Source organism: Patella vulgata, chromosome 8 (assembly GCF_932274485.2).
Source record: "Patella vulgata chromosome 8, xgPatVulg1.2, whole genome shotgun sequence".
NCBI lineage: Eukaryota > Metazoa > Mollusca > Gastropoda > Patellidae > Patella > Patella vulgata.
In genome coordinates, this window is record NC_065886.2 from 44,182,588 (window position 1) to 44,470,945 (window position 288,358).

General features: G+C 33.6%; 5 protein-coding genes and 1 non-coding gene across 7 annotated transcripts; 2 read left to right on the forward strand and 4 right to left on the reverse strand.

Moving 5' to 3' along the window:
• Window positions 1–26,739: 26,739 nt before the first annotated feature.
• On the reverse strand, window positions 26,740–62,926 carry LOC126830393 (E3 ubiquitin-protein ligase MYCBP2). Its single transcript, XM_050560777.2, has 48 exons — window positions 62,675–62,926; window positions 60,869–60,935; window positions 60,008–60,235; window positions 59,522–59,675; window positions 58,400–58,596; window positions 57,836–57,974; window positions 56,956–57,065; window positions 56,349–56,414; window positions 55,903–55,999; window positions 55,609–55,679; window positions 55,171–55,312; window positions 54,129–54,205; window positions 53,533–53,743; window positions 52,316–52,483; window positions 51,210–51,371; window positions 50,657–50,725; window positions 49,921–50,032; window positions 49,363–49,520; window positions 48,784–48,888; window positions 48,386–48,505; window positions 47,539–47,620; window positions 46,526–46,640; window positions 45,932–46,028; window positions 45,388–45,519; window positions 44,419–44,497; window positions 43,879–43,953; window positions 43,343–43,512; window positions 42,428–42,553; window positions 42,029–42,156; window positions 41,700–41,791; window positions 41,441–41,575; window positions 40,917–41,000; window positions 40,448–40,544; window positions 39,742–39,934; window positions 38,881–39,155; window positions 36,328–36,357; window positions 34,869–35,099; window positions 34,307–34,504; window positions 33,711–33,914; window positions 32,784–32,924; window positions 32,262–32,440; window positions 31,570–31,709; window positions 31,122–31,222; window positions 30,532–30,735; window positions 29,517–29,748; window positions 27,363–27,481; window positions 26,973–27,060; window positions 26,740–26,780 (listed from the first exon to the last, which is right to left on the reverse strand). The coding sequence occupies exons 1-48, from the start codon at window positions 62,791–62,793 to the stop codon at window positions 26,740–26,742; spliced, it is 6,360 nt and encodes a 2,119-aa protein (XP_050416734.1). The 5' UTR covers window positions 62,794–62,926.
• LOC126831191 (U6atac minor spliceosomal RNA) lies at window positions 51,869–51,986 on the forward strand. The gene has a single exon (XR_007684169.1). It is a non-coding gene; the product is annotated as a U6atac minor spliceosomal RNA (small nuclear RNA).
• Window positions 62,927–68,794: 5,868 nt separating the features above from the next.
• LOC126830357 (tripartite motif-containing protein 2) lies at window positions 68,795–76,127 on the forward strand. Its single transcript, XM_050560745.2, has 2 exons — window positions 68,795–69,864; window positions 74,334–76,127. Exons 1-2 carry the CDS (start codon window positions 68,824–68,826, stop codon window positions 74,415–74,417), a joined length of 1,125 nt encoding a protein of 374 aa, XP_050416702.1. The 5' UTR covers window positions 68,795–68,823; the 3' UTR covers window positions 74,418–76,127.
• Window positions 76,128–85,364: 9,237 nt separating this feature from the next.
• LOC126829662 (integrin-linked protein kinase) lies at window positions 85,365–102,196 on the reverse strand. Of its 2 annotated transcripts, XM_050559676.2 has the most exons (13): window positions 101,760–102,196; window positions 100,033–100,198; window positions 99,058–99,153; window positions 98,753–98,849; window positions 98,111–98,191; window positions 97,413–97,498; window positions 97,003–97,112; window positions 96,236–96,357; window positions 95,427–95,548; window positions 92,902–92,970; window positions 87,508–87,607; window positions 86,478–86,608; window positions 85,365–85,888 (listed from the first exon to the last, which is right to left on the reverse strand). In XM_050559676.2, the coding sequence occupies exons 1-13, from the start codon at window positions 101,846–101,848 to the stop codon at window positions 85,733–85,735; spliced, it is 1,425 nt and encodes a 474-aa protein (XP_050415633.1). In that variant the 5' UTR covers window positions 101,849–102,196; the 3' UTR covers window positions 85,365–85,732. The 2 variants fall into 2 exon arrangements, with proteins under 2 accessions (XP_050415633.1, XP_050415634.1); XM_050559677.2 differs by lacking the exon at window positions 92,902–92,970.
• A 7,971-nt stretch (window positions 102,197–110,167) lies between these two features.
• LOC126831181 (cadherin-related tumor suppressor) lies at window positions 110,168–225,814 on the reverse strand. Its single transcript, XM_050561891.2, has 17 exons — window positions 220,116–225,814; window positions 177,563–177,764; window positions 176,850–177,184; window positions 172,348–172,549; window positions 151,283–151,473; window positions 149,774–150,698; window positions 132,375–132,558; window positions 131,230–131,480; window positions 130,490–130,677; window positions 129,550–130,173; window positions 126,892–129,142; window positions 124,901–126,633; window positions 122,275–122,378; window positions 115,021–115,334; window positions 114,597–114,802; window positions 114,049–114,310; window positions 110,168–113,743 (listed from the first exon to the last, which is right to left on the reverse strand). Exons 1-17 carry the CDS (start codon window positions 225,312–225,314, stop codon window positions 112,044–112,046), a joined length of 14,871 nt encoding a protein of 4,956 aa, XP_050417848.1. The 5' UTR covers window positions 225,315–225,814; the 3' UTR covers window positions 110,168–112,043.
• Window positions 225,815–276,948: 51,134 nt separating this feature from the next.
• Window positions 276,949–278,853, reverse strand: LOC126829942 (uncharacterized). The gene is made up of 2 exons (XM_050560141.2): window positions 278,758–278,853; window positions 276,949–278,320 (listed from the first exon to the last, which is right to left on the reverse strand). Exons 1-2 carry the CDS (start codon window positions 278,781–278,783, stop codon window positions 277,087–277,089), a joined length of 1,260 nt encoding a protein of 419 aa, XP_050416098.1. The 5' UTR covers window positions 278,784–278,853; the 3' UTR covers window positions 276,949–277,086.
• Window positions 278,854–288,358: the final 9,505 nt, after the last annotated feature.

The window sequence follows — 288,358 nt, forward strand, 5'->3', positions numbered from 1 at the left end:
CAATGACAGACCTTATGATACAGCGCGCTATCTATTCGGCCATCCAACCCACCAGCGGGGAATCAGAGACAAACATAAGATAATTTTTAATTTCTATGATGACATACCCTATGAACTAAAGTGCACATGTTAGACCACTCGACCACCCAACTGACCAGTGACAGAGAGAGAGATAGTAGTAGATGATATTACCTGTCTTTGATGGTTTCTAGTTTTACGATGTAGATGAAGATATCTATCACAATCAGCACATAGATTACCACATTCAGTACATAGAATAATAGCAGCTGTTACATTATCATCATGGTTATCACATGTAGGCTGTAATTACAAATATTTCATTTAAACACTCATTTTTCACACAGCCCATGCTAAAAGGTACTTTGATTGAATATTTATTGAAGAAAACAAAATGGATATATCAAAGGTTGATAATCTACTGGCATATTTATACTATACACTGGCTTGTTTATATTGTCCACAGCAGTAATAAATTCATCATATCTCTGTAAATACTGAACAGAATTGAACCATTTTATGACTGATATTCCTTTAAAAGATTTCACAATATCAGAGTTTGCAACAGATTCCAAGTCCCATAAAAGACGAAACCATATTAAACTGACAAGATTATATATGTATTTGTATTAACTTACCCTAGGTTGACCATGTTGACCGTCAGGGCTACTAATCCATTCACCAGAAGATAATCTTTCTACGTGATCTTTATCTAATACACACAGAGACGCTAGCGCTAACCATAGCTGTAAATAAAATTATATTGTCAAAACCTAGTAAAAGGCTTCACTATAAAGCAGTAAACAGTTCTGAAATATCGATCTAGCGAGAACAGCGCTTTAACAAAATTTGAAAGTCTGTCAAATTTTGATGCATTCTGTTTATCTCTGATTTGCAAGATATATTTTTTCACTGAATATTTTTCCAATGTTATTATATAAAAATACAACTGTATAAAACAAATAATCAAGTAAATTTTGTGAAAAATAAACAGACAGACCAACAAATATGACAACAAAATTAAACCAGAGAAATATTGTGGATGAATAAAATATACTACTTACTGTTGGTGTTTTTATACACATTTCTGGAGCTCTCAGCTCTTCATCTAATTTGGTTAAATTTAAAATGGCTTCTGCAATGGCTGCCTTGGTAACAACAGCCCACATGTCAGAAAATTTTCCCTAAAATAAATAATACACATATATCAGTTCTGATTAAATACAAGATTTATCCCACTTACTTGACAAAGGTGATACACAATTTCAAGTTTGAAATGAAAAGGGTTTAACATCCTAGTGTTCTGCTTGAAGGCTAATGAAGACGGGCATACGCCATGCAGTGCGCTATGAAGGAAATTTTGCCCAGGCAGTGGTGCTATGACCTACCCTTACATCAAATTCCAACTGCCAAGGGATGCTTTACATGAACACCAATGTGTACACGGGACTTCGATTTGTCATCCCATCTGAATGACTAGACAGCTGTCCTTGTCAGGCCCTCTATCCCGATGAACTTTATCGGACAACATCGGGAGCAAACCTGCGAGCCAGCATCTTACTCATATAGCCACCATGGCTCCCACCATGTAAGTGATGTGATATAGAAGTGTTTTGTAGTAGGTCACTTATTAGATAAAACTAATTGAATTGTAATCAAGTATCCCTGTTATCTATCAACAATAAATAAAAAATTGACACAGTGACTTACTGTGGCCATATCTTGTATTAATGTCATGACACTATTGGCTAATCCTGATGACATCTCACCTCGTAACCACCAACGGAATCTATGCATACAAAAAAATGGAAGAAATATAATATCATATAAAAACAATAATAAAATCACATGATTCATATTTACTAAATTTCTAATATAACCTGATTACAGACAAAACATGATTTACTCTTGAAGTGTTAAAATTAACAAGTCAAAATTTGTTTGAAGACCAGGTACTCCAGATTAAAAGGTAAATACTATCACACATAAATAAACAAAGTGTTGTATCAGGGTAACTTTTCTCGTACGATGCCAAGAATCAAACCATGGACATTCCAGAAGCTTGACAGCTTGACAACCATGGTACCAAGCTAAAGTAAGAACTGTACATATATACCACTACAACTCAAGTATCATGTAGTTGTGATGTTTTAGCAAGAGTTTCTGTATTTAATGTTTAGTTTCAGTTGTAGTGTAATGATTACCCTAAAAGAATATAACGGGGAATATATCCATTAAAAATATCTTACTTCTTGTCTGCTTGATTACCAAGACTGTCAGCTAGGTTGTATGTTGTTACACCTTTACTAGGACCAGCTGTTTTTACTTTACCCTGGACAGTCAAGGCTTTACTAATACATGCCAGGAATACATCTAATATACCAGGTACATCAGGATTAAAGTCTCGTTCCTTTTCTTCATCTTTACTAGAGACTGATATTATACTATAATCAGCTGGGGGTAAAGCTGGTATAGATAGTATATTAGCTAAAACTTGTGGTTTAACTTCTGGTAAAACTCGTCGTAACACAGATATAACCTGTACAAATATATAGATATCAAACAGATGGAATGGTGTAACTACCGGTGCAATGCTAAGAACAAATATTTTACCCATACAGCAGCATTCTGCCGGCTATTCATTGAATTTCAGCTATCGTAAGATGCCTTATGTGTATGCTATGTATAAAGGTGGGTTTCCTTATATCGGCCATACAAGTCACAGTGGTAACCCTGACAACTGATAACAAAAAGTTCTTATCGTCCCATCCCAGTACCTGATATTCTTGTCAAGATTCCTGTATCCTAACTGTTCAACTAACATGTTCTCCAATAATTATGTATCATGAAAGGATCATAAATCATGTTCAACTTAAAATATTCAACTTATATAACTACCTAGTCTACTTGAGGTGATCAATGATTATCTGATGGGCCATCTCTTCATTCAATCAATTATGAAATTATTTTCATCTGAGTTTAGTATGCATAAAACCTTTTGTTACTCTTCTTCAAATTTCAACTACCAAGGGATTTTTGGCAAATTATACCAATCTGTACAGTGAAAGTTTTTTTTTTTTTTGTTCTATCCCAAAGACTAGACATATTTTTTTTTTCTTTTGGTCAACCTGGTGCCAACTCTGACATTAGAACCAGACTTGAAAAATTCTGATGTTTTGGCTGAGCCAACAATGGGATTTGAACATGGGTTATTCTGGTTTGTAACAAAGTACTCTATAACTACAGATCTTGTAGGTACTGATTTTATATCGTGCCAGCAACCAACGAGACCCCTGGTGTATTCCCATGATAAAGAAGAAAATCCTGTGTGGCAGACAAAAGAGGTTTTACCGTTATACATCACAATAAGTAAGAGGTAGAAAGTATATACCTGTCTTTGTATACGAGGAGTAGCTGTATGTAATAAACTAAATAAAGCCTGTATTAAACCATATTGTTGTGCTAAATAATTTCTACCAACTGTTGAACCACTTAAAGCCAATACCATAGATAATAGTTCAAAACAATATACATCGGAACCTCTGAAAAATATAAAACAATTCAAATTATGACTAGAGCAGAAATAGTATTATGACAACAGCAGAAATGAAATTGAGATTAAAACAGAATTTTTAGGTAAGTACAGAAGAAATATAAATGTATGACTTTCTTTTCTAATAAATTAAAGACTGTCTAGCAATTTAATCCAAACGATTGGGGTGAAAAAATACATCAACAGTGACGGATTAGGACTTAACTACAGTAATTATTGATTTATATCTATTCACAAGAGTAATACAAGGGTGAGAACATTTTGATTGCTGTTATTTGAATCCTACAGTCAAGAATGAAATGACCCAAGAACATCATCATTAGACAAGAGTGTTAAGAATAATATAATTTTACCTGTTATCTTCCAATTTCTCATCTTTATTTGATAATGAATGTTCCCATTCTTCTCGGATTCTAGCTGTTTCTTTACGGAAACCTTGTACAATATGTGAACAAACCTACAACAATAAATATTTATAAATATTATAACTTGTACACATAAACAAAAAATTACCACTACAAATAAAGATAATATTTACAGTAGAATCTGTACAACCACCTACACCTTTTCAGTGACATCTCCTTGTAAGCAGTCACAATAAACTCCCCATAGAAATTCTTTAGTTTCATTTCTTTAATAAACAGTCACTCCTGTAACGCAGCCAGCGGTCACTGTTTCAGTTACAAGTTTAACATCTGAACTGTATTTGTACTGTATTTATATGACTGACCTGTCTTTGAAGATGTGATAATTTACTACGACTGAATAATATTCCAACCATATGTTCTTTTAGATCATTATCACCATCAACTAAATCTGTTTCACCTTGATCACCTTTAAACATCATCAAATCATTGAATATCAGTTTACCAAACACCTGTTAATTAAAACATTTTAAATCAATCAACACGATTACATATTGTCCTTTATATCAACAACTTGCTATCTTAGTATTCGTAAATTTTCATGTTTTATAAATTCGTCCAGCCGTCAATCCAACACATGGAATCTATGTCACTGTTAAATTAGTTTTTGATGATAAGATTGTTTTCCTTTTTAAAAACATATCAATCATAAAATACAAGTTGAAGACATGCTATTATCTCTAGACATCACTGAACCGTTAACTCTAGTTGATATAACAACAACAATGCAAGGCAGTTTGAATATTCTAATTAAAAGATTATCTACCCAAACTGACACTTCCAACAATATTCTGTTTTTACCTGTGATGTTAAGTTTCTGAATACTCGTAAAGTTTCGGCTTCACAGTTGAGTTGTTGAAGATCTGCCGCTGTTTTCTTTACAGGAAGAGAAGAATCTTCATCCTCTAGCGTTCCTAATACTTTAATCTGTCGTACTCGTAAACTCTGATCTGGACCTTTTAATTCTATCTGTATATGTCGATAGTTTGTATCGGGTATTGAAGAACTAACCCAACCAATATGACGACTCTCCAACTCAAACTGAAATAAAATAAAAATTGTTAAAGTTACAATGACTGACACACTACATTCAGTACCTTGATTTTACATCCTCCCATAGTTAATCTAATCAGTGTAACAAAACTCGAACTAAAAGGACAGGTCAAAAGGACTTTACAAAATTCCAATACGTAGGTCCTCCATCAAAAGATAGGCTCCCTCACACAGAATACTCACCACCCAATCAAATTTAAATAACATTCATGAACAGATGTATATTTAAAGGCCCTCCACTATTTACATCTTTGATCTATGGAAACCTCATATACGAAACCCAACTCAAGGTATTCAGTTTCTCTCATACCATATAAATAAAATCCCCCTGTTTGTGGTATAGGAGATAGCATATTAAATACTTACTGTTCTAATCTTGTGTAGATCTTCAACAGCTGTACCAGCACTTATTGTCATAGATGATACTTTATTCTGTAATATATCAATCAATATGATTATATCTCAGTTTTCGCTTATCATTAAAATTATCTTTTATTTATTAATATTACTATGGTAACATGTTAGGATAAGAATTTTGTACAAAGAGACATTTCCTTTTTTAAACTCCCATAAATCATTTAAAGGGCACTTCTGTTTTATACACCCATACTGTAATGTGATCATGCTGTTCTGTCTCCTGTCAGTCTATCATCCACAATTGTACTTAGACGATCTAAGAATCTAAAATTGTTATCTGATTGACTTGAAAGTTATACACAGTGTTTATGCTAATGAGACGAAGAATCCTATTGACTTGCGATATTTATACAATATCTATGTTCACGTAAAGAAGAAGCATGCTGAACTATCTTGTAAATGCTCTAGTTTATACGTTGCTGAGAAGGTAATAAAGATATAAAAGATGTACCTGAATATCTCGAGAGTTATCTATGTGAATATAAACTGAACTAGGTTCTGTTTTATTAGAACATATAACTGTTAAAACTTTCACTTTATTTCTATCTTCATCGCCACTTTCCCAAAATGTTTCGGTTGTATTATCTAAAAATAATATTTGATTGTCATAAAATCAATGTCAACCAGGATCAAAGTATAATTATATTCATTACATCCCACTTCTACTCGTTGCCACTGGCAACCTTTGATAAAACTGTCCTGTTTAATTGCAATACATGCTTAAAAGTATCCGTGTATCAGAAATGTACAGAAAGAGTACTGATCATTTCTGATACACGGATACTTTTATACCGTTTTAGACATCTATCAAGCAATAAGTAGCGGACGTTTAGTCCGACCCAGATCGCAATTGATAACGAGGCTCTAACCAATGTACATGAAACAACTAGTCAAAATCATAGTAACAAAACAAAATGGGGGGAACTACATGGCAGTTCAAAAACATATACAATGACATTAAATTAACATAACATATTACAAAAATCAATTATTATACATACCAATTGGAATATATTTCATAATTTGGTTTGATTTATATTAATATGCAAAATATATAAATTAGAATATTGAATAATTATTTTAATTAATTGTGATGATAGAAGGTGCAGTTCTCTTGCTGGACACTTCACAGGCATTGAAAATAAGCAGGATGAAAAAAAAACGCCTAGAAAGTCATAAACTTTATTACAAATAAATTTCAACGGAAGAACCATCCGCCAATGCATACTTTCACCAGGAATGACCCACGTTTCGCAATTTCTTTACACTACATTTAATAATATCGCAGTCCTCTAGGCCATAGACATTGTTTTGACGATGTGGTATAAACAAACACGTGATTGTTTTACGCTCAGAGTATCATAGCAAGACGCACGTGTGAATACTACTCAGGTCGTCTCTCAACTGCGAAATCATTCTACTATGAAATGTAACGTGAGGCTCAGAAAGGGATAAATAATGAAAGAACAGAAAGAATTTGTCACTTTTCGGTTGAAACGACTTGATAATAAATACTATTTTTCACATTTTGCTTCACAATACTCGATAGAAATATGATGTAAGTAACTTATGAGCACCTTTCCTCGGTGTATCGGTGAATATCAGGACAGTTTTGGTCGGGAGCCGCCTCGGCTGGGCCCCTCGACCAAAACTGTCCTGATATTCACCGATACACCTCGGAAAGTGTGCTAATAACTACTACATACACTACACAATACTTTTTAGAGTAAAATACAGTTATAATTATTCATTATGGTCACAGCAGCATTACCAACTACCATTCATCAAAATCCAAGTGCCAAGTTACCAAAAACTCCAACAACATGAAATCTTAGAATAACACAGGATTTGTAAAGGAACATACCATTTAAACTGGCTATCATAGCTTGTCTACTTGATGCTTTCATTTCTGTATTAGATGTTAAATCCTTGAGTGCTGAGACACGGAAACAGACCTAAATAATATATAACAAATTTATAAATTAAACACAAGAGTAGAGAATCAAATGGAGTTTAACGTCTCTATGACATAAAACTTTGGACATTTTGAGATTGACATATGGTTATTTTCACTTCAATGGTTAAACGCGCCTGTGATTCTGCCTATGCTACCCTGAATTCCAAATGACAATGTGTACAAGGGTGGACTTGTGTTTTTCATTCTTTCAGGCCCTTTTTCACAAAGCATTCTCATACTAAAGTTAAGAATTTACTCAATTTTCAATCACTGTTTATAAGAAATATCTTTGATCCAGAAACAGAAAACTTTGCATATAGTTCCTTATTGATGTATTTGATACATTAAAACAACAAAAGTTTTATAAAGGGTCATTTTTTAGTTCAAATATGGCAAACAATTTTGAGTAAATTCCTAACTCATAAGTCTCAGAATGTTTTGTGAACTCGTTGGTCTGAAAGATTGGACACACTTTCCTTGTCAGCCCTATAGACACTAATAAGCAGGAACCAGATTTGAAAAATCCATAGTGCTCAACTACATGCCCTTCTTGAAGAGCCAAGATATAATTTTAATATTATAATAATACCTGTACTTGTGATATATCTATACTATTATCATCAGTATCTTCTTCGGATTTAGTTAATATACAACTAATATTAGAGAATACATGACTCTCATGTAAAAACTGATGATCAGATTGTTGAAACTTGATCGAATAACAACACACAGCCATTCTCTGAAAAACAGTCAACAACATAAACATAACAATCAAAATTATTGTTTTTGTTTTTGGAAAAAGAATCAAAAGACATACCTGGGTGAAATTCAAATAACATACCCGAATTAAATTCTCTCAATTCCAAGAAAATTTCTGGCACCGAGTAAAATATGCCATTTGAGTGAAAAAATATTTCCACTATAACATCGCAAACAGTTAAAAATATTTCCACAGTTAATTAAACTACATCTATTAATGGGATTGACTAAAACTGTGATGGAACTCGTCAATTTGGAACATTTAAGACTTTCAATTAAACACATCCACATTCTATTCAGCATTGAATTCATCATTGACAATTGCGATTTTAGCAAAAAACAAAGGCTGAAACTTTGATATAAATTGAACCTGAGATTTAAATGTTGTATGTATCATCACCAGATTGTAATTATATTTACCTGTAGAGCAGATGCTGATGGTAGATGCATCATAATATCAGATATAGATTGTAATAATGTATGAAATACTTCAGGTAATGGTGCTACAGCTTTTCCTGCTAGAGAGATGTCTTCTAATGGATGGTCACATAATGGACTATCCTGTAAAAAATGAACACAGAAACAATTAGTCAACAACTGATGGTGCAGATGCAAACAGATTAAAATACTTTGCTCAGAATAAAGTAATTTAAATGAAATTTTCAATATATTAATTTTGAATTATCTATTTTGACCTATTATAGCAGGAACGGCTAGCTCTTTATCTAAATCTTACATAATGCATCTTTAAAAGAAATCTCATGAAGAATGGGCCAACTTGACAGCAGAATTATTATCACTCTATTGTCTAATTTAAACCACACAAAGAAATGAATATAAACAACTGCAAACTTCAATTGAATATTCCCGTCTTCATCAGCCCAGTTAGTGCGGGAAAATAGGACCTTAAACCCCATTTCATTTCATTTTGATTTGAATAATATTAGGACCACAATAAAAAATGAATCTGTATCTATTAGTTAGATTATACAATTACATCAGATATGACTGAGATATAGGGGATATATTATATAAACCAAGAAAATCGTTTCTGTTGAATATTATGTTATTCCATTTGAAAGATGATAAGATAATCAGTGTATAATTACCTCTTGATCTCGTCTCATTAAACGTCTTATTAAAGCTTCCCTAGCATTCTTCTCTTCTTTTATCTCTTTACCTTCTTTATCTTCCTCTTCTTCTTCTTCTATTGGTGGTGGCATTAATGATACGACCATAAACCACAGTAAATCATGTATACAAGATGGCTGTATAACACTACGTAGTAACCAGTTATAAGCCTACAATAAACATATTAAGGTAGAGTGGTCCATGTTATTATTTTAAACTTATCTAAATAATAACAAGCCAATAGTGAGGCTGATGTCCCCCCTCAAATTGAAAAAGCAATTAGATGACATTATGTCCCAAAACATTGACACAGAAAATGTTCATTATTGAACTTCTTCAAGGCATTGATGTAAGGACGCTGTAGGAAATGCGCATTATCTAACTTAATCAAGGTATTTATGTAATAATAATATACACCAATTTTACCAATCTCACTCAATTAGAATCAAAGTTGTCGAGCTCCAAGGCCTCAACCAATCAAATTGCTCATCATCGAACTTAGTCAAGGCATTGATGCAATGACATATGCCAAGTTTCACCATTCTCACTCAATCAGAATCAAAGTTATCAAGCTCCAAAGTCTTGACAAATCAAATTGCTTATCACTCTGCTTAACCTGAGCCAAAAATGCTCATTATCAAACTTAGTCAAGGTATTGATGTTATGAAGCTATACACCAAGTTTCATCACTGACTTAATCAGAAGCAAAGTTATCGTGTCCCAAAGCATCGGCCAATCAAATTGCGTATCTCTGCTTAGTCTAAGCAGAAGATGCTCATCATCGAACTCAGTCAAGGCATTCGCCTAATAAACATCTACACCAAGTTTGAAAATTCTAGCTCAATTTGAAGCAGAGTTATTGTGTCCCAAAAAGTGACGGACAGACAGACGGACTGGCAAAGCAATTCTTAGAAATTCAAATTCAGCTGCTTTAAAGGAAAAATTATTAAAAAATTATTATGGCCTTAATTGACAAGGGAAAATATGATCAGTTTTATTACCAGCCAGTCAGCACATTGCAATAAGGAATTTTTAAATCTGTTTAAAATTGATATATTTACCTGCATGGCAAAAACACGACAAGCAGATTTTCTAAGAGCCTGTCTCATTGCCCACTGTAATCCTTCTAGATCATGTCTTTGTATGATAAACTCCATGACAGGTCTCTGTATTCTTAATTCACCCATACCACTAGAATTACTATCCACAGAACTAATCAATCTCGTCATAGCAGCAGATGGATGTTTTAATAACGACATTCCACCATCTAGAAATATACAATCATAATTCTTAATCTAAAACAGTTAATTATCTTTATCATTTATTTATGATCAATGCATAAACTATGCAAGCATTAAATTCATGATCCCTAAGATCAAGTTGTCTTAACCCTATCTTATTGGGAATCCTGTTAACAAGGAATAGTTAGGCGGAAACAATTTACAATATACTTTGTGACGTCATGATATTACACAAAAGTAGTAGAGAATTATGTTGATTTGTGTGTTAATTTATATGCCTTGTGCAAGCTACCTATTATCTATTTCATACTAATTTGGTTTTTACAAATCTAAATTAAATATAAGTGTATAGACACTTCTATATCATTTTACCAAATCGGTACAACTATTCTGTTCAATAATGATGTTACAAGATATTTGACATCATTTTGTAACTCATTTATTGCACACTTCACCAGTGCATGGTATCTTGTTTACAGGAACTTTAAAGCAAGAGTTACGTTTTAACTAAAACTAATTTTTCTCTTCTTGATATGATGAATTTTTTTCTTAGAATTTATGAAATTATATTCCAACAAGTTACAATACCTCCTACTCCTCCACTGTTATTTCTACGTCTGGGTTTGACAGCTCGGTTTCTATCATTATGGTGATTTTCATCCTCAGAGGTCATCTCGGATATACTACGATGGAACAATTTCTTGGCACTACCATCTGCTTCAGTATCAGGACTGGTGCCAGCAGACTTGGGTTGTGGTGATTGTGCTGGAGCCTTTAAATTGGCGGCATCTTGGAATAGCTTAAAGAAAGTTAAGAAAAAAGGTACTAAATTTGAAACATCCAAATCCTAAATTTTTTAAGTGAAAAACATTTAGTTAGATACAACAACAACATTACTATCTATATTATAATTAGATGTATGAACTGTTTTTACTTGATGATTGTGTACTAAATTTTTTTATAGTGACATACCTTTGCAATAGGTGGATTTATCTGTGAAAAAGGTCGAACATCTTGACCCAAAGATCCTGATCTAGCCAATGGACTGTGACGAGGCTCTGTGGGAAGTCTAGGTCGATAACTGGTTTGTTTCGGTGCACAACTGAGCGAGCCAGATCTAACAAACACCCTTTCTTCATCATCAATAAAAATGTCTTCTGCAAAAGCAGTGTCAGCATTTGGTGCACCTTGAGTTATTAAAAACTGACAAGGAATTGCTGGAAATGGTTCAGATTCTGCACTCACATTTTCACTAACACTTGGTAAATAGATATCTGCACTAGAATGGCCATTTTTCTTTGAGATAGTTTTGGGCAGGGTGAACCCAGAAGCACTTGCTAAATCTAAGAGAAACATGGCATTATTCTTTAATATAACATGCGCTTCTTGTGGTGTTACTATCGTAGTATTCTGTTTAACAACTACAGGTTTTTTCTTTACTTTCTTCGCCTTCTCCTTTTCTTTATCTTTCTGCATTTGTTTTTTGTCACGCAAATATTTATCTCGACATCTGTCACACATTAGGTACCAACTACTTCCCCCAATACCACCTTCACCACAGTTCCCAGCCCAACCTCCACAAAAATTACCACCACTGTTATAGCCTTTTCCACAAGCGTGACGTCCACATCCCGGATGCACCTGCCTCATGTGATAAGTGACAGGATGAGGAAAGACTCCATCACAAAGCTCGCATGTTGACTCTCTTTCACCTCCAGCTGCAGCATTACCAGCACCTCCATGCTGTCCACCAAACATTCCAGCCACTGCTTCACCAAATAACATCCCTTTCCCACCAACTTTACCTTCCTTTCTCTTCTTGCGTTTATTTTCCTTATCCTTATCTTTATCCTTCTTCTCCGTGACCTTCTTCTCTCGAATTGTTAAAGCAGGACTTGGCAAAATGAGGTCTTGTTTAACCACTCGGATAACAGATCCGGCTAAATCTTCCCAGAAATAGACAAGGTGCTGAAGAGTTGGTGGAAGCTGCATGCCATCATCCATACTGTCTTCTTTCTTGGGTGATGCCATAGCTTTTAAGTCTGCAAGCACCTGACTGCCATCAGACTTGTGTCTTTCCAGCATAAATCTACTAGACATTGGAGATCTCTCCATTGGTTGCCAAAAACTCTCCTCAGAAGGAGTAAACTGTGGATCCAGATTAAACCTCACTCTACTTTCATTTATATTTTCTTTCTTTTTCTCTTTTTTATCTTTACTGGAATCAGTGGAATGACGAGTACGTGGCTTTTCTTCTTTCTTGGTTTTACTCTTGGACATTTCTTTTGTGAGGTCAGGATGGAATTTAAGACACGTAGCACATGCCATGGCATCATGGACGATACCCTCATGCCACATGAATGCAGCAAACACAGCCCTCATACATTCTGCTACCGATGGGGACAGAGCTTCTTGGACTGCTTCTCTTGATTCATGGATAATGGATGGAGCTCGAGCTCTAGCAACTGGTGTTGTTTCACGTGGAGAGGGAGATGCTGCTCTTTCTCTCTTTGATCTTAGAGTTCGCCCGCGGTCTTTTCTTGCAGCTTTAGGAGACAGTCTGTAAAAGAATGTTGTATACTATTTTTAATGCTGAAAACTTAATTACAACTTCTTTACATTACATAGTGGTGCTACCTCATCCGATCACCACTGCTGAAATGCTTGACAAGGTCATGACTCTGCTCACACCACATGTGTTATCTAGATAGACAGAACTGCAACAGGAATTAATTAAGTATCACTCGATTGCAATTCTGACAATTCGGAACCTTCTGGACTAACATTCAGCTCCCCCCCCCCCCCAAATCTGGGTGCAGTCTCTTAAGTCACTCAAGCAAGATCAACTCTATCACACAAAGCTCCTGGATATTCTCCATTTTTCTTTGATTTATTATCTGGATTTCCTGTTACCTTATAAATCATTTAAAACTTATCTCCATTAAACTCAGATAACAGGCATTGCATTATTCATGATTTCAAATGGTTTATTTAATTCAGTTATCGGTTATCGGTTAAGCTATAGGAACAACCAACTGTGGCTCAAAAGGTACAGGCATACAAACCAAAAGAATTCTGAGAAAAAAAGGAAACTTCTACATCAGACACCTGTAAGACTAACATCATAAAATTTTGTCAAGCAGATCTATATATACCTTATAGGATCCTCTTTTGGTGAAGCGGTACCAATATTAAAAGCTCCTGATATTTGACTGGGACTATTTGATCTGGAACCGGAAGAACTTAGCTGTGGACTTCCACTTCTAATTCTCTGGGGACTAAAAATTAATATGTAAACTGCATGTATTAAATATATTCAGATTCAATTAGAGTAATTGATGACAGGAATATAGTCTACAGCTCAGGGATATGATAAAGAGACAGATGCTAAAATGGGATTCAACATTGTGGTTTTCTGCACTAACAAGCCGAATAAAGACAGGCATATGCCATACAGTGCAGAATCAGTGGAATTTTGCTCAGATATCATCATTTTCACTATTCGAATTCCAACTCATGCGCCAAGGTTTACATGGGACCATGGTTTTTGGTCCCATCCAATGATTAGACACTTGCCTTGCCCTATGCTGTGCACCACTGACAAGAAGGTTGACGAATGAATAAAGAGAAGTAAATATTACCTGTCAGCTTTAGCAACAGCTGTATATTTAACATTAGATGATGTTGGTATAGGTAACTGTATTAAACCATCTACAGATGAACCTGTATCATCAGGTCTTAACATTACTACACCATCCTTTCTAATAGCTGGTGCTGGTGGTGGAGTACCAGCTGGTGATATTGATGGTCTGAAATAAATTAAAAGTTTTACCAGCTTTAAACCCATCAGCACAAATTCCTTTTATTTTTCGAAAAATGTAGGGGTTTTTTCCAGCCTGGTTTCTTCTTGTCTGTGATGCAGGGTGGAGTATAGAATAGTGTCCATTTGTTCAGATGGGATGGAAAATGGGTAGAAATGCAAAAGATCCATTGAAGATGGAAATTGAAATAAGAATAGGCCACACACAGTACTGCTGTCCTGGCAAAATTTACTTGTTAACACACTGCAAGGGGTAAGCTTGTCTTCATTAGCCCAGTTGGTCCAGAATGAAAAGATGTTCAACACTATTTCATTTAATTTCTAATAATCGAGAGAAAACCCATGAGGACCACAATCACGACACTTGACTACTGTATTTATCACTCGACCAGTGTCCCAACCCAAACTAAACAAACTAAACGACATAAACACTTGGGTATTCGTATACTAGTACTTACCTTTCAATAGAGTTTTCTCTCTGTAATTTTCCCCTATGTTTAGTAGGTAGTGGTGAGGATGGTGGTGTTTTATAAGTCTCTTCTTTATTATTATGACTATCTTTAACCTCACTTTTTACTGATGGTGATTGTGATCTTGAAGAACTTACTGTAATGTACATATATTAATTAATAATAAATGAAAAGACAATAATCCAGACCTGTTCTTCTTGGTGTCCTGATTTTGACAAAAAGTATTAGAAACATTCTGCAATCTTCCAGACAAACAGCTAATTACAGACAATGAACAATAAAAAGAAGTTTTATTAAAAAGCCCTCTGGTCCAAACACCATTTAAATCGATCAATCTTAATGTAATAAGTAGTGATGGTCATCTAAAGTTAACATTGCTTTCTACTGATTTCACGTTGCCATCTTTATTGTCTTAGACTGTTTGTAAACGTCTGAAGAATAACTCATTTTTATCCCTAAAAATTGAGCTCAAGATTGTATCTAATGTAGCTTTTTTGTTTTAATCATCTGACTAACTAAAGACCACTTTTCAATGTCTTTAAATGATTAATGGCCTTGTAAGCTCTGGCATATTTTGGCTTTATGAAATGTTTCCTCTTACTACAGAAACTCAGTTTCTAGAAATCAAAATGATATTAAACAGTAAAATACACAAACCTGATTCTGATTTAGGTTTAGGACTTGAACTTCTAGATGTTCGTTTAGGTGAACCAGGAGGTGAAGAATTTGGTGTTGGTCCGTTTCCATTGGCTCGACTTTCCCCTGAAATACATGTTGGTTCAAATATATATATAGGTGGTCAGTTTTTTATGTATTTTGTGCTATTATGGATAAGCAAGATATTTCTACAAAGAATTTTTTTTATATATATTTTTAAATTCAACTGTATTTTACAGTTTAATCCTTGAACATGCTGATGATATAGCCTGCAAATTGACTGATAGGTAATTTCTCCAGTCGTGTCAATTTCATTGCCAGTCAGTCAAGATATGAATGGAACAAGAGTTTGGTTAAATTAATCATTCATTATTTTCTTCTTTTCGTGGGTGTATGACATTCAAAATCACATGATAAATATTGAAGTAAGAAAACATAGGAAACTATTATCATTCCAGTTTCTCTCAAACATTCAGACTACAAATAAAAATATTAAAGATCCATCTCTAGTTTAATAGTGTATAAAAAAGATGTTACCCATAGAGCCAAATATTTTCCTGGCTGCATATAGATGGAATTGGACAAAGAACTGATTTAGTAGTTCTTGGGACCCCCTAAAAGTCACCATTTACAGAACATGAGCTTAAAGATGCATTATGTAAGACTTATGTGACTGAATCGTTGTAATCTACTTGATATAGGAGAAATCTGATGGCTTCGAGAGTTTATTATGGACATGGTATGTTAATAAATGATAGTTTATATAACATTTCAGACCTAAGGAAAGACCAGCAATAGGCAGATTTAACTCTTGCATAATGTATGTTTAAAGTCTCTGAATGTCATCTGCATTTTACAGGAAATATCAAAAGTTCCACAGCTTAATCAGAACTAAAATGTATACAAACTGATTGTTCAATATTTAATTAAGAAAACAAAACAAAAAAATATAAACGTTAGATTATATTTTAGCTTGGGTTCAATTGATTTCTAAAACAGCATATTAAGAGATTTTAGCAAAGATTACAGGTGGCACTTGTTTTTTACCTATGCCGAATTTTCAGAGACTTTAATAGGACATTGTTAATAATGGACAGACTATACAGTTTAAAATTGGTTGTAAAATTATAGATTTCTGTAATAGATATTTTATTTGAAAGAGAACTAGAAATGGATCTTTAACTACATGTATTAAACAAGCAAGACAATGGAGAAAAAGTAACAATGCTATGATGTTGTAACAAAAAGTCATACATATTATATTAATGTAAACCAAGAAATAATTGCTAGCAGGAATAAAGTTCTAGTATAAATTACACTATACAGTACATTAATATACTATATTCAGGAGGTAATTTGATCTATAATAAGATAATTTAGAAAATATGTTTTAAAACACAGATTGTCATAGGTTAGAGACGATAACAAAAGCATGATATATTTTTACTAGTTATATATGTGAGATTTTTTGTTTAAAGAGGACATTGATATCAAGATAAGTAGACAACATTAAAAGTAAGCTTATCTTCAACTAATTTTAAATTACAAAAGTTTTCAGTTATCACAACATATATCAAAATTTCTGAATGAATAGCCACACCTATATAATATTCCATTTTATCTCTGCATGACTCTAATGTTGATATAAATAAACATTATCTGCCATGTTTACAATTATATTTATAACTAAATTACATTTAAACTAGCTAGTAAGTCATACATTATTGAATATTTATAGTCAAATTTTAGTAAAAACTTTAGAAAATAAATACCTTTTGTGTAATTAAAATAATGTGAAATATTTTATATCTAGAATAATAATATTCATAAACAATCAAAAACTCGTTCAAGAATGACTTTGATATAATAAGAGCAGAAAATACTACTGTCAGTGGAATATTGTAGAGATGTGTTTATTCAATCTAATATTAGAATCTAACATTACAAATAATGATAGATCCTACAAGTCTTGGAAATATCAAATTTCTACCATGACACTTGGCATGTCAACGTCAGACTAAATTGATTTTAAAGCTATTTCATTTCTCACTTCTGACTATCTTTCAAAGATCTTACCCGTAAATATCGGCTAACTGAAAGGCCATTTAATTGCTACCCAACGACCACATCTATTTTCTATCTATAACTTTTAGTTGTTTTTAAAAAGAGTGTATATCAGATTGAAAAGATCACTTTGTTTACATTCTAAAATCATGGATATAATTGATAAAGTTTGGATTATCATAATAGGAATAATATCGTTGAGCAAGATCCCGAAAAAGCCTTAAAGGAAGCAAGATTGGTATATGAAATTTAAATGTAAGTGCTTTAAACAGGAGTCAGAAGTGATAACAGACAAAGTGTTCTCAGTAGAAATTTTATATTTCTAAAAACTGAAACTAAAATAATTTTTTATAGAGATTTTTCAAATAACATTGTATGACATATATGTCTATTTATAACACCTATCTTACCAATAATCATTGCCAGTCTTTTCGGACAGACTGTACGATTTTTAGACGTAAACATTCCTTTTGGCTGTTTATTTGTCAGATCAAATCCAGAGATTGTTTTATCAATGTCGTCTGTTTGTGCCAAGTAAGCGTTAAAAAAGCAAAAACTACAAGGTGAATACAGAAATAAGGAGCAAATGGTTAGGATGAAACAAAAATAGCTGTGCTAGCTTAAAATAGGAGCAGTCCCAGATTAAATAATTTATTTAAAACTTTCATATTAAATGTTGAGCTGTTCTAAAATGATCACTAAATCTGCTTACTGGGTTTACTACTTTTTAAGAAATTTCATTATTCAATTGCGCATGGTTTCAGTGGGGCAGGATTGAGTATCTGGCAAGCTAACAAAAGTATCAAGTTGTTTGGATGGGACGAAAAAATTAGATCCACATGTAATAAAAGATCCCTTGACAATTAGATTTGATGAAGAGTAGGTAGAAATGCCACTGTTCAGGAAAAAATTTCCTCATTGCACAGTTGCATGCATGTCTGTATTAGACAAGTCAGTACAGAAAGCAGGGTCTTGTATAGATTGGAATTTGGAGACTTGACATGGTAAGAGAAAGAGTGTGCATCTTCAAACAAGTATGCAGAAGATAAGGATTGTGAAGAGTACTTCACACAGAAAAATATAACTGAGACTGCTCCCTTTCAACTATCTAAACATTGTGTGTTTTTAAAACACCATTTACTCTTAAAACTTTCATACTGCTCACTATACAGTTATTAAACCAGTATAAATATATCAGGGTTATGTACTGAAGTTAAACAGGGGATGACTCAAACAATGTACTATGAGAGGTATGGTAAAGTTTGGGAACGAGACAATCTGTTATGCCCGATAACAATATTTTAAATCCAATACATTGACCTCAGTAATAATTATACATTTTCTTTGATTATTACATATAACTTGAGCATCAATATCAACAAATTTCCAACCGTCATTGCTTATCAGTTAGAATGACACCTTCCAAGAAGAGTTAGCTGAATGACATCAGCAGATTTCTCATATCAAGGGTATTCATCATTCGGATATTCTAAATCATAACGGGATCTGAATACTATTTGAATATTCCATTCAATTAAAATGATAAATTTGGGGCTTGTTTTTTGTGTATTTTCAGATTTCTTGAAATTGTTAATTTTACAAATCAATTGATCATCCTTTCGTGTTTTAATTTTGAATAATAGTTGATTTTATTGAACCAATGACAACTTTCCATTAGTTTTAACTGACATTAATAAGGAATACCAAAACATTAACTTGAAAGGACTTTAAATGCTATTCAATCAAACATTCAAATATTGGAATGAATATAGTCAAAGATGATGTAAAATTGATTGAAGTAATATGTCGATGAAGGATGGAGTTTTACAACTGTGATCAATATTCCTACCTAGAGCTTTAACCAATTCCTTTACAGCAACTCCATGTAGTTCTTTAGGTATATCCTCCATTCCTGTAGCAAGCATTCGAAATCTGGCTGAATCAAATGCATGTTTCTCCTTAACAGAAGGCATTGAATTGCGTCGTGGGACCATAGGAGTACTAGTGAATGGACCAGCGCCTGATCCTGGTGTTGTGTGACTGATTCTCCTGGAAATAGTAGAAGAATCAGGGCCTGCTGCTGCCAAACCTCGATTACTTGAGAAACTAGAACTTGTGGCACCCCCTGGAAACTGACCAAAGGCAAGTGATGGTGCTCCTGATGCCCCAACTGAAATTAAAGATGTTGCATATATTATTGAAATTGTGGTGCCATAATTGTATTGTGAACAGTATTAACATTGAGCATCGAGAGAGAGAGAGAGAGAAATGGGGTTTAACGTCCACTCGACACAAACTAGGTCATTTCGGGACTAACATATGGTTTTAATTTTATTTCAATAATTCGCTTGCGCGTAGGGGTCTTTAGCAGTGGGAGGAAACCGGAGGACCCAGAGAAAACTCACAAGGTTGGACAGGCGACCCTACTCCTTGTCACGTACAACCGGGGATTCGAAACCACGCCAGTCGACTCAATGACAGACTTTATGATACAGCGCGCACGCTAACCATTTAGCCATCCAACCCCCCATTGAGCATCGAATAAAAAATTTACTACTGCTATTTATGGAAAAGTAATGCTTTGTTTAGTCTCAATCGCTCAAGCCATAAATGTCTCCACTGTTGTGTAGACAGTGTCAAATCTCATACAGAGATTGAGAGAAAAGGTGACATTCATCTTACATTTTAAGTGTGTGGATTTTTAACTAGTGGACTTAGATACTTCCCATAATGCAGCCAGTTAACATATATGAACAGCTTGGGCCAGTTTAAGCTGCGACAATTTGAGACAGAGCAATCCAGATTATTCTCTGTAGGATTGATATTCTTACTTTCAACTTATATATAATATAACTCATCATCAGTATTCAACTGATTTCTTTAGACCAGTATTATGATAAATCTTATATACCTAAATGACCAAAAGCAAATCCACTTGCTGGTAAACTCCTTGCCTTTCCAACAGCTAAAAATATAACCAAATAATTATTTAAACAAGTTCATTCCAGCGACCTTCATCGTGTTGTGGTTATGAACAGCTGCTTGCCATCACAAACGAACTCTCCACACAAAAATAACAACAGATCTTGTGGGGCAACTCCATTGAGCTTTGTCATATAGTGGTCATGAATGGCTGACTGCGGTCACAGACGAACTGTCCACAAGAAAAAATAGATTTCGAGCAGCAAGTAGTCCCTGTATGATACTAGCACCATACAGTAGTCTAAAGTATCCAATATGAAAACAAAATTCTAACAGGTGTTCTCCATGACTAAAATCGTCTAACAGGTGTTCTCCATGACTAAAATTGTCTAATAGGTGTTCTCCATGACTAAAATTGTCTAATATGTGTTCTCCATGGCTAAAATCAAGACTTTAGAGTGATGAGACCTGTAGTGTTTTTGTACAAAAAAACCCCAACAAAACGATTCTAGAATCACAAACCTTCTAATCGTGTTCCAAATCCTCCACCAAAGGCGGCTCCATGTTGAGCTCCAGAGAAATCGAAACCTCTCTGTACTGTTTGTGGTAGTGAGTTAAAACAGAATGGGTCGGCATCTGCTGTATCAGATACATCAGATTCGTGTTGTAAAAATATACTATTTTGATTATCACACACTAACGTCCAGGCTTCTGTCTCTTTATTAAAACAGTAATTATCAATACTATCTGGATCTAACTTTACCCATACTCCATCTTGATTTATCTCCTAGAAAATAACCGTAAATATTCTAATACATTTGTAAAACATATAAATATATACATGGGGCTTAACATCTTTTCTGCACCACTTGGTATACGTCTTGCAGTGGACATGGCGGAATTTTGTCCAGATGGCCAATTATCATTTCAAACTAGCAGGATACCTGGCTGCGCCAGGACCCAAATTCGCACGAGGCCTAAATTTGCTCGAGGCCCAAATTGGATGGCCTAAAACATTTACAGGGTCATGTTGGTTAACCTGACACCACGTATGTATTTATACAGATTACTAGCTCGATACCCAAGATTTGCTCACTCGCCATCTTCCTTTCTTGCACACTTTCCCGCTAGCTTACGTCATCCGTTACTATTATTAAACTTAATTACCATAATAAACTAATAAATGATCATGACAATCATAAATCATGGCCTAAAACATTCACGGGGTCATGGTGTTTAATTTGATACCACATATGTTGGGGTGGATCAAATGGTATACACGGAATCTTGGTTCTCTTATCTCAAATATCTTGCACATATACTATATATTGTCACAGGAATAAAATTTTCATACCATCAGATTTCTGTGCACACTCACTACTAAAAAGCGAACTTGGCATGTAGAACATTTGAAAGACTTCAGCAATAATTCCAAATCAAACCAATGTGCAAACTCAGATTATTTTTTCAAAATATATGTTAAATATATTTAATTAATGTCAAAGTAAGACTTACTTCATCCATGGCTATAATTTTTTCACCGAGTGTAACCATACCAATAGCTGTAGCTTTAAAACTAGGTCGGGTTCGGATATTATGTCCATACGATCCACATTTTACACACTGATAAACACCAGGTCCTGTTAAATACACAATAAAATTATATTATTATACTTATAACAACAGAGTAAGAATACTGTGTCCTATGAAAAAAAGAAGCTGTATTTTAATGACCAATAACAGCATAGTGAATGAAAAAGAGACACCATCATGGAGATTAATTGACCAATCAACATGACTATATTAAATTTACCTCTCGGTGCTCTAGTTCTAGTATCTCGATTAAATTCAGGCATTTTTCTTAAAATGTCTTCTTTGACCATTTCTTCTAAAAATTTAGGTTCATCAAGAGGAACGAGAAGTGTTTTGCCAAGATGTTGATTATATTGTAAACACCATGCTTCAGTATAACCATTTTCACACCAATCTTTAATACTATCAGGACTTAATCTAACCCATACACCATCATCATTGTGCATCTAAAATAATAAAATAATTATTTCACTAGAAAACATACCAAGTAATATTTTACTTAATAAAGAAAAGAAATGAACAATATATATGTACAATTAAAGAGAGAGGGAGAAATGGGGTTTAATGTTCACTCTACACAAACTAGGTCATTTTGGGACTAACATATGGTTTGATTTTATTTCAACAATTCGCTGGCTCATAGGAATCTTTAGCAGTGGGAGAAAACCCACGAGATTTGACAGGCAACAATTTATTTGTCATCCCTGCAAGCGCCTCCCCTGATAAGTGGGTACCAAGCTTGAAAAATCAATTGCCACAGGATGAGCAATCTTTGTTTTCAGTGACTGGTCAACTGATTTTGCTTGAGTCAAGCATTGTAATCGATACTTAGCTATATAAATTAGATATAGGGCCTGGAAATTTTCTTGAAAGAGATCTGCCAGAATCCTAAGAATCTAAAAATGTTCTTGTAACAGGGATTTAACATAATCTTGTCATTAAAATAGTTTTCAGCGATTTAATGAATATTGACAGAATTACGTATCAAACAAATTTTTGAGAATATTTAAGGATTGTGAAATTCTGTGAGAATCTTGGTACAAATGATGAGATTCTAAGATTGTTGTGAGATTCTAGACCTGTGTATGTTAATTGTATGACTTACTTCGTCTATAAATGATATAACACCATCAGGTGGTATTGTACCACATTGTTCACTCTGTAATGTAGGATGTATTCTGATACGTAAACCGGCACTATATTTGGCTACAAATCTTCTCATCTGTAAAATGTAAAATATATATATCATTCACTCTTGTTCAAACATGTACTAAATATATTCAAATCTATACATCTCAGTCATTCAATTTATAGCATCTGACTCACATTGTGACCTTTCAATCTGACTAAAATAGCCAACAACAGATGCAGTCTAATTTTGATTGTGGATAGCCTTGCTCCATCAGTATGAATTCTATATCTATACTAATATTTGTGACTGTCGTTTGTCTGTCTGTTCAGGGTTGGTAGCTACACCAGGGTTGTCTCAAGACTGAAATTTGGTGTATAGGGGTTGCTCGGACCTAGGCCTCATGGCATTAGACTACCGCTTCCGGTTTCGGAGTTATACTACTTTCAACCCAAGCAGCTCTGGGTCATCCGCTAGTGTACTGACATTAGACCCTCTCTGTCATGGCTCAAGTGGTGGATTGAGTGAGACTAGTCCCAGTGATAAGATATGAGTAAATTTTACAAATATTCATGTCGGCCCACTAATTTTTATTGATAAGACTGAGATGTAAATATTCAACTTACTCTACTGGGTTGATGATGTTTTTTGATGCTTTGAGGGGGTGGAGTTACACCCTGGGGTGGTTCTTTTACTTCCACTTTATAAACATCACCTGAAAGTTAATATTACATTAATATATTGATCTAGAAAATTTGACCCTTCAGCATAGTTCATATCTAGAGATGACGGGTAAAAATAACATACAGGAGTTGTAGGGAGATCAGTATGGTCATATATAGACTAGCTCTGGTTATTAATGTATTCTGTTTCTGATTCTTTTATTTTTCTAAAATTTAAGTCAACCTAACTTCAAGAACAGGAGAAATGAACTGATTGTTGTCTCCTCCTGATTTCTCAGACCGCGCTGATTGGATGATAATGTTAATGTTATCAATAGATGACACTATCTGTCCTTGTAGTAGTCTCTCAAATATTAAATATAGTTGGAGCCTGTGATGTAAGGAAAACCATCTTCAAGGCTATCTTTTGGAGCAGGCCTTACTTCATAATTGATTGCCAATATCCAAGCTGTCGTATTGCCCGGCTTGATTCTAAATTTAGTGCCACATATGTTAAACTGATGACGTACTAAAGAAACTTACCTGCTTCAAATCCATCAATAGTAACATGTATATCATAGAAACCAACACATCCAGGTGTCCAATTAGCACTATATGTACCATCTGTATTAGCTCGTACTAACATATTTTCACTAGGTCTAGGTACAGCTGGTGCAGCAAATCGTAACTCTTCAAACGAATAATTCTCATAGGCCTGCAACATAAAATATGTTTTTAGTTTTAAAGGCAAGTTTTAAAAAATTCCCACCTCCCACTACAACTGGTCAGATCTTTATGTAGTGGAGTCCATCGAAAGTATAAAAATACAAAACGAAATATAGATCTGTATTTTAATCAGATTAGGGTCCTTCCTTGCCACCAAATGTGATTCTTAATAAAATACAAATAGAACTATAGTGTTCTACTGACAGTGGTGTATACAATATACATCCCCATTAAATAAGGGCATAGCAAAATCCTCAGTAGTATCATAATTAGAAGTACTATCATGATGGAATAAAAGAAACCCACCTTCATCATAGTGATTGAATGAAATACATCTTTTCTTTCTCTAACAACCACTTCATATGGTACATCTAGACATGGTGCTGGTAAACCACCAAATGTTAGATCACCATCATCTGGTCGACTTAATCGTCTCATCTTCTTCGAATCATCAACACCCTCTTTCTGATCTACTGGTACAGCTTTAACTTCAACCTGAATTACATCAAAATTATATACAGTACAGGATATGATAATGGTGTTTAAATGTCTGCATCGTTACAGCTATCACAATTCTTCAGGTCAATCCCTGTTTTTATTAACGGGGTAGTTGAGACACAACCTTCAGTTTCAGCTTTGTTACCAAAGAGTCCTTTCAGTCCCTATATAAGTTCTCAGATAAAGTCTCTGATTCCACAGGTTAATCAACACCAAGATCTATATTTAAATTATAAAACAAACACAAAATATCCTCCTGGTCTGGATTCAATGGTTGGTCCCTAGATTGTTAAAATAGAGTTGATGATTTGTACTGAAAGACAGATACACACTAGTCGCCTCCCACTTCCAATTTTCAAGCCATTTTAATCCATACCTTGACTCTCATATAATTAAACTATTTGGTACTAACCTGTGTCTAAATATATTAAAACCCCTCAGATGCCATGCTGAATTACACAGTATTTAACGTTTTAAAAACTTTACTAATTATGGAATCAATGACAATCAGTAACTAGAGTTGATGATTTGTACTGACCTTTAGATTAGGAACATTAACTAATTGTCCATACTGATCTTTATTCATGATAGTAATAACAGCTGGCCAACTACATTTTAATTCTTCTTTATTACAAACTATTTCACATTTCTTAGGATCTAGGTAGGAATCAGGCTGTAACCACCTGCAATATACATTTATATCAAACATCTATTATAAAATTTTAATTAAATCGTCTTTACTTGCAAAAAGATACATTTCCAGTAACACAATGCCAAAACACAAATCTGTGCCACATTAAGCAAAGCACATGGAACAAGATACTACTGAATGGGTTGTCATGTGTTATTTAAGAGGCAGAAAGTTCTTACTTTCTAGAACACTCAACAATACTTTTAGTTTTAATTTGAGGAAATTCACAAAACTCAGACACTTTTTTATGTTCTATTGCTGAAAGAATTTGTGAAAACGAAATAAATTTTTCAAAACCAAATTTCCCAAAATTCATGACCTGTAGGTAAAAATCCCACTTTTTTTTCCTCTTCTAATTTGTTCAAACACTAATGTAACCAAATTATTTTTTTGTTTTCGTAATAAAATTGGACATAACAACATACCTTGCCAATCTGCCACCACTGGTTCCTGGTGTACATGATACAAAATCTTTAAGAAAAGCTCTTTCATTCGACTGCCAACAGAAGGGTAGGTTACCTTCTAATGCTTGCATAATAGTAGGGGGTTGAGAAAGAGCAAATCCTTTATCTAATAGACTAGAATGACAATCAAATACCTGAAAATAGAACAATCATATAAAATTATCAGAACATAAATTTTATTAAAGGGTCATATTGCCTACAGATATGAGAATATTGATACCATTACAAAGCCATAACAACTTTAAAATTTCTCTAAAAGGGATATCTCTCCAAAATTAAATGTTTGAAAACAAGAAAGATATTTTAAATGTTTTTAAAAGTAGGACATTGATGGTAAATTAGGTAAGAACATCTTAAACATTTGAAAATATCATATGCTTTTGAAAATGTTATAATTGGGGTTTTGTGATAAGACTAAAAAACTATTACTTACCAGTTGAGCTCCCTCCTCTATGTTTTCTAATTCTTCTTCATTCTCTTCCATATTAACTACAAAACATTATAATAAAACTCATTCTCTTCCATATTAACTACAAAATATTATAATAAAATAAAACTTATTCTCTACAAACTATTATAATATAATAAAACTTATTCTCTTCCATACTAACTATATGTAATCATCAGTACAAATACTTTATCACAGCATATTATAATATGCTTGATATTAACCGATTTTGGTCTGAATCCATGAGTAATTGAAATGTAGATGTAAAAATTACCTGGTGGTAGAGCTATATCTTTCTTCATTAAAGCTGCTGCACACATTCCTCCCAGATATGCTAACTCTTTCTCAAGTTGTAGAATACTCTATAATATAATATATACAGTTATATTCCACCATCACTATATCTTTATATCATAGTAACATACACTAATCAAATTCCACATATATAATTTATAATAAAATAACATAACTGAAGCCATTTAATGAACTCTTATTATGACCATATTTTATTTGACAATGTGGTTCCATCATCAGGTCCTATTTGGTATCAGAATACTCAAAACTATGAATTCAATAAATGATAATCATGATGACCCTATTTCATTTTGCTATGTTTTTCCATAGTAAGTTCCTATCTATTTTATTTAAAATCCAATAGTCTAACCTCTTCTGGTTTAGCTGTCCACTCATATCCTATTACTGTACATTTAAACCCATAAAAACAAGCTTTTTCATCTTTAACATAATCAGAGGCAGTTTCCAATGAAAATAAAACTTCATTTCCTGTAAGAAAATATAAAACAATCAAATATGTCACTAATAATAAATCAAGGCATGCGACGGAATATCTAAAAACTGTAAAAATTGTCCATTTCTTTCTTTGGAGGGGAAACAACTTTCTCATTTCCATTTTCTGGCAAAATTTCTAATCAACTGAATAGGCCTATGTAGCTAATATGAGTTGATATTGTATGTTATATATATGTATTCATATGAAATAGTTTTTATATTTTTGCCCAATCAGATTTTGTCCTCTTGTACTTGTATATGGTTGTCCTTCGAGTTATGACCTAAAATGGGTTGACATTCACTAGTCACTGTATAGTGACCTTTTCAAGATAAACCAGCGGCTGCCAGGCAGGATACGCCCACATTTTCGAGAGATGGATAGAGAACAAGCTAAAAAGGAAGTGATTTTTCCTACAATCAAGGGCCATAATTCAGAAAATTACAATTCGATATGCACAAATATCGAAAGGAACCGAGATCTTTGGGTTATAAACTTACATTTCAAGTTTTAACAAAATCGGATAAAATTTGTGACCTCTATAGGGTCCACAACCTTGATATACCATATTTTTACGCTATTTGAGAAAGAGGGGCGGCCATTTTGTCTGTCAGTTTTGGGCCGATTTTCACAAAATTCGAACTCAGCCGTCCTTAGGGTGTAACGGTGATATAATAAAAGGTTTTTTTAAATCGGATAAAAATAATGACCTCTATAGGGTCCACAAGCTGAAAACGCGATTTTTCATAGAGTCAGGGCCATAATTCAGGAAGTTACGGTCCAATATGCGCGAATATTGAAAGCAACCAAGATCTTTGGGTTATAAACTTACATTTCAAGTTTCAACAAAATCGGATAAAAATTGTGACCTCTATAGGGTCCACAACCTTGATATTCCATATTTTTACGTTATTAGAGAACAAACGGTGACCATTTTGTCTGTCAATTTTTGGCTGATTTTCACAAAATTCGAACTCGGCTGTCCTTAGGGTGTAACGGTGATATAATAATACGTTTTTTTACATCGGATCAAAATTATGACCTCTATAGGGTCTATAAGCTAAAAACGCGATTTTTCGTACAATCAGAGGCCATAATTCAGGAAGTTACGGTCCGATATGCGGAATATCAAAGGGAACCAAGATCTTTGGGTTATAAACTTACATTTCAAGTTTCAACAAAATCGGATAAAAATTGTGACCTCTATAGGGTCCACAACCTTGATATACCATATTTTTAAGCTATTTGAGAACGAAGGGCGGCCATTTTGTCTGTCAGTTTTGGGCCGATTTTCACGAAATTCGAACTCGGTCGTCCTTAGGGTGTAACGGTGATATAATAATACATTTTTTTAAATCGGATAAAAATTATGACCTCTATAGGGTCCACAAGCTAAAAACGCGATTTTTCGTACAATCAGGGGCCATAATTCAGGAAGTTACAGTTCGATATGCGCGAATATCGAAAGGAACCAAGATCTTTGGGTTATAGACTTACATTTCAAGTTTCAAAAAAATCAGATAAAAATTGTGACCTCTATAGGGTCCAAAAGCTAAAAACGTGATTTTTCGTACAAACAGGGGCCATAATCCATGAAGGTTCGATCCGATACATGCCAATATCGAAAGCAGCTGAGATCTTTTGGGGATGAACCTAAATTTCAAGTTTCGTCAAAATCGGATAAGAATTGTGACCTGTAGAGAGTCCACAAACAATTGTGGACGGACGGACGGATGTCCAGACATATGGACGTCCGGACGGACAGGGGCGACGACAATATACATCCATATGAAAATGTGGACGTATAAAAACATATGTCTGAATACATTAAATGGCAGATCTTCTTTTCAATTTAGGTAATCACTACTGGAGTGTGACAACTTTAATCAATGTCCCGAGAAGACACTCTTTAAACAATATTTAATGAAGATCTTGATCCACAATTCTCCCAGTAACATCAAAATATACTTCAGCCCTACCGTGATGAATATTTCAAGAAATTTAATAAAACAGATGAAAATAATATCAAACCTGGTAATATAACAGATAGTTTGGGCCAGTTATTGTTGCCGTAAAATTTCTTGAGTAATGGCCAGTGTGTAATTTTTGGATTAATGTTTTCCATGCTACCATTTGATGATAGAAGTGTTGTATCTTGGTTACATGCTGGTACGTAGAGTTGTAGAGAATCTTCAGTTTGAGCTGTACCACATTGTGGATCAAACTCTATAGCTAACCATTTCACTGATGGTGGAAATTCAACCTATGATACAAAATATAAATAGTTAAAGATGTACTACTATCATTAAGAAATTAAAGCTGGACTCTAGGTAAACAAATTAAATTCATTTTTATTTGTTTAAATTGAAAGACGTAAAGCTGACATTAAGCATGTTCAGATGTGCTTATAAAATGACTTGATGACCCCCATAAAAATTCACATACTCTGGAAGCTATATCTTTTTTAACTGATCTTTGCATTGCAAGTTGAGGTTTGAATGGCTTTAAAATCATATATTATCCTAACACTGTCTTGCTTACAGTAAAGTGTAATACATTAAATTTTGTACCTGATCTAATATCAATCTGTCCGATAAAATCACATTTAACTGAAGGTACAGAACCTCAGCTTTATTTTTATGTGTTCACAGATCCTCAACTGTTTTCATAATGTGTCCTTTTTTTTTTTACAGTACTTTTAGACATTTTTTCGCATGACAAGCCTATAATCAAATCTCTAGACCAATGGATGGCTTTGATTTAAATGGATTTGAACACATGCGAGATTCTAAAATTAACAATAAAATGGATAATCAAGACTTTGTCTTGGTTGTCAAGTAATGTTTCTATGATAATAAACGATCTGCATCACATCTTCAAAGTTCAGTCATAACAATGCCCAGAATAAAGTAATTTGAATTAAATTTTCAATATATTCAATTTTCATTATCTGTTTTTCAACAATTACAACAAGAAAGGCCAGCTCTTCATCTAAATTTTGCATAATGCATCTTTAATCTACATCTACAGTGATTTATACACAAACCTTATAATTAGCCACAGAAGCAGGTTTATACGGGTGATCACTTTCAACAACAGCGTAATGTTGTGATGTAGTACATGAGCCTTGTTCTGTTATACTTGAATCAAATGTTGATGATGAGTTAATCATAGGATTAGCCATCTGTTTAGTTATAGCAGCTACAGCTGGTAAAACATCTTGTATTAAATATAATACTTGTACAGCTCCCTAAAACATAATAGATATTTATAAGTAATAAACAATTTTACACCAATCCATTCACTAGATTTAATAGTTTTCATACAATATCTGTTTGTCATCTCGGTTTATGAAGAGCCACCACCATCGACAGTGGAGTACTTGACTGAACATTCTGCAAATGAATATTATCTGAAAGGCGTCAAATGAATATCGAGGAAATCTTTCTTTGACCCAGTATATAACTGCATCATATCTGATTCAGCAGATATTTTTTAGAAAATATTTAATATAGGTTTTGGATCATCATAAGTACTGATTTGTCCTAGAAATTTGACTGCCAGTTGACAACCTTACTATTCATCTCCCCTATTATTTATAAATATATAAAATAATAAGATTAGTATTATAATTACCCTAGGATCTTGTGAAGCTACTGGACCAACATAAGCCAGAGCTAATGGTAATAATGATGAGAATAGATGTGATTTCCCCAATACTTCACTGACATCATCACCTGTAAATAGACAGTATATTAGAGTTTATTTCATCATTTAGTTATAAGTATAATAAGTATTATGTATACTAAGTTGAAGCTACAGTTGCGTGTTGGGAACCGCCCTGGCTCAACAATAAGGAGTTCGTGAGTTTGATCCTGGTGTCGTCTGGTGTCGTCTGGTCGGAGCAAGTTCCTCAGAATTCTCCAGTCTAGTTTCCTTTTGTCCTTGGTGCAGAAAGGGAGAAATGTCTAGTCATTCAGATGGCACAAAAATTGAGGTCCTGGATTAGCCTTGAAAATAGCATCTTCAACTAGATGTCATCTCATAATTTTGCAAAAGTTGTTCTAAGACTTAAAAGATTTACCTGCAAGACCTTGAGCTCTATGTAATAGATCTGTAGCTATAATACAGATGGCACCAGTAATATCAATGGCATTTTTACGAGCCTGTAACTCGGCTAAATTCTTGCTACTTTGTTGATGGCTTTCACCTTCTTGCGGAGCACTGCAAGTAAAACAAGTTTATTTTCTAGTTTTTTAATAATAACACTAAACATGCTACAATAATATTTGAAACAAGAACATGTTATTCATTCAAAGGAGGAACTTAACACTAAGGAATCCCAATCCACATATGGTGATGATTTCCGGTCAAATGATCACTACTATGGCTTTATTACCATTGATTTTTCCATTATCCACAACTTTACCGAACTACATGTAAAACACAATTGTTTGTTGTTAGTATCTTGATTTTGGTTGTCCAAAGATAAATTTTCTGGCAGTTATTTAGTACTTTATTAACTTATTATGACCAAGGTTCCATGTACCAATTCTTAGGACACACCACAGTTTTGAAGATTATAAAATGCATATTTGAATCATAGATTTTATTTCATTTTAAGTATGAAGTATGAAGTATATAATTCAGAAACAACTCATCAAACCCCAAAAAACATACACATACATGGTCTCTGGTATCGGAAGGCCATAAGGAACAGTCACATTCATCACTTTATTTTAAATACAGTAATAAAGTCATAACCAATCAAATTACCTATAGTATAATATCTGTGGAATTTGACCTCTCATGTGATTGCTACCATTACTACTTAAAGAACAGGCTGTAAAGGTGAAGGTTGTTCCATCAGAACATTTTACTTTAGTCTTTCCACCATCACCATTTAATGTTCGTGATCCACGATTCTTTAATTTTACAGCATATTTTACTCCTTCCTGTAATAAACAGTATCTTATAGACATCTGACATTATAAATATTTTCATTCTTATTCAAGGATCATTTGGAACTAATTAGATTCATTCTAAGTATCAAACTACAATAGCATAATTCTATGGATAACACCTACAATAATAGCATAATTCTATCGATGACAACTACAATAGCATACTTCTATGGATAACAACCAGTAATTAGATTTATTCTCAGCATCAAACTACAATACCAGCGTAATTGTTGAAATATCACAATGTATAGGTGTCAAAGTTATCAACAGAATAATTGTGTTTATAATTCACAGAAATAGATAAGCCTTATAGATGGAATATAGGGTTTAATACCTTGATAGGAACTGGTCTGTCAAATCTGATCTCGGCAATATCATTAACACAATCTTCTGGTGTATACGACCCTCGTACTGTTTCTACTGTATTCCATCTCTGTGTATGAGATAACTCTGCTCCTCGTATCTCTGGCTGCTGCTAGACACATCAAAATATGTTATTATTACTTTTAAATTCTAGACAGAAACTTGAAACCAGATGTAGCAGTGTCTAAATACTACAGATTCACCATATAATGATTATGATGAGACGTCTTGTTTCAGACAAAATTGATTAAGCAAAATTTTAAACAGAACATGTAGACCAAAAAAACAAAACACATAAAACCAGAAATGAATTAAGATTAAGGGAATGAAATGGAGTTTAATGCCAATACTTCAGCGATTTTGACACAAATCTATGGTCATTGTTATTTCCACCTTACCGATTTTGTCCAACTGTCAGCGGACATTTTACATGCATGTCAATATGTACAACGGTGGACCACACTTTCTGTCCCTTCTTAATGACTAGGCACTTTCCCTGTCAGCCCAGCAGCAAAAAATGAAATGAAATGAAATGGGTTTTGACATGCTACTGTTCTGCTCCAACTGGGCAAATGAAGACGGACATATGCCCTACAGTGTGCTATGAAGGAAATTTTGCCTGAAAAAATAGACAGCTGTCCTTGTCAGGCCATCCGTCCGAAACCATGCCGGAAAAAGCAGATGCATTTTCTCTGACAATACTGGGACCGAACCCGCGACTTCTAGACTAGCGAGTCAACGTCTTACTCACTTGGCCACCGTGGCTCCCCGGCAAATAATGAAATAAGGATCCAATATTATTTAGACTGTTGCACTGTTATAAGACTGCATTGTTGATAGGAAATTGGGTATTTTATACTTAAAATTCATCTGATAGAATATTTCTAGTTATATATACCTCATCTAATAATTCTACTTCATATGTATAATTTCCTCCACCACCATATACACATACACCAGCTATTAGAATTCCTGGTCTATCAACAGTAAAAGCTACAGCATCAGGACTACCATTACCAGTATTCCAAAATGGACTCTGGCTAGTTCTTGTAAAACGATTTGGTGTTACCAACAGTGGACGGGATGATGTAGTAAAATCAACCTGTATATAAACAATGCAACATAACTTTTTACAAATAGAAATAACAAGAATATATGTTAAATATAAATAACTTTACGAATATAGATAACTAGAATACGGGTTAAATAGAAATAACTTTAAAATTTGTTGAACAAAAATATCTAACACAAAATATACAAAAGTTTCTTAACAATGAAGGTAATTTCTTTAGCACCTGTACTGACCAATCCGGAAATGGCTTACACATACAATAAACATTATTTAATTCAGATCGAGTAAGACAATCTTGTGATTGAGGGAATTCAATTGACACTTCCAAAGTGTCCAATCGAATTTTCCGATGGAATCACAGCGTAATGCTGTTTCACGTTATTTCCACTATATGGGAATTAACAACAAAGTAAATATCTCACCATTTCTAGTCCTGTTGCGGTTGCAGCCAGTTCACTGATAATAGTTGATAGAAGAGCACATGTATTAGCCACAAGGGATTGTGGAAAATCAAAGACATCTTTGTTGAGTGTAAGACGAACAGGTAGTGTAACAATCAATAACAAACGATCTAAGACTTCTTTAAAAGAAATATGGCTGCCACCAGCAACACTATCAACCTACAAGAGAAGTTACATCATTAATACAAAAACAATATAGCTGGTGCTGAAAAAGGTAATGTTCAACATTGAGTGAGTGGAAACCCATGAATGCCTTTTTATCATGGAATTCTATACATTTAGGATCTTGATTATCTTGAAAACATATCTTTAATATCAGCATAAAATAAATGTAAATGTACTGCCATTCTAGGACTCATACCACTAGTTAATGTAGGATGTTTATGTATTTGTACCTCCATTCTATAACTCATGACTAACTAATATTGCTTCAGGAATATGGCTAATATAGGATGTTTATGTAAATGTACCCCATTCTATAACTCATACCACTAGCTAATATAGGATATTTATGTAAATGTACCTCCATTCTAAAACTCATATGACTAGCTAATATAGGATATTTATGCATCTCTCCCATTCTAGCAGCACTGTTAGTATTGTCATCCATACATAGCGAGTGACGTCTCAGTATTTCCTCGGCTTCTGGTTCACAGTTTATTGGCATGATATTTGTTAGTTTGATGGCTGGATGACACATTGCCTCCATAACTGCAGCAAGCAGACGTCCAACTCCTCCAGCATTAGGTAATGACTAGAATAAGATAAATATACAGTTGTAATGTAACATACAATCTTTTAATGTCTGTACATGCAACAATCATTTCGTTTTGGGGGGAAAATGTAGGTGTTCGTAAGTTATTGTTAGATTAATTGACTGACCCATTTAAGGAGTTTCAATTTCCAGTTGTATGAATGACTATCAAATACTACTTACTAGTATAACATGGGGAAACTGAATGTTTGTAATTCTGCGATAAAATACCACAGAGCTTTAGATCATTTTAATAAGAGAATTCCGAACAACTGGTAGTGGGGCGACGTCTTTAAACAATCATCATTCTACATGACATTACATTACTGATGTAGCTTTGTATTCACCTCCATTTGAAAATTCTACCAGACTTATATATTTTCCCATTTATACTCCCAGCACCCTTGTTTGTCAGCCTCAAAGTGGGTAGACTATATAGTTAATTACATGTTCTAAATATTCTGCTAACAAAGATTTTTACATCCAGTGGAAGAGTCAATGACAAGATTATCAAGTTCAGAAACTAGTAGAAACACTGATCACATTTGCTCGTTTAATGAATTTCTTCTTACCATGTCAGTTAATCGAGATAATTAGATTTCAATGTTAGGTTTATCACAACTATTTCTAGTTCTAGTATTACATACTCAATTTACTCAAGAGAGTGAAATATATATTATATGTAGGTACTGAGAAAATGAGTAAAAATAATATTAGATGTATTGATATATACTCGCAAAAACAAAAAGGTTAAGAAGTTTAATAAAGAAAAAAAAGCAAGAAGTAAAGATTATAAAACTTCTTTAGATCTAGCATTTACTCACAGTTACACTCTAAAATAGGCCATACAAATTATACATTTTTTAAAATCTTATTACCAGTAGACAAACCAGCTCTTTAATTTCCACATGTTCGCCTTCCAATATATTGAATTCATGACTAAAATTTAAGTAAATTCTTACTACCATCTGAGAAAGATGGACTTCAGTTCTCATATATTGGTCTTTCTTAGATTGTTTTGAAAATCAGTAGCCAGTTCAGTTTAAAAAAAATACTCTTTAGTTTCCGGTAATCCTTGGAAGTTTAAAAAGCTTTTTCTAAAATTATTTTGACAGATATGCGTAGAATTCAATTGGATCAACACTTCATAGTGTTCCCTTTATAGGGAATAATTCTAACATCAAGCAAAATTTAAATTTTTAACCACCGAAAGTACATTCATACAAACCTTATTAGAACCTTTTTTCTTTTTAAGCATCTATAAATTAAGGAAATATAATAAGATATGAAAGCTAAGTGATATTATTACAACAATTCTAAAAACAAGAAGCACATAAATCTAGAATAAATTAAAGTGACAATGGTCTAAATTCATTATCAATTCGTATACCGATCAAATTGATTAAATACAGATCTATATTTAGTTTTGTTTTTTTATACTTTCGATGGCCTACACTACATAAAGATCTGACCAGTTGTAGGGAAAGGTCGTGTCAGAGGTCGTACAAGCGGCTTTTGACCCTATGACGTCAGACATTGAATAATCAATCAACGTTGATGTTTCTAGTGGTTTACCCAGAGTTCCGTGCATCACACACCAAGAAGTCACTGTAACAGATGGTTTCATTGGCTAATCCCTCATGCTATCCAGAACACAGGTTATATAACAACTCTTCCAGATCCTAGTGTAGTAAAGACAAGTAAAATGAAATTTTGAAGTATAAAAAACGAAACGAAATAGGATCCGAGTTTTAATCAGATGGTATATCGATAGCAGCAAGAAGGCAGAGAAAACAACCAAAAGTCCAAAGAGTCTCAGATTCTGAGAAATATTGAAACCAGCGGCTGCCAGGCAGGATACGCCCACATTTTCGATATGCGCAAATATCGAAAGGAACCGAGATCTTTGTGTTATAAACTTACATTTCAAGTTTCAACAAAATCGGATTAAAATTGTGACCTCTATAGGGTCCACAGCCTTGATATACCATATTTTTACGCTATTTGAGAATGAAGGGCGGCCATTTTGTCTGTCAGTTTTGGGCCGATTTTCACCAAATTCGAACTGGGCCGTCCTTAGGGTGTAACGGTGATATAATAATACGTTTTTTTAAATCGAATAAAAATTATGACCTCTGTAGGGTCCACAAGCTAAAAACGCGATTTTTCGTACAACCAGGGACCATAATTCAGAAAGTTACGGTCCGATATGCGCAAATATCGAAAGGAACCGAGATCTTTGGGTTATAAACTTACATTTCAAGTTTCAACAAAATCAGATAAAAATTGTGACCTCTATAGGGTCCACAACCTTGATATACCATATTTTTACGCTATTTGAGAACGAACGGCGGCCATTTTGTCTGTCAATTTTGGGCCGATTTTCACGAAATTCGAATTCAGCCTTCCTTAGGGTGTAACGGTGATATAATAATATGGCTTTTTAAATCGGATAAAAATTATGACCTCTATATAGGGTCCACAAGCTAAAAACGCGATTTTGCCTACAATCAGGGGCCATAATTCAGGAAGTTACGGTCCAAAATGCACGAATATCGAAAGGAACCGAGATCTTTGGGTTATAAACTTACATTTCAATTTTCAACAAAATCAGATAAAAATTGTGACCTCTATAGGGTCCACAACCTTGATATACCAAATTTTTACGCTATTTGAGAACGAACGGCGGCCATTTTGTCTGTCAATTTTAGGCCGATTTTCACGAAATTCGAACTCAGCTGTCCGTAGGGTGTAACGGTGATATAATAATATGTTTTTTTAAATCGGATAAAAATTATGACCTCTATAGGGTCCACAAGCTAAAAACGTGATTTTTCGTACAATCAGGGGCCATAATTCAGGAAGTTACGGTCCGATATGCGCGAATATGGAAAGGAACCGAGATCTTTTCGTTATAAACTTACATTTCAAGTTTCAACAAAATCGGATAAAAATTGTGACCTCTATAGGGTCCACAAGCTAAAAACGTTTTTGTACTATTATTGCAAGAATGGTCAGCTCTATATCTAAATCTTACATAATGCATCTTTGAAAAAAAAAAAATATTAATATTGGTTAGAATTACATATATTAAAAATTACAAGAACCATTATCAATATAAGAATCATTAATATAAGAACATAATCGTGCTTTAAAATCGTGCATTAAAAATATATCTTATAAAATGAATGAAAATAAGAAGAAAACGGTATATGCTAATATATACACCAAAATTAAATCCAGTGGTTTTGTTACATAAAAGGTAATTTTTAATTATCATAAATAATAATTTTACACTAGCTCAATCATGTATCTAATCTGTCATACCAAAAAATAAAACCATTAAATACCGCGAACTTCAAAATTTCACCAAGATAATAATATAACTTATTTTGACAAAAGTCTTAAGAAAAACTCATTTACATATCAAAAATGAGTATTTGTTAAAACTCATATTGGAAATCACTAACAAAATTTTACGACTCGTGCAAGGTAGAATTGATAGGTATATGATGTATTGACCAATTCAAATCTGTTTTCAATACACACAATGTAACTGTAAAGTTAAATTATGGAAAATCGAAAAAATTATGTAGTTACCAACCACCAAAGATCTCGAGTGAAGGTTTTTGTGAATTAGTATTACCACGGTGCCAATGGATATCAAAACCAAATGTTGATTACAAAAAAAAACACTGACTTACATCTATAGCATTGCTATATACTCCAGCAAGCAATAACTATCTATTTCTAATTCTAGAAAAACTGACACAAGACTTACCGGTTCCGTGCGACATAATAAATCACATAAGCACCACCATTTTAAGGTTCCTGTTGGGTAAAATGCATGAAAACAGGAACTAAATGTTTTATGACATTCATTCAAGATGTCTTCTCTTTGCTCCTTAAATTCGGTCATTCCTTCAGGTTCGGTTAAAAAGACTTCAAATTTGGTGGGATTTATTTCTTCTGCCAGGATTCTCTTTAAAACATCTCTAGCATTTCCAATCTTCTCAGCTAGTTCTGTTGTTTCCATGGAATTCTTTTTTTTACTTACTATAGGTTGAAATAAATACAATAATTAATGATAAACATAATATAACACATGAACAACCTAATTAACTTTATAAAGATTGAATGATAACACGCAACTGGTTCTTGCACACCCGAAAACATCGCGCCTGTATAACCAGTACATGATTGGTTGAAAAATGTATTTTTTAGCCAATCAAACAGCTTTCACCCAATTTATAGCAGTGGAATTATCAAACATTATATCAATTGGCTCCTGCCGTTTTAACAAGGTTTTCTAACTGAAGGGGAAGTACTCCACGGAATTTTATTGAAAATTGTGGAAATCAAGAAAAGTCTTTCTTTTACTTTGGTGAGCAGACTAACTGAATTTCTAATTAAACTAAACAGCCGATGATAATTTTGGTTTCTAGAATGTCACCAAAATATTAACAATCAAGGAACGTAACTTTGGCAATTATTGTCAAAACTATTTAATCTTAATTGTTGTGTTCAAAAGAAATTGTGAAAAAACAGACAAACCGACTCAAATATGAGGCCATATATCTGCAAGAATTATTCTTCTTTGAAATTTTAGGCAATAATATTTATATTAATAAAGAATAATTACCTCCATCTGAATATATTTCATTGACATATATCTTGAGTAATCGTAGAGAAGCTCGACAGATATAAACCAATCTTTGTAGATCATGTACAGCAGCTGTATGACTGGCACCCTTTAAATTTTCTATATCACTTACAGCTGTATGGAACACATTCCAAGCCCAATCTAATAATCTCAATAATGAATCAAAACACGTCTACAAAACACAATAAAATAAATAAACATATGTAGATATATTGTGACTACTTTATTCCAAAAGAAATTAGGTCTTATTTAGCAGTAAGTATCTTTTATTAAAATATTTTATTTTTTTGTCAATTCCAGACACTGGTTTCTACACTGCTGATAGTTTTTTTAATTCTGGTCTTAAGCATTAGTCTTGGGAGCCAAGGTGGTTCTGTGAGTTAGGTAGTGCCTCACTAACCAGGAGGTCCAAGGTTCGATCATAGTGTTGGTGGGTTTCCCCTTGTCCGTGGTACAAGATGGAGGGTCTAACAATAGTCATTCGGAAGGGACAAAAAACTGTAGACAGTAAAATAACGAAACATAGGCGGAAATCTACTGTCAGAGCAAAATTTTACTCATAGCACACAGTGGGATGTTTAACCCCAATTCATTGTATATGATTTTTATTGCTATTTTCTATGACTATCAGTTTAGTTCTTAATACAAAATGTTTAAAATTGAAAGTAGAAAGAATGATACTTACTGGTGACACAGAATGAGAGAAATCTTCACTAAGTATATGAGCTGGTTCAATATGTTCTGTTCTTCTTATAACACTTGGACCATCACGAGAAGGTAATCTGTAATATTTATATTTACTAATCTCCAATTAACCAGGTTTTTTTAATACCAAAACTAACATTTAGAACTTCTCAGTTAATATTTAATAATATATTGTATAATTAATAGATTTGACAATTAGTATTAAAATAACAGGAATTTATAAGTTTATCAAAGTGGGAATGGGACTTTAATTGTTGGTTATGGAGGGGGGGGGGTCCATCAATAGCTTGAAAAAGTGGAGATGTATCATGGTCAAGCAACGCATTTCTATTTTATATCACTGAAAAACAGTGGCATCAACGAAAAAATAGCTCAAGAAAAACAACATTACTTATTTGCTATAAGTTTATATAAATAATTGGTACGACAAATGTACCCATAAAACAAACCTGTATAAAATTTGTGGAATCTGGCCAGCGTTTACATCTGTACCATTATTAGATTTATTAGAACCTTTAAATTTAAATACAACTCTGAAATAAAAACAATATTGTATTTTTAAAAGAATATTTATAGGAATAAAGTTGATATCTCAAGTTTTATAGAAATATTTATAATAGACAGACATAGGATTTTAATGTCCACTAAATCCAACCTGGTTACATTTTAACCATCATTATGGTAAATCCATCCTTATTTCATTCTTTTGATTTCATGCAGTGAGAGGTAATTAAAAAACGTAGAGATAACACACAAGGCCATGTGGAGGCCACAGTGGCTAAGGATCGATCCCAGTATTGGTCAAGTGGTGCAGGATGGAGATCCTGGCATGAAATAGTGTGTAGTTATTCGGATGTGACAAAAACAAATCAGGTTCCATGTACACCATTGACAGCACATTAATGATCAAATGATAGTTTGAAATCAAAATAAGAGAACGTCGTAGGGCTGCTGATGGTGTAAAAGTACTTACTGATCTTCTGTAGTGACCGTTGACTGACCACTAGAACCACAATCACTACTAGGACCTGATATTCTAGCCCATGCTACATACCATACATTAGCTTGTATTAATATAGGTTCATCAAATAACACAGCATACTTCTCTCTGTAATATAGTCACATTTCAAAAATTCAAAAATGATAATATCATTTATATCTAAGACATTAATCCTTTTAAAAACTTGTTCAAACTATTGCACCATTTAAATATTCATAACTGTAAAACTTACCTTGGACCACATTCATATGGCAATTCTTCTGTTTCTGCTAATTGTTCTCCATCTATTTCATTTTCACCTCCATCAACACCAAGTTCAAATAACTATAATAATATACAAACTTTAGTCAATGATGTTATCCTAAACTATGTTAAATAAAGTAATGTTTGATCATAGAGAAAGTAAGTATCTGGATCCTATACTGATTTACACTCCATCTAGCCTCACGATCCACATGATAGTGATTCACAATGTCTTTCACAAAAATAAATTGAGACTGAAAAAAAACTTGTTTGGGCCTTAGATGTGCTTTAATATAACTTGCTTATAATTAACCTTACCTTAATTCTGCCAAAATATTCTCCTCTACCCCCAAATAATCCGAGTCCACCTATTAATACATCTGTATCACACATAAACCTTATAGCTTCTATAGAATGACCTGAATAACCCCAACCTCCACCATGACCTGATCAAACAAAACAAAACACAATTCATTCGTTGTATAATATCTTCAGGAAGATGGGAAACGCAACTAGAGTGTTGGGTATTATCCTATATGACTTGCAGTTTTATTTTTCCTTCTTCATTAGCATGGTTAGTGAAGAACAGTAGGATATTCAACACATTTCATTTCATATATTATTACGAAATAATGTATGTGTCAAAAATAATATGAAATTAAAAGAGAAATCATTAAAGATACAAATATGGATGATGTTGCTGAAATTCAAACTTACTTTCAAAACGATTAAGGACAGAGAAATCTTCTTTAGAATAAACTTTGGTGGTTGTCAGTTTTTCTTTTGTTTCTTCAGCAACTTGAATATTGAGCTGTCGTGCAATAGTTAGAGTATCCAAACAACCTACAAAAAATAGTTACATAGATACAATATGTATATAAGGCAATGCATGGGCATCATACAACTTGTACTATAATATGGTAACCTGTCCCTTGGATGGTAACTTATAGCCCGTTCAGTTTATACTTAAACTAGTCCAAAATCACTGGCGATTTAAGACACGATAGTGCTGCATTCACACATACTATAATCCAAACCAGTTTAACTATTTTGAACTTGTCGGTTAAAGGTCAGAGTTAATTACACATGGCCAGGAAGATAGCTTACCCAAAACAAGCTGTTCAGGTGGCCAAAACAAGAAAGCTTTGACAAAAAACCTTTTTGCAGACAGGTAGATCTGTGGTTTTTAACCTGGTCTATTTGCCCCAAATTTACATTCGGATGTGCAACTTAATGTGGTTTTAGTAGTTTTACAATCTGCATGGGATTTTAAACCAGTTTAACTTGCACGTCTGAACGGGCTATTATCTATATATATACCTATATACCTAACATAGGGTAGTTTTCATTTCATTGAATTTCAGTGCTAAGGATTCATGTGCATGCATGCCAATGTTGGGGGATCTTTATCAGGCTACCAATGGTATACATGGGATCTCAAATTTACCTTCCATCCGAAAAACTAGACATACTTTCCTTGTCAACCCCACAGAGTGCCACCCCTGGTAAAAATCCTAAAGAATCTATATGGCCCATGCTAGGAACCGATTTCATGACATTCTAGTCGAGAAACGAGGCCCTGTATGACAGGATAAGCTTGGTATAATGTGACATAAGTTAGTATTAGTATACCTAGTATATGTAAAGCACAATGTGAGCGGGAGGCTTTACATCCCATTCTGGTTGGTACAGCTAATTCTGGTGAAAATATATGACAATATCCTGGATCTATCAATCGTAGATCTCGAGCATCAGTTGATAAAACATTATAACATTGTAATTCTTGGGTTGCTGATGAATATCTTAAATTAGAAAGAAACTTTGTAATCTGTCATGACATGTGAATTTAGGCCATACAACAATAAAATATTCAGTTTCTCGGACAATCCTTCTAAAAAAACAGACACAGGAAGGGGGTTTTCATTTTGTTAAATTTATCAGCACTAAATATGACCGAATTCAGTGATTTTTTTACACATCACACTCACAATATATTTGTGCTAAAACAAACCCTGTTAATTTTATGTTATTTTAAAAGCAGTTTGGATCAATATCATAAGAATTGTCCAAGAGTCAAGACTTGATGTTAGTTATAACTACAGGTGTTTAGCAATCAAAATAACATTATCTCTACAGTACAATACTAGTTTTATTAATATACTACTTACCCCCACAATACATCATAGACTGGATCTAAACAAACAGCTTGTTGACTTAAATCAACTTGTTCATTTCCACTAAAACTATAAAATATCAAATAACGTATTATTCACTTGACAGAAAGTTTCCTTACAACATGCAATAATATCCTCCTTAAGATGTGAGCACATCCAACGTTTCTGAATCAACCGGGCTAAAGAGGGCCAGCATACACAATGCAGTGTGCTATGTAGAAATTTTTGCCTTGACACTTGTGCTAAGGCCTACTCTTAGTTTGACTTCCAACTATCAGGGGATCTTGACATAATGCCAATTGTATATCTGGGACCACAGTTTTCCATCCATCTGAACAACTAGGACCCAGATTCCTTCGTCCTGCATCAAAGACGAGGAGGAAACCAGGCTGGAAAATTCTGAGAAACTTTTTCTGATGACACCAGGATCGAACTTGGGACCTATTAATCAGTAAGCCAGCACCATACTCACAGCAACTGTAGATGGTTGAAATAACCTTATGAACCCTCCAACAAATGAGTAATATTGCATACCTTTTACACCCACCATCAACTTTACTTATCATTAAACATTTCATCAAACCAGCATGGTCTTCTCCTTTTGGGATCAATCCTTTAAAATATATAAAACAATATTAATACAATAATATCAGGAGTTATATAGCACATGATTACTACACTTAATTCCTAATGTGTTTTCAAGTATTTCCCCTGTTAGTCACATTAAACTATTTTGAAAAGATGAGTTTTCAATGTTGGTTGGCAGATCATTGAAATTACACAAAATGTCAATCGTATGTTTCTTTGGTGTGTACTATACATGTACACGTTTCCACACAAGAGTGAATTTTCTTAACAATATTTTTACTTTATGTAATGGATAGGGTACGTTGATGACAAGACTAGAGAATTGGTTTCAAATCAAAAGGTTTCTTCCTTAAATTCAAATTGTGCCGTCTCTATATATACTGTATTTTATAGTTTACAGCATTGATGCACTATAATTTACAACATGAATACATCTGAGGAAAAAAAAGTGACAAAAATTAAGTCAAAAATAATGGACAGTTTTAGGGTAATAATCATTTCTCAATAATTTTTAGGCTTTTTTATCGACTTGCCAAATCGATTTGAATTTAGTGGAGATGTCATGTGACAGTATAGTCGATTTCAAAGTACTTTGGCGAGTTCGTTAAATGCTCCGATTAGCTGTAAACAATTATTGTGGCTGGACACAGTTGAAAAAAAACACGTGATCACCCGATCAAATCGTCAAATCGCACCCTGAAGTGATTTGGCGATTTGATGTAATCGCTTCGGAAATCGGTGTCGATAAATTCGTTGATTAGGGTAACCAATTTGAATTAGATGGACATTAAAGATAAAAATTTGATTGAATGCAAATCACCTTGGCTAATCAGTGGTCGATAAAAACGCCTTTTGTTAAATCATTAACTGAAATGTTTGCATTAAAACATCCCAACCCCTTTCCTTCTTACATACCTATACATGTAGAACTAGCAAATACATTAGATTTAGATAATGTATGGGCGTTAATTAACGATTCATCAATCCTCATAAATGTCTGATCACCACTGGCACCAACCCATGTAGCACGTCGACCACATCTAGCACCTGGGAAAAATAAGTTGAGATAATAGAAATTTTTGTCACATTCTATACATTCAAAAATTGACAGACATCATAAAATGGCAGATACAGCAATCCAAACTGCAGAAGAATAGCTTTTCTAACAGCATTTTTATTTTGGTAGATTTCAAAACATTTTGAAATTCATTTGTTTCCATGGAGAGAAAAGGTTAAATTTTCCAAACACAACTTTGCATTGATTTTCATTTAAACTTTTCAATCTGTATCTCACATGCATTTATCTTTCAAAAATGGATGACATTTGTAGCTGATTTACACCAAAATCTTATTTCCAAAAAAAAATTTTGACCGGACAGCATACACCGGTGTGAACCCCCATTTTCTTTCCCAACCGGATATCATGGTTTGATTAGTTGAAAATAAAAGGTGTTCTTACCAACAGCAGATATTGGTGCAGGTAGGGTATTAAAAGGTGAAGTGGCATAAGCTTTATTTTTTACATATTCACTCCTCACTCGACCTATGGCTCCCTTCTAGACAAAATAAAGTCTCAAGGCAATGAAAACATGATTAAGAAATTCAGTGAATAACGGAAGGGAAATATAATCAAACTGTCACTAAGGCCATATCAAAAAAACACTCTGGTTCTCAGATGATCCTGCGTCTAAAAATAGTCTCATTAATTACATCTTGTAAAATATTTTATTCTGGTTAAAGGAAGTACCTGTACCCTGAATGAATCGACAAATGTGCCATAGGTTCAAAATTATGAAGTATGCAATCGAATAAATGTCGTTGGCTGTCAAACATGATACTGGTTAATAATACATTAATCAAACATACATTATGCAAGAGCTAAATCTGCCTATTACAGGTCTTTCTTTAGGCCTCAAATGTTATCTAAATTATTAATTAGACATTAATTAATTTATCCAGACTTATCGAGACTTTGTTTTTTATCGCACCAACTTTACTAATGATGATCGAGGATGAAGATACTAGTTAATAATATAATTGTACGAGTACTTACGGGATAATTACCACATGTATAGACTTCTCCACTAGATAATAATATAACTGTATGTGTACTACCAGCAGCTATCTGTGTAGCAGGTAGAGGTAATTGTAGTTTATTTGGTGTTCCTCTGTAATACCAACACATAACTCATCATAGAGGCACATCATATAATTAAAGTACTTTTGATGTTAACAAAATAATTTTAAGGATAAATGATAAAGACAAACACATCATATATTTAGTAAATGAATCTCAATTGAAAGATTGTAAAAATAAACTGGTTTTCAACTTTTAGGGAGCAGGAGCTGGTCCTCAAGTGCTACTCATTTTGTTGTTTTTCTTGGTGACAAAGCTCTTCAAAAAAAGCCTGAGACTCTGCCAATTTAAGTATGATCAACATAAAATTGGCATGCTTATTCTTTGGATAAATGCACATCGATTGACAAGTTTTGATTTTTGGTACGACATTACAATTACAAGATGGCAGTATTGATGTCATGCAGTTCCTGGTCCATATAGTAGTATTGTACTTGTTTCTTAAAAATAGCCAGATTGGCTATGGTGTAAATTAAAACTAACTAATTATGAAATCACAGTTTAAGTGCCAAAATCACATTTTTCCTCCACTCTTCCCAAATAGAAATATCCTCATCATTTGGATTATTTATCTTGCTCTTCCCCGGCCTTTTCACTGAGATCAGGCCTTATTTGTACTGTTACAGGGATTCTTCCTACCTTCTACCCAGGGTTATTCGACTCTACCTTGGAATTTTATATCTATACTAATATTTGTAACTGTCAGTTGTCTGTCTGTTCAGGGTTGGAAGCTACACTAGGGCTGTCCCGAGCATGAAATTTGGTCTGTAGGTGTAGCTTGGGCCGGGTGTAATATAGGCCTGGGGGCGATGGACTACCACTTTCGGTTTTAAAGTTATGCTACTTCTAGTTTATGGCTATACCCGTGCTATGCCGGGCCAACCGCTAGTATTATATAATTTGTAAGTAAAAATAATCATCAATTATACCTGACTGTCATATCTCCTAACCCTAGTTGTCCAGATGAATTATTACCAAATGTATAAACATCTCCATTCTGTAGTAATAGCACTGTAGATATACATAACACAAATATAAATACAAATACTGGTCTGAATACTCTAGAAATAGACTTTAAAATACTTTAATTTATTTGTGGAGGGTAGAATATAAGTCTGAAGTGATTTATGAAAGAAGTTTAACTCAAAGCTATATACTTTAAACATATAGAAGAGTAATAAAGTTAGAATAAACAATGAAAGAAAATGGCTAAAATAACCAATAAATAAAGGTTGCCAGACAATTAAACAGAATGTATATACGACATAAGAGTTTAAAGTCCTACTTTTCTGCATCTACAAGGCAACTACAGGGATAATGAGGAAAAGTTTGCCCGGACAGAATTCCACTAGTCAAGAGTTCTTTTATGTGCTCGCCAAGGTGTACACAGGACTTTGTTTTTTCGTGCCATCTGAACGACTAGGCTCTGTCCTTGTAAGGTCCTCCATCCTACATAATTGACAAGGGAGGACCACACTGGAGAATCCTGAGAAAATTTCACGGCCAACGTCGGGATCAAACCCTGGGCCTCCAAATTAGTGGGCCAGCACCTTACTCACTGAGTCACTGCGGATACTGGCAATTAAGCAATTAAACAAATCGCTGCACTGTCCTACCAACCTATATAGTTTTCGTGTGTTAACAATGAATTGTAGATGTACATACAGACAGCCAAGATTACAACAATATACAACCACAGTATAATATAAGTTTATATGATGTAGACCACAATATACTACCACAGTATAATATAAGATTATAAAACTATAATAATACCTGTATGATGTAGACCACAAGCTATCTGTGTTACAGGTATTTCACCATTATCAACTGTTATTTCAGCAGGTGGTAAACTTACTAATTTAGTATATTCTGTATCCTGATCCGCTCCTCCATCTATACAGAGAAAAATGGCATTAATTACAGTCTGTTTGCGATTAAAATATAATCAATTCTAAAGTCTTCTAATGGGCCTCTTTTTAATCATATTCATCTACAGTTGATATTTTGGTTTCATGTTAAATAATCAATTTGAACACATTGTAGCATGTATTAAGTCATACAGAATTAGATATTGTCCTATAAGTGCAGGATCTGTGATTTTAATTACATCATACATATTTTTCTACTTTTCAATTTGACAATGTTTCTATTACACAGATACTGTAAAATACCTTTTTGACGTTTTTCTCTAGCTAGTTTTTGTTGAGCTCTTCTTAATTCTACTTTTTGTTCCCATCGTCTACCCATTTGTTCTATTGGTCTAGCAGCATGACGTCCTAAAAAATATTTCATAATGTTTGTGCTTAAATATCAATTTTTAGATCCCTCTTTGCCCATACAATTAATTAATAATATTTCACTTACACAAACCCGGCAGAGATTACACAGAGGCAACTCTTTTCCTTATAACATACAATCGACAGATCAAACTCAGTCATGACAAATAAAAGATCCAGAGCACAACATTTTTTTAACAAATGGTCTCCGAACCTGTGGCTTGACAGAACCTGTGGCTTGACAAAGTAGAAGTCATGCAAGATCTTCTTAAATAGGTAGACAACAAAATGTAAACCCAAAGTTCTTCTGCCACATTTCTTTTTATCAACAAAATAAAAACAGAATAAAAATGTTTTCTTTCAAGTTTTTTTTTGTTTTTAAATTTCTAATTATCTCAATGTTTCAGATTAAATATATATTTCTGGAAATGTACACTTATGATAAGCCAGGAATACAAATTATTTTGTCCTCACCAATGATTATATCAAGCGGTAACAGCTCTTTATCTTTAGAAAAAACTTCCAGTAAGCCTCTTTCATCCAGTTCTTCTAATTCTAGTTTTTCTCCAGCACAGACCCGACAAGCTCCACAATCTGAACAACCAGAGTCTCCTGAACCACAGCCACATGGCCTTAAAGTATACAAAACAAATATCTATATATATATATACAAAACAATATATATATATATCCATATACATAGAACAATATAGGATAATAATTATCATTTCAAATTTGGGCTACAAAACAGATTGTAGGGGAGATAACTCTTCCATTACCTATTGTCTCCCCTTAGACCACAAAATGCTCATCAAGATGTGATAATTTGTTTCTAACCTTTCCAACCCAGTATACCCGAGCATATACTAATAAAAATTAAGGTATACAAAGTTAACATAAATTAAACAGACATAGCACAAAACCAAATAACAAGGTTTTCACAGATATATAAATAATAGCATCATCATAAAGTCCCAGTTTCTAATTAACAGTAAAATGAGTTGTTTTGAGTTGAAAGCTATGAATACTTACATTCCTGGGTTTTTATCAGCTCGTCCACTATTAACACAACTAACACCATAACCAGTACATTCACCACAAACACTACATACCATACATTGATCATGTTTCCAATGATGTTTACCTAGAAAACAACATAACTATACTAATATAATCTATTTACATACTAACACTACAGCTTGCACATTGTATAATGGTGCTTTTGTTAATGTTCATAAAATCTTATCAATCAATTTTTCTATGTTCAATGCTCAATCAGTAATCTACATAATAAATATAATATAGCCATCTCTGTGAGCCTGTTCTTGTTCAGTTAATAAACTGTTAATTTTAATAATCATAACCACTCATAACATACCCAGAAGATGAAATGCTTCACACAAAAAATGGGGGAGTTATTCTTTACTGACCATTGAAAAGAACACTGATTACCATCCGATATATTTGGCATTAACAGGTTTTATTGTTTTCATTGCTTGCAAATCTCAGTCAGTGTATATTTTATTATAAGTTAATTTACAGGTCAAGTTAATTTACAGGTCAATCTCTATATGGAATATGTTGTTTAATATGTAGTCAATAAAACAACTATCATTTACTAGCAGATGACCTGGTGCTGCACGGGTTGAAACTAGTATAACTCCAAACCCCCGATCCAAGCTACCCCTACTTTCAGCCTCGGGACACCCCTGCTGCAACCGCCAACCCTGAACAAACAGACAAACAACAGTCACAAATATTAACCTACCTGCTGGACAAAGATTATCTTCAGCATCATTATCTTCTTCCTCTTCAGCCATTGTTACATTCTGACTCGCTGAAAAAAATTCTTACATTGAGTTACGATTTATGACCAGCAAGAATACGTAAGTTGGTAAAAACTTAATTGGTGTGAATCGACTATACAGTTTCATAAGGGATGCCCATCCAACAGTGTTTAGTGTCTTTAAACATGTAAACTGAACGCTTGTGAAAAATATCAAGTCGTTGAAATTTTGATAATTGGGTAAGTCTATGGTTTATTTTCAGTATAGTATTTTCTCAGTGCAGATTATAAAATATTCAAACAAAACTGTCTAAAGAGGTCTTAATATATTTTCAAACATTCTTAATGGATTAATGCAGTACAGCATCCTATAATATTATGGATCACATATGTCAACACATTTTTAACAATAAATGAACTGTCAATTCCTAATCTGCCAAGTGCAGAAAATTTTTCTCTATAAAATGGTGGGAAAATATTCGTCTAAACGAGTCCCATGACGTGTTTCACATTACAAGAATATAGTAATACTTACGTATAGCTTCTCTTGAAGCACCAGGTGTATAATCTCTTCCGCACTGACCTTTATTATTAATACCAAATGTATAAATTTGTCCTTTATTCGTTAGTGCCACTGCATGGGCCTTACCTAACGCTATCTGGGTGATGAAGACATCTTTAAGCTCTGAAACATGTCCTGAAACAAAACCACACCAAAATATATATTTCATACTTTAATTATGATAGACTGGCCAACCTTGTGACTTTTCTCTGGGTTCTCTCGACTGCACGGGCGAATTATTAAAATAAATTATACCATAGTCCCAAAATGACCGGTTTTGTGTCAAGGAGATGTTAAACCCCATTTATCTCTCTCTTCAACTATATCATTCGTAACAGGAAAGCAAATGGAATTCTTTGGATGGCTGAACAATATAATCAAGGGAGGTAATTCATCAATAATTCAATTTCAAATGGAAATAAATGCTAACAATTTCTTCAATAAACTTTCAATTTTTGATTGCATCCAATCAATATCTAAAACACATCAGAGAGTATTTGTAAATATAGATAAATTCTACTACTGAATAATCTGTTGATTTTTAATGTTCATTACTCGATACAGAAAAATCAGTAAAAATTAAGCTGAATTTAATAGGGGTATATAAGCTATCGATGTCTGTACAATCAATTGTGTTATTAAAAAGGAGAGCCGGTTAGCACTCCCCTTGACAAGGACGGAATGGACCTTCATGGTCTTTATAACACATATGGCATGTCCTCCTACTTCGAGGGCACCTTATTTTTTTTTAGACTTATTTTTTTTATTTGTAAATAATTTTACGACAATGTGGTGATTTCAATTTTCATGTAAATACATAATACATGATATAAAATCATGGCAAACATACATAGTCCAAATTCAGAAAATGTTCAAAGCTTGGAGAGAGAAAAAAAAAAAATGTCTGCCACATGGAATCCAGTAGTGACAGTTTGTAAAATATTCGGATTTTGTTACATGTAATTTCTTTTCAACACTGTCCATGTAATGTCCAGACTAAAAATATAGTTACTCTTCATGTGAACAGTCTGTAAATTGATTGAACACAATCATGAGAGAAGATTTATAAATGAATATACCTGTACTATGATCACAATGTGTTGTATCTTTACCAAACATATAAACTTCTCCTTCTTTACTAATAACGGCACTACTACCTGTATTACAAGCTGAATATACAATAGTCTTAGATTCTAACTTTATCATCTTTTTAGGTTTTACTGCTTTAGGTGCTTTTCTTCCTTTTGCTGTAATTTCAAAAATAAATTTATATTGCTACTGAAAAAAAAATATTCAATTAACAGAAATATATCTGAAAAATATTTCAACTAGTTTTTAGTTCTTACATGTAGCTGTCTTCATAAAAAAAAAGTCTCATGAACAATTTTTAATATGAAATTTAAAAACCTAAAAATGTGGAACTAAGAGCAGTTTTGAAATTATTTTCCCCCCAAGAAATTTTAATAGGAGTTCCCGAAGGACAAAAGTTCAAATAGATGTTGCCTTATTTAAAGATAAATTTCCTCTCAGTAGAGCCTAAATACTGTAAAATATATTCGAAGTACCAAGAACAATATATTTGTTGCTAAAAACAATATATCCTGCAAGTTATACAAGGAAACCCTATCTAATATCAAATAAAACTAGACTTGCAGTGGCGCTATGATGGTTTTCAACAGCACCTTTTAACCCCTTCCAAAGCTAATCTGTGACCCCACACAAAAAATAAACACAAAAGTTTAAAAAAAGTGACCCTTAAAATACAGCTAAAATGAACAGATAATTAAACTGACATACACAGGATACAATTCTATGGAAATGAAATGAAATGGGGTTCAACGTCCTACTGTTCTACTCTGACTGGCCTAATGAAAATAGGCATACCCCAAGCAGTATGCTATGCGGGAAATTTTGTCCGGACAGCGGAGCTACTCTTATATCAAATTCCAACTGTCAAGGAATCTTTTACGTGCACGCCAATGTGTACACGGGACCTCAGTTTTTTGTCCCATCGAACGAATAGACAGGCCCCCTGTCCTGCACCACTAACAAGGGGGAAAACACACCAGAAAACCCTGATAAACTTTCTTGACCAAAAACTGTGAGCACACCTGTAACCTCCAGGCTAGCAAGCCAGCATCTTACTCACTTAGCCACTGTGGCTACCACAATTCTATGGAATACAATTACTGTAAATATAGATTAAAGTTTTGATTAGATTTCTCTTGTCTTTATCCATGGAATTGAGGCCTGTGTATTTCTAATTCTAATGAAATTGAAAAAAATTAGAACTGACACAAACTCGATTCTCCATCCTCTCCACGTTTGGCTGTTCCTACAAAAAACAGACTTCCATCTTCTGCTACCATTAAAGCATGTTGTCCTTCATGCCCCATAGATATCTGGACAATTTTAGGTGATTTAGTTATAGGTAATTCTGTCCATTTATTAGGAGATGGTGCTGATTGTTTTATACCAAGTGAAGAAGCTCTACCATTGTATAAAACCTGAAAAGGAAATATATAAATAATTAAATATGTATACAATAAAGCAGGATATGGTACAGAATAAGGTTCCTTTTCACATTCACAAGAAAATTATTGCAAAAATATTTTCAAAATAAAAGAAGAACCATCTAATTATCAAGTTTTATGCATTTGTCTGAATTCTAAATAAGCAATCAGTGGAAACCTAGATTCTTAAATAAAACTCCTATATTATCTTTTTCTTATTAATAAATAGACTGAATTGTCTTTAACTTTACAATCTAATTTCATAATGACTGAATAAGGTTTAAAACACATCAAATTAAATTGCAAGATATGGTTAAAACTATAGCAAAACAAGATTTATCAGCTTGACAATCTTTATTAGATAATATGATATAAATACCTTTCCACCCATAGTTCTGATAAGAGAGAATTCTTTTCCTGTAACAATACTAGCTGTATCTTCATCAAATCCAGTAACTGAAAAACAGAAGTTTTACATGTTCATGTATCAAAAGATATTTATAATAGTGATCATCTTCATGTATCACAAGATATTTACAACAGTGATCATCTTCATGTATCACAAAATATTTATAATAGTGATCATCTTTATGTATCACAAAATATGTCATAAGATATTTATAATAGTAAAAATATCAACTTTCTATTGACAATAATTAGGGTCAGTTTTAAAATGTCGTAACTTTTGGTATTTTAAGAATATAGTACTACCCAAACTTAATGAACGACCTAAGGCAAAGGCCTTACTCTATGTAGGTAGGACAATACTTGGATATTTGATAATAGGTAAGTCTAACATTAGTTTAACCCCAAACCGACCTAACTAGGGCTCTGTAGAGTGCCCAAGAACTAGTAAATGGTCCTATAATATGGAAAGCTATTCACATATTTCGAGCGGTTTTTAGGTGGTCTAGGAACAGTAGTTTCAGTATATCCGAGAATGTACCAGTATTAATATATCACTTTCCTCTAATTTTCTTTAAAGCAGCATTATGGAAGATTAGTTCTTGCTATGTTAAAAAATAGATAATGTAACAGGAATTACTTCACTCGGAGCCAAGAAATACCCATTTTAATAACTCTGTAGCCTCGATTGTCATTGTTACAGTTACTGTGATGAAATACAAAGTCTTGATTATCCATTTTACGGGTAATCATCAACGGCAGATCGGATTCAAATCTACTGAAAACTGGACTCATCAGATGGCATCGAGAGTTGATTATGGTCTTTTTAAGTTAATTGCTGTTTGATTGATAATTTACATAACATTTCAGGCTTAAAGAAAGACCTACAATAGACAGATTTAGCTCTTGCATAATATTTGTTTAAGGAACTGAGGTAATCAATATTTACATGAAGCAAGTGCTAGAGGGTTAATTATGATATCAAACATGATTAATAACCTTTATTTTCTACTTACTTAAAGATCTTCTACCAATTTCCATATCATTACTATTAGAACCAAACATATCCATACATTTTCTCGTTAGTTTCAATGGTATCTCATGTGTAACAGTTAATGGTGTCTTGTCCATACTATAAGTTCTAACCACAAAACAATCCTGATAAAAAATAAAACAAAATATACATGTTAAGATTTATTTTTAAATTAAATTTCGGGATAGAATTCTGTTTGTAAAATCAACAAAGGAAAAGTGGATATCATAAAAGGCCTCATATTATTTCCAAATTCAAATAACCTAGCATAATTGTGGGTCACCTTTGTGTATAATTTAAAATGCATTCAAAAACCCAAATTTAGTAAAAATAGATAAACAAATCGACATTTTTATGTTCTTTTGCAGAAGTAGTTATTGTTATCATCAAATATTAAAAGTCTTCATGTCAATTATCTTACATCTTTATCTGGAGCAACTTGACCAACAGTTTCTCCATCACTGAATAACACCATTGGACCTGTATTGGAACCTTAAAAAGAAGATATAGTCACTAAAATATAATCCATTAAATTAACTGCCTTATTGATTTCAGAGATTGGAAATTATGTCCGCATAGCAGTGAAAGGGGTTATATTTTTTCAACAACTAGCCTGAAATATTTTAAGAATTGTCAGGTTTTTGGAATAAGGCTCTTTTACTTTCAAAAAACAAATTATAGAAGGGGAATAGGTTCAATATATCTGTTACTGTACCTTCTAAAACATAACTGTTTTCTGTATTTAAAGTCTCTCGGTTTACAACAAATAATGACGTTGTTGCCCATTTATCCATACGACATAACAGTTTACCCTGTTGAGAACAATTAACAAATCATATAATAAGTTTATAACATATGAAATATTTAACAAGTGATATCACCAAATAATATAATAATCTACAGTAGTTATTATGTTATAGACAGGATCTTACTTATATGTTAAAATTACAAGACTTGACACATGTTAGAAAGAGTAAAACTAAGACACGGGAGAGTGTATGAATTTCAATACACTTAGTTGATACTCTAACTGGTGGTACTAATTTTATAACCCTTTAATTTCGTATCTTACAGTATATAAAAATCCCTCCATCTTTCTGAAACCTTACAGCTGTATAAAAATGAAACCATTTGGATTTAATAATATAATATTGTACGTACCCCTGCGAAGGCTAACCATGTATTGTCATCAACCGGAAAATCTTCTTTACTGTTATAGATATGTCCCTGTTAAACAAATTACGTTAAATAAATTTTATAATTGAGGGGAAGCAACACTGCAGTTAACATTCTGGACTTGAGGCCATACCCTTGGTGTTCAAAAAAGAAAATTTCATCGACATAAATTCTGGTTGCCTCAGCTAAAACAGTAGACATTAAAGGACAATATTGGTGTCAGTCATTATTACATATGTGATAGAACTGGTTAAATACATTCCAAATATAATTTTAACACAGAGATCATTGCTACGGGAGACGTGTAACAAGCATGTGAAGAAACGGGAAGTGACGCCAAACATGACAAACACGAGTTGTCCTTCTATATAACAGACTGAAGTAACGAGCAGTAACAGACAAACGATCGAATTTAAATTTCACTGATAATTCCGTTGAAGTTGAAAAGTTATTATATGGGACGGTGAGAGGGTATCTCACAATTCAAAAATAGAATTGGCTATCATGTAATTCCAATCATAATCATAACAGATATTTAACCGTGTCATCTATTCAGAGAAAGCAAAAATTTGTTACAATCAACCCTACTCACCATGACAGTTCCACCATAACCAGATCCAACTTTAAACAGACCTTGTTTATTTAATATATACAAATAACATCCATCACTAGCAACAGCATTTTTCTCTACATAGTTTTTATCTACAAAAAAATCAGAAACATGACTTAAGCTGAGTATATTTATTTTCATAATAATTGAAATTTTGAAGGTCCATCATGGGAGCCTATAAATGAAATGAAATGGGTTTAACGTCCTACTGATCTGCTCCGACTGGGCTCATGAAGACGGACATACGTCATGCAGTGCACTACTGTCTACTTTTATATCGAATTCCAACTGCCAAGGGATCTTCTACTTGCACGCCAATGTGTACATAGGACCTCATTTTTTTCGTACCATCAAATCAACTAGACAGTCCTCAATCCTGCACCACTGAAAAGGGGAAAGCACACAGGATAATCCCAATGAACTTTCTAGGCCAATACCAGGAGCGAACCCCTAGCGAGTCAGCATCTTACTCACTTACCCACTGTGGCTCCCGGGAGCATATAGAAGAATACGAGCTGAAATGAAATGAGTTTTAACGCACCAACCATATGCCATGCTGTGTTCTATAGCTAGCGGCTATACACTTTTTTCAACTGTTAGGGGATCTTTGCACATTGTATACACAGGACCTTGTATACACGAAAGACTAGACAATTTCCATACCAATCTCTCTGTTATGCAGGGGAAAATAGGTTAGAAAATCTGAAGAACATTCTCGGGCAAAGAGGTCCTATTGGTTATTGAAGCTAATAAAATCAATAACTGTTAACACAGAGCTGAAATAACTTCCATAATCATGCCCACAATAGATAACCAAAACAAGCAAATCACTATTGATTAATAAATTCTACAAATAATCTACCTTTTTTTAGTGTATCAAGGGTAAAACTTTGAGTTAATGCCTTTTTCTTTACACCTTGATTAAACCAGTCTGGTAGTTGACATTTACCAAGTAACACAGAATGAACACTTTTTTGGAGGGAGGATAATATTCCTGGAACCTATATCAAATAAAATAATGTCATCTGTCACATACAATAAATCTGTTTCCCTATAATTTACTATAAAATACACTGTACCAAGTTCATATCTGGCAGTGATAAAATTGAAGTAATTTTCAGTATCTTTACCCCAAAAGTTTATGGCACTAGTGAGAATTTAGTGTTACAGTACCAGGTATGAACTGTACATATTTTACTGATCATTTACTAAGTATTAGAGCATGAAATTTTGAAATGTATTCAGTAAAATATAATACCTAATGTTATATTAATTAGCACTTCAGGTCATATGCTTACTCTTTCTGCAACACTCCATACTACTTGGCAAATTGGTCTATTAATCTAAGTTGTCATTTAATTTGTCTTTAAGACTGATGGTACTATTCTGTATATATTTACCTTTTAAAAATTTAATGGTTGCTTACCTTTATTTCTTGAGATGAAATTGAAGCTGGGTTCATGAGCAAAGCTGAGACAGCTGTGAGTAGTTTACCAGTATCACCTAAAGCTATTGTTAAACTTATTAAAGCAGAACACGCTAAGGACGTCTCTTCCTGAACTTTACCAGATTGAGAAGAGGAAGAACTTGTGGCAATCTCCATTAATAAATTATATAAATTTTCTAGAGGAAAAAAAAAACACCAATAGATAGCATTTAATCAAAAGTATTTAATTCATTAATAAAATCATATTAGTTACTTTCTGGTGGCATAATGCTCACCAAAAATTAAATATACTTGATAATTCAAGCTACAGAGAAAAATATATTTGTTACTTAAAAAACATATCTTGGGAGCTATAAATGGGAACTCTATTCGATTTCAAATCTAAATATTCTGCCATTACGAGTCTATAACTTATAACTAGACTCCTTCATGTGCGAACAACAAACTTGCGATTGACATTCAAGGATATTTTTCTTATTTTAATGATTGTCAGCTTACTTATCACTTCAGTCTATAGGTCTTATCATGCTATGTTACAAGAAATTTAAGCTGCAATTGAAGACTTACATAAAGATGCTTTATGTATGACCTAAATCTACCTACTGCAGGTCCTTTACTTGCTTCAAATCTTCTATGAGTTTTTATTTGGACATTTATTGACATGAAAAGCTCATAATCAACTCTCTAGAGCATCGGATGGCTGAGATTTAAATAGATTTGAACACCCGTGAGATGGCTGAGATTTAAATAGATTTGAACATCTGTGAGATTAAAAAATTTAACGTTAAAATAGATAATTTTTGGACTTAGTTTTGATTGTCAAGTACCGTTGCTACAATAATAAACAATCTGCGCTACATCTTCAAACAGTTATAACTTCACCCAGAATTTGTTGATGGAAATTTTCAATATATTTATTTTTGACTATCTAGTTTTAAACTGTTACAGCAAGAAAGGCCAGCTCTTCATCTAAATCTTACATAGGCATCTTTAAATTTCTTTATTACACGAATAGTTTAATATAATCATATGATAATGTTTCAATAAAATCATACTACAATATATTTAATTTATCTTTCATAACTTATCAAGTCTTCTCACCTACAACCTCTGGTGGTTCTGTTTTCATTCCCTCTGGTTGTTGGCCCTGTGAAAGATCTAATAAAGCCCTCAAGGCTTTTACACAGAGTTCTGGATATTTTAATCTTGTCTCTCTGATTAACTCAAATACACCACTTAATCCTAATCCCACTATCTGAAATTATATCAAGGGACATAATATAAAATTTAATAAAAACATCCTGTCAAGTTTTGAATGACCATCACATGTTGAGAGACTAACTGTGGGACTTGACTGATGTGAAAAATATTCAGATAACTTGGGCCCGGTTCATAATAACTTGTGTGGCCAGAAATCTTTGACTCATGAACAAATAAAGCAAACTCTCTATGACCACAATTCAAAAGTGAAAAGTGTTATTACGGTTTGCCCGATTAATCTGTCTTAATCTGTCTTCTGCTGAAAAATCATCAGGCTATATTTCCAGATTGAAGTTCCACATCAAAATCTCTCTTTAAAATCCTTACCTTGGGTATCTTAATGATAGCATCTTTAGTTTTCTCATCCATGTCTTCCTCTGAATCTGACCCTGATTGATTGTCTTGATTAGCAAGACGGTAAAGTTTTGCTGTGTCTCGTAAGCACTGTTGTAATACATGTTGTCGAACACTAGCATACACATTAAACGCTGATGCATTGCCGTGTAGCTCAATAGATGTAGTGGTAATGTCATGATCTTCTGGACTTTTTTCTCTCTGAAAAATTGCATTATATATATAGTTACTAATGCACAGACTCAAATTAACACATGAATGGGCATGTAAGTAACATAGACAGGTATACTGTTCGGTACATTTTATGACGCCTATTAACATATTTCCAACTCATAATCAATGACACTATTTAAGGTTCCCATCTTCTACCCCAATTCATTTGGATTTGTGCAAATCATGACTCAGACAAATATAAACTGCCCATCAATGTTGTTGATTTCGTATAAAAAAATTTACACAGACTGAGACTATAAATATCAAAATAAATTGAATATTGAACCATGATAGAGGTATTCCTGTTATAAACAGCCTAGAATGTTTGCTGGGGACACACCATACCACATGGAATTCAGTTCTCGATTCCCGTCTATATTTACTGAACCAACGACGTATGTAGTTTCATTTTATTCAATCTTCTACATGTAATATATATTATTGATAATAATATCACAAAAACGTATTTATGACAATGATTCGTAATTTCAATGGCTATTCAATTTACTATTTCATAACATAGACAAATAACTTCACTGGAACTGCCTGCATACACATTTCCCTATATAATTTCTATCATTTTTTGTTACTACACATAATAGAACAAAGTGAAATCTGTACCGCATTCTTTTCTTGTTCTTTAGTCTTCTTCAATTTTCTGATCTTTTTCTTTTTTAATGATCTATTTCTGAAAGCAAATTTAAAAGGAAAACATGTACACTGTATAAGCTCCGCTAAACAAAACAAGCTTCTACTTACACAATGTAGCTTTGACATAATTTGCCTCTATTCACAACCTTTTTTTTTTATTAAAATTGTGATGGGAGTACTACATGAATCTTGATTACATTCAAAGTTAGAACTGGCATGTTCCTAACAGGTCATTATAAGTAAATATACCACATATGGAAATGCATATTCATAGAATATATATACTAAGCAGCAAAAGAAACGTCAGGTTGGTATGTTACTCTGAATAGATGCATTGCATAAAAGTTGCCAAATGTTTTTATTGTATATTTGTAGCCACATCTCCACCTTTACCTGAGCAATAGGTCCCTTCCAAAACAAAGAATTGAACCCAGGAGCAACCTGACTTCTGTGATGGTAATGTGTTCTCCATGATTTTCATGTAACTCATGCTGCACATGCTGTTCGCCGGGACCAGCCCTATAAAATGCACCCCATTATCTGGTTGAATCATTCACACTACAACGTCAGCAGCATGCCATGACTCACGACAGCTCAGAGAAACCAGGCACTTGGAAGACTCGACGTGGCCATACTGCCCAAGCCGTTGCCAATCACTTCTAGGTCAATATTCGGACCATATACAGGCTTCAGCAACGCTTTCGGGCCGCCAATACCACAGATGATCGCCCCCGAACTGTTAGACCAAGGGTTACCAAAAGACAATAAGACCGCCATGTGTTGCGACAGCACGTGCAGAATCCCTTCACACAGGCATCTGAGACAGCACGTCAGACAGTGGGAACACACGGAAGACCCATCAGTACCAATACAGTGCGCCGACGTCTAACCGATCCTCACCCCTTGCCATCTACGTGAACATCTACAGTGTCAATGTTATGCACTGGTCAGCCCTCAGTCCGGACTTAAACCCGAGACCAAACACAACCGATGGATTGCGCCAGGCTTTTCTCAGAGTGTGGTTCCAGGTGCCAATGGCGTTCATCAATCGGCTTTGATCCATTTAGTAAGTCGTTTTCTAGAATGATTTGATTAAACTGCCTCTGATTTTGAAGTCGTACTGACGGGTTTTTTTTGCTATTTAGTATGTATGCTCATATATTGAAAGTAGGTCAGTGTGTGAATTTTGATATTAAGGAATCAGTCTAATGACTTATGTTCCAACTTTAACTTCCTAAAGCATGGATCTTCCATTTCAGAGACATTCTGGCTATTATTTTATGACAAACATCACAAATTTTATAAACCTGTAATTACTTCTATTCTACAATTTGGAATGAATTGCTTTCAAAAGGGAAATAACCCTCGTCATTTTAGGGCATGGCTATGGCCCTATGGGATTGGAATGCCCAACAACATGTACAATAAAATGAACCCCAATATCTCATTCAATTCCTTGACTTGGGGGGATTTATTGAGTGAATGTGCCAATAGATGTGAGAAAGTGGATTATCAATATCCCAATAAATCCCAAATGAACATGCATGAATTAAACGCGGGGAAGCAGGAAGGAAGATGAAAGTGAAAGTGGCTGCTATTAGTGCTAAATTCAAATTGAATTGATCTCTCTAAAATTCAATTAGAATAAGCCTATAAATCGAGCTACATATTTATTCCAGAAGATTCGGCTTCTTTTAATACGACTATAAATGAAGGTGTTAATATTCGTACACATTATTGTAGTCAAAATGATTGATAAACGTGTTACTATCTTACTTGCTGTTAGTTTCCTCTATTGCTCCAAACAGTTCATGAAATTTTTCGCCTAAAATCTCTCCACGGAGAAAGGTGTCTACCTCACTCCTGGAGCATTGTAGCACTTGCACTGCAGCCATCTTACTGCTGATTGTGTAACATTTGTCCTTTACTCAACATTACATAGCTAAATCATTTCTATAAATGGATACGACGTGGTAATTCCGTAATTTCAATTACAACCCGGAAAATCCCATTTGCAAAAGAAGGCTGACATATTGAATTTGTTGCATTGTGGGATATCGCACTTGCAGACGACGCAAGGGCAGATAATTACTCTTCATTTATCCACGATTTCATTTAAAACTCACTCATTCATCCTTCTTCCATTCATTTTGGGGTTTTTTTTTATATCGGTTACCATTAAAGATGGGGTTTTTTTTATGTCTCGTCAAATTACTAACATATTATTAGAGAAGGTTGCAAGTGTAGGCTACAGGATCATTTATTGAACTCCTTGAAAACTAACTATTTAAAAAAGATTGTGGGCTCTACGACGACCCGACGTCGTAAGCTTAATAAATCTTAAAAACGTGTGAGCAATATCAGCAATGGAGTGGCCGATTTTTCTCAAATTTCGTATACACTCGTAAATTAAAAATTTAAAACGCGGCAGATAGCCTATAAGGGGTGCAGGCTGTTTCATAACCTGGCTGTTTCGTAGGCTACTTAATTAGTTCATTCGTACCTCACTTCGAACCTCAAATTGATTCGTACCTTTTCCTATGTTGTTGAAATCAGTCTCCAAAGCAAGTCTCCAAAAGGTGTCTACGTGTGAAGATGGGCGTACCCGTTTCTTTGATCTGTTATATCATGGACCGTATCCGGTTATATTGGGTAATTCTGTTATTGAAACCCAACTGCATGAAAATGGCTTTCGATCGTAACCGATGTAAATTTATTGAAATGCTGAAGCAATTTTAGTTTAAATGTATCCTTTGTGTGTGAATTAGGCCTCTCGATCAGCATCCTACAATCTATTTTGAGCATGCCCGATTTCTAAACTAGCCTACTTGGTCATATTAAGTCAAATTGAAATTAAAAGCACTGCACCTGTTAAAGCAAAGGCTAGTTCGATGCTGTAGCATCTTCAATAATAATACGCTAAAAAGAAACAACAGCGCCGTCTTCACTAGCCCGGTTGGTAGGTAAGGCCAGCTCAATTTTTCTACATAGGTCACGCAATCAGGGGCGGATTGGGCCATCGGGCGATCGCCTGAAGGGCCGGTCGGACAAAAAATGAAAAAAATAATTTTGTCCAATTCGTCTAAAAAAAAAAATTCTGCTGAACATTATATGGGTGGGGGGGGGGGGGGTATTGGACCGACCATGGAGCGATGATGAATCATGTTGTATGTGGCCGATGGCTTTAACGGGCCGCCACGCCATCACTGGAGTCTGGAATGGGCTGGTATAATAGACTTTCTGGGCCGGGTGGGCTGGAATTCAATTTGATGATAGCTGGTCTGCTGGCTGACTGGTGTTAAACATTCCTTGACATATTTATTAACTCTTTATTTTCAGAGATGAAATTACAGAATTGGGATGTCGGGAATGGTCTCAAATTGCGGGAGTATTATGAGATATATTATTTGACAGAGATTATAATCAGATATGCCATTAAACTGCATATTTGGGGTTCATTTTTCAAAATTGTCTTAAACCTAACCCTAACCCTGGACCTAGCCCCAATGCTTATCCTAATCCTAACCTACAGTCTCGCCAACACATCTCAGCGACCTTGACAATTGAGCTGGCTTTAACAAATAAATTTAGTCCGACCTACGGTACAGAAAAGTTAGAACTTTTAAAACCGCCTTTGTTCATCATTTCCGGGGATTTTTTATTAAATTACATTACGTTTAGAAACTAGGTTGATTACCGGTACCAACCAATTTAAGCTATCAACAATAAAAGCAAGCTAGGGCGATTCATAAATGAAAAGAAAATTAGCCATTTTAATCAATATGACTCAATTGTAAACTATAATATTGTGAAAGATGACATTTGAAATTTCATCGATCTATGCTGCTCACTATGCATTAAGCCTGCCGCCAATTTATTGTCCACGGAAATTAAATGATAGGCCTGTTTTAAATCTGATTGAAGCCAAGCTGGGACATTTTCAATCGTTGTTATTTTGATTTTGTTTTCTTCAAGGGAAATTATGTAAGATTTAGATAAAGAGCTGGCCGTTCTCGCTAAAATAATTCAAAATTAGATAATACAAATGAAATAAATTGAAAATTTCTTTCAAATTACTTTATTTTGAGCGAAGTTATCAATGGTTGTAGTTTTGACCAGATGTGTGCATTGATCGTAACCACCGTTAACATGTTAACATGTCTAATATTTATATAACATTTACGGCCGAAAAAAAACCCTACAATAGGCAGATTTAGCTCTTACATAAGGCCTGTTTAATTAAATGTTATATAGTTAATCTGAGTACATAATAGCGTGGATAAAGCCGTGGGAAATTTGATATTTTAGCGACAAATGCCAATGGCGCATCTTTACTGTATTTTGTGAGAGAGTTATGAAAACCCAACTTCACAAGCGAACATTAGGGGAGAGTTGCTTCCCTTGCTTTGAGAACCTCGAAATAATGGCGTTTAACGTTTTACTAAATAATGAATCAAACGGGTTGATGAAGATGGACATGCATAGGCGTACGGGGAAATTTTTGACTGGGGGGGGGGGGGTTGGTGCCCAAAAAATGTAGTTAGGTTCTTAGTATGTTACATAATAATAATAAATTTGCTGTTAAATTGGACACATTCAAGAACGCAATATTTTTTTATACAACTTTTACAAAGTACAATTGTGTGCCCAAATTTTCCCAGCTCGTACGCCTATGTGGACATGCGACATGAAGTGTGCTAAGGGGGGAATTTTGCGCTGTGGTCTATTCTTAATTCGAATTCCAACTGTCAAGGATTCGTTTACCTGCACGCCAACAGGGCTCCTATACGGTTTTTCGCCCCATCCCAACGATTAGACAGAATTTCTGTTTGAAGTCACAATCATGGATCGCTGTCATGGGCAATAACCGACCGATTTATAAACAGTAGCATTGTCTTGGCGGAACAGGACGCCGTTAGTGAGCATTCTCCATCGCCTAACGTTGATAGCTTCACGTAAGTAACCGCCTTGGCCTTTTTTTTTTTTGGGGGGGGGGGTAGCGACTCTGGATGCTTCCATTGTTTAGACTGTATTTTGGATTCTGATCGAAAGTGATGAATAATGGTCTCATCCATTGTTACAAATCTGACCAAATAATTATCAGGGTCTGCTCCAAACGGCGCAGAATGGCACGCGACGTCAGGGATCTGACACGTTTCTGATCCGCAGTCAAGAACTTTAGAACCCATCTTGCTCACTACCTTACTTTGGAAAAAGAGGGACATCATCCCCTGAAGTGGAGACCATGTCGGCATGTATCTGTGTTGGGGTTAGTCCTTTCAGTTGCAGGTACTTGATGACTGTCCTATAGCCAGTTTTGTCCATTCCTTGTGATTTCAATCGGTAGGTTCACAAGATGGCCTGGTACGAAGACAATAATAAGACTACAGTTGCACTTCGTATGATTCATTTCCAATGGCTGTACTTTGTGGCAAAGTTTGTTTCAAGTTTCAACCCAATTGATCTATTCGTTTCAGCCAGCCCTCGTACCAAAACATTTTCAAATTTCTATTTTATTTAACTTACAGTGTTGCTCACCCGGAATATACCTCAGAATACACCAAATAAAATTTATTTTTTTTAAATTTTCTTAATTCGGCATGTAGTCGTGTACTGTCAGAGGGATATATAACCTCTAGGCTTGGGTTATAAAAAATGCCAATAAAACAGTCAGTTAGTCTTCATTGAATAATATACGCCTGTATAGTGCCGACGGGAGTGGCGGAAGGGCTCGGGGTAAAATGCGCCCCGCACTATTTGATTTTGTATGTGAAAATTTTCACGGGCATCAACAATTGGTTACTTTTAAGACAAGAAAAAAGCCTATAAACACCTTTTTATCGGAATCTTTAAAAATTATCCAATTTATATTTTATACATTCCCAAAAAGACTACAGAAAGGAATAGGCAGGCTTCCCCTCTTTATATACGTTTAGAATAGAATGGCCAAGACACGGATAGAATTAGAAATTAAATATTAAATCCATTAGTGTCATTGGAGGAAAATTTATGAAGTTAAATCAAAATTATATTAGAAGGAACAGGAATGGGCGAAATATTTACTGCCATTTGAGATTAGATTTTTTATAGAAAATTCTGTTGAAACGTATTAGTAGAGAGAGAGAGAGAGAGCGAGAGAGAGAGAGAGGGGGGGGGTTAACGTCCACTCGACACAAACTAGGTCATTTCGTGACTAACATGGTTTTAATTTTATTTCAATAATTCGCTTGCGCGTAGGGGTCTTTAGCAGTGGGAGGAAACCGGAGGACCCTGGGAAAACCCACGAGGTTGGACAGGCGACCTCACTCCTTGTCACGTACAACCGGGGATTCGAAACCACGCCAATTGACTCAATGACAGGCCTTATGATACAGCACGTACGTGCTAACCTTTCGGCCATCCAACTCCCCCGTATTAGTATAGAAGATAATATTATATTGTTATACTGCCCAATATCCCTCTGCATTTATCAAACCCCACCCTGATTAAATTCATCTTATTATAATAATGAATGTCGGACATATCGACGAGTGGCTCAAAAATGTTGGATACTCGGTACTTTATTGTACTGAATACAAATTCTTGTTAGTCCACCATTTAGTCATATTTATTTCCGGCATTAAAGGGGCATTATGGAATATTATATAAAAAGCTGACGGTTCTCGCTGTAATAGTTAACAAATAGATAATATAAAGAGAATATGCTGAAAATTTCATTCAAATTGATCCACTATGAACCGAGAAATAAGCGATCGAAAGTTCCGCATAGCCTCGTTCATCATTAATAGTTTATATAACATTTCAGGCCTAAAGAAAGACCTACAATAGGCAGATTTAGCTCTTGCATTAAATTTTAGGTTAGCCTCGATCATCATACTAAAGTCGGTACGATAAACAACAAATTAAGTCTCCATTATCCATTTTGACGTTAAATCATCCATCACAAAATGTATTCAAATCCAGTAAATATCGCAAGCTAGAAATATGGCATCGAAAGTTGATTATGGTTTGGATATGTTAATTAATGTCAAATTAATAATTTAGATTTAACATTTCAGACCTAAAGAAAGACCTGCAATAGGCAGATTTAGCGCTTACATAATGTATGTTTAATTTTCATAATTACAATTCAAAGACTCGAGGCGTCATTTTAAACTCAAATATTTTGGGAGTTTTTAAAATCCCAAATAGGAATATCAGTCCAAAAGAATGGTTATTCCTTTCAGCATTGACACAGTTATGATCAAGTCCTAGACCCCCCACCCCCTCGCCCATTGATTTCAGTGCAACCTGGGCCCCTGTGCTTGTGTCCAGTAGTTAAAAATGAGTCATGCGTTGCCCAGAATTCATTAGTGTCATTTCGAACAAATTTCTCCTAAAAATACAGTATATTTACAGGAGAAATAACATTTCACCTGATCTCTATATAGAGGTCCCCAGAACAGCTGGCTAAATTAAGCAGTCCACAGACACTATGGGCCAGGCCCAGGGGCGTTTGCCTGACTGGGCATATTTTTTTTTTTAAATTATCTGAGTGCACCTCTTTCCCCGCCCCCCTCGCCAGTGGGACCCTTCGGTCGCCCCTTAAACCGCCAATTATTGTCACAGTATCAGCATGCTTCATTGCAAATAGATGCAAGCATAAGGGTCATGTATTGCTTCAACAATTCTCTTATTAAACATGTTTCTTGAAACTTCCGCACGCATGCTTGCACATGTAGTTGCGAGTAAATTATTATTATTATTGACTATTAATACACCGACACTTTGACCTGTATGCATGATGCCCTCCTAACATTAACATTGACACTGAATATTTCACATAGCTTACACATTGCACAATGGACGATCCCTTGTCATGTGACTGATAGCTAAAAATAGCGAGCTTATGTTTACTTCATTATCAATTGTGTCTGTGCAGTGCGATGTCCATCAACGCTGATCGTGTCACTGACAACCTTCGCATGGAATGTTCAATATGTCACCGGTCTTTCACAAAGCCGAAAGCACTACCCTGCTTACACACGTTTTGTGAAGAGTGTCTGAGATCATATATTGCCAGCAATCCGGATTCAGAACATGCCCGCGGTGGAGTACCCTGTCCAGCATGTAGACAGCCTATTTACATTCCAGCTGGCGGTGTTTCGGAATTACCAGACAATCCACTGGCTTTGATGATAACTCATAACTTTATTGGTCAAGACACAGGGGAACTTCCGCCCAGCTACCAGACACTTTTCGGGGAAAAGGCTTTCGACCCAGAGGCCAGTGATGTTAGCTTTGTTGACAACCCGAGCGTTGCGAAATTAGTTCATTCCTTTGGATCACATGGATCAAATGAAGAGCAGTGTACGTTTTTGTCTGGATTGGCAATCAATGAAATTACCAACGAAATCGTAGTCACTGACTGTTCCCTAAATAAGGTCACTATCTTCTCGCTCAAAGGTCAATTCAAACGTAGTTTTGTGTGTAATTGCTCAATAAGGGATGTATGTGTCACAGCACAGGGGACGTTGTTGTTGTCAGTTAGCAGATCAGGATCAGCACTTCTTCGAGAATATCATTCGGATGGAAGATTGGTGGGTGTATATGGATCACACTATCATTATGAAAATCCATATGGAGTAGCTATGGATTCCATGCAAAGAGTCGTCGTCACCAGCCTCGAGAAAAACATGATACATTTGCTCACCGAACAGAAGCGACCATCTATAAATTTTGGTTCAAAAGGTTCGGGTCCTAATCATTTCTTTCAGCCTTATTACGTCACTGTGAACGGGAGGGATGATGTCGTTGTTTCTGACTCGGGAAATCATAGGATTAAGGTTCATGGTTTAAATGGCCAATTGAAATTGATTGTTGGTGGTCAAGGCCACAGAGAAGGCCAGTTCTTCTATCCTTTGGGTTTGTGTGTGGATAAATGGGACAACATATATGTAGCCGACTCGAATAATTACAGAGTGCAGGTATTTAGTCCGGAAGGACAATTTCTATCAAGTCCTGTCAAAAGGACATTTCAATATGGAGCAGACGTGAAACCGACGAACATTGCTCTTTTCGGCGACAATAAAATGGTTGTAGCTTTGCGAGGATCTAAATTTTGTCAAATTAATATTTATCAATTCCAACTGTCGGCACACATCCGCAGTTATGGTGGCAAGGATGGGGGTAATTGTTGCAGCCTGTTGTGTTGTTTTTCTCCGTCCGTGGCCTATGATGAAATGTAGGCGAACCTTTGATTTCCACTAATTAGGTGCTGGAATATTATCCAGATTTCGTAATCGTCTTAAACAATTAACTTTAATTTAAAATTACAATTACCTCTTAAAGGAGCTAAATCGCCAATATTTGGGACCTAGAAATTGACACAAATGGGTCGCAACTCATATAATAATGTAATATGAATGTATATAAACTGATTTACATTCAATCGTTTCCGTTTTTACTCTAATTTCAAATCAGTTATGTTCCGTGAAATAAGCTAGCAGTCTCAATCGAATGCAAATTCCTAGCGTCTGGTTATTCCAGTCTACATACGCCGTTTGGTTTGGTGCAATATGTCTAACCTCGTTCCTCTAGTCTCTTGCTAGAACTGGGGCTGAAACGCATTATGGTACACGATTCGTGTACCAATGGTAAAATATTTATTTTGTCTTAAATATTGGATATCAGAAGCCCATCTTTTTCCGGTAAGATCACAGCATCAATGTTGTTTTAAATTGACAAATAATTCGTGTTTTAAATGTTGAAGATTTTGGATGATATTGAGTTAGAGATTTAGCTCCTTTAATACACTGAATCTGTGAGTAATGTATGTGAATCTGTAAACTCAAAAAAAAAAATCTCCTGTTGAAGAATTCTGTCTTCCATTTGTGTGACCACAGACTCAGGAGTCTGACATTCTATCCGTATTTATGCATACACGATACGCCTTCTATCCGTATATATGCATGCACAATACAGATAGGTCAGACTCCTGTGGTGTGACTAAAAGAAATCTCATACGATATTATCTTAATTATTATTTTTTGAAATTTTAAATCAATTTCATGTGATCATTGTGAAATATGAATATCTAAAAGTAGCCTATTAATTCTGTACTAAATTCTTAGTGGCTTTCAATAACAACAAACGGAGAAAACGTTTTTATCCTATCGCACATCTTGTATTCTTAAAACTTAATCAGCTTATATTAATTAGAATTTGTCACAGTTTAATTGTTGTTATAATTGATTGTAGTTTTGATGTCATTTTGTAATATGATACATTGTTTGTACTTTGGTTCGCTATCCTATACTTTGGCGATAAAGCGGTAACAAGAGGTTTCCTCCCACTGCTAAAGATCCCTACGCGCAAGCGAATTATTGAAATAAAATTGAATCATGTGTTGGTCCGGAAATGACCTAGTTTGTGTCGAGTGGACGTTAACACCCCCCCCCCTCTCTCTCTCTTTCTCTCTCTCTCTCTGCCCCCGGTAACAAAATTATTCCTTGTCATTTGAATATGTTTAATATAATGTCGGCTATGTTAAGGTGTCAGTAATATTTTAGAGTCGGTCGAGGCACAAACATGCCTGTATACGTCTTGTATAGTAGACCCATACATTAATCTGTAAATGACGATGGTTGTACTTGTGATAATTAGTAAAGTCATTTTGCTACCATGAATAACATAATTACAAATATATCGACATTTTCGTGAACGAAAAGTATAACTATCGCCCCCTGAATGGCTAGAAATAATAAAGCCTCCTTAACTGTCAAGGTCTCGCCGATATTATCATCAACAACAGCTAGCATGAATAAGTAACGCCATATAAACACTTTATATACAAAATGGCTAAATTATGGCCACTTGTAACATTTGGCTTTAGTTTAAATTTACATTGGTGAATAAAAGATCTTTATTCAAGATGAACGTCGTGTATAGTGGCGTATTTAAATAGTTTGTCAATTGTTATAGCCGAAATGTTTTTTCCGGAAATCTATTGATTACCATACCTATTGTCTGACATCCTTGCAAAACTGTCTCTGTTTCAATACAATTATAGTGCAATAAAAGTATTGTATTGTCCTGTTTTTCTAAGATGAATGGGACTTACTTTAAGATTCTATAATGTAATGAATACGTTTTGTAGTCGATAAAATGAGACCGGGTGAATTTAAACGATATGTAATTAAATCTGCGGTTTTTTGTGTGAAATAAAACCCCGTGCCTTTGGTATACAGGAATATGAATATTTATAATATACATATACATGTAAATTGATTATTTTATTTCAGCTGTTGCATGTTGATCCATAATTTGTTTTTACCTTTACTCAATATTATATACTCTTCAAAACAAGTTGAGGATATTGAAATGCAAATACCTATGTAGGTTGTGATATGATAAATAGTCATGGACACTTGACATGCTTTGAGAGTATGTTCACAGATGAAGAACCTATCGCACTGAGTTGCAAATGCTACACGCAATAGCGCCAAACTCGTGGGAGGGGTTCATTGTCAAATTTGACACTTCAAGGAAGGGTTGATGAAAACTGCCGCGAGCTGGTTTATCTATCCATGTTAGCATTCCTATCGGTTCTTGCATAAGATTTACTTTGCTTTAGTGTGTTACGTTTGATTTGACCGGGAGACGTGTTCGTCGATGTCAACGTCAACCGACAACACTGCAAGAATTGGCCGTGGCACTGCAAGAGGAGTGGGTCAGATTGCCCCAAATCGTGATTGGACGGTTGATTAGGAGCATGTCACGACGAATTGCTGATTGTCTGAAGATGGTGGAGCAATTACTCGTTATTAAGACAAAAATCAAAAACGTCCATTTTCACTTTTGACGGTGTATCTCTTTGCGAGTGAAATGGGGACGTCAAATTAATAAGACGCCCATATGAACTGTTTATGTTCATGTGTAGGCAATTGGCCTGTTATAAACATACACTGGTTATCTCTAATAAAAACAGCAGTGCATTTCCGCAGTTTTGTATTGTTTCTGAATATCCCCTACTTTTTTTGAAGAGTATAATAGTTTTTTTCTGTATGTTACATAATATTTATTCCAAATACACAAAGACGCTGACAATGATGAATCACAGCTATTCCTACTCTAAGTATCCCGCTCAATTTCTCTGTGGACTCGAATGAAAAAGCGCCAGCAAAATCCATTTGGTTCCCCGTTTTCGTGTGGAACCTATATCCGGTTATTCGAAGAAATCGAAAGCCGCATTGTTAGGGAACCATATTCCACCCAATATATATTCAAAATGATCGGTCGTTAAGCATTGTCGACATAATATTAGAAATCATATTAACACTAGTACCAATTAAATTATTTTGACTTCCCTAACCCGGAATTTTAAATGCCAGGATGAAAATTTGAGCTCTAATTATGTTGTATTCGAGATGTTATTGTATGATGTTTCAATTCTAAATACAACAGTAGTGTTCGCTCTTCCTGTTCAATATTTTAAAACAATGGTAATACATGTTTTTCCATATTTAAAGCCCCAACACACTGGAATAAAGGTCAAATATACAGTTCAAGACTATATCAAAAGTACTGTTTTAAATCTTTCAATGCTAAGTTATGGCCATTTAAAATTTAAATTGGTCTCTATATTGATTTCACACCATGTTTTCTTTCAAGTCTGTCCTCTTTGCGTTTTGTTTTATACATGTATTCTTCCGACGTGGTTTCCCCTTGTCCGTGGTGCAGGGAGGGCCTGACAAGGACAGCTGTCTAGTCGTTCGAATGGGACGAAAAAGCGAGGTCCCGTGTATACTTTAGCGTGTAAGTAAAAGATTCTTGGCAGTTGGAATTCGATATAAGGGTAGGCCATAGTGCCGCTGCCTGGGCAAAATTTCCCTCATAGCACACTGTATGGCGTATGCCTATCTTCATTAGCCCAGTCGGCGCAGAACAGTAGGACGTTAAACCCCATTCCATTTCATTTCATTTTTATACATGTATTATAGTGTGCTTTAGAATAATAACAGTATCGACATTAATTTTATTTTTTAAATGAATGATCTATATATAGCTGGTTGTGTCCTTTTTATTTGTTAGTACATTCAGCTATATCTTTGAATTAAGAACCCTCTCATGGTGGCTTGTTATCTTACTTTAAGGAGATATTTCTTTATTTAACTTAAAAAAAAAACTTATAGTCGAAGTGTGTTCTTTAAATGAATTAAACAAAATTAAGTTAGGTTGGATGTCATCTTGGTCTCGATGTTCACGGTGTGAAAATTGAAAAAAAACCTTCCCATCTCTCGAATGGTAATAACGGCTTCAATCAATGGCGGTTAGTGTGAATGTAGAAGATTTCAAAGTTCTGTTGATAGATTTTAATCATTTTTGGACTATTATGCTTTTTTAATTAGACTTCTGTTTATTTTGAGTGATCTGAAAGTGTATAATTGTTTTTTAGTCCAGAATGTTGGAGGTGGTATATCATTTTGAACGTGAGCCAAGAACAAATAATGTGAAGGTCGCTCGTTCTTATCTATTTTGAAACAAAGTACGACTGCTTAAAACAAGGACATTCAACTTATTTACGTCTGTGAGGGATCGGCTGATTAAAGTACGAAACGATTAGACCAGATATTTCTTGTAGTAATGGGATATTCAAATGTAATCACCAAGAATCATGTTCCTGAATCTCTGCTATAGTTTGCATATTTCGAGAGTGTTAGTATGCTAATTCTTAGTAAGGATGTAATTATAGTGAGCGCGTATGAACATATTCAGTAACATTAGAATCTTGAAACTTTAGCATCTGCGTTTTCGAAGAGGGGTTGTATTGTTTTTGTTGTTGTATGTTAATTTGTTTTTACTTTACCTTTTGAAAGAGAGTGTCACTTTAAATAACACAACACATCATTACCATAATTTTATATAATTGTAACCATTAAATGAAATGGCTTTCTGAATAATTATGAATAATACATTGAAATTTTTTATTAGATCTAATAGCAGATTGTTAGACTAGCTTATCCAGTGTGTACATGATGCGTTAATGCATTTATTATGTAAATGTCTAACGAAAGTCGTGGGTTGTGCGGTGTCTATCTAGATTTCCATTAAAAATCAAATATTGATCGCTGTTAAAAGCACAATCCAGATCTTTCACATGTATCTCAAATGAAGTAAGAAAAGGGACTTAACGTCCAACTGTTCTGCACCGACTGGGCTAATGAAGACGGGGATACGCCATACAGTGTGCTATGAGGAGAAGTTTGTCGGGACATCGGCACTCTCTTTTCTTGCAACACTGACAAGCGGGAACAACACTGAAAAATCCCGATCGACTTTCTCTGCTCACACATGGATCGAATACGGGGCCTCCGGGTTAGCGAGCTAACGTCTTATTTACTGAGCCACCACTGCTCCTACGCATGTATCTCAATACATACTAAATAGGTATATACTGTTATAAGGTAATCAAGCACATTAAGAATCTGAATTATTATTACTTTATTTATCTAAAACACAAAGATGGATGTGCAAAATCAATAGAAAATCAGTTCAATTTTAAATGGCCAGGACTCTATGACTACTCTCAGTTTTGGAAACCTGTGCCTGATGCTTTTGATATGTGTCAATAAAATATGATTTAACCGAAACTGAAGTTAACAATTGATAGATTTTAATAATGTTTTAAACAATAATGTTTTTCAATAAAAGTACTTTTGATGGTTTTGGTCTTACAATCTTTATTTATCATTTATTTCATTTATTTCTTCATGTAATATTTACACATACAATAACCAAGTTGAACTGTGCAATATCACCTGAAATGATATTATTATTATTGATAAATATTAAGCCCGTGATGTTGGCAGGTTTTCTGAAAGGTAGAAGTTTAATAAACCTTTCCCTCCGAGACGTTTTTGGAATGTTATGAAATACAAGAGTCTCTGTGTTAATGTTATTAAAGACATTTCATATACATTAGATCAATAAAATAAAACTGTTTATGTTACAATTTATCGTTAATATATTCATTTTATTTTGATAATATATTTTTCACAATTATTAATGTTATTATATATATAAAAAAAGGCGCCATAATTTAATTATATGTATTTTTTGTACATTATTGTATGTGCGTTGTACCATGTTATTTTGTTATTGCTCAAAATTATTTTGTAATCTTGTTTCTGTGGGTAAAACCTGCATATATTCTCTTTTTTCTTTATGAAATAAAACACCTTGACCTATATTTATTTACATATTCGTGTTTTTATTAATAAGTAAAGGCTTATTATAGTTTTTTACGGGAAATTATACAATGGTCATGGTAAGATTTGTTTTTATGTTGGAGTGCATACAACAGGTAATATTCCTAAGAGGATTGGTGTATTTGTCTCCATTTAGTGCATTCTCAGGATGTCTGGTATCAAAGTTTGATGGACTAGTTCGATAAATACTTTTCTAATACAAAGTGGCTATTGTTACAACGAGTTTGAGCCAAGTTTAGAACGAATTCCAAAATGGCTGCCAATCTCCCCTACACCAGTATTTTCAACGTTTTCAGAACTGAAGGCAGCAATTAAGAGATGGGAAGGGTTAGGGTTAGGATTATTTTTACGACTATTCAGTTTTTAACTTTGCCGATGGAGGGCTGTGAAAGCATTGTCGTAACAATAGCCTGAGGACTATTTTTACGACTTGTCGTAACAATAGCCACTGCCTTTCTAATACACAATCGATCGCCCTGTATAAGGCAGGCAAAACATGACTCCTATGAAATTTAGGTATGTTTGGAAAATACAACTTAATGTATGAGTAGTTACAGTCAGGGTTGTGGGGGTCAAATGATATAACCCGTGGACTTTTAGATCATAAGGTCTGTCATTCAGTCAAGCGGCGCGATTTTGATACCTAGCTTGTACGTGACAAGGAGAATAGTCGTCTGACAAATACCGTGGGTTTTTCTCTGGATCCTTCGGTTTCCTCAAGTATTGAAATAGAATTGAACCCTATATTAGTCCAGAAATGACCTAGTTTGTGTCGAGAGGAGGTCATTTCTGGACTAACATATGGTTCAATTTTAATTCAATAATTATCTTGCGCGTAGGGATCTTTAGCAGTAGGAGGAAACCGAAAGACCCGGAGAAAACCCACGAGGTTGGACAGGCGACCTAACTCCTTGTCACGTACAACCGGGGAATCGAAACCACGCCAGTTGACTTAATACTGCCAGCGCGCACACGGTAACCATTGCCCCCCCCCCCACCAGCATCTCTGGCCCAAGCTAAAAGTCAATACCAGCCTGTCCTGCTTCCTAATACTAACGGAGTTAGCCTTCTTATGTGGTAAAATAATATTTGCTAGACATGATTTTAAAAAAAAGAAATTATACCACCGGTAATTATTCTAGCAATATTATAAAATATAAAAGTTATAACAAAACATTATTAGTGTGACAGATGGCAATTCTACAAAAAGAAATGTATTTATTAAGAGAGAGAGAGAGAGATAAATGGGGTTTAACGTCCACTCGACACAAACCAGGTCATTTCGGGACAATTTTATTTCAATAATTCGGTTGCGCAATATTTATTAAACATAATAAATAACCAATACAACACTAAACATATACGTATATATCTTCATATTAAACAATTATTAACCATATAAAATCTCCTCATCGTTTTTTTAGCCATTTTTTTCTAATTTGGGAAAATACTTATACTCGATAGACGTTTTATGTGGCAACCCAAAGATCAACCTCTGGACCTATATCGAGTCAAACATGCCGTTAGAGAACCTGTCGTTAAAACTTAGGAATCCAACCACTACGTAAAATCTTCGATCCCTGCATTGGCCGAGAAAGTTCATCGGGATTTTCCGACGTGGTTTCCCCTTTTCAGTGGTGCAGAACGGGGGGCCTGACAAGGACAGCTGTCTAGTCCTTCGGATGAGACAAAAATCCGAGGTACCGTGTATATATTGGATTGCACGTAAAAGATCCCCTGGCAGTTGGAATTCGATATAAGAGTAGGCGATAGTGCCGCTGTCCGGGCAAAATTTCCCTCATAGCACACTGTATGGCGTATGCCCGTCTTCATTAGCCCAGTATAGGAGCAGAACAGTAGGACGTTAAACCCCATTTCATTTCATTTTCATTTCACTGCGTTGGCCGAGAAAGTTCATCCTGATTTTCCGACGTGGTTTCCCCTTGTCAGTGGTGCAGAACGGAGGGCCTGACAAGGACAGCTGTCTAGTCCTTCGGATGGGACGAAAGATAGGTTGCCAGGCAACGAAACATACGCCCACAGCAGCTAAATCGTCCGGGCAGTCAACAAGAATTGTCACATATTTTTACTTTTTCGGTAATGAAACATTTATCTGATTAAGAGTAACAACTCATTAAGTAATTATCAGAAAACCATTAGAATTGGTTTGGTTTTTATAAAGTTTTGCCCCATGCTAACGTTTAGTATAGGAAACTTTTAACATCATGGATTTAGCTGTTCAAGTCATAAAAATTCATTGCAATTCAATATACTTGTTTGTCTCAAGACCTTAAACTCTGTGTATGAATCTGAAGTCAATCGGATGATAACTTTAGCTTCTAGAGGGTCACAATGTTTTTAAAAGTGATCAAGGGCCATAACTTTGGCAGTAATTATCGGAAATCGTTGAAAATCAATATGATTCTTTGTCTCATGACCTCAAACACTCTGTATCAATTTAAAGTCAATCGGATATTAACTTTAGCCTCTAGAGCCTTTACAAGATTTTTTCAAAGTGATCAAGGGCCATAACTCTGGCAGTAATGATCGAAAATCTTCGTCTCATGACCTTTAACACTGTGTATAAATTTAAACTCAATCGGATATCAACTTTAGCCTCTAGAGCGTCCTCAAGATTTTTCAAAGTGATCAAGGACCATAACTCTGGCAGTAATTATCGGGAATCGCTGAAAATCAATAGGATTCTTCGTCTAATGTGTATAAATCTAAAGTCAATCGGATATTAACTTTAGCCTCTAGAGCATTTACAAGATTTTTCAAAGTGATCAAGGGCCATAACTCTGGCAGTAATGATCGAAAATCGCTGAAAATGAATAATCTTCTTCGTCTCATGACCTTAAACACTGTGTATAAATTTAAACTCAATCGGATATTAACTTTAGCCTCTAGAGCGTCCACAAGATTTTTCAAAGTGATCAAGGGCCATAACTCTGGCAGTAATTATCGGAAATCGCTGAAAATCAATAGGCTTCTTCGTCTCATGACCTTAAACACTGTGTATAAATTTAAAGTCAATCGGATATTAACTTTGACCTCTAGAGCATCCATAAGATTTTTTGAATTGATCAAGGGCCATAACTCTGGAAGTAATTATCGGAAGTCGCTGAAAATCAATAGGCTTCTTCGTCTCATGACCTTAAACACTGTGTATAAATTTAAAGTCAATCGGATATTAACTTTGACCTCTAGAGCATCCATAAGATTTTTTGAATTGATCAAGGGCCATAACTCTGGAAGTAATTATCGGAAATTGCTGAAAATCAATAGGCTTCTTCGTCTCATGACCTTAAACACTGTGTATAAATTTAAAGTCAATCGGATATTAACTCTGACCTCTAGAGCGTCCAAAAGATTTTTTGAAGCGATCAAGGGCTATAACTCTGGCAGTAGTTATCGGAAATCGCTGAAAATCAATAGGCTTCTTCGTCTCATGACCTTAAACACTGTGTATAAATTTGAAGTCAATCGGATATTAACTTTAGCCTCTAGAGCGTCCACAGAGCGTCCACAAGCAATTGTGGACGCCGGACCGACGGACGGACGGGGGCGACGACAATATACGACCACATTTCAATGTGGGCGTATAAAAACCGAGGTCCCGTGTATACATTAGAATGCACGTAAAAAATCCCTTGGCAGTTGGAATTCGATATAAGAGTAGGCGATAGTGCCGCTGCCCGGGCAAAATTTCCCTCATAGCACACTGTATGGCGCATGCCCGTCTTCATTAGCCCAGTATAGGAGCAGAACAGTAGGACGTTAAACCCCATTTCATTTCATTTCATTTCACTGCGTAAAATCAAATCCGTCCCCTCGACCCTCACAAGAATCCGGACTATGTCACTGAATATGACAGTATGAAATGGGGTTTAGCGTTCTACTTTTCTGCACCCACTAATGTGCATCAGCATACATCATACAGTGTGCAATAAGACAGCGACGCTACTACAACTTACTCTTATGTGGAATTCCAACTGTCAAGCGTTCTTTTACGTACAGAATATGACATGATGTAAATGCTATCATGCAATATTTATTCTTAAAGCCACTAACTTATCTTAAACTTAATATCCAGGCCCGGGTTTCTCAGACTCTCAGTTACTCAACTTTCAATCACTGTTTATCTTTGATCTAGAAACACAAAACTTTGCTCATAGTTTCTTATTGATGTATTTGATACATTAAAACAAAGGTTTTATAAAGGACTATATTTTAGTTAAAATAAGGCCAAAAATTTTGAGTAAATTCTTAACGTAAGCCTGAGAATGTTTAGTTACATTGGGGCCTCATGTGTCAGTCTCCACTTTGAGGCCATACTGACCAACGCAGATGAAAAACAGCGTTATTATAACTACCAAGAATATGTTACAAACTAAAAGTTGCAATTATAATGACGTTAAAGGCTCAATACCACTCTTGTAACTGAATAATATGCCCCAATCTTTATTCTGGTCAACAAATTGTACTATTTTACAATATTCCAATTAATTGATGATACAAATTTTATCTTAACACACCTAATTTAAAAAATTGGAAAAATTCAACTAAATGATTTGAAAAGCCTAACGTAAACCTTTTCAACTGTGACTTGGATTTTAAAATATTTTCGAACCCTCTGGACAAGTAAAATAGGATTTAATGGATAATTTACACAACAGGTAGGACAATTAACCATCTAATACTTAGAATAAGGCCATTATTTATTTTCTGGAGCTGTCAAGCCAGCAAGAGTGTTATTGTCCCTTTAACGTAATGACAGCGTGACACGATCTATACCTTCCCGGGTAACATCGGGACCGAACCCAGGACATCCTTGTTGTGAACTAACCCTATTTACACCGATCCATGTACAAGAACATAGGACCGAACATTATGAGTTTCACACTGTATGAGGATCATAGAGAAATTAATATTTTATTTTGGTTTTAATTATTTTGAAAATAGTAACTAAATACCCCCCTCCCCTTCCCCCCTCCACCAAAAAAGAAATGACCCATCATTCTCAAGTTATAGGCCCTGCCTGGAAATAGGACCTATTGATCTTATAAAACAAGCATGCCTTAGCGTGGAATTTAATGGGTCTATAGACTGTATGTTGTTCTCGGCGGTTGAATCTAAATGAAACATGTGGAATTGCAAAATAGTTTACAAAAATAGCAATTTAACAGAATTTGTTTCATATAATTGTCCATTAATTCGACCTTTCAAACAAAGTCGATTTTTATGATTATGTTATTTGATTCCAGAATATTAATATCCGCAGTTCTGCTCTTCTTTTTAAATTGTGTTTTAGGTTATGTCAGATCGAAAAACTAAAAGTTCATTCACTTCGGAAATCAGATACAATCGAAAACGAGCGACGTATTTAGAAACGTGTTTTATTTAAGATTTCCCCATATTGATTTTTAAAAATAAATCTAATTCTTATGACATATTGTATCTTAATTACTTTGATAAAAACGAGAAAATGAAAAGGAAATACAATTTATCACTATCAAAGGACGTTATTCGTTAGTGTGGTCTTAATTCAGTTTGCACAGCTAGTCGTCTTCCGTATGATCGTCTTATGACGCAAGTATCGGGTCGTTATGTCATTTAACTTGAGCAGATCGAGAAATAAAAACTGGTTAGACTTTATAAAAACTTATTAAGAAACAGGGATACGTTGATATACTTTTTTTTTGTTGTGTGGTTTTAAAACTTTTTAACATCCTGGTCAGCACAATTCAATGTCTTAACCTTTTTGCCTCAACTGGGATTATCTGGAAAGGATTGGGTAAATGCTTGGAGGGTGGCATAGTTAGATCAAATGTGATTTATTTCCATTAAAATACGTGGGTTTGGTTGAAATATGTAAGATATCAACGAGGAATGTATTTAATGGTTAACAGCTTTATCCACAGTCGGGTAAATACATCCAATCTGTCCAATCATCAAATCAGTATGTACATATAGAGTAGACTGAACTCAAGTCCGTGGAAATACCAGTTATCTAACGAGACTAGCTTAATTTGATCGATTTTTGACATTTTCTCATAGAGCGTGTCGAGGGAGCAGAACTGAAATATTTGGTGTGATATTCTACAATGATTGACGTCAAAAGAAAGTTCCTTATGCCTGTGATATGCCGAATCAAACCAGTCAAAAATATACTATTTTCCTTGGCAAAAACTTATTGGGACGGTAGCTTTCGGCTTTTGTCAGTAATACAAGATAGGTTGCCAGGCAACGAAACCTACGCCCACAGCAGCGAAATCGCCCGGGCAGTCAACAAGAGTTGTCGCATATTTTTACTTTTTTCGGTAATGAAACATTTATAATTCATTAAAATCTGATTAAGAGTAACAACTCATTAAGTAATTATCAGAAAACCATTAGAATTTGTTTGGTTTTTATAAAGTTCTGCCCCATGCTAACGTTTAGTATACGAAACTTTTAACATCATGGATTTAGCTGTTCAAGTCATAAAAATTCACTGAAAATCAATATACTTGTTCGTCTCAAGTACTTAAACTTTGACTTCTAGAGCGTCCACAAGATTTTTGAAGTGATCAAGGGCCATAACTCTAGCAGTAATTATCGGAAATCGCTGAAAATCAATAGGCTTTTTAGTCTCATGACCTTAAACAATGTGTATAAATTTAAAGTCAATCGGATATTAACTTAAGCCGGACCGACGGACTGTAGGACTAGGGCAAAGACAATATACGACCACATTTCAATGTGGGCGTATAAAAATCAACTAACGGAATAATTTCGGCCAGTTCATGAGTTCTCAACCGTAAAACTCACTACTGGCAATTGGTACAGTCCTCACTGTAGGGCATTAAAATGATAACTATGGAGTATGGACTGTACACCGTATATAGTAAAAAGATTATTTATTTAGCTACATAGCAACAGATACAGTGTATATGTATAAAGTTTCATGTTTAAAAGCTTTCATGTGTGTTTTATTAATCAATATGCTTTTCATAGTATAGACATATTTATATAATGCTGTATATAAACTAGTAAATATCAATCTCTATAAAATTCTAATTTAAATCTATACTTAATTTTAATAGAATAAAATGTGATCTGCAAACATGTAGTGTATACTACATCAGTATTCATGATCATGGTAATATATTGTCAATAGCAAAAACTTAAACATTAAATTAAATGCATGCATCTATGAACCAAAAATTGTCTGAACTTGTATTTCCTGAGTAAATGAAAAATAAGCAAACTATTTTCTATGAAGGTTATAATAATGTTAGATCTAGTAAAAATAGCAAATCAAAACACTATAAACGCAATTCATTTTCTTAATAAAAAAAAAACTACTGTAAAAAGTATACTAATATACCTATTCAATGGAGATTTTAGATATTTTTTAAATTCCATAAAAGCAAAATTTTAGTTTTAAATTCTATTATTTCCGAAGTCAGAGAAAAAATAAAAACAAAATTCTATTAATTAATACATCAAAAATAAATAAACAAGCACAAATAATTATCTAAAATACATATAAGTATCTAATAAATATGAATCTATATTTTTATCAGCACAATTTTTGTGAAGTAGGCGACTATAAATTATGAGAATACACCTTTAATATAATACACAACTTGAAAGTATTTTTATAATAAATATCTGAATATGGTAAAAAGGCAAAAAGGCAATGAGTGAATTAACCTCACAAATTAACTTCTCATTCCTAAACTCATGAAAATCTATAATTATGTATCCCCTACCTCTAAGACATCATGGTGATAGATAATAGTGAGAAGATTATTGCAATATAAAGGCACGTTAAATATAGCTATTTTCAATAAAGTGAAAAATATTGTCTCTAATCCAAATACTACAATTTAAGGAGATATAGAGTGAAATTGCATTTAACAAGATGCAATTGTCACATAAATTGAATATACAGAGAATAAAGGTTTAGACAAAGTCACTCCATTCCAAATTTTGCCAGTTGGTAATTATTCACATAACCTAGTTTATCTCAGATTGGCAAAGATTATTTTCAAAGAATATCAAAATTTTCTGTGATTTAATTAAATCAATTTTCAGGTGTTTCTACCGATAAAACTATAAATTTATCTGTATTTACAATGTTTTAAGATTAAATTCCTCAAAATACACAATTTTATGAAATGTAAATTAACTAGTGTACAAATTCTCCAGTCTGTCAATTTCACTGCTAGTCAGTCAAGACTGGCTAATTATCAGCAATATGAGAGCCCTGGTTTGGATCTCTTACATAATAAATCTAACCTGTATACTAGTTAATAAAACACTAGGACATCATACTCTACATATATCTAACCTTTATAAAGGTAATTAGTTAACACAATATGTATATTAATATATAGAACATGATTATAATACAATCAAGCCACTATATCTATATATAATATACAATAAACATATTCATTATATTGAACATTATAAAAGTTACAGTACCCCCTAATCAATAATTACACTTTGTGTTTTTTTCCATACTTATTTCTCCAGATATACATCCTGCATATGGATACTACACATATCTACAAATTGTGATTACTAGTTAATTATTCAGAATCACCCACAATCAAATATTAAACACATTATTTCTAAAACATAAAAACTTGATGAAATTTTAGATTTGTGAGAAACCTGTATTATATTATTACACTCCTGGGGATACTGGCACTTTAATTCTAACAAATAATATACTTTTTAACATAAACAAAACAATTTTAACATATTGTTATTATGCATACTTCTCGTAATCCTTCTAAAGCATACTTAATCTCAATACAGGTTCAAAATCCTATAATCTTTTTCATGTAAACAGTTTAAGGACACTACTATTTAACTGGTTGAAAGCTAAAATCTGTCCATTGATTTTAACTCACAGCCAAGAAATAGGCAATATTCTCAACTGTAAGTTTTATGCATAAGGCCTGTTTTTCGAAAACTCAATTCCTTCAATTCATATAGGTCTAATTATAAACCTGACCTAACAGATTGAGTACAATAAATTTACATGGATATATAATGAAAGCTGCAATACCTTATAAATACACAGTAGATCTGTTTAACATATTACAAAGCTTGACAATAGTTACACATGCGTTAATTAAGTTAACTGTACTGATTCAGTGTAAAATTCGCCCTGCTCCAATAAGGCCACACATATTAATATTTTGGTTCCAAAATTTTAAAATTTTAAACAAACCATGGCTCATGTGGCTAGAAAGGTTATTTCTTTTATCACGACCCTGAAGAATCAAAAATTAAAATTAAATTTTCTTTGTTTAAAGATACATTATGTAAGACCTAAATCTGCCTATTGTAGATCTTTCTGCGCTTCAGCGCTTGGAGCTTACAGAAGACGATAATCTTAAAATTTTAACAATGTATTGTGCCATAATGCTTGGAAAAATGGAAAATGTCATTTGTGATTGATTCACACAAGTTTGGTTAGAGTCTGATGTACTCTTTATTGGATTTGATACTCATTATATTATAAGGGCCTGAGCAGTTGTTCATTGAATACAGTTTTTAATGTGTTTCGCTTGGTGAGTATCTATTTATCTGAAGTTTTCATTTTATCAAGAATAGGTATGACCATATCAAATCGTGGGCGTTTACCCGGTTCTTCATTCATACAGATCTTAATAAGTCGAGACATGTGACTAGAAATACCAGGTGGAATCTTTATACGTAAACCTTCTAAAGCAATCTGAAATAGAAAAAATATCAACAGTTTCATATCACCAGGCACCTAAATAAAACATACGAAACTTATGCTGTCTGTCTATAATCAGCTCCGCTTTAAAACAGACATGAAGCTAGTTGACCGGCATTTTAATGCCCATTTCGAAAACACAAAGTATAGTTTGCGAATTTTGAGAACTATTTATTCCACTTACATCTTTATATGTAAAGAAATTGAAAATGTTTATTTGGTTTGTGTGTGTATGGAACGGATTATAATCACATAACTAAATAGTACATGTATTTTTCAATATGGCTACCATTCAGGACAGAGATGTATTCTCAAAGTAGATAGTTCTTTGTGTGTAGAATGCTAAATAATATTCTCATTATTACTCTAAATTTAATATTAAAATCACTATTTGACTTGTAAAAGGAATGAATAACCCTGAAACATCACCAATAATAACATCTTTAACAATTTCAACTATATTTTGGTTCTTGTGCAATATTGGAATTTGGGGACAAAATATAGCTTCCTTTTTTTGAATATTAACAGGTATACTATAAATACTTGACAAGGTTAAAGTGGGTGTTGTATTGTGTTTATTTACCTTCATGCCAATTTCCATGGGTGACAAGTCAGCAAATGGTACCTCTCTAGTTTCTAATTCCCACAATAGTATAGCAAAACTCCACATATCGGCAGCTCTCTGATTTAAATCTTCACCAGTCTTCTGTAGAGCTAAAATAATTATCTCAATTTAATAACCTCAATCAAATTAGGTAGCCAGTAACGAAAATGATTCTATAAAAATGTTAAATATTTTTCCGATTTTGTCCATATCTTCGCCAGGAATTTGTATCTTATTGTACTGTCACTAATGTATTACAATGTCAGTACTAAAAGTGTGACATGAAATGAAATGGGGTTTAAAGTCTTAAAAGCCGGGCTAATCAAGATGGGCATATATGCCATACAGTGTGTTATGAGTGCAAATTTGCTTAGACATCAGCTAACTTTTCATGTTTTTTTTTTATGTGGATGTCAACGTGTACACAGGACCTTGGTTGTTTGTCCCTAGTGTTCAACTAGACACAGATTCTTGCCAGGCCCTCTGTCTGCTAATTATTTTTGTTAAAATTTGATGTTTTATCCCATCTGTTCATGTGAATATAACGCACATGGTGACATTCCAAGAGGAAGTATATTAAGGTCTGGATATATAATAAGACCATTGTCATGTGAATATAAAGCACATAGTTGCTTTTCAAGAGGAAGTATATTACGCTCTGGATAATAACACCATCCTTATGAGGCTCTTATTTCAGATACTTGAGAAAGCTAGTAAACAATTTGTTTAGAAACAATTTGGGGTTTCAAGAATAATTCACTTCATTTTTATTTTCCAAACAATTAATGGTGGAAATCTTATCAGAAATAGTTCAAAGGTCATTGAATACAGAATTATAATTTATGCATAGTTGTGTTTTATTTATTGAGAACAAGTCCCATATACAAGAAATATAAAACTAAAAATACTAAATATAGTTAAATAAAGAAATTCAAATACTAAATAATCACTGATAATGTGTTGAAGTAATCGGACATTGGATATGAACATTAGTTTTGTAGTGTTTTACCTTCAGGAGCCATCCAAGCTGGAGAATAACATTTGCCTTTTTCATGAAAGGAGAAGACATAATCAGCCATATTTATTCTAGCTGTAAGATCTTCATCAATCTGAAAATACAAACATATATTATAACTTCACATTAACGACCCAGAAATTCTTACACAAAAATCCTCCTGTATTTTTTTCATAATTTTCATTCTCTCATCTTATACATATCGTAACATAAATTTTTGTGACATATATTTTTGTGAAAATTCCCATTACCAAAATAGACCATTTATTATCCTGATTCTTTATGTGAAATTCAACCATATATGTATTTGCAGACAGCTTTCTTACATACATGTATTATAGTTCTTTTATCACATAATACTCATAAATAAAAACATAATCAGAAATATTGAAAATAAACCCATTATAATTAGTTTTTTCAAACTACACACCAAATTACAAAATTTGAAACTCTTTCAACTAACGAGAGGTTCCTGTATTAAAAGCATGCTATTATATACTATATATGTACATCTGATTCAAAGAACACAGATCCCAAATATTTAATTATAATACACAAACTTCTACTGTCATAGACCTACAACAAGTTTTAAAGAAAGTGAAGAAAGACATTCCGTAACTACACTTAGAAAATTTGAAATATATGTGTACAAGGTTCATTTCATATTAAAATGATGTGAAAGCATTGTCTATAATAAACCTTCACCACAGCTGTGTGTCTTAAGAATATAACAAATTCTAATTATGTCATTATACAAGGCTGAAGACTCTCCCTGTTCCATTGTCTAGAACATGCATAATATACAAAGAAATTGTGAAATGAACAGTGTCTAGTTGTTTGGATGGCATAAAAAACTGAGGTCTTGATGTACAAATTGGCATGCACATAAAACAACTCTTGACAGTTGAAATTTGAAACAAGAGTAGGCCGTAACGCCACTGTTCGGGCATAATTCCCTCATAGCACACATCATGACGTATGCCCGTCCTCATTAGACCGAATCGTAAATGGGAAGTGGTATCAAGTGTCCAACTTCGCCTCGTACATGCATGACACCCATCACTACTGACTGTAAAACGGGCCAATCATTTGGACCTGTATTCATTTGTAGCAGAAATTTATTTGATGTAGTAACTGATTTTGAGACTTTAATCCATTGTTTTTTCTCTACTGTTCAACTTACCTCTCTAGAATTCAAATTTATATAAAACATGCAGAATTCAATTAACATTTCCAAAAATCAGTTATCACAAATCAACTCAAAACCCCAAATCATGCTTTAAAATTACAGGTCAATTAATTTCACATTATTAATTGGTTGACACAAAAACTAATACAAACTTCATCCCAGTCATTCTATACTCAAACTCATTCATTTCAATAAAATACCATTCAAAACTTCCACAAATTGTTACTATGGAGATAATTAAAGATGCATTATGTAAGATTCAGATAAATAGCTGACAGTTCTCACTGTTAAAAAATAGATAATAAAAAGGGAATATGTCAGTCAAATTACTTCAATATGAGCACAGTTATTGGCATTTGAAGAACAGTGTAGTCTTGATTGTCATTGCTACCATTGTTACGATAATAAACAAAGTCTCGATTATCCATTCTGTTATTTAAATTATTAACTTGCAATTGTGTTTAAATCCATTAAAAAACAAAAGCCTTTGATTATGGGCTTGGCATGTGAATAATTTTTGACGCTAAACAAAAGATCTACATTAGGCAGATTTAGCTCTTACATAATGCATCTTTAAACAGAAAATCTGTTATTTAAAATGTTAACCTCAATTTATGAATAGGGATATATGATTGTGAACATTTTTTTTTACCACCAATCAAACTTTTTTTTTGTTATATATATAAAAACTTAAAAAACAGTAAAAATCTTCTTTCAAAAGAATCATGACAAATCAATTAAAATGACAGGTCTACACAACAACCCTATCCAAAGAATACACAATTAAAATTATGGGTTAATAACTTCACTGGGTCTGTCGTTAATCTTTGGAGCAGAAGTGACATAACTGGTATTTTTTTTTTTTTTTTAGAAATATCCTAATCTGAGGGATTATTGGCAGACTGATTTCAATTTTAAACAGAAACTAGTAAGGATATGTCGATTAGCAGTGTCTGAAAAGAGTGTATCACTATAAACAGGCTATGATCTACTATTATATAATAAAATTACGTAATAGCATGAGTGCCAAAGACAAAGCTGCTACTTAGTACTCTAGTAATACTGTTATTTATTATTGGTCAGTTCTAGTGTTGTTTTACAGAGTTCGGACAGTGATCTGAGGTTGCATGGAACTATTTTTGTCAAGACTGTGTAAGAAAGAGAAAAGGGAAGTAGTGATATTTCTCTATTGTGTATTCATTCACAATCATAACTGGGCTAGAAAAGGGGCCATATTTTTATTCACAAAAGCTTAACCCGGAAAAATTCCAAGACACTGTTTTATCATTTGCTGTGACTTAAAATCTGTAAATGACCTCAATGTTCATTAATTATACTTCAGTCATTGACAGAAGGATAAGACAATAAAGATGGCAGTTTGAAATCAACAAACACTTACATAATCATGACAGAAAATAAGAACTAATCAATATTAATAAAACTGACCAATGTGCTTTTTGGTAAGCCTATATTTGGATTTTCAGATTTAAGATTTTGTGAATTTAAGGTCACAGGTTTATACTAATAAAGTATATAAATGAATAAGGTAACATGTAATTTTCATATCTGAAATTGTACATACTTAAAGAAATTGAAATGTTTTGTAACATTCTTTGCAAAATTGAACATGTTTTGTAACATTCTTTGCAAAATTTAACATGTTTTGTACCATTCTTAAAGAAATTGAACATGTTTTATAACATTCTAAATAAATTAAATTGCACTAGTCCTACACCTTGACCTTCTCCTCTAGATCTGTCCACTGCTATGTTACCTACCCTTTTAAGGATAAAGTCATTCACTATCATATTACTGGATGATAAGACAGTTTCAAGCAAGTTAAAGTCACAGATCCCATTGGGCAACTTTTGGACAATATCTATTTCACTTCTTAATCCACACTAAAATGTGCTCAAATTGATTATTTAATATTTAATTAAGTAAATAAACCAAAATATCAACGGTAGCTAATATCACGGGGTGGATTCAATGGAGTAATAAAAAAGCTTGCCATATAAGATTATAGCATTCACACATATACGTGCCACTGGCTTGTTTACATTCTCTAGAGAGGATGTTTAATGTTTTAAAATTCTTTAATTCATCACAACTGAACCATATTTGGACTTTTATAAATTTTAGATATTCAACTTTCACAATGTTGTAGTTAGATTCAAAATCACTCCAATTATGATCAGTGACTGAAAATGTTGAGTTTGACCACAAAACTTAAAGTTGCAATTTCATATTTCTAGGTTATATTTTTAAAATTTATTAAAATAAAGCCTTAAAATAGATGGTATCTATAAACAGTCCTACCTTGTCAAAGAATATTCCTATTAATCCTATAATTCACTATTGCCAGTTGAGAAATTAGCAACAATATCATTTTAAACTTCAAATTCAAACGTTTGAAGATAGCAATTCCATGGGGGGGGGGGGGGGGGGGGAGATAGAAAAACAAGGGAGGTAACTGTCTTATTATTTCCGGGGTCAAAGCATTTTAAGTGGGAGAATAATACCTATGATCGTATAATAGTGAGTTGACAACCCATTGAGCAAAAGACATAGAAATAATTATGTTTTGACTTTCTTAGAAAATATGAAATTAATGCTTTAATACAATAATAACACAGGTCTCTAGCATAGTAGGTGACTGATGTGAAGGTCAAGATAATTCTATAACTAATCACATTTCATTGTAGAATTAGAAAATATAGAAATTGAAAATATAGACCATGCACAAATCATATGAATGATGAATAAAATTGATGAAATATGATAATGTAATTTAATATTAATGTTGTTAAACTGTATTTGAATGTTAATGGTTCTACTATGTAATTTTCTATGTTAAAATGTTTTTCATGTAGAATTATTATAATTAGAAAATAAAGTGGCAGTCTCTCTAATCCTTCAATATTTATGGTGATTGGACAGCCACTAACGACAAATACAAGCCGGAAATGCATTCTCCCCCAGTCAAGTCATGTGACATACAAGATTGCTTAGAATAGATTGCGGTACTTTTCTTCCGATTTAAATGGTTCGAGAGGGACTTGACACAAACTTCTAAATTAGTTTGAATATGTTTTTAATCCAAATATAGCATCAAATCACACAGTTTATATGTGGGAAGGTATCTTTAAATATATAAAATTAAATAGTTTAAGAGAGACTGCTGCTTTAATGTTTATCTTATATTTTTTTAATTTGAATAGATTTTGTTTTGTAATATATTGTGCTTTTAATAAAGTGCGTTTTATATAACAATAATATATATTGTGTTCAATTAATTATATCAGATTAATCTAATGTCTAGTTTTATTATTTAATACTCTGCCCACTGATTTATTAACCGAAATATAGAAGTGAAAATATATAGAAATGTTCTTTTGGTTTAGAGTAGAATGAACAAGTTATATTAATTTATATACTCATTAATCTTATACTTAATTAATAATCTTTTTAATCTCCAATACAGTTTTAATAATGAGTGATTTTTTTTTTTTTTAAATTGTGTAATTGATTTTATATGTGAATCAAATGAATGACATGAAAAATAATGAAATGAAATTATGTTAGGGCTTCAATAACTCTTATAGAGAAGCCATTGTATATTCAACACAGAGGCTAAACTATAGCGCTATTAGGAGCCATGCTTCTGAAAACTCTTTAAACTAACATCTCTATTGTAAGCAAACTTTTTCTAAAATTGCTCTAATAATGTTGGCAGTAGAGATAAATGTCTTTAGAATTTGTTTTGTTTTTTTTTGAATCAATCAAGTTTTAACCAATAAAATTAAGATTAACATCTGTCTTTCTTGTATTGGTAATATAAACAGTTGTGGTACTCCAATGCCAACTGATTGGTACCGCCGAAAATAAAAGGGTCACTCACTGATAAAAAAGCTGGAATTGAAATATTTCTACTATAAAATTCCTAATGATGAGATCTGGAAATATGTGACTAAAACCTGAAATTCCCTTTTATCAGCCATGGAACGGACCAATAATATCAATGCATATTAATTTTTCAGAGCAGTCCACTTTTAAAAGGGATGTGTTTAGTGATATAGACACATTTTTCCAGGCCTCCTACTTTTGTTGAGTAATAGTTAGTAAATAAAGTGTGCTAAAATGAACTGAATATGCGGCAGGCTCGAAACGTATTCACGCTAGTGTTTTGTTTTTGTTACCCCATTGAGTGTATCATTAGCATGATACTTTGGATCATCGATATTAATTTTGGCGAGGTCTTCATCAATCTAAAATAAAGATATCATAAAACAAAGAAATAAAATACAGGGCTTGCATCAAAGAGAAATCACGTAACTGCAATCTTTCTTTCCTAGAGATTTGGGCAGAAAAATGTTAATTTGTAACTTCAATATTTCTATTCAGAATTTCTAATTTTGAGACTGGATATTACAAAATCTATCTACTTTCAATTTATTAAAGATTGAAAAATATTTAATTTTAACTATTTCAATCTTTCTATTCACAATTTCTAATTTTGAGACTGGATATTTCAAAATCTATCTACTTTCAATTTATCAAAGATTGAAAAATATTTAATTTTAACTAAAATAAATTAATATAATTTCTAAAGCAAAATAAATTTATCAAAAGAATAAATTGCTCATCAGTATTTATTAGCAAAAGTTACCTATACTTCATATGGACTTGTACAGGTATAAGAAAATGCCCATAACATTGTGAAATATTTTGTGTGATAAATTAAAAAAAACAAATCCTATGGGGATAAATAACTTTATCTAAATATTTAGACAAGTGGCCAGGGGACTGGACTCTAGGCATGTGGTCAGAGACAGGACTCTAGGGATGTGGTCAGAGACAGGACTCTAGGCATGTGGTCAGAGACGGGACTCTAGGCATGTAGTCAGGGGACTGGACTCTAGGCATGTAGTCAGAGACAGGACTCTAGGCATGTGGTCAGAGACAGGACTCTAGGCATGTAGTCAGGGGACTGGACTCTAGGCATGTAGTCAGGGGACTGGACTCTAGGCATGTAGTTAGGGGACAGGACTCTAGGCATGTGGTTAGAGACAGGACTCTAGGCATGTGGTCCGACGTGCACACATGTACAGATTGGTATGAACATAAAAGAATCCTTGACAGAAAACGATGAAGAGTATAAGGGTTGAATGTTACCATAGGAATAAAGACTACCACGTTTGTCTCAAATTATCTAAGTAGTGTGTTGATGAAACATTAAACTCCACTCCATTGTTTAAACAAATCTCAACTGGGATTTACCAAGAACTTGAGGAAAATGAATTAATTTGCCAAGAACTTGAGGAAAATGAATTACTTTGCCAATTCCAGGTGTCTCTGCCCTGGCCCTATTTATTTTTAATAAGTATGACTAAGACCCACGCAGACTAAATGAATACCAAATTTGGATAAAATCTATTCTGGTATCAGGTGACAATGGGTTGGGAGATTGCCATAAGCCCCTTGGGTGATAAGCTAAAAATAAATTCTTGATTTTTTTCTATATCTAATGCAAGCCCTGATAGATACAGGTGCCACATAAAAAGCAATAAAAAAGGTGCACTGAAAAGAAATAATTTAAAAACATAACATAAATAAAAGAAAAAAAGAAAAAGAACAAAAAAAGATCTCTGACTAAATTTTGACATAAAAAAAAAATAAAATCATAAAATAAAATAACCACAGATAAGTTTAGAAGATAAAATCATCAAAACAATTTTGATTTTTGAAGTTGAATAGTGCGTATGTATGTAAAAAATAAACAAGCAAATACCTCTTTGATTTAGGTCGCAAACAAAATTGTTAAAAGAGACTGGTCTTATAAGTTATTTTGATTAATGATGGAGCAAAGCTCTATATGAAAGATTGAACAGAAGTCAGCTTCTTTACTTTATTTATTTTCGGAGCAATTACCTGAAATCAGGAAGCGTTTGTTCTGCCATCAGCCATTATACCGGAGTGCAAAATACTTTGAAATTTTGCCGATTTGGTTTCTATATAGATTACCATCATCATTTAGACCGAAAAAATTTCTGATCTGAAGCCGTATAATAATATGTACGCTCAATTCCGAGTGAAAACTATTTTTACCTCACCAAAACGAAAGTCGTTTATATAATGGATTATAATCCCACTATTGTTCAATTTAGTACGTCCATTCAAGAGAAATGGCATCGATTATCCAATTCGTAAATATGCAGTACAATCTTCGAAAAAAACAAAAACAAAGCCAATCACATAATATATCTGCAGCAAATTAGACTAATAATATTACTTTATTGGTACAATCGGACAAGAAATCACCCTGTCATAATATTTTACATAACCAGGCTAGAAATATAGTCTACCTTTCAAATCAATACGTGGGAAAGAGAAAACATGTCATTTTTTTTCAAAGCGAATCAAAGAACAATTTGTAGATATTAAATTAACGGACCGAAACCGGATCAAATACCTTTTCATTTCGCAGGACAAGCGAGTACAAATGTTACGTTACAAATAATTCGGCTTTTCAATTTTCAGTGAAAGCAGATGCCATCGCGAAAAATAATTCAACACATCAAATCCAAGGAAAATGGCAATTTATTTTTGACCCAAATCAAAGCGGTCTATTCATTTTAAACAAATAAACTTTTGTAATTGAGGTTCAAATTAAATAGCTATATTTTCTATTGTCATTTAATTATCAAGGTTTATTAAGACATACCATGACATGTTTTGAAGTTAACAGGAAGTTTGGTATCATTGGTTCCATTGAGTGAAGAAATTCCATGCCTCTTGCGATGTCAATAGCAAATCTTAAAGCTTGATTTTGATCCACAACAATACCTGTAGGATAGAAGAAAATATAGTATATTAGGAGTTATTCCCCTTATTAATAGATTCGACAATACTCAAACCACAACACCAGACTACACTGTAATTGAATCGCAGATAACTTGGCGTAGAGTGAAGTAATTTTGACTGAAATTTTCAACATATTTCCTTTTCATTATCTATTTTTTAACTATTATAGCGAGAACTGTCAGCTCTTTATCTAATCTTATATAATGCCCCTTGAAGTTAGGGAAAAACCTAGACTGGTCTCCAGACTATGACAATATTTGATATGTATGGTTACTCTATTAATTTGATCAATTTATGGTTTTTCATACTAGACAGGTTGGAGCAGAAATTAGATCTCAGTCATCTCAAACACGTCATATACTAACGTTCAAAAGAAACTGTTTTCCTTAGCAACAACTTGCAATAGCACCAAAGGCATGCCAAATCAACTAATTGCGTAATTTTTTTTTTATCAAATTGGGGCAATAAATCCACCCACTTCTCAAAAGGCACAGTCCTTACCATGATATGATAAAATGAGAACTAATTAAAATACAGTACACTTTTGGGGATTTCAATTGTGGGAGAATTTAGAAATATATAAAATTAACACGGAACACAAAACTTTACTGCACCGAAAGAGTGAAACCTCTACGAGAAATGTGACAATGTTTATTGTATATGTATTACCTGATTCACCATGTAATGTATTAAAGAGAGAACCAAATGGCATAAACTGTGTTATAACAACTAAATTAGGTGGTTGATTACAACAAGCTATAACTGGTAATATATTAGGATTGTTGAAGATTCTACAAAATAAAACAATATAAAACTAATACAACATCAAGATATACCAAAACATATGTAAGGTTTTCTATTGAACACTTTAAAGGTGATGGCAATATTATCATACAGCATTCTTAGTAAGTGCAGGAGGACTGCACTACTCACAAAACAAAACCTAAAAGACTTTAAGTAACAATGAGGCTTTGGTATAATGACCATTGTTCACCTCTCTATAACATGTACAAACGTTTTCTAATTATTGCCAACCAATTTAAAAATTAGAGTTTTCAAACGTTGTAATTGTGAAGTTTGTAAGATTCAATAAGCCTATAGATGGCCATAAAATAGTATGTTTTAACTTCATGCCAAGTCTGGCCAATGTTGGCTACTAGAAATTATAACAATATTACTTCTTTAAAAAGTGTTACTCCACTTTATCAAAATAACTGAAGCTCCTGTCAAAATAATGTAAGTCATGGCCTCATAAAGATAGCTTATCAATCATGTAATGGGGAAGCATCACCAATATCTGATATATAGCACCGTTTATTTTGGATTAAATTAATTGCTTCCTTTTTCACAAGAATATCATCAATAGTCTTTAAGATTTCAGCTATGAACAAAATTGAGATTATACTTAGTACCATAATTAAGATTATACTTAGTACCTTAATCTTGGGAATTCTTCTTGGAAATCCCTAGAATTTCTGACAGTACATTCTCGAAGACTGAGTATTTTGGCAACAATATCATTTCCTTGCCATAATCCACGCCAGGTCTACAATAAAATGTGGGCAATATGAACATTTGTGCATAAAATCAAATTACAAACAACTGTTCAATTCAAACTTCAAAATATGACATTTGACTAAAGCACTCAAAAATATGAAAAAGTTTTCTTTCTTAATTTCATGTATTCTTCTTTAGATATCTATAGAGATTATGTTATCTTCTGAGGAAATCTATAGACTTCTGGGACTATGTAATCTTCTATGGCCATGTGCAATACTAAGGAGAAACATTTTATGCAGATAGCAGCATTTCGTCCTTCTCTTTATTGAATTCTAACTGTTATTACCTGACCAGAATGAGTATCTGCAATATGGCCGACTAACTGTAACTGTGCAATATCAATACCTGCATGTCTGGATAATAAAGCATCACCTAAAATATACAACAAAATAAAAGATATAAAAATACTTCTCTGTCACATCCTACACAGAATCTATAGTCAAATATATAAAATACAGCAGAGGAAGACAATTTTTACCACTGCAGTAATATTTCCACTAATTCCAACTGTTTAAAGCTCTATTTATGCTAATGATATTATCACTTTGAACAAGAAATTAAAAATAATTAATTCTATATAATAGCATCTGGTACCAAAATAACCTTGGACTAGTCTAATGACTGACATATCAAGCGCATTGGCCTACTTTAGGAATATCATTTTGTTTAAATCCTTGAAAACCACTGTGGGCTCAAATTTGCACAACTCATAATGATCTAAAAAGATTTGTATCTTAGTGATGTATTAGCATATCTCTCAGATTCCTAACATAGACACTTCTTGTCAAATCAAAAATTAGGTTTTTAAACACCATCAAAGCATTAATGATTCTCTAGTAAGTGCATGAAAAACACACCACACTAAAACGAAGAGAAACCCAGAAGTCATTATATACACCGGTCCTCTGTTTCTTGATTCATCACAGTCCCGTGTCCTAAACAAACATTTTACACATGTATATATGAGTATTATATTCTACTTACGACTTCTTGTTTTATAACCCAACCAACTTCTATCTTTAAATGGTATTTTACTTATATCTTGACCTAATTGTACAGCTCGATCTGAAATATATAATTCATAGATTATATTGTATAAAAATTAACTGCAAGTGACCTATTATTGAGAATTTTTGTCACTGTTTTTATTATTTCATTCCCTGTTATGCATCATTTACGACCAAAATCAAATGGGGTTTAACGCCATACTTTTCTGCACCAACCAGGCTAATAAAGACAGGAACGGTTTATGTCATATACAGATATGTGAACTTGATAGAGAAGTGGTATCAGGTGTTCTAGAAGGAGTAAACACACACTAAGCCATGTAGAACATCCAACACTTCTGATAACCAACAGGAGAAATGATTTTAGAAAGCAAAGACTACTTGGTATTGGGTAGAAGATAACCTTTAGATCAAAGGCCACCAGCAAAATCACCATAAATCCACATCTCTTCCTACAAACCCATATGCCCAAACTCAAGGCTTTTTGTACTTCTTCTGCCATGAGCCAGACCCCATTGAATTGTTGTTAAGATTTTCCAACTGGGAACCAATGTGACTAAATCACTACATTGGTCCTATTACATTTTATTTTAGTATAACCAATAATCAATGTTTTTACCTTTGAGTAACTTGGCTTGAAATGGTTTTGCTTTATCTAAAGGTACATCATCAGCTTTATTAGAAACACTCACTAAGGCACCATTATTAACTAGATCCTAATTAACAGAAAAAATAAGTAAAATATCATTTAAATCATATAAATAAATATAATGCAATAAACTTGATCAATAAATATTTGTTTAAACAGGTCGAAAATCTACCCAGTTTAGTTTCTGAGTTGTCAATTTCTTGCAACATTCCCAACTAGATGTGACAATGTATACCCCTATGTATCAGTATAAAATTCTAAGATAAAGTACTAACCTCTGCTATTTGATCATAACCCCAGAAACAGGAATAATGTAATGGTGTATTACCATGTTCATTTACAGCATTAACATTAGCTTTATTATGTAATAACTGAAAAATACAAAACAGTTCATAAAGTAAAAGCAATCTTTGCTTCAACTTTTTTTTTCAATATAATTCCAGACATAATCATCTTCATTTTGACACCAACACTGCATACTTTGTTTATTGTAAAGGTATTAGAATACAGCTCCATGTTATATTGTATATATTGGCAATAAAAAACCTAGTTTAACTATCTTCTGGCATCTGCCATATTTGTTATCATTTACTGGTCCAGAAAGTCTTAACCACATGAAATTCAGAATTGAGTGTCTTTTTAGGGGAAAAACTGTGCCTGGGTAAAACAGACTATTTCTTGTATAGAAGAAATACTGAACAGATTCAAAATAATAGTCTTGTCTGTACTTAATTAATTCAATGTCATTTAGTAATTGAACTGGAATAAACAGGTCACAATTGTATGGAATACAATTACTGAGTGACATTTCCACTAGGCTTCTCCGGTCATTATCAAGAAATGATGAAATATATAACATATAAAAAACAACACTTGGTTAATGCTGGCAAACCAGAGACACCCTTCTAACCTAACTTAATTAAAGAAATGTAATTATGAAAGTGATCAAGGTTGATACATGTAAGGCTAATACTATTATTACCAGATATGTATATTGTCTATACTAGTTTCAAAATCAATTACTGTACATTCTAAATCTTATGTTTACACTAGAACCTTGTCTTAAAAGATTATATCTCGACACAAAGCGCAGCATACCACAACTTAAAATTTGAAAGGGAAGCAGGTAGGACAATATTTTTGGGGGAAGAAAGTATAAAATACAATAAAATCACACAAACAATTCTATTAGCGATTCTAAAGTGTTTTGATTAAAATATCTTGCATAAAAAATGTAATAAATATATTACCATTAATACAACATCTCTATGACCATGTGCTGCTGCTAAATGTAGTGGTGTATCGTCTCCCATATTGGTAGCATTAATTCTAGCTCCTCTCTGTATCAACATATCAACTATATTAGCTCTTCCTTCTCGAGATGCCCAATGTAATAAACTAAATCTGTGGTCATCTCTACAAAACATTTGAAATGGTTAAGAGCAGCATTAATAATTTTTCGAACAATATCGAATCTTTCCTTGCTTAATCCACACAAAAAGGTACTTAAATTTAAATTATAGAAGTATAAAAACATTTCATGAAGAAAACAAACCAAAATATCAATAATAGATCATATCACATCTTAAAAATAGACCCAACAAAACATATAGGGGTGGCGCAGATGCTAGCCCAGTCTTATTTTACATCAGAGGATGTTGAATATTGCAAAATTTTCAATTCAAATCAAAATCATATCTTTGTAAATACTGAATGGAATTGAACCATTTATTGCCTGATATTCCTTTAAACATCAAGAGATGAAACTTTCACAATACATGTATTGTAGTTTAAGGGTGAATCAAACCCCTTAAAATGATAATCTGTGGCTTTAAGTTTGCATATTGCATAAATAAAAAATTCAGCCAGTACTACAGATTTATGACAGTGAAATGGAAAACTGTCTTGTTTTCATTTAGTTAGTAAACAGCTTTTGATGAACATTTGTTGACCTGGTGCATATTTGTATTATTAGTATCAGTTCTTTGTTTTACTGATTCTAAATATACATTGCATTATTATTCATAGGGTAGTTATTTTTACTTGATTAAAAGGTGTTATTAATTATAATACACCAGTACATGGTACATGTAATTTAGGTATATACCCAAGTACATATTAGCTACTCCAAAGCAAGTCACCTACTTTATATTATGTTATTGTGAGCTGCCCCCTACTTTAACTGATAATGAATTGCTCTGCTGATACATGTATAAGGAGTGGAAATATTCAACTTTGCAGGACACGCCAAATTATTTTTTTGACATTAAAAATAATTAATATAGTTGATTTTAATTTATAATACATTAATACCTCAATGTGATCAATATTTCAATATTAAAATTTATTTGTTTAGATCATGACTGTCCTGTTAACCAAATAACACCAGATTTATTCACCAAAAATTCAAAACTTGTTGTTTAAATGAAAGAGGATGTTTTCATTCCATAGACCTATACAAGCTTTGGTCCATTCTGTAAATTATTTGCTTTGCAATGGCATATTAAAGCTATGAATGACTCTACCAGGCATTGCCATAAAAGGATTGCATCTGACACTGAGGTCAGAGGTCATAGTTTATTTTCAGCATCAAACTGTGGGCTTGCTCTGTCCAATCCCTAAAAGACCCTTGTAAGTTAGCAAGTATATTCTGGATAGAAATGTTACAAATAAAGGAAAGGATACGATGCCAACAAATTCTTATAATATTTTTCTTTATCTTGATTAAAAAGTGTATGTAATGATGAATGGGAGAGGTTTTAAGATTCATAGCAAGAACTTTGTGAGGGGGTCATTTCAGAATACCACTTAGTGCACACGTCGACAGCTGTCAATATAATGAGGAGTTTGCTCTTTGATAAAAAAAAGTTAATAGTATTTTCTCTTTAATACAAATTGGAGACTGAATAAACACCTGTGAGTGTTTGTGATGTGATAGGAAATCGAGAAATAAAGTCCTGACAGATAAGAGACTCACCCCTGATTCAGATCATTTTCTGTGTTGTCTAACCACACTCGAACGTGAAAGGCATTTCCTTCCTTCACTTGAGTAAATATGTCATCCATTGTGAATTAGTTCTTCAGGTTAACACACTCAAAATCAAATAAAGTTCAACTTTATTCCATAATGGAAACAAAACTTCCACAAAATTCTGCTAGGAACGAGGACGTATTTGGCGATTCGATTCCTGATAGTTCAGCCGACGGTAATTTGTCACCTTATCCCCGCCTCAAATATTTACGACACACCAGCACCAGTAGCGTTGTTTAGTGCCCCAATTCCCTGACCCGTATCCCTCTGTAAAAGTAGACTGTTTAAATCCTTACATTTGACATACAAAAAAAATAGAACCGCAAAATAGTTGACAAGTAAATAAAATAAATAAGGCCAATTGATGAAACCGGAAACGAAATGTCACGTGGTACCAGTAAGAATGACGGATTGGTAAATAGCCGTGGATTGCTCTTCGCCTACTTGCTAGGTCGATTGCCATCTCGATGCGATGCACTTTTTTTCATGACATTCTTTTTCGTGCGTGGCTTTTTCTTTTTTGTTTAAAAGAAAAGCATCGTTATTTACATAGGTTTGAAAAAAATCTACAATATAATATATCCACTTTGAATAGTCCGTATATATGCCCCTACCAGGGCAAATGATTATTTTTTTTTTCTATTATAAGATGCAATATTATGGTAATAAGTCAATATGACTGTAAGTCATTTTAGAATTGTGTATTACCCTAGAATTCACTAAATGTAACATTTGCCAGAAAACAGGGAATGTACAAACTAGGTTCCCGGGCAGTGGATATGAAAATAGTTTTTGGGTGTTTTTTTTTATACAAACATAAGTTTGTTTGTATAACAAACATACTTACTATAGACTTTGATTGTCTTTTAAACTATTTGTTACATACGAAATTGTAACACTATATAGAAAAATAATTTGGAAGACACCAACGTCTCTGTGGATTGAAGGGTGGGGGTTTCATTTCAATTAGCTATTACATTGAAAAGAGAGGCCAGACGCTATATGTGTTTTCGGTGAATAGGCCTATATGTTTGTGCTCTTGGGGGGGGGGGGGCAACAGACACAAGAACTCTAGTCCTAGGAGATTGGACAATTCTTTTTTTCCACCTGAATTAACTAGTACTCGCCGGCTGTAGTAGCCCACCAGTATGCAAAGAATCCTAATTAATCCCAGAGAACGTATTCCAAAACACAGAATTTTAAGTTCTGTTGTCAAATTACAAAAGTTAAAACAAAAATAAAAATTACCGTTATTAAAGTATATATATAAAATAATATATTTGTATTTGTCCGTTGAGTCGAAAAACATCGCATTTTAACACTTAATTGCTCGGTTTACGCAAATATACACATTAAACCCATATAAACAAGAAACTACAATTTCAGTATAACCGAAACATGGTTTAAAAACAGACATGTAAAATGTTACAAGGGGAGATTCTTTAAATTGAATAATATAGTAAATCAATTAATTAAGCCACTGGCTGATAGGGGTGTGTGCCTTGATTTGTTTCATGGTTCGAATATGGATCTTAATGCTTTTAGTAATGAAAATTATTAAAAGAATTTATAATTCGGCGACCATTACTGACACCGTGTATATTGCATACCGTACAATCACACAGAACTGATCCGATTATCTTCTTGATTGACACTCAAAATCTGCTTATTATGAAAACATTAGCCGTGTCTTGATTTTTAACAATTGAATTAGTTGGAATAATACACTTATATGTATTACATATATAAACAATCTTTGATGTACACAAAGCGAAAGTAATAGCTCGCGCGTGCTTATCGTACGAATTAATACTCGAAGCCAAAGATTAATAAGGATTAATAACTTACGCACCTTCCTCGATCTATAACACCCGTTATTCCAGATCAGTAAATATATATAAACGCACGTTTGATTATTAGATCGCAGTATAGTTTTCATCAGTCATTCAACCAAAATGTTTCTATTATATATCTATACAATTCTTGTTCTTGGAATAAGTTTCTGCCAATCAGGTAAAGTGATATTTTTTTAGACTACACGTAGTAAATGGAATGAAATGAAACGGGGATTAACGTCCTACTTTTCGGCACTGATATATTATGAATGTGCTATGAGGGAAGTTTGGCCCGGATAGCGGCACTACGGCCGGCTCTTATATGGAATTCCAAATGTGTAAGCGGGGCCTCTGTTTTTTCGTTCCACCCGAACGACTAGACACTGTCCTTGTCAGCCCCACCCCACGTCCTGCACCATAGACAAGGGGGAAACCGCGATGGAAAATTCCGGCCAGGACCAAGAAGAACCGAGTTATTAGAAATACATGTAATATACAACCAAGTACGAACTATCCAAAGCATTAGACAAAGTTGGAAGTCTTAAAAAATGGTATCCGCAAAATAGTGTAATCAGCAAAAAAAAAATGGACTATTTACCATGTATACAATGTACATGATGAACAGTGGTTATAACAGCTATAGATACGGCGAAAACAGCATCTCTTTAAACCAGAATCATATTATCTTGAACGGCATAATTTGGACAACAAAATATATCAATTTAGCTATAATCTTAATTTTATTCCCGAAGCAATGGTAACGAGCCATTTACAGATAACATCATTGGTTCAGGTATATATTACCATTCAGCATTCTTAAAATAACCCAAGAGCGATACTAATTACTTTATATCATGTTGTATATTATATTTGTAGGATTTATAAAATGTGGTAACGATGTTAAAGTTATAGTTACAACAGATATACAGAACCTTACCACACCTCGATATCCACATAATTATCCAAGGTATATCTATACAGTTACAGGTTAAGTTGGAAGACGCGTTATGTGCAGTCTTCGTCTGTTGGAAAAACGTCGTTTTAACGTGATTTGACTAACTGCAGTAGCACCATCATCGAAGTTGTTTAAAAAAATTCGAGCCAAATGCTGAATACTTAGTTTTTTCAGAATTTCATGACAGAAAAATCAATTATTATGATCACTAAATAATACAATTATATAGATAATTTGTAACTTTATAATTATTTATTTTTCCCAATCTGATTAAAACACAGATCCTATTTTGTTTCGTTTTTTATAGTTCAAAATTTCGTTTTACTTGTCTTTACTTCGCTAGGCTCTGGAAGAGTTGTTATCATTGACGAATTCGGGATGATGTGAGGGAATAGCCAATGAAACGGTATTTTACGGCGAGCTTTTGGCGTGAGCTGCACGGAACTGTGGGTAATCCACTAGAAACATAATACTGATTGGTTAAAAGCCGCTCATATGACCTCTAACGTCACCCAACAAAACAACTGGTCAGATCTTCATGTAGTGTAGGCCATCGAAAGTATAAAAAAAACGAAACGAAATATAGATCTGTATTTTAATCAGATTGTATTTTTCCAGACCAGTGTCATGTTCTTGGAAGTTGACGTCAAAAAATCCTAATTCATGTATTATTTTCCGGGTCGTGGAATTTTCTGTGACTAAGTCGATATTTTGTGTTTTTGACAGCTTTAAAATCAAAGACGGTAAGAATGAAAATAGTTAAATTATATTTTCAGCGGTGTGAGAATGATTTTCACCGCGACCAAGACTGCATGGCCTATTTTGAACATGTGTTAGAATTGACAGTCGTTTTCACCACCCAAAATAGTACGTGACTACTAAGTTTTCTACTAATATTTACTTTGTGTGATAAATTTTCAATGGACGTTGGCAACTGATATTTTAATGTTTATTCCAAAAATCTTATGAAAATAAGCAACATTGTGTTTAAATTCGTAAGTTCGGCGACCTTCGTCAATGGGTTTATGCAAATTTTGCGCCACCCCTTGGACAGCACGAAAGTCAGAACTGCATTATTCGTGAAAATCAATGACTGTCTGTCGTCCGTTGCAATCATTGTATCTCATTCTAATTAAATCCTTGCCCAATATCACCCCACCCCCACCCCTCGTCTTTCCGATACTTTCCTTTTGCTCCAGATTGTTGACCAATGAAACTTCAAGGTTGGGTGTGATTTGAACATCAAATCTATAGGCATGAAAGACAGCAGAGCTGTGGTGAGCCAGAATACATTTTAAACCAAACGGGCCTTTCCCCTGTTGGCTTCCGTCGCTCAATCTCCAGCACCTCCATTCGCATTCACAATTTTTAAATTCTTTACCTTTAAAACGTCATCAACCTCAGCCCATCCGCTTTTAATTTTTTTCTAAACTATATTTCCATAGTTATATGTTTACAGGACCGTCTCGAATATCACCAAATATATTTACATGGTGTGGTGATAAACAGAGAGGAACAGTTTTTGAAACAACACAAGATCAAGCCGTTGTTTATTTCTCAGCCGCTGACAGAGGACAACTAAACCATGGATTTCATATTCAATTTTGGGCCGTAGAAACCCGTATGTTATTTCGTTTTTGTATTCTGTATTTATTATTAGAAGATACCGGAAATAAGCCTATAAGCGATCTAAACTTAGGCAGGGAAACGCTTTCTTTTTGTTAAATTGGGTTCAAATCTGCTAATTTTATTCTCTGGTTAAACATAGTTACCTCCCCTGTATCACTGTAGCTGATTCACCCGGGCACATGGTTCATTTGACGCTCCGTCTGTATTGCAAGCCATCTAATTATTTTGCGACGATATTTTGCTGGTCTCTAAACGACCCCAATAGTAATTAACATTTTAGTGGGTTATTATCATATATATAAATTAAATTCGGTTACATCACGGCACAAAACGGTAGTCAATATAGCAATTTATGATTTAAGGTGCCAACCACTAATAATATTTAAAATTTTATAGAGAGAGAGAGCCGCGGTGGTTCAGAATTCGTGGGATTACTAAACAGGACATCCCAGGTTCGAACCCCTTGTAGGCCGAGAAAGTACCTCGGAAATTCCAGTGTGGTTTTCCATTGTCAGTAGTGCATGCAAGGGCCTGGCTAAGCGTTTAGTCTGTCGGATGGGGCGAAAAAAGTCGAGGTCCCGCGTATGCGTTTGTGTGCACGTAAAAGAATCATTGTCAATTGGAATTCGAACTAAGAGCAAGTAGTCGTGCCGCTGTCCAGCCAAAATGGCCCCATAGCACGCAGCATTGTGTATGCCCGCCTTCATATTCCCGGTTGGACGTTAAACCCCATTTCATTTGAATTTTAGATCAGGTTTTTTTTTTCAGACAAACTGATAGAACGAGATGCAGAGTTCAGTATCGGCAACTATACACTTATTGTAGTGTTTGTTTTGATCTCAACATGTTTGTTTGTGTTTATAGTGTGTCTAATGATTTCTCGATGTTTGTATCATCGTAGACGTAATAACAAAGTTTCCTCTTACCCGATAAAACGGACAGAAACCAAACCAAATGTGTTCAAAGCTAATGTAAATAAAGTTGAGACCAGGACCACTGCACGGAGCATTTTGGAGAACAACACATCAATATTTTACATTTCATTCTCTGACTTTGGTCAAGACACCGACGAATTTGTATAAGACTCAGAACCTCCATGTATGTGTGTATATTACGTATATAGGCTAGTTCTTTGATCATACACATACACATACATATATTTTGTTATCTTCCGAACAGAGAAAATCAGTTTATACAGAAAATGTGAAATCCAATGCTACCGAATAGCTGGACGTTTACAGGAAAAGGAAAGGAATACAGTGTCTCGTCAATACAATGTATTACACTTCGATCATTTTTTAAAAGACTAAATGCCGTTATTTGTTCTAAAATCACGTGTGAAGTGATGACGTGCGAAAATCGTATTTTGCTCAGACGTCACTGCATTCTGGACACAGAGATCCATCTGCTTCATTCTTCGAGAATAGATCTGTTTTCAAGCGGAGCTAACTGTAGACAGACAGCTTAAGTTTGGTATGACATCACCGTTTTCATTGAATTCCAGTGGTCCTTTTTTACATTCACACCAACTTGTATCCCGGTGGACATCGTTTTTTGCGTCCTGTCCGACCGACTAGACAATACTTTACCCCTGAGATGTGGGGAACAAGGCTTAAAATCCCTAGATTCTTCTCGGCCGACGCCGGGATTCAAAGTTGGAACTAGTCGAGAGTCCGGGGCCGCTACCGTTGGCACGCGGTACCGCCATAGAAGGTATACCAATGAAATTGATGTGCTGAAGTTTTTGTTAATTTACATGAATATGAATCTAAATACATTATCTTGAATAAACTGTGCCAACTACAATATGTATCGGCTTTATTGGGGGAGTGACTAAGTGTTTTTCACCGATGAAATCATTTCGAAGGTGAGGGCCTAGTCCCGGTGGTTCGAGAAATGAAACGATATGAATGTCTTCTCGTTGATACGATATTTATCGATCTTGAGACGATCTCGAGACTTATATGCCAGCATAGGCTGGAATTTTACCCTTATCAGACGCCTTCCCTCTTCTAACAATTGTGAAATTATAGTTTCCAAAGAACCTTTTTACGTGCAATGCCCACTAAATACACGGATCCCTGGGTTTTATATACATCCAAACGACTTGATAGCCACGCAGGGGTTATGTTACCACCGAAAAAGATGCAATAATGTTTAACGTCCTATATTGCTCCAACGGGGCATAACAGTGTGCTACAAATGAAATGAAATGAAATGGGGCTTAACATTCTACTGTTCTGCCGCGGCTGGGCTAATGAAGAGTGCTATGAGGGAAGTTTTTCACGACAGCGGCGCTAAGGCCGATTCTGTTCCAACGGGGCATATTAGGGTATATTCGCTAGGCCGCTACAAATGAAGTTGGGTTTTACATCCTACTGTTCTGCTTAATTCAAATTATAATCAAAGTTATATCTGTAGCCCAATTGTAATTCAAAGGTTAGGTATTTTACACCATCCGATTTCCCGCCACTTTTCATCTATAAAGCTATGCCAGATGCCCTTATGTAGGGTCAGGTTTGACAACCCAATTTGTTTAGGTGGTAACGGTAATAATTTCTTCTTATATGCAAAACGCTAAAAATTTATGGATTTCTAATCTAGGCCTAAATTTTGCAGGACTGGGGATGAAAATGAAGACGCCTAAATAGAGAACAGAAACTCCCGTGTGTCATTATAGTTAGGCCTATATATGGTTGTCGGGCGTCTTTTTTGAGACATGTATCCCAATCATCACCATTCTCCAATGCAGTCTCGTATCCAGCACCTTTCAAGTGTTAAAAAAAATGGAGACTACTCTAGCTGCTCTGGAGAAGGCCGAAACACATTCGAGAATTCGGCTAGTATTCGTTTGTTGATTTCAACGTCCTGTGTAGACCTACATGTTGACCTGTGCGTTAAATAACCCTTGACAGTTGTTGTCCAGTCAAAATTTTGTACATAACTGACTGTATGGCGTATGTCCGTATTGGCCCGGTTGGTACTGAAAAGTAGGACGTTAAACCCCACTTCATTCATCCATTAAGTCAGGACTGTTTTAACTGTACCCAGAAAGATATATACAGGGAAGTTAAATCTTCAAATTACAAATTAACTTGTTCTCATTTGATAGGGCTTTTCGTCCACTTTTTTGAGATCTCTAAATGGTATATCTATACCTGGAATATGTTATAATTATAAAATGAAATATTTATTATTTTCAAAAGGAAAATAGAATGTAGTTTTAACCCGATATGAATATTAATTTCTTCAGGAAGTATTTTGTGATTTACTGTCAAAAAATCGGCAATCTACATGAATGAAAAAAGCCTTCAAGAAAAATGGAGGTTGTTGCTGTTCTTGTTGTTTAACCTCTGCTTCCACTGAAAGTGATATCACACATCCGCAGACAAGTTGTCACATTTTCATTTTTATTATGTTAACGCACGCGCAGGGGTCTTTCCTGTTGGAGTAAACCGAAGGAGCTGGAGGAGCAGGAAAAAAACCAGTATGTTGTGAAGGGTGCCCCTATCTCCAAGCCGCATACGATCACACCACGGATCAAACCCACAACGGCAAGTCAGAGGTGGCAAGTCAGAGGATGAAGTGTGACACTAGTAGACCACTAGCCCATCCCAACCCCTATTATAATGGAAGTGTTTGCTCAATTCACTTATACTCCCACTAGAATCCATTTACTCTGGTAATAAAGTAAGTGAACAATGCAATACTTTGGAAACTAACAAATGATTTAGGTGTTCAACGAACAAGGCTTACAAGGGCCAAAAGTTTGCTTGACAACTGTAATTCTGCCAACTCTTGGTGGCATAGTAAAAGTGTACAAAAGCGCAGAAGGCTCATTCCAAATTCCAAATTCCAAATGCGAAGTTCCAAATCGGAACTTACCAATCGGATCAGGTTTTGCTTTTGACTAATCAGATAGAGTATAATAACAATATTCCAGTTCCGGTTTGCTTCGGCAGATGTGAACAGTTTAAAAGTTCCACAGATATTGAACATATAGGTCAAATCTGCCACATCGGCGACACTTATCTTCTCTGCAGCAGCCATGATGATTGTAATGTCACGTGATTATGTCGAATTTGGAATTTGGCATTTGGAATTTCGAATTTGGAATCTAGTAATTTGGAACGGGTGTTTATCTGGCCCAGGCATCAGATAGGTAAACTAGCACTAATTAGTTGTGTAAAATTACAATTTATTTAAATTCTAATTTGTTTAATTGAGGGGGGCTGCCAGTTTTCTATTTTATTGGTAAGACATGAATTTGGAATTTTGCATTTGGAATTTGGAATAAACCTTCTGGGCTTTCGGAAAAAATGTGCAAAAAGTCACACTGTGAACCCTGCAGATATAAAACTATTTCAAGATGGGTTTTCTACTGCTATTGCGAGGAGAAGAAATCTATTATGCAGCTCAAAGAACGTATATAGGCATAAAAATCAAGATAATGTACATATATATATTCATATTATATTTTATTTTAAAATTTGAATTATCATTTTTTACAATATACAAAATTACTATATTATTCTTACATGTAAAAACTTAAATATTCACAATTTAATTGGACTGGTGAAATAATTACAAAAAATATACAAAATAATGAAACAATATTTTTAATTTTCAAGCTGTAGAGTGAACAAAACAAGTTGAAAAATAAAAAAAGAATTAAATACACAAATACAGCTGTAGAGTGAACAAAACAAGTTGAAAAATAAAAAAAGAATTAAATACACAAATACAGATCTTAACTTAAAACATTGCATAGCTTGTCTTTAAAAGGCAAATACTAACTACACAATTTAAAATAAAAACACAAAATAGATATATGTACAATATCAGTTGTTTTTTTTAAAATTCAAAATCAAATACACATCTAAAGCTTTTCCCCCCATTTAATTGAAACTAAGAAAAGTGTGGGATATTTATGTTATATTTTAATTAATTTAAGCACTTAGTGTTATTTACTTTTTGTTTATTAGGTATTTGTGAAAAGACTTACGTAACTTCGAACATTGATAAACTTTTCATAGGTTATAAAAATACATTATTTGGCAAGAGCATGATATATCTGGAAATCTCTAATTTAGAGATAAAAAAAAGAAGAATGAAATATGTATATATATATATAAAGGATGATATGCATGTATAAAATATTGCATGATGAACCTCAGCAGTTAAAATTCAAAATGTCAGAGCATTTGATTTGAAAGGTGTAAATAATTTATTTATCATACATCAACTAAAGTCATTCCATACAGACACACACATTTACAGAAACTGTCTCTAACCATGATTTCTATTTAAAAACCAGAGTGTTTTAGACACTGGATGCCACTTCTCAATAATTTTTGGACTTTCAATTCTTAATAAATTAGTGAATCTATTGCATTATTTTGTATTTAGCCAATTCTTTAATTAATATTTTTTAAGATGAACAAATGTTTACATCATAATTAAATAATATGCAGTAGTCTCAATCCAGCTAGAGTCTATGAAAAAAGATATTCATGGCTTGTGAAGATGATATTAGAACACTCTGGTTCTTTGACCTTATGATCAAATTTCAATGAAAACTGATGATTTAAAGTATTCTAAAATATTATAAAAAGTACCGGTAAACAGTTCAGGAATATCAAAACTTTTTTTAAGTACAGAAAAACACTTTTTGGTTATAAATACATAAAACATTAAAGAATGTCACACATCAAGTACAAATTTGAAGTACACGATAAATATTTCTTTTTATTCTACAATGAAGTTTGCATTGTCAGTTTTTATTTAAATATTTTAAATTTTTAACAGTTTTCACACGTATTCTTCATGATCTGTTGTAATTCCACCTTCAAGAGGCTGTGTCTCTGTATCTGGCAGTAAAGCAATGTCCTTAAACACACCCACTAATTTATCAAAATTCGGCCCCCAATTTAATAACGAGTCTATATTGAATGCTCCATTAGGTCCTTTTTGGGGAAGAAAATGTTCCTCGGATGACATGAGCGTGCTCGTAAATGAATCACAGTTAGAATGCATGCCGTCGGAATTACTTCGGTTCTGCACAGGAATGTCATCAGTTTCATTATCCACTTCTGTCAACTTAGAAAATATCATTGTTTCTGGATCAAAGTCATTTCTTGTTCGATGATCGTTTTCATATTCGAATTCCGAACATGTGAATGAATCATTAGCACCGCTATCGCTCGAACTAGAATCTGGAGGTTCAAGTAAAATGCTACCGTCCCCATGTATGAGTTCAACTGGCTTCATTTTAAGTTTTCGTTTACCTTCGCTAGAAGAAGACATGGCTTCTTGTAAACTAGCAGGACTCGGTGGGCCTGGTCGAGCATTTAGTCTATTAATCTCTTCAACAGTTAATCCCTTCACATGTTTGGGTTTACCATTACGCAGGGGTTTGCTGAGATTGTTTCTTGGAACTGAAGAGTTTGTGCTGTGGCTATGATGGCTACCTAGTGAACTACGACTGCTATTATGTTGTGGATTTTGACGAATATTTAATTGAGTTATCGGACTATTTCTGTGATGAGGTCCATGAATATACACTGCTTGAGCTGAGCTCGGGCGATTTGCGCCATTGTTTAATTTGTGTGGATTTGGCCGTGAAGGCATTGATAACGCTGAACCAGTGACTGATACAGGTGATTGTCTTAAATGAGCACTGTTTTGGAAATTATGAATATTGGGACTTTCTCGTGAAAGTGCGGAGGGAGGTCGTCCAGACACTGTTAATGGACTCTCCCGAGGTCTATGAGAATTATGGGGACGCATGTGGGGATGCTGTCGATAACGAGGTCCCTCCCCACTTCTGTATTGTTTATAATGCTGCACTACATCAATGTCTGATGGCGCTATACTACTGGCATTTTCTAAATCATAATGTTCTGGCATTTCGTCGTCTGCCAATTGTATTTGTTCTAATTCTCCATTTTCTATAATCACTGTTCCATCATCTATCATTAATGGACGCGAGCCTGGACGACCAACATAATTTGAACCAATGAGATCAGGCCTAGAAGAAAGAGCCGAATTTTTGTGGTAGTTTAGCTCTTCCGTTAATTGATTTTGAAGCAATTCCTCATTTCTTGTTGCATAAATTGGCATTCCTCGTAACGTCGAATCAGTGGTGTCTCTTCCTAGAGCTCCATTTGTTTTGTTCGTCTTGGCGTCATTGCCTTTGCATGGGAACATACTTCTGCGTCGACGGAATAATATGAACACTATCAAAATCGCAATAATAAGAATCACAAAGAAAACAATCACTACAATAATTCCAGTGTCAAGTCCACCAGGGCCACCAGCCAACTGTCGGCACACAAAAGCTTCTCCACGAATATCACAAACATTTCCAGCACCACACGGATTATCTAGACACAAAGCCTTACATCCTGTCTCCACGCTTCCGTTTATAGTAATAGCGTACTTATCTGTTTTTCCATCAAATGGTAGCTTTTGTTTGTCAACACGGAACTCTGATATACAACCATCCAAACCTGAAAATCATTGAAAAAAGGTTAAAATCATGTATTGAAATCAGTAGCATTATATTTTTACTTTTGTAATGACTGCATGGATATTCAAAACAAGTTAAATCGGTTTCTCAGGTCAGAAATAAAGCTACATCTTTTTAACCCGTGTCAATCTATGCCTGATGATCCAAAGGAATGATTCTTCAATCTCCCAACAGCACTGAAGATATATTTAAGGCACATTACCAGTGATTGTAAAAAAAATTGAGCTACAAGAATAAAGTGTGTTGCTGAATTTTTAGAAAAATTTAATATGGTTATTAACTTACCAACAACTCTTTGTCCAGACGGAGGAACTACCCTTTCACCACTCAATGCCATCTCCTTCACATCCATTGATGAAAAGATAAAACCAGCTCCAAAATCTTTAGGTTCTGATCTTTGTTCATCAACACTTAAAACAAATACATTATCAATCGATGTAATGGTGATGTTGTGCCATTTGCCATCTGTTAATACAGCATCCATATCTAAAGGATCATTCACAGCTTTTGGTGGTGTCAGTACAAAACGTAATGTTCCCTTTTCAAGCTAAAAATATTTAAAAAATACAAAAAATTAGTTTACATCACAGAAATTGGGCTTTTAGTTTTTAACCAAATTTTTTACAAAAAAATTAGATTTTTACAAACAGTTTAAGACATTTTCATTATTGAGTTTAAGGTACTATGGTTTTTAAATGGAAATATTCATGACAAGATAGGCACCAATGTCTTGTTTTGTATAAATATACAGTTTTAGATAATTCAGCCAGAGTTGCAATTTTACTTCATGAAAATTATTATTGTAATTTCTGGAGATTACCCAAACCACTTACCCATAAAACACATTTGGTATCAACAGTTGTGGAATAGAATATGGCTCCATTTTCTTCAACTGTTCGAAGTCTGATGAATACCTCTGACGTCTTGGTCGCCCGTTTTTTACGTCCTGATGAATCAGCCAATAGTTGATCTCTACGATATGTTTCACGTAGTTTAAAGGTGACTTTGGCATCAGATGCAAAACCAAACGGTTCCCATTCTGTTAAAATAAAAGAACAAAATTATTTAAGATTAATCAACAATTAGAGATAATACCTTTATAAAATTACTGGTAACCATTGCCGGTGTTCAAAAATAAAACACATTGAATCAATAGAATATATTTATCCTGTGATTGTGGTAAAATATTGAAAATAAGCATCTTAGTTCCTATTTTTAAAAGGCAATGTTTGCACTGAAAATTTTTTTAAATCATACCTTGTTCACAAGTTTTTCCCATGTAACTGTCAGAACACTGACACCGAGCAGATGCCCATTCATCGATACAGCTTCCGCCATTACCACAATTAGTCGTAGTACAGGGACTATCAAATGATCTTCTGGGACAAAAGGCAGAAATTCCTTGATGTTTCGATGCCAGCTCTGTACTGAGAACATTCAGTCCGTTGACGTTAAAACTGTGCATACAGCCAATAAAATCGTGGGATAAGATGTCTCTTCCATTACTTAAGATATTTTCAATTTTACTCACACCACCAATACTCAATAATAACCCTTGTACAAAATGGTTCCTGAAGAATAAAAAAAGAATATTTTACTTTCTATATCAAATTTTCAATTTGCTTCAATAAAAATCTGAAATGAACATAAACAATAATATTATTAGACATTACTATAAACTACTGTCTAAGACAAACTGTTTTGGTATTCAAATTTGCGAGGTTATTCAAAAAATGAAGTAATTAGTCATTGAAATCCTTTAAACATAGTAACCATATCTGTTGGAACTTGCAAATTGTAATGAATGACTACAATATTTGGACAAAGTTAAAATTTTGTTTCTCAAATGAATATGTATGCATTTTGATGTAATTCTTTTAACCGTTGCAGTAGTTAAATAAAATATATCGATTTGTTTAGAATCGTCAAAGGTTGTAATTGGACAAATTCAAAACATAGGTTGACAGGTAACACAACATACGACCACAGCCAGATGTCATGAGCTACGACAACATTAAAATCTTGAGATTTATTTTCTCCAATACCCAAATATTTGACTGTCAGTTTTATGTAACAGCTGTCGAATGTACAAATACTTCAATAATATTATTATGTCTATCAGTCAGTTTAGTGGTAATAAACCTTTGAAGTAATATACCAGTAGTCAATGGACCAAGGCATGCATCAATCATAAATTAAAATTAAATTTTTGTGGGATGAATAGGTCTACTTTTAAAAATTTGAATTACAAATATGTGAATATAATATCAATCATTAATTTAGATAAGTACTTTAACAGCCATAGTATCATACATTTATTAATTTTTAAACAATATTTTAATTTCCTGATCAGCACCAATTTTTTAAAATTCTTCACAGGAGTTATTTCCCTTTAATTAATATGGCAATATCTTGAATGAATTTATTTATAACAACATTTGTCATGAATAATAAATAGAACCTCCCTACAAGGTGTGAATCATAGTATTAAGTTTCATAACTATTATAATCGATATTTGTCATAGCATTGTTCGATTTAAGTAGCCTACATTGGCTTTATTTTTATAGCTGCTAGACATACAAATTTACAACAAGAAAGCGGTGCTATCAAATTTTGCACTAAGATCGGCTAAAAGTTGATTTTGATCCAGCAAAACCCTCCCCAAGAGAAATAATTAAGCAGAATCAAGAATATCATGGGCCTTTTTTTGCTCAAGATTTTAAATTGGCTTTCTTAAACACAATCAGATTAAAACATAGATCCTATTTTGTTTTGTTAAATAACCCGCGTTCTTCTGTATCTATCTTGCCAAAATATCAACAATGAGCTGGAAAATATTGTTAAATACGATGTTGACATTGACTTTTTAATTTATGTATAAAGGAAAGAACATCCTATTACAAACAGTGTATTATCTATCTGATATTCTTCAACAATAATTATAGATATTTATCTATATTCAAATAAATACATATACAGCAGTCAACAAACTGTCTGACCCCGAGATAGGCTATAACTACCTGTCCTGTATCCTAATTAAACCTAATACAGATATCTGTGTTATTGTAGTCAAGCTTTTGTTTAAAATAAGCCTACATATCTACAGGTGATAATTATTACTTGAAACAGCTGAAGTAATAAATGAGAATATTTATAAGTTATATATAATAAAATTAAATGTTTGTAGATCAGTGACAGAATCTATAATACAATAATTTAAATAAAATGGAAGTCATTAATACAATAATTTAAATAAAATGGAAGTCATTAATACACTAATAAAATATTGCGCACTCTTATTATAAAAGTTTGTATTATTCTGTCAACATACTAAATTTATAAATTTTTTAATTAAACATACATTATGCAAGAGCTAAATCTGACAATTGCAGGTCTTTCTTTAGGCCTGAAATGTTTTCTAAATTATTATTTAGACATTAATTAACTTGTCCAGGCCATAATAAACTCTCGATGGCATCAGATTTCTCTGATATTAAATAGATTAGAACAGTTCAGCGATATTTTGATTTAAGCTAAAAATGGAGAAGCAAAAAGTACGGTTGTTGAAAATATTGCACACGCCTTGTCAAACCTTCAAAGGCTAATATCTTTGCTCGCAATAGAGTAATTTGAATGAAATTTTCAAATTATTCATTTTGCATTATCTTTTTTTGAACTATTATAGCAAGAATGACTAGCTCTTTATCTAAATCTTACATAATGTATCTTTAAGTTTTTTCATAATTACAAATTTTTTATTTACTGAAAAAAGTTTAACAGAGAAGACCAAATATAAAAGACCAAATACAAAAGACCAATTTTATATTATCAAAGCACTTTCATGTTGAAAAAGAAAAAAAAAAACACTCTAAACAAAGCAATTTTACTTTAGATCTTCAATTAAAGAAATTTCAAAACACAATTATACACTATAACGTAAATGTAGGCTTATTTATAATTACAAATTCATTTATGATATGAATAACATAGTTTTACTTTGGGAAATTATATGAACAACTACTGTAATCAAACTGTGTATACTTCAAAATGTTCCAGTCGGCTAATTTACATATTGTTCTCTCTCTGATGTTCACAAACTTCAAAAGTATACCTTTTTATAATATTTTTTGAAAAGAGTAAACAAAGCAACCTACGTCGTATGAAATGTGTTGTAATTTCATTAAAGTTTATTCATAGCAAATAATAATTGTGATTTTATTTTCTTAGTAAGGTGTTTTTCAAACAATTTTCTGCTTCACAAATTCAGCCATGTTGAAGCTGAGAAAACCTGTATTTACAATGTTCAATTAGATGTTTATTGTCTGTGACAGTTAAATGGCTTCCATCTTTAAAGTAATCATGTTCTTGAATTACCTATAATTCATTCCTTTAGGTGACAAAAAGCCTCCCAAATTTTGTCTGTCATGTCTGATACCACGCTTGACCTAGGGAATATCGTACCTACCACTGGTATATTTAAGCCAAATTACACTTTGTAACATTTTGTATTTTAGGGTATGTTTAAATGATTAGTATGTGTGTGTGTAAAATGAATACCAAGGACCTAAGATCCCAAAACAAAGATCTAATTTAATTGCTTATATACATGTATCAGTCTACCCAAACATGTCTACATAACACATTAAAAAAAATAAAGGAAATTCCTTTCTATGTTTGCATAGCTCATTGTCAAATAAACACTGCAATAAGATTCTGTTTTTCAATTTGAATTTTTTTTTATGTATTTCAATGTCAGACAATTGTCATCATGTGAGAATATGAATAAATTGAAGATCAGTGTTTAACAGAGCAATAAATAATGTGTCTTCTTTTTCTAATCGTTATTCTAAATCTGTGATGAACAATAGATCCATACAGACAAGAAAATCAATCCAAAACACTTCATGTTAGGTATGAAGCATAATGAAAAGAGTGTTGCACAGTTCAGAATATGTTTTCCCTTTCTAGAAAGAAATGAAGTTTAATGGCAAATCAGTATTGGAACATAAAAATATGGGGATGTTTATGAGACAGAGCAGATATTAAGGGACTAGTGTTTCCTTGAATTAGAAGAGACAATGTTAAACCTGGTTTCATTTCATATATAAAGAAATATATGTTGACAAGTGTTAATTGAGATTTCTCTTTCTATTAACAATGAATATGATTTACATATTTTGTCTATGGATATGGTATGTGATGTAGTAAGGAAAACCTTATAACCCACAACATAATATCACATGTTTCTACCTGCCTAAATGGTTATATGATACTTTACATCCTACAATATACAATACAAATATTTTATATAGAGAGAAAATGGGGTTAACATCCACTTGACATTAATTTTGTCAAAACCACTAGCTGTTTATCCCGCGTTGTAAAGGTAGAGCCTTTAAACTAAAAGAAGTATAACCCCAAAAAGTGGTAGTGTAATACCTCTAGTTAGGCCTATGTCACTTCTCAGCTTGAGCTGCCCTTATACTCCCAATTTCAATCCCACCACAACCCTAGTGTAGCTGTCGACCCTGAACAAACAACACTACCAAATATATCATGTATTCAACATCTATTATTTTAAACTTATGCTGTATTCATATCGGGATTAGTGGCAGAAGTTATACTCAGATTCTATTCTATATTGTGTATTTGAACATCGATTCAGTAATTCACGTTACTTGAACAACGATTCCTTAAATCACTTTAGACAGAGTACCGTTTCTAGCGAGATATGCGACACAATATTTTAACACCATAGTTTGTCTAACGCAAAATCATGTGCCATTTTGAAGCCATACCAAATAGACTATTTCTAATCCTATCAGTGTAACACAAATGTTGATTTGAACCAATTTCATTTGGGTAATATGCTTCGGATAATATCTATGTTACTTATTCATTTTTGTAATAAAAGGTGGATAAAAGGTTCCCAATTACTGCTTGTAACGGTCTGCAGCAGGAGAAAGCAGACTGAACACCCCACTTATTATTAGTTTTACACATAAGAACATAGAGTATCACTTAATCCTTCCAGTTCAATTTCATCAGGTGCCACATAGTGAAGGCAATTAACATATCTTTACTACGTTATGTCAACATACATGATATGTGTAGAACAGAGTTACCCAACTTGGATCCTATTAAATATAAGTAACTCTGATCCCTATACACTCAGTTGCCCTGTTGTATATGTCCCTTTTTTTAAAAACAAAACTACACACTTCTTGGCACAGTGTGTCTTAACTTTGCAAAACATCTAAATATCAGATTAAAGGAGTTAAATCGCTTTGATTTATTCTTGAATTGCATTGATCTGATGTGTTATTTCAACTAATGATTAATACATACAATTAAATTTTCATTTTAAATATAAGTGGATGTCAGTTTGTTTAGTAACTATAGTTTTATTTTTGGTTTCAACTGACGACAGTGGAATACAAAATTTGTCTAGTAACTTTAGTTTTTTTGGGGGGGTTTCAATTGACGACAGTGGAACACATAATAAGTAAAATCTAAACATTGGTTCTTTTTGTGAGTGCAAGACTTTAAACGTTCTGCAGACAAATACTCATATCACACAGCAAATCCAAGGTGTTTTTTTTTATTCAAATTAAAGAGTTCTAGCCATTTTAGACAGAATTCCATTTCTTATTTTCAAATTTGATGTATATTTTGTGGCAGCAGGTGTTCTCAGGGATGCATATATAAAACTATGTCCATCTTTTTTTTTGACTTTATGAATGAAATAAGTTTCTAAAAATATCTTCTTAAGAATGAAATAAATCTTATTATGAACTCTCATGTTTTTGTTGACATTGACATCTTCATACTCAAATAAAAAAAGAATAAATTTCATCAAAATCTGACAGTGAATTAATATACATACATTATTCTTTATTGCTCCTAGAAAAATTCTTACTTCCCCATTAAAGAGGCGTTATCGCAATCAACAAGATAATAAATTTGAATATCATATTTAAATCAACCTTTGACTTGTTAACTAGTGATCAAAAATCCAAGCACTGACCTACTTAGAGTAACGAATGTTTCAAAAACATTTTTTTAATTCCTTGAAAACTACTAAAAGAATTTGTGCGACTTATGCATCCCAGCAACAGCTTGGTGTCTCAAATTTTGCATACAATCCAATTTGATCATGACCGATTAATTGTATATCAAATCATCAACCTCCAAATCATCATTTCGGAAATATTTAATATGAACAGAATAGAATTCAAAGAAATTGAAATGACATGTATATTGGCTCTAGCCTATGCAGATTGCTGTTTTCTCGATCTACAGTCCGATACACTAGAGGCATTTATTCTGTTCAAAATAAGACATACAGACATGACCACTGACCAAAGAAATTGATAAAGCTGTAAATACTGAAGTCTTGAAGTTGTTAGAAAAATTCTTTAATTTCATTTTAAACTATAGTACTAATCATAATACTTCACTATATGGGTATACAGATATTAACCACAGTATGTAACAAAATGGTGATAAAGGGATTAAAAGGGCGTTAAAATTTATAGACCATACACAAATTATTATGAAGTGGACATTATTTATTTATTGTCTTTATTATCCACTGATTGTAACATAATAAATGAACATTGTGAGGACAGATACAATGGGGACCCCTTAATATATGTTTAATTTCTGGTTGATATTTTGCAGACAATTGAACTTCAGACCTTGTATGCCATTCTGGAAGTATTATGAAAATGGTGACTGATTTTTATTAACAAACCTAAAAAAATGTGTCTTATAAATAAAAAATTTAATAACTTTTTTCGCAATGTTATGGAAGACTGAAAGCGGCCATAACTAATATGAACCTGAAAACACATTCTCAGTTAATCTGGTTTAATACAAATCAATACTTTTACGTTCTATATACAACTTTTATATTCCTGTAAATCTAACACAAACTATTACATATACTGAATACATACATTATTAATTTTAAGTAGTAACCGTATGATGTAGGATCAGGTCTGACAATATGTTTTAATTATGAGCTGGACAATTCTAAATCCGATTTATCTCATTAAACTAATCTATCAATGATCATTAAGAGTATGAAGACAGGCAAAGAGACTGGTCTAGTCTTGGATAATTGATCGGATTTTAATTCCCGACCTCCTGGGATTTCTACTACAATATCATTGACAATATATAAGACTGATTTCAGTCCGATAAAGCTTGCCTTCAACATGATATTGGAACAATATTATTCAGCTATAAATGAAATGTACCAAAGCTAAAAGCAGAGGCATCGTCATTTAAGGGAAAGGCAGTTAGAGAATTTTCGAAAGAGATAATCTGAATAAATACACCAGTGGCTATAAGCCTAGGAATGGCTGTGGTGTTTTTACAAGTACCAAAATCATATTCAGACAAGTCATCATGTTTTGAAGATTGTATTCTATCTTTATTAAAAGGAACAAAAATCCATATCGGAAAGATAATGGTTATCTATTAATAAAATATCCATAACTTACCCAAAATTGAGAGCTTTAGAATCATAGCAGGAAGGATTCTGTCCAACACACTGGTTACAGGATGTGGCTCCCTCATTACAGACCACAACTTTCAATATGGCCACCTGAAGTATTCAAATTCATATTTGATTAACAAATTCGTCAGGAATTTATTATAAAGTCATCCTGTCACAAGCATCAGGAATAAAAACAAATGTTATGTTCCATTTGCAATTATAAACAAATTAAATGAAATTATGAGTTCTGCCAGATTGTCATCAAATATCAATTTTGTTATTAAACTGATTGAAATAATATGGATTAATTTCATCAAATATTTGGTTGAAATTCGAGAATAACAGCGTTTTTATTGTGAGTGACTAATAAAAACCTCAATTAATACGCTTTCGACAAACAGTATTCAATGAACCCCCTCAAAACTTGTATAAAATACAGGCCATTTTTAAACTAAGTCAAGTTGATTTAGACTTTGTTTTTCTGCAAAGTTTTTATCAATGAGGGCAATTAGTATTCGGCAACAAATCCTCTCCACGCAATGCAAGTGGTTTTCAATGAAGAGAGAATTCTAAATGAAGGTAATTCACTTTGACAATAAAAGAACGATAATAGACGAATACCCCTTGTTTTCAACTTTATTGACACAATCTAACTAGGATCCAGTCTTGTAGTTCTTAAAGGTGCACATCGCTCGAGATTATTTAACCTGCCCTTTTTTTCCCCACCAAAATATTTGAAATTTTTATGCTTTAAATTAAATCTGCATGAGTCACATGTTAATTTGAAAAACACTGGGAAATATTTTAAAACGAACTGTATAAACTTGCAAATAATGTTAAGTTTTATGGACAAATTGTTTAAATCAAACAATCATTGTTTTGCCCAATTATCACCGCATTTAGATTTTAATGGTGAGGATGGGAAAAGTTGACGTCAGGACTAACACATGACAATTCTTTATTTCTATTATTTCGATTCAACACAGGAATGTTTCAATTTAGCAGTGAAGGTATGTCATTGAGTCAAGTATGTCATTCCCCGCTTGTACATGACAAGGAGTAGTTTCGTCTGTCCAACTTTGTGGGTTTTCTCCGGGTCCTTTGGTTCCTCCCACTGCTAAAGACCCCTACATGCAAGCGTATTATTGAAATAAAATTAAACCATATGTTAGTCCTGAAATGACCTAGTTTATGTCAAGTGGATGTGAAACACTATCTCCCTCTCTTCCACAAGTTAAGGAAGGTGACCGTTTCTGTTAATGAATCAACTAATCGGCCAGTAGGACAGCTAGGACAGAGTGAGTGATCCTCCATGGGTAGCTCTTTTTGGCCTTGGCCTTCTGCATTGCAAAAAAGATACTGGACACATTTTATTTTTCCACGAAAAAACCACTGCTTTCTGTCGGAAAGGATGTTTGATGTGTATATTGTGTTCTGTTTTTCAGGAGATGGTAAATTCAAGGGACGCCCCAGATGGAACTATTTCTAGCTACTTCACTGTAATCCCACATTAGTAGTTGTATTACCCTTCAAATTAAATTCTAAAAGCATGTCTGATAATATTTGCGTACAGGAGTGTAAGCTTGTAGATGTTATTGTGTTGGTATTGACTTGACATATAGAGCAGTGCACCTGTTACCTTCACAATTTATATGTTTTACACCCAGTAGCCCTAGACCTAATAGCTTCTATGTTGTTTTCAAGAAAAAGAAAGCAAATCCTTCTTAAATATGTACAAAAACTGAACCGTTTAGGAGATGACTAGTCCCATTATTTCTTAGTTATTAGAACATCAGTATTGAAAATTCAAGCTCTGATCTAGTTACTGCAAAGTATATCGCATGAGTAGTACAGCTGCTTTAAGTATAAATTTAATACGTTTATTTTCCCACTTTAATTTGGAATTCATGTTTCATAAAATGATCAATGCTTGAACAGCTATAAATGGGATAACCCCATACTCTAATTGTGTCTTTCAGCTTACGGTTTACTAGAAGCACACAAGACTACAGTAAGTGGCCTAAAGAAACTTTTACTCAACAAATGGGGATACCTACACGAATCTTAAATATGCATGTTTTTTTTTTCTCAAATTCTGCCTTATACCTACCTGGCTGTGATAAAATGACACTAAAGTGTTGTAAGGTCAACAATGTTTTTTATTTACAATCCACAAGTCAACTGTTGTATCGTGGTTCAGTAAATATGTCTAACAATCTTAATACGCATAAAACAATAACCTGCATGTATCATTATTGTGTTTCTAAGTATCAAAACTATAAATTCTTTTGTTTTTAACAACTCAAGATAGTAGTTTCTGTTAAGTAGATAAACCCCCATGTTTCCTGGTTTCAAAGTTAAACAAGACTGGGATATTTTTTCTTTCTAAATTTCTATGTTATCCTTGTGTTCCCAGGTAAAGACAGCTATTTGAATAAATCGTGGCGAGGATTGGCCCTAGGAAACTAATCATTGAACTAAATTATTCTCTTCAACAGACTTTGCTTATCTTAAGAAATAAAAAGTTAAATTAAAAATAGATTCAAGTTCAAAAGAGGTTGTAGCTAGACAGACAGATATTTCTAAGAAAAAGGCATCAGATATTAAAGCAAGTGTTCAAGTCTACTTACGTCTCTACTAGTTTGTACATCTAGTCTGTACCATTTACCATTTGATACTTTGGTGTTGACTTGCAGCCGAGTTGGGTTCAATGTTCCTAATTTAATTGAGAAACGGACAAATCCTTCTATCACCTCAACTGCCAGAAACCCAACATCTGTCTGATCCACAATGACAGGGTTAAACAATATTAACGATTTTTCTTGAACCGTAGAAAAATAAACATGCATATCAACAGATGAATAATCCTGGATTGGTGTAAATTCTAAATAAGATCCTTCGGCAAAGCCAACACTAGATTGATTACATTTGTTACCAAAATATCCAAAGACACAATCACAGATAAAACCGTTGTCAAGGTTCCTGCAAGTACCACCATTTTGGCATGGCATGCTAGCACAATAGTAACTGGATTCACACAGGTTACCATGAAAACCAGACACACATTTACATTTAAATGAACCTTCCAAATTGACACAAGTGCCGCCATTTTGACATGGATCGTTTTTGCATTCATTCTTGTCTAGCTGACAGCTGGGACCATCCCAGCCATTTGTACAATGACACTGTTCCTTTCCATTGATAGTCTGGCAGCTTCCACCATTGTAGCAATAAGTATCACCACATGGTCCCATCGGAATCTCACAGAAATCACCAGTGTAAGATGGTGGGCATTCACAGAATGTCTTAAAGTCTGGAACAAGCGACGTCAGAATAAGATGATCTGAATCTTGAATTTGGTAATTTTCTCCCATCAGGATGTTGTATTTGCAAGTACCACCGTTTTTACACATTTCATCATAACATGGACTGTAGGAGGTCTCCTTAATCACTGCACTCGTTGATGTTTCAATGTTGTTCAGATTATTTTTCAGGAGGGTGTCCAAATTTTCCCTTGAAAGATGGCCACCAGTATTATCCATAACTGCTACATAAACCAATAAATCTGTATCCAAGCTTTGTATGCTGAACACAAGAACTGATTTGTCACTGCCAAGAAGATTCCTCATCGAATTCATAAATTTGGAATAAATATTTGTAAGAAAGTCTTTTACATTTATTTTTGATAGTCGAATGGCAACAGAGTCTTCTAACGTAGAGTTAGTAAATTTAGAAACCTGAACAGTGACATCATAGGTGACTTGCCCATTTAAGCCATCAGAACCTGAAACTGTTATTCGATAAGTTTTTGCTTGTGGATTACTGGATGCATGTAAGTCACACTTGGAAGGGATGGTGAAGCCACTACCACTCTGTATGGTGCAAGAATAATCACCGATCAGATCGTCATCAAGAGGACGAACATCAGCTATTTTACCTGATGATGGGGTCTTGTCCAAAACATTAAATAGAATTGTTAAGGGTCGTTTCTCCGGTGGACTGTCATTTACGTCTGCTACTGAAATGGTGAAGGATAAGGTTGATGTTCTTCTAGGTTGTCCATTATCTGTGACTTGAACTGGGACGACATAATGATCAACACTTTCCCGATCGATGATGGATCGTGTCTGGACTAGACCATTCTGTTGAATGTCAAAAGCTGAATTTGAAGGACTGGACAAGGCTTGGTATCGGTATGGTCCTTGGTTAGGTGCTAAGTCTGGGTCAGTTGTGTGTTGTGATAAACTGACAACTCTAGTACCATCAATATTTGTTTCAGTAAAATTAACCATCAATGTAAAAGGATCAAATATTGGACCATTATCATTTACATCTTGGAGTTCAATTCTCACTTGAGCAGTACCTGAAAATATACATACCATAGTAAGTTTTCTTTAACAGATAATAAATTTTGAAGACTGTTATAAGTGTTGTATCTCTCATGTTAAGAACTGCCATACTGAGATCATATCTATAATGAACAGATTTAACCACTGGAAAAGAATTTAAACATTCCTTTTTTTTGCAGAATGTTTATGATTTGTTTGTGTTCTTTAACCAATTAAGAAAAGAACACATTATCAGCACGTCCCACACATGAATAAAGAAAAAAAAAACTAACCTGTTTGCGGTGGTCGCCCCGAGTCAACAGCACCAACTGTTATATTATAAACTGATGTAGTCTCTCTATCTAGAACACCCTGACCAGTAGTCTTGATCAAACCCGATACACGATCTATCCAGAACCATCCACCACTGTTTCCTCCAAGAATTGTGTATGTAAATTGACGATTTTCAGGTTGAATATCATAATCAGTTGCATTCACTTTAATAATATTGGTGTCTGCTGCAGAATTTTCTGGAACCAATCCAGTGTAAACATCTTGAGAGAAGACTGGCGGGTCATTGGCATCTTCAATATCTATACGTACTTGACATTGATCTGTATCATCACCAACAACACTTCCACGATTTTTAGCCAGAACATCTAAGATGATCTCAGGTGATGATTCATAATCAGGTCTTCCATTGACAAAGATGATGCCCGTTTTTGAATTAATTCCAAACCCTCTCATGTTACTAGAGCCAATGAGGTAATAGTAAACTACTTTATCAGCACCTGCATCTTCGTCTGATGCAAGCACGTATCCAAGACTAGTGTTAACTGGTGCGGATTCACTCACATTAAATGAATACTGTTTCTGAACAAATTTAGGTTTGAACTCATTGACACTGGTGACATAGATGAAAACTTGGATGACTGATTTTAAAGTTGAAGAAGAACTTCCAGGGTTAAAGGCTGCTACATATATGGTGTAAGTTGTCTTGCTCTCATAATCCACTGATCCTTGTAAAGATATCATGCCAGTGTTTGCATTAATATCGAACATTGATCTGTCCTGACTGTTGTCTGTTATGGAATACTGAATAACAGCATTGGGAGGAGTATCAACATCAGTAGCTTTAACTTGGAATATTTCCGTTCCACGAGGAGAATTTTCAGGAACTTTCCCGCTAAGAATGTTTTCAGAAAAATAAGGTGGGTTGTCATTAACATCCTGGATACGTACTGTAAAAATCCTTGAGGTTTCCTTGTACAGAAGTCCCATATCTCGAGCCGTGATGTTCAGGCTGTGAACAAAACTTTTCTCATAATCAAGCTTCTTTGCAGTGTTGATAACTCCTGATGATTTGCCAATAGTGAAAAGCTCCTCAGGATCTCCACCATTGATCATGTATTGTACTTGTCCATTTAGTCCATCATCATTGTCAGTAGCTCTCACAGTTCCAACTCTCTGGCCAACAGTGACATCCTCTCTGAGTGCTGCTTCAAAGACTCCATTAACGAATGTAGGAGCATCATTATTAACATCAGTAACTTGTAGCAGAACAGTTGTGGATACTGACTGGGTGGGCTGACCTTTATCACGAGCTTCAACAAAAAGAGCAAAATCTCTGTTTCTTTGACCATTTACAGATGCAGCAACTGATAACTCGCCGGTTTCTCTATTGATATCAAAATAAGATGTTCCATTCCCCCCAACTAGAACATAAAATATTTCTGCATTGATTCCAAAGTCTTTAACGTCCTTAGCAACAACTCTGATGATGGGATCACCAATTCTGGCATTTTCAGGAACAGCTGAGGTGTAGCTCTTTTCTTCAAAGACAGGAGCATAATTATTTGCATCTATGATGTTAATGATGATTTGAGCTTCAGAAGACATGGCTGGAGTGCCAAAATCTGTTACTACGACATCAAGTAAATGGTGATTGGCTGATGATGGTCCATCTTCTCCATGGATAAATGTCATCGTGTTAAGAGCAGATACAGTTCCTGTTTCAGCATCCAGGTCAAAAAAAGTTGATGGTCTTTTCAACGAAAAGAAGAATTGATTATTAGGTTTGGAGATATCTCGATCTGAGGCTAACAGCTTTCCTACGGGAAAATTAGGTGGCTTTTGTTCATGGAGATCAAATCTCATTGTGCTTTGGGCAATAATTGGTGCATTATCGTTTACATCTAGAATCCTCACACTGACATAAGTTTTTACACTGAAAGATTCATCGACAGCTTGAACAATTAGAGAATAGGTATCTTTTTCTTCAGCATCCAATTTTGACCTAATTGTTAAATTTCCACTCACTCTATCAATAGCAAATTTGTTGGTTGTATTCAAAAGTTCGTAATTAGCGACAGCATTCTCGTTAATATCTTTATCTGTGGAAGTTATTTGTATTATTATACTGTTAACGCTCATGTCTTCTGGTACTGAAACTTGGAATTGGTTCGTAAATTTAGGTCGATTATCATTTATATCAAGAACGGTGACTTTCACAGTAGCAGTTGATGTTCTCTTGTTAGGTGAACCCTGAAAAAAAAATGTAACTTTATTAAATACAAAGCAATCTCCCAATGATCTAAACAAAATATTGTAATTTATTTAAGATATGGAGAAGAGCATACCATCTAGTCAACACTCACTTCTTTGACAATGCAAATTTTGTGCTTTAGTTATTTCTTTTATCTATGGTGTGGTGTGCAATGCAAATGAGGAAAAGTTTTCGGGGACAAAAATCTTTTCCATAGACTCTTTTTTTTTAAATTCTAACTTTCATGGAACTTTGACAAACACTGGCAAAAAAGGGCATACAGGAGCTTGGGGTCTACCTTAACAGCTAATGACAGATTCTGGCAATACCAATGTCTATTAGAAACTGAGCATTGAAATTCTCTCTCCCCTAAGTGATAAAAGCTTCAACCAAAACATCAACTTACCATATCTGAAGCCTCAATAACCAAATGGAACAAATCAATGCTTTCTCTGTCAACAATATTATTAGTGGTAATTATGCCTCGATTGCTATCAATAACAAAAGTGTTATTCTTGTTTCCACCCGTCAAAGCAAAAACCACATGACCATTGGATGCAGAATCATCATCAGATGCCTCAACTCTTACCAGAGTCGTGCCTTTTCCAACATTTTCACTTATATGTTCGTCATAGAAACTCTGCTTGAATCTTGGAGTGTTGTCATTTATATCTTGGATTCCAATTGGCAGCTGTCTGTAAGATGAGACGGAGGGTGTACCACCATCTCTAGCCTCAATCCATAGATTAATGGTTTCAGCTATTTCATAATCCAATTTTCCAGCAACAGTCACACTTCCATTTTTCATATCAATGGCAAATCCCTGTCCAACATTGCCACCTGCAATATGATATGTAACAGAACCAGTTCTTGAAGATGTTGCTATGACTGTGGTGAGAAAGAATCCAACAATGGTATTTTCTGGTAATTGCAGGTTGTTAGGGAAGGGACTAAAAGCAGGTTTCACAGCATTGTTTACTCTCTGTATTCTTACTGCTACAGATACTATCTGGCTCCTTGTGTTCTCACCCTGAAAAATATGAAAATACTCCATGATCAATTTCACAATTCGAGAATATTATACAATACAATTTTAGATGTAGTATATCTAAATTACACCCCAATTGGCCTTCATAGTTGAATCTGGTGGCAGCATCACAGTTTACAGATATATCTTAAGATGCAATAAGAATTAGAAGAGTGGACAAAACCAGCGTAAACTTTAATCAATCTGTAAATATCTAACACAGTCCCATTTCATTTAACTCAAGACTTGATAATCAGATGCTGAAATTATTTCTTGCTAAATTACATGTATAATGAATACAATGAGCAGTGTGCTATACCTGATCTGTAGCCCGGACACTGAAGATGTAAGTTATGGCGTTGCCTGAAAGTCTTTGAGCCGCTGTAATAACACCTGTATTTGTGTTAATATTAAACATGCTGGCATCTTGTCCTTCTAGTCTGTATGTCACCTTACCATTATTACCAATATCTCTGTCCAATGCTGTTACACCCAATACAAATTCTCCTGAAAAGAATATCATGCATATCATATTCTAGCAATGACTAGTTATTAATGACCCTAGCTCGCTAGTCTGGAGGTTGCAGGTTCGATCCCTGAAAATTATCGGGATTTTCCAACGTGGTTTCTCCTTATTAGTGGTGCAGGATGGAGGGCCTGGCAAGGACAGCTGTCTAGTTGTTTGGATGGGACGAAAAAACAAGGTCCTGTGTCTACATTGCACATAAAAGATACCTTGGCAGTTGGAATTCGATATAAGAGTAAGTCATAGTGCTGCTGCCAAGGCAAAATTTCCTTCATAGCACACTGTATGGCGTATGCCCGTCTCCATTAGCCCAGTTGGAGCAGAACTGTAGGACGTTAAACCCCATTTCATTTTGCCTATTGGTACCTAACTGTAGGGCGACTGTAAAATAGCCTGTTTTATAGTTATCTAATTTCATGACATCACAACCAGGATAAAAAAAGGAATACTTCTTTAAAACTTCTACACCTTATAAAAATTGGTGCCAATGCAGTGTAATTAATATGTCCAATAAATTGAGTTAACATACATACCTGCTTCAGTGGCATCTAATATCATCTGTGTATAATTACGATGTTCAAACTGTGGCTCGTTATCGTTGTCGTCGTCAACATATATTATTACTTGACTGGCTACCGTCAGTGGGGGAATTCCCTGATCAGAAGCAATCACTGTTAAATAATACATATCTTCTACCTCTCGATCCAATCTCTCTAATGTAATAATACGTCCAGAATCAGGCAGAATGGTAAATTTGCCGTCGGCAGAGTCTTCAAGGCTGTAACTATAAAGATAGACATGGATTTAAATCAAAGCATTCTGAAGTCACATATTATATGTCTGATAAAATAGAAACTGTCTCAAAATACTATTAATACACATTCAAATTCTACTGAGCTTTTAGAATGACATCAAATGTATAACTTTATTACTGGAATCAGGTAGACTATAATAAATTTATAATCCCTGCTGGAATTCAAGGGCAAAATCATAATTCAAAATCTTTCATGATATCATTGCAATCAGATGAGACCTTGTAAGCACCATACTCCATGAAAATAAGACATTTGATGCTATGTGTCAAATAGCTATGTGCATTCCACCATGTTAAGTCTTTAATAACTATGAAATTCACTGCATTCAGCATATCAATGAGCATTCTGCTGTAGTTAAACTATTAGTTAGACCAACAGCCAAGAAATAAAGTCATCACTGACACTCTGGCATTGCACTTAGCCATACTTTAAGATTCTCTTAATTAACGGAAATTAATGAGAGCATTTATATATGGCAATCGGCAATATTATTACAGATGGCAAAAATTCAAGTAAATGATTAGGTGAGGCGATGTAAATAAACAGGGCTTGCGGAAGTCAATAAAAATTCATATCTTTTCGTGATTTATAACGCTTGAGTGTCCTGAGGATTATTTTCAATTGATTTATTGTTATGCACTTGATAAAGTTAATTTAACTGATCCAAAATCTTGTCAAACATGGTTTTAATTTAGTCATTTTATTTATATAAATATTAAGGCATATTTAAGTGTAGATAATCTAAGAAGTAAATGAAATATGTGCTTTAAATTGTGAATTCATACTATTTCATATGTTTGGAACATACTTCAGAATTCATGCTTTTTTTTTACAACTTAAATCAGAAAAATAATTTAGCTTACACAATCTGAGCATTGACGCCCTCATCTTCATCTGTACATCGTACTGTTAAAACTTCTGTATTGGGAGGTAGGTTTTCTGTCACATGACCTGTATAAGGACCGTTACTCTCAAATACTGGTGCATGATCATTTGCATCTTTAACAAAAACAGTTACAGTGCCCGATCCTGTCAAACGTGGATGACCTGAAGAAAAATAAAATAAATGTTGGAAACAGGACAATTTTTGTATTTTAATTGACAAGAAGGTGATTTTCTTATCATATTCTGGAGTATAACCATTGCGATTTGTCACCTAAAAATATATCGACATCAATACCCCGGGTTGGTATGACTTTCATCAAGATGGGTTTACATTTGATTTTTCTAAAAATACACAATACAGAAAGTGATACAACGGTGACATTTCAGATTGAATCCATAAAATCAGGCCAGAAATAAAGCTCTGTTACTAATCATTGTATCCCCCAGGTAAGTATTGTATATACTGGCATCGTGAGGTCAAGGGTCACCAGAGTATATCAAGCTATATACCATCTTTATTGTATCCATATGGTGGATCAGGTATCCATGTTCTCATGTGTGAAGTTTATTTATCTATCAACTGAACTATAAACAAGCTGCAATAGACCCCTGCTTAACACCTTAACTAGTTGAACATTTTAATAAGCTTCTGTTCTACTGATAGACACAATATGGTCAACCTTAGCATGGATGCCATCTTTCATTATCAGATTTTAATGGGAAATTAATTAGCTTTAAATATGGCTAGATTGACCTGTCATACAAATTAGCATATATAAAGTCTGCTGAATCATTATAGCTTGCTAAATTATATCTCCAAAGTTCCAAATATTGCAGTTCAGTTCACAATGGAACAGTTGTTACTGGTCCTCAATATTTAATATAAAGTTATCATACATGTAACCTGGATTTAATCTCATTTACTGAATGAAAGATGAACAACCTAAAGGTTTCTCTCCTTCCCCTGATGCCAAGAATCATCATTTCTAAATATCACTTGTAGGGCACTGGTTAGGCGCCTAATGGTTAATGGTGGTGTATCAAGATCATATGCTGTTAATCTGGCTTTAATCTCATTAACTTATTTAATGAGGTTCAAGAAAGTACTCCATGAAATCTTCCCCTGCCCCCTGATGTCAAAAATTCTCATTTCTAAATACCAGTGATAAGCTATAAAGCCAATGATTCTAATACTAACAGTTCGTAATATTCAAACCATGTTCAAACAATGTCTCTCATACATGGTACATGACTATTACAAGAACGGAAATATTTTTATGGCTTATTTCCAAGATCAAAGCTTTTAAAGAGTGAATACTTTTAGTCTGTTGTCCATCTACTAAATATCAGTTCTATTTAAGCTGGTGTATATTAGAACTTCCAAGTGTCAAGTGGCAATAAAAAAAACTTTATATTGTTCAGAAGTATAGCCTAGTGGTTCCAAGTTATGTAAATGCATACTACACACAGAAAGGAAAGCATATAATGATATAGATTTTCATACACTTAAGGTTTCATTGCCAACGTGGCCTACATATTAAATATTTTAAAATGTTGATGCTGAACAAATGGCTTTTGTATACCATCATTTATGGTCTTGTAACTAACTATATATATATTTGTATTCCTATAACTATGTATGTTTCCGGCACAGTTTATTATTAATGTTTGCACAAAATATATATGGTTTTTAATGCATTAAAGTTTCTTTTATTTCATGTTATAAAAAAGTTCTAAAATTTTCATAATGATAATAGTCGGCTACACCATGATACTGCCTGTTCAAGTTATTCAACTTTTTATTATTCAATCATCAAAACAGCGAGCACCATACTGATGTTTAAACTTTCTAAAACATCTGGTAACACTTACAACAAAGGAAATTATTCTCACTTGTTGCTGGTCGGTTTTGCTCAAATTTTCCAATTGATCCAGCATTCTGAGTATTGGTTAGAATTGACCAAGCTAAGGTCCCATTATATTATTATGTGTTATAAAGAATTCAGCTGCAAAAAAACCTCAACGATTGACAAGGCATCTAACCATAGTCAGGTCAGTTAGCAAGAGATCACATGGTTTCAGAAAAAAAAACATGTGAAAGCTTGCATGCAGTTTCCATGTTAAACTAATGTCTAGTGTACAAGTGTAGGTTCGTGGTTTAAGTGTAAATGTTTACAGCTTGTGTTTTCATCACTTGACTTCTGGCTATCATCAGACAGCTAAACACTTTCTCTTCTAGACCTTCAACTACTCTAGCAGATGTCAATCTACAGATATATACCGTTATACCTACTATCAATTCATTCACACTGGCTCTAACTACACCATAGAATGTACACATTCGTGCCTTAACTATTCTTATAACAGTTCACAGTGGGGGGTTTATTTCATTCTTGCAAAACAAAATTTTGGAATTACAGCTCAAAACAAATCTATATTTTTTGTGAAGTTCGTATTATCATAAACATATACTATTGGCTTGTTTTATCATTTCTAAAAATATATATAAATCCAAAATTAGTTTTAATCAAAATACTAAGATATGGTAAAAATTTCTTTGGCAAGACGCTGTAGCCTATAAAAGTTGTTTTGTAATAGAGTCTTTATTTTGCTACATGCCAAGGTTAAGCCAGTTCTGATGATTACTAGCAAAAAAAAACCTGAACTAAAATATCTCACTATGTGTGACATTCTAAAAGGATAGTAGCGGGTATTAAGTAATTATCTTGGCATCATGATTTGAACTCAGACATGTTTTTTGGTATACCCATGCTTCTTAATGGAGTTTTTTAGAACTTCATTTGCTGAAAATATTCCTGATTTTGAACACAGATTACAGAGGTCGGTTACTTTAATGATCTTTTTGATCATTTTGACACGTGATGCATTGAGTGGTATGTCCAATTAAAGAAATAACAAAACGTCTTTTCCTTTGATCTTTTTAGGGTCAATGATCAACTGTATGAAAAGTTCACTTTATACCACTTAAGAAAACTATTGGTTGTTTTTAATCTTAGAAATGTGTATCCCTTGACTAAGCATTGTGCATTCATAGGTGATTATTACTGTTGAGAGCCCAATTTCTTTAAAGTGAGCAATTTTATAGTTTTGGAAACCAAATGACATTAAAAGTGCAATCCTATGACTCAACAGTTCTAAAACATGACAGGAATTTATGATCTACGACAATGAATTCCAAATGTTCCTGATATTAATCTAGTTATTTCATATTAGCCATGCCAATATTCCTTATCTCCTGTCAGCTCGAATTTTTACATACAACTTTACTTACATTCACATGGAGATGAAAATGAAATAAAGATGTACCACATGCAAAGGCTAGGATCCGCAGCCACCCCAGGGAATGTGTGGAGGACTTTCGGTGATTAGTGTGTGGTCGGCATATGTTATTGTTGATTTGACATTTCCTAAATTTTATTGTTTATTCTTGATAAACAAAAATACCTGTTCATCAAAACTCTTGACACTAAACTAAACATGTCATATATTCATAAACTTTCATATTATGTACATTTCATAACTTGAAAAAACACTTCTAAAAATTCTGTGTTCAGATTTCAGAATGTAGTTACCCTATTTATTTTCAACATTTATAAATTAAGCGGTGTTATACCCTCCCCCCTACACCACATACTTCCAAGCTATTTAAGATTTCATATATCAGCAACTTAGCTATTAAAGTTTCTTGATGTTCGACATACATGCACATGCAGATCTTTGGTGCTAAATTTTGAAGAAAAAACCTTTTCCAATTATATTTACTTTTTTTTTTTACAATATTTTATATTGGGTGGACAGGTGGTGTGAATTGAGAAATAATATGAACAATTGTTTTATCAGTGCTATTTCTTCACCACAGTTCATGGATTCAGAGTCTTAGATAAAATATTTACTGAAAGCATGTCCTGCCGATATTTATAAAATAGCATCAAACAAAACAACTCATTATTAATTTAGTTTTATATCCAGTCTCCAAATATATACCGGTATTTTATGTCCCGTATGAGTGATAATTCCTCCATCAATAAAATTTAACAAACAACATTTGGCACAAACCTTTTTTTATATCAGAATCCCATTAGATTCAAATTCATGAATTCCATAGCTGGGAACATTAAAATGAAAATGAAGGAATATTTTTTTATTCTCATTCCTTGCATCATTTTGTAAAAGCTATGACGTTGTTTCAGTAGTCAACAAAGGAAGCAGGATACCAAGAAAATGTAACACATGTTCTAGAATAGTGTAAAACATTGCTGAACAAGTGCAACAAATCTTTAATGTAACTCAATACCAGACATATCATCTCATTAAAAACACAATAACAAGTTTTATTTGCATCAATCGAGAGATTTTGGCAACATGAAGATTTTGTCATGTGTTTATAGGTCTCGGGTGTTAGAGAATACAGCATTCTTGTTGCTAAGTTAAGGAAGACATATTGTTTTATCTAGAATCTGCTTCCATAAAAACTGGCATATCAAAAACATCTTGTGAACATTACACTCTTGCCATTTGGTCATGTGATATCATGCTAAGCTTTCCACTCTTTTTAATCTTGGCTTGGGTAAAATTCTTCACAATAAATACCATATGATGAGATATGATTATAACATTAGCTTATTGGAAACAGGAAGCTTATTAATAGGAATATTACATGAGCATGAATGTGTAGGTTGTCGATGCCATACCAAGCAAAGAAATAAAATAATTTCCAATATTTTCTACAAAATCATATCTGATTACTGACCCAAAATAGCTAAAATAGTTTTTGATTATGTTCAATTCAAGATTGGGCTGAGTAAAGATGAGGCAAGAAATATCAAATTTCACAAATAAAGTTGCCTAGAAATTAGACAAATGCGGACAATCATTTTGTCAGAATTCAATCAACTGTTAACTTAAACATCAATTAACAAAAGACAACAAATTACATGTAGTTAGAAATCTTCAAAATTAGTTAAGGTTAAACAAGTTACCCCTTCACTAACCCAACAAATCATTAATACTGAATCGATACATAGCTGGGACCCAAGGAGTCGAGGTGAAAGTGCCATTTTGTTATATACTGTTTTAAGATTTCACTTCATTCTACTACTTGTAACCAATGTACAACTTTTGAGGTAAATTAGCCATAAATTTTAGAGACTTAAGCCCTACTCCAGTGTTGAGAAACTTGGGTCCAAAATCATACTGGACACAATATTTTCAGACTGCAATTAAAGCTGTCATTGTCAATATTAGGACATGTCTTATTTAAGGCACCACAGGCCTGAATTTGCATAATCCTATTTCATACATTGATTAAATGACAAACAGAAATTTGAATCAATTACTTAAATTGAAATGGTTTGTGAGAATATGTCAAATTTCGACAGGCATCAATATGTTTTTCAGTTAGAACACCACATGAAGGTTAACCTTTGACCCCACCATGTCATTGCAACTGACAGCTTCCCACTGTAAATATTAAAACTGAATAAAAAATATGAAAAAAATCTGTTTAAACAGATGAAGATGACATTTGGACTTGAGGCAAGTTTTGTTTCTTCTTCAGATTTAGTAGCCATAACTCAATATTCCCCAATAATATTATAGTTATATAACAGTTATAAACAGATTTGACTCATGGCCCTCTTTTCAGCAGTCTTGACTGACTGACTGACAGTGAAACTGACAGAATAGAGAAACAAGAATTTCAAAGATAATAAATACTGTTAAAATTGTAGTTCTTATGTGCAAAAACACTTTAAAAAATCTATTTCAAGAAATTGGGATAATGCTAAAAGTTGTCATATTCTTGCAAGAAATATCCCCCTAATCTGAGGTAAAAGATAAACTTGTAAAATTTGTGGTGAAAGCCCTGATTTGGATATTGCCAAAGAACTATATGGCGGGGCCCATAACGTGCAAGAACATTCCCACCCTTTCCATTTGCTGGAAATAATATGACAGAAGGCAGAAATTAGAGCAAAATGTTGCACCATTCTGACAATCTATTGTCCCCCCCAACCCCCTCACATCCCCCCTCCCCCCGTTCCATTTAGATGTCAACGGATTGATAGCGTTTGAAAAACATAATACTAATTAAAAAGTGTGTGTATTTCTGTTCATATAAGAAATCTTGAATACTGGTATTTGTATTGTATAAGTAATTCTATGCCATAAACTTTCTGTGCTCCTCAAAATGTGAATCAAAACCAAATTTAATTCCACATCTGTTTCTTATGTAATAATAATTAGTGTAAAGATTATTATTAGCAATCTGTGATATTATCTATGATGTAATTGTATATCTATAATATTATTCTATAAATATAGATATAGTTTATATTAACTAGTCTATGATATATATCATGCTATCTAATACATGTATAAAGTAGATGCTATCACACCCTAGAAGAAATAATATGGTTTTCTATTTTTATTTTTTCTTTCATGATTTTCAACTTTTTTCCAAGTGAACCAGCTGTTCCAGATATCATGGTAGGCCGACATCCTTCAGGCCACGCAAACTAAAAATTTCATCATGGTGGTCTGCATTATAAATGAGAAAAGAATTGAAAATAATGTCAAAAGACACAAGGAGAACTGTTCATATTGCACTTCTGGGTGACATGGAATATTTTAGTTTGAAGAAAGGGGAACCAAAGATATTTTCTGCCGATCAAATTGGGTGCCCTGGTTAGACAAGTTGTTGGAACCTTCTTCCCATTTCGAATTCTACTGAACTTTTGTTCGTTCTCATTTCACAGCAATAATATTTTAAAACAAATTGAAAACCACACAGTGATGTTTAATAATTAATATGTTTGTATTTTCAATCCAGAATCAAATAATTTTTCGCAGTTTTCTGCTGATAGAATCGCAGCCAAGCATTCAGTAGAAAAAATAAATCTTAACATTACAAGCACAACAAACAAAGAGTAATGGAAGAACAGACATTTTTTCACGCATCTAACCCCATAGCAACAGTAGTTTCACACTTCCATAGAGTTAGCCCTAGCAACAGTGACTATCATTAGCTGTTTAAAAGACCTACACATGTATCAATTAAACCAATTCAATTTGAAGTAATAAGTTGAGATGTTTTTTCACTCATTTTTTGTCAGTTTCAAATCTACTGAGGCAATTGAATACCTTTCTGTAATTGGTTTTAAATGTTACAGTCACTCACATTTGCATTTCTGAACCTAGTTTTGCACACGCCTGTCATTATTTGATTAGTAATAGCCATCTTTCAGTTTTTTAATGGACAGCTACATTTTTTCATATTTTGTCGAAACAAAATACATTATTATTATTCATTTATTATAAATATTCCAGTATCCATAAGTAATCTTATCCTTCAATATCCTTCGAACTGGTCTTCAGATGTTGTTAATAAAAAAAAAAATGTAATGCAATCCATTGATATGTGGTCTGTTTCCTTTTCTTTAAAAATTACTTGAAAAACACGAACATTTTCCGTCAAATTCTATAAATATTACATAACTAAAACAGGTAACAGAATGCCCCTGAAATTCTTACAAAAAAATTACAGACGATATAAAAACTTGGCAACTCCCAATAACTGGTCAAGTTCAAGACTATAACATAACTCATAGAAAATGTCATTGTAATATGATTCAATGTTAACACACAAGAGACTCAATATTCTAGCATTTAGTTTCCAATTTTCAGAATTTAGATTCTAAGAAAGCAATACATGAGAGGTTTCATCTGGTACTCTTCACCTAATGTTGATCGAAAATCATCTTACGACCAAGTTCTCTCATCATCATTTCTGGCTTAATTCCAGTTAATACAAAACAACATCTTAATGATATTTTCAACAATCTGGAATCAAGATTTTTATTGTACAAAAACTCCTTTCGACAAATCTGGGGAATTATCAACAAGTGCTTTCCTCATAATAGTTTTGACTTCATGATTACAACTTATATATCGTTATCTCAAAAATGTAAATGTATACACGCAATTTTACAAAGCTTTTTCATAAACAAAGTGTATTATGTTTGAATTTTTGAAGCATAAGTGGAGACAGAGACAAAAACAGCTTTTTTTCTTGCAATTAAAAAGATTTCTCCAATTCTTTTCTAGATGCTATGTTATTTTTTTCCAAAATTCTCTTTTTTGACGTAAAACAAATCTCTCCATTTGTTGCTGACATTTAATATGTTATATACCAGAACATGTGGTGTTACGATATTGAAATAAAGTTAGTATGTAGCCTGATGTTACCAGCATGATTTTATCATCTTTCACATAAGACTTTGAGACTTTTGCTTTTGCACTTGATATGTGCATTACTACAAAAAACATGAATTGTCAGTGAAACACATGTAGAATGGGTTTTGACAATATAATTATATTTGTTGGAATTCATAAAAAATTATTAGGGTTTCACACTCGTTGGGGCACTAAAAAGTAATATGAAGTACAGCTATGAATTCAAAACAGGGTTTGCTATTCATATTCCTGCATTAAAATATGTGCACAAACAGGTTAGTTCGTAGTAAAAGTACTGAACATTTTTTTCTTTCTTATTTCCTTATAAAGAAGAAACTTTGGATGAGGAATTTAACTACTGCAGATGGAGTGCTATGTTTAAAATGTGAACTTTGAAGGTTGTGTTTTTTGAGAGTGGAAGTTGCACATGGTTACAGTTGATTGTGAAAGCTACTGTCAGTCTCTTTGGTATTTACTCACACCACAATCACTATAAAACTTAAACGCTGACACTGTTTGGTTTTTACAGACGGAACTATTTCAAGCCAATCCGAAAAATAATTATAGTAATGAATTATAGTAGTGAAGTACCTTAATGCTATGTGGAGAGCTTCATTATGTTTAAAGTCTTCAACTCGTTCGATTGTGTTTTTATCTCTCAAATTATTCATTAATTCAACTATATATATGTCTTAGTTTTTTAATTATTCTGAAATTTGATTTCAATTCAACTGCATTACCTTTATCTACATACCCATATCTTATACAAAGATGGTTTATCTGCCTATATGAGTTTTTATATTCAAATTTCTAGTCAAACTTCATATTTTATCATGCACAGTTGAGTTTTAGAATACTGTGTCAGATCTTCTTAACAGGGTTACGTAATTTGATTCTTCAATTGCATGTGTGACTTGATAATCATGATGATCATTTTACAAATATAACTCTTGCAAGTACATAGATACAGGATCAGAAAGCTGCACTGGGCATGGAAAAATTTTTCAATAATTTTATTCATTGAATTATCTGGAGTTTCTCTTTTAGATGCATAAAATGGATGCTTTGTCAAATTTCTAGTCAATAGGTCACATGTGTTAATCTTTCTGGCCAGTAAATACAGTGATAGGACACGAATTGTAAGAGAGCTACAGACTAAATCACAGATAATGGACCTCATGTATTTCACATTAATGATTGTTTTAATTAACTAAATGTTGTCTTTATGGAATTTAAACCCTTTAAAGTCATTAAAACCACCATAAAACTAGAAGCAGATTACAACATAAAATAAATGATTACAGCACAGGATCCAGGGCACTCTGTTTTTCTTAATCGTTGAAACATGGCTGACCAATTTGTTAGCACTTGTTTTCAATTAGTCCTGCACTTCAGCCTTTAGGTATCTTTCGACAAGCCGGCACATGGCACCACCATTTATCAACTTGCCCCTGATTCATCTTTAGTTACAGTCTTGGGAAAAGTTGGTGCCTTTAATTTTCTCATTCCTTTTATCTTGGTCAAAGGCTTTGTGAAGCTTAATGCCTGAATACTTATAGATTACATGTTCTCTGTCTTTTTGCATTCTCTTACAATGAGAATAAGAACTGTCTTTCTGGCAAACAATTTTTTTATGCTACCACCAAGGTAATAGCATTATGCCTAAATCACGTTTCAAACTCTGATAAGATCAGAAAGAAAGAAGGATGTTTACATTTTAATTTAGGGATATTTCAATTTTTTTTCAATTTCTTTACTGTCTAAAAGCAAAGTTTATTATCATTAATAATTGAATAAATTCACATTAACATTATCTTTGTGTATATTTCACCCCTATTGAGATGCTATCACAGAATTAACAACTCAATTACATCTTATCATTTTGAACATAAATAAACAATTATGTATATTACAGATGATGCAGCATTATGCAAGATTGTTTAGATGGTTCCCTTTCATGTTCTCTAAATAGTTTCAGAGTATCACATTTCAATTGGTCATTTACACTACCCTTAATTATCTCTGAAGTTAATTAATCACCAGAACTGTTTGAAGATGACAATTAAGGTGTCATGTTTGTCACCAAATATCAGTTTTAATTAAAATTCAATTAATTCATTTCCATCCACTTCATCATTTGATAGTGATGACACAGGGTATAACATTTTTACATCCTCACTAAAATCAAAATCTTATTATTTTTTTTTTTTCATTTGCTGAAAAGAATATTTGATAAATCTTTATTTAAAAAAAAAACATCATTATCCCTTGAAATAAATATTATATTTCTTAATCTAATCTTTAATATTAATCAGAAGCCGCATGACATGTACACAAAAAATAATGTGTGATCAGAATTAATGTTTTACCTTTAAAAAAATGATAACATATTTTTCGAAAACGATTTTTGCTTTATCTAACAGAAAATCCATCCTCTAAATAAAAATTCTGATAAAATCTCTTTTAATATTTCTTTAATTGGTTTGAAATTAGAACCTTTTTGGTTCACCAGATAACAAGAAAGACATCTGATAATAATACTAATGTAGTTTAGTATCGTAATTCAGGTTTTATCTTGATTCATAATAAAGGGGGATAAATGTCACAAATTAAACGAGAAAAAAGATGAGAGTTTAATCCACCTGTTTTTACAAACTCCGAACCTAAGATGCTTTTCTTTATTTGAGTTTGTCAGCTCTGTGAAGGAATGTCACAATCTCGTGAAAAATGATGGACTTCCCATATAATGTAATGACTATAATTTCCGTGGATTTAGATCTTGTTGTCAAAAAAGAAAAAGAAAGAAAAATCCTTTAATGTAGTAATTGGTGTGTGTGCCTCTCCAGAATCCTGGAGATTAGGGAACAATAAACGTTCAGTGAATTCTTTGGGTATTATGTAAAATATCAGTTTTAGCCGTGCTCGGCACACAAGAGTAATGTTTCCAATATCCGTTAATAATTCCATAGTAATAATAACTCATTACATATAATTAGCGACAATATATCATCTGAACCCCAGCTGAGCTCACTTGTATGTATACAATTACTATTAAATAACGCTTAGACGTGCGATCATCTTTCTGATCCTGGCTTTATGATAATCTTAGTATATATTACAGAACTCCTTCACCCTCTAAATCTCCTCCAAAATACCCATTGGTTATTGTGAATAGAATAAGATCAGGTTTCATTCCCAGAGTTCAACTTGACTCAGGGTGATCAACATGCGTAACAAGCCCTATATTCGAACATTACTGAGAAAAAATAACCATCGAAGCGGAAATCTTTATGTACATTTGTAATAAAGAGACCATTTATAAGAATGAGGAGTTACTGTTCCTGCTGTGGCAGAAGTCAAACATGTAGCCATATAACCCCAAGGACTTAAGTTATTGTGGGGGGTTTTTGTGGATGGTATAAAACACATCAATTTGTCTCACAGGATAAATGATAAAATGATGATTATAATATCATTTTAATATCATTAAAATGTCATCCAGCACAATATAATGGAGACATCCTTACAGATAATGATGTCTAATTGCTGTCACTTTTTACCATAATTCATCTACAATATACAAATCATTATTGTAACATATTTTAAAATAAGTGCCCACGATAACACAAAAATGGCTAATCACCATTAATTTCTCAATGTCATTTTTGGTCAACACTACAAACTAATATGCCTGACTTCATTGTAGTGAGGATTTAAACAAACAAAGCATGCAATAGTGGTAGATATTTTAATGTTTTATGAATAATAAAAATGCACATTGACAAATGCACGCTTATCAATTAAAGATACATTATGGGAGATTAGATAAAGAGCTGGCACTTCTCACTATAATAGCTAAAAACTAGATAATGTAAAGGGAATTTGCTGAAAAATTCAATCCAATTGATCTACTCTGAACCGAGATTTCAGCGATTAAATTTTCGGCATAGCCTCGATTATCATTACTAAAGTTGGTACGATAAAAAACATAGTCTTGATTATCCATTTTATGATTAAATCATAAATGAAAGTTGAGCAGAATATGGGATCCTAATCCAGTAAATATTGCAGGCTAGGGTTGACACTGAGAGTTGTTTATGGTCTGGATAAGTTAATTAATGTCTAATTAATAAATTAGTTAACATTTCAGAAATAAAGAAAGACCTGCAATAGGCAGATTTAACTCTTGCATAATGTATGTTTAAGGAATTGATTAGGCCTCTTAGATGTGGGGTTATTCTAATAGCAAGCACAAAAATGTTCTCTTGATAACAACCAACCAAAATGATTTGTTGTCTGCAGCTTTGGGAATATTTTCACAAGGTAAAACATTACAACCACCTAATGATCTGACCATCCTAACATACTCTTCACATTTTATTCATGTCATGTTGAATGTTAGCATAATGGTCAATGGCATGATATCATTACCCTATCAGTACCAATCAGCTACAGAACGGTGATTTGCCAAAATTTTCAGCAAGCTAAACATTCCAGTATCTTCAGTAGCCATGTCTTAAGACCATACTCTCCTGGTAAACAACAGGATTCTACTATTGTCTTTGTGAAACTATCCTTCCTTTCAACCAATAAACATTGACTAATCTCCAACAAATAGAGATTTAATTACACCATTTAAGCCATGAAAGACATCATGTCAAATGGACCAGTTTGACAATTTAGACTAATCTAAATAACAGGAGTCGTAATCAAATTGCTCAGAGTATTGAAATTTTACGAGTTACCATAATAGTCTAATAATTACTATTTAGTTAAGTTAGATTTTCAATAAACAATCAACCGGTATGGTTGCATTTTTTATGGCATGTCATCTCCTATTTGGGGTTTTACCATCAATTTGGTTACGAGCTTATAATCAGAGTGCAATGGCAGGAATCATCTGAACATTTTGTGTAATGCTTCCACCACAATGGTATTAGATATCATAAATTGTAAGAATAAGCTTTCTGAGACAGCAAATTTATACTTAAACTTAAAAAAACTCACACCAGAAGTTGATTGAATTCTTCAAGCATGTTATATCTGCTTTGAGGAAGTACATTTTATTTTCTCCATTTAAGTGCTATAGCTTTCAGGGGCCAAAGGCTTTCTAGAAATATGTCTACAAGACCTTAATCAACCATTTCAGGAACTATATTACATTAAAGTTTTGTATTACTACATCACAAGTGCAGTCATACAGAAAATGAAAATGTCAGAATATGGAATTGTTAACAGGAAGAAAAGAAAGCTTTGTATTCCCAAAATCAAAGTCAAGATTGACGAAATGAGTTGAGTTATTGCCAGACGGTGTGTGTTTAGCCCAGGAGAATTGGGTATTTATTTATCCAAGTGGCATTAAAGTTCACATGGTGAAAGAGAACCTGGATTCTGTAAACAGTTTAAAGTTAATCAGCTTGCTACAGTGGTAACCTCATTAACACCACAATTTTTAATCTTGAATAAAGCATTAATATTTCCCAGCTAGGACTTTCCCCATGAATTAGAAATATTGGGTCTTCATATAAAGCACTTTCCCCATGAGTTAAAAATTTCAGGTTTTCTTATAAAGCACTTTCCCCATGAGTCAGAAATTTCAGGTCTTCATATAAAGAATTTTCCTTTGGAGTCAGAAATTTCAGGTCTTCATATAGAGCTATTTCCCCCAAAAGTTAGAGATTTCAGGTGTTCATATAAAACAATTTCCTCATGAGTTAGATATTTAAGGTGTTCGTATAATAAACACTTTCCCCATTTCAGGTCTTCATATAAGGTAAACTTCACATTTTTTTCGGCTTTAAATTTTGACTAAAACATCATCTGAACAAGACATATACGATACATTTAAAATTAAAGTACAAATGACATTTAAAAATAATAAATATTTTAACATCTATTTGCCTTGTTAGGTCTACTGAGGCGTCATGATGAAAGATCATCTATTTTAGGGTTTGGGAAATTGACTGTAATGAAAGGCTTTTAAAATCACATTTGTAGGTGCCATTAACACGACAGCTGTATCAACAACTTTGAATAACCTTTTATGTCAGCATGCAATATTCAAGTCAAAGACAATATCAGACAGAATTCCTGATAAATGTTCTACTTTTCTTTCTTTTGGTATCATCTAAAACTATGCCTTTAGTCATATACTGAAGGATAATTAAATGAATTTAAATTACTGTCAACCTACTGAAAGCTATTATGATACATATTAAATAGAATGGTATAGAGCTTGGTTGGTGTAATATGACATCCTGTCTAAATTTAACAAACAGTGGACAATCAAATCCATAGCCCTGGAATTTCATTAGTCCATAGTTTTTATGGTGGAGGACAACAGAGATACAGAAGGACTGTTACATCGATCTTGCAGAACTCTATGTCTAATTGGAACTCACACAGATGGTGGAGCTTCTGAACTTATTTGTTCAAAGTAAAGTAAGGGTTGTTCACCACAAACATAATGCAAAATGGAATGGAATGGGATTTAATGTCTTGTCATGCTGGTTTCATTTTCTATGGTCAATACTAGGAAGGTGAATTTTGGTTTTGCCTACTCTTCACCGAACATCAATTATTATGTTTGCTTTTACTCTGTCCATATCACTGAATCTTCCACTTCCAGAATTTAAAGTTTTCAGATTATTTTTACATACATTAAAGGATATGAATGAATGAGTTGTCTAAATATGGTTCTGATAGTTTATATATATAGTCGTAGGTCTATCTGAAATTATCATTAAGGTGGGGAGAGAAGGAAAAATGTCCATGATACAACAAATATTATAGTTACTATGAATGACACTGCTGGATGTCTGTTGAGATCTCCAATCTAGAGAAGGACAGGTCAAAAGTCAGCTGGATAGAACCATCTATTGTCTATCATTTATTATTCTATTATCATATATTGTCAGATATAGGTTCTAATAGATCATCATTTCTCTATTGTACATAAATAATACCAAAACAAATAGACACCTGTTACTAGGAAGCCTAATCCTTTAAACACACCAATAGGGTTTAGAATAAAAGGGAGAGAAGAAATTGGGGTTCAATGTCCATGTAACACAACCAGGTTCATTATTTTCCTCATTAAAACATAAATGAGTGCTCCCATTAATATGCCTGTCAGTAAAACATCATCTGTTCTAGTGCTAAATACATTGGCAATATATCTTGCAGAGAAATTTTGAAAAACAACAAAATCCACTAGGAATTTTCCCTATTCAATAGCTCACTTCCTTATACATACATCCATAGCCACTCAACATATAGGCATGACATTCAACTCACAAACACAAAGATCACATGAATCAAATACATGACCACAAGGCTATTCTCAAATTAAAGAATTTTTTCCATACATATTTTTTCCAATTCTCGACCATAAGCTTTTCTGATCAGATTGTATACCTTACTCCTTTTAAAAACATGTTTGCAATCATCCTTTTGAACATATTTACATCTTAAAGATTTGAAATGATAACATTCAACATTTCAATGGCTAACTCATTTATTTAGCTTTAAATCAGATATTTGTGTCGCATAGTGTTTCAATTTATAACGTAACTGTTTTCATAAATAATATTTTTTGAATGTGTAAAATGAACTAAGAATTTTTAAAGTGTCTTATACCAAAGAATATATCAAATGTACAAGTCATAAATAATTGGTAAGAGTCTACCATATAATCATAGAACTAGTCGAGTTACATGTATATGTACTATTTCATATATCATAGCTTACATGTATATAATATAAATACAAATTTTAGGTGGTCCTCTTTTTAATCTAAGCTTGAAGACTATCTAAAGTTAATATTTTGATTTGGTTTTCTTAAAGATTAATTAAGTAAGATTGAGATAAAGAACTGGCCGTTCTTGCTGTAATAGTTCAAAAATAAATAACGCAAAATGAACATATTGAAAATTTTATTCAAATTACTGTATTCTAGGTGAAGTTATCAATGTCTGTAGTTTTGACAAGATGTGTGCATTGATTGTTTATTATCGTAACCATGGTGCTGGTTATTCAAGGCTTAGCCTTACTTTTCCATTCTTAAATTAAATCATTAAACAGCCAAACCGTTCTAATCTACTTAAAATCTGAGTCATCCGATTGCATCGAGAATTGATTATGGTCTTGTCATGTTAATAAATTTCTAATTAATAATTCATGTAACATTTAAGGCCTAAAAAAAGACCTGCAATAGGCAGATTTAGCTCATGAATAATGCCTCTTTAATTAAATATAATCGTTTGCTAGGCCTCTTTTTAATCTAAGCTGAGAGATTATCTACTGTTAATATTTTGATTTAGCTTTCTTAATTAAATAATCAATTTGAGTAGACTATGGCATGGATTAAGATAGATATTGTTTGACAAATGCAAATTACAATCATCTGCTTCAATTTCTTCTTTTCTCAACAAATGATTAACAACATTTTAATATTTATAATATACATATACAAAAGGGCCCCGCTGTTTGTTTTTCCTGGTGTAAATTTATCTGACATAATATATCAAATTATTTTCCAACTGTATATTTAACAAATAAAAAACACATAAACGGCTAATAAAATATATTGTGTGTAAAATCATTTAATTACATACAATATTCACTGGTGGTCGCAATAAATCTTTATTTGTGCCAAAAGTAAGGTGTATAACCTGAGCTGTCAAAGCCGAGGATTAGGCCTTTATTGACATTGAGATTTAGATCTAAAGCCTAAGGTACTACACAACAGTGACAAATAATCAAGCCATCTTTTCAATAAGAAATTCCTTCCAAGTCAAACCTGAACTCAAATATTTCTCGGTGTGAGATAAAGACCCTTGAAACAATCTGAAAGTTTTACCCAACATTCTATGGCTACTATCTATTTAGCTCAAAGCTGTCTAAAGCAGTTTTAGGAAATCTCGAATAAACTTCATTTTAACAAAATACACAATGAAATTTTGGGAATTGCTCTAAATGGAAAAACTTATGGTGAAATGATAGAACTTCCACCAACATTTTAGTTAAATATATCTATTCATTATTTAGTCTTTTACTGTTTAAATTTTGGCCTGTGACATGTGTATCAGAAATTTCAGATCAATTTTTAAAATAATTTTCTTACCTCTATCAAAAGCAACTACAATCAGATCGTACTCCTTGTTCTTCTCTCGGTCTAGCTTCAGATTAGCTGTTATCTCCCCTGTTGAAGAATTCATTGAGAATATTTTCCGTTCCTCTTCCTCGCTCCGGATTGCGTATATAAGTCGACTATTGGAACCAGAGTCCTCATCTGTTGCTGAAACTTGAATCACATGCACTGGTAATTCATTCATGTTCTCCTGAACATACGCGTAATATGGAGAATCAACGAAGATCGGTTCAAAGTCGTTGATATCAGTGATATTTATGAAAACTTTTGTGGTTGAATTTATTGGTTTAGTGATACTGCTGTCTTCTGCTAACACAGTCAAGCTATAGCTGGTCATTCGCTCATAATCCAAAGCTTTCTGAACACGCAAAACACCACTGCTCATATCCATATTGAAATCATAATTATCGTCCCCAGCAATTATAAAATAACGAACAATTCCATTTAATCCTTCATCGGCGTCAGTGGCCAAAACTTTTAGAAGGCTGGTTCCAATGCTAATGTTTTCTGCCACTGTTTTTGTGTAAAGCGTTTTGGAAAATATTGGTGGATTGTCATTATCATCTCCCAAAAGAATGACCAAGTTTTGAATAGCAGAAAGCTGTGGATTTCCATGGTCCCTGGCTAGTATCTGTAATGAATAGTTGGCCAAAGTTTCACGATCTAAATCCTGATTCACTTTTAGATCTCCAGAATTGGAATTTAAAGTAAAAGGATTCCCCAACACTGGTGCTGAGGTCAAACTGTAGTCGACCTTACTATTGTCTCCTTCATCCTTGTCTGTTGCGATCACAGTAAAAACAACTGAACCTCTCTGAGAATTTTCCATGACATAAGTTACATTAGGAGTTACAAATTCTGGAGGACTATCATTAACATCTAGCAGGGTAATTATCACCTGAAAATTATAGCATAATTCAGAAAATCATGCTAAGAAAATGCATAACGATATATATTCGTAAATGTATCTCAATATAGCATCTTTTGCTATAATTCTATATTCTGTAAAAGACGGACTCCAGTATTGTTTTATTATGGGTATACATAGATATAATAAAAAGGACCGCAACCATTTAAACACTAAGTCCCTGGATGTATGCCGATCTATATAATGGGTTCCTGTGACAGCTGTTGTCTTGACAGCAACAATTGAAGAGCACTGCTCGTATTGTAGGTACTACGACATCACTAGTTAATCTCCAATATTCCACCTAGTGGCACTAGTCGTACCAACAGTTGTTGTATGGCTGGCATAACAATGTAAATAAGCGAAGGCTGTGGATGGAAAACTGGACATGGACATAACAAAATCACAGACGGAAACCTAGAAACTGTAAACTGACTTTCACAATTTCCATTTGGGATAATTAAGAAATTTTCAAGATTTTATAGCTCAATAACTTCAATCAAAATTATTAAGGATTTCAGCATATAATTTGCCCAAAATATTAACATTCATACAAAATGTTGAAAATAACTTACGGTTCCAATTGAGGACATTCGTTGATTTTTATCTTCAGCTTGATCTGTAGCTTGTATAATGAGACTATATTGAGGTGTTGTTTCTCTATCCAGATGTCCAGTAGTAAAGATGGTACCATTGATGCTTCCAATACCAAATTCTTGTAGTCCATCACCTCCAATTAAACTGTAACGTACTTCAGCATTGATACCTGATTTAAAATTAAAAAATCATATTAAAATTTTCAATCTAATATCCATATTTTTTTTGTGTATGTTGAAGATTTTATTGATCAAGTGCTTATTACATGTATATCAATCAATTTGAATAATATAGTCTGGTTTTTACAGCTTGTCTAATGTTGATAAATGGCATGGTAGATTTATGTCAACAATGCATACAGTGACAATGATAATAATGATTATGATTATGCTGTTGATAATTGTTTGTATAATAAAAAATTGTTTAGATTATAATTATTGTACTGATTTTATCATAATTATTGCACTATATTTATAGTACTGATTATAATTATTGTACTGATTATTTTATAATTATTATACTGATTATATTATAAGTATTGTACTGATTATATTATAATTATTGCACTGATTATATTTATTGTACTGATTATATTGATTGTACTGATTATATTGATTGAGCTGATTATAATTATTTTACTGATTATATTATAATTATTGTACTGATTATCATTCCAGAAATACTGTCAAGGATTACAATGTATCAGGTAGTAATTGAAGGAGTCATCAAATTTATTTGAATGATAATTATATTGTATTAATGATCAAACCAGTTCCTGTTAATCAAACTGATGATAATTGTACCGATGATGATAATTGTACTGACGATCAAAACTGTTCTAATGAATGCTCTCATTTGAATGGTACATGTACTACAGATAATAAGTGTTTGGTTAATAAAATGGTTTGTACAATAGTGACAATTACCACCAATTGAAATGCACATGTTGCATATAGTTTATTACATTAATTCAATACTCCAAAAGATGAATGAAATTCTCATTATGATGATATAAAACATCAAATCTATTCTATGCACAAGTCTCTCATTTTAATAATGCCTGAGTACCGTGATTACTGCATGTATGTATAAATAGAGCCTATTATTTAAATAAATTAATATCAGGGGGAATAGGTGTGTACAGTCTATAGTTTTTATGATTGCCTGGGTTGATGTCGTTTTTCTAATTTTAAACCAATAACATTGCATATTTGTTACTCAGCTCAAGCAATTATTATTGATTAAATCTACTTCAAATTTTCACATAAATATATAATTAAAAGTAGCGATGATACAATGTGATAATATTGAAGGGAAATTACCATAACAATGAAACATTATTACAAGATGTGGCAATCGTTGCGTGCACACAATTCAGTATTCAAAAAAACTTTTCTTATCACGACACAGAATCTAATAGCGATGTATTTTAAACATAATGCATCTTTGCTATCTGGAATAATGATCCAAAGCATTTTTTTTATAGTTTTTATCAGAAAGTTTACAAACTTCTTATCCTTTAAAAAGGAACAAAAGTAATAAATTTTTAAAGGCAGACGGGTGTCTAGTTTATTCAGAATGTCTTGACTTATATGCTTACTTCAGTATCTAGGTCACATGTACACCAAGAAAAAAAAAAGCTGTAATTCATTACGAGAAAATACTTGCAGATAGATATATGAAGTTTTGATAATTGCCTACGTATCTATCATTTGTTTGTACTTCTGACATGAGAACTTAATTACACTGTGACTAGTTGAATACATTTGAGAAAACATCAGACCCTATGACCAAACACAAGGTTAATTAATGATATGAAAAAAAATGTCTAGACTTTCTAAAAGTACATTTTTTTAAAAGAAAGATGTCACTTTAAATTATGAATGATACCATGATTACATGTATATAATTGTCCACCTCTTGATACTGATTTCTAACATGGCTTCATCATGCTTATTATTCATTGTGCTGCAAATTAACAGTTCTGTCCTCTATGCAAAGATGTGAGTTTGATGTTACTTTCAATGTGACAGGTTTCCTCACACATAAAACACCTAATTTGATCCTGCTTTCAAATGTGACGAAGTGTATGGCCACTTCCTCACAATTTGCCTTTTTTAAAATACCTAATAACACACACTGCTAACATTTTTGTTCTGTATTCTTCATATAAGTCTATGGGATTTTATTTCAAATATCAAGTGAGGTCAGTCATACAAGATTGTGTAATTGAATGGAAGACATATTGGATGATGGCTCACCAATGTGTTTAAATCTATTTATCCTGTTTTTATCCGGTTAAGTCCCTTCTCGACAGCTGAGGAAAAGAGATTGACAATATTTACCTACGACCAGAAACACCATGGAATGACAATTTCCCTTCCCAGGAGTCTTAACTCTTCAAAATGTCAAATTTGAAAGGTGAACATATAAGATTGGGTAGATATCAAAAGAAATTTGTCTCTATGCATGGAGAACACCCTCATATGTAAGTTCACACACTTGACAAGGAAGGTGGTCAAATTTTCAGCAGATATTAAGACAACGATGGGATGCCATAAACAAGGTGTAAACAAGGCAAATTATTATGTATCCACAAATCTCAAATAAATGTCATATTAATTACTCCTTGTTGCTAAGCATGAAATGTATTGCTGGGATTAAAACTGTCACCTAATTCATTCCCGTAAAACAAGTATCTTTTTTTCATCTTAAGTACTAATACATGTTCGTGACAAGCTACATGTATGACAATGAATAATTAGGGAGAATTTTACATACTATCTCAGATAAAGAACTGTAACTTTTGATCAAATGAAACAATTACCATTTACAATTTACGAAACCAAATGTAAAATAAAATCAAATGACGTCAAACAAAAGTAATTATTAGCTCTTTTGAATAATTTCAAAAATTTAAATACCCAATATGCAATAAAATTACTTCCAGGTCAAAATTATGCCATTTTAATGACATCCAACAACTATGTCTTTTTTTCCTGTAGATAATTTGAATTCAGTTCACATGAAGTTAAGGGTTTTGAAATATATAAGATTATTTCTATAAACAATCGCATAGAAAGCCATTCATTTTAGTACAGGTTTTTAATTAACATGTACCTACGTGTCAGAATACACATAGAAATATCACAATGTTGAACATCTGTATATAACTTTTCTTGAATTCAACTCACTTATTTCTTGAATGAAAATTCGAATGGAATTAAGTGTTTTAATATATATAAGTTTTTTTCTATAAACAAATGCACAGAGAATCATTCATCCTAGTACAGACTAGGTAATTATCATGCAGGTACGTGTGATAATACACTTAAAAATCGCACAATGTTGAACATTTTAAAGACTGAACTGCCTATGTAAGTTAATAAAGAAAAATGCTTTACTCTGTGTTAATTGAGTTTAAACGACTGTGATTCTTGGCCTCTGGGCACAAGCCAATCATCTGGCACACTTAGCATCAAATTAATACCCTAATTTCTTTTAAAATAGGGATTCAAACAGACACTTAAAGATGTTTAATTGGCTTAGTAATTTCAGGCGGAAGTGTCCGCTTAGTTATCAGGATGTGTAAATTAGACATATTATTTCTCTTTCTCCTATATAAATGCGATCTTAGGATGTGATTACAAGGACTCATTACCATCAATGAAGCCAATTCCCTAAGCACACCACTTGTGGCCCCTGAGGGAGGGCATAGACACCAACTGCTTTCTAAAGAGGTTTGGCCATGGACAGCCTGTTAATACAGCATTCATAATGAAATTTTTTCAGCAATTAGGGCTGTGTGAAATGTTGATTGATATTTCAAATCTAATGACAGTTTTTTTTACTGGTTTCTATTTGGAACTCCCCCCATGGATCCATGCTCCTAGTTTTTGTTTTCATTTCTCAATTGACACCTAGATTCTAAAAGTCGCTGTCTGTCAACCCTGCAACAATAGACCAGTAATTAGACCATTTACAAGTTTTGTTTTCTATAATAATATTAGGTGGAAAGACAGTCAGTGATATCCACAGTCATCAAATCAAATTGATTTGAGTATCAAATGACGCTGCTTGAAGGTAAAGTGAGTCAGAAGTTCTAGATTTTATTAGCAGAGAATAAAAAGCTCTCTTTTTTTTCAACTGTTCAATTTTATAAAAGTCTAAAATGTGTGGTCTAGCTTTCAACGATGGAAAAACACGGCTCAATACACATATAAAATATCTAAACTGTATCTGGTGCCTTGTGTCCTTCTAAAGTCCCAGGGGGTGTAGGTGGCCGAATGGTTAGCATGTGTGTGCTGTATCATAAGGTCTGTCATTGAGTCAACTGGCTGGGTTTCATTTCCCAGGTTGTACATGACAAGGAGTAGGGTCGCCTGTCCAACTTCGTGCATTTTCTCTGGGTCCTCTGGTTTCCTCCAACTGCTAAAGACCCCTACACCCAAGCAAACTATTGAAATAAAAATGAACCATGTGTTAGTCCCGAAATGACCTAGTTTGTGTCGGGTGGATGTTAAACTCCATTTCTCTCTCTCTCTAATTTTGTTTTTCAATGCAGTAGATCATTATATTTGTCCTAATTGGGTGTTATCTATCATGATTTAGCTGATAAAAGGATGTTTTATTATCTGAAGAAATACAACATTGTGTGGTAATGATATGTTGTCTGTGCTCTAATTTGAAGAGCTGTCTACAATGTACATGTGAAGCGTGACTAAAAATAAATATCGCTGATAGTACTAGAACTAATAATGTGGGGGACAAACTAGTCAAATCGTTCAGCCGAATCATTCAGCGTCGAAATTCACTTACTGTGTCCAGTGTAATTCGCCCGAATTATATTCGCCTAGTGTGCCCGCTTCACTGAAGAATTCGCCCGATTGTAGAATTCATTAGCCAATCACCACTGATATCGAGAAGTCACATGATTGTTTAAAGACATGGTGTGTCAACCCATTCGGTCGAATGACTATGGTGCTTATTTTTTCGGTTAGTGTTTCCATCGCCTAAGCTGTTCAATTTTAAAAACATCACAGTTCACGCAAAATTAATCTCCTCACATTGCACACTTAACCATTAAAAATAACCAGATGGTAGTCTCAAAAATGAGCTAATTTAATAGTCTACAATCTATACAAGCTGTTAAATCCCATTTCGTTTCCAGTTCTAACTCTCTGTAAGGTACTTTGATTGTTATAGGGTATTATATAATCTTTATCATACAATCATTGAGTAATATCAGGGGTAATTCCCACTATGACCACACTTCATAACAAAGGTATGTGTTATCTTTCTAATGGAGTAATTCAAATACTATTGATAAGATGGGAGATACGTGGGTCACTGAACAATCTCTAGGTGGTTAATGTACCTCATATAATACCCACAAACTGATCAATTAATTAATCTTGCATATAATCTATTAATCATATTAGCACCTGAATGACTGGCTACTGGTCACTTGCTGGTCAGTGTTGTATTATGGTAATATAAATTAATAAAAGTTGTAGCTGGTGGTCAGTGGTCACGCACAAAGTTGATTATCTTAATTATTCTGCATGTCATGTTTCCGTTATTAACAAATTTCAGAAAATGATTTGGAAGTTGAAAGCAATTAATACTAGTTTATAATTTAAGACCATGCATTGAATGATACATACTGAATTATAGAACAGCTTTCATATTTCAAAGGGGAAAATAATAAGTTTCATATATGTATAATGACATTTCATTAAAGCCACACATTGTCATTTCTATATTTCAAACAATATCACATTTTTCATGACTTAATCTGCCATAAAATGTACTCATAATAATTTAATTATTTTATTCATTGCATATGCTGCAGGAATTGAAATGAGAGTGGTGGACATATTTTGGTATTAAGTCAAATTTTCATAATTGTTGAAAAAGAATAGAAAAGTTTCCTATATCAAACTAGCTAGACTACATTAACGAAAATGATAATATTTTCACGATTTTCAGATGTTTGAAATTATATGTTGCATATCATCTTCACTAGCCATGTGTTTGTTATTCAGTGTTTTCAAGTGGATACAATGTGTGTATAGTTTAAATAGTAGCACATTAAGTTACAAACCAAACTAATTCTTGGACAATGGCTCTCTGATTAATTATACGCTGGATGGCATTGAAAGGATACTTTCTTCCTAATTAATATTGACTATTGTTATTCGATCAGTAATTGTTAATTATCTTTCACTTATTATTGTATTGTTAGAACTGTCAGTTCATAACTCATCAATGTAAGTGACGGTCACTGGTGGCTTCTCATGGAAAAATTCACTAATTACTTCTTCTCTTTAGATTAAAATGATGAGTAGTAATGGGGATAATTATGAACTATTTATCACGATGTCCACACATTTGCATTTATTGAATGAAAAAAATTAATCTAAAAACAATTCTTGTGTCGCATAAACTTAATCCATACATTCCCTACATGACTCTTCAGTGTAATACTGAGTTGACATGGGCAATCAAAATTTAATCAGGGCTTGTTACATACTACAAAAAGTAAAAATAAAGAATTTAAAAAAAAAGAGAATTTAACCCCACAAATCACAAACCAAAAAACTAATCCCATCAAAATCATGATACCATCCAACAAAACAGATACTGACTCGAGCTGTCTAGAGCATAGATAGCTGGCTAAGAGCCCCCGAAACTCCCCTAATAACAAAAATGTCAATCGCAGAGAGGACGAAAAGGGATTAAGCCATGGAAGTGAATCGAAAATGAAAGAAGCCATATTTAGACCCGATATTGACATCTCTTTAATCAATCACAATATTCGTGTGGGTATAATTCATTAATTTAAGTACAGCAAACTTTAATTAGTTGAAGTCTTACAATCTTTGCTGTTAGAAGCCATATTTGTTCAGAGGGATCTGTTTGGTTCATATCAATAGCAGATAGCAAGTCAAAACAAAGCCTATTTTATTAAGCTGTTGAAAATTATTATTGCTTAAACTTTCCTATAAATAACACAAAAACAGAAACATAGCGGAACACTATGCGTCGATGAACTGGGTTCCATTCACAAGGGGAATATCAAATGCTCAGCAAGCTATATTTTAAGTGAACCTTTTTTTCTAAAAGACGTTATTCAATGCCAAATTAACCTTTTTTGTGTCTATAACAATGTGTTCATCTAATCTCTAGATTTGCTACATACCCAAAATATATGCCAATTCCCACTCTTTTAATCAAAGCAAAAATTCTTGAAATAATTCCCTGGATTAATTAGCTTATTGAGTTTCTGTTTTTTAATTTACTCCTAGAGCACAGCAGGAAACTGCAGCAGTGAAGAATGCGTAACCATTAAAAGAGGTTTTAAGATACGTCACAGCGTTTTCAAGTACAGTCTTGTTTTTTTAGCAGATCTCACTCTTCAGGGTTGAAATATGAAAATGGTTGCAAATCTCTTTAACAAGCTCTTGTATAAGCAATTAATATTTCAATTCCCGTTGTTCTCAAAGTCAGTAATCGGGAGGAACAGCATAAGTTTCCCTCACTGTCTGGAAATTAACTTTCTTAATGTGAGATAATTTCATTTCATTTAGACTGACACCCGCTGTTAACCGCTGCCAAAACCTGTCAACAGAACTTTCATTCTTCCAATAAAAAATCTCACAAATCCATTATTGCCGTGAACTCATGCCGACATGTACTGCATTTAGAAGATGCCAGTTACAAATAAATATATAACATTTCACTTATATCTACATTGTAGATCTAATTATTACAACAATGGTGATTTAATGAGAAGGCACTTATACAATAAACATTTATCATTTATTACAAATATTTTCCTTTGTCTGCTTATATTTTTTAAATGCACATTCATCATTTCTAAATTGTAGAAATTTTTAAGAAGTGAGAATTTATAGAGCAGGAAAGGAAGATATAGAAACAACTTTATTAACTTCCCATAAATCAGTGCTTCAATAATTTTCTCATGTGAACTGCAAGTTGTGAACAAGGGATGGTTGGGTGGTTTTATTGGGGACAGCATGGCCCTTCTAAAAATACTCTTTTTAGAATTACAACTGCCAGGGGATCTTTTGCATGAACTACCAATTTTAACATTGGTTGTCATATTCTCATCCTATATGCAAGTGTAAATATATTTTCATTTACTGCAGATGCTACGCCTTGCTCATGTTTTCGAGAAGGAATTATATCAGTGATGGGTGTTGTACATGAACCAGGCTATGCTTATCCCAATCAAAATCTCGATGCCTCATTGTTTCATGGTAGTGTGTGTGTATTGGAGTCAACATTGCTTACACTTTTTGTTTTGCAATTTTGTATGTATTTTACTGGCAAGCACATTTGCGTCTGCTAAATTTTTGTCAACAAACAGCTTTATTAGAATGCCTGAAATGTTGATTTCTGTTTGATCACTCAATTAAGATATCTAAGATTGTAATAAAATCTCACAGGAATACTATCTTAATAAAGATGATTCGAAATTTCTCAACCAAAAGTGAAAGCACAGAAGAAATCTGTCAACGGAGATCATTGGTAGGTTAATTCTTTCTGCCAACTTGATACCAGGCCAAAGAATAAAGTTATACAAGTAGAAATCACGTTTTTTCTGATTTATTTCACAGACATTTTCATGCAGAAAACATATTTTAATGTAATAAAACTTTTTGTAACCAGATCTACACCATTTGCCTACATGGTAGACTTTAATCAAAAATTCTCAAAAAGTTGTCTGCAAATATTAGAAATTGCATTAACAGACACAATGAGCTGAATGTGGTTATAAACTAAAGCATCACATTTCTTTTTGACGCTAATATAGCAAAAGAATCAAGGAACTCAAATTTTATGTAGATATTTGAAATGTTAACATAATTTTGACATTTTGAATCATTCACAATTTTGAACAAATCTAAAAGAAAATCGAGTTTTGGAAGTCAATGGAAGTACAGATCTTGGAAACACACCAATGTTACCCTTCAAATATCCCATGTAAATTCATCTTCTGTTATTTTCACTGTAAACATGAGAGCAGACAGAGAAATGTGGAATACAACATGTGAAGTGCACAATGTAGATATTTGAAAGCATGAAGACCGTTGGTGTAAACAATCAAATAGAAATAAGATAAGGTATCTTTTAGATATAAGCACAGTAAGATTGTGCATGGTTCCTAAGTTATGTGAAACTTATACGGAGATGTATGTAAAAATCATTTATCAGAAGATGAGATTCTGTATAATCTCTAAAACATCTCCCCATTACATGACCTTTTCTCCACACGGCTAATAATATTTACTAAAACAAATCCACCATACTTTTTGTAATTTGCCTCTAATTTGACGATTTGAACACATGATCAGAATGGCATTATGCCATTGAAGCATATTGCAAATCTTGAATTTAATGTTCTCCATCTTGCATGTAGTGTACCCTTGTTATTGTCTTTCAATGAATAAACATTGTAAGTTGATTTCTTCAATCAACATGTTTTCAGCTTTCACTGACTTCTGCCATGTTTTGTAATGTAAAACAAGGATTGATTAGGGTACAATGCATATCTCTGGTTAATCTAGCCTACCGGTAATGTTCAGGAAATAGACAGTTGTCATCTTGTTTAAGGGATTTGAAGATGTACTTAATACACCTTTCAATTCTCGCAAATGCATTAGCAAACCAGGCATCAAAGTTACAGTGTAATGTCTGGCAAAACTACCAACCAAATTTTATTACATTTTGACAAAAATAAATGTAATCATATAAAAATGACCTTTCCTAGAAAATTTAAGAGTGCATTTATTTGCAAACATTAATTTTTGGATTATCTACCATACTAATTGGTTTACACAGGATTGCTACCATTGTCAGTTACCTGTCAACAATATAAGAGCAGGCCACAAACCATTCTTTCTTTTAAATAATGGTAATATTTGATATCAAAAGGTTAAAAGTAATTACAGTCAATAACCAAATTCCTTTATTTATGAAAATCACAAATCTTTCCAGACAAAAATAGCAAAGTTAATTTTAAACCCACTGCATAATTCATCTTGTCAGGAGGAGGCTAAGTATTGGTAATTGTCGGTTTTTGAGCTTAAATCATAAAATTGACACATCATTCATCAACCTTTATCACAGATTTTAAATTGGGTTCATTTTCCAAAATTATGAACCATCTGGGAAATATGGACTCAAAATTAAATAAAAATTGAACAACAGTTAAAAGCTGACCTCTTATGACACCATAGCAATGTGGGTGTTATTATTATTCCATCAGTGTCATTAAGATAACCCATCTCTTCGAACTTTCACGAAACTTTCTATCCCACGAAAAAAAAAAACCCTTTAGTTTAATTGGAATATGAAGAGCAGCACAGAGGTCAGCATGGCATGCAATCCACAAATAATTCAGAATGCAATCTTCGAGGACTTAGGAAAAACGACGGCATTGCATAAGAAAATGGTGGAAAAGACATTTTCAATGACATTTTAAATCCAAACAAAAATTGCATTCAAGCTGTCTTAAATTTCCAAGTCTAAGGACTTCAGCTATAGATTGAAAAGCAGCACACTTCCCATTTATGGTGCTTGATGATGTCACAAGACACAAGCCTCTTGCTCTATTCATTTGTATCAGACAATTAAGCTTTTTATTGGATTGCTTCCGATCAGCTATTAAGGTTTGCATAATTAAAGACCAATGATATCATTTTCTGGCATAGTTTATGTGCTGACAAAAACAGAAAAACATTGATAAGACTAACAGAGCAAATAGTGTATGTTTTTGATCATACATGTTGATATGAGCATGTTTCATCCATGTTGAAAGTATCTGTACAAACTTCCCAGTTCACATACATAAATTACAGATTCTCTTTCTGTTATCTGGATATCAGTGTGCATTGAGTTTACACACAGCAAGGAGAATAAACATTTGTTTTAGATAGTTTGCATTGTATTGTCATCACTATGGCAAGGAAAAGACAACTGTCATGTCATTAATACAGCCATCAACAAACACAAAAGTGAACTTTATGTAAATATCAACTTAAGAAAATGATTCAGTGGACTTAATCCCTTCAAGCAACTTTTCATTACATTTAATACAGACCATTACCATTATTTAAGTTTATTATTTCTGTCAAAAGACTGGATAATATAGATGATTGTCATGTCATTAAGATATCCATTAGGAAACACAAACGTAAACTTTCTATTAAAACAAAGTTCAATTTGACCTCAAAAAATAAATCAGTGGGCTCAATCCCTGAAGCAGGTTTATTCAAATCTGATTCTGAACATTATCATCTATTCACTTCATTATTTCTGTCAAATACAGGATAATATGGATTTACTTGGAACTGATATATCTTATGGTTGCCCTGTGGCTAATTTCCATTCTCCACTCGTAGCAAAAAACATTAGTTTGTCCGTAATGCTGCTATTAACTAAATGAAAGGCACTCTGAAAGCCCTGAAGGTAACTCTCATTGACCATTCAAGATGATAACATTCACTCAATTCAAGTCCTGGCATCTTTTCATTTGTATGTTCCGCCATTCAATATTGATTTTGACAGATCAATGTAATTACAACCATGTAGTGAATCTAGGTGTAAACTATGATAGCGAGAAAAAAAAGTACACCCTGGAATTCTGCTAAAAATATCGGCAACATTGAATTATTTCACTTGTACAATAATGACAAATGTGTCTGTGATTTTTTTTAACAAATACTTCATAACTGAAAAATTGTAATTTTGCAATAAAAATTTAAAAAGTAATCAGTCAGTTAACACATTTGCTCTGTTCCCTTATTCGGACAAAAAAAGGTAAATGTTCACATGTTTTTTTCAAATATTTCAATATTGGATTCAACACTAACATGAAGTCTGCCAATATTATAAGAAATTTAAAATTTCAAAGTAATCAATTCAAAGTCTGTGTTGCATTGCGTTGCTGGGAAAAAAAACTTGATAAGGATTTCTCAGTTGTTTTTTTTCATACTGATTATAGGCTTAGTGTGTTGATCATAAATCTTTCTTACCACAGCAATCAGATCAATTTGAGATTCAATTATTTCATAAAGATTATGTGTAATGGCAATTAAATGATAATAAATGTGAATTGTGACTAGAGAGAGAGAGGTTGTTTCTCACCAGTTAATCAAGTGAAAGACGGTTTATTCAATAGAATATTAGCTTGTATGACAAGTTAAGACATCCTAACTACAAGCCATTATACAAAAATAACCCTTTTTAAACATGCCTAGTGAAGCGACAAACTAAGACGAAAGAACGGCGAATAAAAAAATCTTATGTTCAATGACTTCTAGTGTATTTCAGAAGTTACGCTGTATTTTAGAGATCAAAATAAAATGATGATTTAATGACATTTCATTGAAATACTGGAAATTGAATTTACATAGTAATTCTTCTGAATTAAAGTCGTTTAAATTGAATGAACAGTGGTTTTTTTGATTTGCATTCTGTTTAACCGTTGCAGTTGTTAGTCATGAAATGACATTTAAATCTTCACCAGATTCAAGATTTACACACTTGGCTTCCTACAGGAGTTCTTAAACAGTTTTTAATGATATTGAATTTTTTAATGGCTTTATTAATGCACGATTTCTAACTTTGCACACAAAGAAACGGTTTTAATATTCTATATTATTATCAATGCAAGTTTGGCTGACAAGTCTAAATGCAGATCATTTTATTTGGAATGAAAGCACTATTATTTAATCAAACACTAAACACTGTAAGGTAAATATATGAATGAGTCATTATCCGGGTGACCATTGTGTTCTTTATATACAATTTTCAATGATTATAGAAAAAGTATATACAGACATATATACATGCTGCTAAATGAGCATTCATGTTGATTATAACACAAGTTCACAATCATGGACCCTCACACTGCAAAGGTGCCAAATATAACTTCCTAACAAGTTCATAAAAGCGACTTCGTAGCTCATAAAAAAGTGATCGAGCTCTGTTACTTCTGCATTAAGTGTACAAGAAAGATGTCTTTAAACTTTGTGGATTATTTTTAAGTTGTTAAAAATACACAAAAATCAAACATTGACCTTTCACCTCTTACAATGAAATAAACAGATGATTGTGGGGTTTTAAAGAGAAGTTTGATCTGCCTCATTACAGAATCTAGTTGTTAACAAACTATTAACAGAATCAGTACATGATATTTACATGTTCTTAAACTATTGAAACTCTACGATACCTTTGTTATTTCTACTTGCCAAAATATTGCAATCTTAGTGTCTTTTCCAGAAATTGCTGAAATAGCTTCAGTTTGGATGACATTTCAATTTACATTTTATGGTAAATTTAAATTATACACAAGGAATCACCTCTGCGAAAAAACTTTAAAGGGATTTCCTTATTTACAATAAATATAGGGATTATCTGTGTTTACCCACGCACCAATACAATTTCTGTTATTCTTTTTAAATCAGAATTGCAAAACCATTATGGCCGGTATAGCAACAAAAAAATGAAATTCTAATATATGTCTTGTATTCAGAGTATAATCTGTCTTTAATCAGAGCCCTAATCAATAAACATGTAACTCTATTCCTTGTGGTCATTAAATCCGAAATAAACTAAAACAAAATAATTTCAATTGGGCTCCATTTTATTCCCAGACCTCTCGTAAATATTGAGAATCTTAACATCAACCAAGGCGATTGTTGCACAGAAGGGTTACAAGTGAAAGAACAATCATTCACACACCACTAGAAACCATGGTGCCAACAATGAAATGGTACACCATGTTCAACATGTGAAACAGTCTGAAGCTAGATAAATTAAAATATATTGATATAACAATAACTACAACGAATGGAAAATGTCAGATGACTTCCGACGCCTATTGTGTCGGCTTTATTGCATCAACTAACAATCATTACTTCATAATGAGATCATCAAAACGCAGTTTGAATAAGGTTTCTACACATTACCAAAACTAAATCGAGTTACCATACTTTTATAGCTGAGATACCAGCCAATTTGCCGAACCAGTAACAATAGCCGTGTAAAATCACAGGCTGTGGTGTGGCGCTATTAAAAAAAGTCCTGGGAACTGTGCAGCTCCTGAAATCAGCTTATTCAATCTTTTGTGTCAGGGTTAACAAATTTATTGAGATAAAGCTCCTCAAGTCACGATTGGTGTTGTACTAATGTAATCACCAACTCTGGAGGTAGAAAAGTAATTACAAAATGTGCAAAATCAAGAGGAATTAGTTTCCAAGCCACAGAACATCTAAATTGAGAAATCGGAAAAAAGGAAATTCCCATCAACTCGTTCGTTACGCGAAAAAGTTTTATTACTGACTTGAAGTACTCGCTGCTCAAAAAGTGTGACAAGAAAATGTAAAAGAATTCGTCATTGTCACTTATTCAATCAAGATTCTATCAATCTTTATTTATCAAATTTTATTAAATGTTCGTGAAACGACCATCTGAGGTCTTCATCCAATTTAAATCCCAACACAATTTAAACTTTTGTAATGCTTTAATGTCTTGTAATCTCCCTGTTTCCTTGGTATTTCAATCGAAACATAATTGAGTGTTGTATAGAAGATTCTGGTATAAATAACTGAACATTGAAAATCTCCAGCGCTAAAACATTTACAATGTGTTGAAAATCTAATAACACTTTGTTCTTGATCTTATGAGAACATTAAACATTGCATATAATTTCAAATCTTTTATAGAAAAAATTGAATAAACTATACTTCAGATAAAACTCATGTCTTAAAAGTTGTGTGCATTACAAATTCTAGGAGCTCTATCTTGAAAACTGTTTAATACACGTACAGTTACTCATTTATTTAACATTTTTCAACAAGTATTTTTGAGAGAGGACGAGTTGAGAGGTGACATTAAGCAGGGGTGTTGAATCCTCCGGAGATTTTCACAAGAATGAAAGAACCAGGTGTATTGAATGCCAAGGATATTTGAACGAGTTGGACTAATTGCTAGCATTGAGAACCACAGTTAGGTGTGATAGTTTGTGTAAATACTGTCCGTCTTTTCAATCTAGTCTAGTACCTGCTAATACCTGATCTCTTAAATAACCTAAAAAAAAATATATCCACATTTTTTCGATAAAATCATTCAACGGCCATTTAGATTAACAATTTTATATCCCTATATATCAACAGACGAATTTCATCTAACACTGAAACTTTAATTAAAAATATTTTTGTTTAGAAAGTTTGTTTAACATATTTACGATGACCTTATAACAATGATGTAAGAATACCTATTTTCAGACAATTCAAACTGTCAAGAGTCTTTCGAAAGGTAAAAATTGTCAAATGAAGTGCATTAACACTCGCTTGATATCGGTTTAATAAGACGTCTGTCTGGATTTAGTGACAGAACACGCCCATGGAAGCAACATCAAAACTTTTAAAGGAGAATGAACTTTTCATAAGAAGCTCAGAATTCAAAGGTTTTGTGTACAATCGACATTGCATGGCTCCACTTCCCCTACTAACATTATAACCTATAATTCTCAGCACATTATATGTAAGTCAAAAAAAAAAAAAGAAACTGCTGACAGTGCATTTTAAGTTTTCAATTTTTATCATATCGAAATCATTAAAGGTACATCCATAATTTGTTAGAATTTTTAATGGTATAATTCTATCAGCATATATGCTCTTTTCTTTTTTAGGACACCAGATACTACTTGTCATTTATTTGGTATGAATTATAATGAAATGTCATTTCTCGATTCGTTGAATTACCCCTTGTATCAATTGTACTTTTAGAACCCTGGATGTTCTACATTGTGATACAACAACTTCCTTTCTTATGCTACTGTAGTAATACAAACGAAATAAAAAATATAAAGGCCTCAGGTCTCCAATTCTCTAGATAGTATACATGGTACTTTAAAGTTAAAGGGCGGGAATATGTGGCGGCTGGGGTGCTCTCCAGACACCTAGAAATCTCAGACTGAAACCTGTAAGTAAATTACCTTTCAATACTTTCTTTATACCGAGACAGTTGCGTGTCTGTTACTGATTCTATTGATTAAGTATTGGAAGGAAATACTGGTAATTTCAAATAATTAAAAATGTTGTTAAGACTATTTCTGTCTGGCGATTGACGACCTAACATGCTATAGGGCTCACATGGTTGATGACTATAATTAATCTGAGTGAATAACCTGAAAGTTTTGAGGGACTTGAACAAGGTGTTTCTGTACATCACTAGCAAAATTCTGGCCAACTTGATGGACAAGTGATAGACAGGCCAATTATTGTGGTTCTGTTTTCACTATTAAACAGTTTATTGCTGCCCTGGTCTCTATTATTGTATAATTTGGTGTGAAATACGAGACTAGAATAGCAGTTATACCCCTTTAACATATCACAGATCTCAATCTAACTGAATTCCATCAACACTTAATACTTGAACTTCATGTGTGTGTGGAGCATGTCAATTACATGTTACCTTGGGCTAAAAATATACCATTATTCAAAGAGCCTGCCAATCAACTTTGCATAAATGAATAAGACCTCTATACTCTCTATGAATTATAATTTTCATTTTCAGACACTGGCATTGATATGTCTTAATCAAGGATAACGCTTAAAACAATAAGATACAAAATTGGATCTATTCTGATTCAGTCTAATTAAGCAAAACAAATTTGTAAAAATCACCAATGTCATGATACAGCAATTTTACATTAACCGTAGCTGATCTACATTTAAATAATTGAATATATATTCTTTAGATGAAAGAGAAATTTTAATTGACATGCTATCCGCATGGATAATAATCTAATTTGTTGAATGTGTGGTGACATGCACATTGTCTTCTATCTACATGTATCATCTTCTCCAGCCCAATGTTCTTTCAAAATGATAACTGTTTATGGACAAAATTAATATATCAATTTATTTTAAAAACAAATTACGAAAGCAATTTCAGCGATTACATCGAGTAATGACAGACATGTCTTCATTTGTTATATTTATCATTGTTTTGAGAAATGGAATTTAAAATGAAACCAATCATAACTGACATCTGAGCTAATAGAGTAATTTGTTTTTTCTTTGAAGTAAATTTATGTAATATAGAGAATGATGGTTTCAAGACGGCAGCCATGTTATTAATTTTGTTATCAAGCAGAAGTGAAAGTTTGTAAATGACATTATGAGGAATGTTGTATGTTTACTGGTTACTGGTAGAGATTAGGTTGATTAGAGAATGACAAGTTGTCATATTAACACAGGTTTACAATGATTTATACCTACATCTATATAATCATATATATATACAATATGTATGTATCAGTGTTTTACTTATCCTTAGATACTAAAACATATTATAAGGCTGTGTTTGCATTAAACATGCATTATTGCAGGTCTTTATTCGGGCTTCAACTGTTATATAAACTATTATTTAGACATTTATTCACATGACAAGTCTATAATCAACTCTCTAGACCATCGGATGGCTGAGATTTAAAAGGAATGAAACATTGTCGCCATTAAATGATTTCTTTTAAAAGTTCTGAATCAAAGCTAAGTCTCAAATAACAGTTGTTACGATAATAAACAATCTATGCCACATCTTTCCAAAACTTCAAACTGTGATAACTTTGCTCAGAATAAAGTAATTTGAATGAAATTGTCAAAATAATCATTTTGCATTATCTATTTTTGAACTATTTTAACAAGAATGGCCAGCTCTTATCTCAATCTTACATAATGCATCTTTAATTTAACGAAATTGCTGAGGCAATTATGTGTTCAATAAAAACTATATATTAGTTGCTGCAGGCTTATCTGCTATGTTGCACTTTCTTGACAATTTCAATGATCCAACAAAGCCAATCTGTCTTGGACATCAAACTTACAAACACACATCTACTTTAATTTTAAGCTAAAAATCGATGCATTGTGAAAATACAGCTTCATATATACATGGCATTTATAGAATAAATTTGGGGTGTGCCTTACTAATCATATCATTATCATCAGATGGATTTGAAATAGAGAATTAAACTGAATAAAGGACCCTTCTCTTGTCTAATTTGAAGAAAAGAGTTGAAGCAAGATTTGAAGATGGAGCAGGAAATGTTATTACTTGTCACTTACATGTCAATCAAATTCTCTCTGACCCAGGATTCTAATTTCAGATCACACAGTGACCGTCTGTAGTGGGAACCACTTGACCACCTGATCCCTGTTATAACTGCACTTCTTTAACCCCTGACCTAACCATTTTTAAATATCCTTAATATTTTATAAATTACTTTTAATTTTCTACAAATTTATTTCACTGTACATTTGTTGTTGTTTAATTTAATTAATTTTGTGCCCGACTCAGAGAATTATTTTCCTAGGAAATTTAAATAGAATGACAGTGTGTATCATATCTTCATCATCGCATAGTACTGGTAACTATACACAAACCTGGGATTAAACTGGTGACTTGCATAGATGTCAGACTTACGATCCATAAAAAGCAATAATTTAGACTTTTTGGCCACCCATCCTGGTGTATCAGAATATGTGTTTCTAACATGGTTTTGGCTACCCATCCCGGTATATCAGAATATATTGAGTTTTCTAACATGGTTTCAGCTACCCATTCCAGTATATCAGAATATATTGTGTTTTCTAACATGGTTTTGGCCACCCATCCCGGTGTATCAGAATATATTGTGTGTTTTAATATGGTTTAGTGATTGAATACAAAACAAACAAGACCACTATTTAACCAACCTCATTAACAAGTTATAATAATCAACACAGCTGTGTTTCTAGACAGTATTACCCAGTTTTTATATTTTATTACCCACTTTATATTTATATATACCAATACAGTCTCTGATTTTTACAATAAAATGGTGTTAGGAAACACATAACTTTTCCTGAATGAAGAATACTGTCTCTCTATGTGTTCTGAAATCTTGAAGAATCCAGATATGAAGAAGACATTTGTAACAAAAACTTTAGTCCACAAAAATGTTAGTAGTGTAAATAGTTAGAATGGTGCTCATTCAGGAGGATACCTAGACCTAGATGTTAAGCTTTATCGGAACCTAACGTAAATGTGTCTTAATGTAAATGGGACCAGATCTATACTGGGTATTTTAAGCTTTACTGAGACCCAGTTTAAATGGGATTATAGTATAAATGGGTCAGATTTGGACTTGATATGGCAAGTTTTCTTTGGGCCCAGTTAAAACAGAGTTATAGTGTAAATCGGGCCAGATCTGGATTTGGTGTCTTTTATCGGACATAGTGTTTATTGAATTAAGTGGGTTTTTTTTCCATTCCAAAAGTCACGGTATATTGATGTATGTGTATGCTTTGTATACTGTTCTTAATGGACGTAATATACAAATAAAAAAGTTGAAAATGTTGGTCCTCTGATTTCTAGAAAAAAAAAAAAAATGGCTACTGTATGTTTGACTAAAAGTGAATGAAAAAGTAATTGGAATGTAAATGACCTATGTTAGGACCATCTTGAACCTGACCCGATGGCCTTGATATCAACCCCACGCCCCATAACCTACATTTTATAAAACAGATCACATGGATGGTGTTGGTTTTAGATTATTTAACAGCAAATTTAAAATTCAAATTACGAGGATGTACACAAATGTGAATGTTTCCTTGTCAAATCTTTTTCAGAACCAAAGCTTTGACATTTCAAAGGAATACTAAATATTACATTACAGTGATAAGCCATTAAAAGAATCCTATTGATGAAAACTAAAAATTATATTATTACGATAAGCTATTGAAAGTATCTCAAGATTAGCTAATCAATTTAATAATCTACAGTATGGAGGTTATTTAAGGGTAACAGTTAATAACTTCATTATTTCTTTACAAAAGATTTTTGTTAGCCACAAATTAAGACAGCTAGGACAAGCTGACATGAAGTATTTGAAGAGTACTAGAAGTCTACTGATGTATACATCACAACAAAAGATGACATAAATGTATTGATGAGAAAAAGATTTCAAATTCTTTCTCAAATGTCAAATAGTTAAACATGGTCTTTTTTAAGTATACATGCAAATTGAATATCGATTTGCTCTTTGAAACATCCTTTTATTTGAATAACAATTTGCTTTTACCATCAAAACAAATTTTTATCTTCTGTTCAACAAAAAAGTTTGCATAATTCTTTCAAATTCCCTTTCATATTTGCCATCATAAATTTTTTTTATAAACATTTTCTTCATTCAAAAAGTTTTTAATTTATATTGATAATAGTTAATTTCAAACATGCTTTTAGATCTGCTTTCATAAAAACATTGTTTTGTTTATCAAAAAAAAAAAATTTTCCAGGGTTCAAATTGTTTATCAATTATTCCAATTAAAAAGTTTGTATAATTGTGATAATGGTTTCTTTCAAATAAAAGAAACATTTATTAAGATTTATGAAGCTAATTATCGTGAGTTTTTTTTCAGTATTACTTTAACCTATCTAGTATAATTAAATATACTCGACATTTTACAACATCTGTTGTGTGTTATCTAGACTGTGTTGCATGCAAACAATGATTCTCAAATCAGAAAAACAATGAAAATGCATGTTTATGAATTATTTATTATTAATTTATTCCCTGTTTATATCATCATTTATAAAATCTGTACTGTTATATTTCAATATGGTTGTGACCATGTGGGTTTGAGGATGATAACAATGACAATGTGAATGGTGTAACTGCTGTTTCTATAGCGTCACTGATTTCACTGTTTTCAACTAAAGTCTTCCATGAATTGCTCAATTCTGACTCATCTTTTTTGTTAGTAAATATTCAAATTTTCGAAATATAGTTTTTGACATTTAATAATTACTTTTTATTTTTCAGTCTGCTTCTAACTTAACTGACACTAAAATTTAGCATTTAATACTCCAATATGACTTCAGGTAAACTATAAGCACTGTGAATTTAACCCTATATTATTGGTACATTTCCTAATGATAGACTTCAATAATATTTTCTTACCTGAATCTTTATCTACAGCTGTGACATCAGTAACACTGGATCCCAAAACGGCATTTTCTGCTATTACTGCCTGATATGTCTCTCTTTCAAACAGTGGAGCATTATCATTATAATCTTTTACATTCATATAGACCATAACTGTAGCAGATCTTGGTGGAATACTGCCATCTTTGGCTATAACTTTCAGGGTATAAAGCTGTATCTGAAATTTTTAATTTAATAACTATTAATGTCTGTTTAATAAATTTTGTTCAGATTACTATTGAATATCAAAACAAAGTTTACAAAAACCTAACAGAGGGAAATTTCTGAAAATAATTATTTTGAAGGTGGATTTAATGACTAATACACATAGACATTTTAAAATATTCCACAGTTATAACAATATACTAGAAACCAATATACATATTCAGTATACACTGATGAAGTAATATACATATAGGTGTCAAGGGCTAAATATACATTATACATGAAATACACATAGAGGTGTCAAATGTTAGAAATTGAAATAACAAATAACATGGAGGTGACAATCTCATTAGAAATTATGATAGCAGATACAGTTAAGGTGTCAGTGGCTTAATACACATAATACATGGAATACACATAAAGGTGTTAATTATCTAGAAATTATGATGGCACTAATAACAAAGGTGTCAAATATTTTAGAAGTTATGATAGTCCATACACAAGAAAAGAATTAAACACTGGTTTGTTGGGATTGAAATCCAAGAATTTAAAATAACCGATTTATTAAGGATAAATTTTGAGGAATAAATGTCATGTATTAAAACATGCGGTGGTCTGATACCTTAAAAGTATAAAGTCAAATTCATTTACCACAAAGTATATGTTTATTACATGTTTAACTTTTCAAGTATATATACCTACAAATGTGCTCTATTATAGAATGATAACATCATAGTAATTTGTAAAATTTATGATATCTATACAAACTGTAATTAATTTCCCAAATAGCTATTAATTTATTTGAGATAAATGAAGTACTATGAAGCGAATAAACGCACTCAAGGTTCATATAACTAATATATATTTAACATATAGTATGTAAATATAGGCTACATCCACCTGAAATTTTATCTACCTAATACTTTTTGTGTCAATAATATTTGAAGAGTCTTTGACACACAGGAAAACCTAATTTATTCACAATTTATATACTCTTCATCCACGCATTGACAGCTCTTCATGTCATGTAAACTAACACTTTTAGAATCTTGGAATTTGATGTAGTGCACTGATGTCTTAATAAAAGTGACGACCAGGTAGATATAATTATGGGGTGGTTTATGTAAGAAAGGCACTTGTTCCAAATATAAGTTTATGATTACTTTATTTATATATTCAACCTATCGGTATACATATTACATGTTTATAAACTACTCAAATATGTTAATATATGTGGATCCTAACCAGATAATATCTCATTTAGGTATAAAATATTCGCTTTCAATTTTGATCAGACAAATTTTCAAGTAGGCCTAGCAGGTTTAAAGAAGCGATATATATTAAAACTAAAAACATCAAAGGAATTTCAAAGGGAATTTCAAGTATTTAATAAGGTCATGTCCAGTATATGTTGTTGTGTTTTGTATGATTTAAGTAGATATAAAATGTATAATTTATCTGTTTGATTTAAGTAGATATAAAATGTATAATTTATCTGTTTAAATGTCTGATATTTTTATATTATTAACATCAATACTGTCAATTCTCCGTTTGAAATTTGTAACAAGTAGACTATGGAGAAGTCAGCATACAAAAAACCACGACCAGAACGTGAATCAATATCAGTCAATTTTACTTGCCATAAAATACAGAATTTTTTTATTCAGATCAAAATATAGTATTTTGGTGGGCTGATCAAGATCTGTTTTTAAAATCCGTGATAGGCAAGTGCTGTTCTTCAATTTTTGTTTCAAAAGATTAACAAAAGGTTGGCTTTGTTTTGGTGTACTGGTATTTTGTTGGTAACTAAACAAAATAAGCGGAAATGTGGACATTAGATTGCGACAAAATTTTGAAATGACAGCCCAGGTGCTTGCGAATATAAACACAAAGAATCAACAGTCACATTAATTTCAAAATTAGAAGTCTCAATTGTTAGGTCATAACAGTTGGTAATTAAATTGTCTGTTGTCCAATGTGTCTGGAAAATATTTATAACCCCAAACATTACAGCTCTTTAAGTGTTGATGGCTTTAACTTCCATTAAGTAGCATCAAATATTTATTATGTGTTGACTTAAAACACCAGGGCTGGCTAAGTGGGCCGTATTTCACTAGATTTTCGTAAGGTGAATAAGAGAAGGTTATTTTCTCATTACCTCTTATTAAATAATAAACCACAGTCTAAGACAGACAGAATGTCTGCTCTTCAAAAACCAATAAATTATTCTCTTTTTTTTCACAAGAGACATAAAATATCCAACATTCTAAATCACCCATACTTGTTAAACATTTTTATGTAAAGTTTTATGGCAAATTGAACGGTTTCTATTAATGTAACTAATTTGCAATAATTGAAACTACTTAAAATTGATTGTAAGGTAACACCGCTTATATTTGAAAAATGAAATGGTTTCTATTAAAGGCTCAATACCACTCTTGTTGTAACTGAATAATATGTCCCAATCTTTATTCTGGTCAACAAATTGTACTATTTTAGAATATGTCAATTAATTGATAATACAAATTTCATCTTAACACACCTTATTTAAAAATTTTGAAAAATTCAACATAATGGTTTGAAACTTTTACGTAAACCTTTTCAAATGAAACTTTGATTTAAAAATATTTTCAAACCCTCTGGACAAGTAAAATAGGATGTAATGGATAATTTACACAACAGGTAGGACACTTAAACATCTAGTACTTAGATAGAGATATTATTTATTTTCTGGAGCTTTCAAGCCAGCAAGAGTGTTATTGTCCCTTTAAACAAACAGAATTCTTAAAGTAACAATATTGTTATACAGGTCACAATTCTATGGAATACAATTACTGCTTTTTACTGAGCGACGTTTCGACTAGGCTTCTCTAGTCATTATCAAGCTATGATAAAAAATGAAAATATGACAGGACAATATATACATGTACACCACAATGCTAAGTTAATGATGACAAACCAGGGATGTAACTTAATTACGTGTACCTAATGGTAATCTGATTTAATTGTACGCTAATAAGTAATAATACCAATTAACCTAAAAAATTGACTAATTGATTAATGGATAAGTTGTTGTGGAGTATACACAGTGATTAGTGGGTTTTAATAATACAAACGTTGCAAGAAAATGAAAATTGATGAAATGTTATCAACGACCCCTTTCACTGAAATAAATACAAATGGTAAAAGAATAGATTGTTGTGGAGTATTTACAACGATTTGATGAGGTTTTGATAATGACAACATCCCACGAAGATGAGATTTGATTTCTGTTATAACCAAAATAATTGATATGTGGATGTTGATGCAAGTGATTACACTGATATACGAAAAACCCTTAGAACAATGACTGCACAATGATCAATAGTCCCCTGAAGGTTGACAATTTAAAATATTGAGTTAATATTGTTATTAACTTATAAAAAACATGGAGTTAAGATATACTATTCCATAGTATAGCTGTTTACAATCTTTTTTAATCTTACAAACATCATCATTTCTCAAATACAATGTTTGAAAACTCTTATTCTTAAATTAGTTGGTTACCATAATAATGTATGTTTGCAGTATGAGATATTATAGAGTGACACAATGGGCATACAACTAGAGCTTACACTAATATTTATGTATTGAATAAAAAGCATGATTAGAGGCTAATTAATGACAATAAATTATTCTGGCTTGCATCAGCATGGACTTACTACTGCTTTAGAATATAATGCAAAATTTAATTTGTTTTATGTTATGCATTTTATTGTTTTAGAAAATCAAATATAAAAACAAAACAAAAACAATTTTACAGTCAAAAGAACACACAGCATTGTGATTAAAATTTTCTGTTACATTGCACAATATGCAAAAATGATATTTCTGCATATTATTACCCAGCTGAGTAAATTGTGTATCTTATGTCGTCAATAAAGCATTGTAATGCAAATCTGTATTGTAAATCATTAAAGAGATTTCAATTCCAGATCAGGATTAAGCTTTAAAATTTGAAATTTATTGAGGCAATGTGGTTGCCAATATGTATTATCATTCTATTCAATCAGCCACCATATGAGAAAGTTGTCAAAAAGTGATAACAAATGGGACATAGTTCTGATTGATAGTTAGATATTCAGCACTTTTATTCTTTGTACTGGATGATATATCATGATAACCTTGTAAATGTTTCACGAAATATGTCCTCAGGAGAAGAAGGTTCATATCTCTCGAGTATTTCAAAAGAATCAAAGATTATCTATCATGTCTATCACAGAAATGAGCATGCCAAAATGTGGTGTTGCAGAAAAAAAAAGAAGAAATTTTACCTCTTCAAAATCCAATCTATCGATCAACATGAAGGTTCCCAGAGTGGCGTCTAGACGGAATTTATCTTTTCCCCAATCAGACTGCAGCTCATAAGTCACATGACCTTCTGGACCCTCATCCAAATCAGTTGCAACCACACTAGCAATGGTTGTTCCTACGGCAGTATCTTCAGGGACATCAAAAGAATAAAATGATTGATTGAATGATGGATTATGATCTCGAACTGTGATTTGGACAGTGGTCTGGCTGCTTTGAAATCCATCAGTAGCTTCTACTGCCACTTTATAAACAGATCTTCTGCTTCTGTCCAAACGCTGTTTGGTAGAAATGGCACCTACAATTAGAGGATCATTTTCAGTAAAGTTCATAAATATATAAGAATATCAGCAATGAATCTTCATGATGAGCAAAAACTATTTTTGGAGGCAATTTTGAATTCATCAAAGATGCAATTAAATAGAGCTTTTAATATGTTTGTATAAAAAAGGTATGAGTGACAATCGTAACTATGTTAACGTGTGTGATTGATCTGAAAGTATGAAATAAACAAACAAAACTAGCTATTTGATTGGTCAGTAGTCTGCAGGCTAGTTCCACACAAAAATGGTGACTTGGTAAAGCAATGTATGGTACTGCGAGAGGTATTGTATTTAATTTTACTCAAACTGGGAATGGAATCGGGTTATTATTCATAATAAATATATCATCTTACCTGTCTGTTTATCAATAGAAAACAAATCACTATCATCAACATCAAGTAGTTTTACCGTAGCAGCACCAACACTATCAGCATCATCATAACTAACTCTTGTAAAACTCTTCCCTACTTCCTGATCAGCAGAAATACTGACAGAATAAAACTGGCTGGTAAATCTTGGTGGCGAGTCATTTTTATCCAGTAATCGAACTTGCACCTGTAATTAGAAAATAATATAAACATTAGAACTTGTAAGAAAAAACAACTATTGATTAACTTCCCAAGTTAAATTCTTTTAACTTTTTTTTGAAGTCACAGATTGTTATTTGCATTTTTTTTAGACAATGTCTAATTTGTCATGTCTTAATTCATGCTAAAATGTGCTCAAATTGATTGTTTAACATTTAATTAAGAAAATTAAACCAAAATATCAATAGTAGATAATATCCTGGCTTGGATTAAAAAGATGCCCATCAAAACATTTCAGAAACAATTATAGCTGGCACTGGCTTGTTTTGAGAATACTTCCTTTATACCATCTAAAACTGATACCAAATATTGACAAATTTTTAATTCATCATGTCTTTGTAAATATTGAACAAAATAAATCATATTTGAACTCGTATGCCTTTTAGAGATTCCACTTTCACAATATAGTATAGTTTGCAAGACATTGAAAGTACATTTAAGACTAATCTATGTGTTTTCCAACCCATTCTGAATATTTCAAACAAATTTACCAAAACAAATATCTTTTATTCACATTAGTCCTAACATGGCTGCTATTAAAGGACAAGTGTACTGCCATATTTAATTTACCGGTACTTTAAACAAAAGATTCTTTCTTTAGATCTGTTTACTTTTTGAAATAATCAAGGTGACCTTAAACCAGTTACAACTTCACTGAAAATCCAGTGAAGGATTTTAAGAGAGGGAAAAAGAGTAATACTTTATATTGATGAGTGCGAGGCATAGGATGCAAAAACAAATGACACATGCGTTTACGTGAAATCCAAATCTGTACAATCAATTCTGTATGCAAGGTCTAAAAAGACAAATAGGTTAAGACGCTAAAATTCAACATGTACGACTGATCAACAAACATGATGGCTACCGTATACAAACAAAACAAATACAGACACAGTCAACAACTGTCAGATAAGAGGAATTTGGGTCAATCTTCAGACAACTAAAACGTTTGGTAATTATCCAATACGCTTGTTTGAACTTTCTGTAAAACCTAATTTAGGACATGTACCAAAAAAATGGTTTTGGTACACTTTTAGTCCAAAGGCTTTAGTTTCGACTTTTCTGGTGATCAACGACAAATCTGACTTTAAATCCTTTTATCTTGAACAACATGATTAAAGTAAACCCAATCATTAATCCTCCATCTTTAAACGTCACGACAAAAAAACCTTCAAAATTTCCTCAAAACGATAGTTTTTACTAATTCGTTAAATATTTCCTTTTTCTGCAGACATTAAATTTGTTTTGTTTTGTTTTTGTCAAAGCAGGACACTTGCACGATTTTCATTTAATGGAGTTTGGATTTACTTGCAGGAACCAAATCAAAGCAATTGCTAATCAATATAAATTGGAAAGACTCGGGAGATTGCAATATCTCTAACATGGATTTTCAATATATTAAGCACATCAAAAGGATATAAAAAATCAAATGAAGTTGGTAATTTGCTTTTTTACGCTATTGGTAACTGATCGTTTAATCTATTAATCTGCTAAAAGGCAGGATAATCTATTTCAATACACCGGTAGTCTTTATCAAATAGTCTTTAAATCAATTCAAAGATATTGATGGAGTGAAGAGGAAAACATTAGCCGTAACTGTCAATTTGATACAATCTATCTCCCTCTTACACTATGAAGATTCTGATACTGACTACCAGTAGAGAGTAGACTCTATTAACGAGTCCATCTATCATCCGGTGAAGTAACTCCGCTGGGAGAGATATTATATCTTTAAAATAGATATGTGTCAAGATCACTTATCTTTTAAATGGAAATAAATATATATGTAATTTCACTGTGGAATATTTTTGTAAACCAAGAACACCATAACGTCACATACAATAACAATGATATTGTCGAAAAATATTGGAAAAGACGGTCAAGGGACAACGACAGTTAACTTTAGGAATTGTATTGCAACAAACAAATTTGAGTTGACCAACCAATAAAAGAAATCAATTCCTCCACAAAATCAACGAAAATCACTATGGTATCAACATTGAACGATAAAGACATTAACAGATATTCCTAGCCAAATATTGTAATGCAAATTATGGACAAAGACAAATACTGTGGTTAAACAACTCTTCAAAAAGGAGGTATGCTTAACATCATATCAAATAAAACCAATATATTCCTATCATGGTGGAGTGTCTGTATTACCAATAAGGAGGCATTGGGACCACTATGGACGGCACGCCACCATGTACCCATCTTGTTTACTTATGCTGTCAATGTCCACTTTACTGTTTACTTACTAGAAGAGGCTACTCTATCTCCACTTTACTGCTATTGAAACAATAAACTAGCCAAAACGAGCCCAACCTTTGTATGTAAATGTAGCAGTAAGTTTTGAAATACTTGTTGTAATTGGTAAAAATGAGGACCATTCAGAGAATTCTAACAAATTCTTCAGTATTCTTGTCTTGTGAAAAGACCATTTGTCGGTGCTTACGACAGATACACAAGAGGGAATCCTCATACAATTTCGATTATCATTACAGTTTTATCTGGGATGTACATCATCATCCTTGTCAAGACTTTCTTTCTAAGGTCATTTGGGGAATAACAAGATAAAAAAAATGGTAAACAGCCTAAATTCATCAGAAGCAGTGAAAGGCTTACAGCCTCATCTCATCAGAAATCCTACAAAGCATCATGCTTCTTGTTTGATATTCAGGTCTACGATATCACCCTTGGTGGAAGTGGATGTAAAACTCCACCAAACGTTTGTGAAAAATTCATTTGAGACAATCATTTTTATTCTAATGATATTCATATATTTTTGACGTATTCTTAATCGTCTTAAGAGATTTCATTTCAAAAACAAGTTTCCAGTCAGAAATATTGATCTGAAAAAGGAAATTGAATTTTTAAGAAGAAGCAGAAAGTTTAATTAAACTTTGTTCCATTCTCTGTGTACATGTACATGGGCCAAGTGCAATTCTGAAACATATTCAACTCTGATCTAATACCACCCCAGACATGAATCCAGTCAAATAACATGCAATAATCTTCAACATAACAATATAGCTAGTCACTTGTCTGTTGGCAGAGTTTGATGCATTGTCCTCAAATAATCATAACAATGAAATTCTCGAGTGATGGAGATAATATTAGATACTTGTTCTTCAAAATAATATATCCGAAGACTCTGCTATTTTTTTGAGTGTCCGTGACAGAGAATAATGAAGGAATTGATCTCCTGTGGCTTACATAGCCTCCTGGAGTCCTTATTAATTTCACAGTTTTTTTTTCATTTTTTAAAGCTAATAAAAGCCCAAACTGACATATTACAGGTGACCCCTTAACCTTCACTATGTCTGTTATGGGAGAAATTTACATTTTATGAAAGTTTTATTTCCCCATTTTGACACATTACATTTTGTTGGGGTCACCAAGATCACTTAAGTGAATATATCATAATTAAACTTATCCACCAGTTTTTTTTTTCCAGGCATTAATAACATGACTGTGGAGTACCATATCTGGCCCAAACAGCTTAAATAAGCTATTGAACAATGTTTAAACTGATTTTGAAAAGGAAAAATTCTTTAAGTTTAAAGGAGTACAACTTCTTTGTTCTGATGTGTTATGTTCATTAGTGATGGCAGAAGTTTTATATTATCAAATTTTAATTTTAAATACGAAGTATTTTTAGTTTTCTTTTGGCTTAAAATGAGGAATATTGTAAAACTGCATTGATACTCATGGATCTAAAATTTTAACTGTCAATGAATCTTAATACCATTCAAACTGTTTTTTGGTATTTGAGTTTTGAGATAGCCTATTGAATTGTCCGCTGCTGTAAGTAATTAAAACTTCAGCACTAAGAATAAGAAACGAATATCTGTTTAAAGCATATTATTACTTAATTACTACATGTATGTATAAAATTTGATGAGGGTCTATATTTATAAACTTTTATTATTATTACAGTAATGTATTGTTACACTTGATTTGGCAGATCATCAAAACAAGTTCCACAACTTATACTGGCCTGGCTATACAGGCAGCATGCTTGCTTTGTTTGTGAAAATAAACTCGAGAGACAAGTTTACCCTATCTTATATCTATAAAATAAAATCACAAATAGATTAGGTAAATATTATGCTATACTAGACGATACTAGTGGAATTAGCCTTACAGACAAGTGTCTAAATCATTAGGGAGAAATGCCTGCAGGGAGCAGTCATTGTAAAGTAATCCAGCTGTTGATACAGATCATCATTGCTACCCCCTTCCCCTCTTTATATCCATGATCCTACCACACTTCCTACAGTTAAAATACATAACCTTATCTTAAAATAATACAATCTAGAATTATCTTCTCTTGCTAAAGAAACAAACTTTTATTTGGATAGTAAAGATATATGCTACTCCTAATTAACAGTGTAGCTTGGTGTAGAGTATGCAATGAAAATAATGGATTAATTTGAACCCAGAAGTGCACATACTTATGTCTTTTGTATTTGTCTTTAGATAAAAACAACGTTATACAAATTTTGAAGCAAAAAGTTGCTAGACACAGGAATTTTGAAAAGACTAAAATATTTGCTTTTAGACATTCAGAAACCTGGCAGACAAAATATGTTGTGCCTCTGGAGACAGATCCACCAGTAGCAAATACACAGAAATTGCATCATAAAGGAATAATTGTAGATTTTTTCAAAAAAGATGTCAAGAGTTACCTCCATTCCCTCACATCTCTACTGTAACATTACACAGATGCTAATATTTATCACGGAGGTACTTCAAACAGACCATAAAATCATTCTTGTAGCTGGCAGTCTGTAGACATTTATAAGATAAACACTTAACTAAACCACTTGTACAAATTACTTCAACTTTATAAACTGATGAACTAGCCACCATCAATCTTTACAATCACAACACATTTGTCAAATTTTATCAGGTTTATCCTTTTTTTTCTGAGATCAAGGTTAACAAATACATGAAACTGAATCTGCAGGTGCTGCATGTATTTATTCAAATTTAATATCCTGAGTAATTGAAAGCTTGTGCATTAAATTGGATAATGACTTGTGGAAATAGAAAATGGACTTGTTCTACAATCAGATAAATTTCACTATGTCAGCAACATCCTTGCCACATGAATTTTAATGACATATTTGACAAAAATTATAAATCTATATCACATAAAACTACAATATGCTAATGTATTTACTAAACTATAGTCAAATTTATGTTAATTTGTTGTTTAACATCTACTGTACATAAATATTCTATTCATCAATATATCACAAGGAAAGGGAGTCATTAGGACACAAATAAAAATCAATTATTGATGTTTCAGATTTCTTTGTTAATGTTTAGTTTAACCCAAGGGTACATATATTTTTTCGCCCTTATACATGATCATTAAAATATTATGACTGTAATATCAACAGAAACCACTATACAACACCAACAACAAAACTACAATAAATATTGACCAAACCAAAGCAAATCATCACCACTAACAAAAACAAAATGAATCAATTATCATCAAAGAGTTTAATCCATTAATAATAGCCATTTTCTCAAACACTTATTAAAAGGTTTGGATATTTTGGGTACAATTCATTAATAGACAATAGTAATAGAAAAGTCCACAGAGGTACACCCTGAGGCACACCTTGTGTATCACTATTCTGACCCCAACAGCAGTTTCAACAAGTTCACAATGGTCAAGCTGACAAAATGATTTCTAATACTGACCAAGCCTAGTCATGGCTAACTGGACTTGAATGGGAAACAATGCTAAATTTGACCACTGACAAGGAATTTTGAACAATGTAAAACTTTGAATGAATGGAAGGCTGACAAAAGGGGAGTGATATCAAAGTGGCATCATCACAATAAGCATGTCATTGATTAGTAGGCAACATAACCATTGTGGTTGGTTGGTTGGTCTGCCCTAAGGGTCGTCATCTCGTTTCTCAGATTAAGTCTCGGTGGTACATGGGCTGTGGTTTGCCCAAAGGATTTCCCTTGACACAGCGGGATGCATCTAAATACAAGATCATTATAATGCTAGATAGGGGATTGTATACCTCTCATTGTTTACCTAGATTCACCTACGAGGTCGACACCAGGTAATCTGCATCGATTATTATCAACTTATCAACAATCGACATACAGAATATTTCACGCACTGGCGATAATGCTGGATGAACAATGGTTTCTAAACAGATGACCAGGCTCATCAGTATAATAAGTCTCCTGCTACAATTGTTTGTTTGTTCACACTGTTTGGCTTTTCTGCCTGCTACAAGACTTATTAATTTAAAGTTCTCATCATGCCACGTTCTCCCTCTACACTGGAGGAAGTGTTTTATTTGACTGCTGTCATTCTGAGCACACTCATGCATTTCCTTCTCCATTATTGAAAACGTATCTTTGTGTGTTCTCATGCTTCAATCTGAATATTATTTCAATAACTCCGATGGAGGAAGTCGAACAACAAACAGAATAATAGACAAGTGGACATGTCTAAACTGGTCGTATTGTGGTTCCAATGGCCATTAACAGTCAACTCTATGATGGTCAACTGAATCATGGCAATCAAAAGCTGATTACCTTTATTTCACCAGAAAAAAATCAAATTTACCCAAACCCACATTAATGATAAAAGGTCAATGTAGAAGTTATGAATTATAGCTACTCGAGGACTGAAAAGATTTTGGTCACACAGGAGTCACAGTATAATGAGGCACTAGCGAATAAACATGACAGGAAAAAATGATATATATTGAAAAGGTCTTGTTAATAGAATGTCCTGGGATAAAGCCACATGCTTTCTGCACCATTAAGTTTGACTGCTACACCATCACATGCACTTGAAACAAATCATTTAGTAGATGGTCATTTAGCACATGTCATTTAGTTGGAATACCATACATCTAAATACACAACCATCATAAAATTCAGCCATGCTTTAACCATAATTACCCATAAAAAGGTTAATGATTTTCAACCAATTACAAATCTGATAGTGAGGGAACCATAAACATGGCCGCAACCAACCAGTACTGACTTTAATCCTACTTTCAAAAATCATGGTCACTCCATAAAACAAATACGGAACCGTTAATTTCAGTCTAAATCACAAGAACTAATTGAAAAGACTTTGGTCTTGCTTTGTTTGACGCATTTATGACCAATTTATTCACCGTAAACATCAAGACTTTCTGTTAAAGCCATAAGTAACCATAAATATGAGGAAGTTTTGATGGATTATTATTCCAATTTGTACTAAACTTTGGTAAGAAAAATATTAATATGGTTTAATATTGATTGTTTAAAAAAATTGTTCAATAATAAGTTTAAATAAAACTTGGCTGGTATTACTATTAGGTTTATTTCTCAGTTGCAGCATTTGTTGGCTGATACCATTTCTCAAATTGGATTTTTTTCCCATTTGTAAGGTTCATTTAATATTTTGTCTAATTTGGTTAACAGGTGAGAATTGATTGTATTGCAAACACATACATATAGCCCTATCAAGTTGTTTACATTTACTGACCTAAAATAGCGACCTAACAAATGTAAAGGAAATGTTTTATCAGCCCAAAATTCCAGGAAATTAGTTGAACATGTTTAGTAGAGATGAATGCAGGTAGTTTTCACACATAATGAGGATTGAAGGCCTTAAAATTGGTGGCCATGTGTCTTCTTCACTTGTCAGGCATTTGACAAGTTGTAAAAGAAGGGGTGAAAGTGGTCATTATTTTCCTATCTAGTAAACTTTATCAGCCTTTAGTTGAGTTGACATGTGACAGACGAAACCTGCCGATCTCCTACTCTGTACTCCTGCTGATATCTGGATGCTAAAAAACATTGTTTACTCCGCATCCTTGTGTTTTCTGACATAATAGCACGGGTCAGTTAGATGAAGACAATGAACAAAGACAAAGATATAATAGGGGTCATTGTGACAAAGGTTGGTCAAATACAAGACACTGACCATCCTCTGAACAACAATGGAGTATAGACCTGGTTAATCTTTAACACTATATATAAGATTACAGCACGTCACAATTCTTATTTGTCGCCGCCTCTTAAAAAACACATTTACAATTTACCTACTGAGCTGAAAAAAAAAACCCACTGGCAGGTGTTTTGTTGAGGTCCCCCACCCTTTAAGCTTTATTTATTTATTTTTATAGCTTCTATTCTGATTATCCTTTAATATGTCCTTACATGTAAATACAGATCAAAGGATGGAAGGAAATTAAAGGATTTGAACGTAATTGGAGCTTAATGATGAATCTTTTTTTCAATTTCCAACCATAAATACCGGTAGTTATTAGTGTCTACAGAATCTAGATTTATTAACAAAGCTTTTCAAAGTTGTTTTTAAAAAAATTTAGTCACCAAATATGTAACAAATTTAAACTTGTTTTTAACTAAAGCCAAATTTGTTACAAAAGATTCAATTAAACATGCTTTTGTAACATAAATGCCCAAATGTGAGGCAAATATATTAAAAATCATTAAAGATTTTGACCAGATTAAAATCGCAAAGGAAATTTTCCCACTGTCCATTTGAAAACAGATACTTGCATGACCCTTCCTTTAATATATAATTAAAGTGACATTCATTTTTTGTTTGTTTAATTTAAGTGTATATTGAATATAACATATGAAACCATTGGTAGATATCGTGTTACTGAATGAAAAGGTCAATATTCATTATTTATGATTAAATAATGCTAGAAATATCAATCGGTCTACCACACCATCTGACACAGGCATCCCATGGTGTACAGTTTCTAATATAACACAGAAAATAATTAATAAAGTGGTCAAGTTTCATAGGAAATGGTCAGTAACCCAATAGGGAGTTTTACGACTTTTTAATTGTCATATTTTATTGTTTCAATGACCATGTCTCATAAGTTCAATAGCAATTGCTTTCAAAACTTTTGTTAATTTACATTTATGGGAAATTAATTAGAACTGGTCATCTAGTTTTCATATGGTCAGTATTCCTTCGCTGTTTTTGATGCTTTTTAAATTGTAATAATTCATCATACCAGTGGTCATGTATAATTAAATGAATTGGAATTGCTAAATAAATGAGATATTGGTTGGGTGCACTTTGTCGCAATCATCAATGTGACATTTATGAGACGTAAATTTGACATTAATGCATATGTGGCTGTTTTGTTAGCATTAAAGTTTTTGATAGTAAAAGGATTTCATTGTGTTATATTTTTGGGGGATCATTGGTATGGGTTTAGTTTGGAGTCTATAAATATGTTATAAAAATAAACGACAGTTATCTAATCATCATGTGTCTAGAATATCAAAGAGAAAACTGTCGAATAATACAACTGATAAGCATATGTTTATAAAACGGAAATTTATACTTCTATGCAAGATATTGTTATCAAAAATAATAAAATATTCCAATACTAATCCAATATTGGATATCATGTTTATATCTAATTTTGCGTAATGTAATTTATTTAATAATTTATATTTAGAATATACAACAGTGTAAGCCACACATTTCCATATGTAAAGCCCATAAAGCAGACATAACCTGCTAGGTTGTATGAAATAATTTTGGTTCAGCTTGAAAATATACACCAAGGAGACCTATAACCATACATAAATCCAGAAGCTTCCCAGAGTCAAACGGCAAAAATACGTACTAAGGCACAAGCTATAACCTTAAATCCACAAATATCAATAACATTAACAACCCAGTCAATTAAGTGCTTTTAGATGTTTCAATAATCTTACGGTCATTTTCCTAGATCCAAAATAAACATGAAACGGAAAACGTGCACCTAATGTAAAACAACAGTGTTCAAAACAACCATCATTGAATATACTTTAATGAAATACCTGCTGTTTTTACAATAGCAAAATGATCATTTCACAACATAATTATTTAATAATTCCAGTACGTTTCTAGGTATGATTTGCAATATAGATTGATAGAAATTGAATCTAATTAAATTAAACAAACGGAAATAGCATCTACTCTCTGTTATTATTAATGTTTGTTTTTCTAAGTAATAAGCCATTTGGTTCATCAGCCATACTGCTTCCAAATTTTGGCAGCTGGTAAAACGAACTTGTCTATAATGAGGTAATCTGTATGGAAATTACAGAAGTCGATCTGTAGACAACTTCAGAAAATGAACTTATGATTTACAAACTATATATAGGTATTTTTCCATATTTGTGAAAATCATAGACATCTATTTCTTTTGTTTAACAATGGTTTGAACAATTGCATCTGTATCTCAAAAATTTGCAAATACAAGCATATATAACAAAAGGTAAACAGTGCAAAAACATAACACTTCATTTTAAAAATTTTAAAAACTAAACTAAAGAGACAGAAATCATTAATCAAATTACTTGATCTAAGGGATTTTATACCTCATGAGTTCTTTAACACAATTACTCATACTAAACAATGCGTTTGAACAATGTCTAGGTTTGGTTTTTACGAAAAACATTCTCTTATAATTAGTTGACAGGTGACAGATTAGGATGACGTTATTAATGGTGGTCTACGGTCTACCTACGTGTAAATGTACCTGACAAATATTTTGCATGTCTTTCCTCGAACTAAGTATTCATTAATTGTAACAGGTGAAAATTTACCTGTACAGCAGGTAATTATATCTATAAAACATGTCTGTGCATATTTATTAAACTATTAATTTCTTCCCTAACAGAAAACATTCCAGTAATGCCCAGACCTGTCCAGTCATCTACATAATTAAAATACCATATTAATTAAATTTTTAACATATTAATTAAAAAGCTAGAATGTCCTTTTTAATTACAATTAATAATCAATAACTATTAAAAACTTCTGAATTCCTTATTAAATTATTATTGTTTATAAAGTATTTTATTAATTTTCATATAAATAATCATTAATTAAAAACAATGAAATAAACTTTATATGAATATTCAATTTCTAGATATATAGGTGGAGCATATTATGTTTTATAATATACATGTAGATTGATAAGTTTGTGAAAAGGTGTCCTTCATCTACCTTGATCTGACCTTCTGATTTCTCTTTTAACCCAAGATTTAATATTGAGCGCTTGCATATTGATTATTATTCAGTATAATTTGTATTGTGTTTAAGCCAGTCATGACTTCTCGGAATGAGAAATATACAATATCTAAGTAAGAATTATTAGACCTCATACAACAACAGATGTCCAAATTGGAAAAAAGTAATAAAAACTTTAGTCAACTTTTATGTTCACGAACATTCGTACATGACTCCTGGCTGGACTCTGGTTTTATTAAAAATTCTGGTTTAGAAGATATTGGTATATACGCTCGTAGTTTATATATTTGTAACATATGGGGTTTAGTGATTTCTACTAAATTAATATAATACAATAGGTTTAGATGTTAAACTTTCCAATAACAGAAACAAACAGATAAGCCATTGAATAGAATATCAAATATTTTATACATTCTATGAAATATATGTACGATATATATATATATATATTCATTCAGGAATTCTTTTAAGTTGCTTATATACAAAAGGAAAACAGAACCTTTTATGCAAAAAACCTAAAGTGATAAATAAGGTTCTCACCGCCTGTTGCCAAAATCAACCAAAGAAAATTGAAAGCAGCGATTAAAATTTTATTTTGGCAATAATTCTGGTGGTAACGTTTTGGGGCACTGGGGATTCTTTTTTGAGCAGTGGCTGGGAAAAAGTGGTATCTGGTGGTAAAAGTGGGTAAATAGATCAACATACAAACATATTAAATTTTAGTTTAACAAAATAAAGTATATTATGTTCATATACAGTGAAGATTCTATTACATCTCAGTCAGATATAAACTATATACAGATATGTAGGCAGACATATTTTTAAGATAAAATTATCAAAACATTTGAAGTTTATCTTTCAGTAATGAAAATGAATTTCAATAACGTGTTCAAAGATCATCAAGATGTCAATCAAGATTATATATTATCTGAAACTACTCAACCCCACCCATTTTTATCATTAAAACAATGTCCAATAAATGTTCCACTCCCCAGTAAATACGATTATCTCTTGAATTATCTCCACATTAACAGTGACACATCAATTGACATATTTCTCGTCATTTGTCCCCCACATAATATTGACAGCTTTATTCTGATTAGTCACTATGACGATGACCACATACCTGTAACACCAGCAGTTGTCTCTGTTAGATCAGAATATAAATAACAAAACAGGTTTTACGGTTTTAGTCATCGATAATTCTTTTAATGCAAACTGGCTCGCCATTTTAAAAATATTATTGACAAACTTTAATATTATCAAAAAACTCTGAGTATTCCGTGTATTGCTTTTCAATAACCTTTACACACACATGAATATTTAATGAAGAATTTTGTAAGATATGCAAATTTCTTTTCATGTACTCTTTAGGAAATGTCTTTGTTGATATGAAAATTTAATTTCATTATGAGAAGTAGAACAGAATATTATATGAAATTACAAATATGGCCTCAAAGATTGGTTAATAACTCATATAGAATATGAATGAAACAATACTGAATAAACGTTAGATAGGATTATAGCACTAGACAGCGAATAACATTGAATACCAAATACGCAAACAAGATCACTTTTATAATATTTTCATCACCCTGAAAATGAGAATTAGAGAACAATTCCTTAAGGACATCTACTTTTCATAGATGAAATAAAAAATATGGAGTCTTATCTTGTGTTGAAGTAGAAATTGTTAATTATCAGGAAGCGATTTCCAGAATGTTGAGAGTAAGTGAATAAAGAGGGTGCAAGCAAGGGTTAGTTCTTATTTTCGTAACATGTCGTGTTTCTATAGAAGCAAATGGCTTGTTTCAATCAGTTCTATTATTAACCTTTCAACAAGAACTACTTCATGTGGACGAACAACATTACTTGACAATTTCATTCAACTAAAGAAGTAAGTGGCAATTTTCTCTCCAAATCTCGGCGCTTCAAGAAATAGTCTAGTGTTATTACCATTTATTGCTTGCAATTTAAATGTTTTGAAATAACTATTTCCCATGTTTCCATGCACTTCCAAAAAGAAATTTGTAATTTTTTTTATGTCTAAAGGGGAATTGTTCTGTTTCTAGAACTTAAAGATGCAAGATTACTTCAGAAAAAATGTTATAAGCCTTTAAGAAAGCTACAATTTTTCATGAAATAAATGTTAATCCTTTTCTTTTAAACTATATTCAACAGTTTATAACAAATCCCATAAGACAGTCTTATTTGCATGAACAGTCAAGAATAAAGGACGAAATAACTGATTTAAAAAGTCATCCGTCACCAAAAAGACGGAGCCAATAATATTAATATTTGCTTTAAGTATATGTTATTATAGAAATACTGTTGGCTAAGGAAACTTTCTATTCTTAAGAAGTGTCATAATGTTTAATATAATGATATACATATAAGTAAGAGACATATCAAAGATAAGTTGATAAGAGATTGAGAAGAGCAATAAGGGATTATTGGAGGTGTTGTTGTATAGGGCCTGTCACGTACTGGCCCTCTTATTCTTACCAGACATAATGGGGATTTCTACAATAACATATTTAAACCTCACTGTCTATTGTCGTAGGTCGATCAGCATTTCATATTATTCACAGTTATCAAAGAAAATACTTCTCTTTAGTTGGCAATGTGAGATTAATGCGGGTTATTTTGTGATCACATGAATCCAGAGGTATTTTTATAGCAATCTAACATGGTTCCGGCACATTTGGGGTTTTCCAATTATTCATGGGTCATAGGTTAGCATAAAGCATAATTACGACTTTATTCAGTACAACTATTTCATGATACATTTTTTAAGTTTCTGTAATACTTTCGTTTCAAATATCACTCACCTCGACCAAAATCAAGTATGTACTTTCTGTACTTCAAGGACATTTATACAACTTTACAAGATCTAGGTCCAATTTGAATTGGGTTGATTTGATATGTTATATAGATTAGTGATGGGACATGAAATATCAAGCAGACGTCAGGTTATTTACTAATTTCATTTTTAAGGGGAGAGAGAGAAGGAGAGAGATCCAGAGAGAGAGAGAGAGAGAGAGAGGGAGATCCAGAGAGTCTATCCACCCAACTAGGTCACTTAATCACTAACTGATGGTAAAATTTTATTTCAATATGGAGGACCCAGAGAAAATGCACAAATTTAGGCATGCATCCCACTCCTTGCAACTCAATAACAGACCTGTATTTATGGACATCATTGTAAATCAAAACAGGCCTCTTTTTGTGGACATGAAAACTAAAAAAGTAGATATATATACCTGATTCACAATAAACACATAGATCAACACTTCTTTTTTACCCAAATCAAAGAACGCAGTCATTCTAAGTTATTGCGCAGTTACAAATTACAAATGTTCTTTCTCCACCAACTTGTACCAAAAAATCACAAAATATTTGAAAATATAACTAATCATCTTATTTCTGGCATGAGTCCCAGAAGATTTCTAGTTGATCAAATCTTAACAATACATGTAATGTTCCACACGAGTTTCATCAAATTGAAATGTCTGTGCTGTGAAATACTTTATTGCTTCAGATGTACAGTTCTTTGTACTTACTCATAATGAATTACGCCGAGTCTGGAATAAAGATTCCACTAATGGTCAAACTAATACGAATTTATGGTTTTGGAAGATGTTATTGCTGTCACCTTAGCAGGTCATTGAGAATTAATCAGTGGTAATGTCTGCGATCATAATTTTTCTAGATGTCTTTCATTCCCAATGTGAGTATTGTGTCCAGTGTCTAATTGAATAAAAGCTGGCCATTGATATTTATTATAGAGACAGTTTAATTTCTATCTGTAACAATGGCTGGTCAAGTAATCAATAAATGATAACATATCTAATAATTAATATCTTTATTTCTATTGAAGAGACAATCAAGATAACCACCTCTATATGTACAAATTTCATATATCATGGCCGCTAAAACTGGCGATATCTCATTTGTCACCGATTATTTTCCCAAAAAATCAGATTACATTAAACAGAACACATTCATCTGATTTCTATTGACCCTTAATTAACGTAATGATGGCCTTCGACACCTCTATTGTGTACAAATAAGACAATAACTCTTAATTATACGTGATCTGTTCTCAGAGCGCATTATTTGGAGATATTGCACAAAAGATGCATAAAATCGAATCTAATTTGGAGTTACCAGAATATTTGTCTTTTAAAATGACATTAATTTGAATTCCCCAAAGCTCAATTTGTTACTTTGACCTCACAGACAAATGTGTAAGTTGCTGTATTAGTTGCTATGGTGTCTTGCTTTCTTTGTTTTAGAAATTTTCAATGATTTTTTTTCAATCAATATTGAAGTGTATACAAATTCAATGCTAAGTATCTCACCATTTTCTAAGATAACTGCGTATGTCACATACTGATTTAAAGGTCGTTGAACACAGAATTCAAATGTATGCACCATTTTTATTCCGATTTTTGACCATTTAGCCTATCACATGTGTAGCAATATCTATTGCGATTATAGACAGATTGTTTAAGGCAGAGTATACATGTACATACTCATTCTAGAGGATCTGATACCCCTTCTTATTGTTGACTTGGGAAGTGTACACATGACTAAAAACCTTCATTATAGATATACTTTGGTTCTAAAGAAAGAAGACATCAGTTAACAAATTAAAAACTCTGTTTAAAGACTTTTTTATATTTAATTCACAAGTCTATGACCATTTGATTATTTTTATGTAAAAAACTGTTAGAAATTGTGAGTTTGCAAAAACGATGTTGTCTACAAAATGTAAAGAAGGTCGTCGCCAAATACGTTGACTTCAAACATATCTATTTTACATAAAGGACATGTGTTAAAGAGAATGTTTATTTTTGAGGTTGTGTCTTCAAAAGATAGGTAAACAGTAGGTACTGTATAGTAATAATAATAAACCCTGAAATACAATCAGAAATATTATTAGTATACTCCAGCACATGCTGTGGTTCCCAAGGGTCTATTTACAACATGAGTAAATTAGCCAAGACATGAGGAGCTCAATGTGAAAAACGTTGCCGGACACGTCAAATACATAAACTGTTCTTGCTGAACCGAACGCTTGATCTATTATTAATAAAATCAATACACAAACCATCCATTTAGACTTTTATAGGCAATTAAACAAAGAAAAGCTTATAATTCGCTTCACAGCAGTTTGTCCTCATAATTGGTCACATTAGTGAAATATTCATCCCAATGGTCATCTAATGCGATACAAGATTTCATTCGCAGTCAAGCTTACAAAATATAAACTGGATTGTTCAACCATGACAAATTAATAGAAATTTCCAAGGGTCACTTGGTGCCTACATGGTTAACTTTGAATTAGACCTGTATATTCATTTATTTCAATCATTTAAGTATATTTTTATTATTTTAATCATGCAATTTGTCTTGACAAATATTAGATTTTATTGTGGCCATCGATCAGATGGGAACTAAAACATACATTTTATCACAATATACCACATATTCCTTCCACCTCTCAAAGCATACATCGGACGCCACACTAAAATAGATGATGAATGCTTCTGTGATCTGATATACGAAGGCTATTCAGAAAGTCAGACTAATAGATAGATATAGAATCGTCTTTATTTGTCCTTCTCGGTTCCTGGTTTGTGTATTTATTCTTCTTTCATGGTGGATCTTTTAATAAATCAGATTTATATGAGACATTTACAGGAAATTCATATCAGACGTGTTAAATTAGTCCAAACCAAAGAGAGGGAATGAAATCATTGAATACCGTTACAGACAGAGAGTAATTGGAACCAGTATCAGAAGATGTCTTCCCCTTAGGTTAGACAATGGCATGATTTGGCTGCTAACATGGAACAACATCACAGGAAGCAGTTAATAACAGAGGAGGAGAAGCCGGAGGTCTGGAACTAGATTTTAATAAAAGCGTGGACATCTTGTTTTAGGTGAAACATTTTGTGACTCAACATGTGAAGAGTTCATCCAAATCAATATGTTTAAAAGCTACTTTGATACAAAGATAGGGGTAAAGAGATGGTAGGAGACTTAATGAACAGATAGATTGTGTAGACTTAGAGACATGGGTTTATCAAGGCCGTTATTAATAATGGTTAAATGCTGGTAACATTTCCCTTATTGATCCTTTCAGTATTCTTGAACTAAAATCTTCGAACAAAAACAGAACAAAACGTATTGAACGAACAGCTCAATTTCTTGGTATTTTGGATTAGAACCATTTCATTCGGTCATTTGATCCATTATTCATCAAATGTTCTTGTTAACTTAAGACGTTAGAGAGAATTACATTGAATGAATGTGCATGAGGGTTCAATAAGACTTCATTCAAACTGACTACCATCATCATGATCATAAGATAAGAGATAAATTTCTCATGCAATATGGCTTATCTATGAAGTTACGATTTGATAAGCAGATGTTCTTAAAATTTTCTCCAAGTTAAATGAAATGAAATGGGGTTTTAAATCTTGCTTTTTCTACTGGGGAGAGAGAGAGAGACAAGTGGGGTTTAATGTCCACTTGACACAAACTAGGTAATTTCTGGACTATCATATGGTTAAATCTTATTTTACATTTAATAAATTATTTGCACTTGGGGTTCTTTAGTAGTGGGAGGAAACCGGGGGACAGAAGACCCTACTCCCTGCCATGTACAAGCTGGGAATCCAAACCACAACACTTAAAGCGTGGTCATTAGATCACTCGGCCACTCTCTATACAGTTATATATCTTTTCATGAAGATCTAATATTGTTATTTGAATATATAATATTTTACATTATATGGTCATGATTCAATATCTTGCTTGCTATACATAGCGATAAGCTAGTATTTTCACTGTTTCATCACATAGAAATGTTAATACAAGTACAAACAGGAGGATTAAAATACAGTATGACAATTGATAAGGGGACTTGCAATGAAAATGTCTGATCAATACATCAAGATTATACCTGTCAACTAAAAATGTATATAATTTTAATCATCAATATTTCTACCTGATATACAGGTGTATGAAAATCTGACTCCAGGTAATTACTTAGATTATCTTTGATGGTGTTTTAGTCATAAAAGCCAGTCATCTGTACCTAAACCTAATCATTGACTGAGCCCAAGCAAAGAAGAAATCAATATTAATCGGCTTAAACTAATAATTATCATGAATAAACAATACATTGTTGAACTGACTAATCACAATTATATTGACTTCTATGCTATATACTGGTCTCAGGTTCATGATTTCTTTAAGCTAAGAGAATCAGTCAGCCATACACTGTACAACCTGGTATAGATGTAGGATGCATGACATACGCTAGCCTTTCAATACCAATTCAATAAAAAGTCTTGTATAAAACACAAAGCCAAAAGAAAACACAGGGCAATTTTATTGAACTTAATAACCTATAAAATCTTTAAAGATATGGAATTTCCCGCTCAATTTAAATACAAAGGACATTCCCCTAGCCCTAAATCTAATTAATGAAATCAAAGCTTTTGTGGTTGAAATGAAAGTCCTAAAATAGAATGCAAATTCACAGATTTTTAATTTATAAAACAACATGCTTAACTCGCCCCCAACTGTCTCCATTTTTTTAAACATTGACTCAATTTACAGTCCACGCTAAGCCGAGAATAAAGTGGTCATGTTCGTTTGTTGATAACAAATATTTGATTAGGCCATCTTTTACCAGGCAATCAGTCAAATCTATTGTATGTCCACTTCTTTAACAGCTCCTGTGATCAGACAATCTCTTGGGCTGGACGCTTGTTAATATGCGTATTACAGAAACCTAACCCCAACAACCTGTCCAGCCATTCAATTCCCTGTTTGTCCACTTATTTGCTTAGAAATAAGGACAGAAGTCAAGCTCTGCATAAACTCAACACAGAATAAATCTAACACCTTATTTTGCTAGCTATTGGAACGCTCTGATAATAAACGATTGAACTCCACCCAGCACGATAAATGACAGTTTCCAGGTTTTATTTGCAGTGATAACAATAAGGGTTAGTACGTTATTACACGAGACATAAATTAAAATAACTGTTTAGTTGATTCAATATTGTCATATTTATCTGACACCCTTGTATGGAAGCACTGAAGTGATATAAATCACACTTGGAACTTTTAACTGCTAATTAGATGTCTATAATATTAAAATGGCCAAATTATGAGACCGATTAATCATTGAAGGCATTGCTGTCTCCATAATCTCTGGCCGTTTTGTGGTGTCTTGGTTAAAAGTTGTGATATGTTTAATACAAAGGGCAGGGTATGCTTACTGTTTCTAGAATATTTGACACCACACACCTCATCTATGGAGGTGACTTGGCAAGTTAATGTACCATAGCTAACAGCTTTAATCACATTAATTACTAGAAATTTGTCATTTATATCAAATTCCTATTCTTAGACATTAGTGATATTGTTAACTTAATATTATTATGTTGGTCTAAAAGAGATTTGTAATCAATAGAAACCAATATAAACATAATACGGACATATGATTTAAATAATTTTGGGACAAAAGTCCATTTGATTGTGTATGATCTTATGACCTTTATTTTGGCATGTTAAGGCTTTAAAATGCTGTGAAATGATCAAACAAGCCAAATTTTTTGACAAAAATGTTTTTTCTAATAAAGCCCATTTGATTGTAAATGGTCTTATAACATTTATTCTGGCATGTTGGGTCTTTAAGATGCTGTAAAATGAACGAACAAGCCACATGTATGTCATCGATTACATGAGACATGTATTTGAAACTAGTGTACGAGGCGTTTTTACAGATTAAACAGGACTGAGCTAACACCAACCTTGAAACGAACACAATATTATTGGCAATCATTAGATCTCTAAACCCAGCCCAAACACTATAGAGGAAGTTGGCATTACCATGGAGCTTTGCTCTACACGATAGAGACAAATCCAACAAATCGTCTCACAATAACTTGCCAAACTATTCCGTTACTTCACAGAATGTTTCCGACGATACTTGCAAACAATTTCAAAAAGTTACAATCCCTATAGAAACAAACCTTTGAATCGACCATATCATCCAACCAATGCCAGTGTGAAATTTTAATTTTTTTTGCACTTGACAAGAAAGTACGTTTCTATTTTTCTGTATTTTTGATTATCACACTAGTTAAAATTTATTACAGTATGTGAGAGATATAATCTTTAAAATAATCTCCACCAACTTGGAGGTCTGAAATGCCACACTGAAATTTAACAAGGGCCATACTCTAGAAGTAATCAACCAAAATTACTGAAATTAAAAAGTTTCACTAACTTAAACAACTTATATATAAACTGGAAAAAGATCAGATGATCAATGTAGTCTGTAGAGAATTCACAAGAAATTGTGGACAACAGCCTGATGAACAATATTTCTATATGGGTGTATATAAATATCATGCCCATTTATCCAATTCAGATCAAATGAAGATGTAAGCTTATGGATAAAAATAGCTCAACAACTTAATTCCATCACTTAATTCTTTTAGTGTAAGTAAATTTACATTAATGTACATCTCTAAACAATTCTGTCAATATGTAAAAAGTTCTAAGCAATGGTTGACGAACCTTGGTCACAATAATTTCAAATTCTCTTTTTAAACTAATTCAATTGTCAGAATAAAAGCCTTTATATTATTTTTTTTGTGTTGATTTTAAATTCAAATTGTAATTCTCACGGATAAATGGATAGAATTGGATAAGTTCTGATGAATTAGTAATGTAGAATCTTTCAGGTATGTTTTTGGTCCAAAGACCAAAATTTTGCAATTTTATAGACTTCAACTCCATGCAAATAACTAGAGTTCATTTTTCAGAACAAAGACATTTTTTCAAATACACAATTTCAAAAGAGACCATACATGTTTGACAACTTTAAAAAAAGCTCATGTTTTTATTCCATTTAAAAAAGAGTAAAAAAGCTACATGCAGAAAGTAGTTTTATACAGTTTACTTGTAAGCTGCTTAAAAAAGGAAAGAAACAATCAAGTAATATATTTGGCCATTACTGAGATCCCCTGCTAAGAGGTTTATTTTATTGTAAGAGATTCTTGTGGAACCTTGTGAAAGAGGCTTAGATCGAGTACGCCACATTCTTGCAATCAAGTTCTACAATCAGTGAAGGTGGAAGGGGTTGATGTCTAATATGCACTTTATAACAATAGGTTATGGGTCATTTTCTACTGTCCTTATTAACCCTAGCGTAAATATCCCATCCTATTTTCTTATTCATACTATTATCAGATCTCTATTGTAGCGGAGAGAAAAATCAGTAAACAATATATCTAATGATAGATAAAAAGGGTTCAGCTGTCAGCAGGCGGTCCAGCGTCAGATGGGTCAACTCAATAAATAACCATATATATATTTATCATAAAATTTAATTCAATATACATCGAGAACATTAAAAAAAAAAACCCAAAACACAACAAATTTGGACGTTTCTGAATTTTCCTATAAAATTTATAGCCCCTGTTTCCCCTTTTTAACATTTCAATAAAATTTTATGAATTTTATAATGGTGTTTTTGACAAATGAGTTGTCAACCTTGTCTGGAAAAAATGTATGATAAATTTATTTCTTGATTTGCTACCAAAAAAGCAAAACCCTTAAGCAAATTGGGGAAAAGTATTTGAATCTCAAATTTCTTTAACACAGCATGTTTTCGTTCTTTACAATAATATAACATTGCATAAAACTTTCATTGTGGTCAAAATTATGCAAGAAAATGGTATCTTAGAGACTAACACCTGCAGTTTTAGGGGGCAATTTTCTTGCTTATGTTACCTGTAAGAAACTATTAGTAATACATGTGTTGGCATACATTATGTATTTAATAGTCATAATTAAATTTACTATCAGCTAGACATCTAATAAACCTCTCTAGCGACTACTGAAGGCATGAAAATTAACCCAGTGGGATCTCAATAGGCACCAAGAGGTGTCATTGTTTACATGTAATGTCTGAACACAGTAGGAGATTAGACATTAAGGGGTTAATATTACATCACCAGAAACACAACAATGGCCTAAACCCTGCATCTCCCTAATTAACCCTCTTATGTCTAATTCTTATAGACTAAGTAAAGGCCTTTGAAGCCTGGTACAGATTATTTGCGATGATATTGTGTTTGTCTACAAAAATTTTACCTATTAGATATGCCACATTGGTTCACTGAGCTGTCAGATGTTTGAAAAGTGAAATCACATCAACTTGAATGAAATGGTAAATAAATAGAGTGCAGGCATCATTTACCATCCATGTACATGCATGGGTAATTTGTCCATTTATATAAATAAAAGATAACTATCTTTAGAGTTATCATAACGCAGGCCTACTTTCTAAATAAATTACACAGGTTTTTATTGAAGGCTTATATTATGGATTACTGGGGACTTCCTATTTTAATAGGCCTACCATGGTTTTTTTTTTAATAAAAGGAATGTTGAATACAAAGAGAAAAAACACAGATGTTAACATGTTTACAGACAAACAATACAACTTAAATATATTCATGAAAACTATTTTACACTGATTTTCATAAGCTTTTAGATTTATTAATCCATGGGAGAGAGGGCATGCTTGTGAATAAAAACTAGGTGTAATAATAAATACTTTCCATTATGTCCTAATATATTCAAAAACATTGAGAAAAAAAATGGCTGACTATCAATTACATAATACTGTACATGTATATGATTCATGGGTGTAAACACATGACAAATGCCTTTATCAACTCTACTTAAAACTTGCTATGATCCTTACTAACAACGACTTACATGTATATACAAAACTATAGGCTTTGGAATAAAGGAAAACTTAGTGTCATTATTAATATGAATTATTATTATTATATAACACATGTTCATCATCAGAACATAATATATACTTCAACATGTGTTCTTTGTTAAATTATATTGCATATCAATACACGTTTTATTCACTTTTTTTTGCACAAAAATATAAATCTGTGGGAATAAATATATAATAAATGTATAATGAAATTTTTATATTAAATAAAATCTGAATGGAAAGCAGGCAAGTCTATATATCACATAATAGGGTGCTGGGGTTTATCTCATGTCAGTGGGTTTAATAAATACTGTATGCTGAATGCATTGGGATAAATACATCTTGGAATCTCCGTGCACATCACATTTGTATTCATTTTCATGAATTGTAGCCCTTTTAATCTTAAATGCATGTCTTTATCCTGTAAGATGGGATAAAATAAATTTTATTGCACAGAATTAATTAAATGCCCACAACAGGGAGGAAGAAACAGTTTTAGCTGGCCAATGCCCATTTAACTAGCTACTGCACATTTTCTGGGCATGAAGATCTTTATCTTTTTAATGTTGTTTTAATAAGCGTTCCTCTTTAATCTATGTATTAAGACAAGATAAAGACCAGATTATTAACTAAAGGTTAACCGATCTAAAAACAATAATAATCCTAGATTTAATCTCACTTTATAATCAAATACTACTTTAATCCCTTGGTCATTTGTGAATTGTGATGACCTTCAGAAAAAAAAAGACCAAAGAGAAATTCTGGCAATTTTTCATTGTGTAAAACATTAAATAGATTTTGAGATCTTCAGTACGTTGCTAAGACAATGATATCAGTTGTGAATAAGTATTGTTGAAATCTATATGTTTATTATGTGGATTCATTTATAGACAGTGACTTAAATCCATGCTCGATTTCTAAATTTTTCAAAGTACTTCAGTTGATGTTAAATAAGATATAGGGTTCATTTGCCGAGCAAAAAGTTCTTTCTTTTTTAGTCAAATACCCCAAACAAACATATTTTAATTTATTAAGTCAGTCATTGGGCTTGTCTAGTAAGAAATTTCTGACAGTTCAAAGGTAGCGTAGTTGAATGGCCTGTCCTTGACAGATAAGCCTTTGTTATGACAGGTTGCATATTTCTTTTGGATTACTCCTTCTTTTGCACATAGTTTTTGCTTATCTTTAAAAAGGACTTCTGCCCTATATTATTATATTCATATTTATCGTGTTTTTGTGAGTTTGTTTTATTTTAGATGAGACTTATAAACTGCAGAGACATTACCACTGTCCCATTATTACTGACAATATCCGTATTTTGTAGGTGTATGTGATGTGTCTTGTTTGCTGGTTTATTCTGGGTTTCTATTAGTTGTTGTGTTTGTTGTGGATCTCCTGCACTTACTATTACTATATATCAACTGTCTTTTTTCTTATTCCAAATGTTTTCGCCAAGTTTGTTTTGACTTCAGAGGAGAATACCTTAAAATTGTGAATATTGGCACATGACAACATACCTATCTGACAAATGCTTTGTTGTTCTGGCAGTTCTTTTATGAAAGACATATTTTGTACTGCTGTCAGCTTAACAAGACTGGATCCTCAGCCTTTCCTATAATACCATGCACACAGAAACTGTTTCACCATAGACATTTGACATTTATGATGTATAAAGATATGTAAACAATGACTATTTATCCTGTCTTGCGACCCGAAAAAAAGCTCAGCTGGAATCAAGTTCTAGTTATCAGATAATAATAACAACATTGAGTTTACCCCCCATAATGATATGTCTTATACTATGTATAATGGAATGGTAATAACCTCTATGGTAATATAGAACTCGGGAATCACCTTATCATTATCATCGTGGGTGTGAAGGTCACAATTATTCCTGTTATAATCATAATACCATCAATGTCAGATTTCACCAAAAATCAAATCTGTTTGCACTTCCTGTACTTTTGGCTAAGACCTACTTGTCCTTTGCAATTTCTTTGTCTTTAGACCGATTTCAGTATCAAGTTTCCAGGAATAGAGAAACAGGATTTAACATCTACTCCAACACAAAGTATCATTTTATATTTTATCATTGTTTTATAAGACTAAGAGAAGCCTAGTGAAAACGTGGCTCAGTAATTGTATTCCATAGAATGATGAGAGAGACAGACAGAGAGAGAGAGACACACACACACACAGAGGTTTCAAGTCCACTTGACACAACCTAGGTAATTTCGGGACTAACATATGGTTCAATTTTATTTCAATAAATCGCTTGCACGTAGGGGTCTTTAGCAGTGGGAGGAAACTGTAGGATCCGGAGAAAACCCACGAGTTTGGATAGGACCCTACTCCTTGTCACATACAACCAACCGGGGAATTGAAACCACACCAGCTGACTCAATGACAGACCCTATGATACAACGTTACAACGTGCACGCACTAAGCATTCACCCCCCCCCCCCCTTAGAATTATGACGCGTGTATTTCCAGTTCAATTACTAAATGGGAAATTAAATAATTTAACAAACTAGGTCATCAAAGGACTAGCATAAGGTATATTTTTTATTTAAATCATTTGCTTGTGCTCGGGGGTCGTTAGAAGTGTGAGGAAATTGCTATAAAGCAGAAGTAAGTCAAAGGCAGGTGACCATCCTCCTTGTCATATATACATGTTCAAGCCTTGAATTGAAACCAGGTAACTTAACTCAATGACAGACTTTAAAATCTAAAATGCATGTGTTAGACCACTCAACTGGGTTAACTATTTATTGACCACATTTAAGATTTGGATTTAGTCATCTACATCTAAAACCTTAGTGCCAGTAACAATGTTCCTGAATATAAATTTTTTACATGGTTTTAAAATATTTTCTATTGTTTATTGTTTAAAAGAAAATCCTAAGAAACTACTTAACAAAGACATTTTGAAAATATTACTTCATCTCCTTGGTAACAGCCTGTTGTGTTTTTCAAAGTATAATAACTTTTTCCTAAGCACAAAATGTTGAATAATGGTTGAGTTAGAAAAATAGAATAATCTATGAGATTCTCAAGTTTTAACAAGGAAGAAATTTCAAAAGTGATTTTTTGCTTCACTTAGATCTCTTCAACGCATATTTATTTTTTCAAATAAATGATGCAGAGTTACCACAAATACGAAATAAAGTAGATTAAATAAACAAATTATTTTTCATACATGTAATTAATCAAATGTCATAGTGTCACATATAAATAAATTACTTTGATGCCATTTGTATGACACATCTTGTTAGGCTTACACATCATTTTAATCATTTTTATTCTTTCCTATCAGCATTTGATAGACTTTCTTTTTTGAATTCACAGTTCTTTCTGAATAAAGTATATCTTAAGATACCAATTCACTCCTTATTTGGGGGGTCACTGTGGCTAAGTGGGTAAGTTGCTCGTTCGCTAGCCTGGAGGTTGGGTGTTCGATACCTGCATTGGCCGAGAAAGTTCATCCAGATTTTCCAGCGTGGTTCCCACATTGTCAGTGATGCTGGACGGAGGGCCTGACAAGGACAGCGGTCTAGTCTTTTGGATCGGACGAAAAACCGAGGTCCTGTGTACACATTGGCGTGCACATAAAAGATGCCTTGACAGTTAGAATTCGATATAAGAGTAGGCCCTAGTGCCACTGTTCGGGTAAAATTTCCCTCATAGCAAACTGTATGGCCCAGTTCGGAACAGAACAGTAGGACGTTAAACCCCATTTCATTTCATTTCATTTCTTATTTATTCATAGTTATGTGTAATATTTCCCTTCAGAAAAAAAAAATACACATAAACAAGTCATTCACCTTTTTTCTTTATTTTCATCTTCATAAGTCAGGAATGAAAAAAAAAATTGAAATATTTGGCCTAATATTTGGGGATGTAGCATGGAACAGGGTTGAGAAGATGTCAATTCATAGTTCATGTAACTCTTAGCAACATGTAAAACCTGCTTTTGAGTGCAGATAATAATACAGATTATTTATCAACAAATCTAGACTGTAAAAACTTCTTACAGAAACCAGTTTCTGACATTAAAAAGATGCTGGGATGACAAAAGAGTCTGGGTCACATCTGCCTTTGACCCAACCTCACCTTTAATTTGTTCACATGTATATATAAGTGTGCCTCAAATCATACAGGTACATGTACATAACTACCAAATCTTAATTGAACAAGATCTTTTTGATTCACTTTAATAAAGTTGTTGAATTTTGGATCTGATTACTGCATGATGGGCAATGGTGGTGTAAAAAACAAATTTTCATTTCAAATAAAGTTGTTGAATTTTGGATGATCTGATTACTGCATGATGGGCAATGGGGGTGTATGAACAAATTTTCATTTCAAAAGAGTATGTGGAAGTTGGTTGTTTACCTATAATGTACACTCAATGAAAACATACACTATCTTTGTTACAAAATCAACCATGAGGAGGTCATTGTTCTTTATTATAAAATAATTGTTTAAAAGGTACATGTTTGTTCCGTTAAACATCAGATAAGGCAATATTGAAAATCCATCCTTTGGTTATAAAATTTGAAATCATGGGTCAAATAATTCACAAGTAGTTCATAAATTTGTCACATACCCAATAACAAAGAAGGTATGTTTTTCAAGGGGGATAACATAACAAGAGGGGGACAACACCGAGCAAACGTTGACACCTGATACACATAATTTCAACGGCATCATATGATAACCTTGTTTGGATCTCAGTAGTCACATTTAGACTGATAGCATCTCCAGCATTATTCACAAAACTCTTTTCATTCAATTTTACATAACAATGGCTACAAAATGTTTAAAAATTTCAAAGTCTTCTATTTGGTTTCTGCTTGACTGCCTGTTGTTTCAGATCAGTCAGTGTATTGAGTAGGTCATGCGTAAGAATGATAATGATCCACGATCTAGGAGATACGGGTGAAAATTGGTGTTAAAAATTTGTGCCCTTAAGGTGGGCTTATAGGTTGATATGAATATCTTAAAGATAGCCATCTTATAATATATGAATCTTTATTTGAATAAGTATATGGTTTAAAATTACAGCATTATATGTATGGTAATATATTAATTAATAATTTTAATAAACAAAACAAATGATAATGGAATAGAATTGTTAATCGACCACTCCTAGGTCTAAAATTGTTTTTGAACCATTACATCAAGATGGCCGATGCTTAGCAACAGATGTGAATATTACTTTAAATATGTATCTGATAGTTTGTAGTATGCGATATCAATCTACTTTAATAACTTATATGGTATCAATAATACACAGCAACGCTATCACCTAGATACTATCGCGATTCCATCATGTATGTATTTTTTATACAATTTACGACACCAAGAATCAGAAACAATGATCGTCAATAGTGTACAAAAAAATGAATGGCTGTCTTTGGTTGATATATTTCTAACATTACTGAAAATAAAATGTGTGTATATGTGACAGAGATAAAATGTTTGATAGTGATCCATTTCTATTGAAATGATTGATAGGGCTTCGTGACTCAGTAATAAACTTCACGATTGTAAAATTTAACTATATTCATCCATTTAAGTAACAGCCATCGCTAGCAGTCTTAAATCAACTGTTTTTTAAAGTTCAAATGATGTTACAAGCTTGCTTTTTTACAGGTCATTGGTGAACTGCTGGAATTTGAACAAATGATGCATTGTTAAAGAGAACCGTCGCCTTAATTAAAGGCTCCTAGATATATTGGATTTCGAACATATGAGAACCACAGCAAAAAATTCTAAATGACAAATGGAAATATGATTTGTCCTTCTAATATAATTAAAATAATAAAAAAATATATTATGAATTCTAAATGCATAGAGAATAGATAAGTTTTCTGTCCTTCCAATCTAATAGAGAAATATAATGAGAAAATTATGTTCTAAATTCACAGGCTGATGAGATGTTATGTAAGCTTATCTGTCCTTCAGATCTGATCGACATAATAAAAAAAAATTGTGTTGACTCCCTTCATAAAAATTAGCTGATGTGCATCGAGCTAACTTAGAGAATGATAGAGACTAAACCATACTTTAGAAACATCTTCACCCTTCAATGGACATTGTGGCTTTTACGCGTAACAATATTTTGTGGATGACTGCTGGCTTGGTACTAATTTCCGACAAAGTTTAGATTGCATGTGTATTATACAATATTTATAGTCCCACATCCAGTCTAAATAATCGCAGTGTAAAAATAATATCTGCACATGTCTCATTTACAGCCCTTGTTGACAGTTATTAGCCAATATCCATTTCTAGCTGATATTCATTTGAATTTAACAAACTGAGTTAAGGATGCATATAATAATTTGACAATGAATATTTTAGAGTGTGTATCAATTTAATTACTTTCAATTCACGACTGTCTGGGTTTTAAGCAACCTTAAATTATCTGATAGAAAATGGCTTGATTACTGAAGTTTGTAAATATTGTTTAGTTCCTCTTGGTTAGTCAAATGAAAGAATAAGCACTAACTAACAAAAATGCACAATTTACTTGTGTGGTAATTGTAGCTATATTATCTGTGTATCCATCATTACATGAATATAATAAAAAATACAGTATCAAAGAGATATATTTTATTGTAAATTTAAAACTAAACATGACTAAGCAGTTTTACATGTAAGTAAAGGGAGTAAGAGCTCTGATTAAAATAATGTCTCGTTCCCCTCCTAACTTAATTACTTCCAAATGTTTAAGAAAATGGATATCATTACTGGCATTGTTAGAATGATAACTGTACATTGAAATTGAATGTTAAACACAAAAATTATTGATTTACTTAGATAAATGTACAGGATTTTAGATGGGTTGGGCATTTGCGAACACAAATTGCAAAATGGACAAATAAGGGTTATCAATGTTAATCTACATTTTATGATGATAAACATTTTCATCAAGTTTGGGAGCCCCAAAAATAGAGAATGAAACAGTCTTCAGAGAGGAGATTGAGAAAATGTGAAGGTTTATGAAAGAACTTCTACTCCCTTCATTCCTGTATACAAAATATGTAATTAGGAATATGTATATATAACAGCCAAAAAACGTTACTCAGTTTCTTTCAAAGTTTTAGCTTACAACAAAGACTCATAAGTGCTTCTTCTTAACTCTGCTGAGTGTATTTACATGGCTGATGGTTACTGGTCAATAAATTGAAATACTTTTGAAACTTCATTAAAATAACAACAAATTAAATATATTAAGCCTATTATTTTCAGATTTAAAAAAAGTAGCAGTTGTACACACTAAATTAATCTCATTCAAATACTATTCAATCGGAGCCAAATGTAAACGTACCATACTAATAATGAACATGCCAACTTTAAATATATGCAAGCCAATATTCTTGATGTTTAAAATATTAAAGGAGCAGGCTCAATTTAATGAACAAGAACTTGGAACACATGCTGAGACAGATTCTCTAACTAATTAGGACTTCGTTAAATTTTAAGATATCTTTCTTTAGCGAAACCAATAAATGAAACCGTCTTTTGATCTTTATTTCTTAGTTCACAAAATCTTTTCCTGGTTCATTTTTTAAATGCGTAAATCCCCAAATTAATAAATAAAAACTTTCAGAAATTCCAGACTTCCAACAGTATCCGCATTAAATGTCATTCCTTGACTACATTATCAAGGACTTTAGGTGCAAGTCTACATGTACATGTATTTTCACAGTTAAAACAAATGGATTTTGTGTACTTTTATTATCATTTCCCAGAGTTGTGGACTGCTTTCATTCCTTAGATCACATTATATATATATTAACAAGGTCTTTTCAAACAAACCACCTCCGAAAATACGTAGGTATCAATCATCTTTTGTAAATTTGGACCTGATACAATCAGTTTCAACCTTTATATTGACGTTAGACACCAAGATATCTAGATGCTCAAATAAACTATAAACTTATTTTTGTGGATTTACATCACTTAAAATAAAATTAGTTTGTAACTCCTTAATATTTCTGTTTGTATTAAGTCCCTTAGACATTCAGATTAGGTCCACTTATATAATATTTTCACCTGTTTGCTTAACATGTGCATTCAGCTTGTCTTTATTAACATTTTGAATCTGTTTTGAATCTGTTCAAGTTGTCTTAATATTAAGGGTGTTTTTTATTGTGTGTTCAACTTGTATTATTACATGTATTTCAATATCTTTACTGATTGTTCAGCCTTATATCTTAATACAGTACATATTTACTGTGTATTCACCATGTCTTATATTCTCTTCCTTTTGTCAGCAACTCACAACCCTTTGTTTTTTAAGTGTTAAATTGTTTGAAATATTGTAACCTTTTTGTTTAACATTCATAAACAGTATCACTGTTTTTTTGCTTGAAAAAAAAAACCCCAAAAAAACTGTGTGAGGCAGATTTAGAACATCTGACACCACTTCTATTGTGAGAAGTTTTTGGTGTGATGGGGACATTTGTTTTTGTTGTAAGAAAAATATTTTCTTAAATAACTTAACTTATATGCTTGAAATACCTCCTAAGTATGTGACTGAAACAAATGACATCTTAAACACTATACATATTGGTGGTTCATGCAAAAGAAATTAATCTCTTCTTTCAAAATGACCTTTACTCCACATTTATTTCATCTGGAAATATATTTTTTTTTCTTTTTCTCACACAATTGATGGACCATATAGTTTCTATGATTTAATGGTTTGTCAAAAGATTTTTTTTTTTTTTTGAAAAACAGGAGTTCATGACTTAGTAACTGAAACAACGTGGGTAATCCAATCCTTGTCACATCATATTTTAGCCTTTTGAATAGAGGGTGAAAAATCAGGTAAATCTGAAACTTTTTCAAAAGTTCAAGGTTCATTGTTTTTAGCCCTTTTAAGGGTTGTCTGATGAAAGGGACTTTTAATGAATAGGGGCAAAAAGGTATTGAACAGAAGAAACAATAGTAGTAACTTAACCCTAAAGTGACTGAAGCCATTAACATGCAAAAAGGGGACATTTTGAAATGTTGAAACAATGCTAGTAACTTGAACCTACTGACTGAATCCATTACCAGAATGAAATATCAGGTAAGGTGAAATTTGACCTGATGAACTAAAATAACTAAAAGGTATTGCATTTTAGTTTTAATGATGAAAGTTCCACCTGTTGTATATAATCAACACAGTATAAAAACCCACAGTTATTATCATCATGTAGACATATCTTTTACATCGAGTTCAGCTTCATTTCACTTTATCTTTACACCATACATAACCAATCTTACATCCCAACAGAACAAAAGCCAGCCTTGGTAACAACCTTTCTCAGACCAAAATGGCCGTCCTACTGTGATCAAAAGGCCATAAAAATCAAAGTGAACCAATTAAAAACAGGTTTTTATGGCGGAGCCGTTTAGAAAATCAAATAGTTCACATGTAATAAACATATTGGAGGGCGTTTAATGAAATTGAATTCAAAGAAATAAAACATCGAATCGACAAGCATTTACAAAACAATGTAATCACCTACTTAACTAAAATACTTGTACTAAGATGTCTTTGAACTTTAATAACACAGTAGGCTTAGAACAGTTCATGATAATTTAGGTGGACATTAAAGAATATCTCAACCTTGGGAACCTTAATCTGAACCTCAGTAAATTTACCGGTCACATCTTAAAATATCATCTCATACCTACACGCTAAAAATAATCATGATTTATTTTATACATCAAAAGAAACTGAAGATTTTGTAACAGACTTGTGCATGTCATGTTTTTGTTTCAAGGGATTTTAATTTTCATTAACTAACATGGATCATAACAGTACTAAAAATAAACTTCCCAAAACTGGAAGGGAGCGAAACACAATGCATACCATAATTCAAAGAAACTTATTTACTGTAAAATAGCTCGGCAAATTAAAAAAAAAATTTGCTTTGTTTAAATTTGTTCAAGCCAAGCATTTTGTGTACACAAGGAATTAGAAGAAAATTACTTCAAATTAATTCAATTAAACTACACGTAGGGTAAATTTTTGTGCGGTTTCCTAAAATGCAAATTCAGTCGCAAACTGCCAAAGAATAAAAGAAGTTGTAGTGATATTTGCATAGTATGTGTAATGTACCAGTAACAACGGGCACAATCAACATATTTATAGAACTATGAAAATGACTTCTTAATGTTTTAAACTCAAGATTAAAGTGGTTAGTCCAAAGGTTGATCTCTGAGGCCCCAGTAGATATATAAATAAATAGTGAATCAGCATTAGTAGTTAAGCCCCTGTTAATAGTTAAATCAATAGAACACCCTATCAAAATTTAATCCACCAGTAAAAGCCATAACGTGTTTCAACTAATTAGCATACCTGAACTGAAAGTTTGATTTCTTAAAATAACATCAGATACGAGCTGCATTAAAAGGTTAATTACAAAGGGGTCGGAAGTCAAGTGTTTAAATGGATCAGCGTGCAATAAATACCCTTAAAGATACAAACCACTTTATAGTGTGACCATGCCCAAGGGCAGAAATCACTTGAAACATATAATTTTATATTTATTTATTGAAATGTAATGATTTAGTTTTGACAACCCCAAACCCAACATGTGGGAAGGGCAACAAACCGTTGTATTTGGTTGATGTAACTATGTAGGCATAGTTATTAAATGACTAAGACTTTTTGTGAACTTATTTTACAAAATCTGTCATTTATTAGAAAAACATTTGTTTTAATTGAAGAAATGAAATGGGGTTTAATCTTACAATAGAAGATAAGAACCAATTCTTAGAGTGTCAGGTCTAGTTCCTGATTTTTGAATTTCTCACTTTGAAAAGCGTTCTCACCTGTCCTTTTTTATCTGCAGTTATATGTACCTGAGCATAAAAAAGGACTCTTAATAGATCAAAGGCAATAATGGAAAGCAAGAATAAACACAGGGTATTGAAAGTATGTATGTTTTTACAAATATGCCTGAGGGGTCTAACCAATCAGATAAACACCATCTAGCTTTACATCAATGTAATACGCTAATATAAATATTACTAGCCGATTATATATCGAAAGAAAATTCAGGCTAAAACCATAGCCTCTAGCGTTAGACAGTTCTCACATCATTTTATAAAATCAAATATAATAACAGAAGAGAGATAAGAACATGGGTTGACAGTAACTGAATCAATAGTCCACGAAAAGATGAATTCAATTTATACTATTAACTTTCATGCATCATTGCTCTGTGATATTTTGAAATTGAAAAATTAAAAGCTCTACTTATCGTATTGAGGTCAGATGTAATAAATAGGCCTAATCTAAATCTCTTCTCATGACTCAATTTTCCTGAATGCATGATAATTTCCTATCATATAATTAGAGTTTTATTCAGATTTTAAAGATTTGACTGTCGTGGCAAATTCAAATTAGCAATCGTTTCCAAAAATGTGTTCTTGAGATTTTCAATTTATCCATTCAACCATGTGAGTTAATCTGGATTACTCCGCGCTGCAATAGGAGTGTAAAAAAAATGCATGTGGTTAATGAAACATGGCATAAGGTTTTGTTCAAGTCATTAACAACAGTGTGTCATCTGTCTTTATAGTCCTTAAAAAAAGTAAAAAGACGGTCGTTGTTGTGTCCAGCTTTCGGTTATAAGAGACTACATTACTCAATATCATTGATTCCTCAAACCAAAAAGGACAAAACTTAATTATTCGTGTATTTCAAGAATCATTTTGTGCTGACACAAGATTGGCCAAGAGGCTTAACCTTAACAATAGCCGAACGATCAATTCTAAATTACACTCTTTTATCCTTACGAGTCACTGACTCTAAATTTAAGAAAAAGCTTTTGAATGCAGAAACACCCAATTCTTTTCTTTACATGTCACTGATTTCGCAAAATGGAGGACCCGATTTAATGAAATTACAAACATTCCTTAAAACGAAAGGAACGCAATTTCTCATGTGTGAAGTTTCATCATTTCTTTGTCTTTTGGCATCTCTCACTTTCTTCTCCAGCTCATCAATTACCTCAGAAAAACAATTCCCATTAAAAATTCAGATTAATAAAAACAGGTCACGATTAATCAATGCTTATTCTAAAACTTGCCATTTCTAAATATTAACCTAATGCATAACATTTTTTCTACTATTCAACACGAGTAATTTATGGACACTATTTCACTATCTCAGAATAGTTTGGAAATTTCTCAGATGATTAATTCTTGGGATGTACTGAATAATTAACGGACCTATAATATACCTATTGGATTTAGTACTGAAATGGGGTAATCTAACATATTGTTTCGATCAGTGATAAGGTAACCTATATATGATTAAATTTTTGTTTCGTAAGATTAGAAAGATTCAGCAGAAGTTTTGTTTCATGTTTGGCTTACTGTGTGGACTGTGTAAGACTATCTCTGTTAGATCTCAACTCCTCTTTAGCTAAAAACCTAAAAGTTTCAATGATTTTCATTCCAAATGAAATCAACAATTTTCATTTTTGACTCCAAGTGTAACTATAATCATCAAAGATCTTTAAAATAGTTTGCCTGACTTTTGCCTGAATAATGACATTATTAATGTCAATAATGAAGTTAATTCAGGAGAATACCTAAAAAAATATGAAACAACAAAAAAAGAGAAGATAATGTAGACTGTTCCATTGATGTATTTGTTTTCAAATTCCCAGGTAAATTTAAATCAAAGAAAGAAAAACATAATTTTACTGTAACATACATGTAAACATATGAATCATGGAAACTGATATATATTTTTACTGTTGTAAATATATTATAGACAGTAATTTTATACACAGATGTATTTTACAGTTGTTTCAGGTGTGGATTTGATTAAATTACGACTGTAAAGCAAACCATACCCCATTTTCAGTCAATGTCTCTTTATGACTTTAAAAAAAAAAAAAGAGAACATTTTTGATTGTTGAATCAATTTTTGTGCAAGACTTTGTTGTTGTAAATAGTCAAATAATGTTGACATTTCAAAGAAATAATAAAGAAGAACCATGACTTCAATTTTCCATATAGAATTTGTTAGAATTCCTGCAGGCATTTTAAACTCTTGCCTTACAAGTATTAATCATTATCATTAATACTTCTTTTCAGGCTTTAACACAAAAGATCTTTTCGATCAATTTTCCAAAGAGTGGCGTCTGCTGGTGGAGCAAAACCAATAAATACTTCTTGGTGACATATTTTTCTCATCCCGCCCCTCCTACATCAATGTGAGTAAAAGACATTGTCCAACACGTAGGGATATCCGACCTCCCTGCTCACTATAGAAATCAGCACGCTTTCACGAAACATGTTATTCAGCTTATAGAGACCCCGTGTTCAAATAAAGAACAATAACTCATTTCTAAGCCGTAATATATTGAATGGCCAAGTAAGCCTTATTCCACGCTATTGGATAATTATAAGTGTAAATTCAAACAACTCCAATCTATATCTTTGGATAAGTGACAATAATAAAAGTTTGCATTAGCACATTGAGGATTGAAGCACATTGAATGACCCCTGCTACCTAAATACAATTAGACACGACTCGAAAACTTACTATATTTGGTACTAACTTGACAACAACATGACTTGTGAGTCTGCTTTTTTTTCATTTCATAACTTATCTAGGAGGGTGTGAAAGGAAATGGTTATCATTATGGATTATTATTTTGCCATTTAATGATGGAGGGAGAGAGGAATCCTAAACTGTGAAAGCATAACTTCCTCTCAGACATCAAGATCAAACAAAACCCTCATAGCCAACGGACATTTTACGAACAACTTGAATCAATATCAAAATCTATATTTGTCACACCTATTTATCAACTGCACAAGTGTTGTTTAGCTTGTCAACGATTTAAAACTTACAAACAAAACAAGAAACATTGTGTCATCTGTCTCAAAACATATATCACTTATTACTTCTGCTTGGATACGGGCATTTGAATCAGTAGCAACAAGAAACGAAACACATTGGAAAAAATCAACAATCCACTTTACAGAAACAAACTTAAAGCTTCGAATAGATAAATAGAAATTGAATCATCTGCTTCGGTGAAAAAAAATGTCAACCTCCAAAAAACGCAAGTGCTTTGACTCATGTTCAACAAACATGTAGTCCTAGTAAGCCACAATGGCCAAATATTTGATGAAGAGTTTCAAGGGGAATAAAGTTTACGCTAGCTAAGATGGGACCCAGGGAGGAAAAGTGTTATTTCAACTAACAAATTGACACTTTAGATCAAATACTAACCAAGTCTATGGCAATGGAAGACAATGACTCCTTTCAGATCATCACTTGCAGAAACAACAATTGTACACCTTAGGTAGAAATTAAGGATCTTTTCACTTTTTTGATGTTGACAAGTTATCTAAACCAGATTTTCTTTGTCTTATAACCAAAATGATGAACTCATTTACAACATTAAATAATGTTTCAAAATCTTAAATTCTATCCATTACTTATTTGACGTTTAGAAGAACTTATCAAAAGACTTTATTTTCTCATTTGAATTCCTTTTAAAACTTCTAGTTTTTATCCTAGAAAATAAGAGGGGAGATTAACATGTTGCCAAAATCGTTTCTAACAGAATCGGTGTACTTTATCACCTGTGCTTAATTGATTTTTAAAATAACAAAGTTTGTGTTGGCGAAAACAAATTTCTCTCAAGTTTCTATCGGTTTTGAAGATAATCGATGCTTTGAAATCACATTCGCCCATAACTCGAATACCTGGCTCCCCTACCTTTATTCTGAAACCCAAGCTCAGATTATTTATCAACTTGTTATTGACTAAAGGCAGAAACCATTTCAACACTTCAAGTGAAATCAGAGACAATTTAATCCAAATATTTTCCTTTCTGCAACCTTGAATATGCATCAGCTGATCTCACATAACCATGTATTAAGTATTAAAATCCTAACAAAACTATTTTTTGGGGCAGAAATAACCATTCACTTGATCTACATCCATCAAAGCAGACAAAGTCCTCCTTTTTTCCAGGTTTTGGTTACTCAACTAAAATATTTTCATTATGAAATTGAACGACAAAACCTGTGGGATTATGTTTGAATTTCTAGTAATATGATATATCATACAAATGCTTTCAAAACCCGTGTTGCCATTGAATAAGTAAAAGTTTGAAAATGAACCCAAATTATTCTTGTATTACACCAAAAGTAAATAAATGAAATATTTACAGGTACAGTTATTTGGTTAAAATATGTTTGTCTGACGCAAACTATATAATATTATGTTTACATACACAGTGTCAAAGGTTAAGTCTAACATATATTAAATTTATTCATTATTTTCCACCATTTCAAAATATTTGAAAAATCTACTCATATTCATTGAATATGTATGTCAAAGATTAACCTAAATTTACTTTCTTTGATGTGTCTTTAACTTAAGTGCTCTTTAAATAGAACAATTTCAAATGATATTTAAAGTCATAATAATTGTCAGCTTCATTTTAAACTTCAGTAGGGAAATATGTCAAATGTATTAAAATTTTACAATTTTTCACATCATTAATTATGTGTGAAAATCGAGAATAATTTAAATACTGTATTATATAGATTAAATAGTCACAGTAATAACAATAAAGCATCCATTTTAAAATCGAAATGAATGTCATATTCTCTTAAAAATACCTGCCATAACCTGTTGATAACCTTATAAAACACCAGGTAATAATCCTCTTGGTTAATCCACCTGTATTGATTACCTGCACCCCACCATATTTAACAAAACCCAGCTTAAATACCCTGTAAATGTACATGTACTGTACTTAGGATATTCAAATATAATGAATGGCCTACAGTAATTTTTAACAGCAAAAAATAGGCTATATTTAAACTATTCGCATATGGATATACTTAGGCATGAATTACATTATAAGACGAGAAGACCAATATATTTTATTGCCAATTTTTACATTTTCAAAATTTCACGATTTCAAATATTAATAAAGTCTGATTAATTGCATTTCAATTCAGGTCGAAAAGATTATTTGTATTTCAATATTTCTTTGTTTGAAATCAGTTTCTAATTCATGAGTGAAGTGGCACTGATCCTCAATTTTTCGTAATTTTCAGATAATGTAATTTTCTTTCTGATTGAGATTAATCTCAAATCTTGATAAATTGAAAAGGAAGCTTTTTAAGACCCTGAAATTGATGTCCTTAATTCGGGTGTCTGAATGCCAATCATGCATGATCAGCTAGGTGACCTCTATAAGATGTCCAGGTGTTCATTGTTACCTGGTCTTAATCTACAAACCATTGTCTTTTAACCTAAGCTTCTGTCAAAATATCAACATATGTTCTCACAATGGAGTAAAAAAAGATACTTTTTTTTGCAACTGAAATGACTCAAATTAATGTTTTATTCATGAAATTTACTCAAGAAGAAAACAGCCTGGTCACTGAATAAATTTGAATAAAATTAAATTTAGTCATATAATTAATAACGTACCTTTATTACTTATTCCACAGAGATTTAAGAATTTACCTGATACAGTTTATAATTAAGCTATTTTTTTTTTATCTAATTATACGACACATGCTAAAGTTTATAGCTTTTGAAAGAGAGATTTTAAGAAGTAAGTGATAATTATTGTCATTAATAGGTTTTAGTATTTTTCTTCCAAATTTTCTAATTAACTAAAATCAGAGTTCAAAGTCATTTAATCTTGTTAAATGTAAACAAACTGTTTAACCTATAATTAAATTAATCTAATTAATTATATACCTGTACAGTATAGAGTCCAATATAATCCTATAAAAACCTGTTGAACCAGACCTTGTTGTACTATAGGTTTATACATCTACATACATGTAGTGTATAATCATCTCTACCTATCTTTTACCTATTACCCTAAATGTATCTTTCGTTCACTGCTGTAAAAAAGGCCACTTATGTTCTTGATTACCTCAGCTAAATGCACATTATATACATCTCTATAATAAACTTAAATAAATGTAGATTTAATTTATTTAGGGTTCATGACCGTATTGATGGCAAATGACAGACTGAACCACATGTAGGCACACTTTCCTACCACCCATCAATAGTGAAATCATATTGGAAAAACTTAGTAAAATGTATCAAGCAACTTTTTTTTTTTAATGTTGGGACTTTTGTCATATTCATCATAATTTTGTGTAACATATTTTGAACTTTCCATGTGAAAATACAAGTTATCAATTAAAATGTATTTTAGGAGGGTAAATTTTCGACAGTTTGTTATGTTGTACATGTCTGGTACATATGTCTGCGACACAAGCGAGTAAATGTGAACTCAAAATCAGTTTGTAACTGTACGTTTTACAAACAATGCCTGGAGGCAGCCATTTTACATGGTTGATTTGGTTATGGCCAAGCAAAGCCGGCCTGATTCAGGTAAAGAGGAACTCGATACCTGTGTCAAGCCATTAATCATGAAGTCTGTCACAGGAACAATGGCTGGTCTTGTAAGACCATACATATATCACAAAATGGTGACCAGATTCTTTTGTTTGTAGCAGTCGTTTGTGGCCGTTAGGAAAGATCTAAATTACCAGCATCTTTTAAACTGTTCAAATATTTTGAACATTTGGTAACAACAGTATCTTATCAACACAAAACAGCCACAGTGTTACAATAAGTCAAGACATGCTTATTAATTCAACTAAAATATCAGTAATTTCTTTTAAAAATCTATTTATTATAAATCCGTAAGTAGGCATACATCTACTTACTTTTGAAATTCACTAATCTTAAAAAATTAAATAAATTAAAATTCATAAGTACAGTATTTAATTTAATCCTTTGGTATCTAATTTCTTTTACAGTTAATTTGAATGATAATATATGTAAAAGTTAGTTTATCTAGAATAAAGGAACCGTAGTACATGTACATCTTATTTTTTTGCTCTAGACACGTACATGTATTTTTTCATGTACAAAAATATGACAAGCCCTTAGTACAGGTTTAATATTTCAATTTGATCAAATGTCCATATAGGATCTACAATATATTAAATATATCCCCGCAAAAATTCTTTTGTGTGAAATGGGTAAAGCACCTCAATAATAATAAAGATATGAACTATATGCGGGGTCGTAGGAAAGTTTTTCAATACAATACATCAATACAAAATGAAGAGAATACTGGCATGGCGTATCACATATTGACATTCATTGAAAGAGGGTTGACTCTAATTATTGGGGCCCACAAAAGATTATTTTAGATATAATGGTCAGTCGTGGGGAGTTATTAATCCTTTCGTATTCAAACCAACTACTGTTGTCATCTCCTCGCTTTATGATATATATATAAAAAGATAGGAACACACCTGCCCAGCAGACTGAATAGTTGACATAAGTCAACATAAGAGCTGTCCATCTACAAACAGTTAAAACAACTGTACTTAAAAAAAACAGCAACAGTTGCTTGGTGCAGAGAAAAAATATTAACAATTTTCCAACTCCTTTTTTGACACACTACATATGTAATATACAGATAACCATAAATCTTGTTTCCTTGAACATTGAACAATTACAATGAATAAGTAACTACGACACAGAAACTAGTAGCAAAACCTGTAAAATGAAGCCAAAAAACAACGAGGAAATAATTAACCTGATCCTAGTCATAAGTCACGCAATAAAACATATTTAGATGTCATACACTGCTGTAAAAAATGACCTTTGTTGATTTTTTTTAAAAATCTCACAATCCTTACCCCTCTCAATATTAATGCAAATTTAACATTCTTAGTTGAATCGATTATCAAATAGAGACATGTATGGGGTTTAGCATCCACTCAACATCATTTCAGGACTAACATATTATGATCTAAATTCCATTTGGTAACACTCTAAAAATATTATCAATTTCTGTTATGGAACCTTGTCAAGGCAGACATATTTCAACTTAAAGATGCATTACATAAGAGCTACATGTAAATCTGTCTCTTGCAGGTCTTTTTTCTGGCTTCAAATGTTTTATAAATTAATATTCAGACATTTATTCACATGACAAGCCCATATAATTAATTCTCTAGAACCTCGGATGGCTCAGATATTGAGTGGATTATACAATTTCTGCCATTCCTTTGTTAAACTTTAAAATGGACAATCAAAATTTCGTTTATCATTGTGGCAATGGTAGGCCTACATGCACCTGATAATCATGACTATTTATGTTAGTTCTTGTCAAGACTTCAAACATTCATAACTTCTTTCAGAATAAATAGTTTGATTGAAATGTTCAATACATTCATTTTTCATTATTTATTTTTAAACTATTATAGCAATAACAGTCAGCTCTTTATTTAAATCTTACATAATGCATCTTTAAATCTGATGTGGAGGTTTAGATTTTGCAGTGTGTGCTGAGAAAATATAAAACAAGTCTTACCTTTACAGTTCTTATTCTTGGTGAATTTCCGCCGACTTCCATAGCAGTGACTTCTAATTGATATAATTCTGGCAAAACTTCTCTATCCATCTCTTGCGTTGTTTTCAATACTCCATTTAATTTATCCACAGTGTACAGTCTTGGTTGTGAAATTCCATTTGATGTGATGTTGGTCACATAATACTCCACAGTAACGCCAGTTTGACTTGCTGTAGCTTTGAGGGTCAAGATACTTTTCCCTGGTGCTTCATTTTCGTAGATGGTTCCAGAGAGAATGTTAGAAAATACTGGACCATTATTGTTAGGGTTAGAAATAATAATGGTGATGTCCATCCTCGTTGACTTTTGTCCCAGTACATCTCGACCCCCGTTATCTTTGGCTCGAACAGTTATTTTGTAACTGATTGCAGATGATGGTAATTCTTGAGATAGCAAAAGTTCCCCACTTGTAGACTGAAGGGAAAATAAAGATGTATCACCTCCAACAATATCATACGAAACCTGTCCATTGTCACCACTGTCAGGGTCTGTAGCTAAAACCGTGGTGACCTTATCACCTCTAGTACTACCGGCAAGAAGGATAACAGCATTCATGGATTCAAAAACTGGAGCATGATCATTAATGTCTTGAACAATCACAGAAATAACCTTTTCTGACCATTTTCTGGTAGTTTCGGGCATCGCTTTGTCCATTGCTAAGACCGTTATTTTCAGCATGTCATTTTCTTCACGATCTATTTCCTTTTTTATGAAAATTTGACCTGTGTTTTCATCTATCCTGAAGTTGTTGCCGACTGGTTCTTGTTTGGCAATGGAATAAAAGACCTCACCCCCTAGGCCAGAATCTTTGTCAGTGGCTCTTACAATTGTAAGACTACTTCCAACCTTTTTGCCTTCAGAGATGGAGACTGAAGAAGAAGTGTCTTGGAATACCGGACCATTGTCGTTCTCATCCTCAACATTCACAACAAATCTCATAGTTGATGATAAAGATGGGGACCCTGCATCAGAAACGTGAATATCCAAATCATATTGAGCTTTACGTTCAAAGTCTAGCATTCTGGTTAAGTACATTCGTCCAGTGTGAGCATCAATGTTGAAGATGTTTTCGTCATTGCCTGCCACAATGTTATAAAAGAGAACTGCATTGTTTCCAATATCTTTGTCTGTGGCGGAGAAGGAAGCGATCAGATGACCTAGGTTTGTGGATTCAGAAACTTGAACTTGTTGCAAAGCATTCAGAAATATTGGCCTTTCATCATTAAAATCAGTTACTGTAATATCCAATGTTGCTGATGAGCTGTGCTGAATTTTCTTTCCTGAATCTTTGGCAACAACAAGGAGACGATACATATCCTTTTCCTCACGATTTAATCTATTTATTAATGCTACCTGACCAGATCTTTCATCGATTTTAAACTTCTCTTCTTCATTTCCATCAGCAATGCTATATCTGATCAATGCATTATTACCATTGTCTAAATCCTGAGCTGCTAAAATGGTGATGTTCGTGTACTTTTGGGCATTTTCTTTGATTGAAGCTGTAAATCTATTGCGAGGAAAGAGAGGAGCATTGTCATTTTCATCCAGAATATGAGCCTTTACAAGAGCCCGAGCTTGCTTCTGAGGTACTCCATCATCTCGAACATATACATAGAATGAGTAGTAATCACCACTAGTAGTCCTTATGACTTGTTCTCTATCAAAAGATTTGCTGGTAAATATTCTGCCACTAGGAACATCAATTGTGAAGTTCTTCTGACCATCTAACCAATAACTCAATTCAGAGTTACGGCCAGCATCAGCATCTTTAGCCTTTACTTGACCAATGAAAGTATTTACTGGTTGATTTTCATGAATGTAGAGATTGAAGGTTGAGTTCATGAAGATTGGTGGGTTGTCATTATCATCAAGTATATTAATTGTGATGTTAGCAGTCGAACTCCTGGAAATTTCTCCTCTATCACACACAACAACAGTCACCATGTACAAATCTTGTTTTTCTCTGTCCAAAGCATGAGCTACATACATGCTGCCATCTGGGAATATTCCAAATGTATTACCTTCATTCCCACGAACGATTTTGAAATACATTTCACTGTTACGACCTGAATCACCATCAGTAGCAAAAAGTTTGAAAATGTGCTCATTGACAGGTTTTGATTCAGGAATTGACACTTCATATCTGTTACGTTGGAAAACAGGAGTGTGATCATTGACATCTACAATATTGACACGTAATTCCATGGAAGCAGATTTCTGGGGTGAGCCTGCATCAGTAGCAATGATTTTCAGATTAGTGTTGGAAGGGGTCAGTTTACTGATGACTTTCTTTAAATAAATGACTCCTGTTGATTCAACAATGGCAAACATGTTTGAATTGGACTGTAATCTATATGTAACTCTTCCATTCTCACCTTCGTCAGAATCAGCTGCTTCCGCAAGGAAAATGTTGTGTCCAATGGGCCAATTTTCAATTACATTAGTAGTCACAGCTGAAGACCTGAATTTGGGAGAGTTGTCATTGACATCAGAAACTGTAACATTCACTGTGACATCTCTAAATTTGGATCCTGCCATGGTGATGATTTTTAAGCTATACAGACTTTGGACTTCTCTATCTACCTTTTTACTGGTGGTTATTTCGCCAGTCCTTGTGTCGATTTCAAAGGTGCCTAGAGGATCTCCTCCTGCTATAGCATACGTGACTCCACCAGCTGCATTTCTACTTGTGGCAGAAACTTGACCAACTCTACGACCTATCTGAGCTATATCACTGTCTCCATCTTCTGGAATTCGGAAGGAATAAAACTGTTGACCAAAAACAGGAGCAATATCATCTACATTGGTAACAGAAACTTTGACTACAGCATTCTTATCAGAGACTCTTCCACCTCCATCTGTTGCTACAATGGTCAATTCATATGACTGGGCTGTGCTGCGACTTAGTTGTTTTGTAGTTCTAATCGAACCAGTTCCAGAATCAATAAGAAAACTGTTAAAATCACTGCTACCAAAGGAATATGTTATTTTACCATTTTCAGCTTCATCAGGATCAACTGCAGCCACTCGAACTACTTCAGTACCAGACGGACGATTTTCCTGAACGTTTCCAAAAATAATCTCTGGGTAGAATCGGGGAGCATTATCATTAAGATCATTAACCATGAGATTAATAGTGGCAGTGGAGGAGAGGGATGGATTTCCGTGATCACTGGCAATGAGAAGAATTTTGTAGGAGGAAACAGTCTCCCTATCAAAAGACTTTAATGCTGTTATGATCCCCAAATCTGTGTTCAAACGAAATGTTCCAGGATAGAGACTATCAACATCTGGATGAAAACTGTATGAGACCGATCCATTTATTCCATTATCTCCATCTTCTGCTTGAACAGCCAATACTTCTCTTCCAGCATTCAAATTTTCATCCATATTCAAATTGTAAACAGACTGGTTAAAAGTTGGTATTTCATCATTTTCATCCAATATTGTCACAACAACTGATGCATGGCTAACAAAAGGTTGCGAACCACCATCTTGTGCTGAGACATTTAAGTGGACCTTTGCCTGCTTTTCATGATCTAATGGAGTTTTGATTGTAATTAGTCCAGTTGCACTATCAATTTCAAACCAATTCAATGCATTACCATCATCAATTGAATAAACCAGGTCGGAATTTAATCCATAGTCTTGGTCAGTTGCCTGAACGCTGGCTACAAAGCTGCCAGGGAGGGATGTTTCCGGTAGACTGACAGAATATTGGGATTGTTTGAATACCGGGGCGTGGTCATTAGCATCATTAATCTTGATGATGAGAAAAGCTGTTGAACTTCTGGGTGGAATACCTTTATCAGTTGCAACAACAGTTAAATTGTAGATTCCAAGTTTTTCACGATCTAAATGTCCAGCTACTCGAACAATGTTTAGGGAAAAAATACTCATGAGTTTGAAATGTCCAAGTTCATTTCCTCGCGTAATTCGTACTATAGTTTCACTATTGATGCCAGTATCTGCATCCTGGACACTGATTGATGCAACACGCTTTCCTGACTCTGTATTTTCATCTACAGAAGAATAATCTTTTGATGGATCCGGAACATGATCAAAAGTGATAACCGGACTATGATCATTTGTATCGACTATACTGATGGTGATGTAGGCGCGGTCGGATAAGGATGGGGAACCCTTATCTTCAGCCAGTACAGTCAACAGACAACTATACGGACTACAGGTTAGAGACTTCCCACAAACACGACTACATTTAAGAGGTTTAGTCTGTGAACGCACGATGCCAGTATCTTCTTCGATGGAAAATTGACCTGTATCGTCTAATAAACTGTAAATAATTTCTTTGTTAAGACCGATGTCCGCATCGGTGGCTAATACTTGTATCACAGAAGTTCCAATGAGGGCATTTTCTAATATTTTAGTTGTATATTCTCCGGCAGTAAAACTTGGGGGATTGTCATTAATGTCTGAAACTGATATGTTGACTAACAGAAATCCGTAAAGTGGAGGAATACCATTATCCCTCGCTGATATATTCAACAAATAATGGTCTTTTGTTTCACGATTTAAACTCTTTAAAGTTTCAATATACATGAAAGGGGAATTAGAACTTGGAATAACTAATTTAAAATTTCCTTCATGATTTCCAGAAATAATATCATATTGAGACACAGTTCCGTTTGGTCCTAAATCAATGTCTGTCGCAGTCACTATGATGTGTTGCGAACCTTTTGCGTTTTCGGAAAAAGTTATATTCATAGTTTGCTCCTGGAACACCGGATTATTGTCATTTATATCTAAAATTTTGATTAAGATTTCCACTGGGTGGGGAGGGTTAGAAGATTTTGAACCAAGGGCAAATAAATTTATGACATCTTGAAAAAACTTGGAAGAATCCCGATCTAAAATTTGTTTATTTTTTAACACACCTGAGGAAATATCTAAAGCAAAATAGTCACTGGGTCTATCCAACTGATAAGTGTAACCCGGTCGGACTGGAATGACCCCCACAGTCGTACCTGGGGGTAAACCTTCTAATGTCTCAAAGTTCACTCGGTCGTCACCTGGGCCATTTCCCTGTGCAAATTCCACTAAAAAATGTACTAACAGTAAAAATAGAATTCGATGCAACGTCCTATGTGGAATAATTATGTTAAAACGTGAAGCCACGGTTCTCGTTGTGACTTCCATTTTGGCCGCAAAGCTTGTTTGAGTCCTTGGTTATAATGTACAACACACGGCACAGGTAAATCCAGGTGTAAACACTATCGTTGAATGATGAATTGACTTATAAGATCCACCATTTCTCCACATAGTACCACTTATATTATACTCCAATAGCATTATAAAACATACACATATATTCCATGTATAACATAGTGATACACATTTAGATATAACGTGAGAAACAGTTAGTACATGTATACGTTAAACTGATTATAGTCTCACGAACGTAAACCGAGTATCTTTCAATGTTGATAAGTTTCCAGCTCCACTCGCTAGCATGTTCGGACTTCTCGTCTATTTCCATATACCACTACATATCATGCAAACTAAGTTAATACACGGTAAATACACAATCACATTTAGTATCCATTTTGCTATTAAAGTTTATCTCATACTAAAGTCATAATACACAAATACCTTACGTACAGTGTTATACTGTTTTGAACAGCGTCACGATCGTTACACTTGGTAGCACAGTATTCACACACAAACCAAGCTCCATCTTCAAACCCCGCCCCCATTGAATGATTGACAGTCGAAACAACCAATCAAAATCTCCCCTTTACTTATTTTATACAGAAGTGCATCCGACGTTGCAACAATCGGATATCCGTACACTTTAGAAAACTTGTGTCTGTTCGTTGGGCATTTCTTACCGAAAAAAAATATTTACAAGTGACTTCGATGCAACAAAAGCAAGTTTGATCAAACGAAGCCGCCATTGATCAAGCCGTTTAACATGTTACATATTGACTGCGTTGCGGTGACACAGGCATTACATTGTCAATTGGCGCAGTGTAGGTAAAAATGTCAAATCGTCCAAGAAAATATGTAGTTTTGTTTGAACGATTAGATATTTTGGCGGAAATGAGCCTATTACTGTTTTATACATGCATTTTGGAAACGTATATTTGGCTGCATCATACATAGATATGAAAATTCATGGAACCTCAGTTACTGGACAAATTTCCACCCAATTCTTGGTCAATATTTGTAATATTTCAATCGAAGGCCTCGGATATTCTTATACGCGTACTAAATATGACGCAGGATATTTTACAAGTGATTCTGTCCAATATAAAAATATGTAAAGCAGATTTAGCAACGTAAACTTTCCAAAAGAGATGATAAATAGTATTGGGTGTTCTAAAAAATGAATTTGCATACCCTGCCCAATAATCGGTACAATGTCTGTTCTTTATTTTCATAAACAAAAATAAAACAAATTTCAACATACATGTAAAGGGGGGTAATTTGGAAATGATGTATTAAAAAACAAACATTACTGAACCCACTTATGAAGTTAGCCAGGAAAGTCTGCCATCGTAAAAAAGTAAATTTAATAACAATTGAAAAATCTTTTTATTTTAACCTCAGTTCATTTTCTTTTTTATTTAAATTATTTGTATTATATTTTTGAGTAATTTTCTTGACTTTTGTTCCTAAAGGTGGTATTAAAAATGTTTAGTTGTCCAGGTAGGGCATGGTCCAAAACATTTGGAAGACTCTGATGTAGTTTCGGTTACTACCTTTTTTGGTTCAGTCTAAAGCATTTTCTAGGAACACATTAAATATGTTCTATCACCTTCATCAAGAAAACCAAAGTAATAAATTTTACATTATATAAACTCGAAAGAAGTTAGATTCACCTAAATAACTATAAAAATAAATAACAATATGGCCTCACCATATTATGCTATGTCAGCCCCGGATTAACCATGGTGGGGGTCCTCAACCTAACACAGATGACCAGAACTTAGGGTTATGTTAGGTACCACTTTTCCCGCTAAATAAACAAAAAAAAAACCCCAAAAAACTACGAATACCAGTCGAAGGTACGATGCCGGGCCTCGGAGGGTCCATCACTGCTACTAGCAGATGAAGTCCTCGATCCGAACATGTTCACATCGCAAATGGAATTTGTTTTTGTTTATTTGGTGTGTGTGTGTGTGTGTGTGTGTGTGTGTGGGTGTGGGGGGGGGTGATGTGGGGAGAGGACCTGTGCCCCACTGTGCCCCGTGCTTAATCCGGCCTCTGTGCTATGTACAACGCATCTATATGTTGCAAATTCAGCAACTGAATTGTTGGGGGGTTTTTTTTTGGGGGGGGGGAGATTTGGGGGGGGGGGGACCTGTGCCACACTTTGCCCCTTGCTTAACCCGGCGCTGTGCTATGTACAACGCATGTATTGAGCCTGAGAACATCTATATGTTGTAACTGTAGAGTCAAATCAAGTTAAATCGAATATTATTATTTATCAACCAGCAATGATCTCAAAAGCGCCTTGCATTTTTAAATTCTACTCTTTAACCCCTTAATTCCAGCCGTTTTAGACACGTTTTTCATTTGGAATTTGAAAACTAAAATTTAACCTTATGACCAAAATGGAGTTTATATTATTAATACTTAAATAGTTTTATTAATATATTGATCTATGGCAGCGTAATTTCAGCATAATATAAATATAGGTTTAGGACTTACACATGACTAATGATGACTGTATCAAACTACATATATAACTGACCAAACTATACTGGGGATACGAATGAAAGTCACGTCGTGTACGCAGTTAGGGTTTTATAAGAATCGAGAAGTGAATGTTTTAATGCAGCGTCAATGCTTTTCAATGACACAAACTGTTTATTAATGATATATAGCCAACGCCTTTGATGTTGTTTTTGTTTTTAATGCATTTTTCTTTTTATCAGCCGTTCGTTGGTTCCTGGAATTTAACGTTGACTTCATTTTGCACACACAACGTTCGAATGGTATCATGTATTCATGTTCTTTCTTCGGTTTAGTTGTTCGGAATACAGCCCGGTGAAAAATGAATCTCATGACAGCAGGTACCCTAAGAAGTTAAAACCGACTGCTGCGACCGCTGTTCGGGAATAAATAAGACCACGTAGCGCTGCGAGAACAATATTCAAAATGATACAGGGGTGAGTGGGTTGAGGGTATTCCGGGGACGTAAATTATGGCGGTGTGGATTGGTAACACTCCGTTGAAAGAGTAGCAAACAAGCCAATAGATCTATGTAGCTGCTTGATAAAAACAGTCTGCTGAACAGTTTGGATCAAAAATCGATGTAAGCGGAGCGATAGGACTTAAAGACGAGATCGAGTGGTCCCCACTGAACAAACGAACCTGTGCAGAAAAAGTTGGGTCTGATTAATTATGTTCAACGGGGACCACTCCATCTTCTGTTCGTATAAATCTGTCAATTTGTATAGTATCAAATTCATTATTATTACAACTTATACGTATATAGGCATATTGGGTATTGTATAGTATATTATGTGTGCCTACTATTTTACAAGCAGAAATGTCAAAGCTAAGGTACCAAGCCAAACCGGGTACCGAGTCAAACCATTGGGCTTGATCCAAGGTGGCGGTTCGACTCGGGACCAGGTTTATAACTTATTTTGTAACTAAAAAGGTACCGAACCAAATCGCGAAACTGATCACAATATACACCGGCGTTTTTTGCGCTCTTTATATATTTCAGAAATTACTCCCAAATTAAGGTCTACCAGCTAATAATTATCACTCGTTGTATGCGTGTAACTCGGCAAAGATCTCAATGATTTTAAGTTTTAACATTGTTAAGTCCATATTTATTAGGAGGACTAATATTGACCGAAAATAGTTCTTTGCCCGAAAAATCGTTAATTACTGCCGAAATATTTTGTGTCGAAAATTCAAATCTGCACACACATCAGCCCGCGTCTATAAATCTTAATTTACAGAATTGGAAGGTCGTGAAATATTATGTAGAAGCTTACCGGCCATGTTGTAAACAACAATTTTACCTTTTATTGTCATTTATGTAACAAATCGCAGTATAATTATGGGATGTATGGCATATTATACCACATGATTAATGAACCTTAATCCCCAAATATAGTGATTTATTGTCTTAGCAAAACTGTGGAGGAAATCCTATATTAAATATTATACAACAGAGCTACTGAATACATGTAACGAATGGCCTATATCAGTAGGAGGTCTAGGGATAATAACAATAATAAAGAGCTCCTCATAAATCTGGGATTAGAGATTACAATAATATTAATATGACATTGTTGTTCACAAAGATTATATATAAAACAATGAGGACTGATTTTATTGTAGAAAACTGGACTACTGTAATCTTTTAAACAGGAAAACTTTACTTTTTATGTTAAATGAATGAGATGGGGTTTAACGTCCTATGCCCCAACCGCGGTGGGCTATGAAAACGGTGATGTGAGACAAAATTATTATTTGATTTTCAAACACCTTCTCGAGCCGAAAACATATTTTGTGTAACGAGACAGACATTCTGGAATTGAAGGAAATATGTTCTATTAAAGTCTAGGCTTCAATTAGTTATCGTTAGTCTGTTTATGTCGCATGTGCCAATATTAGTACATCTCCTCAAATGAAAGATGGGCATATGTAATGGCATGTGCTGGGGGAACTTTGCACAGATATCGGTATTTTCATGTACTCTTCATTGATTTGCATCTATCGAGAGGTCTTTTACTTACATGCCAACCACGCGTGGGCATTGGTTTTTCTTGTTCCATCCGAACGACTAGATACCCTTTTCCTTGTCATGTCCTCTGTGCTACACCACTGACAAAAACCTTTTGAGGATCGAACCCTGGAGTTCCTGGTTAGTGGACCAGCTCCATACTCACAGAGACACCATGGCTACTTCTAAATTGAAAGAATGCGAGATAATTTAAAAATTATATACAAGGCTGGTCGCTATTTATCAATTTATTTGACCAAATATTCAATATTCAATCAGGTACACCAGATTTCTAAGATAACGTAAAAAAGCTATGACCCCCACCCCACCCCCGAGTTCATTAATTTTACTCCCGTGCTTATTTAGGATACACGGAGGCCAAGAGATTAAGACGTCGGCTCGCTAACCTGTAAGTCCCATGTTCTATCCCTGCGTTGGCCGAGAGAGTTCATCGGGATTGTTAATGGTGCAGGAGCGAGGTCCCGTGTACACATTGGCGTGTACGTTAGTAGACCGTAGCGCCGCTGTCGGGGCGAAACTTCCCTCATAGCTCACTCTATGGCGTATGCCCGACTTCATTAGCCCATTGGTAGTAGAACAGTGGGGCGTTTAACCCTATTTCATTTCATTTCAGCCCCCGCCATACAAAGGTTTGGTGATGCCCGAAGACAACTCCTAGATTTTACGCAACCAAGACTCATGTATAAATATTAAGCGTAGAAATGTGAGAATAGGAGACATTTTGAGTGTCGAGATCACAACTTTGCTCAGAATAAAGTAATATGATTAAAATTTTCAATATACTTCTTTTCCATTATCTATTTTGAAACTGTATAGCCCGAACTTTCAGATCTTTATCGAAATCTTACACCATGTATCTCAATAAGGGTGGCTGCGGTATGTTCTAAGCGGGGACTTTTACCATACAATTGTAATGTTACACCGAGTCAGTTTGCGACAATATCTTTGATTGATAATATTTTCAATCCCATTAACTGAAATTTTAAAAATATGGGGGGATAAGAATGTAGAAATATATCAAGCATTTCAAAAATTTCCTTTCATTAGCCGACATATATATTTTAACTTCAAAGAGTCCTTCATTCAAGGTTTTTACTTATGTGTAATAAATGTAGCAACAAATGTAAAAATTGACATGTGATGTTAATTTCATGTGTCTCTTTCATCAACGGATGTCAATTGTAATGTGACATCAGACTGTCTAACAATGGCGTCTGTTTTCATGCCGGCCTATTATCACGTACACCTTGAAAGGTGCGTGATGTTTCACTAAAAGAATAGACTAGTGTTACTTTCTTATCTAATCGAACATATTTCAAATAGCATTTTATGGGAAATAGACTGGTTATTTGTTTCCAGGGAGATTCTTAATTTAGAATAATTACACGACGTGGGCCTTTACTTAATTCACTTACACAATTGGAGAGAGTTGGGTGGCCAAATGGTTTAAGGCGTGCGCTTTAAATAATAAGATCTGTCAATGAGTCAAGTGGCGTGGTTCGATTTTCCTCTTGTACGTGACAAGAAGTAGGATCGCCCGTCCAACGTGCGCGTGAAACCATAAGGTCTGTCATTGAGTCGACTGGTGTGGTTTACGTGGCAAAGAGTAAGGTCGTCTGGTCAACCTCGTGGGTTTCCTCCCACTGCCAAAGACCCCTGCGCGCAAGCAAATTTTTGAAGTAAAAATTGACCAACAATGACCTAGTTTGTGTTTGTGTAGAGTGGACTTTACCCCCCCCCCCCCTTCTCTGTCTCTCTCTGCCTCTGTCTCTCTCTCTCTCTCTCCCTCTCTCTCTCCCTCGTAATATTAGATTTACATTGCGCGAAAACTATTTGTCATGGCAGCGACTAACAACTAGCTCTACAAACACTCCCAAAGAATCCTATCGCTACATTTTTGCCAGGGTAGCAGCTTATTAAGTCTGCGGGGGATGATGACTCAGCGAGTATGACTCTGACTCGCTAGTCTGGAGCTCTTGGGTTTGCTCCCGCGGTGTTGATCGAGAAAGTACCCCTGACTATACTTTAGGCCTGAAATGTTATATATAAATTAATAATTAGAAATTTATTAACATGAAGAGACCATAATCAACTCTCGATGTCATCTTGTGTGTCCGATCTTCATTGGAATTGAATCCGATCTGCTCTTCAATGCCGCAAAAGTTGAAAATTGAGACTTTTGTTAATTATCGTGACAGCGGTAACAATGACAATCGAGACTGCAATGATTTTACAACAAGGTTTTCTCGGCTAAGGGTGAAGCAATTTGAAATTTTCAGCAAATTCCCTTTACATTATCTAGTTTTTAACTATTATAGTGAGAGTTGTCAGCTCTTCATCTAATTTTTCATAATGTATCTTTAAATAATGTGTAATTGGAATTTGTTTATGACTCTTTGTCCGTTTAAAATAGGATTTAATGGATAATTTACACAACAGGTAAGATACTTACACATCTAGTACTTAGAATAAGGCTATTTTTTATTTTCTGGAGCTGTCAAGCCAGCAAGAGTGTTATTGTCCCTTTAAGATCCGATAAGCGCGAATACCGAAAGAAACCAGATGATAATTGTGACCTCTAAAGTGTCCACACGCTAAAAAAAAAAAGTGACTTTTCGTACAATCAGGGGCCATAATTCATGAAGTTTCAATCCGATACATGCCAATATCGAAAGGAACCTAGATCTTTTGGGGATAAACCTATATTTCAAGTCTCGTCAAAATCGGATAAGAATTGTGACCTGTATAGTGTCCACAAACAAATTACGGATGGACGTCCGGACGGACAGGGGTGACGACAATATACGTCCATATGAAAATGTGGGCGTATAAAAATATCTATTTGATATAAGGTAAAACATAATACATTGCAATCTGCTAATTACAGTATGAGAACCATATAAGATAAAACATAATACATTACAATGGAAACGAGGCTAATTGAGATGACGTCACGCGCTGGGTGGAAATTCTTGGGTGAAAATTATAAAAATCAAATTATATTAAAATTGACTTGGGTGAAAATTATAAAAAACAAATTATATTAAAATTGACTTGGGTGAAAATTATAAAAAAAAAATTATATTAAAATTGACTTGGGTAGAAATTAAAATTGACTTGGGTGAAATTATAAAAAAACAAATTATATTAAAATTGACTTGGGTGAAACTTATAAAAAAACAAATTATATTAAAATTGACTTGGGTGAAAATTAAAATTGACTTAGGTAAAAATTATAAAAATCAAATTATATTATTTTTTATGTCCCTTATCAGCCACCGTACCATGTATACATAAAGTTCACATTACTTAATATTGATTTCACGACTACATATTTATTATCTTGGCCTATAATCGCCTGTTTGTCAGCGAATGAATGATAACACATTTCTATCCATGAACATCGAGGTCATTATGGTACGAAAAAAAAATGTTGTAAAAATAAGGTGGGCCGAGGTCTGAATTTTTGATTAAATTTAAACCAGAAGATGACATTGGCCATTTTGCTCTTTAATATTCATGAATATACATTGCATTGCTCATAAAGTGATAATACATCAACCATTAACATGTGACGTCATCAAGGGCTGATCAATCAATCGATTGACTATGAATAAAGAAATTTATATTAATATTCTGAGATGTAGTAATCTCTCAGTATTGTGACACATCATAATTTCTCTACACTTACATCATGTTTAATTATAGTATGGATCGCCTGCAGGTTATTGTGACTATCCGCGAATATATTTTTTAGAACCAAAAATGCATGTTTGTTTCCAAATACATTTTTAAAATTGTTGAATGTCGATTGTTTGTGATAAATGATCCGCGTACCATATGTCTGACGCAATACAGCACGATTGGTACTGACGTACCATTAAATAGATGAAATGAAATGAACTGGGGTTTAACGTCCTACTGTTCTGCTCCTATACTGGGCTAATGAAGACGGGCATACGCCATACAGTGTGATATGAGGGAAATTTTGCCTGGGCAGCGGCACAGCGGCACTATCGCCTACTCTTGTATCGAATTCCAACTGCAAGTGATCTTTTACGTGCATTCCAATGTATACACGGGACCTCGGTTTTTCGTCTCATCCGAAGGACTAGACAGCTGTCCTTGTCAGGCCCTCCGTCCTGCATCACTGACAAGGGGGAACCACGCCGGAAAATCTGGATGAACTTTCTCGGCCAATGCAGGGATCGAACACCCGACCTCCAGGCTAGCGAGCCAGCGTCTTACCCACCTAGCCACGTGATCCCCTACCATTAAAGAACATTCAATTTCACTTCATTTCATTTCTATATATCCAAGAATAAACTTTATTGTTTTTTCTTAGACTTTAGTCTAACTAATTTAACTAAATTTAGAATCACAAGGTCTGTCATTATTTTGTGGATTTTCTCCGGGCATCCCAGCTTCCTCCTACTGCTAAAGACTTCTACGTGCAAGCACCGTTTTGAGATGATTTACTAAGACCAGATTTAATTTTTGGTGACTTTCCCACCCCTATTGAACAATATATTTTCAGTATTTACACGTCAATCTCATCCAAGGATTTCCATTTCCCCCGTTTTTTTTAAATTTACGTTTCCGTCTACAATAGGCCTAATTCTTAACTTCAGGTACCGTAACGATGCTTACAATCACACTCGTCGTTCACTTTAACGCATTTTGGCGACGGCAATGAAACAACTATGGGGCCGTTTTCTCACTCGAGAATCGTCGCTATTCGACTTGTTCTTACGTTTCCTACCCATGGTGCAGATAATGTAATTTGAAATAAAAATATCCAATTGAGAAAACTTGTATATTTTACATGTCGTATGAAGCCGCAATAAACGAAATTCAATTATTAATGCGCGTATTCAAATGTTATACCTGGAATAATAGAGACTACATCAACATCCGAGGCGAAATCATAGGTCGCTAATACTAGACTTAATCACACTGACCATTTTGTTAACGTGAATTGCCACACTGATCAGCAGTGATTTTTCTCTAGGCCTCTACAATCACTGATAAGGATGACATTGATGCGGCTTAATGAGCCAGAAATATTAGAAAAATAAATAAAGGCAAATGGGTATTAAAATGGGTAAAAGCCTCCATTCTGCCCGAACTAGAACGTCTTATGTAAACTATGCACGCGCCATTGAGCGAATGATTGACGCCGCGTGATGAGACGTCACGTGTTAAAGGTAGTCATCTTTTACAGAGATATTAGAAGACTTTCGTAATCCTCTGTGAAAAAGATTGGTGAATTGCATGTATTCAAATGTGTCTTGGAATGTAGAGACCACAACAACTTCGCGCGAAACTGAAAAAGTCGACACAACGACAGCAAGCCAAAATGATAGTTCGCTAATAGCACGGTGTGTTAATTTCCTAATTTCTACTTTTCGAGCTGCATTTTGGCTTGGTATAGGCGCGTTGGTGCCTTCTTACAGACATCAATAAATACAAAAATATAACTAATTCGAAAGTCGACAACACGCTAGTCCAAAATTATAGAAATTAAGAAAAAAGGAGGGGTGCCATTATCGCGGTGTGTTTATTTCTTTATTTCTTTTGGCTTGTATAGCGTGCTGTCGCCTCGCATGTTGTCGTAACTTCTACTTTTAGACTTTCGTGTCTGAAGGGGCGAAACATAGAAATTACGACTTCCGTACGTGGGCTCCCCTAGAAATGTTCAAAAAGTAGCACAATCGATCAACTATCTTGCACATGGCTAGGTGCGAATGAAAAGTTCACTGTATTCATTTTAAAATATTTGTAGTCCGTCGGATTTTTTTTTATTGTTATCTTCAAAATAACCAATACTTATTGAAACTAGTCGATGACCATCGTTGAAAAACACCATGAATGTACAAAGTAAATATAACTCGTAGATTAGTGTTTAAAACGATCACATCTCTATATAGAATTTTACACACTCTAATTTGAACAGGCTTTACACACGCGGATGTACGGCTTATTGTCAAATACTCAAATATAGTCGAATCGAAAAATATGTATTTCACTAATTAGCGTAAAAAAAAGTGAACATGCCTAATTTCTGGTAGGAATATGTGGCTTCATAAGTTTCCTTGAGTTTTAAATTAATAAATGTAATGGGAAGAAGGGATGAATGATTGAATGAATGGGGTTTAACAACTTATCAACAAAATACCTTGGTCATTTTGAGATTACCATGTGCAATTCTAAAGGGGAAATGTCGACCAGACTGACTCCACCTCCTTCAACTTGGAATGGATCTACCAACTTGACCTGTCAGCCTCACAAGCTGCATGAATTGAAATAAAATGGAGTTCAACGCCCTACTGTTCTGCTCCGACTGGGCTAAAGAAGCCCGGGCAGCGGCACTACTCTTATAATATCGAATTCCAACTCCCAAGGGATCTTTTACGTGCACGCTAGTGTATACATAAGACCTCGGTTTTTCGTCCTATCCGAACGACTATACCTGTATAAATTTTATCAGAGAGAAAACCTGGTTCTATAGGCATAATTTTTACTTTAGATTTGTAATTAAAAAATGAATTGTTGACCAACTTGGTGGCTGCTTGGTGTTGAAATTACTATCACGTTCCAAGGGAGACTACCACAGTAATTGTAGTTATACAGAATGCAGACCACCATTAATTTCCCCATTGACTTCAATGTTAATTCTGGCCTCTTTGCCCATCTCCAACTTCTCCCAAATTTTCGTTGGGCTGAATGCTTTTCGCTACAGACAGAGGAACAAATGGTGGCTGCTTGGTGTTGAAATAACTATCACGTTCCAAGGGAGACTACCACAATGTAGTTATACAGGATTCAGACCACCATTAATTTCCCCATTGACTTCAATGTTAATTCTGGCCCCACCTCCAACTTTTCCCAAATTTTCGTTGGGCTGAATGCTTTTCGCTACAGACAGAGGAACAGATGGTCATGTCTTTGCACTATGACGTTGATCACCAAAATTTTGAGATACACAAACTTGAAGAAGCATACTGAAAACATGTAACTAGTTGCCGTACATATCACCGTAGCCAACCTGATAACCCCGTTATCCTACCGCCTCAAAATCATGAATATTTACTAAAACCTGGCAGAAAATGTTAATTCAAACCCTCTTCGTCCATTCTAGATCAAAAAACCAACAAAAATGGGCATGCAAAAGGGGAAAAAAGAGACAGTGAGAGAATTGATATAAATAGACGAACTACAATTTAATGGTGGTCTGCATCCATTAAGGGAAAATAAATATGGTTACCTCCCCTCGTCCATAGACCCCGTCAACCGAAAACCCTAGACGTAGAGTACTGGGAGTCTGCTGAGGTTTCCCTTGCTTTCGCATCACAAGTTGGGCATTTTTGTCCCGCTTCACGTGAGCTACAAACACCACGAATCGCTCAAATAGTGCCGAATCAAATTAATTGAAATTCGTGGCGATCCCCCCCCACCCCCCCACAAAAAAAGCAGTTACGAATATTGTACGAAAGAGTTACTATAATTCATGGTGAAAAGGATGTCTTGTTTGATCTACTAACACTTCGTTTCGCTGTGAATAACCTTGCAATTATATATTCAGAATCAACGGAAAAAGTGAACTCTATATAGATTAAAGGCTCAATACCACTCTTGTTGTAACTGAATAATATGTCCCAATCTTTATTCTGGTCAACAAATTGTACTATTTTACAATATTCTAATTAAATGATTTGAAAAGCCTGACGTAAAGCTTTTCAAATGTGACTTGGATTTAAAAATATTTTTGAACCCTCTGGACAAGTAAAATAGGATTTAATAGATAATTTACACAAGAGGTAGGACATTAACACATCTAGTACTTAGAATAAGGCAATTTTTTATTTTCTGGAGCTGTCAAGCCAGCAAGAGTGTTATTGTCCCTTTAAAGCCGATGGATATAGATCAACACGTCAGTTTTTGTTTGCTGTTTTTTATGACTCTCACAACACACAGCAGCCGGTTATGGTTGCACGAAATTCCTATTCAAAATAATCATCACTTAACTTTTTTCCGACAGATTTGATATCTACCTAACATGTATTTTGGACAAAATAAAGATAAAGTTTTCCGACCTTGTTGGCCACGAAATTCCAATAGAAATCGCGGACACACTTACTCTTCAATGGATACCTTAATTTTATCTCATTTTCATTTTTTCGTTTTGGAGGGTGATGACGTTTTTTTTTATATAAAACTAAGCTATGGTGATCCAGCAGCACCCACAATGGGAAGCAACGCTGAAAAATTCCGAGGGAATTTGGCGACCAACACCGGACCTCACAGGGTCACCCTGGCTTCTGGTGAATATTGATCAATATATTAATGTCCACATTTTAAAGTAAAAACGGAATCAGTTGTTAATTAAATATAATGTGCCATATTTAACGAAGCTTATTATAGCCATACTCTCATAGAATCGGATGAATGAGATAAAAAAGTTTCGTAAAATTCTATTACGTTACAAACAGAATGAGCACCACCCCAAGAGATCTTTTACGCGCACGCTAATGTATTCCCGGCACCGCGGGTTTGGTCCGATTCGAGCGACTAATTGTTCTTTACCAGTCCCCCTGTTCTGCACCACTGACAAGGTGAAACCACACTTAAAACCCAAGAGGAACATTCCCGGACAACATCGGGAGCGAACCGAGATTCCCTCTTATCGAGCCACCACCTAACCCAAGAGTCACAGTGACTACCATGATTAAATACCATTTAAGGAGACTATTATAATATGTGACCAGAATAAAACACCGATCTTGGTAAAATATTATTTATTTCAATGCTTAGAGACTACCATTATATATTCACAATACTAACACTGACTACTACATACTACTAATATACAATCACAATATTAAAATTAACTACAGACTACTAATATACAATCACAATACTAATATTGACTACAAACTACTAATATGCAATCACAATACTAACATTGACTACAGACTACTAATATATAATCACAATACTAATATTGACAACAGACTACTAATATGCAATCACAATACTAACATTGACTACAGGCTACTAATATACAATACTATTACTAATATTGACTACAGACTACTAATATACAAGCTACAGACTACTAGCTATATATTTATAATACTGAAAAATGTTTCAAAGTTGTCTTTGTGGTACAGAATGAGGTAGAATGATGAACCGCGCCAAACGAACTTATATCCATTTAATCATGTCTTTTATTAAATGTTTGATTAGATGATACTGGTGGTAATTTAGTTTTGTTTGTGGTAGAAGTTTGTGGAGTTGATGGAGGTTTAGGAGTAAATCTTCCAGATATTGATGGCAAACCTTTCATTAAATTAGGAAGCGGAGTAGCACCAACTTTTTTCGCCATTTTGAAACGCTTTTGCGGACTTTCATTCACTGATGACGTCGATTTAATTTTTGGTGGCGTCGTGGTACATTCCGAAGTTATTAAGGATGGTAATTTTAACCCCAGCTTCTTTTTATGTCTAACTTCTGTGATGAATTGATTGCTATTTCCCGATGCTATTTTATTTATAGTATAAAAAACATCAGGTGAGGAGGTACTATGCTTTGCTGTTGCTTTAGCTGTCTTTTGTGCTCCTTGAAACCCTTTCTGTACCACAAACTCATCTTCAATAGATATAGAAACAGAGTCTGTTGATCTACTCGAAGACACTGAACATGCACTTCCATCAATATCTGTATGAATAGTGCTGCATGACAATGATGGTGTTATGTGAATGGTGCTGCATGATAATGATGGTGTTTTGACAGCCCCATCTTCGATATCTGTGTGTATGGTGGAGCATGATGATGATGGTGTTTTGGCTGCCACATGTCCAGGGGAGCTTGATGAATCCGGTGAGCTGGATGATATATGTTTTGAGATTTTACCCATCTCAGGAAACGAGGTCTTTTTATCTTGCCTTGAGTTTTCAGTTGGCAGTTTAGATTTGAATATTTCTTTGATATTCTTCGATTCTCCGGATTCCTTTAGGGATTTGGCACTCGTCGTCTTCTTCGTATAGGTACTACGTGATTTAGTATTAACGGTTGTAGATGGCTTTGGTGGAATCTTCACAGCCTTTGGTTTGCTTATCTTTACGTCAGTTGGTTTGCTTATTTCAATTCTACCTGCTTTTTGTTTTTTGACATTTTTTGAATCTCCTTCTTTGGTATGGTGGGTTTTGGTGGTTGTAGATTCTATGGTTTTAATAGACCTAGTCTTTTTGTCATTGGTAACCTTTCTGACCACAGCTGTTGTTTTGCCGGGCTTTTGACCAGATGTCTTTTCAGATTTTAATGAATTACGATTACGTTTGGATTTCTTCAAATGTTCTAATTCTTCTGTCAATTCTTTGACTGTATTTCTTAAATGAGTGATTTCTTCTTTTGCATTAAGTACGTGAACGTTACTGAAAGAACAATAGTGGGATATATACAGGTAGGTATATACAGATTAACTCTCAAGATACATTACATCTATATATAAACAGTTTGATATCGTAAATAAAGACTTCGATGATGTTTTATATAAACTTTGTGATATGATATAAACTACTAGGAAGCTTGTTACATCTCTAGGCAATGACCACAATAATCATGAAGTAGCATGCCGATTTAAAGTATGCTGGTCGTTTTCATAGTCTTCAATTTAAGAGTTTTTTTTAAATGAAATGTTAAGATTGCCACTCGCAAAATTTGTGCATAGAAAGCACCATTTGCTGTCATTTTTTTCAAAAACATTCGCACGTACGGGGGTTGGGGGACCCCGCCGAACCCTATGGTTGGGAATCTATTACGGGACAAGGCTCAGCGACATCCGCCCCTAGCCCGTCCCTAATCTGTTCTAAAGATGCGCTCTGTCTAAGAGAAAGATAAGGAACTTACACGTTCAATGATTTTACTTTCATCATAAGTGTTTTATTGATGGAAGTAAGTTCGTGAATGTAGTTGAGAACTTTTTTAGGTACACCTCGTAGACTTGGTACTGAAAAAGACATAGAAACAATTTCAAAATATTTCAAATAGGTAATAAATATGATCAATCAATCAAGAAACATATACATGTACTTCTCATTTGTTTGAACCAGTGTATAAAGTTTATCTTATTACCTTTGATGTTATTAATGTCAGGGTTGGAATCAGAACAAGAATTCGAATTCTCTAATTCGTCTAGGGATTCTGGCAATCCTGAAAATATTAAATTGTAGGTTATAATGTCTAGTTCCTAATTTCATCTGACGTTATTTCCAGACAGAACCTGGGACTTATGTCTAGCACCACTACCGTGTGTGTGTTTTCTTATTTCAGGAATATCTGAAAAAGTTGCGCGTACATTTACATATATTGTGAGGGGGAAAGTCGGTGGGGTGGGGGGAGGGCTGAGCGAGAGAGAGAGAGAGAGAGAGTGAGAGAGAGAGAGAGAGAGAGAGAGAGAGAGAGAGTTTAACGGCAAATCGACACACATCTATTTCATTTTGGGACTAACTCGGAAACTTGAGGAGATGAAAGAAAAAGAGGTTAAAGAGGTTAGTCAGGTACACCCCACTCCTTGTCAAATACAAGTGAGGAATCGAAACCACTCCACCTGATTTAATGACAGACCTTATGGTCTACAGCTCACGTTAGCACCCCCCCACTCAACACGCACACCACACCTCACCTGGTGTGCAGTTAAAGGAAAACCAATATAAAGACTGTTTGAAAGATGTTTTCGTATATTCATGCTACTTGTTGCTATCTGATAAATGATATTTTGATCAAAAACAAAAATAATAGGTGGATGATAAATGATATTTTGAATAATTGGTGGATGACAGATTATATAAAAATGACTAACCAGCGATTGGTTTAGGTGTTGGTAGACAACCTGTAGAAGATATTGTTATACATTCAGGAATGTAACCATCTTCATCATCTGATGTTGTATCATAATTCCCTTCCTTGCTATTAACATATAACGGATTCATACTGAAATATAATACATATCCCAATTAAATACATCAGTTTAATTTATTGTCATCTGACATTCTAATGTAAGGCATTATTATAAATACTCTTAATATAAAATAAAGTTATTTAATCTGTCAATATTTGTTAGTTACTTTTTTAATATAATGCTATATTCTATCATGGTCAAAATATATATCTATGAATCTATATTATTTTCATCGGGGTATGCATAATCACTTTTAAAATCTCCATTGACCGTAGCCCAAAAACGCCATCGTAATGTATCTTTATTTTTGAGCGACGTTATTTGAAATAGATGATTTTAGTTGCTCGAGTGGATTTTGTTAACTATTTCTGTGTTAGTAAATTATAAGTAAAATTACTTACCTATTTACTAAATAGTTATCTTGAATTACTGTTTCTGTGTTAATAAAATCTTGAAATATCAATGTAAGCACAAGCTAACTTATGAAACACGTCTTATCACCCGATGAATGATAGGACAATAATATGACGTCACAATGATCATGACGTTTTTCATTTATGACGTTATTTATACAGCTATTTTTAGACATTTCCATGCCTCTTTTCTCAAAGTAAATATTATTATCATAGTTCTGTGATATTATAGAAATATATTTCTATGGTAAATATTATCATCACCATTATCATCTTCATCACCCTTTTGTTTAGCGCCGCTTGCGCCAAAGATGCCCAATAAATACGTTAAAAACATAATATATGACCTATCTCTGCTGTACATACCGAAAAGTACCGAAAAAAAAACCCCACTGAAAAATACCGAATTATACTTTTTGATAGTAATTACTGAAAAAATCTGAAATAAACACTAAATACCGAAAAACATCACTAAATATCGAAAAACATCACTAAATACCGAAAAACATCACTAAATATCGAAAAAATTGTTCGGTGAGTCATGGGTCAGACTAGACCTCTTATAAAAAATATGGGGCACATTAGTTTGTTTCCTACTAGGGATTGGACTTTCTAAACATGTTTTTGTTCCACTATTCCCGGGTTAGGGCTAGGAATTCTTATATCTGGTTGATTTTATTTACTAAGGGTTAGGACTAGGGTTTGATATATTCTTGGTTTTGGATTAGGGCGAGGACTGGTCTTTACTGTGTACCAAGATTTTTATTCTTAGGATATGCAATTATAAGTTTCTGTGTGAATATTTTCGAATACAACACATAACATGTTTACATATCGATTTCACTAATTGTATCCATTAATTCTGAACATAAAGTGTAGTTATTAGTAATTATAAGATATTTATTTTGTTTAACAGTTTTGTTAAAGAGTTGTATTTAATTTCTGTTTTTCCTTTTTACTATATAAACATATAGCTTCATTGAATGCTTGGTTATGTTATTATAATGGGTAATCATTATTATCTTTTATGAATTCATCAACTTATAAGCTTACGTATATTGGCATATTTCTGCCTTGGCATAAAGTATATTAAATGAAAATATTTTATTCAAGTTGATCTTTTACACAAACTCATAACTGAAAATAGGAATCATTAACAACTGTATTTTTCTTGTATTTTTTTACAAACAAAGAATAATAATCTCTTTAAATGCTGCTAATTTCAGGAAAACAGGATTTATGGGGATGGTCATAAATATAGACAGCATCCTCGGTTTGTCTTCAGATTTCTTTTATACTGATGTGCACCCACTCAAAATATCTACTGACATATAAATTAAGCCAAGATCACTTAGAACTATTTTTCAATGCTGTACGCAGAATTGGTAAGATCTCTATAAAATATATATGGGCAAATATCAAATCCACAAACATTTATTTGAATAAACAAATTTAAATGTAGCCCTGTTGTGTTTGCTAATATATATAAAAAAATAAGACAAGTCTTTGATATTATTGTAATCATTATATTCTTGATTAAAACATATAACATACATGTATTGTAGCCAAAAGTGGAAATTTATTGAGATTCCAGCTGGTAAAAAAGAGGTGTCCAATGATCCAATGGCAATGAGGGTAACTGTCCTCTGAATTTTATGGTTTTACACGATACAGCTCTTCCTGAAATCCTGCTTGTATGTCATCAACAATGAAATTTAAGAAGTGGCATATTGAAAAACACACACCTGGAAGGCAATAAAACAAAATTAATTAATTCTCTTGAAAGATAATAATCATTTATTTGTTGTATAATCAGGTTTTTAACTTTTCTTTGTAGGTGGCTGGAATAATAACCCCACTGTTATTCAGTTTAAGGCTGCATTTAGACGCCTTATATCACGCGCTGGAACAAGTACAAGTGAATCCAGTGGCAATGTAGTTGGAATGGACGACACAGCAATCAATCATTATTAGGCGAATACCTTGATGGAGTTCGAAGATGAGCATTTTCGGCTTAGGGTAAGCAGAGATAAGCATTTTGATTGGTTGATGCTTTGGGACATGATAATTTTAGTTCTTATTCAGTGAGAGTGATGAAACTTGGTGTATAGTTTCATTACATAAATTAAATACCTTGACTAAGTTCGATAATGGGCATTTTCTGCTCAGGGTATGTAGCGATAAGCAATTTAATTGAGGTGGAATGTTATAACTTGATGTAGATGTTAATTAGGTGACGAGTTCAATGATTAAACATACATTATGCAAGAGCTAAATCTGCCCATTGCAGGTCTTTCTTTAGGCCTGAAGTGTTATCTCAATTATTAATTAGAAATTAATTAACTTATCCAGACCATAATCAACTCTCGATATCATCGCTAGCCTGCGATATTTACTGGATTAGGATCCAATTTGCTGCTCAACTTTCATTTATGATTTAATCATGAAATGGATAATCGAGACTATGTTTTTTTTTTATCGTACTGACTTTAGTAATGATGATCGAGGCTAGGCCGAAATTTCAATTGGATCAATTTGACTGAAATTTTTAGCAAATTGCCTTTACATTATCTAGTTTATAAGTGTTATAGTGAGAACAACCAGCTTCTATATAACCTCCCATAATGTATCTTTTACATTTCCTACTAAAGCTAAGCAGAGCTAAGTAATTTCATTGGTTGATGCTTTGGGACAAGATAACTTTGATTCTAACGGAGAGTGATGAAAATTAGTGTATAGTTTTACTACCAGATACTTCAAAACCTTGACTGAGTTTGATCGTGAACATTTCCTGCTTATACTAAGTATAGATAATCAGTTTGATTGCTCAAAACTTTTGAAAAAGATATGTGCAATTAATCAATATGTGTCATCTACTTATTTTGTGATTTCGGCAAGGGACACCAGTCTCACTGATGGCTAATTTCAATTGATTTCACTGAATTATTATTATTACATACAACATAGAAGACAATGAGATTTATTTATAAATATTGTTTTTAAATGACAGTATTGAAAAAGAAAAGCAAAAAAAAAAAAAAAATCTGTTCGAATCGACTTGTGTAAGCATTACTTTTTGACTTTTTATATGCTCACATTTTCAGTGCTACATATAAACGATCCACTCTTAGTAAGGATGAAATTATATCCAATCACAAATCAGTACTCACTTCATTTGGTACTCCGTGTGGAGATACCTATACAGATTTGCCCTTGTTATATTGGATACCTAAACTACATAAAAATCCCTACAAACAACGTTTTATAGCAGGTTCATCCCGTTGTTCCACAAAACCACTTTCAAAAGTATTGACATCTATACTAACGGCTGTTAAAGAGGGTATTCAAAAATACTGTGACAAAATATACTCTCGTAGTGGTATAAACCAAATGTGGATATTGAAAAATTCCAAAGAATTACTTGATGGTTTGCAATCTAGATCCCTTGCTTCAGTCTCATCTATTCAAACGTTTGACTTTTCTACTTTGTACACTAAAATTCCCCATAGTAAATTAAAAGCCCGGTTGAAAGACATTATTCACAGTGTCTTTTCGTCTAAATCAGGTACTGCTAGATATCAATATTTAGTTGTAAATTACAATTCCACATATTTTGTTAAGAATCACAGTGATTCCAAACACAAATTCACGGCCATCAAGATAATTCAGATGTTGGATTTTTTAATTGATAACATCTTTGTTGAATTTGGAGGGGAAATATATCAGCAAGTGGTTGGCATCCCCATGGGCACCAACTGTGCACCTTTGCTTGCTGATCTGTTTCTCTATTCGTACGAAGCCGATTACATACAGACGCTCGTAAAAACTAATAAACGATCAGTCAGACTTTTTAATTTCACTTATCGATATATCGATGACGTTTTATCACTTATTAATCCTAAATTTAGTGATTATGTAGAATTCATATATCCTGATGAGCTCGAAATTAAAAACACCACTGACAGTGACAATTACGCTTCCTACTTGGATCTGCGTCTCGATTTTGACAATTGCCATAAACTGAGTGTTAAATTGTACGATAAACGTGATGACTTTCCGATTGTTAACTTTCCATTTATTAGTAGTAACATTCCAATATCACCAGCTTATGGAGTGTCTGTATCTCAGCTAATTCGTTACGCGAGAGCTTGTTCCTTTTATTCTGATTTTTTAAGTAGATCGAGGCATTTGTCATCTAAGCTTCAACTACAAGGATACTTGCGCACTAAACTTATTAAAACCTTTAAAAAGTTGTATGGCCGTCATATTGATTTGATTGGTAAATATAACGTGTCTCTCTCGGCTATTATTCTAGATATATTTAATTGACACGTATACTATTACTATCTCCCTGATAATGTCTACTACATCGTTAACACATTTCATCGCGTGCATTTTGCATACCGATAGTTCATTGGCCAATCACGCTATTTTACCGACATTTCGCCTTATAGTTTGGATGCAGCTATGGCGGGTGTGGCGCCGGGCAGGGTAAGCTTACTCTTCCGGACACCTGTTACCACTGTTTGTCGTGTATTTTGTACACGAGGAGCAGTCCATTTGCTGATTACACTATTTAGCTCGAATACATATTTTGCCTATAATGTTTTTTAGGACTTCGAATTCTGTCTTATGGTTTGGATTGTTCGTACTTGGTTTTATTTTATTGTTATGGTTACATATTTAAGAAATCTCAGACAAGATTTCAAATATATTAAAATATAGTTTGTCACGTGGTTATGGTTGCAAGTTCCAATTTTTTTGAGAATATTTCTGTATTATAAATATAATATTTGTATTTACCTTTACCGTAGGCCTACTTTAATATTTAGATGTTGAATACTTAACAATTGTTTTCCATTACTTCATTGATTTCATCATCATATTCATCATACTAAAAATAAAATTAACCAGTTTGTTTCACAAAAAAAAAAGAAAAAAAAGAAAGGGGGAGGTAGGCCTATGGAGCCTCTTCAATCCCAACTGGTAAAGGTATGATGTTGTTTATATTTTATCACTGCTTCTTAGCTGAGAAGGTCAGATTTGAATGGATAAAAATAACAGGTGAGGTAGTCTATATTCCATTATTTGTCCGCTTATGATATAATAATAGACCAAGCTCCATGCTGGATGTTGGGGGGCGGAGCAGTGCTTGTTGTAAACGTAGCTGATGCGAAAATCTACATCATCATTGAAAAATAGATAACAAACCTCATCTCTCAACACATCGAATAGGCCCATGTCTCAACGTTTTTTGCTATGTTCTCGTAGCTACATTGAAAAAGAACCGAGGAATGGTAGGTTGACCTAATCTTCTTAGTCTCAGAATAATAAACTACGGGCGTCTGTATAAAAAAAAGGGACTGAAGAAATATTTTAATACACAAAAGGAAATAACTTACCGTACCGGTACCATTAAAATGCAGTAGGCCTATAGACCTAAATGACGGCCTGGCTTGAAAACATTCTTTCGTACGTAACTTTGCTGTTGAGCCTGCCTAGGCCTGTACGCCTATCTTTTTGCTGGACGGACTATCATATTATTTGTGTGCTTTGTCGATCATCGAGATTCCATAAATTCAAAAATAAAATACCACAAATCATGGCCCATCCATCCAGTGTCTTTAATTTGTAGATGAAAATAATAAGTTCATTTTGACATGTATGTTTCATCGTGGCTACCACCAATACAACGCCTATTTAACGGCTTCGCTTCGAGAGTCATTCCATTAAATTGGAGAATGAAGATATAAGTTTTACAAACTGGTAGAACAAAACCTGTGAGTGTATATGGCAGTGGGTTGTTTTACGACTCTTCTTTCTTTCAAGCGTAACGTGAAACGAAGTTGGATTCATTGAGTTCACCGCGCGCGACGTCAACAGAATCAATGCACAAAGATGGCGGCCGTATTTACATGTCGCGGGTCACGTGACGGCCATTCTAGTGTATTTATATACATGTATTTCTATGATTCAGGGGGCTATCTCGTCAGTTGTATGAATATTCAAACCTAGTCGGCGGGCGGAGGTGTTGTTTTCAAATTGTCAATCCAGAATGGCATAAACGTTTTAATTTCTTCTGGAATTTCAAATGTTTTCTATTTCCTTATACCCTAAGAATGATCCCTATTGTTTTTGTATTTGTTTTTTTGTCGTCTACAGGCCGCATTTCTTAACGTATCATCTTGAAACTTTGCATACTTATTCTTTGTATCCTAAGGCACACCCCTATGGTTTGTGGTGCATGCCCACCCCCCAGGGGCAGAGCCACGCCCATTTTCTTAAGTGATCATCCTGAAACTTCACATACTTGTTCCTTATACCCTACGGATGATCCCTATTGTTTTTGGTGCATGCCCAACCCCCAGGGGCAGAGCCACGCCGTTTTCTTGTATTTGTGTGTTTTGCCTAAAGGCCACGAATCTTAATGGATCATCTTTGAACTTGGGATGTGTATTTCTTATAGCCTAAGGACGACAACTGCATGTACCGACTCCCAGGGGCAGAGCCACGCCCAATTTTTGTGTTTGTCGTTTACAGGCCGCAATTCTGAATGGACCAGCTTTGAACTTGGCATATGTATTCCTTATAGCCTAAGGGCGTCAAGTAATGATTTTGGTGAATGCCCTGACTCCCAGGGCCGGAGCCACGCCCAATTTTTGCCTTTAGCGCCCGAAAGCCACAATTCTGAATGGATTATCTTGGTATACGTATTCCTATAAGGACGGCAACTATTGATGTTGATGCACCACCTCCCTCCTCAAAACCCCCTGCGCCCCAACCCCATGGGGCAGTTAATATTTTGTCTGAAAATTTGGCAAAACAAATCGAACGCCTAGCCTCCTTTGCCTCTTGTCATATTACAGCCATTTCATATTTCATTCTCTTCATTTTAAAAAGTGCCATATCAGTCAAAGCAGGAATGTGGACGTATATTGCAGCGTTAGCGATGCTCTCGTTTATATACGTTGGAGATAGGGTTTGGAGTATTCCCTTTCTCTTAGTTGGCTAAATACCAACGTACAAGCTGACCCAAAGTTGACCTTCTGAGTACATATCCTATATGGAAACGGACAATCTGAAATTTTATGATGCCAGAGAACGTTTGTTTTGGATGAAAGAAGCTTTTGAACAGTAACTGATGTGTTTGGCTACTTTTACAATTGTGGTGCCAAGGAAATCCATGCAGTTACATTTGTGGTTAATTTGACAGATGGATGATGATTGTTCAGAATGTTGAAAAACGTCCAAAATTCGTCTAGTGTGTTCGTCCAGTCTATGAAAATGTCACCTAAAACGTCCATAGAAGTCTAGTTTTAAAGGGCAGAGTGGCAGAACTTTCTTTTCCCACCCCGCCATAAAGAGATTTGCATAATTCTGGGCAAATCGTTTTTCCATCGCAGTTCTGGAAGACTGGAGGTATACTTGGTCGTTGAAAGTAAAATCATTCCTTCCCCAAACAATGTCGAGTAATTTGAGGATTTCTGTGACCGGTCTGGATGCTTGCAGGTTCCTAAGAACTGCTTTCCTAACTGCTTCAACTCCTGTGTTATTGCCAATGTTCGTTTACATGCTCTATACACGATAGATATTAAGATGGTGTGAGCAACGACTCCTAACTGTTTCATTTTGTGAATAAATTCGTTGGGGTCTTTAATGTAGGATGTGTGTTGGCATGCTAGGGGTAATAAGAAATAATCTATATATTGTGATACATTGTATGATTGGCTGCCACACTCTGATATTATTGGGCGTCCCGTGGGTAATTCATTCTGTATAAACCATTCCTTTTCTGGATTTTTATGTATTTTTGATAGCATATAGTGATGTGGTTGTCGACAGTCAGATTTAGCGGATAGATAATCATATTGTTTTGCTGTTATGTATTCTTTGTCTTATATTCATGTAAGATGTTTGTTAACAGATATAATCTGTGCGATTCATTATGACACGACATGAGAGTTTGTCGGGGTTTTTTTGCGGCCCGGTTGGGATTTGGTATCAGTGATTGTGGTTGAACTAAGGGATAATATGTATGTGTTCAATTTGTCGAAGTGTTTAGAATGGCTGGTGATAATGTTTTTTTTCGGTGGTTTCCATGTAGATTTTTCTGTGAATATTTTTTTTACTTCTGCTGGGTTTATTCCTAAAAAAAAATAAATAAATGAAAGAGTTCTTTGAAATCGATCGGTTGTCTGTGAAATGTGGTCTATGGAAGTTATCGTGGAGGTTGGGACAAACTTGAGACCTTTGTCAAGTATGCTAAGTTCTAGGGGGCTGATAAATCTGTCGCTTAAATTGACCACTGTCTGTCCTAAAGACGGCTTCTCATTCATTTTCTCATTAAATAACCAGGGTTTTGGCCATGACAGGTGATAGGTACCATAAACCATCTCGTCTTTACCTTTGTAGCTGCCTGGTCTCTTCATGGAAGCCTGAGTGATCGTTTGCAGCTGGTAGAAGGCTTGATAGTGGTGTTAAGGATAGGAATGGCGGGCGATCTAGGGGACAGTAGACATTCCACGAGAGCGTTTAGTTGAGATATGAAACCTGAGGATGACGGTCAGCAGGGCAAAACCTGGGGCGAACTGATTGGCCTAGCTACACGTCTCCAGGGAGTGCAGGTTTTTCAGAATTTTGCTGGTAATTAGTATCAATTTTTTTTCACGGGGGGGGGGGGGGGGGTAAGGTGTTTTTTTCGGTATTAAAATATAAACTGACACTGCAAAAGTATGGTAGTTAAAAGTAGGACACGGTTATCAAATGATAAGCTTTTTTAAAAAAAAGAAATAAAGAACTGATTTTTAATCGCGGACACACTTTGGATACCTTAATTTTATCCCATTTTTGTTTTATCGTTTTGGAGGGTGATGACAGCGGGAAGGGGCGTTTTTATAAAACTAAGCTATGGTGACCGAGCAACACTCACAATGGGAGAGCGAGAGGGAGAGAGAAATTCCGAGGGATTTGCGACCAACACCGAACCTCACAGGGTCAACTTGGCTTCTGGTGAATATTGATCAATATATTAATGTCCACATTTTAAAGTAAAAACGGAATCAGTTGTTAATAAAATATAATGTGCCATGTTTAACGAAGCTTATTATAGCCATACTCTCATAGAATCGCGTGAATGAGAAAGAAAAAATTCAAAATTTAAATAAAACTTAATTAATCTGTTCTTTTAAACCATCTTTATGTGACCAGAATAAAACACCGATCTTGGTAAAATATTATTTATTTCAATGCTTAGAGTCTACTAATATATAATCACAATATTAAGATTGATTACTACAGACTACTAATATATATACAATCCCAATATTAACATTGACTACAGATTAGTAATATACAATCACAATACTAATATTGACTACAAACTACTAATATGCAATCACTATACTAACATTGACTACAGACTACTAATATATAATCACAATACTAATATTGACTACAAATTACTAATATGCAATCACAATACTAACATTGACTACAGGCTACTAATATACAATACTAATATTAACATTGACTACAGGCTACTAATATACAATCACAATACTAACATTGACTAGAGACTACTAACATTGACTACTACAGACTACTAATATTATATAATGGTAGATAAAAGCTATAGATTTCTCATACTGAAAAATATTTAAAAGTTGTCTTTGTGGTACAGCATGAGGTAGAATGATGAACCAGGACAAACAAAATTATATACATTTAATCATGTCTTTTATGGTGGATAAACGCTATAGATTTCTAATACTGAAAAATATTCCAAGGTAGAATGATGAACCGTGGCAAACGAAACTATATCCATTTAATCATGTCTTTTATTAAATGTTGTATTAGATGATACAGGTGGTAATTTAGTTTTGTTTGTGGTAGAAGTTTGTGGAGTTGATGGAGGTTTAGGAGTAAATCTTCCAGATATTGATGGCAAACCTTTCATTAAATTAGGAAGCGGAGCAGCACCAACTTTTTTCGCCATTTTGAAACGCTTTTGCGGACTTTCATTCACTGATGACGACGATTTAATTTTTGGTGGCGTCGTGGTGCATTCCGAAGTTATTAAGGATGGTAATTTTAACCCCAGCTTCTTTTTATGTCTAACTTCTGTAATGAATTGATTGCTATTTCCCGATGCTATTTTATTTATAGAATAAGAAACATCAGGTGAGGAGGTACTGTGCTTTGCTGTTGCTTTAGCTGTCTTTGGTGCTCCTTGAAACCCTTTCTGTACCACAAACTCATCTTCAATAGATATAGAAACAGAGTCTGTTGATCTACTCGAAGACACTGAACATGCACTTCCATCAATATCTGTATGAATAGTGCTGCATGACAATGATGGTGTTATGACAGCCACATCTTCAATATCTGTGTGAATGGTGCTGCATGATAATGCTGGTGTTTTGACAGCCCCATCTTCGATATCTGTGTGTATGGTGGAGCATGATGATGATGGTGTTTTGGCTACCACATCTCCAGGGGAGCTGGATGAATCCCGTGAGATTTTACCCATCTCAGTAAACGAGGTCTTTTTATCTTGCTTTGAGCTTTCAGTTGACAGTGTAGATTTGACCATTTCTTTGGTATTCTTCGATTCTCCGGATTCTTTTAGGGTTTTGGCACTCGTCGTCTCATTCGTATAGGTACTACGTGATTTAGTATTGATTGCTGTTGCGGTTTCTTTTGATATACTTTTGACGATTGTAGATGGCTTTGGTGGAATCTTCACCGCCTGCCGTTTGCTTATATTTACGTCATTTGGTTTGCTTATTTCATTTCTACCTGCTTTTTGTTTTTTGACATTTTTTGAATCTCCTTGTTTCTTATGGTGGGTTTTGGTGGTTGTAGATTCTATGGTTTTAATAGACCTAGATTTTTTGTCATTGGTAACCTTTCTGACCACAGCTGTTGTTTTGCCGGGCTTTTGACCAGATGTCTTTTCAGATTTTAATGAATTACGATTACGTTTGGATTTCTTCAGATGTTCTAATTCTTCTGTCAATTCTTTGACTGTATTTCTTAAATGAGTGATTTCTTCTTTTGCATTAAGTACCTGAACGTTACTGAAAGAACAATAGTGGGATATATACAGGTAGGTATATACAGATTAACTCTCAGATAAACTACCAAGGTACATTTACATTACATCTATATATAAACAGTTTGATATCGTAAATAAAGACTTCAATGATGTTTTATATATGATATAAACTACTAGGAAGCTTGTTACATCTCTAGGCAATGACCACAATAATCATGAAGTAGCATGCCGATTTAAAGTTTCTGGCCGTTTTCATAGTCTTCAATTTAAGAGGTTTTTTTTAATGAAATGTTAAGATTGTCACTCGCAAAATTTGTGCATAGAAAGTACCATTTCCACCATTTTTTCAAAAGCATTCACACGTACGGGGATCTATTACGGGACAAGACTGAGCGACATCCGCCCCTAGCCCGTCCCTAATCTGTTCTAAAGATGCGTCGGTCCAAGAGAAAGATAAGGAACTTACACGTTCAGTGATTTTACTTTCATCATAAGTGTTTTATTGATGGAAGTAAGTTCGTGAATGTAGTTGAGAACTTTTTTAGGTACACCTCGTAGACTTGGTACTGAAAAAGACATAGAAACAATTTCAAAATAATTCAAATAGGTAAGAAATATGATCAATCAATCAAGAAACATATACATGTACTTCTCATTTGTTTGAATCAGTTATAATAAAGTTTATCTTATTACCTTTAATGTTATTAATGTCAGGGTTGGAATCAGAACAAGAATTCGAATTCTCTAATTCGTCTAAGGATACTGGCAATCCTGAAAATATTAAATTGTAGAGTACAATGTCTAGTTCCTAATTTCATCAGTGACTTATGTGTGCGTTTTCTTATTTCAGGAATATCTGATAAAGTCACGCGCACATTTACATATATTATGGAATCCCGGTATTATTATTATTATTATTATTATTATTACAGCATATTTATAGTGCACCCTTTCATATAACATGTTCAGGGGCACTTTACAAAGTGACAATGTAAATCACACATAAACAACAAGATTATGGGCATGTTAACGATTGTATACATAGTCAGTTAAAAGCCTGATTAAATAAATGTGTTTTAAGTTGTTTTTTAAAAGAATACAGAGATGTACAACATCTTAAACTAAATGGTAGATTATTCCATAAAACAGGTACTTGATAACTAAAAGAGCGCTGATCATAGGAGACTAGTTGAACAGTTTTGGGCTTTAAAAGTAGTTTATCTGATGTACGTAATGTTCGGCCAGGTGTATAAAGTTCTAAAAGATCTGAGAGGTGAACAGGAGCTAAATTATTTAAACATTTGAAAGTAAGTAATAAAATCTTAAAATCAATTCGATATTTAACAGGTAACCAGTGTAAATTATATAAAACAGGAGTTATGTGGTCACATTTCTTAGTTAAAGTAACAAGTCTAGCCGCAGTATTCTGTACTTTTTGTAATTTATCTATAAGCTTTAAAGGTAAACCAACTAAAAGTGAATTAAAGTTATCTAATCGAGAAGTGACCAGAGAATTAACAAGTGACTTAGTGGCCTCTACAGTTACACATTTACGTATTTTACCTATATTTCTAATATTAAAATAGCACAATTTACAAATATTATTTACTTGAGCTCCCATAAGCATAAAACTATCAAAGATAGCGCCAATATTACGAGCAGAATAAGATGAAAATATATCACAATTACCAATTACAACAGGGGGGTTATCTTGTTCAGATTTACTTAATTGATGCCTTGAGCCTAATAACAAATATTCGGTTTTATCATCATTCAATTTTAGAAAATTCTTTGACATCCATTTTCTAATTTCACTAATACAGTTCTCAAGTTGCAATTTTGATAAATTGAAAGAAGATGGACAATTAGGTGTATAATTAGGTATAAGGAGGGGGGGGGGGCTGAGAGCGAGCAAAAGAGTGAGGCAGACGGAGAGACCGATAGTTTAACAAGCTAGCACCCCACCCCCTCCACCACCCCCACATTCCCCACCTCGCCTGGTGAAACCAATATAAAGTTTTATGTTTTCGTATATTCATGCTACGTATTGTTATCTGATAAATGATATTTTGATCGAAAAAAAATAATAGGTGGATGACAGATTATATAAAAATGACTAACCAGCGATTGGTTTAGGTGTTGGTAGACAACCTGTTGAAGATGTTGTTATACATTCAGGAATGGAACCATCTTCGTCATCTGATGTCTCATAATTCCCTTCCTTGCTATTAACATATAACGGATTCATACTGAAATATAATACATATGCCGAGTAAATACACCAGTTTAATTTATTGTCATCTGACATTCTAATGTAAGGCATTATTATAAATACTCTTAATATAAAATAAAGTTATTTCATCTGTCAATATTTGTTAGTTACTTTTTTTTTTATAAAATCTCTATTCTATCATGGTCAAAAATATAATCTATGAATCTAAATTATTTTCATCGGGGTATGCAGAATTACTTTTAAAATCTCTGTTGACCGTAGCCCCAAAACGCCATCGTATCTTTATTTTTGAGCGACGTTATTTGAAATAGATGATTTTAGTTGCTGGAGTGGATTTTGTTAACTATTTCTGTGTTTTTGAAATTTTAAGTAAAATTACTTACCTATTTACTAAATAGTTATCTTGAATCGCTGTTTCTATTTTACTAAAATCTTGTAATATCAATGAAAGCACGAGCTAACTTATGAAACACGTCTTATCACCCGCGATGAATGATAGGACAATAACATGACGTCACAATGATCATGACGTTTTTTTTTATTTAGGAAGCTATTTATGCGGCTATTTTTTTTTTTTAGACATTTCCATGTCTCATTCCTCAAAGTAAATACCACAGAAATATATTTCTTTGGTAAATATTATCATCACCATTATCATCTTCATCAAACCTTTTGTTTATTGCCGTTTGCGCCCAAGATGCCCAATAAACACGGTAAAAACATATTGATCGATCTCGGCTGCATATACCGAAAACATCCGAAAAGTACTGAAAAAAAACCACTGAAAATTACCCAAGATGCCCAATAAACACGATAATAAGATGACCTATCTCAGATGTACCGAAAACATCCGAAAAAAAACAAACAAACAAAACACTGAAAAATAAACACGATAAAAAGATATATATGGCCTATCTCGGTTGTATATACCGAAAACTTCCGAAAATTACCCAAGATTCCCAATAAATACGGTAAAAACGTACATGGCCTATCTCGGATGTACCGAAAACAAGCGAAAACAAAACAAAAAAAATAATTATATTTGTTGATAGTAATTACAGAAAAATCTGAAAAAACTAAATTTAATACCGAAAAATCACTAAATACCGAAAAACATAAATATTTATCGAAAAAAAACCCTAGGCCACGCAGAAAATTGTTCGATGGGTCATGGGTCAGACTAGACCATGCATAAAGATTGTGGGAACTCTAGTTCCCGCATGAAAGGGGTGGACACTCTAGGCGAGTGGTCACGGTAGGCAGAAGTATAGGTGGGTCATGGTCAGACTAGGCCTCATATAAAAATTGTGGGGCAGTCTAAGTGGTTCGTGGATTATGTTCAAGAAACTGGGGGATTGTTTTTAAACACTTAAAAGTCTTTACATAAGCACTGACCTAGGATGATGAAAATTTAGTTCGTGATATTTCCTAATTTTATACAAAATACATAAAATACATTAAATCTTTATAAAAAGTTTGTTTCGCTGTTTGGTGGTGCTGGTGGTTTTCATTAGATGGCGCTTATTGTCTTCTGGTATTTTTGTTTCTGAAGAAAAAAGAATAAATTTCAGGCTCTCGGGTGAGAGCCACATTAGTATGTTTCCTACTAGGGGTTGGACTTTCTAAACATAATTGTGTTGAACTATTCCCGGCTTAGCGCTAGGGTTTCTTATATCTAATTGATTTTATTTACTAAGGGTTAGGGCTAGGCTTTGATATATTCTAGTCTTTCGGTTAGGGTGATTTAGTCTAATTTACTGTCTAATTTTTATTTTAGAATATGCAATTCTACGGTTTTTGTGTGAAGATTTTCGGGTGATTTTGCTAGAGATCACTATAGTGTTTTCTGAGGATTTTGAATGCACTTGCTGCTGTTGTGCTAAATTGGACTACACAGTGAGTTATTGCGCTGGCCGTATAAAGATTCAAACCTTATGGCTTCAATTTGTCAATCCAGAATTTTTCTCTTGTTAGCCCAAACATTTTAATTTCACAGCCGCTCTTAGTCTTTTCTATTGGCGCGACAATATATATATGAGATCAGAAATATCATGATTTACATGGTTGTAGTGATTTGAGACCGATTTGTCTTTTTTGATGACTATGTCTGGCCGGTGACCATAAATTCTAGGTCTCTCCTACGTATTGTTTGTCAAGTATCTACAGGTAATTAGATAAATTATGTTTGAACTGCTGCACGGAAGTTGGTCTAATATTGGGAATTGTGTGCCAGAGGTCTTGTTATGGAACTGGTGGGATATGTTTATGACTTTGCATGTTTAATTTGGTTTTAACTGCTAATTACATATTGTTTGTTTCGTTGGCGGCAAGTTCAGCTAGAGTATTATTTTTTTATACGTCGGAGATAGCGTTTTGAGTATCCCCTTTCTCTTAGTTGGCCAAATACCAGCGTACAAGGTGACCCAAAGTCGGCCTTGTGAGTACATATCCTATGAAAACGGAGAATCTTAGATTTGATGAGTCCAGAGAACGTATTTTTTTGGTTAAATTATCTGTTATGACTTACATTTGCGGTTAATTTGACAGATGGAGGATGATTGTTCAGAATGTTGAAAGACGTCCAAAATTCGTCTAGTGTGTACGTCCAGGCTATGAAAATTTCATCGAAAACGTCCATAGAAATCTGGTTTTAATGGCCATGCAAAAGTCAAACATGATTGAAACGCGATTTGTAGCCATTTGTATCTCGTTTTCCTGTAGCCATCGTACGGTGTCTTTCTTTCAGCACGTGGATTTGACTTCATTACTCTGAAATAAACCGTAAAAATGAAATACGAAAGAATACCTCAGTATTAACTGTTAGAATTAACAGTACAAACAAATTTTGTTGTTAACCATCTAAATGGAATAACAGATTGAGAAGGGTCATCTAACTATCTCTTTGTATTAATAATAATATGGCAAGTGTAGTGTCGTTAATATCTGTCATTAATCAATCCGACTAAAGTTGCACAGACATGGGGTCATAAATTAATTTACACCTCGATGTGGGATTAAGAATGCTGATTAGATAATTATCTTTTTTTACGCCGGCCAGGTCAAAGACATTTATGTGGAACGTGTGCGTAATACCCCACGAACGAACGAAAAAAGTTACGGGGGAACTTTTCAACAAATATTGCTCCAAACGACAACTAATCGTAGAATCGTACACTTGTTAATTGTATAAAATAATTAAGTTTTACTCATCAGTTGTTTAAAATTATTATTTACCCAATAATCAATTAGCTTTGTCCACCGATGTTTTTGTAATCAAGTAGCCTAGTATTATTTGTTGATTGGTGTTTAAACAACATTTAATTGACTTGATATGAAATCAGAATATATATTATTCGAAGGATAAACGGTTGTGATAAGATTAGGTTATAATGTCTAACATCGTTTAACGTCTTTATAATAAAGGTATTTTACAATTACATTGACAGTTTAATCACTCACCAAACGGCACCAGGAACTCCACGTATGATCACGTGTATTTGATATTCATGTCCATGAATCCCATGCAATTGTCGTGCCAAAATTTTCATCGAATAATTCCATATTCGCTGTGAATTTCAAATGGAGTTACGATAAAAGTTGTTCTTTGTGTATAGAAATGGTTATTTTTATTATATATAGCTAATAACGAATATATCGACGGCACCATTTGTATTTCTGTACTTATAGAGAATAGTTTGGGAAATCAAGTATTACGGGGTTATCCAAATTACCGCTAAATGCGGATTTGACGTCCAATACAATAAATATGATATTATGGACAGGTTGATTTAATTAAATTATTTACACTTGAAAATTGTTAAAAACACAAAATAAAAATGTCCTCGGATATTAAAAGTTTCTTAAAACACACATAAATTCGCTGTCGAGAGAAGAGAGGGCGGGTCGTCTTCTCCCTTTGTCATAATAAAGTTAAAACAGGAGGTCCAGCTGACTGATGTTTGGCGACATCAGAGCGGATAGAAAAAAACCCGTGGGGAAAAAGAATCCGCTGGCTGTATGTGGAAAGGTGAAGTGCTCGCAGTAAAAACACATAGCGAGACCCGTAGATTATTTGCATATTAAAAGTGTTCATCCAATAGGTTCCATATAGTTAAAATTAGTTAAAAGTTCAAGACTTCAAAGTTTAAATGTTATAGGCATTCCATTAGAGTTTAAGTTACCTGAAAAGAAAAGAAGAGCCAGCAACAACACACAAATATAACAATAAAACAAATTGAACCATTTATAGGAATAGATAAATTTTTAAACACAGGTTAAATTAAATTGACTGATGTCAATTATCTTTCCCCGATTCTGCTATGAATTTTGAGATAGCTTCATAAATTTTATATGACATATTCCGAGGACGGAAGAGTACATTTTGGAGGGTATATTGAAGTTTGGCATCTTCCATTAAACTTCGTACAGGGAGTCATTTATTTTCCAACTTATTGCACGTAATGATGACATGATTAACGGTCAAATTTTGGCCACAATCGCACTTTACTGGGTTAAATTTATGGTCGGTAATTAAATCCTCAGTTCTTAATCTCGTGAGTCATCTCCGTCTTTACAACCAGGGCCCTGTTTCACAAAAACTTAAACCACTAAAATAGATTTTAACTAAAATCAAAATGAAATTTTAAATTTTATGCTTTTCACGAAGATCGATTGTAACTTAAAATGCAATTTAAATAGATTTTAGTTGCTTGCGCCCGCGCAGTGCACAATTCCGGCGAGGGCACTTAGGGTGTGAGCATAAACGCTTCGGAACTGAAAACTGTTGCCAGATTGAAATAATCGTTACAATAGCAATGAGGAGAGATTCGTACGTTGTAGCAACGTCTGCACATGGCCAGACAGTCGTAGAGAGATGAAATAAAAAAGGTTTATTGTGTATTATTCGTTTTGAAATGTATCGTGACTTTGGCATTCGATTTATTCGCTGCCTTCAATGGAAAAATATAATTCGTATGGATAAACTATATCGCTTAGATTTCGTATTTTTATGGTATTTTGGATAACAGAAACTATTTAGAATTGTCACAAAAATTGTCACTCAAACGATTAATCTAGACTATATTGTTGTAGAATTTTCAAAGTTTTTAACAACTCTTATACTAATACACGAAATAGCCAATGTTCCGATGCCTAGATTTGAAATGACAGTCCAATGGACCCTTTCAATAATACTTTGAAAATGCCAAAGTGCCACACTCCTTATTGGATAATGCCTATCTGTCTTACTAAATTAAAATGATTTTTCCCCAATATAAAATACCCTTGTCTCCTATATAAATCATCATAACCCCAAAACCCTAAATACTTTGCATATGACGAGTCTAGTATTATATGACTGGCGGGGTTTCGATTCCCCGGTTGTACGTGACAGGGAGTTGGGTCGCCTGTCCAACCTCGTGGGTTTTCTCCGGGTCCCCCGGTTTCCTCCAACTACTAAAGACCGCTACGTGCAAGCGAATTATTGAAATAAAATTGAACCATGTGTTAGTCCCGAAATTGGTAATTTTAAACAATTGTAGGCCTACAAAGATATTTGTTTTATAGATATTAGATATGAAGTGGTAATATATAAAATAGTAACAAGAAGTTTGTTTACTGGGGGTTTGAGGTTTTTTTTTATGTTCTTGGGGTTTTAATTTTGGGCGTCAATCGAATTGCTTATATTGTCTAAACAACAAAATAAACGGGTGGACCGCAGCTTTATTTCCCTTGCAATGAAAAGAAATTGAATGAGAATTATTTTTGTGAATGATAGTATGTTAAATTATATGACCCGGGCATGGGCAATATTATCATTATTCCAAATATATCTATACATCGCAATAGATCTAACAACGTAGCTCTAATCAATGTTTGTAAATGCCGTGAGTTTAAGGTAAGAGAGGATGACGACTGTCCTAAGTTAAAATTGATTTTAGTTAAAATTGTCCATAAAATAGTTTTGTGAAACGCCTCTATTTTAAGTTAAGATACAATTTTAACTTACAATATTATTTTAGTGGATTTTATCTAAAATGCCTAAAATCGTTTTGTGAAACGCATCTATCTTAAGTTAGGATGTAGTTTTAGTTTAAGACGATTTTAAGGAGATTTAAGTTTTTGTGAAACAGGGCCCATATCGTTGTTTAAATTGAATCTAAAAGTATTTACTCTAGCCAACTCAATTTTCCATTCTGATTTAATTTTAGTTTTGACGATGCTATTAAATTCCTGAACCCTATATTTTAAGTATTTGGTCTCGGAGAGTCCTTTGCGAACCGGATTGTCTGCGGACTCATTGCCTTCTATGTCAACATGGGATGGTATTCATGTAGATTCTACGGTTATATTTTTGTTTCGGAGGGAATAAACATTTGCTCGAATATTCTGAACAATTTCTGGCCTAGGTGTTTTTTTGTCATGTATTATTGACTTATGCTGCTAAGGGAGTCTGACACGATGACTGCTCTTTGAGCGGTGGATGACACTCAAGAGCTGTGGATATTGCCATTAATTCTGTTGTATAGATAGAGCATCTATCTGGTAGCACTTTTGATATATTAATATTAAATTCGGGAATGACTACACCTAATGCAGTTTTGGTAGTGTTTGGATCGAGAGACCCGTCCGTGTATATTTTCACATTCGATGACCATTTTTCGTTCAAGAATTCCCTCGATAGCATTAGAGTGTGTTGTGGATTTTCTTTTTTCTTGACAACGTTACCTAGGCTTATGTCATAGTTTGGATTTAATAAAGATCATGGGGCTTGATAAGAAAATACCCTGTCAGTAATCTGATAGTGATCTAATCTTAGGTCTTTTAATAGATCATTTGCTCTGTGACCGAACGGCTGATCTCGGATTTGACATTTCTTTTGATTTTTTTCCTTGATGTTTTTGTACATTTAAATGTTGGACAGCTGTCCCCAAGATACTGTAACTTGGCCCAGTATCTCAATGCCAGTTCGTTTCACCTCAATTCGAGTGATATTCCACCTACTTCCTGCAATAGACTTTCTCTTTTTGTGCCAAATGAGGCTTTCGTTGCTATCTCGATTGCCTGATGTTGTAAACTGTCTACTAGCAAGAGCTGTCGTGAACTTGCCGTAAAGTGGATATAGTAACCATTGGCTGTACGTACATGCAATTTAGATTTTTCATCTTATGAGGTCTTTAAAGTAAAAAAGGAATGAGGTGTTAATTAAATGTAATGCGCCATGTTAACGAAGCCTATTATGGCCACACTCTCATAGAATCGGATGAATGAGGAAAAAAAGTTTCGTAAAATCCAAAATTTAAATAAATCTTAAAGGCTCAATACCACTCTTGTTGTAACTGAACAATATGTCCCAATTTTTATTCTGCTCAACAAATTGCACTATTTTACAATATTCCAATTAATTGATGATACAAATTTCATCTTAACACACCTAATTTAAAAAATTGGAAAAATTCAACTAAATGATTTGAAAAGCCTAACGTAAAGCTTTCAAATGTGACTTGGATTTAAAAATATTTTTGAACCCTCTGGACAAGTAAAATGGGATTTAATGAATAATTTACGCAACAGGTAGGACACTAACACATCTAGTACTTAGAATAAGGCTATTTTTTGGAGCTGTCAAGCCAGCAAAAGTGTTATTGTCCCTTTAAACGTCTTCTACTATGTTACAAACACAATGAGCATCATCACAAAGATTCTTTTACGTGCTCGCTAATGTGTTCACGGGACCTCTCGATTTTGGGCCGATTCGAGCGACTAGTTGGTGTTCTTTACCAGTCTCCCTGTCCTGCACCACTGACAAAGGGAAACCACACTTAAAACTTCCGAGGAACATTCCCGGAAAACATCGGGAGCTAACCGGGAACCCCTCTTATCGAGCCAACGCCTAACCATGATTAAATACCATTGAAGGAGACTATCTTTATGTGACCAGAATAAAACACCGATCTTAGTAAAATACCATGTATTTCAATTCTTATAGAATACTAATATATAATCACACAATATTAACACTGATTACTACAGACTATTAATATGCAATCACAATACTAACTTGGATTACAGACTACTAATATACAATCACAATACTAACATTGATTACAGATTATTAATATACAATACTAATATTGACTACAAACTACTAATATATATAATGGCGGATAAACGATATAGATTTCTAATACTGAAAAATATTTCAAAGTTGTCTTTGTGGTACAAAATGAGGTAGAATGATGAACCGTGGCAAACAAAATTATATCCATTTAATCATGTCTTTTATTAAATGTTGTATTAGGTGATACTGTTGGTAATTTAGTCTTGTTTATGGTAGGAGTTTGTGGAGTTGATGGAGGTTTAGTTAATCTTCCAGATATTGATGGCAAACCTTTCATTAAATTAGGAAGCGGTGCAGCCCCAACTTTCTTCGCCATTTTGAAACGCTTCTGCTCACTTTCATTCACTGATGACGACGATTTAATTTTTGGTGGCGTCGTGGTACATTCCGAAGTTATTAAGGATGGTAATTTTAACCCCAGCTTCTTTTTATGTCTAACTTCTGTAATGAATTGATTGCTATTTCCCGATGCTATTTTATTTATAGAATAAGAAACATCAGGTGAGGAGGTACTGTGCTTTGCTGTTGCTTTAGCTGTCTTTGGTGCTCCCTGAAACCCTTTGAGTACCACAAACTCATCTTCGATAGACATAGAAGCAGAGCCTGTTGATCTACTCGAAGATACTGAACATGCACTTCCATCAATATCTGTATGAATAGTGCTGCATGACAATGGTGATGTTATGGCAGCTACATCTTCATATCTGTGTGAATGGTGCTGCATGATAATGTTTGTGTTTCGACAGTCACATCTTCGATATCTGTGTGTATGGTGGAGCATGATGATGATGGTGTTTTGGCTGCCACATCTCCAGGGGAGCTTGATGAATCCGGTGAGCTGGATGATATATGTTTTGAGATATTACCCATCTCAGGAAACGAGGTCTTTTTATCTTGCCTTGAGTTGGCAGTTTAGATTTGAATATTTCTTTGATATTCTTCGGATTCCTTTAGGGATTTGGCACTCGTCGTCTTCTGGTAAATATTGATCGATAGATTAATGTCTACATTTTAAAGTAAAAACGGAATCAGTTGTTAATAAAATTTGGCGGCCAACACTGGACCTCACAGGATCACCTTGTCTTCTGGTAAATATTGATCAATATATTAATGTCTACATTTTAAAGTAAAAACGGAATCAGTTGTTAATAAAATATAGTGTGCCATGTTTAAGAAGCTTATTATAGCCATACTCTCATAGAATCGGGTGAATGAGAAAAAAAATTTCAAAATTTAAATAAAACTTAATTAATCTGTTCTTTTAAACCTCTTCTATTATTTTACAACCACAATGAGCATCATCTCAAGGGTTCTCTTACGTGCACGCTAATGTGTTCACGGGACCTCGTTTTTTGGTCCGATTCGAGCGACTAGTTGGTGTTCTTTACCATTCCCCCGTCCTGCATCACTGACAAGGTGAAACCCCACTTAAAACCCACGAGGAATATTCCAGGACAACATCAGGAGCGAACCGAAATTCCCTCTTATCGACCCAACGTCCAACCCAACGTGTCACCGTGGCTACCATGATTAAATACCCTTTAAAGAAGACCATCTTTGTGACCAGAATAAAACACCGATCTTTGTATAATATCATTTATTTCAATGCTTAGAGACTACTACTAATATATATAATCACAATATTAACATTGATTACTACAGACTACTAATATATAATCATAATATTAACATTGATTACTACATACTACTAATATACAATCCCAATACTAACATTGATTACAGACTACTAATATATAATCCCAATACCAACATTGACTACTACATACTACTAATATATAACATTGACTACACAATACCAATATACAATCCCAATAGTAACATTGACTACAGACTACTAATAAGTAATATGCAATCCCAATACTAACATTGACTACATACTACCAATATACAATCCTAATATTAACATTGACTACATACTACCAATATACAATCCTAATATTAACATTGACTACATACTACTAATATACACCCCCAATATTAACATTGCCTACAGATTACTAACATTGATTACAGACTACTAATATATATAATGGTGGATAAACGCTATAGATTTCTAATACTGAAAAATATTCCAAAGTTGTCTTTTCGTACAGACTGAGGTAGAATGATGAACCGTGGCAAACGAAATTCTATCCATTTAATCATGTCGTTTATTAAATGTTGCATTAGGTGACACTGGTGGTAATTTAGTATTGTTTGTGGTAGAAGATTGTGGAGTTGATGGAGGTTTAGAAGTAAATCTTCCAGATATTGATGGCAAACCTTTTATTAAATTAGGAAGCGGAGCAGCACCAACTTTTTTCGCCATTTTGAAACGCTTCTGAGGATTTTCATTCACTGATGACGACGATTTAATTTTTGGTGGCGTCGTGGTACATTCCGAAGTTATTAAGGATGGTAATTTTAACCCCAGCTTCTTTTTATGTCTAACTTCTGTGATGAATTGATTGCTATTTCCCGATGCTATTTTATTTATAGAATAAGGAACATCAGGCGAGGAGGCACTGTGCATTGCTGTTGTTTTAGCTGTCATTTGTGCTCCTTGAAACCCTTTCTGTACCACAAACTCATCTTCAATAGATATAGAAACAGAGTCTGTTGATCTACTCGAAGACACTGAACATGCACTTCCATCAATATCTGTATGAATAGTGCTGCATGACAATGATGGTCTTATGACAGCTACATCTTCAATATCTGTGTGAATGGTGCTGCATGATAATGATGGTGTTTCGACAGTCACATCTTCGATATCTGTGTGTATGGTGGAGCATGATGATGATGGTGTTTTGGCTGTCACATCTCCAGGGGAGCTTGATGAATCTGGTGAGCTGGATGATATATGTTTTGAGATTTTACCCATCTCAGGAAACGAAGTCTTTTTATCTTGCCTTGAGTTTTCAGTTGGCAGTTTAGATTTGAATATTTCTTTGATATTCTTCGATTCTCCGGATTCCTTTAGGGATTTGGCACTCGTCGTCTTCTTCGTATAGGTACTACGTGATTTAGTATTAACGGTTGTAGATGGCTTTGGTGGAATCTTCACAGCCTTTGGTTTGCTTATCTTTACGTCAGTTGGTTTGCTTATTTCAATTGTACCTGCTTTTTGTTTTTTGACATTTTTTGAATCTCCTTCTTTGGTATGGTGGGTTTTGGTGGTTGAAGATTCTATGGTTTTAATAGACCTAGTCTTTTTGTCATTGGTAACCTTTCTGACCACAGCTGTTGTTTTGCCGGGCTTTTGACCAGATGTCTTTTCAGATTTTAATGAATTACGATTAAGTTTGGATTTCTTCAAATGTTCTAATTCTTCTGTCAATTCTTTGACTGTATTTCTTAAATGAGTGATTTCTTCTTTTGCATTAAGTACGTGAACGTTACTGAAAGAACAATAGTGGGATATATACAGGTAGGTATATACAGATTAACTCTCAAGATACATTACATCTATATATAAACAGTTTGATATCGTAAATAAAGACTTCGATGATGTTTTATATAAACTTTGTGATATTATATAAACTACTAGGAAGCTTGTTACATCTCTAGGCAATGACCACAATAATCATGAAGCAGCATGCCGATTTAAAGTTTGCTGGCCGTTTTCATAGTCTTCAATTTAAGACTTTTTTTTAAATGAAATGTTAAGATTGCCACTCGCAAAATTTGTGCATAGAAAGCACCATTTGCTGTCATTTTTTCAAAAACATTCGCACGTACGGGGGTTGGGGGACCCCGCCGGACCCTATGGTTGGGGATCTATTACGGGACAAGGCTCAGCGACATCCGCCCCTAGCCCGTCCCTAATCAGTTCTAAAGATGCGCTCTGTCTAAGAGAAAGATAAGGAACTTACACGTTCAATGATTTTACTTTCATCATAAGTGTTTTATTGATGGAAGTAAGTTCGTGAATGTAGTTGAGAACTTTTTTAGGTACACCTCGTAGACTTGGTACTGAAAAAGACATAGAAACAATTTCAAAATATTTCAAATAGGTAATAAATATGATCAATCAATCAAGAAACATATACATGTACTTCTCATTTGTTTGAACAAGTGTATAAAGTTTATCTTATTACCTTTGATGTTATTAATGTCAGGGTTGGAATCAGAACAAGAATTCGAATTCTCTAATTCGTCTAGGGATTCTGGCAATCCTGAAAATATTAAATTGTAGGTTATAATGTCTAGTTCCTAATTTCATCTGACGTTATTTCCAGACAGAACCAGGGACTTATGTCTAGCACCACTACCGTGTGTGCGTTTTATTATTTCAGGAATATCTGAAAAAGTTGCGCGTACATTTACATATATTGTAAGGGGGAAAGTCGGTGGGGGGGGGGAGAAGGGCTGAGCGAGAGAGAAAGAGAGAGAGAGAGAGAGATAGAGAGTTTAACGGCAAATCGACACACATCTATTTCATTTTGGGACTAACTCGGAAACTTGAGGAGATGAAAGAAAAAGAGGTTAAAGAGGTTAATCAGGTACACCCCACTCCTTGTCAAATACAAGTGAGGAATCGAAACCACTCCACCTGATTTAATGACGGACCTTATGGCCTACAGCTCACGTTAGCACCCCCACCCCCCACTTAACATGCACACCGCACCTCACCTGGTGTGCAGTTAAAGGAACACCAATATAAAGACTGTTTAAATGATGTTTTCGTATATTCATGCTACTTGTTGCTATCTGATAAATGATATTTTGATCCAAAACAAAAATAATAGTTGGATGATAAATGATATTTTGAATAATTGGTGGATGACAGATTATATAAAAATGACTAACCAGCGATTGGTTTAGGTGTTGGTAGACAACCTGTTGAAGATGTTGTTATACATTCAGGAATGGAACCATCTTCGTCATCTGATGTTGTCACACTATTCCCTTCCTTGCTATTAACATATAACGGATTCATACTGAAATATAAATCATATACCGAGTAAATACACCAGTTTAATTTATTGTCATCTGACATTCTAATGTAAGCCATTATTATAAATACTCTTAGTATAAAATCAAGTTATTTAATTTGTCAATATTTGTTAGTTACTTTTTTAATATAAAGCTATATTCTATCATGGTCAAAATATAATCTATGAATCTAATTTATTTTCATTGGGGTATGCAGAATCACTTTAAAAATCTCTGTTGATCGTAGCCCCAAAACACCATCATATCTTTATTTTTGAGCGACGTTATTTGAAATAGATGATTTTAGTATTGTCAATATTTGTTAGTTACTATGAATCTAAATTATTTTCATTGGGGTATGCAGAATCACTTTAAAAATCTCTGTTGATCGTAGCCCCAAAACACCATCATATCTTTATTTTTGAGCGACGTTATTTGAAATAGATGATTTTAGTTGCTGGAGTGGATTTTGTTAACTATTTCTGTGTTAGTTAATTATAAGGAAATTTACTTACCTATTTACTAAATAGTTATCTTGAATTACTGTTTCTGTGTTAATAAAATCTTGAAATATCAATGTAAGCACAAGCTAACTTATGAAACACGTCTTATCACCCGCGATGAATGATAGGACAATAACATGACGTCACAATGATCATGACGTTTTTTATTTATGACGTTATTTATACAGCTATTTTGAGACATTTCCATGCCTCTTTTCTGAAAGTAAATATTATCATAGTTCTATGATATTATAGAAATATATTTCTATGGTAAATATTATCATCACCATTATCATCTTCATCACCCTTTTGTTTAGCGCCGTTTGCGCCAAAGATGCCCAATGAATACGTTAAAAACATAATATATGACCTATCTCTGCTGTACATACCTAAAAGTACCGAAAAAAAAAACCCCACTGAAAAATACCGAATTATACTTTTTGATAGTAATTGCCGAAAAAATCTGAAATAAACACTAAATACCGAAAAACATCACTAAATATCGAAAAACATCACTAAATACCGAAAAACATCACTTAATATCGAAAAACATCACTAATTATCGAAAAAATTGTTCGGTGAGTCATGGGTCAGACTACATCATGCATGAAGATTGTGGGAACTCTAGTGAAAGCTGTGGACACTCTAGGTGGGTAATGGGCCAGGCTAGGTATAAATATAGGTAGGTCATGGCCAGACTAGACCCATAGGTGTACGTGCTGGGGGGGGGGCGGCCGCCCCCCCCCCCATTTTGGGCACCAAATGCTGGGAAAATTTGGGCACACAGTTGTATAAAAAAATATTGTGTTCTTGAATGTGTCCAATTTAACAGCGAATTTATTATTATTATGTAACATACTAAGAACCTAACTACATTTTTGGGGAACCAACCACCACCGCCCCCCACCCCACCCCAGTCAAAAATTTCTCCGTACACCTATGGGGCACATTAGTGTGTTTCCTACTAGGGATTGGACTTTCTAAACATGTTTTTGTTCCACTATTCCCGGGTTAGGGCTAGGAATTCTTATATCTGGTTGATTTTATTTACTAAGGGTTAGGACTAGGGTTTGATATATTCTTGGTTTTGGATTAGGGCGAGGACTGGTCTTTACTGTGTACCAAGATTTTTATTCTTAGAATATGCAATTATAAGTTTCTGTGTGAATATTTTCGAATACAACACATAACATGTTTACAGATCAATTTCACTAATTGTATCCATTAGTTATGAACATAAACTGTAGTTATTAGTAATTATAAGATATTTATTTTGTTTAACAGTTTTGTTAAAGAGTTATATTTAATTTCCTTTTTATCCATTTTACTACATAAACATATAGCTTCATTGAATGCTTGGTTATGTTATTATAATGGGTAATCATTATTATCTTTAATGAATTCATCAACTTATAAGCTTACGTATATTGGCATATTTCTGCCTTGGCATAAAGTATATTAAATGAAAATATTTTATTCAAGTTGATCTTTTACACAAACTCATAACTGAAAATAGGTATCATTAACAACTGTATTTTTCTTGTATTTTTTTTACAAACAAAGAATAATAATCTCTTTAAATGCTGCTAATTTCAGAAAAACAGGATTTATGGGAATGGTCATAAATATAGACAGCATCCTCGGTTTGTCTTCAGATTTTTTTATACTGATGTGCACCCACTCAAATATCTACTGACATATTAATTAAGCCAAGATCACTTGGAACTATTTTTCAATGCTGTACGTAGAATTGGTAAGATCTCTATAAAATATATAAGGGCAAAAATCAAATCCACAAACATTTATTTGAATAAACAAATTTAAATGTAGCCCTGTTGTGTTTGCTAAATATATAAAAAATAAGACATGTCTCTGATATTATTGTAATCATTATATTCTTGATTAAAACATATACATGTATTGTAGCCAAAATTGGAAATTTATTCAGATTCCAGCTGGTAAAAAAGAGGTGTCCAATGATCCAATGGCAATGAGGGTAACTGTCCTCTGAATTTTATGGTTTTACACGATACAACTCTTCCTGAAATCCTGCTTGTATGTCATCAATAATGAAATTTAAGAAGTGGCATATTGAAAAACACACACCCGAAAGGCAATAAAACGAAATTAATTAATGCTCTTGAAGTATAATAACCATTTATTTGTTGTATAATCAAGTTTTTAACTTTTCTTTGTAGGTGGCTGGAAAAATAACCCCACTGTTATTCAGTTTAAAGCTGCATTTAGACGCCTTTCATCACGCGCTGGAACAAGTACACGTGGATCCAGTGGCAATGTAGTTGGAATGGATGACACAGCAATCATTCAAGCTTCGACTTCTACATGCGTCCCATCCACGGTTTCCAGGAATGATGATGATTATAATATGCCTTTGGATGTTGAAAATGTTGATAATTATAATATAATCTAAATGTAAAACAGAGTTTACTAGTTGATAATGTACTTGTATATATTTCTGGATATGTTGTTAGGAAGGCACTACCACAATTAAAGTGTGATATTTGCCGATCAGTTATTGTAAACCCAGCGACTAAATATAATAATACCCATTTTGTTATTACCATTAAAGATAATGGCGGTTTACTTAAACCATCAGATGGATTAGTTAAGATTATTACTGTAGCAGAGAAATTGTAGGAATATTTTTAAATTACGGCAATATCACATTGTCAGACTACACAATATAAAATTAAAAGCCAAAAGTGTTGCCAAAAGCTAACTAAGAGTATTCTGTTCATGGGACAATAAGATTGACATGTCACAACATAAATCTGTATTATATATTATGTGTCATGCCTTTTTAATAGTGGTCACATCAAATGCTTATTTTATGTTTAAAATATTATTATTCATTATTTGTATACTATTTGATTTAACTAAAATGATCAATTTGGGGGCTTGTTTTGGTCTTTTTAAAATTTCTAGAAACTATTAATCATTCTAAAAATATATATTTCCATTATCTCTTGGTACATATTGTCCGTCCGCCCGTCTGTCTGTCACTTTTTTGGGGAAACACTAGCTCTCCTTCTAATTGAGCTAAAATGTTCAAACTTGGTGTCGGTGTTTATTAGGGGAATACCTTGATGGAGTTTGAAGATGAGCATTTTCGTCTTAGGGTAAGCAGAGATAAACATTTTGATTGGTTGATGCTTTGGGACATGATAACTTTAGTTCTTATTCAGTGAGAGAGAGAGAGAGAGAGAGAGAGAGAGAGAGGGGTTGTCTGTATTTATCAGTTACCATGAACTAATTTCTGTTTTATAGCTATTGTTCTTGAAAGTAAGACGCACGATTTAAGCATCGTGTCGCGTTTTCATATTTTTAATAATTATGAAACAGTCAATGCGCGCCTTTTTAGTTATATTTCAGTTCTAGAAAAATGAGTTGTTGCTGGATTTATAATAACGTTTTGTAACCACCATGTTAGAAATTGCAGTTTCGGTATGTTGCCACGAGAGTGGATTTAAAAGATAGAAAAAGGGCGAAACTACACGAGTTGACTCTGAACCGAGAACCGTTAATATATATATACGTCATTGGTTACAATCAACTAACTTAGAAATTAAATCGCCGAGATTTAGCCAAAATTTTAATCTAGTTCGTAACTACTTTTTTTTAAAAGTCCAACGAGTAAAGAATAATTTTTTACATGGCTTCATTGATAAATAAGTGAATGGATATTGTCACGTGAATGTCTATTTTGGGCGACTGTTTGCTGCCTACAGTGCACGAGCGAGCCCGTGAGAGCACTTTTCTAATAAACGAAGTTTTGATCCGCGTGACAACATGCTGTTAAAACAGGTCAGTTTATATAGTACAGATAATAGAGGCTGTGGGCCACTCTACTACAGGCCGCAATTCTTAATAGATACTTTTGAAATACCTTTGCATACCTATTCCTTATACCCTAAGGATGGCCCCTATTTTTTTGGGTGATTGCCCACCCCCCAGGGGCAGAGCCATACCCATTTATTCTTGGTGTCTGTGTGTTTTGCCTACAGGCCACGAATCTTAATGGATCATCTGTGTATTTCTTATAGCCTAAGGACGACAACTGCATGTCCCGACCCCCATGGGCAGAGCCACGCCCAATTTTTGTGTTTGTCGTTTACAGGCCTGAATGGATCAGCTTGGTACTTGGCATATGTATTCCTTATAGCCTAAGGGCGTCAACTAATGATTTTGGTGAATGCCCCGACTCCCAGGGCCGGAGTCACGCCCAATTTTTGCCTTTAGCGCCTGAAAGCCACAATTATAAATGGATTATCTTGGTATACTTATTCCTTATACTCTAAAGACGGCAACTTTTGATGTTGATGCACCCCCTCCCTTCTCCAAACCCCCTGCGCCACCACTCCCTGGGGCAGTTAATATTTTGTCTGAAAATTTGTCAAAACAAACCGAACGCCTAGCCTCCTTTGCCTCTTGTCATATTACAGCCATTTCATATTTCATTCTCTTCATTTTAAAAAGTGCCATATCAGTCAAAGCAGGAATGTGGACGTATATTGCAGCGTTAGCGATGCTCTTGATTATATACGTTGGAGATAGGGTTTGGAATATTCCCTTTCTCTTAGTTGGCTAAATACCAGCGTAGAGGCTGACCCAAAGTCGACCTTCTGAGTACATATACTATAAGGAAACGGAGAATCTGAGATTTTATGTTCCCAGAGAACGTTTGTTTTGTATGAAAGAAGCTTTTGAACAGTAACTGATGTGTTTTGCTACAATTGTGGTGCCAAGGAAATCCATGCACTTACATTTGTGGTTAATTTGACAGATGGATGATGATTGTTTCAGAATGTTGAAAAACGTTCTAAATTCGTCTAGTGTGTACGTCCAGTCTATGAAAATGTCATCTAAAACGTCCATAGAACTCTGGTTTTAAAGGGCAAACTGGCAAAACTTTCTTTCCCACCCCGCCATAAAGAGATTTGCAAAATTCTGGGCAAATCGTTTTCCCATCGCAGTTCCGGAAGACTGGAGGTATACTTGGTCGTTGAAAGTAAAATCATTCCTTCCCCCCAAAATGTCGAGTAATTTGAGGATTTCTTTGATTGGTCTGGATGCTTGCAGGTTCCTAAGAACTGCTTTCCTAACTGCTTCAACTCCTGTTTTATTGTCAATGTTCGTTTACATTCTCTATACGCGATATTAAGATGGTGTGAGCAGCGACTGCTACCTGTTTCATTTTGTGAATAAATTCGTTGGTGTCTTTAATATAGGATGTGTGTTGGTAATAAGAAATGATCTATATATTGTGATACATTGTATTATTGGCTGCCACACTCTGATATTATTGGGCGTCCCTTGGGTAATTCATTCCATATAAACCATCCCTTTTCTGGATTTTTATGTATTTTTGGTAGCATATAGTGATGTGGTTGTCAACAGTCAGATTTAGCGGATAGATAATCATATTGTTTTGCTGTTATGTATTCTTTGTCTTATATTCATGTAAGATGTTTGTTAACAGATATAATCTGTGCGATTCATTATGACACGACATGAGAGTTTGTCGGGTTTTTTTTTGCGGCCAGGTTGGGATTTGGTATTAGTGATTGTAGTTGAACTAAGGGATAATATGTATGTGTTCAATTTGTCGAAAGTGTTTAGAATGGCTGGTGATAATGTTTTTTTTCGATGGTTTCCATGTAGATTTTTCTGTGAAATAAATGAAAGAGTTCTTTGAAATCGATCGGTTTTCTGAGAAATGTGGTCTATGGAAGTTATCGTGGAGGTTGGAACAAACTTGAGACCTTTGTCAAGTATGCTAAGTTCTAGGGGGCTAAGAAATCTGTCGCTTAAATTGACCACTGTCTGTCCTAAAGACGGCTTCTCATTCATTTTCCCTGATTCTACTTTAACTTCCCCATGCAGCAGTTGACGATCTCTCTGGTCGTGTCTTGATTCCAGTGCATCGCGCCATTGCCTTTCAATTTTGTCAGTGTGGTGGCACTTAAAGGTACAGTGAAGATCAACTGGTTGGTAGGCGATCTGATTGTCTAGTCGGAATGGGGAAGAAATGGGAATCTATGTGGTCAAGAGTTTTGCTGTTGATGTTTTGGTAGGCGATCTGATTGTCTAGTCGGAATGGGGTAGAAGCAGGAATCTATGTAGTCAAGAGTTTGGTTGTTGGGAAAACTGCTCTAGCCTCCGCGAGCAGATCTAACATCTGCTCGTGTATCCTTGGTCCAGCCTCCTCCTTGTTGTTGAGCCCAACGTGTATAACCATTTTCTCGGGCGCAGGTTCCATGTATTTTTTTAGAATCAATTTGATGTGGCAGATCTTGGCCCCATAATAGCTATGGATCTCCCAGTCCCCGGCAAAGGATAATATTCTGGCCAGGTTAGAGGATCCAATAAGCAGGGTCTAGGCCAAAACAGATGGTAGGTACTATAAACACCCCTCGTCTTCACCTTTGTAGCTGCCTGGTCTCTTCATGGAAAGTCTGAGTGATCATTTGCACCTGGTAGAAGGCTTGATAGTGGTGTCAAGGATAGGAATGGCGGGCGATCTAGGGGACAGCAGACATTCCACGAGAGCGTTTAGTTGAGATATGAAACCTGAGGATGACGGTGAGCAGGGTAAAACCTGGGGCGAACTGATTGGCCTAGCTACACGTCTCCAGGGAGTGCAGGTTTTTCAGAATTTTGCTGGTAATTAGTATCAATTTTTTTTTCCGCGGGGGGGGGGGGGGGGTGTTTTTAGGTGTTTTTTTCGGTATTAAATATAAACTGACACTGAAAAAGTATGGTAGTTAAAAGTAGGACACGGTTATCAAATGATAGGCTTTTTTCAAAAAAAAGAAATAAAGAAATGAGTTTTAATCGCGGACACACTTTGGATACCTTAATTTTATCCCATGTTTTATCGTTTTGGAGGGTGATGCGAGCGGGAAGGGGCGTTTTTATAAAACTAAGAGCAACGCTGAAAAATTCCGAAGGAATTTGGCGGCCAACACTGGACCTCACAGGATCACCTTGTCTTCTGGTAAATATTGATCAATATATTAATGTCTACATTTTAAAGTAAAAACGGAATCAGTTGTTAATAAAATATAGTGTGCCATGTTTAAGAAGCTTATTATAGCCATACTCTCATAGAATCGGGTGAATGAGAAAAAAAATTTCAAAATTTAAATAAAACTTAATTAATCTGTTCTTTTAAACCTCTTCTATTATGTTACAACCGCAATGAGCATCATCTCAAGGGTTCTCTTACGTGCACGCTAATGTGTTCACGGGACCTCGTTTTTTGGTCCGATTCGAGCGACTAGTTGGTGTTCTTTACCAGTCCCCCGTCCTGCACCACTGACAAGGTGAAACCACACTTAAAAAAACCCGCGAGGAATATTCCAGGACAACATCGGGAGCGAACCGTGATCCCCTCTTATCGATCTAACGCCCAACCCAACCAGTCACGGTGGCTACCATGATTAAATACCATTTAACTAAGGAGACCATCTTTGTGACCAGAATAAAACACCGATCTTTGTAAAATATCATTTATTTCAATGCGTAGAGTCTACTAATATATATATATATATATATATATAATTACAATATTAACCATGATTACTACAGACTACTAATATATATACAATCCCAATATTAACGTTGACTACATAATACTAATAATATACAATCCCAATACTTACATTGACTAGAGACTACTAATATACAATCCCAATACTAACATTGACTACAGATTAGTAATATACAATCCCAACACCAACATTGACTACATAATACTAATATATAATCACAATACTAACATTGACTAGAGACTACTAATATTCACCCCCAATATTAACATTGACTACAGATTATTAAAATTGATTACAGACTACTAATATATATAATGGTGGATAAACGCTGGGATTTCTAATACTGAAAAATGTTCCAAAGTAGAATGATGAACGGTGGCAAACGAAATTATATCCATTTAATCATGTCTTTTATTAAATGTTGTATTAGATGATACAGGTGGTAATTTAGTCTTGTTTGTGGTAGAAGTTTGTGGAGTTGATGGAGGTTTAGGAGTAAATCTTCCAGATATTGATGGCAAACCTTTCATTAAATTAGGAAGCGGAGCAGCACCAACTTTTTTCGCCATTTTGAAACGCTTCTGCACACTTTCATTCACTGATGACGATTTAATTTTTGGTGGCGTCGTGGTATATTCCGAGGTTATTAAGGATGGTAATTTTAACCCCAGCTTCTTTTTATGTCTAACTTCTGTGATGAATTGATTGCTATTTCCCGATGCTATTTTATTTATAGAATAAGAAACTTCAGGCGAGGAGTTACTGTGCGTTGCTATTGCTTTAGCTGTCTTTTGTGCTCCTTGAAACGCTTTCTGTACCACAAACTCATCTTCAATAGATATAGAAACAGAGTCTGTTGATCTACTCGAAGACACTGAACATGCACTTCCATCAATATCTGTATGAATAGTGCTGCATGACAATGACGGTGTTATGACAGCCACATCTTCAATATCTGTGTGAATGGTGCTGCATGATAATGATGGTATTTCGACAGTCACATCTTCGATATCTGTGTGTATGGTGGAGCATGCTGATGATGGTGTTTTGACTGCCACATCTCCAGGGGAGCTGGATGAATACCGTGAGCTGGATGATATATTTTTTGAGATTGAGATTTTACCCATCTCAGCAAACGTGGTCTTTTTATCTTGTTTTGAGCTTTCAGTTGGCAGTGTAGATTTGCCACTCGTCGTCTTCTTCGTATAGATACTACGTGATTTAGTATTGATTGTTGTTGCGGTTTCTTTTGATATACTTTTGACGATTGTAGATGGCTTTAGTGGAATCTTCACGGCCTGTGGTTTGCTTATCTTTACGTCAGTTGGTTTGCTTATTTCAATTCTACCTGCTTTTTGTTTTTTGTCATGTTTTGAATCTCCTTGTTTGGTATGGTGGGTTTTGGTGGTTGTAGATTCTATGGTTTTAATAGACATAGTCTTCTTGTCATTGGTAACCTTTCTGACCACAGCTGTTGTTTTGCCGGGCTTTTGACCAGATGTCTTTTCAGTTTTTAATGAATTACGATTAAAACGTTTGGATCTCTTCAGATGTTCTAATTCTTCTGTCAATTCATTGACTGTATTTCTTAAATGAGTGATTTCTTCTTTCGCATTAAGTATCTGAACGTTACTGAAAGAACAATAGTGGGATATATACAGGTAGGTATATACAGATTAACTCTCACATAAACTCTCAGGGTACATTTACATTACATCTATATGTAAACAGTTTTGAAATCGTAAATAAAGACTTTTCTTCAATGATGTTTTATATAAATTTTGTGATTTCCTTAAATTGTTTACATTATTGATATGAACTGCTAGGAAGCTTGTTACAGTAACAATCATCATCACTAGGAAATGACCAGAATAATCATGAAATAGCATTCCGATTTAAACTTCCGGGCCGTTTTTTTAATGAATTGTTAAGATTGTCACTCGCAAAATTTGTGTATAGAAAGCACCATGTGAGGTCATTTTTTCAAAAACATTCTCGCGCTCGCCCCTAGCCCTTTCCCAATCTGTTCTAAAGATAAGCTCTGTCCAAGAGAAAGATAAGGAACTTACACGTTCAATGATTTTACTTTAATCATAAGTGTTTTATTGATGGAAGTGAGTTCGTGAATGTAGTTGAGAACTTGTTTAGGTACACCTCGTAGACTTGGTACTGAAAAAGACATAGAAACAATTTCAAAATATTTTAAATAGGTAAGAAATATGATCAATGAATATTAAGAAACATATACATGTACTTCTCATTTGTTTGAATCAGTTATAATAAAGTTTATCTTTTTACCTTTGATGTTATTAATGTCAGGGTTGGAATCAGAACAAGAATTCGAATTCTCTAATTCGTCTAGGGATACTCGCAATCCTGAAAATATTAAATTGTAGAGTATAATATTATGGAGTATAATAGAGTATAATTGTTGAGAGAGAGATTCACATATGATTCAATATTTATTTAAATAATTCGCTTGCACGTAAGGGTCTTTAGCACTTTAGCAGTAGGAGGAAACCGGGGTACCCAGAGGAAAAAAGCTTTAACGTCCACTCGACACAAACTAAGTCATTTTGGGACTAACTATTCAATAATTCGCTTGCGCGTAGGGATCTTTTATCTGAAACTTGAGGAGACAAAAGAAAAAACAAGAGGTTAAAGAGGTTAGTTAGGTACACCCCACTACTTGTCAAATACATGTGAGGGGTCGAAACCACTTGAATTGATTTAATGACAGACCTTATTTTCTACACCTCAAGTTAGCCCCCCCCCCGCCGCCCCTCCCCCCACCCCAAGCACACCACATCTTACCTGGTGTGCAGTGGAAGTGAAACCAATAAAAAGAGTGTTTGAATGATGTTTTCGCTACATATTGTTATCTGATAAATGATATTTTGAATAATAGGTGGATGACAGATTATATAAAAATGACTAACCAGCGATTGGTTTAGGTGTTGGTAGACAACCTGTTGAAGATGTTGTTATACATTCAGGAATGGAACCATCTTCATCATCTGATGTTGTCACATAATTCCCTTCCTTACTATTAACATATAACGGATTCATACTGAAATATAATACATATCCCGAGTAAATACATGTTTAATTTATTGTCATCTGACATTCTAATGTAAGGCATTATTATAAATACTCTTAATATAAAATAAAGTTATTTCATCTGTCAATATTTGTTTATATTCTATCATGGTCAAAATATATATCTATGAATCTAAATTATTTTCTTCTGGTCTGCAGAATCACTTTAAAAATCTCTGTTGACCGTAGCCTCAAAACGTCATCATATCTTTATTTTTGAGCGACGTTATTTGAAATAGATGATTTTAGTTGCTGGAGTGTTTTTGAAATTATAAGTAAACTTACTTACCTATTTACTAAATAGTTATCTTGAATGACTGTTTCTGTGTTAATAAAATCTTGAAATATCAATATAAGCACAAGCTAACTTATGATACACGTCTTATCACCCGCGATGAATGATAGGACAATAATATGACGTCACAATGATAATGATGTTTTTTATTGATGCAGCTATTTTTAGACATTTCCATGTCTCTTTTCTCAAAGTAATTATCATAGAAATATATTTCTATGATAAATATTATCATCACCATTATCATCTTCATCAAACCTTTTGTTTAGCGCCATTTGCGCCAAAGATGCCCAATAAAGACGTTAAAAACATATATATGACCTATCTCGGCAGTACATACCGAAAACATCCGAAAAGTACCGAAAAAAACCACTGAAAAATACCGAATTATATTTTTTGATAGTAATTACCGAAATACTGAAAAAAACTATATACCGAAAAACATCACTAAATACTGGAAAACATCACTAATTATGGAGAACTCTAGTTCTCGCATGAAAGTGGTGGACACTTGAGGTGGGTAATGGGCCAAGCTAGGCATAAATATAGGTGGATCATGGTCAGACTAGGCCTTTTATAAAAATTATGGGGCACTCGGGGTGGGTCGTGGATTATATTTAAGAATATAGGGGAGAGGTCAGGTTTCCATATAAGCACTGACCTAGGATGATGAAATTTAGTTCGTGATATTTCCTATTTTAAAGATACATTATGTGAGATTAGATAAAGAGCTGACAGTTCTCACTATACTAGTTAAAAACTAGATTATGTAAAGGCAATTTGCTGAAAATTTCAGTCAAATTGATCCGCTATGACGCGAAAATAGGCGATTGAAATTTCGGCCTAGCCTCGATCATCATTACTAAAGTCGGTACAATAATATCATAGTCTCGATTAAATCATGAATGAAAGTTTAACAGCAAATCGGATCATAATCCGACATCGAGAGTTGATTATGGTCTGGATAAGTTAATTAATGTCTTATTAATAATTTAGATAACATTTCGGTCTCAAAGAAAGACCTGCAATAGGCAAATTTAGCCCTTGCATAATGTATGTTTAATAACCAGCGAAAAAGCTAAAAACAAAAACGATTTTTTTGTACAATCAGGGGTCATAATCCTGAAAGTTATGGTCTGAAATGCGCAAATATCAAAAGGGACTGAGGTTTTTGGAATATAAAGATATGTTTTAAGTTTCATCAAAATCGGATAAAAATTGTGACCTCTAGAGGGTCCATAACCTTTGTATTACATACGTGTACACAATTTGTGTACAAAGAGCGGCGATTTTGTCGGGCAGTTTCATTTCTATTTTTACACCATTTGTGTACAAGGGGTGGCCATTATGTCCGTCAGTTTTAGTCCGATTTTCACGGATAAAAATTGTGACCTCTAGGAGGTCCACAACCTTGATATACCAGATGTTTACACTATTTGCGTACAAGGGGCGCCCATTTTGTCCGACAGTTTTGGTCCGATTTTCACGAAATTCGAACTCAACCATCATTAGGGTGTAACGGTGATATACTAAAACATTTTCTTAAATCGGATAAAAATTATGACCTCTATGGGGACCACAAGCTAAAAACTGGTCTTATTTAGTCTCTTTACTGTGCAACAAGATGTCGTTCAGACTATGCGGGTGGCTATCTCGTCAGTCATATGAATATTCAAATCTAGTCGGCGGGCGGGCGGGGGGGGGGGGGGTGTTTTCAAATTGCCAATCCAGAATTTTTCTCATGTTGGCCTAAACGTTTTAATTTTGGAGTTTCAAAATCGCTCTTAATTTGCTGTGATTTGAGACCAGTTTGTCTTTTTTGGTGACTATGTCTGACCAGTGATCATTGATTCTTTCCCTAAGTGCATTTTGGGTCTCTCCTACGTATTGTTTGTCACATTCTCTACAGGTAATTAGACAAATTAAGTTTGAACTGCTACACGAAAGTTGCTCAAATATTGGGAATTGTGTGCCAGAGGACTTGTTATGGAACTGGTTGGATATATTTATGATTTTACATGTTTGACATCTGAGATGGCCAAAAGTTTTGGATTTAACTGTTTTTATAAGACTAAGCTCCGGTGATCCAGCAAAACTCACAATGGGAAGCAATGCTGGAAAATTTCGAGGGAATTTGGCGACCAACACCGGATCTCACAGGGTCAAATTGACTTCTGGTGTATATTGATCAATATATTAATGTCTACATTTTAAAGTAAAAAAGGAATCAGTTGTTAATAAAATATAATGTGCCATGTTTAACGAAGTTTATTATAGCCATACTCGCATAGAATCGGATGAGTGAGATAAAAATAAAGTATTGTAAAATTAAAAATTTAATTAGATCTTAAATCTTTTTTTTAAACCTCTTCTATTAATTAAAACTTAATTAATCTGTTCTTTTAAACCTCTTCTATTATGTTACAACCGCAATGAGCATCATCACAAGGGTTCTTTTACGTGCACGCTAATGTGGTCACGGGACCTCGTTTTTGGTCCGATTCGAGCGACTAGTTGGTGTTCTTTACCAGTCCCCCATCCTGCACCACTGGCAAGGGTAAACCACACTAAAAAAAAACCCAAGGAACATTCCAGGACAACATCGGGAGCTAACCGAATTCCCTCTGATCGAGCCAACGCCTAACCCACCGAGTCACCGTGATTAAATACCATTTAAGGAGACTATCTTTATGTGACCAGAATAAAACACCGATCTTGGTAAAATATTATTTATTTCAATACAATCACAACATTAATCTTGATAACAGACTACTAATAATATATACAATCACAATATTAACATTGACTACATACTACTAATATACACCCCCAATATTAACATTGACTACAGATTAGTAATATACAATCCCAATACCAACATTGACTACATACTACTAATATATAATCACAATACTAACATTGACTACAGACTACTAATATACAATCCGAATACTAACATTGACTAGAGACTACTAATATACACCCCCAATATTAACATTGACCACAGATTACTAACATTGATTACAGACTACTAATATATATAATGGTGAATAAACACTATAGATTTCTAATACTGAAAAATATTCCAAGGTAGAATGGTGAACCGTGGCAAACGAAATTATCTCGATTTAATCATGTCTTTTATTAAATGTTGTATTAGGTGATACTGGTGGTAATTTAGTCTTGTTTGTGGTAGAAGTTTGTGGAGTTGATGGAGGTTTAGGAGTAAATCTTCCAGATATTGATGGCAAACCTTTCATTAAATTAGGAAGCGGAGCAGCACCAACTTTTTTCGCCATTTTGAAACGCTTCTGCTCACTTTCATTCACTGATGACGACGATTTAATTTTTGGTGGCGTCGTGGTACATTCCGAAGTTATTAAGGATGGTAATTTTAACCCCAGCTTCTTTTTATGTCTAACTTCTGTGATGAATTGATTGCTATTTCCCGATGCTATTTTATTTATAGAATAAGACACATCAGGCGAGGAGGTACTGTGCGTTGCTATTGCTTTAGCTGTCTTTTGTGCTCCTTGAAACCCTTTCTGTACCACAAACTTATCTTCAATAGATATAGAAACAGAGTCTGTTGATCTACTCGAGGACATTGAACATGTACTTCCATCAATATCTGTGTGAATGGTGCTGCATGACAATGATGGTGTTATGACAGCCACATCTTCAATATCTGTGTGAATGGTGCTGCATGATAATGATGGTATTTCGACAGTCACATCTTCGATATCTGTGTGTATGGTGGAGCATGATGATGATGGTGATTTGACTGCCACATCTCCATTGGAGCTGGATGAATGCCATGAGCTGGACGATATATTTTTTGAGATTTTACCCATCTCAGTAAACGAAGCCTTTTTATCTTGCTTTGAGCTTTCAGTTGGCAGTGTAGATTTAAATATCTCTTTGGTATTCTTCGATTCTCCCGATTCCTTTAGGGATTTGGCACCCGCCGTCTTCTTCGTATAGGTACTACGTGATTTAGTATTGACGGCTGTAGATGGCTTTGGTGGAATCTTCACGGCCTGTGGTTTGATTATCTTTACGTCAGTTGCTTTGCTTATTTCAATTCTACCTGCTTTTTGTTTTTTGACTTTGTTTGAATCTCCTTGTTTGGTATTGTAGGTTTTGATGGTTGTAGATTCTATGGTTTTAATAGACCTAGTCTTCTTGTCATTGGTAAACTTTCTGACCACAGCTGTTGTTTTGCCGGGCTTTTGACCAGATGTCTTTTCAGATTTTAATGATTTACGATTAAAACGTTTGGATCTCTTCAGATGTTCCAATTCTTCTGTCAATTCTTTGACTGTATTTTTTAAATGAGTGATTTCTTCTTTCGCATTAAGTACCTGAACGTTACTGAAAGAAAAATAGAGAGATAAAAACAGGTTGCTGTATACAGATTAACTCTCACATAAAATCTCAAGGTACATTTACAAGACTTTTCTTCAATGATGTTTTATATAAGCATTGTGATTTCCATAAATTGTTTACATTACTGATATGAACTACCAGGAAGCTTGTTACAGTATCAATCATCGTCTCTAGGCATTGAACAGAATAATCATGAAGTAGCATGCCGATTTAAACTTCCGGGCCGTTTTTATAGTCTTCAATTTAAGAGTTTTTTTTAATGAATTGTTAAGATTGCCACTCGCAAAATTTGTGCATTGAAAGCACCATTTACTGTCATTTTTTCAAAAACATTCTAGTGTCCGGGGGTTGGGGGACCCCGCCGGACCCTATACTTGGAGATCTATTACGAGACAAGGCTCAGCGACATCCGCCTCTAGCCCGTCCCTAATCTGTTCTAAAGATAAGCTCTGTCCAAGAGAAAGATAAGGAACTTACACGTTCAGTGATTTTACTTTCATCATAAGTGTTTTATTGATGGAAGTAAGTTCGTCAATGTAGTTGAGAACTTTTTTAGGTACACCTCGTAGACTTGGTACTGAAAAAGACATAGAAACAATTTCAAAATATTTTAAATAGGTAATAAATATGATCAATGAATATTAAGAAACATATACATGTACTACTCATTTGTTTGAATCAGTGTATAAAGTTTATCTTATTATTATTACCTTTGATGTTATTAATGTCAGGGTTGGAATCAGAACAAGAATTCGAATTCTCTAATTCGTCTAGGGATACTGGCAACCCTGAAAATATTAAATTGTAGAGTATAATGTCTAGTTCCTAATTTCATCAGTGACTTATGTGTGCGTTTTCTTATTTCAGGAATATCTGATAAAGTCACGCGCACATTTACATATATTATGGAAGATCTAAGAAACTTAATCCCGATATAAGGGGGGGGGGGGCTGAGAGCGAGCAAAAGAGTGAGGCAGACGGAGAGACCGATAGTTTAACAAGTGAGGGATCGAAACCACTTCAGTTGTTTTCATGACAGACCTTATGGTCTAAAGCTCACGTTAGAACCCCACCCCCTCCACATTCCCCACCACACCTGGTGAAACCAACATAAAGACCTATTTTTTCGTATATTCATGCTACGTATTGTTATCTGATAAATGATATTTTGATCGAAAAAAATAATAATAGGTGGATGACAGATTATATAAAAATGACTAAACAGCGATTGGGTTAGGTGTTGGTAGACAACCTGTTGAAGATGTTGTTATACCTTCAGGAATGGAACCATCTTCATCATCCGATGTTGTCACATTATTCCCTTCCTTGCTATTAACATATAACGGATTCATACTGAAATATAATACATATGCCGAGTAAATACACCAGTTTAATTTATTGTCATCTGACATTCTAATGTAATGCATTATTATGAATACTCTTAATATAAAATAAAGTTATTTAATCTGTCAATATTTGTTAGTTACTTTTTTTTATAAAATCTATATTCTATCATGGTCAAAAATATAATCTATGAATCTAAATTATTTTCATCGGGGTATGCAGAATTACTTTTAAAATCTCTGTTGACCGTAGCCCCAAAACGCCATCGTATCTTTATTTTTGAGCGATGTTATTTGAAATGGATGATTTTAGTTGCTGGAGTGGATTTTGTTAACTATTTCTGTGTTAGTAAATTATAAGTAAACTTACTTACCTATTTACTAAATAGTTATCTTGAATCGCTGTTTCTATTTTACTAAAATAATGTAATATCAATGAAAGCACGAGCTAACTTATGAAACACGTCTTATCACCCGCGATGAATGATAGGGCAATAATATGACGTCACAATGATCATGACGTTTTTTCATTTATGAAGTTATTTATGCAGCTATTTTTAGACATTTCTACGCCTCTTTCCTCATAATATCATCACCATTATCATCTTCATCATCCTTTTGTTTAGCGCCCTTTGGGTCAAAGATGCCCAATAAACACGGTAAAAACATATATGGCCTATCTCGGCTGTACATACCGAAAACATTCGAAAAGTACCGAAAAAAAACCCACTGAAATATATTTTTGACAAACACTAAATTTAATACCGAAAATTGACTAAATACCGAAAAACATCAATAATTATCAAAATATTGACATGCTAAAAACATATTGACCTATCTCGGCTGTATATACCGATAGCATCCGAAATAAACACTGAAAAATACCAAATTATTGTTTTTTGATAGTAATTACTGGAAAAATCTGAAAAACATAAAATTTAATACCGAAAAATATCAATAATTATCGAAAAAACCCTATGTCAGGTAAAAGATTGTTCGGTGGGTCATGGGTCAGACTAGACCATGCAAACAGATTGTGGGAACTCTAGTTCCCGCATGAAAGTGGTGGATAGCCGTATAAATATTCACTTCAAACCCTTTGGTTTCAAATTGTCAATCTAGAATTTTTCTCTTATTAGCCTAAACGTTTTAATTTCCTCTGCACTTTCAAAGTCGCTTTTAGTCTTTCCTATTGGAGTGACAATGAGATCAGAAATGTCATCCATTTCGTAACAGATGGTAGTGGCATCCTTTGACTCTTCTACTCATGCCGCCTTGTAATAACGCGATAGCGCGCCGCCGGTGTTCAGATGTTAACCTTGGCATATCGTTGCGTCTTCCACATCATTGCAAAAGTTGTACTGGACCTAGCTGTTTAATAACTACATTTATACGCCGTAAAGTTTTCAACATTCCGATTTTGCCGAATTAATTTTATTTTGAGATTGAAGCGTTTACGCAATCCTGAAACCATGATTCTCACATGTTATCGCCATGATCTAAAGTTATTGTTTTCAGAATTGCGAAATAAAATATCGCTCAGGCAAAATTTTAACAATGATCGATGCTGCGTTTTAAATTCATTTGGGTAACAGAGATTAATGTTGTTAAATGTTGAGCTAAAAAAAAGTAGGCTATCTTGACCTTTTTCTGTAATTCTTCTTACGCCCAGAAAGAAGACAGAATTCATTGCGCACGAGTAATTATCTATATCTACGGTAATCCAGTAATAATAAACAGTTGACGATCTATCGTACCGGAACTAGACTCATTTGTTGTGGATAATTAGTACGCGTGTGATGATATCAATAATTATAGAATGACGATGTGTCTTCACAAGACTAACCATTATATACAATTTTTTACCTCATTTATCTAAGAGTGCTTGATTTTTATATCGATACTGTGTAGATTTGTCTGTAGTTCTGTCTTTATCGGTTTGAGGTTATCTGTTGATGTGAAGTTAATTCATGCGTAATTGCTGGAATCATTCTTGACATTATTAAGAAGACGAAGATTGCGATTTTTAAATGTGTGATATTAACTGATATAGGTGTGGCTGTACCTTAATTAGACCCATCAAATTAACCCATAAAGGTAAGTCCAATAATGTCAGTAGATTTGTCATATATAGAAGTAGTTCAAAATCTAAAGTGGATGGACAATCAATAGCGATGTGTTATCGGCTCTTGCAAAAAGAGTAACACACTCCATCACTATAAAAGCAAACTATGAAAGACAATCCTCAAGACTGATCGCATTATTTATATTGCGCCTTTCTTGTAAATCTTTGTTTTGTTTTTCATTTTAAGTGAAGCGGGATCACGGTGGCTAAGTGGCTTAAGACGCTGGCTCGCTAGTCTGGAGGTCGGGTGTTCGATCCTTGCATTGGCCGAGAATGTACATCCAGATTTTCCGGCGTGGTTCTCCCTTGTCAGTGATGCAGGACGGGGGGCTGACAAGTCGTTCGGATGGCTGACAAGTCGTTCGGATGGGACGAAAAACGGGGTCCCGTGTACACATTGGCGTGCACGTAAAAGATCC

Bases quoted from the DNA above. Each gene is read 5' to 3' on its own strand.
- LOC126829942 (XM_050560141.2), bottom strand. From the start codon at position 278,783: ATGATTAAAGTAAAATCATTGAACGT. The intron at 278,321-278,757 runs GTAAGTTCCTTA...TTGTTCTTTCAG, and splicing joins AAAGTAAAATCATTGAACGT to TAACGTTCAGATACTTAATG.
- LOC126829662 (XM_050559676.2), bottom strand. From the start codon at position 101,848: ATGGATGACATATTTACTCAAGTGAAGGAAGGAAATGCCTTTCACGTT. The intron at 98,850-99,057 runs GTTAGTACTTTA...TCTGTTAATTAG, and splicing joins GTTATGATCAAATAGCAGAG to GATCTAGTTAATAATGGTGC. The intron at 86,609-87,507 runs GTAAAACACTAC...TAATTATTTTAG, and splicing joins AGCTTGGATGGCTCCTGAAG to CTCTACAGAAGACTGGTGAA.
- LOC126831181 (XM_050561891.2), bottom strand. From the start codon at position 225,314: ATGGAAGTCACAACGAGAACCGTGGCTTCACGTTTTAACATAATTATT. The intron at 150,699-151,282 runs GTAAGTTATTTT...TATAATTTTCAG, and splicing joins GAATGTCCTCAATTGGAACC to GTGATAATTACCCTGCTAGA. The intron at 129,143-129,549 runs GTAAGTTGATGT...TTTTTTTTTCAG, and splicing joins TTATTGAGGCTTCAGATATG to GGTTCACCTAACAAGAGAAC.
- LOC126830357 (XM_050560745.2), top strand. From the start codon at position 68,824: ATGTCCATCAACGCTGATCGTGTCACTGACAACCTTCGCATGGAATGT. The intron at 69,865-74,333 runs GTATTTAGTCCG...ATTGTTTTTTAG, and splicing joins CGAATAATTACAGAGTGCAG to TCCAGAATGTTGGAGGTGGT.
- LOC126830393 (XM_050560777.2), bottom strand. From the start codon at position 62,793: ATGGCTGCAGTGCAAGTGCTACAATGCTCCAGGAGTGAGGTAGACACC. The intron at 48,506-48,783 runs GTATTTTACAGT...TTCTCTGTATAG, and splicing joins TAGAGAAAAACGTCAAAAAG to ATGGAGGAGCGGATCAGGAT. The intron at 32,441-32,783 runs GTATTAAACCCT...TGTTTATTACAG, and splicing joins ACAGACCAGTTCCTATCAAG to GAAGGAGTAAAATATGCTGT.